Source organism: Paralichthys olivaceus, chromosome 14 (genome assembly GCF_024713975.1).
Source record: "Paralichthys olivaceus isolate ysfri-2021 chromosome 14, ASM2471397v2, whole genome shotgun sequence".
NCBI classification, from domain to species: Eukaryota; Metazoa; Chordata; class Actinopteri; order Pleuronectiformes; family Paralichthyidae; genus Paralichthys; species Paralichthys olivaceus.
The window spans coordinates 8,812,934-9,086,386 of record NC_091106.1 but is presented as its reverse complement, the minus strand read 5'-3'; the positions used below and the strand labels follow the sequence as shown (position 1 = coordinate 9,086,386).

The window sequence follows — 273,453 nt, the reverse complement described above, 5'->3', positions numbered from 1 at the left end:
AAAAAAATTGAAGAGAAAGGTTGTGCAAGACAAAGAAAGGGAGTGCTGGAGAAAGGTGGTGCACGAAACAAAGCGACAAGCCCCCCCAAGTTGATTACTATTGAGTAAGCCCCGAGTCCATTAGCCCAAATAACATCCAGGTGCTGCTGTGGCCATGGTGGCTTTTTTCACTGGGGTGTAAACGACCTGCTCCTTTTCATGCTCCAACACGGGAGGCCGGGAAACAGGCCAGACAAGCGCCATGTCACCTTGGGCTATTCCTCTCCCCTTCTCCCTGCCATCACCTGAGTCCCATCAGGAGTCCCGCTAACATGTTCTGTTCATCTGCCGCCATTGACATCACCCGAAAAAAGATTGCTGCCCCCTGATCTGTGTGTGTGTTTTCTCTCCCTGGGTGAGACCTCCCTCCATTAACCATTACAGTTCCCATCCCACAACTGAGCCAGGGGGGCCCCTGGGCTCACATTAACACGCTTTCTTCTTCGTGAGTTTAATGAGGAATAGGAGAACGAGAGGGAGAAAGAATGTTTGGCAGAAAAAAAAGGTGGAGGGATTTTTCAAAACAGCCACAGGATTTATTTGACAGAGGGAGAAAAGAGAGAGAGAGGGAGAGTTAAGAGACATTCTGGATGTGGAGACAAATATGTGCACATGGAACCGCATTACACCCATGTTACCTCTCATTACCTCCAGATAAGCAGCAGTACACCACAGCTGGCTGCTGTCTCTCAGTAATGACCACTATACTACAAATTAGTGGCTGTGGCCAAGCCAGTCTCTTCAGCTATTAGGCCTGGACTGCATCCTCAGGATCTGTGTTTCACTACTGAGAAACATGCTTGAGTGTTTGTCATTACATCCCATTTGAGGCCACTAGTCATTCAGACCATAAAGTCCCCTTTATTCATATTCACTTCACAGTTGTGAAGTTATAACTGAATCACAGTAATCTGGTTACACAATCTAGTAAGCGAAAATCATTAGATGCAAGATCTGCATCAGACACAAATCACCTTTACTTGCCAAGTACGTGTTTACAAGCAATGTGACTTGTGTTAAAGTGCACAAAAACACACATACTGTGTATGAGATACCACATGTACTTGGCACAGGACCATTAGGGCCAAAACGACCTGACCTTACACCTAAAAGGTACAATACTGTTATTTGTGTGGTTGTAAAAAACACAAAAGAATAATTTACATGTTACAGAAGAATAATGCAGCTGTAGTATTACAGTAGGGTGGCACAGTGGAGCAGTGGTAAGCACTGTTGCATCACCAGGGACTTTCTGTTGCTGCTTTTAGACCTGCACTTGATTATGGACATTCTCCCAAAATCATCTGGAGGGGCTGTATGTGAGAAAGCAAATGTCCGAGGTGCTCCGAATAAACTGCTAAGTGTATTCCAACCCCCTAGTTTAATGTCCAGAGATTCTTCAAGTAAGCCCATGTGAGAATACAGCAGGAAAATTTCTGAAGAATTCACAGCGACCAAGGGGGCATGTTGATGGCGTCTCTATCATGGGAGATGCCAACTTGGAATGACACTGAGATTTGAGAGATTATAGTGATAACAATAAATGCTGGTGTTTATATACTCAAAATAAAATATGTGATTTATATTTCATGTCCTGCCTCTTGTATGCTCTACACAGGTGCCACCCCTCACCTGAAAACTCCACCTATTTTAACCATTGTTGCACATGTGTCTGACTCATATGTGAAAGGCAAAGCTCATGTCTGATAACAGCTTGTGTGGAGTTTGCATATTCTCCCTGTGGCTGCATTGGGGTTTCTCCTGGTACTCCATCTTCCTCCCACAGTCCAAAGACAGGTTTGGTGAACTACAGAATTGCAGGTTGGTTGTTTGTCTCTGTCAGCCCTGTGATGGAATGGCAACCCTCAAAAGAAAAATGTTATAGATAAGACACAACAGAAAGTGTCTTTTTAAGGGTGAACAGCATCAGATCACCTTGTCAAGTCTCCAGAACTGTACAGGAGAGATTAACACCACTTTTAGGAGATAGCTGACAGGAAGTTAAAGGACAGAGATACAGGAAATGACAAGTAACAAATAGTCAATGATCAGTACATTAAAAGTTGGGCTTCAATGCTCATTTTGTCCCTCGCCCCTGACCCAACAATCACATCTCCATGTTCATTAGTAGCTTGAGTTGTATTCAGCAGTAGCAGACATCTACTGATAGTTTATAAGCATTGGCCAACAAACATGTTTCTGCTCTCATGTAACCTTGATGAACTTGTGCAATATTAGCAGAAAAAGGCAGACAATAGACAGTCAATAGATGGCTACTGCTTACTTTGGCTTTGAGTGTATATTCAGGTGACTCACTGTACATATCATTGTGGTGCACTTTCACTCCACCCTTTGCAATTGCCCTCATGTTTCCTTCTTGTGTTGTGCATGTCAAAACAAGAAGTTCAATCCTCACAGGTAATGATCCTGTGAGCTTCTTCTAGTTCCCATCGCAATATTTATACTGTTAGCTGCTTCTTTGTGTTCCTTATTTACCTCTGTTGCTCTCAACAGTGCTTCACCTCAGGTTGGCCTTTCCAAGTAAAACAAGTGTTGTAGTGCAAGCTCCGTGTCGTCCCGTGTCAACTCCCTGTGAGTATGTCTGTGAAACATTCACTCAGCAGGGATACAAGCGGTTACAGGAGGCTGCATTGGGGACAAACCAGGCAGAAAATCCACTCATCCCTGAGGTGACCATTAGATGTGGTATGTTGACATGATACAGGGCTGGGTGGTGTTTGAGGTGAGGAGGGCTCATCTGCATTCACAACTCACGGTCCTGAGGATTTCAGCCTTAAAACACCATGACAGGGGAACAAAGCCCAAACTTTGATCCCTGAGCTCCGTAATGACTGGCTGCATGTCACCCAAAGGAACTGATCTCGTTTATGTTTGCACTGTTTAGGGTCATGCTTTCAAATGTGCACTATAGTAGTGCTGAGTACAAAATCGAGCATTGTTGAAGGAGTGTCTGGAATCTGTCCAACACCATTATCGCAACTATAGAGATATGAGAAGGGTGTATCTAGATCTGTGAATGAGTGAAATATGCCAGTGCACTGTGGTGTGGGTGGAGATATCACAGGTGAAATAAACGTTTGTATGCATGTGTGCATATCTGTGTTTGAACATGCCACTGTTTAGTGAGTTTGTGAGAAGCATTTATCTCCGACTGGAAGCCTCCTAGAGAAAAAACAGTTTCAGTACTGAATAAAAATTATTTATGGCCACTTTGACAGATGCTCATACAGGAACTAAGCACACGGAAGCCAACTCCTAGTACTTGGAATAAACAAAACCAAGATGATAAATCCTAGTTCAAAAGGCTGCTTAACATTGCAGTGAGAGGATTTCTCATTTGCAGAGAATGAGAGACATGGTTTGGAATATTTGAAGGAATGCTGAATGAGACAGAAAGTTTGTCAATGGGCAGGTTGTTGAAAACTAAAGTAGATAGCATAGAAATATTAAATGGGACAGTCAACACCCCTTTAGCCTTTTGGGTTTCAGTGGGCTGTCCAAAATAAAAGTTTAGCTAAACTGCTGCCTGCCATTATTGGTTGGGAGCCTAAACTGCCTGTGATGCAATGAGACAGTCAACCCACCTATTCAGTGGAAAACCAAGCTAGTATTGATTACGAAAGATTATTGTGTTGTTATACTTCACATGTAACAGGACATTTTTGAGGTCTGGTCAGCTCCATAACACAGTGTTACAACATCAATGCAACTGCATGATTAGAAAGCTAGATGTGCCCTTTCAGCAAAAGTGACATAGACACAGTTGGATGATCCTCAGCTTGGGCAAAGTTCCTCTGACTTTATGCTAAAACCCAAACCCAAACCCTTGTCCCTTCTCTGCTGCTCTGATGCATTCTAATCCACTGCAGTACTGTACGCTTGTATTAACCCACTTCATTATACTTTATTATGTTTGATTTGCACAGTAAAACATACAGTTTCCATAGCGATGGAGGGGCTCTGCAGTGAAAGCCTTATTTGTTTGCCGTATGACTTCCTCACCCTCACTGGATCGCTGCCTTGGGTTGGACTCGCATATTTGGTGGATTTGATGAGCGAACAGCAAATGTTCACTTTTGGAAACGGTCCATTTCTGACCCAATTCTTTGGTCGACAGTGTAAGCTTGAATGCCATATTAAAAAACAACATAACTTAGCTGTGTTGCAGGGTCATTGGAGACATAATGGCACATTTTTGTGTTCATTGAGTGCATTCCTTTAACTTTCCGAAATGCAAAGGTCTTGAAACATATGGCCTTGGTACTGTAGTATATTGATGCATTCTCCAAGTACCACATAGCCTATAATTAAATTCATGAGTACCATGATGCGCTGTATTTTTTTGAAAAAACAATATAAGACAAAACAAGCTTTCTGATCTGATCCTAAAATTATGGTGCAATGCAACACAGGTGAGACACATATTCCCCATTGCAATTTTCTTTTCCATCCTGTTTAATTGCTGTGAAGGACTACAACATCATTAGCTGTACATTCTCAAACAAACTACAGGACGTTTTTACAGTGGGACCGCCTGAATTAATCAGCTCTCTTGGAATTCTTAAACTAAGTAGGTTTTACTTGGCTCTTTGATCTCGGTGGAGCACCTGCATCCGATGTCTCAGGGAAAATCCTTTAAAAGTCAGAGGCAGTTTATGTGGCTGCCACAGAGACCTGCTTTCTCATCACTTTATTAGCAAGTCTTTTAAGTCCGTCTGTAAGAAAACCAGACTGAAGCTCCTGAGCAGGACCAAAGCATGTGCATGAGGAAATACCTACAGACATAATAATCATTAAATGATTAAACCAGGAAAGCAAGCACTGAGTCATCTCATGTATTCAATGCAAGTGCTGCTACTCCCAGGAGGCACCTGTGTTCCATCAGGATGCCATTACAGTCTAAAAAGATCACGTCCAGGATCCTAACATCCTGTTTCTCCTTACTTCTTGTGTGTGTGTGTGTGTGTGTGTGTGTGTGTTGGGGGGTGTCACAGTCCATGTCTATTGTATATGTGTGGAGGAGGGCGGGGGTACAAGGCTAAGTTGTTTTGTTTTAATCAGTTTCGCCTGTAATCACACTACTCAGAGTTGGCAGGCGATGAGCCTGGAGATGGGCCCGGTGCGGGTAAAATGACTTCCTGTCTCTCGCTCTCGCGCTCTCACTCTCCATGGGCTGACTCATAGCTGGGGAGCGGCCGTGCATGTGAGTGTGAAGATGAGGGGAAGTGAGCTCACTGGTGGGCCGACCTGGCCCTCTTGGGGCAAAATCAGTGCCCGCTAATTAACCGCAGAGTGGCCCCTTCCCAACAGCACCCAGCAGGGAGTCCGCTCACCACAGCTACTGAGCCAAAAGACTCTGTGGTCACTAATATATATGCAACTGTGCAGTAGCTTCATGCATCCACTGTATGAGCATATATAGGATAACATGGTGCACAACTATTGATATTTTCATTAAAATAAAATGTACCTGATGTCTGCACTCGATGCTTTGAGTGACATCAGTTGTTTTCTTTGAATGTCGACCTCAGCGATCTGGCTGTGGTCCTGGGACCATGTTGCCCATGTTGCCATGACAGTGTGTACTTTGTGTTGTGTAATGTGTTCCAGATGAATAGGTAAAGCCAAACATACTACATTACACCAACGTCTGGTAGAATAATCTCCTACCACCTCCAAAATGCTTTCCTTGGATGCAGAAAGGAAGTGATGATCACGATTTACAACAATCTGCTTTGATTTCTGGAAATGTAGACCACCACCTTGTCTTGGCTGGCTGTGACTTATAAACTGGCAAGATGAGAATCTGTGGCTTGAAGCTAATAGGCTGAAGAACAGCCAAGCCCACCCACTCCTGACACTCCAGAGTAATATCCAATAGTAAAAAAATCAGGCATTAAGTGAACAGGGATTTGCTTTTTGATTTTTACAAACTCTTGAAAAGTCGGAACACCTATTGAACACCGACCGCAGAATTTGAGGGATATTATTTTTGCTCTAACTACCGTAAACAATACGTGGCAGTCTGGCTCATGAGAGAGGCAAGATGCTGATTGACAGACAGTTTCCAACAAAAGGCTCTGGGATGATTAATGTGGTTAAGTAAATAGAATAATCTTCTTGCATAGTTCTTCTGGTTTGGAACAAAATCTTGAATAAACTCTTCTCGACTGATTCTGTTTACCAGCGTTACAGCAGTGCAGTTCCTGTACACAAAGGGAACTAAAGCAAAGGATTTTTCTGCTTAGTTTTTTATCTGACAAGGACTTTGAAGTAGATACAGGCAAAGAATCTGTGCCAATACACATGAGCATAAACGCTTTCTTTTATAATTAGCCATAAAGTGGGACTATATGAAAGACAGAAGGGGGTCATTCGCCTTCTTTAAAATTGATACATTTACCACTGTATCATATATAAAATCCCTGCTCCTGATGTTGAGGCTTCGCTGTCTGGCTGAAGTGATTCATCGAGCAGTGAAATATAAATTTTTCCTAAACAACATGGATCTCTGTTTATTCAGCTAAATGTGAGATCTTTTAGGTCTGTCATTGCTGATGTTTCTTTTTCATGTTGGACCACACATGAGATAATTTGATATGCAGACACTGTCATGGGAGATTTAGAAGACTGACATATTCATTTTGATACCTAATATAGCAAAGACAAAATCATTAGATATGAAATATATAATGTCTCTGTCTCTATAATCCTTTTGGAGCTTGTTCCGTGCACTTTAAATAGAATCATTGTGCATTTGTCTGTTACAGAAACAGCTTGAGAAATAACCAGTATTGAGAGTCGTATGACAACCTTTGACGGGAAGCACATTAAGACTTTGCATCATGGGATGTGTCATCAGTTGAGTAGTTGGCATGGCACTATGTTGATGTAATATGGCTGCTATTATCTTCCGCAGTCCCTGCCAAAGGAGGAATACCCCCTCAAATGTCAAGTCAGATCAGCTCTGTGGAAAACCGCACTGATTACAAGAGCCAATTTGTCACATTTGCAGCATGTGGCACCACACCAGCTCCAGTACCATTCATTAGCGCCCTGATTGACCCTCATTACCAAAGCAATATAATGGACCTTTCCCCTGTGATCCAGCTAATCATTCAAATATTGCATTATTATTTTCACTGTCAAATTTGATCGTTGGCCAGAGGACTAATTCCATTTTTGGCCGTCACTGCAATGACTTCCACTTTCTGAATAAAAAGGCTTTGCTCAAATAAATGTGTTTTGGCACAAGAGGCAGATGGACAATATACAGAGTATTTATGCTATAGAGCAAGGACAACAGGACAGCATATAATGTGTGCAGAGATATCCACTTGCTTTGGACACTCCACTCCACAAATACTATATGTAAAGTGCTTTAAAACATGTGATATTTTGCAGAATAAATGGCCTGCTCAAAAGTTTGTTTTCAATTTGTAGGTTCCTTTGAATGCAGATGGTATGACCTCCTTCCATGTGTTCAACTTTCATAACCCCCTGCAATGCAAAACATTCTGTGCATTGTGCTTTAACAAAAAAGACAGCATCCATGTACCATATGGATGGGGTTTTTTTCACTTTGCAAACCGTAACTGCTCTGATTTCAAGTTCTCATTTCTGCATTTTAAACAATGTCATATTGAAGTGTTCTGTTTTTCTCAAGCGTGTGTGTGTGCGTATTCGGGCATGGGGTTCTCATGATGGTTTAGCAATGCTATTTATCGTATGTGAGAATATAGCCAGTGTTTTTGTATCCGGGGGGCAGGGATGGGATCACTCTTAGAAGCATCCGGAACATACCTTTCTGTTGTGATTGGGCTGAGATTAAACTACTGAGGATACAAACACAAATGTGGACCACATATGAATTAATGCAAACTACAACCATATGAAGCTGATGGCAGACAAATGAAAGAAAGAGAACAGACAATGACTGCAAGGTCTGTTGTAATTAGAAGCAGTGGACTTGCTGGAAATACCCCATTGAATTGATGAGATTGATTTTGTCTCCGTCTGCAAACACACATCCATAAGTGCACAGTCGTGCATGTGCAAATGTACATGCACACATTTGTATGTGCATGCACAGAGCTTTGGAGGATTTACTTTTCCTGGCATGACTACCATACTAATACTGTCATACACTGAAGTGAAAAAAAGAGCTTGTAGTCAGGCCCTTTTGCCAATAGCTGTTGCAATACTTGTCTCATGCAGAGTGAAAATTTGGGTCAGGGAATTTGAATCCACAGTGTTACAGATATACACTAAGGAGGCAAGCCAGAAACTTCTCTCCAAAACCCCCTCTGCATCTCTGTTCCTATTTAAGTCACTGTACAGCTTTAAGTGTTAATACATGTTCTGTGGAAAAGTATCACACAGTTAAAGGCACAATTGTAAAAGAGGCCCAACTGCTTGGGTTTATCACCCTAGTGAATACTTTAAAAGGAACCTGTGTTAGTTTGTGTAATTAATTTTGATATATACATATCAAAATCACCTCTGTTGTGGAAAGTTTTCTTAACCTAGATAAGAAAAGTGTGTGTGTGTGTGTGTGGGGGGGGGGGGGGGGTACAGTGTAGGGGTTTTAAGACAGGCGTGTGTCCGATGGAGAGCCCAGCTTTGATTTCCCTTCAGAAAATAATAATAAACTAACTCATTTCTCTGAAGGACACACTCTTACTCAGGTTTGTACATACAGCTAAGCTTTTGCTCTGCTTTCAGAATTGTTCCACAGCAGCTGGCAGGCTATAACACACACCTGGGTAAACACACTATGCTCTAGATCTGGTCCTGTTGGCTTTCGCTTGTCTCTCAGTGCTCTCAGTCACCCTTTGTTGCCTTCATTTGTCTTCGTCCTTCATTTTGCTCACTGTCAGGCTCACAGGGCTCAGCTCCAACTGCATCAATCTCACTTCACCAGCTCTGTCCATCTAGACACCGGAGCGACGCCACGACAAGAAGGCCCACCCCAGAACCCTTCCAAATCCTCCCCATGTAAGAGCAAGCAGAGCAGTGTGCATAATCTCAGGAGGCTGTCATAGCTCAGCCCCTCCGGTCTGGACTTGAGGGCTCGTTTACAAGCAGAACTTTTGATTGTATCAGCTCTGGTGATGTCAGCCTGCTCTGGTGCTAACAGCTTTCTGCCACTTTCTCCCAATTCTCCCAAGTCCTGCCAGCAGATTAATCCATGGCTCCCCACCACACACTCATCACTTTCCCTACAACAGGCACAAACCCGTGCTGCCAAGAGCAGGATATAGCCTATTAATGTCACACCTGACTGAAATTTAGATTTTGTAAGCTGCCCTCACCGACTACAATGTTACTCTTTGCTGCAGCAATTTATTTCACAGTTTTGAAAAAAGCCTGCTCCTGCGCTGACCTTCCTTCAATTGAAGCATGGGCCTCCAGATGCTGGTGACTTAACCCCTCGCCTGTAAAACAAGAGAAAGAAAAACACCCTGGTTATGATGACTATATTGGTGGCCTGGTTCTCCCAGGGAGCAGAGGCTTGGCTGAGGCTCTATGCGAATGCAGAGGGCCAGTGGGTATTAGTGGTTGCTGTAAAGTTTTTTTCAGAATCATTTAGTTTGGTATTAGACCAGCAATGCCTTTATTGACCCTTCTCTCTCTGCTGTACCCCTTGCAGAGTGGGGAACTCCACATTAGGGGTTTTAGATCTCGCCATTATTTATTTATGAGTGTTAAAGTGCCACAGCACCCTGGCACGGACTTTAATGGAGGTGAGACACTCCCATGTCGCACTACTCCCGTCAGTAAAGTTTTACAGTGTCCCACCACACTCTCCAGAGAGGCCAGGGGAAAGTGACGCCATAGCCTTGGAAAATAATCTGTACTCATGCTTGGGCCGACACTTGTGCCGTGCGGCGAGTCAGGGGCTGTGTGGTATCTCCAAACTCTGGAAGTGTGGTTTTCGATATTGCTTTTCTTTCAAACAGCTCCAAATGTGGCTGCAGTCAAATATGACACCTTAAAAGCAGCAGTAAGCTGCTAAAGTGCTGCCAAAACAAAGGACTGTACCCCATTTGATAACAATTATCACAACATAATGTAACATAATGTCCCTACATGTAATGCTGCCCTCTTGACTTGAGCTTATCAACCCACAAACCAGTTGTATCTGTCAGGCTTCACCACCACTGTGGCTAATGGATCCATACTTTATCACATTGATTCTCCCTGTAAGGCCAGCCCCCCTGTCAACCCACCCACCTTTCTCCCTTCCCTCATATGGCCATGATGAGATCCAGACCCTATGTGGAAGCATATTAAAGTGGCCCAACAGTGTCAGCAGGAGAGCTAAATGGAAGGCAGTGAAATCTTTTGAACCTCTGTTACATTATAACAGTTCTAAACACATCCAGCTGGGTCCAAAGTTCATGGAAGACATAAAAGCACCGTTGCATGTTACCTTGGAGGATGATAATAGCCGAGCACCACTAAAACTACTAAGACAGTCCACAATCAAAGGGCTCGGAGGAAGGACTCCCTGCACTTCATACTGGCTGCTAATGGCCTGTGTGTGTCATAGACAACCTATCTGACAGTCGTTACATCTCCTTCAATGCACACTCCATGCATTGTAAAGAGAGGGAACTTTTTCAGTGTTAGTGATTAAACTCCATTAACTTTGGGTTAATTAAAATACAAAAGACTTAGAGGAGCAGTAATTACACTGTGCCAGCCTGGTAGGTCAGTATTTAAGAGAGTTCCAGCACACTGATCTTGATGGGAGGCTGCTCGTATCATGACTTCATAGCTGCCAGACATCTGAGCCAGTGAGTTGAAGTGCTGACATTGACAATATCACTGATTCTGTCTATATCACAGAGGAGAGGAGCTGGACAGACATTGTAGAACAAGGCCAGACAGTATACACTGTGTGTGTGTGTGTTCCTTGAGCTATGTGTTGGCTATGGGCTCCACTGTGGCGTTTCAACCACACACGATAAATATGATCTTGTGGCGAGGCCGTGGTGCCCCAGGAATGCTCACATGTGGTGCAGCGGCTCTCACCACCATTGACAAGAGGGCTAGATGGCTTTTTACTCATCAAGATTCCTGGTGGGGAGTGCTACATAGGAGGCCATTCGACTTCAAGACTTGAGGCCGTGGTTACCGATGCCAGTTTCCTCTCTAGCTCAAGTCTCTTACTAAAGCGTGTTATTTGTTTACGCCGACCTCCGACGAACCAGCCAATTACACTATTGTTTACTGGCTGACTGATCTCAGTTGGGGCCAAAAATGCATTTAATCACCGGTTACCAGCATTTGAAGCAAACATGGAATGACATGGCCAACGGCAACGATTCCCAGATCAAGTGCAATTCTATGAATGTCTTTGCATATTTATTTATACAACTCAGAAATTCTCTCACAGCCTCCTTGAGGCCAAAGTTAACTCGGGCATGACTGTATTTTCCAAGTTAACACGTTAGGATGCTTCGGAATCAGTTAGTAATTATTAAAAAATGATTAGCCATGATTAAATCAGTCATTAATCAATCAGACGTAATCCTAAACAAGAACCAGCTTGACTAACCACACATGTCAGTTTGACATAATGCCCACCAGCTACCTGCACACAATCAACATGAGTTTGCTCTCCTTGGGTACTTAGATGTAACTGAACAGGACATGCCCTGTTCTTAATCAGACATAACAGATGAGCCACACTCATCTACTCCATCAAACTGGCCAAGTCTGACAATACTAACAAAATCTATGATGTGTTAATTGATGCACAGCAGGAACAGGTTTCTCACCACCAACAAAAACATTCATCCTGATTATTGTTGCAGTGATTAGGCTGTTGGTTAGTTTAATATTACAAGGTTTTTAAGATATGTAATAGTCTGGAGAACAAGAGCCAAAGTAATTGGTTACCTTCTGCAATTGTGCCAAAATGTTGATGTGGATTATTCATTCTGCAAGCTAATGATGCTTCTTCCTTAAATAGCTTTTTGAAACAGAGCTCATTAAATGCCAGCAAGAATAATACTCCAGCAGGAATGTGACAATCCTTACAAAAGCTGCAAGAAAACAATTACCAAAGTGATGTAATTGGGTCAGTTTGCCTGTGGTGGAGCTATTGAATCCCTTTTTCCTCCAAACATCAATAGTTTTGGGAAAAAGTCAATGTAAATCATGGAACTATGAAATGCCCTCTCCTTCCACACATCCGTCATCAGAGGCCAATCTGTTGTCTCCCATAACTTCATGGCTGACAAGGGTCATTCGCCTGAGGCCCCAGCGGAGACTATATCCCCTCTCTGGACAGATGCTGTGGCATAAGGGGGGCCCGGATGCCCCCTCTCCTCCTGCTGACCCCTCTCTCTCTTCCAGACTCTGAGAAAGGGTCCCAAGGTTGAGAAGGTCCTGGGGACTGGACACATTGCGGCATTAATTACACACTCAGTTACTATTGAGCCTAATGTTTGGCCTTCCCCCCTGGGGTTAACTCCTTCCTGACAAGCAGGGAAAGTAATGGGGCCTCTGTGGCTTGTTTGCCAACAGTCAGCCGAGACAGCTCCTCTGTGTCGTCTTCCACAGCCGTGTTCTCGCTGACTGACGGCCGCTAAATGCTTCAGTCCTGCGTCGCTGTGCACGGGGATCACACGCAGGGAGAAGGAGATGGAGATAATGGGAGGTGAGAGGCGGTGGGTGACAGGCAGGACACTTCAACCCATCAAAGGCTTTTTGCGGGTCGCCTTGTGCAAACAAAGAGGCTGTTTTGGAGCGCTATCTATCAGAGGCTTCTCCCGCTTACATCCCCCTGTGCACCCGTGGCTGTGATTGGCTGAGGAGACAGAGAAAGAAGAAAGCGAGTGTGCACCGACAGGATATCCCCTGTGGTTAACAGCAAAGTAAACACAGTAGAAAGAGAGAGAAAGGAAGTCTATACCTCTATGACACAGAATGGAGGTGAGGTGCTTGCAGATGTCCTTCGATGTATAAAAGAAAGTTCCTGAACTTCGGCGGGGCTGGTATTCTTCTCCAAAGCACTGCTGGCCACGACTATAATCACAAGTGTCTCTACCTATTGCTGAAGTAATCTGATTTTTGTTGACAGGGGCTGTAGTAGGTAATCTGATAGTAGAGTTACAATATCAAGGCTAGTGTTTCGTTTGATTAATTCATAGCCTACAGGGTCTGTGAGATAGAGGGAGAGCGCAGCATGAGATCATGACCCTGGAATTCTAAACAATAACCATCTGTGGCGAACTGTGTTGAGCTTGATCTGACTCTTGCTTTTCCTTGCTCACTTCCTTTTTTCTCTTCCTCCTTTCTCCTCCCTAGTTCGCTCTCACGAGATAACACGTTTAAACACATACACACCTGCAACAGCCGATTTGCGTGTATATGCAAGCAGCCATGTACTAAAAATATGTCACGACATGCATGTTGTTGAAAATAGCATACTTCTGGGCTCCAGGAGCATATCACCTTTACGTGTGAGCAAAAACAGAGCCTCTGCAAAACTCCTGTGACTGCAGCACCCCCCTTGAATCATTTTACAAGTCAAGGACAAAATGTTACTGATTCACTTTCCCTTACAGAATATCATGTAATTTAACTGTTACTCAAATATAATTAGCTTGGCAGTGGAGCTTTACCCTAAAAGCTGTTCGTGTTAACAGCAAAGAAGAATAATCCCAGCTCCATGTTGGATTTAATGAAGTAGTCCACTGTACTGCGCCCAGGGAAAAAAGTGCTGCTGTGTTCTACATGCTTGAATGTGACATTTTAAAAGAGGTATGGTCTGCATTAAATGTTTGAAGAATCCCTTTTCTCAGCTCCACAAAAAGGAAAACATCTCTGTAAATGTCAGAGCTCTTCCAGCATCTCCTTCGTTGTTGAGAAAAAGTGACGTGGTTTGTACTCTTTCAGCTGGCTGCCACAGCGCCAAGAATGATAGATGAAGTGTTACTTTGTGGACTATTTTTAACTTTTCCAAACCAACGTTCAGACGCCCCATCTGGACAGGGTTAGGGGCAAGGCAGCGCAAGTTCTTTGCCATTAGTTACAGTAACAGACACTGTAAGCTCTCCTCAGAGGTCAGAAAACAAACATTTTTCTTGTTTATGTGCTGCGTGAGGTGATGCGTGACTGTTAATAAGCTTGTACATAGTTGTAGTGAATGTAGAGGATGGTCTAAAAAGCTCTTTCTCCTCATAATATAGAGTGGAGCTTCCACAGAGTTAGTTTGTCAGAACATATTGTGTTTATGTTCAGTAATACTGTATATTAGGCTGTGCAACAGATCTGTCAATGAGCTTTACATTCGCAGCAATGATGTTAACAACATAGTAGAACTAGTGGTTTATACACTGTGAATCCCACATCCTACCTCAGTCACAAATTTAAAATCAGCCCCGAAAGTCACATTGTTAGAATTTAGAAGCAAAGTTTCTATTTATAAGGGAAAACTGTATTCACAAGATTCATCCTTCAGAAGCTGAACAAGTGTACTCAGGCAATTCGACTTACTTGTGTTTCTTGAAGCATTTATCCAGGTCAATGACATGCCATCACACGATAGCAGACATGTTTTTGCACTGTGACAAGCTGTGCATGCCACTTCAACAGGCCTAATAAGATCTTCAAAAAGATTTATTATGGTGCATGAAATAAGTCCCTTGATGGCATAACTCTGAGAGTATGGGAGAAATGTAATGTAGTTCCTTAAACAAAAATAGTTTTCTTTTAAGTGTGTTTATCAAAAATATACATGAAAACCAGAGGGGATGGAGCAACAACTGGCAGCTTTTGTGGTCAGAGGGTATGTCAGCTTGTAAAATGTCATTTTTGAAACAGAATCAAATAAAGATGAAATCTTTGATTCAGGACAAAATCATTGGTGTTCAGATACTGATAGAAAGTAAGATAGTTGATCAAAAGTAACTATATTGTACAAGTACAGTATAATAATATTTATCAATTAATGGTATCTAATGATTGTGAAGTGCTTTATTCGTCTCGCAGACACATCACATAGAGATTTCTAAAATTATATGACCTACACCCGGCTTACAAAGGCTTTGCTATGACCTTTAACTGAACAGGATGAATGAACTGTGAAGGACGGCCTTTCCAGAGGGGACTGTCTAGCTATCAGGCTGGAATCTCTTAATGTTTACACTTTAAGGGGTGTGTCAGGATGAGAGTGTTTAGCTGAGATTCTTTGAAAGAAAGGGATTAACACCCTGCCTCACGGCAAGAGCTGAATGTCAAGTGTACATATGCTGAACAATGCAGCAGCAACATCGCGTCTAATGAAAAATGTCCTCCTGTGTGCAGCTGGAGCACCAGTGGCCCCACAGAGCTTCTCTAAAACATTATATTTCCATTTTGGGTTCTTTCTCCAACTACCCACAAGGTCCTCAAATAACTATATACTGCGCATTATGCTGGGTTTTTTTTAATCAATGGAGGACTCTCACTTCATACAACTATTTTTGACTTTATAGTAAGAAAGGGTGTTCCCTTGATTATGGTTATACAGTGAACAATAACTGGAGTTAAGTTTCCCTCTGAGCCCTGTGAGTCTCAAATTGCGTGTCTGCCGCAGAGAGAAGCTTAGGTTTTCAATTACACTCCCCCTTCCACAGGTGGTGGGATATTTGTGGAGGGGCAAATCTGGTGTTCCATTTAAGAAATATGTGGGAAAAAAACCCACTCTGAGGAATATTTGTTTGGAATTGTTTTATAGCCACAGATGTGACTCCTGCCTGCACCAACGTCACTCCACACTAACAAAGTCTCTGCTCCTCTAACCACTAATTACAGGAGAAGTGGGACTCATTAACACATAACATAACCAAAGAATGCACTTGGCTGTAATTATTCTGCACTTCACACATTATCTTGTAAATATAGAACTCTGTACAAAGACTGATGCTAATTTTCATGATGTTATCAAGCTTTGCATCTTATCTTGAATGCTGTTAAGGATGATAAATAGCTCTTCAATCATTTCACCTGAACTGAAGTTCAAACACTTTCAGTTTCTGTCACCTTGCGGTTGGTATTAGTCTGGGTGGCCACATATTGCATTGGGGGGGTCTCTTTGGGGTGCATACAGTAATTCCCACCCACCCTTCACCATCTCCACAATCATCTGTAGTACATGTGTTAGTTAGGGGGGGGCAGTGAGCCACCAAAGTAGAACACAAACTCCCCTCTCAAGGAACTTTGTGTTCAAGAGAACAAGAGAGGAAAAAGAGCATTGTGTCTCGCCTCCTAAACCAGAGATTCGCGGTGCTGCACCAGAGGACTAAAGGGGAAGCCCACACAGCAGGAGCAACAGTACAGTTTGGTGTGATGGGAAAACATCCACGGATTGATTTTCATCAGTTATAACAGAGACCCGGGGAAAAAAAGAAAACACTGACATGCATATCATGCTTGAATCTGGACAGCTTCCTTTGCGATATGTCATGTGTAAAGCTATATCCTGTGGTTCTGCTTGGTGGTCAGGCAGAGTGTCTGCGGGCCCCCCCACCCCAGGTCCCTCATCAGCACTTGGAGGTAAACTACGAGTATTGGCCACATAAGAGATAAGGCAGTAAAAATGAATAGAACAAAAATAAAACAAATAGACTCAGTTTGGATGAATGCAAATCAAACATTCCTGAAAGCTTTCATAACAAGAGAGATTTTAAGACAAGAATTAAAAGAAGGTAGAGAGGTAGTGTGTGGGCAGAGAGTTCCAAAGGGTGGGAACTCTAATGGCAAAAGCCCTTTATCACAAATTGTGACATGGGAGTAAACAAGCATTTTCTGGTTCAACTCTTAAATATTTGTTTTATTTCATTAAGTGCACATGTTTGTTTATTAGAAATATACTCTATTCATTCAGGAAAATCTCTAAAGTTCAAACCTCCTCAGCATTTTTCCAAATGAACAACACACTGTATAAAATTAGAGGAAACGGTCTCAGAAACTGACCCTTGAAAAGGCAGCAGTGCCCTTTGACCCCCTCCATCCTTCCTCACAGGAACACAGTTCTCGACACACAAAGTAACACACACTCCTCTCTCTCATTAGCAATTAGGATTCATTATAAACTGGAAATTTAATTTGTGGTTTAAATTTTTCATCGGGTTCCATTTCCTCTGTGTGAGTGCCAACCACGCTGGTGTAGTGTGTAACGCTTGTTAGTAGAAAGGAGTTTGAAATGGAAATGCTGTTGTGGCCGACCTCCACACCCTTCTATCATTTGTCCTCACCAAATCCGCCCAGAAATAAAATTACTGAAATGCAAGGGGGTTTTCAATTATTATTTTTTTCTCTCTTAAACTCTCGCACTTCTCTTTTGGAAGTGGAAAAGCAGCACGCTTTGCGGAATCCAGTCGCCCACGCACACTGTCAGGACACTTGATTCCAATTAGATATTTTTCTTTGCTTTCTTGTTCTAGCCTGTCTGGGCCTCCTGCTTTTCTCCCTCCCTCTGCCCTCCCCACTAACTCCCTCACTGTTGAACTCTCCCCTCCTCTCTCCCGTTTCCTCGCTCGTGTCCTCATTCTCTCAATCTCTATCACAATATGTAGTTTTGTCAACCACGGTGCCCTGCTCTGCTTTCATGTATTCTCTCATACGCAGATTTCTCACAACCCGACTTCCTGTGACCGATTTTAAACTCTTCACTGACACAGTTGCATTCAACACATCAGGGCTGTAAGACACTGCGGCAAAGATATTATAGCAGACAAAGCCAAACAGTTTCCATAATGATAAAGCGGGGATTTTCAAGTGGCTTTAGAGGCTCGCAAACCGCCCTTGTTTTGCTCCTAGGCAGTGAATTTTTATTAACCTATGGATCCATTTGATTACAGTATGAGGTCAGCTCCATGCTGTGAAGGTTTCTCCCACACATTCACTAATGATAGCCTAGACATGGAGTACATACAATACATTTTACCCAGAGTACGGTAGCCACATGTAATTCCTCATCCAAATTACTGTAATTAAAACATTCCACAATCCTTTATGTGTTATTTTTTTCCTTCATGTGCTGCTGTCTCTTGTCCTGACTCTCCTATAATTCAACAAATCATATAGAGGCTATTAGTCCTACAGTACATGAAAATCACAGTCTGTGTAAATCCCTGTAGCATCTAGCGACATGAATGATTCTGCTGACTCAAACAGACTACACACAGCCTCCTGACAGAGTCTGTATACTGGAAAGAAAAATCTGTCTGTGTTATTATTAGCTTAAGAAAGAAAGTCAGCATCATTTCTACAGATGCGTGATGGGCTATCGCTGCTACGTCCATTTCTCCTTTGTCGCGGGCCAAAGACAAATGATTTAGAGAGCATCTCTTCAGCCTAAATTGTTTCCAAGCAGGGGGTTCCTCTGCAGCGTCCAGCCCATCACTTCACAACCGAGGCCTCAACTTTCTGCTCCACATTGCATGGAAGTTTCCAAGAGCTAAGCTATTGTATGTGTCAGCCACATTTATCATAGAGCTGTACAACCCTGGAAAATTCTTTTACATTTTGCAGTTTCAGGGCCATCACCGCGATAATAAGCATATCTAGTATAGAGGATCTTTTCAGGGTTGTATCTCTAGTGTTTGGAGGCAGAAAGCTCCCAATTTAATTCATTATTGAGTTGGCCAGGTTGGGTTTCTTATTATGCGATTGCTTAATGGTGGGCTAAATGAATTTCTATTGGAAAAGCTGATCTTGAGAGTCACCTCTGGTCACCCACCTCCAATTAGCTGTGATTCTAGATGGGATTATGTTACTGATTTGCCACCTGAGGTAGCGGGCTGTAATTAGGACTCATACTCAGGGGAGAGATTAGTCCTGAAATTGCATGAGGGCAGAGGTGTGCACATGTTTGTGTATCCTTCAGTTTCAGTTTAACATACAGTTTGTAGAAAAGCTGTTGTTGAGAAAAAGCTGTTATACTGGGCTCTGCAGCAAGTCCTGTGCTCTGCCTTCAGCAATGAAGAGTTTACTGCACACTTGAGGCCAGACCACTCATCACAAATAAAAGAGATGGTTGAAAACATACCCCCTGGCCAAGGAGAGAATACATTCAGTAAGTCAAAAAATCATCAGATCCCCTCAAAACCAGAAACACATCCACCTCATCCGGAAGATAATATCTAATGTCGTGCAGGGGCTGGATGTAGATAGCAGATGGAACTGCAGATGGAACTCTATTATGTACTTTCCAGATGACAAGATTTACCCACAAATTCAAAACTCTCAATTGCACTGTCAGGCAACCTATGTTCAGTAAAATTACATTTGAAAAATGACAGGGCAAGACGATATAAAACAAATCCACTTAAGCCAAAGACAGTAGGAGAATAGTCTCTGGCCACATTTATGCTGAAAACTTATCCTGCAGGACAAATATAAGCAGCGGAAACAGGAATCAAAATTACAGTAATGCAATATTCAAACCATTTTGATTTCTTTTCAGTTTGCTTAAAGAAATTCATGACAAACTAAACTTGGAATAATTAAATAACTGTTTAATATTAAATGTAAATGTCGTCCTGCAGCCCTTTATGTAAATAACTGAAGCTGAAGAAAGAAAGAAAATAGTTTCCAAGGTCCACTGAGAAATCCTTCAGGATTTCGGAAGTGCCTCAAGGTGGGAGTCTGACTATCTCTGAATATCATCTAATCTAAATAAGGAACATGTTTCTGTCTCAACCATTAGTTTGAAATAGTTTTTAAGTTTTGCCCCAAGAATCATGTTGAGATGCACTTGCAAGGAACTCGCAGATTAAGGTTCCATTGACAGACTTGTCATCGGGGAAAGTTTTGGACCACACAGAATAATCCTTCAGGGCTCTTCAAGGCCAGAGCCATGCAGGCATGAAAGATCTACAACTGCAGGAGAAGCCTAGCCTTGCACCCTGCCTTTTAAAAAGTACTCGCTCTCCTTGAGTGTCTCCAGAGTGGGACAGATGCAACAAGGCAAGGCAACCTTTTGAAAGGGTCAAGGAAAAGCACAGGGACGCTTTGGGGGCGGGGGAGTGTCGACCTTACTGGAGGTATCCATCATTCAGTGAAGATGTTGGCACCTTAACACACACATGCACACACGTATGTACAGATGCCTAAACGTGCACAAAGCAATGACCCACACATACACTTATCTGTTCGCTTTTCATGACAGGAGGTCTCTCATGAATGTGATACTCAGAAGACCCATGAGAGGAAGCAAGGCCACTCTCACTCCTAACACTGACTATGCAGGGCACAGAGACGCCCCCGCACGTCTGCGTTTCGCTAGATAACCAGACTGAAAAGCTATCCCCAGACAAGCGCGCTCTGTCAAGGGCTGAAGGACGTTTTTATGTCTCCCTGTCGCTGTCTGACGGAGACGTGGAAGGTCGGCTCTGAAGGAGCGTTTGTTCGTGGAGATTACAGTCACTACTACAGTGATGGGGCCCTTCAACTTGACAATACCCACATTATGCATCTCTCTCTGTCTCTGCCTCTATTAATGTACACCAGGCACTCCGTCTTGATATCCAACACACACTGTCGGCGTGTTATGGCCCCACTCAAGTAACTGTATAAATTCAGATTATGGAAGAATTATTCTGGTCTGTCTGGCAATTAAATACGCTCATGTGTGGCTTTCCAGGGAAGCCAGCCAAGCTCTCATCGGCACCATTCCCAGTCCAATCTAACTCTACCAAGCACCTCCCTTTGTCTGTGGTTATAGATTTCTATCAGAGGCGAATGTGTCTCATAGGTTTGAAACATCTCTTTCCAAGCATGCCTCCTCAAACTTCCAATGCAAAGATGTTGAGGATTTCTTTTGGTCTGTGTGGCTATATTGGTAAATTGAAACAACATGAGTCTTCAGTGACTCAAGTTATGTGATTAAAAACGGGTGCCAGACATTAATTGTTATACCTATAGTGGTTCATTCCCCTGAGAGATAAAACATTAAGTTCTCCATCTTGACTCCTTGCAGCACACCGTCTGGAGAGTGTAATGAGCAGTTGGAGGTGGATGAAACAGTAAAAATCTATTAAAGGGCCAAGTGGATATTCTCAGACGTGTTGCAGGTTACCCATGGACTGTGGGTGTGTGGAGGATACATGTTTATTTTGGAGTTGAGTGACAGTGAGCACGGCACAAAGGACCACATTTCACAGACAGGAGACATCACGTCAGAGCTCTCCTCACCACAGCGGGAGCCACTAACGAAGGCCCGGCCTCACCAACATGCTCGTAACGCACACGCACTCTCACACCCTCACCTTCAGACGGGACCCACCACCCCGCCGCAGTGCCTGGCACCTCGCCAGCGGAGGGGGAGGAGGGGAGGCTTTAAGTGCGGAGCCTGGCCTCATCTCATTCAAAACACAGAGACCACTTAAAACACATTCCTGCAGCTCTTTAACACAGTGGCTCAACACAGCTCAGCAGCTGAGGTCTTCCAAACTCAGAGAGCAGTTGAACTGGTTGGGGTCGGGGTGCGGGAGGCTGATATACAGTGTGGGGGGCTGTGGGATTAAGCTATTACCTTAACCGCAGGAAATGGATGCAATATGAAACCTTGTAACCCCCCCCCAACAACCTGTTGAGGTTGTCCATGCGGTATACAAGCTAAATTCTTCTCTATAACTTATATTTCTTAAGACACCATTACTCATCACCGAAATGCTTGAAAGGAACATCACACGGGAAAAGACGGTGGGGTAGAGTAGAAACTATGATTACAAGCCAAGAAGCCATCCCTCCGGCACATGATGTCCTCATCCTTAAAATTGCCGAGGTAAGCATATGGTGGAATAAAACCTTTATGTCTCTTGTCAAGTAGAAGCTTGTCACATCTGGAGCCATGTGTACTCAGCTTGCAGCTACACTATTGACACACCTATAGAAAAACATCATCATTCACTGTTTATTGTTCCATACATTAAAAAAAGGATACAGCTCTGTAACACCATACACAAACAGGCAATGGCGGAATATATCAAAGTACATGCACTTACATACGTTACTGTACTTGAGTACATTTTTTCATATATCTGTACCGTACTTAAATAGATTTATTTTGAGGTACTTTTCACTTTTACTCCACCACGTGTATCAGCAATTAACAGTTCCTTATACTCCACTACATTTAAAAGTGCATTGCGTTACATGGTCTGTAGTTTTTGTATTTTTAAAGTTTTGTTTGAATTTATCAATAACAAAGGGAAACTTGGTCGACTCATCCAATCAGAGCGAGCACGTAACATTAGACCCAGTCTCCTTTAACAAGAGCAAAGCAGCATCACTGGTAAAGTGACACCTAAAAAGGATTTGGAAGAAGATACTGCCATAATAATATATTAGACCGTTACATTAGGAATGTACAGGCTACACTTCAAATATATTTGCTTTTAATATTTTAAGTATATTTAAATGTAAGTACTTATTTACTTTTACTCTGTAGTTGAAAAGTTAATATGGCACTTTAACTTTTACTTAATATATACAATTTATTCTTTCTTTGCTCTTTTACTTAGTAAAATGTTGGAGTACTTCCTCCACCACTGCAGTGGGATTTGTAGAGGCTCATAGATTTAAAAATTTTTTATTATTAAAAAAAGTAAAGGAAGACACAAGATTGATAGTCTACTCTACAGCTATAGTAGCATGGGAAATGTGATGTTTAACACCATTTCAACAATAAGACTAAAACAGTATAACTGAGGCAGATGGTGTCATGAGTTAAGTCAGTTACAATTCATTCCTAAACGTTTTTACCAAATTTCATGACAATCCAGCAATAGTTGCTGGGTAAAAAACAAAAATGCCAACTTCCTAAAAGGAAAATTCTGAGGACCACCGAGGCAATATGGATTTGTACCTGAGGAGGATAAATGTCATAGCGATGCCTGAAATATAAATACATAGTATAAATACATCACTGCCCCCCCTTAGACCCAAGACACGATGCCTAAAAGGGTAAAATTTACTTAACCTTTCTTCAGTTGGATGACATTTCATTTTAAGATTAGTTGCTCATACTGTGATGATGATGCAAATCCGGAGACAGGACACTTTTTGCTTAAAGAGCTATTACTTTTGGCCTGATTGTTTCCTCTAAGACTGAATCCATCCTCTGAAGTGTTTTTTGTGCAGCAAAGACACCATTGCTTCATTTCTCTCAGGGACACTTTGAATCAAATCCTGCCTCATTCATGGCTTGATGGGCTGAGAAAATGTTTTTATTCCTCCGCAGATGTACATAGAATTCAGAGTAAAGTAAGCCAACAAACACATGGTTACAGCAAGTTTAGACTGCAAGCGATTGTCAATGAAAGCATACAACTCTCAGCATTATGAAGAGCATTCCAGTGAAACACCTCTATGGGTACGATCATTTTACTTTCTTATAAAACATCTGGTCTCACTTTGCGGTAGATTATTATAGTGCATTACTTGTGGTGTGACGTCAAATGATTTAAGTCACATGAGGGCACACAGAGAGGACAGTAGGGGACAGATCGAATTATCTAAAGTGTCCACAGGGTATTAATAGCCTGGACGATTGCTCATATGAACTCATAGTACATTAAGCGTGTGAAAGAGTCCTTTAGTGGAGAGCGTTAGAAACATTCAACCATGATGTTTGAAACCAGGAGTAACTGAGGTCACTAGTGGAAGAAAGGAACAGAGAAAGTCCCTCTGGTTAATCTGACAGAGGTGGTAGTTATTATGAGCAGGACAGATAACACACGAGAGCATGTGGAAAGAATCACAATCACAGAGGCAAACTCACGCAAATGCAGGCACACAAACTTCCTGTCACAAACACTTCTTCCACACACTTAAACACATGCAATATGAAATTCAATCCGTCCAAACAACCACATAAACCAACGCGTTTACTGTACATCTTGTTTTACCACACAACTCGCCTCTTACTCAAACAAACTTTTCACTCATCTCCCATGAGATGACTCGCTACATAGTGTACGGTCATTTGTGCACACATACACATAGAGGTAATGGCCATTTATATCCCCCTGCCGCACTGGAGCATGGACAGGCCAAAGCTCACTTTTCAAGAGGGGATGCTTTGAGTTCCAGAGGGGTGCACATGAAAGAGCAGCAGAATATAAAGGAGTGCCCAAGGATACACTGCAGCGCTCAATGTGAGGACAATTTAGCCCTGATGGAAAACCTGGATCAAAGGCCTGGCCTCCATAATTGCACATTCCCCAACAAACACTGTGCCATTTGAAGAGTGGGCCAGACCTCCGGACTCCTGAGACCCGTTCCTGTGCGCAGACACAGGCAGCCCCATTCCTTTCACCTTGCTATGTTCTCTATCTCAATGTCCCGCTAAAAGATTAGAGAAATGCTTTCATTCCAAAAGTGCTCACGGTTTCTCTTTGAATGTCAAGAAACTCGTCAAGGCTGAAGCAAACCGCCCTCAACGATTATGCCCCCTTTTTGTTGAAAGTCATGGTTATCATGGAAATAGTGAGTCACAGCTTGAAATGACAAGACTCACATTCTCATCAGATTCTCTTTACTTGCAGTATAATCTGTTTTGCTCTTCATAAAGCAAAGGTTAAGGTATGTGTGTGTCAGCATCACCTAAAAGGACACCTAAGTATGTTGCAAGAAGCTCACAAATAAATGACTGCTCTCTCTGCTGAGACTCCAAAATAAGTTCCTGCTCTCCTAACTAATTCTAATGATGTTAGGATGATCTCTTTAGACTCCTGCATCCATCTTAATGTGACAATCTGTTTGGTGGAGAATATAGCTCTCCATGTCCATACCTGTGGAAGATGGTGGAACAGGAAATTGTTTGAAAACCAAAGGTATCTTACTCCCTTGAGCCCTTCCTTCAGGTCTACTTTCCTTCACAGCTTGTAAATCTAGCCCTTGTATCTTCACTATGCTACAGGTGGGAGACCTTTGGATATTGTGGAATGTCTTGGCTCTGCTGTGGAGGAAACCATCAGTAAAAAAAGTTAGCGTTGTCAATAGCATATGTCAACTTGGGTAACCTTCAAGAAAAGTAGTTTTATGTTTCCATGTTTGCATGTTTGCATGCTGAAGGATTGCCAGATCTATTGCTTACGTCATTTACAGTATGAGTATCAGCACAAACTGCTGGTGGATGAAACAATGCCCCAGGTTTTGCTTGTACTCTTGTTGTCCTATTACTGTATCATCCACGTTGTGGAGCGGCTTCCTTTTGCTCTGTCACTATGCATTATCATCAATCCACTGATGTTTGCACTAAATCTCTGCTAACACTGCACAGACAGCAGCACAAAACCAGCGTGGTTGAGCAGACACTGACAGCTCTCTCCATGAGAGCCTGTGAGTGCTTACTCCAGGACTTCAGATGGTTTTATGTTGCGTCTAGACTTTAATAAGTGGTTGTGTTTTCCTGACAGCACACCCCAAATCTCCCCTGAAAGTCCTATGGCGATGCTTTAGTAATAAAATACTATATGCATGTGTTGTGGAGCTGGACTCAAATAAACATGCGCCTAATAGAGCAGAATGTGGTAAACCTACAGAAAGTGCCTTGTCATCAGAAATATCACACATTTTCTGTGTTCTTCATTCTTGTGAACGCTTTGATGAGGTTTTTATGAAATTCGGAAATACCGCAATGGAGACAATATAAAAAAAATCATGGGCTTGTATGTCACTTGAGGAGCATGGAGCAGCATAGGCAAACCTGTTCCCTTTTCTGGTATCACTTTTAGCTCAGCTCTGTTGCGCTACTAGTGTTGTTGGTTTTAACATTATCTCCTAATCGTCTCTCGTCACTTTTGTGGCTGCTCTTCTGCCAAAGTTACATTTGCGCTTCATGAAGCATTTCAAAACAATAATTGTTGTATCGACATCCTTTTGTGTTTTCAAAGGTTTTGCCAAATGGAAATAAACACCACAAAGATCAGGGCTTAAAAACCATGTCTAAAATCTTACGTAAAAGGGCTGATTCAACCACAAAACTAATTTTGGGATATAGTTCCATTAATTCCTCCAAGGAGTTTATGTTTTCACCCCTGTCCATTTTTGGTTGGTTGTTTGGTTTGTTTGTAAGCAAGGTTACACAAAAACAACTTAATTGATTTCCACAAAAATTAAAAGGATGGGACAGGGGCCAAGGAAGAACCCATTTATTTTTTCCTGATTCAGTTCAGGGCAGGGATCCAGGAATTTTTTTTCTGTAACATTAGGGGATAGGACATTTTTGTTTATTTCCCAGAGAATAATTGATAGATCTTGATGAAAAAATGATCTGGCATGTTTAGGGGAACAATATTTATGAGTGTGTTTAATTTGTTGCAGATCCAAATAAAAATCCCAATCTAGTGAATTTAAATGTGGTTTCATAAGGGGATTTTGGGCCTTGACAGAGGTATGTACTTTCTGAATGCAGTTCTAGTTCTATTTTGTACCATAATGTGTTGCATTCAGATCTGTACATGTGTTTTGCTCTTTCCTCCTGCACAATTATGTTAAGAAAATTAGCTGGAACTCTCGTACAATTTTAAATAATTTGTTGCTCATGTGAAAACAAAAGAGCAAGTTAAGTACTGTGAGCTGTCTGCTGAAATATAAGGCCCATAGCCATCGAACAGCAGTTTTGGAATTAAGATTTAGACATACTGACATTTACATACCTTTATACCATGTGTGGCTCACCTGTGATGCAGTCCAATACCTGCTACCCAGATGGACCATTCAACAGCCCCTCTGTCAGGACTCACTATCTAAGTCCTCCATTCAGAGCTGACCTATACTTAAACTGAGATGACTTTCTTCAGTCGTCAGTGAAAAGTGTTCGAGGTGATTAGATTGAATTTCTCTTATTCTGACGCTCACGTTCAAAGCAATTATGTCGAGTAGGTAGAAAGCTCCAAGAAAATAACCAAATTTAAGAGCTGGTTTGAAAGTTTCTCAAAAGAACCACAACGGGGCTGTGATGAAGCATAATGATCATTTCCTTGCCGCTGCAAGCTTTGAGGAGTAAAGAGGCGAGAAAGCACAGACGACTGAGTGCGTCCAAGTTTTATTCCTTCTTGGCTTTGGTAAAACCTGTTGAGGTGCTAATAACAAGATGCAGACTGTCCGCAGACTCAGCTTTGACAAGTCCACAGTCTGCATTTCACTCAGTGGGTTGATCACTGTAGAGATGAAAGCAGGGAAGGGAAAGGGGGAGAGGCCTTCGGTGTTAATCAGGTGCTGATTGGCAGCTTGGGAGCCTTTAAGATGTTTGAAAGCCTGGTGAGAAAAGGGTCATTATCCCTGAACACCGCTGCATTTCCTCAGCATTGTTGTTAATGACGGCACAAGGATCAGGTTCAAGATGTAGTTTTATCTTTATCTTCTTTTTTTCATGCATCTGTCATCTGTTGTTTTGGATTACTTTAAATTCAAACTGAAATAAAATTGATTATTACCAAGAAATCAATATTTATATTCTAGGTGCATGTTGAGACCAAAATGTTTCATCAGCAGAACATTATATTATATAATATTATAATATATTATAATATATTATATTATATTATAACTGGTTTCAACTGAAGATGTAATTTGATCAGTGTAATTTCCCCTTTGAGGTTTGGCAATATAGACTGATGGACGACAGATCTCCACTTCCTCCCACTATCCAGATTTCCAGCTTGGTCATTAACCATCATCTAATTTGAAATGGGGAAACAGAGAGAGCTAATACTAGACCCACTTCTATCTGTAGGAGTGTGTAGGACCTTGTCTGGTTCACCAAGTGTTGGAATATCATGAAATAAAAGGTCTCTGAGTTGATTATCTAATGGGAATCCTCGATAATGTTAATAGCGAGGCTAATTAGCTTCCACTTTCTGACAGAATGCTAGATTGATGGCCTCCTCTTTGTAAGTGATATACAAAGATAATAGATGTTTATAGATGTTTCACACCGTGAAGGGACAGACATTTTGAACTGTTAACCGTTCTTAGGCAGTGCTTATGTGTGCATGCTGGAATAATCCCTTCACTGGGTATATATAGTGTTCAGTCAGTACTATATTATGAACGTAGACAGTGTGTCTCCAGACAACAGATGCCATCTACAGCCATAGGAAGCCTATCTAGAGGCATTAAGCCTTCAAGCTGTTATAGAATATATACAAATACTCTCTTGAAAATTAGAAAAATATATGCGTGTGCTATCATCTTATTTTGTATTGCACTTCTGTAACCTTTAAACCAGGCCCCTCTTTTAACCAAAAACTAAGGATTCACAATAAGCTAAACCAAAGCATCCAGTACAACACTGTGACTAAGACAGGGACATCCAATACTTTCCTGCCTAAATAAAGCCCCTCTCCAATAAATATGTTCTCAAGAACCTTTAGGAAATGGGACACAAGTTGGTTAATTGGAGGGGTGGCAGAGGTTAAACACTTCCCTCAGCGTTTCAATCTTTCACTCCACACTGCTGCATGCTGGGACTAAAGCCTGGACCTTAATGTGGGAGTCCAGCTGAGCCTTTCCAAGGACACTGAACTGCAGACACCCCAGGGAGGCTGCCACTGCCGCTACAGGAAACACACACACACACCACCTGTGTGCCACACACACCCAATCCATCACCTCTGTCTTTGTTACAAAGAGATCTCAAATGAAAATGTGATTTCTTAATCAAAACACCTCACAAACCTGAAACCCCACATAATGTACCTAACACGTTTTCTCAATAAGGGCTGTTTCATTTCCATCTAAACTAATGTCACTCCGAGATCGACTGCCAGCCATGAACGTTCCCCTGTATCCTGACGGGGGCCTCACAGTGATTGAAGTCTTGTTCATGTAGCTTTAGTTTGCCTGTTTAACCGGAGGCCCTCACAGGATATGGCATGAATTACATGCACACACCGCACAGCTTAGATTATAATCTTTTGATAACATACAGCCAATTTCCACACAGTTGCATGCAGCTGATTGGTGCAGAGTTAGAGGAGTAGTTCATGCCTCCTGAAGGATCAACCTATGCTTCATGAAAATTATGTGACAAGTCCCAGTGGTGCAGTATAAACAATCAAATCATGGGGCCTTTATCAAGACTCACACACAAACACACTCACACACACACTACTTCTCACAGACTGATCATTGTTTCCATTTTAATTAGACAAATACATTTCTTTTTAAGTCAATTGTGCATTCTCAAAGCACAGAGTTTTCCATTGTGATGTTGCAAGATTTCAATGACGATGGGAGGGGGGTGTCACATATTTGCTGCTGTCTTTCAACACGAAATGTGAGGCGTTTTCTGTCTTTGGCAGTTTGTTTTAACCACGTGTATGATTGGATTGCTCATTAATTCTCATCCTGTCAAGTCCCAGCATTAATCATCTTTTAACTGTTCCTTTAAACTGCCACCCTCAACATCTGTCTAATGATTTAATGTGGACATGTTACACAGCGAGTTGTTTTTCTGCCACTGATATATTCTGATGCTTTGATGCAGTGAAGCGTTGTAATTCATCTTAACCAAATTAGTGCTCCATGTCATATTAGATTTGATATGGCGATTCTCAGGCACATTCTGTGTTCCTGGAAAGTTAGTCCACTAAAATATGCATGGGAATCTGCTCTAGTAACACAAACTGACTGGATGGTTTTTTAATTAAAATTACTAAACAAATTTACACAATCTTTGGTGGCAAATGTCACTTTTATTGACACAAAACAGTCAGATTGTGTTGTAAGATACAACAAAGTCATTTTTTGCTGTCAGCAAGATCCTTATCCTTATTATCATTAGTGCCTCCCCTCCTTCTTCCCACTCCGACATCCTTCTTATCTTGATAAGCTGTCAGCCTTGACTTAAGTTGAGGTTTCTTTTTTTTTTCTGCCATGCACTGCTTTCTGCATGTGTTATTGGGTTATGATTTCCCAACGTTGTGGCCACTAGCCTCAGCAGCCACAGCCCATCTGGCTGCTGGTCACCACACCTATAGGAAATGCAGTCACAGGACATGGTTTGTACCTCAAAATATTGAAAACATCATTCACATCCCAGTGTTGGATAAACAAATATTTTAGTGGCCAAAGAAATCTGTTCACTTACGCAAGGCTTTTGCAGCAAGTGCACAGATGTCTTGCAGCTCTTCAAATCTTTGTTTTTTGTCAGTTTGCCTTTTACTTATATGCAGCTCTTTTCTCTTGTGCATTGTACAAACAGTGACAAATCTGTCTTCAATCATTCTGTCAACATAACCTGGATTTATCTCACAAATATTTGTTCTCACAAATTTACTTCTCTCTAACATGTAGGGTTCTTGTCCTCACAAGCTGACAGGTATTTTTAGCCATGTTTTCTTCCACCCTATAATATATAATGCTCATAAAACAGGTGGAAAGTTGCTCATTCCAGAGCCATTTTGTGACCAGCAGGGGAATTAGAAATGTACACACTGAAACACAGGGGCACAGGCCATTAACGTCAATTCTGCTGCTTTAAGATTTCATAATTATCAATTTGTTGCTCTTGTCATGAGGAATTTAGAAATTCTTGCTGGTGCTGTATAAATAGAATAGTAAATGGTCTGTATTTATAGAGCGCTTTTTTAAACTCATCCACCACTCAAAGTCGCAGTCACACATTCACCCACATATTCATACAACCGTTCTATATGCTGCAGTTTCTTCTATCACGCACCATTCAAACCCTGTCGGCACATCCGGGGAAGCAGTTTATCGGTTTTATCTTGCCTAAGGACACTTCAGAATTCGGGATCGTACCACCGATCTTCTGGTTGGTGGACACCCATATATGATTCCCCTTATGATATATAAAATATATCTTATATGAATGTTACGGCTCCTGCATCAGAACAAACCAAACCCAGTGAACATACGTGTGATGGCAAATGCACGTCTTCTAATATATACATAGCAAGGGTTGATTGTATTGTTAAATAATGTTTATTTGTTCTTTCTTAACTACTTTTAAAAGACATGTGAGGTTCCACACTGGTGTATGAATGGTTTGACACTGTGAAAGGACGGAGGACAGCTGTGGTTCTGATCCAGCCGTTCACTTGTGTTGGTCCAGACAGATCAGTGTGAGGGAGGGTTTGCTGCTGCGAGGCTGCTCCACCTAATCCCAGGCTGCATTACTCAACCAGGCCAGTCAAACAGCACACAGACGAGGGGACTTCCCCCTCCCTCCAAAGACGTAGAGGAATACAGTATTGCCTCATGTACCACTGAGGTAATATCATTACTTCAACCACATGCAAAAACCTAACCTGAATATAGTCTCATATGTCCGAACCACATTGTGTGAGAGTACACGCAAAGTGCAATTTGTCCTAAGAAATCTTAAAGCAATAACAATACCACAATTCTTGGATTATTGTTGCATCTAAACACATCTCACGGTGCTATGTAACAAGGTTTCCTCTGGTTGTAACATTAGTCTGCTGAGAGTTGTTCAACAGAGAGCGTTACCTTGACTCCTGCCAAGTGGATCGAACAATGCTTTCACTCATTTTCCTGTTGTCCCCCACCCCCCTATAGATACCAATCAAACCTTCTTGAGGGGAAAACCATCACATGGGTGTTCAGTAGCTCCACAACGTATTGTCTTTTGCACGCAACTCTAAAATTACTGCTCTTCACTGTCGCTGGCACTCTTTCAAAGCCTCCGGGGTGTTGAGGTAGTGTCAGTTCTATAAAGTACAGAACACTATGGGCAGCAATGCTCATATCTCTTGGTATGGCTGCCAAATAAAATCCACCACCTCTCATCATGTGCAGCTCAAAGGGAGATAATAGTGTGTAATTGAGGTGCTTCTGCTCAGTGTTCAAATGAAATAGATTAAAGACAAGATGATCCTCTCCATTAGGAAATGTGACACTTTACAGCACTTTCAGATGTAGTAAAGACACATGCATGTAAAAACTTCTTCAGGAGGAGTAAAAAAGGGCAAACTGGATCTGCACTGACATATTTCCCTCGATAGATAAATATGAACTTGAAGCAAAGCATTGGGTCTATCTCTGAAAACAAACAGGGCCATATATTTCACTTGGAATAACAGAGATCAGCTGTATCAACACTGATCCTCCTACTGCAGCCAGCCACCTCAAGTGAGAAACCATCGAGTCTGTGCAACGTCCTCTGGGTGCATTCGAGCAGACGTGAGGCAAAGCTATTGTCATTCAGCAAAGTGGGAAATTTATGATCTTGTTAAATGACCAATCTCAAATCAATACAGCTGTGAAGGAAAGAAAGAATATAAAAATAACAAAGCTACACTACTGGTCAAAAGTTTCAGAACACCCACATTGTTTCAGCTGTTACTTAAATTTGCTTTATTCACTGTCTTCAAGTTTGTTGATTAAAGCAGAGAAGAAAATAAACGTTTAAGGATTTAAAGCAAAAACTAGGAATCAATTAAATTCTGCCATGGAAATCAAATTTTGTTGAGCAAGTTTGCAGGAATTCCAACTTGCAAGATTCTTTGCTTTCACCTTTTGTCCAGTTCATCTGAAACAGGCTCCATGAGGTTTTAGTTTGCAGAGTGTTTGGGGTCAATGTGTTGCTGTGGAAGGAAACTCTGTCCAACCACCCTGTCTTACTGTGTTATGTGTGTATTTCTCACTGGTCTGACACAGTAGTCATATACAGTACTACGTCCTGCAGTACAGTATTGTCCTGCTATTGCATCAGAGGGAGCAGTAACACAGTTTTCTGCCAACAAAGTCATCACTTAAAGTTGGGGCACAGAAAGATGTAAGTTTAACGATTTCTTCATCCCTGAAAAAAGTCTGTTTGGCTTTTTGGTGACCTTTTTTTTCATTTTGGAGAGTTAGCTGCATGACTTTTTTCCCATTTACGTTTATTCTCTGGACTTGAGCTGCTGACATTTCATTAAAACTGGACGAATGTTTCTAAGCTTTGACTGGTTTTCATGCAGCCACAGCTGAAGAGCACTTTATGGCCGCTATGATTTGATTGCAGTATTATGTTAGCGTGGCCTGCCTAACTTTTCACTCGCAAATAATCTGCCTGTTGTTTGCACTGGCACAGCTGTTTGCATTGCCTTTGTTCAGCTGTCTGTGCGCTCCCTCCCTTTTCCCAGTATTACACACATAATACTCTCGAGTATGTTTCTGAAGGGTAATAAAACGAGAAGGAGTCTGCTGTTTGACTGAGCAACAGCAGATTTAGACACATCCCACGAATCTGGAACATTTTTGCCATTCAGTGTTTACTCTCTCTCACACATCGTGGAGATGTGAAGCATGCAGCGGAGTCGAAAGTCCCCGAGAATTATTTTCTCTTTAAACCACCACAGAGATTTGGATTTGACGAGACTTTGATATCGAGCATGTGTCATTTAATAACAGTGCATACAGACTTCAGCCTTGTCAGAAAGCTACAATTTAAAAAAATAACATTATAATTGATGATACCTTTGAGAAAATGTTCTTTGTAGCTCATATGTTTGTTTTATCAACATAACAATGTTTATTGAACGTACCTGCCAACCGTTCATTTCCAAAAGGTTTTCCCCCAATCATTTTTAACAGTCAACCTTTGCCTTATCTTAAATAGGCAATAAGTACTATACTAATACTAATCTTCATCAAGTCAGGTTTTAACTGAAAGCTAGAGATAGATCAGGTAGGAGAGCAGATCATAAAACAGTCATGTAAATCATTTTTTAATGATCACATCTATTTTGAGACACAGGCAGACTTCACAAGGAGTGTTTGGGAAGTAATTTTGCATATATGCTTGGGAACAGCTACACTAACAGGGTGGTTGCTATGTTGTGTGTTTTGTTACCTTAAATTACCAATAATAAAAAATAAATAGTATTAAAATTCCTTCTTTTCTACGGGAGACACAATGATTTTACAAAACATTCAAATATTACACTTCTCCCTCATCTCCTCCTCCCAGCCCAACATACTTATCCTGAAAAGCTGTCAACTTTAAATCAACATCCAGCAGCATGAGATTGAGATAAAGACATTCTAATCTTTTTTTATTTTTTATTATTTGCTTTTATTTTTGTTTTATGATTTCCCAACATTGTGGCCACAAGCCTCAATAGCCACAACCGGCTGACCAGACTGCTGGTCGCCACACCTTTAGGAAACACACCCACAGGACATGGTTAATGCCTCAAAATATGGAAAACATCATCCACATTCATGTGTTACATAAACAAATATTTCACTGGCCAAAAGAATGCATCAACTATACAGTTGAATTCAGAGGGAGTTGCAGTAAAATGATGAAAAGAGCATTGAAGAGCATGATAGCTTCTTTCTGTCTGCTGCTTCTTTACTTTTCTACTTTCATGAAATTATTTATGCAGACAAATTATTTCATGCAGCAGGTAAGAGACCTTTTTCTTCCATATCTATGTACAGAAATGTTCACAGTAATTTTTCAATTTGTGTTGCGTCAATTCTCCCAAAAAACCTACAAGGAGATGATGTTTTCATCCCTGTCTGTTTGTTGGTTGTTTTGTGTGTTTATTTGTGAGCAAAATTACACAAAACTACTTTACGGTTGTCAATGAAACTTGGTGGAAAGATATAGTATGAGTAAAAAAAAAAAAAACATACAATCTGGAGTGGATCCAGATTAGAAGGTGGGTCTATTTTTCCCTCCACTATTTTTCACCCTGCAAGATATTGGCATTTTTCAACAGTTTCCCAGGGAATAACTCACATTTAGGGAACTGTGTGTGAAATTTGCTGCAGCTTGATTGGAGTTAAGGAGACTGGCCTCGGAGGAGGTGTGCACTCTTCTTGGTTCCTTTAACATGTTAATAATTAGGTTTAAGCACTTGGTTAAGGTCAGAGAAAAGATTATGTTCTTTGTTAAATAGAAAAAAAATCTCCCATAACCCTGATTTGAGGCTGATCTTTTTAACTATAGTCTAAATTTAACAGCACATGGAATACACAGTGCTAGTCACTAGTGTTATCGCTCTGTGCTTTATGCTCCCTCACTGTGGCTCCTGTTGGTGTAAGACCACCACACTTTAAATTGTATAGTTGAACAGGGATGATGGAGCTGATTAAAGAAAAATAGCATAAATGGTCAAAGAATGTTTCTCCAGCAGATTCACCCTCTGCCTCACAGAATCACTGTAATAGTCAAGACTGTCTGTCAAGACGTCTCCATCATGAAGCAACTGCAGCAACTGATGATTGATGATAGTCGACTGTATCAGCAACATTTTTTGTTTGTAGCTTTTAGGAGTGAGTTGTTGGTGCACACACATCTAGACTAAACACATACAGTAAGAAAAGGCCCGGATACACTCACAGACTTTGGGAGCTGTGACTCTCATGGAAGCATGACGGCCTGCTTAGTCACAGGCCTGCAGGCTGTGGACTGGGGGGACTCTGTGTTTTGTTTCAATCATCAAAGCTATTGGGTTTAGGGTCTCCTCTCCCTGCCTATCACTCAGCAACACTCATGGCCACTCGGACCCTGAAATTTTACTCCGGGCTGCTGAGAGGAGCGGGCGGTGGGGCTGAAGAAACGTCTCCCTGGCTTTGCTTCGCTCCGCCGGGGGTCACTTTGCCATTCTTCTGTTGCACAAAAGACTTCTTCAAGTGCCTTTGTGACAATGGCCTTTAGATCACTGAAGCGTAATGATTGCTGGTTAACGTGAATGCACTCTGTATTAATTGAGCCAGAATTAATATGAAGTTTTTAGCATTTTTTTATGAGTTGGCATGGAAACTTGCTGGTAGCGTCGTCTAACCATGTTCATGTTTTTCTTGCAAAGCAGACATTGTGAAGAGTAAGTGTTAGCACAGGACGGAGCGGTCCCGGACTGGGTATTTGTGAGCCTGTTAATGAGCACAACCTCTCACTTTCAACCCCTCAGAGCTAACATCATGTCACTCGCAAGCTCCTTGTAATACGTGCACAAACCACATATCCACAATAGCAGTGAAGCATGATTTCACAAGACAAGCCTTTAACTTAGCACAAAGGAATGTCAGATGTGCTGACACAAAAGATCTCTCTTTTTTTCTCCTCCTTGATTTACATAAAGCATAAAGCACAGAGGGAGATGAGACATTCTGGCATCTGCACACCACATTAAAACACATTCAGGGTTTCTGATTAGGTCAGAGTGAAGAGCATTATCAACTGAAAATAATTAAAGCGAGGTTTGGAGTCTATGGTTTCCAGACTGTTTTTGTTTAGCCATCGTCATAAACAGAGTTAGCAGTGTCTGTCAGTGAATTAAGAAAACACTGGGCCCCTTCTGCTGTGCCGACCTTGATTCACGGATCCTGTGAGACTTGCCAGCGGTTCGCTCTCTTTCAGCACGAGTCGACTCGGCCAGTGACAGACAGGCACCTTCATGTCAAAACACTGTCTGCCTCTGCCAGTCTATAGCCAGCCCCCAGACAGCACGCATGCAGTGAGGCAAAGCTTCATTGTCACATACTCCACCAAACAACACAGTCTGCTGTATGAAAACATATGCAATACATTAAAAGAGCAATAAGTCTCCTCGGTGTAAAGCAGCCAAGCCCATTCAAAAGTCATATATTAATTCTGTTTTAATGGTTTGTGAAGCTGCTCCATGCACCGTCCTCTGTGTGATCAACAGCCCCCATGTTAAAGCCTCTCTGTCCAAAACTACTTTCACTTTAAACTTTAATCCGTGCTATTTGAAACCTGGGGTCTTTCTATTAACATGTGCGGCCTTGTCACGTTATGCCGATCATTATCTTTGCTCATCAACGGTTTAATATGATTTTTTTTCTCTCTGTCTCTGTGCTAAAAGGAACACTTTGCTTTGGTGTTTTGGACCATTTAATGCGGAGTAACCACGAGAGGACAGAACCAGGCAGAGATGCCAGTTTGCTGCAAACCGACACCTCTTCAAAGGGCCGCGAGTCTGCCAACCATGCAGAGGTATCCTCTTTCTGACCTCAGTTCAGAAGGCAAGACTTGTTCTCACACTCAAAGCTGATTGGGTGCTTAGCCTGACAGTGCTATAGATAAATAAATAACAACATGTTTTAGACTTTTAAACATGTTAAAGTATCTAAATGTAGCTTAATTCCAGAGAGCAGGACACATCAAAATTTGCAGCTCTTTACTTTTGTATTTTTTTTTGTACCTGTGTACCATATGAGACAAATCTGTGCAGCATTTTTTTTGTGTCTGAGTGTCTATTTCTTCCCACTTCAACCACTGGAATGCCCCTGAGGTACAGGAAAGAGGAAATTATGAGCCTGGATATTCCCATTTCTCACTTTTTGTGTTTTCTTGGATGCACCGCTGTTGTGCACAGAGTTTCCCTTCCTTTATGTGCTAAAGGAAACAAAATCACGTGTTCAGTTGAAGACAACATGAAGGATTTCTTTTGGATAAAGAAGAGTTGGACAGGTAACAAGAGAGCAGAATGTGGGTATGTTTTCATGCAGATCATTTTTGCCCAGTATCTGCTGCTTATCCAGTTATATTAACCTCTAATCACTACTTTAAGGACATGCCTTTTGGCCTGAACGTGTGTATCGTTAAATTACTGAAACCTTTGACTCCTTTAAAGTTTAGCTCAGCCAATAGGAAAGCAGCGGCGAGAACACTGCAGCCATGTAATGCTCCATATTATCTAACCAGATAGTTATTTTCTCCTAAACCAACAAAACAAGCAACATTCAGAGTTCAATCCAACAAGCCAAACTGATAATTAGAAAAAGTATTACACAGTATGTTGTCTGTATGACACCCATTCACATACATTGCCTACAAGCTATTTGTCATTATGCTGTGTGGAAAATATTGCTCCCTCTGACAGTTTTATGACCACTTCACACAGCATATCGAGAGTCATGGCCAAGAAAAAAAAGAGATGGCAATAAAACGCTCCTGTTGCCTATTAAACCATAGTGAAATTTAACCATACTGAGGTTTACCATTGATCATGTGTCACTGCTGAGACAGACTGAACAGAAGCGTGACATTTTCTTTGTTTGTCTGAAAAAGATGTAATTTGTCCAGAATGCATCAGGACATGGGAACAACATATAAAGTTCAAGTCTTTCAGTTGGAGTGAAAAAACAAACAGTCACATGTTCGTGCTGCAGCTTCTAAAGCTTGGCCGAGGCTGCGTATTATTCAGCTGCAAGTGTGTTTAACAGCTCACTTCTGTCTGCAAACGCAAAGTAAAGGGAAATTTAAAAAAAGATGTGATTTACACAGTGTGTCAGATCTTTTTAAAAAAGCAACACATTCACAAGTGGGCTCATTAGTTTAACATTAACAGGTAGTTGACATGCTCCAGTGAGGTGGACCCTTCCAATATTCAGCTTGGCCATGTGTCTTGTGAGCGGTCTGTTCCCACATATTTCCATGCTCTCTGTGATTGCTCCACTTCTCCTGCAGCGCAGTCACACACACGTCCACAAACAAACTGAATCTCGTCCTTCCCTTGTTAGTTGACACTGTATAATCTAATTGTCAGTATGTTGACTCACTAAATGTTGGCATTGGGTCCAAGCCCAGCACCGAATACGACAAGAAATGAGTTTATTGTGATATAAAATTAACAGAGCACACTTGGAGTGTATTTTAATTTATTACTGTGAGGAAAAGTGTAAGGTAAACATTCTGACATGCTTAGTCTATCAAATTTAAATCTCAAAGTATTCTTTTTTTTTTACACTTCCACCTCCAAATACTAGTTTTCAACGTGGACATCCAGTTTCCTGAAATAATATTGTGGCTTTCAATCTGCAAACCTATAAAAACAACATCAATTCAAACTGCTTCATTTAAGAGTGAGACGATTGAACATGAAAACCTACATCAACCCCCGAACGCCTGGTCTATCTCAAGACTTAGTGCTGGTGTGTGATCATACATTCTGTATGTGGGAGAGCCGGTGGATTGTGTTTACTTTAGAGGAAAGTGAAATGCCAGGGTCGCCTATATTAGAACTGACAGGCCCATTTGGAAGCAATCATCAAACATGTCATGGAAAAACTGTTATGTCATGGTACGAGGGACGTCAGGACTTTGCCAGCACCAATATTTTCTTTCAAGGCTGGCAATGCATGTCGTCCTATGGACTCGTTCTAGTTCCTCTCAGCAAGTCTGCAGGTAATTTCTTTCAGAGAGTTTGCCGCAAGAAGAATAACCGTCTCTCTGTCTGTACTCTGATCCCAGGTTTAATGTGATCGTCAAACAAAACGAGAGGAAGAGTTTTATCAGCGTCACCTCCTCCAGATAGGAAGTTCAGGTAATTAGCCGCACTCACCTCAAATGAGGCCCAATATCCTGTTTGACGAGAGCACTGTTCTAACCCACTGATCCTGAGGCCAACACACAAACACACAGGCCCTCCTAACTTTGGGAGACCACCTCGGACGGTGTGAGGGGCAAAGGATCTAATCTTCCTACCTGAATAGTTTGCACCCTCCCACCTGAGACACTGTGTCATTGATCAATGATTTAAGCTGTAAACATTCCCTCTGCATTCCAGTTTATTCTCAGGTAGCCTTTCTCACAGCAGGGACAAATCTAATCAAACACAGATTTGACTCTCCACAGCTATGACATATTACGCACTCACGCACAAATCACTTAATCACATGATCACAAGGGTCAGCAGCAGAGACCTGGTGTTGTTACCCAGGTGGAAATGCTACGCTGGTGAGTAGTAGGCTACTAGCTTAAGCAGGGATAATCTGATTTGTTTCACTGACTGCAGCCCTCTGGCCTCCACCTCTCCGCAGAGGATCATACACCCCCCCCCCGGCCATTAAAGATGTGCGAGGACACACACACAGACTGATGATCCTTTCACAGCTTCTTAACATGACACATGTGCGCTTGCTCAAAGTGCTGATCCATTTTGTTTCATGTGATGCGATTGACGTGAAAAGTAACTAAATGCCTGTAGCTCATCAGTGTCACCAACATACGCAGCATCACTTAAGGCAGAAAATAAATGTAAGAAGGACAACTAGAATAAACATGACATAAATGAGTCACCCACAGCATCACCACAGCAATTAAGCACAGTTTGAACCAATGAAAATCAAAACCCATGCCTACAACCTAACCCACTATAATCCAATTTATACTCAACCTCCACACAACAGCTGGACTGCCTGTGTACTACCCGCAGGGAGGTACTTACCATATACACACTCAAAATACCATCACCTCACAGGACAGGCTCTCAAATAACTGTTGAAAATAACAAAGTGGCCACCTTTAACATTGGAAAAAAATATTTATCTGAGTGACAATTGCTGATACCATCTGTAACACTTTCTGTAAAAGCCGCTCCCATAAACACACCATGTAAACACTGTGATGCTTTTAAATGGGCCGAACACTGAAGCACAGAGGGATCCTCCCTCTTTGGCTCTGTAGTGGTTTCGCTCACACGCAGATAGTCTAACTTTGCTGTGTAAATTCATTAACTTGCCATATTTCTTTGTGCGTATGCGTCTCTGGCTTTATGGCTATTTAGCTGTTGATCGTCATGGCGCCACCACAGCACCACATAGCTGAACTGCACAAGGCCGTGCACATCCACTGTAAACCTGAAGTGATTGTGTTTACATTCTTTCATTCACTTTGTGATAGAAAGAGACAAATTGCTGTAGTGGTAGAATTACTCAGATTCTTTACTTCAGTAAAAGTAGCAAGGCTGCATTTCAAATGATATTCCAACATTGTAAAAAAAAAAGATGTATTCTGTAGAAATCTTGCTTCACCTTCATAGGTCAATATTATCTGCTAAACTGACTTATGGTTATAAAACTGTGTTTTGCAGAAAATAATCCCCTATGTTGTATAAAGGACAGAATATTTATTGATGCATCAATATAGCAGTTGACAGTCATGTTCTCTGGAGAATCTTTGCACAATTGGGTCCGGACTTTCTCTGGAAATTGAATTTCACATGTGAACAATATAGATTCAGGTCAGATCTCCTGTTGTTTTCCCACATGTGCTCACTCTGACTTTCAGAGTTTTTACCAGGGTGCTGGCAGGAAAAACTCTGGAGAATGTCTGGAGCCTCTGACTCAGACATTTGCTTTCTCACATACAGCCTGTCCAAATAGTTATTCGGAGTTCAGTGCATGCCTGAAAGCAGCTTATGTAAGCACCATTTACCTGCTGTAGTTGGTCAAGCGAGCTTTGCCTTCTGTATTCAGTTAGGTAGTTTAGTCCAATGGTTCCTGTGTGTACACCAGAGGCTTCAAGTTTTCACATCACACATGTAGTTAAAACTTGTCAATATCAAATAGTCTGCATGATCAACTAGAAAGGTTTAAGTTGAGCACAGAGAATTGATGTGTAAGGCAGATTAATGTGGAAACAGATTATTTTAATATCAAACTTTGTGGACACATCATTCTGCACAGTAATGGTCAAACATGGAGATGGAGCAGCAATAAGCAATAAACAAACCCACTTTCTGTGGAGTGGAGGCAGACGTTAAACTTGCTCCACATTGCCTTCACAATCAACAGCATCTAAGTATAAACAAGTGGAGGAATACTCATATAGCCCCAGATGACCCGTCACAGCCTTGTGGTGTCAAGTAGCCACCATAGCCCTGATGTGTAAGCACATTTCTGAAGAGGTGTGGCAGCTGATGTACACGTCACTTCCACCAAGAGTAAATCCACCTGTACTCTGTCACACGGTGCCTTCTAGTCTGTTGTATGAAGTCCTTATTAAAGCAATACATACAAGAGGGGGATTTTCTTCTGTTCTCTCTCTTTGGGAACCAGACAGTAATGACATTAAAATAATGGGATGGAATTTAAAATAGATGGCTGGTACTTCTAAATCTTTACAGGAGAGAGTGCACCACAGATTTTAGGAAAGGTAGGGGGGAAGGGAAACGCTCACTAATCCACCACATTCTTGTCAGGGGTCCGAGTCTGAATTCAGGCAGGCTTCAATGCCATGCACTGCGATAGCAGGGGTTGCAAAAGGCTGAGGTAATTGGATTGGAATACGGCATTGGGTGTCAGACAACAAAAGATATCCATCTCTCTCATGGCCGTTCAGCTCTTTTGTTGGCAGCTGGAATTTATCTGGTCATTCACTCCACTCTTCCAAGCCCGACGAGGACAGAAGAACAGGAGCAGGCCACCAGGACCGGATCAGTCTGGTGGTCTTGCATGTGGGCTGGTGGAGTCAGAGTGCCTGTGCAGTCTGTGTGTGAGAATGTGTGAACCATGGATCCCCCAAAGCCCAGGGGTCATTTGTGTGATCATTACCATAATCACATTAAGGCTGCAGGAGATTAGCACCATGGCCTCAGAGGAGAAACCCTGTCTGTACTCCATGACAACTATAGACCAGCGTGTTCACTGTTGCCTATAAGCATGTAGGCAACAGCGAACACGCTGCTTGGATACCTATTAGCTGTACGATTAGCATGGAAGGTGGCAGTCAAGTGGTAGAGATGCAGTAAGAAAGGAGACATCCTTTCTTGCCTAAATACGGTGTTTTGTGAAAAAGACACATGTTTCATTTAATATGTGTTGACATTTTGGAATGTTTCTGTGAATGTCTGACTTGAACAAAATGAATAAAACACATTTTGGTGTTAACTGGTGTTAAACTAACTCCAACATCAAACAGTTTCCCTCAAAACCAAAAGCACAATGTCAAAGTGATTGTTTTCTCAATTAGAACGGTCCAATTGGTTCACATATCTCATGGTTGCTTTTCAATGAACTTAAGTTCCACAACTGCTCTCCCCCTCCTCAGTCATCATCACAACACAAGCATCACCTCTGGGCAGGTCAAGAGGGCACAGGAGACGGGATCCCGTCTCACCCCCACCCCCTCGCCCCAAAACCATCTAAAATCTCTATTTTGGCGTTTGCCATCAAGGCAAAAAAAGAGAAATGCTCCCTAAGGTTAAAAACGTCTCCAATTAACCCTAATTACACAGAGAGAGCATTTCAGCGAGCCCTGTAACCTGAGATGTCTATCAGTTCAGCGACTGCGGCAGGCGGGGAGGAAGCTGTACCTTTCATCTTGAAGTTCAACCACAGGAAACGTGACATCTGAATATTGACAGCGGTGATCTGAGACGGTGGAAGTTGCACACAGAAACGTCCCTGTTTGACTGTGAATGCATACAAGCCAACACAACCACCTACTAATACACCTGTTAAACTCTTTCAAGCCAGATACTGGAGGAATTTTGGGACTATCTCTGTAGAAGTTACATCTTTGTGTCACTGTGGCATCCAAACTAAAGATAACCTTTGCTGCCTCAGGGGGAAAAAAGTCAACTGGACCTTAGCTACTTGTACGGTTTTAACAAAAATAGTAAAGAAAATTCCTCACTGCTTATCAGGTTGAAACACATACAGGTGAGACGTGTGACACCCTCATAAATGGCTATAAAGTGTGATGGTGAAACGTTATGCAGTAACTCATTGATAACACTCCTCTTTCTGCAATGCCGCGGTTCCCAACTGTGTTTCCTTGATTGTGACCCATTGAATGACCTGTGTAATTGGTCCTCACAAATCACTAACCACAGGGGTGGTGTGGGTTGGGGGTGGGCGGAGGTTCTCATCTTCTCATAGTAGTCACTGATCCACTTCACAGATTACCTTCTCGCAGCGATACACCTGGTCGCAGTTGCCCTCCGACACCATAGGGATGGGGGAATAACGTCTCTCAGCAGTCTGTCAGTCTGGTCCGCAGCGGCTTCACTCACACTTTTATGTGTTAACATAAACTGGAGGTTGATTGTTGGAAGCAGAATTACACTGCAAGCAATTTGGAATGTGGGACAATCCTCAAGTAGGCATAAAACTTTCAGGGCTGCCACTCTGGGGCACTGTTGTGTGCACTCCAGATACCATGATGTTGTTAACTTTCACACTCAAAGAATTCATCTGATTTTCACAAGATCAAAATGTAAAACTAACTAATAAGAAAAAAAAACCATGCTGGAAATGTGTGGCTGTTGAATATTTACGCCTCTGGAATTCAATGCTCTTTGTCCAAGGCTTTCATTACATGTTGAAAGATGTCTATCATACCGTGCATTTAACAAAATGCCCTTGACTCAGCTACTGGCCTTGATGCAAGATCAGTTTTATAATCCGAGATGATTTAATACCTTACACGTTGGCACAAATGTAGAGGAGAGTAAAAACTGAGCTGGGTCTGCCCACCTTTTTAAACTGACATAAATCTTTATGGGGTAAAATAATAGTATAAATTGTGGCGAGCTGAGTATGCTACTAATGCAGGACGCAGGAAGATAAGGTCTCCTGAAGGAGGGGGGAGGAATAAATTGATGCTTGTCTGAAAATATAATTCAGTTATGTTTTGGTTTGTGGTTTGCAATGACTTATGATTATCAATGTGACTGCAGGCCATGGTTTATTATTTTCCAACACATCTCAACACTGCCAAAGAGTCCTTGTGAGCGGAGTAGAGTATGTGATTATCCTGCTATCTGGAGAGAGGGGCGGGCTCAGTGCGCTCTGCTCATGAATATGGAGGCACATGGCTACGGGGGGACACTCCCCTCCATGTTGAACTTGTGTAGCCAGCTCCAGCTCGGACCAGCAGTCAGTCAGTCAGTCAGTCAGCAGTGGGTTCGGCTGCCGCATGGCTACTGTGTAAACTTTTTCCCCCAGCAACAAGTGGAAGCCGCGGGATAAAGAAGGAGAAGAAGCAGACGCTCGGAGAGGCTGCGGGACAACAACTAGGAAGAGGTCTCCTCTATGAATGTGGAACCTGCGCTCCGCTGATCAGTGTCGTTCCCCACTCGTGCATGTTCAAACCAGAGGAGAGCTCTGGTGCCGTGTGTCGGCCAGACGACTAGTACAATCGAGTGGCAACAGCAGTCCGGAGGCATGATTTTGAGACGGGGCTCGGTGGTCGCTGCCTTTTTGCTGTGCTTTCTAGCCAAGGTATGTGGACTGTAGTGCAGAGAAAATAGCGGGGAGGGTCCGCTGTCTGGATGTACTTTGATTTACATGCGTGTTCGCGTTATATGTATGTGCGCAAACATAACATGGAACCATGCCTCATGCGTAATTGTGCCACGCAGTTAAAACTCCACAACAGCTCAAGTTTTTTTGAATACTGTTTGAAACTTTTTTTTTATTGTTCCTTGAAAGTTTTCCTTTACGATCACCCTCTCTGTCTCCCAACAGGTGTCCCAGGGAACTGGACAATTCGAGTTGCAAATCTTATCCATGCACAATGTGAACGGAGAGTTGCTGAGCGGCATGTGTTGTGACGGCGCGCGGAACATGGGGGATAGAAAGTGCACGCGGGACGAGTGCGATACGTTTTTTAAAGTTTGCCTGAAGGAATACCAGTCGAGGGTCTCTGCTGCGGGCCCCTGCAGCTTCGGAATGGTATCTACGCCCGTCCTGGGAGGGAATACCTTTTCTTTCAAGAGCTCTGTGAGGAATGACAAATCCCGGATAGTTTTGCCCTTCAGTTTTGCCTGGCCGGTGAGTTTGTGCGCTTCCAGACCCCGCTTCTCCAAAAAAAAAAAAAAAAAAAGGGGAGGGGGGGATGAAGGAAAAGAGGGGAAAATGTCTGTTTTCAGGGCAATTCTGTGCAATTACTGTCCGTCAGTCATTTCAGAAAGCACAACAAGCAAAGAATGTGTTTCTCTCTTGGTTGTTGAATTATCCTCTTGAGGAAGGACCCCCTGGTCTCCTCATTATCTGCGCCAATTAACCAGCTGCAGGTATTTTTCTCCATCAGACCCAGAGCTGTCCATTCTGTCTAAATAATCTCAGTGTTAAAACTACTTTGCATGCTTAGTCATCAGAAAACCTCGGCTTTCAGAAATGGACCTTAAATTATGAGCTGCAGTTTGCAAACCCACCAAAATTAATAAAAGAAACATTTAAAGAGAGAGGTACTTTTTTTTGTTTATTCCCCTGTTTGAAAACGTCACTATCACATACAAATCAATTGGGTGCAACTTAGTACAATGCCTCTTGAATATGTTCCCTTGTATTTTCCCCTCAACTGACATGATTGAACAGATAAAAAGTTGGATGAGTTGCATTTTCAGATTTCTCCTCCTGTGCCTCCCCGGCAGCTGCTCATGTTGCACGGTGCACTTTCTCCACAGTGAAAAAAACCCCTTTCTGGTTTCCTCCAGTGTCAGCTCTCTGTTCACAGAGTAAATAAATGGGCCTGACAGGCCTGTGGGAGTGTTGTAGCCCTGTGAGAGATATGATTTGTCAGGCTTGGAGCAACATTTCGGTGTTGTGCAAAAAAGTAGGGCTGCAGCACAGACTGACTGGCCCCACAGCTTGGCCCACAAACTCCTCCACTGTGCCTTATGGGTGAAAGGCACAGTCTGCTGGTATGTGTGTGTCCAATTACATCAAGGCTATTTTTACCTCAATCTTGATGGAAGTTGTTGCGCTGTGATGCCTCGAACATTCAAATTGAGTGAAATAACTGGAAGATGGTGCACGGTTTCCTGTCATGTACGTTTCACTCTCTGTCTCTCTCTCTCTCTCTCTCTCTCTCTCTCTCTGTGTGTGTGTGTGTACCTGTAGGGCAGAGCAGTGAGTGTGGATGTTTGTTTTCTCTCCTGATAACCAGTTAAACTGTTTTCTCAGTATGCAATTTGATATTCTCTGTATTTTTTTTTATTTGCACTCCACTTACACACTGGCGCCTCACACTTTTTTTTTTTTTGAAGACAAAGGTTTCTGTTTATGCTCATACTATGGCAACACTAGGTTGGCATGAATGCTCTGGGCCAGATGGGTTTCATCTTACTGTTTGAAAACCATTAAACTGGAAAACAACACTTATTGACATTGAAATCAAAACTTGTACCATTACAGGTTTGAGGACAGGACTCTTCTCCCAAAATGTCCTTGAACCACTGAAGGAAACTCTTGTCATGTTAGATACCAGAACCAATCCAGTGGAACTTGTAGAAAATGAACAATGATTTTTTTTTCTGTACAGTCAATGGATCCACTAAGACACATTTTTGGATTAACACATCTTAATACAAGCGAAGGTCCCAGGATGAGATCTGTGAAAGGCCAGAGTGGCTCGTTCGATTCTCTCCTCCTTCACTTGAAGTGCTTTACTTCAGTGCACATGAACAATCGTCAGGTTAGGTATGATATCACTCTTTGTCCTGTTCATAAGTTGATTGGCTGTTGTGGACAGATGGCAGTGTGGTGCAACTGGGTTGTTGGGTACTCTGAGTTCATGAAGCCCCCCCAGCCCCCCTCCCTCCCTCCCTCCCTCCCCATCCTCTCTTGTGAGCTGCATGAAGTTGGCCTCTTGTCCTGGCCAAGGGCTTTGTTTAAGTCACGCTCGGTTGGACCCCAGGCATTTCATCGCTTTAACCTTGCCACCCACAGTAACTGCTGCACTTAATGAGGCTACACAGATGTGCTTAGTTCAGGTAGGGCGAGAGCCCTGCGTCCGGCTGAATGCCATCGGCCGGGCATCTTTTACCATGAGCGCGTCTGTGTTTTTAGAGCGGCCAATGGATCCCACCAGTGAGGCGACCCAGGTCCTCACAGTGTATCAAGCAGGGACAATGGTGTGCCCTCGGTGACTACAGTGAGGATTACGGAGCATAATAGAGGCTGTGCAGCTGTAATGCCAGTGCAGGGCAAGCAACAGGAAGCAGTTGTAGTAGGCTCAGCAGCGATGAAGTTTGCTCTCAGGCAAACTGTTGCCTTGTCTCTGGCCACCTCAGCAAGTTTTCTCATGTTCCACCTATTTAATAAAAAAAAAAAAAAAAAAAAAAGAGAGGCCCCTCTTTTTTTCTTTTTTTTAAACTGAAGCAGTTCTATTCTTTTATGTAAAATTGAGGATCTGTGAGCAGTAATCTGCTGGATTGCTAGTGTTGCCCCTCTTTGAGCTATTCCTCACCTTTCATCTGGAGCTTAAATTGATCTGACTCCTCATTGTTCTCACATCAGATTTAATTATGCCTATATTTTCATAGCAATATATTTCCTCTATCTCACACTGAACACAGTGCTGGCAGGTCCTCTGTGACCTGGGATGTGCTTGCATGATTGATTGATTTGACGACAAATCAAAGCAGTCTGACAAACTGATCAGGTGAGTCGCAGAACAATAGTCCGCCTTGTCGTTCTGCGTGTTGACGGCAGCTGCAGGAGTGATGACGTTTATATCGCATCGCATACTCTGCTGTGGCAGTTAAGTGCAAATTATTTTGATAAAAAGAAAAGAGAAATGTTTTCTTTTCCTCACCCCACTTCACCCTGTCTTACTTTAACAAGGGGTTTTCAGTGTTTCAGTGTCATGTTACACGAGGGCTTCTAATGCTTTGCTGCTTATCAGTTGAGTAAAGCTTTATGGAAATGTGACATGCATTGAAAATACTTTAAAATGGGATCCACTGACTTGTTTTTGTTTCTCTTACTGGTGTGTGACCCTTATAAAAACACAGATGACTGGTTGCTTGTTCAGTTAAATGCTATATATGAATTTCATTCCTGCTCCCATGTTTTGATCTTGTTTGACTTGCAATGGATCCAAAATCTGTTCGCACTATCTCTTGTTTTCTTTGGCAAAAGATGAGATTCTTTCATTGGGGCGAGGTTCTGTTGAATCGTGGGCTCATGCACCTTTACAAGATATTTTAATGAGCTCTTGATTGTACAACATTTGTTGTGACAAACTCAAACTCCTTGTTGTGATGAAAATCTCCTGGCAAACACCACGTTCCTTCCTCCCAGTCCATCAGTGAACTCAGTGGCTTTTGAAGGCGATTGTTTGAGTTGTCTTTTCCTGACCGGGTCTCGGGTTTATGGCAAACATGGTGTGTTACTTACACGTCTCAATCATCGTGTCGATCTCATTTTGATACTATTGAAGTGATTGACTCAGGAAAACTGATACAGAAGGTCAACATCTCTTTTGACTGGGCTGTTTACATTTCCTCTGTGCTGAGTGGAGGCCGTGACCAGTCTAATCTGTTGTGCCTTGCCTTTTTTTTTTTTTTTAGACCTTTGGCTTTAGCGTGTTTTTCCATGAGACATACTTCTCCTTTATTTTGTCAGATTTCCTCGTAATGATACATCAGATGGCTCAGTTTTCAGACTAGGGCAGGCTGATAAGCCTTTGTGTCTGTGTGTGTTGGGAAAATTCCCCTATTGAGAGAATTCAGTAGTGTTCTTTGGCCAGTCATTGTGTTTCGAACTGGAATGATCTTTATCGCTTATGTTACTTGTCTGTTGGACAGTGTCTACTTGGCCAGGAAAGATAAGAAGACATATGGCCACACTTATTGCACTTGGATGTGTGTGTTAGTGTCTGTGTGTGTGTGTGTGTGTGTGTGTGTGTGTGTGTGTGAGAGAGAGAGAGAGTGCTCTGTAGTTCAAAGAGAAGTTGTGAGTCAGCTGGGAGCCTGGGAAAAGTGAACCTGGCAGTGGCAGACGGTTCCAAGCTGATAACCACTGAGGAGTTATGGGGTGTTTGTGAATAAGGAGTCAGGCGGTATCTCAGTTTCTGGGAGCAGTTATTTGCTCTGGAACTAAACATCCCAATAATGGTGAGGCTACTAGTTAAATTGAGCCATTATGACATTTTACTTGTGCAGTTATTGATGCAGGAGTTTGTGTGCCAAGACTTTCCTTGTGGGCCACTATCATGTGAATGCATGACAAATAGATAAATCATCTTCTGATGATGATGATGATTATGATCACAGCACTGCAGTAGGTCCCGTGTTGAGGCAAGTCCAAATGGTGCAAGATATGGGTGTGTAAATCTGTCTGGAATCAGCCAATAACTTTATGCAACACTGCGGACAACAGTCCACCACAAAGTGTTTTAATGATTGTTTATTTCCACACTAGTCCTTGAAAGTGAAGATGTGTTGTGTAGCAGGTAGATCATGCTTGTTGTTTCTCCCTAATGTAACCACAGGATAATGTGCTGTCCTTGTTTTGAGAGGTCAGTGAAATGTGATCAGTAGATTACAAATGCTTAACTACTTCTCATATTAGTCATATCAACGTCAATTTACTGTTGCAATGGTGACAAATTAAAGGTTAGGAAACTGATGTAGTCCTCTGCCCACATGATCAGTAATCTTGCATTTGAGTTCCTGTTTTCAGGATGAACTCACCACTGGTAAATTGATGTGTCACAAATGTGTATGTTTTTGGTTGTTGTCCCAAACAAGAATGTTTCAAGAGTCCATGTGGAAGTGCAGTTGGAAATGATGCATTCAAATGCAGATGCACAATCTGGAAAAACACCAACATGCCACAGCTTATTGCTAAAAGAGAATTTGACTCTTGTACTCAGTGTTAATATATAGTTGTAATTGTTGTAGTAAAAGAAGATTAGGTATCACATTACCACTGACTCATGTTCCATTTCAAGTGATTGCAGCCCATTGTGAGTCAGAATACACTGTCCAGCCTGCATCTCAAATAATAGCTGCCCTGATTGCTGTGAAATACTGGCACAGGATGAGACAAGATAGCTCCGGGAAAGATTGAAAGTTGAATTGACAAAACAAGGTAAAGCTTCAGGACTGAGTCATCTCCCTTTCTTTCTTTCTATGGGAAGTGAACGGGGGGTTTCCTTTCAAGCAGCTTTGTTTACCATGAAGTCATGGCAGTAAAGCAGGAACATAGCAGCGATGCAGAATTTCTGAAATGCCTCCAAGCAGCACTGCTAGGGGCGAGCGTGTGTGAATATAACAAGTAGGTGTTTCTAGTGGATGCTCGAACACTGTAAGTGGATTAGACTTTCTCACAATCGTGGACTTTCTCTCCCTAGTTCGCCGTGCACACTCGCAGATGCATTGTTCCTTCCCTCATGACTGTGGCACAGGAGGCTGTGAGTGTGTAAGCTGATATTGGTGTGAGCGCTAAAGACCCTGAATCAGACAAAGCGTTTTTTGGGAGTGCTGAAATCAAGACAGGCCCTCCAGAGTGTAGCACTCATTCACTAATATCCTCACTCAGTCTCTCTCCTGTCCTGTAAATTTGTTTTACCTAACCATTAATCACATTCACTTCTTTTTTGGGGTCTCGCCTGAAAAAGAGGTTTCATAGCACGTTTTCAGAGGTTTATAAATTAGCATGAAATTGACAATCCCTTATACATTGCAAAACAAAACCCACTGTGTTTTCTCAGAACATGGGAAATCATCCACTGCCTAAACTTGCCACATTTTCTAAATATGTGGAAAAAACTGTATTTGGAAAAAGCAGTTTCTAAGGAGAGCAAGTTAACATGGCTGAGATGAAGACATATTTTTGGCATTGCAGGGTGAAGTATGCTTTTCTTTGTGCTATTCTTTTTTTTTTTTTTTTTAAATTATTTTTAAACTTTTTAAAGTTATTACTCGAGAGTCTGTCCTCTGCGGGCTGTTTTAGGCTCTTTTTTCTGACGCCCCCCTGCTGGGTGTCCAGGTAGAACACACCGCAAGTGTCTGTCCACACTATCTTCAGTGTCTTAATTGCTGGGAAGCAGAGACCTCTGCCCCACCACAAGCTTATCCTCACTTCAGATCAACAGGACCATTGTTGTAAGTTAGCAGCTTCTGTATTAGGTCTCTTTGTAAACTAACTCACTGAGAGGGAGATGAAACCTCTGTTTTTTTTCCTGAGGCCTAAACAAGGGAAATGTGTACTTCCCCGTGCTTATTTTACATCAAACCTGACTGTTGATAAGGTGATGTATGTTTATGTGATACTTGTTAAAAGGGAAACCCCTGCAGGAACCCCAGACAGTTAGTTTTACATGGTTGCTAACAAACAAAGTCTCTATCAACCATTCTGTTCTCATTTACAAAACATTTATCACTTAATCACTGAATGACTTTATGATCCTGTGATTGCTTGATGATTCCGTTCTTGGCTAACACTGCTTGTGTCTTTGTCTTGTCTTCCTCAGAGGTCCTACACTTTGATAGTGGAAGCCTTGGACTTCAGCAATGAAACCAGTGGTGAGTACTGAGCATGCCTTCCCCTCTCTTTTCTTTCTCCCCTTCCCTCCCTCAAGGCATCATCTGCATGGAAGGAGTCGTGTTGAGTCAGGAAAAAGTAGTTTATTCTTCCCGAACCTCCTGTCTTTTTCCACATGGTCCACTGGTGGTGTGTGTCTGTGTGCAGAAAGTGTGTTGGCAGGTGCCTGTAAGGTGGGAGATTCATGGGGAAGAAGCAAAAGTGGGGACAGGGCAGACAGTGGTGGGGGTCAGACAGGGAGAACGTGTGGTGAGGTAGAGGACTATGAAAATGTTTTCGTTGGGGGGGATGACTGATGGCAGGTGCTGCCAGCCGGGGTCAGGGTCACACTGTCTCACTGTCACTGAGGCGTGAAACACAGAGTTCATCTGGCCGCCCAGCACCGCCACTGTAACCTGCCCGCCGGCACAATGTGGGGGGGCAGAGGCCTCTGAGCTACACTGTCCCACAGCTTAAAGTTACCTCTTGCACAGGTGGGCTGAGCCCAGAGCATGTGCAGTGAAGCAAATGTCTGTCAGACTGTGGCTGGTGGGGCTTAAATGTGGTGGTGGATCTAAATCCTGGTTACCTGGTTTGGTTTCTTTGTTAACTTTGTGGGGTTTCTGCTGGTTGGTGCTCAGACTGACTACGGCTCGATTCCAGCTGAGGGAGGGCTTGTTTACCTAGGTCCGTCCGACGTCAGCAAGGTTTCGGCCTTTTCTGCTGTATTTGCCGCTCCCCAGAGACCTATTAGGGCACTGGTGTGAAAAGCCCCCTGTATGTACACAGTCAATGCTGGTTAAGCCCCTCTGAGCTCCACCAGCCTAGTTCACAGCTGCTTTAGCTCCATTTGTCCTAGTTGATGTTTAATCTTTTATTAGGAATCAAAGAAAAAAAGTTTAGCTTTCAGATTTGTATTAATTTTACTGATATTTAAAAGTTTTGCTTCAGAAAATGTAAAGTGTTGGTGTTTTCCAACACTTTAGGTAGTTTTTTTTTTTTTTTTTTTTTAAAGCTTAAAGTTTATATTTTCTCTTTATTGAACTTATTTGATGCTCCAGCATGACCTTTATAAGTTTTATCACGCTCATCTGATTTATGTGTAACTCTGAGCCAGGCAGCAGGTAGCATGAATGTGCTACTCCCGACACTGCAGGCCAGCAGTCGGTAGAGAAATGCCACACAGCTAAGCTCTGGATTCCAGACCACTGCGAAATGTTACTAGGTACTGCGATTTTAGTGCACCCCCCCACCACCACCCCTCTTATATACACCACAGCACAGTAAATAAATGACAGCAGGCCACCCCCCCATACTCCTTGCATCATACTACACAGAGGAGCGATTCACCCAGCGGTCAGCCACCTCTGCTCGTGTGAGCACAGTAAATAACAGTGGTGACACATTTTTCATTCTCTCCCAGGTGGAAGATTTAGATACGGAGTAGCGAGTGCTACGTGTGCGGGTGAATGAGCGGTGCTAATGCATGGGGTTTGTGTGTGTGTGTGTGTACAGTCAGTAGTGTCTGGAGGTTGGGCTGAGCATGTTTGCTCAGAGAGTGTTTGCTCTGTGTGTGAAGCTCATTACAGCCCTTGGCTCCCAGGTCAGTCCTTGCTCGCTTGACAGAGCCGTGACCTCTTTATGTTTGACATGAAAATAAGTCGGTTTCTGTGGCTGAGTCTGTATGTTTGTAAATCCCCCCGAGTATTGCACAATCTGTACATCAGCTGGGCCTTTGCTCCCCATCTGAAGTGTAGAAAGATACTTGTAAGCATGAAGAAAAAAGAGTTCAGTCTCTGATTTTTCTGTCTGCCGTTCGTACAAGAAGGTATGTGAGAAAGGCAGCTTGGGAGAAAGTGCTGATGGCACACTGGCAGGCTTCCCAGCAGTGACTGTGGCATTGGTGTCCTCAACGCTGTAATTTATGGTGACTGTGGTTCTGTCCTCGCCTGGGCAGATGCAAAACGCAGCGTCTAGGACCAGTAATATCCTCTAGCTGTAAACCTGAGAATCAGAAACCATCCAGGGAGAGCTGCAGAGGGAGCGTGAGAAAAAAAGCAGTTAAGCATGCTCATTACAGACAGTCTTTTCCTTTTTTCTTAATTTCCTCCTTGTACTTTTCTTCCTCTCCAGCTCACATGGTTGCTTTTAATTATATATAATGCTATCTCAGAGCTCTTCTGCAATTTGTGTAAGAATTTCTGGGGCATTTTTTTGGTTCCCACTGTATGATCATGTAGAACAGTGCAACTCCCAAATGCTCAATGTAGGATTCTGCCCTTCAACTATTCCCTTCCTGACCCGACCTCACCTCAATCTAATATTTTAACAAGACTTTTGCAGTTGAGGTTGATGTTGTCAAAACTGATGTTTCAGGCGCAGATGGAAAATTGATAGAGAAAGGCTCCCACTCCGGCATGATCAACCCCAGCCCGCATTGGCAGAAGCTGACTCACAATGGCCCCGTGGCCCAGTTCGAGTACCAGATCCGGGTCAGCTGCGATGAGCACTACTACGGCTTCGGCTGCAACAAGTTTTGTCGGCCACGGGATGACTTCTTCGGGCATTACACATGCGACTACAATGGAAACAAGACCTGTCTGGAAGGCTGGTCTGGACCTGACTGCAACACAGGTGAGGCCCTGCTGTGGTGGCAGATCAGCCTCAGACAGTCTGATTAGTATATACATGAGTCTGACTGTGAGCTGTGATTCATGATACACTGTCTGTTGTGTGTTTTGAATTCCCACTGCATTTGCCTGTTTCCTTTTCTGTTCAAATAAAGCTTTTCATAGACTGTATGACTAGGGAAAAAAAGAATTCTCAGGAACTCAGCCTGGGTAACTTCTTATTAAATATTTTACTGTGTTATATGACAGGGCCGGCTTATTTTTTTGTTGTCAGCTGTCTTTATTCTCACAGACTGAAATGTCATAGAGGGTAGTAATTATTATATCGTTTACTGCTGTAATTAAATTGGAGCTAAATTTGAATATAGCTACCAGGCAGATTCAGGCAACTCTTCTTCTCTATCTTGCAGCTATATGTCGACAAGGCTGCAGCACTGAACATGGATCATGTAAGGAGCCAGGTGGATGCAAGTAAGTGACAGAGGCTGCTCTGGCTTTTTACTGTATGTGAAATGTCAAGCACACACATACTTACTCTGGAGGCTGTGGTGTGGATCATTGGGATATGTAGGGAATGAGCACCGGTTCTCTCACGACATGGATCGCTCCCTGTACGTGCTCCATTTCCTGGCCAAGAGACTATCAGTACACAGGCTTTAGCAGAAACGCAGACTGAGCTGCTTGTAAATCTCTTGTGGAGCTTTTACCCGAAGCTGCCACTCTGTAGAAAGGAGCGTCTCCACTGCCAAGACTCCATGTTGGAAATGTAGCCTATGTGTTTCCCCCTAACGACTGGGAAGTGTTATCAGTCAAATCGCGTGTAACATTTGGATGAGCCTTAAAGTGAATTGTTTGTGTAGCTAATGGCTTCCTAATGCTGTTTATGCACACAGCCAGAGGAAAAGCCAGGCGCAGATGGATATCAGAGCTTGGGCATTGTGTGCAGTCACAGTTGTATCTCAGCCTCATCCTGGAGGAGGCCCTGCATTACCCAACTCTTTCCACAGCTCATGCGCTGGTTGCTTTCTTAGTTGTCTGATTTGGCCATGAATCAAGCACAGGGACGATCAGGTTTGTTTTTTTTGTTTTTTTTTCTTTGTGCACCAGCTTTGTTATTTTTCCCAAGCTTTTGACATCATCAGGTTTCTTGTAAGTGCTTGTGTGGCCACTGGCAGAACAACAGGTTGAATCGCTTTAGTCTCTGCACAGGTGTGGCTATATTTAAAGCTCTGGGTTGAACTGTTTATGTTCACTCTGCCAACAAACTCTCCAAGCAAGCTCTACTGCTGTTGTAGCGAGCAGTTTTCCCATCATTGAGCTGTTGAGCAGTGTTGAACAACAGTAGTACATAGCAACATTGGCTGCAGGCGAGGGGCAGCCTGTGTCACTGATTTTATGTTAGCGGAGCCTCGGCCAATGACGCTCTGTGTGATTTCCTTTTAGCAAGGGTTTTAATGATACCTGCAGATTTCATTATTACTAATACACTAACATCAAACAGTGCACCCGTGGACCAAGATTGACTCGATAGAAAACGAGTTTGAAAATCATTAACTGTGCAGCCACAACCTGCAGGTTATTAAGAGGGTTTTTTTATCTTAGAAATCATCTCTGTATCAACAGTGCTGTACAATGTAATGTCACATTCTGCAGTAATTTGGCTGCGTGATGATAAATGATTTGGGATCCTGCTGGGGAGTCCTGCTCCGCTTCTCATGGAGCGGATTAGCACACGTTTAAGAATAGCCTCTTTAATCACAGACTGAAGTTTACTTAACCACCGCGTTTATTTTTACAGTCCATCCGTTTCTTGGGGCTAATCAGTGCACCGCTCCCCCAGAGGGATACTTTGTTTCCTGTCACTTGGCTCCACAGCGACGACTGTATCACCACTTCACCACCTTTTAAAGAGCAGACTTATCAGTCAGCCTGGATTGCCGTCTCAATTATGAAGCCCAGGAACTAAAGGGCAGCATTATCAGTGTAATTATGGACCTAGACATCTCAGTGGCCAGCAGGCTGTGTTCCCCTCCTCAGCCTCTGGGCGCGGGCCGGACTCTTGACTCATGGGAACGAGGATGAGCAGCAGAGAAGAGGGCTGAACACTCATCCCTGCAAAGATGTCGTCACTGCCAAGCCACAGGCAGAGTGTTGTTAAAGGGAGCGTCTGGCCGCATGCTAATGTTAGCCGTGCTAAAGGTCCCATTGGAACTGTAATTTAGTGCTTTGTTTTTTTCTGTTTGGTGAAATGTTAAATGCTCCTCTGTTTGCCTGTCCCCAAGTATTGTTAAAAAGCTCTTGCATAAACACCCTGCTACTTAAGATTCATTTGTGGTCTTTTAAGAGGCAGCCCAGTTGTGAGAGCAAGAATACTGCCTCTTTGTTTGTTTCACCACGCTCTGTACGCTGATGTGTACTTCATTAAGTTCAGATTATCGCTGTACTTCTTGTGAAGGAATTTGGAATAAACAAAAGATTAAGATATTAGCATTTTCAGATACCGCTGGGATTATCTGATGTGGCTGTGCTCAGTATTTGTATATGCATGTATGTAGATTAATTATTTTAGATTTTTTGACTTTTCTGAAGCTGATGACTTGACTCTGTGTCTTGCAGGTGTCTGTATGGATGGCAGGGCCAGTATTGTGACAAGTGCATCCCCCACCCAGGATGTGTTCATGGCACCTGTGTGGAGCCCTGGCAGTGCCTGTGTGACACCAACTGGGGCGGCCACCTTTGCGACAAAGGTTCATTCCTCGTCTCTTCATTCAGTTGCTGTGGGAGTGGCCTGTGTTGTGTCAGAACTAATAACTAACGCTGTGTTAAATGTGACTCTCCTCAGATCTGAACTACTGTGGAACTCATCAGCCATGCTTGAACGGAGGGACGTGTATCAACACGGGACCTGACAAGTACCAGTGTACCTGCGCTGATGGTTACTCTGGTGCCAACTGTGAGAGAGGTGAGTGTCAGTGATGCACTGCAAGAAACTTATAGTTCCCTTATTTCTTGCTAGGTAATTGCAAGTGAGCTTTCAAAGAATTTGACTTGTACAGGGAAAACCATCTTCTATCCTTCATTGAGATTCTCTGATCTTTACAAGTTATGAAGTGGAGTTGCTGTTTCAAATGCTTAACCAGGTGTGTAGGGTCAGGCCCAAGATGCAATTGAGCTGCATTATGGGTAAAATGGGACATGATGACTAAAGGGATTTAAATCAGGATATCTTGGCTGCTGTGTTTAATCCATCTATCACAAGCCCCCAAAGTTGTGCAAGTGAAATCCTAAACAAAATATCTGATCTAAAAACTTTGCAGTTATAATCGGAGCTAAGATTGTGGTCTCGTTCAGTCTGCAGACCAAAGGTCAGAGGTGCCTTCGGTTTGTAATCAGAGGAGGTGGCAATAATTAGTTTCCACTCCAGCACGAGTGGCCCCCACATCAGGTAAACCACCAGTCTGGGCCTCAGTGGCCACTCGTCCCTTCACTCCTCAGCCACTCCAGACATATGGGTGTGGTGCTAAGGTTCAGCTGCTGCGAACACTTACCAAGGAGATGATGTTTTTTTTCCTCATTAAATCCGAGCCTCGAAGGGTGCTGACAGCTTAACTGCGGAGATGTCAGGAAACCGTGCCCTTCGTAACAGGAGGTCCGCAGCCTAGGGGGGATACGTCAGGCCATTGTAGCACAGAGGCCCCGCGGTGCACCACCACATCCTCTCACCTCCCTCCTCCCCCCGGCATACCAAGAGCCATCCACTGATCACCTCCAACTGCCTATTTATTCCCCTGAGTGAATTATTCATTTTGGATTCATTTGGGACCCACTCATCCTTAACTCGTCCTTAAAGGGAGGAACTGCAGTGCTGAGCTTGCCCCCACCATCCTCCCTCACCCTCCCTCCCGCCACTCTCTCATCTTGTGCCGCCTCTCAGAAGAAGAATGGCGGGGAGTCAGAGGGAAGTCACGGTGCGTTGGCCAGGTCAACTTAGCATTAAGATGATTTCCTGGTGGTGTGGTCTGCCGGGCGGGTAATGGGAGTGAGATGGGGGGGCTGAGTGGGCTTTGGGGGCAGGGAGGGAGGAAAAGGAGGGGGGAGTAGGTGATGGGTGAAGGAAGGAGTCGACCCCTGGGTGTCTGCTGCTGACAGAGTCGTCCCGGAGCAGAGGAGTGAGAGGTTTTCTAGGGCTAAGAGTCAGAGGCTGAAATGCATTTTTACATCTGATTAGTTTTATTAGGAAGATGATGGCAAATGTTCGACCTGGCAGCTGCAATAGCAGACGTACAACCATCTTAATATCTGCCAAAAAAGGTAAAGGTTATTCAACAAAAGTAAAAATTGGTGATTTAAAGTTTCACAAAGTGACAAAATGAGTACTGAAGGGTGGAATTTTCCTTCTTAAAATGACTCACAGGGGTGTGTGTGTGACCTGTTCACAAAACTGTCCTCCTTTCTCCTCCTAGCGGAACATGCCTGTCTATCCAATCCATGCTCTAATGGAGGGAGCTGCTCAGAAACCAGTCAAGGCTACGAATGTCAGTGTGCGCTCGGCTGGAGCGGCCCCTCCTGCACCATCAGTGAGATTGAACTCAGCCTGCACCCATCGAATATGAGCACTCTTATAGGAAATATCATGCGGGGTAACCAGATTTTGATTCTCTTGTACAGATGTTGACGACTGCTCTCCAAACCCCTGTAACCATGGAGGCACCTGCCAGGACCAGGTCAATGGTTTCAAATGTCACTGTCCCTCTCAGTGGACAGGGAAGACATGTTTGATTGGTGAGCCACCTGAGCCCTTTCCACCACTTCACGCCTGTCAACTGCACATGCATCTAACCCCCTTCTCTCCCTGTCCAGATGCCAACGAATGCGATAGCAAGCCCTGCGTCAATGCCAACTCGTGCCGCAACCTGATTGGCGGGTACTTCTGCGAGTGCGTCCCTGGTTGGACAGGGCAGAACTGCGACATCAGTGAGTTGAAGGCTGTCAGCAGCAGCTGTGGAATGGGACACCTGTCCAACTCCTGCCCCCTTTTTCTTTCTTTCAGTCTTTCTTTTTTTCCTTTCCTGTCCTTTCAGCCTGAATTAAAGCTGTAACATGAAAAAGCATAAAAGCCAAAAGTTGGACGAGTGCAGCCTTTCCCTGCAGTATGAAACTGCCGTATTATTATTAGCCCCGTGTGTGGCCAAGGCTGTGGTGATTAGAGGTGGCTCAAAACAATCCCAGCACTAGTTTCACTTGGCAGCAGACGGGATTGCTCAATACTCCATGTTGCACTGATTCTGCAGCCCCGTTATCCAACTCTTGCAGAGTGCTCTCTAGCTCCGACAATGTTTTTAAAGGCCCCTAGCATGGGAAACATAAAGCACAGACTTGTTTTCAAAGACAGACTATTTAGTCAAGCTGTTCAGAATTAATCCTCAGATTTGTTTTCTTGTGCAGATATAAACGACTGCAAGGACCAGTGCCAGAATGGAGGAACTTGCAAGGTACGTGTAGGGTCAAAAACATGACTATCTCTTTATCTAGTATCACTACTCTGTTTGCCAGCTTGTTTTATTGTTTTTTTTCCATTTTTTTCCGGGGTTACAGCCTGAGACATTCACAGCGGTTTTATAAATAGCTGCAATAAAGTGTTCTCTCCAAAAGGACAGAAGAATTGTTGTGGAATTCCTCTCTGAAATCAAATCTGAGGGGAGTAGGTTCAGAGGGGTTTCTGAGGGAGGGACACACAAGTTCCTTGACCACACTAGATTGAATTACCACAAACATAATTGTGTTGAGTTGGTGCCAGGAAAATGTGTTGAAATAAATGCGGAGCTGTGATAATTTTCCTCCAAAACTTGTCGCAGCCCCCACCTCCCTCTCTGCCTCGCTCTGTTCTGTTCCCTGGTTTGACAGTTATTGTTTTGGGACCCCACCCTGTCGAAGCTGTTAATGAAACTTGGAGTAGGTGCGCAAGGTTAACCCCTATTTCTGCATCCTCAGGACTTGGTGAACGGGTATCGTTGCGTGTGCCCCCCTGGCTTCGCCGGTGAGCACTGTGAGAGAGACATAGACGAGTGCGGGAGCTCGCCGTGTCTGAACGGCGGCCACTGTCAGGACGAAGTGAATGGCTTCCAGTGTCTGTGTCTGGCTGGCTTCTCAGGAAATCTCTGCCAGGTGAGACACAACTTCCACCATCCCGCACACATGCACGCATCCTCCTCGCTATCGTTTCTCATCTTAAGCCCCTACACCCCCCTACCCCCCCCCCCCCCTCTCTGCCAGCATTGCTGTATCTTTGAGTTCGTTGTAAAGTTTTCCTGCCCCACCCTTTTAAATGGCTGTTGTTCCACAGTCCTTCTTAAAAGGGAGTGCTTTGTTGAAGCTGCTCCTGGCTACAGCGGGATACATTCCTCGGCGCTGAAGCCCAGACTCAGAGGACGGCTCCTATGTCTCTGCCTTGTTTTTCCCCTTCCCTCAAAGCGCTGTGCGTGTGTTATTTCCTGGCACAGCCTGTAGGGAGGATGCTGTGGGTTTTACTCTGTTTAGTGTAGCAGAAACTATGTCAGCTATCAGGTTCACTGCTTTCTATTCAATACCTTTCTGCCCTAGCTGGATATCGATTACTGCCTGCCCAACCCGTGTCAGAATGGAGCGCCCTGCTTCAACCTGGCCACAGACTACTACTGCGCATGCCCCGAGGACTACGAGGGCAAAAACTGCTCCCACCTCAAAGACCACTGTCGCACCACCACGTGTAAAGGTACGTCTCCTGCAGGCAGCGACCACAAGCTTTTTGCTCTTTGACTCTTTCCAGAACATTTCTGAAAAGTGATCTGCATAGCGTGCTGCAGTAAAGTGCTGAATAAGGCCAGGCCGTCACTATTTGCCGGAGCACTCTGCCCACATTTTTCCCACGAGGCCAATTCTTATATTTTAGTTTTGTGCTCTGAAGTTTCTTGGCAAAGGTGAGCAGTTATTTTTCTTTGGTGTAGATTCCTTGATGATTACCCCCCCCTCCATCTCCTCGGTAAAGCTTTTCCAATGATTCTCCCCTCCTCTGAGTTCGTTGAATATCTGGCAGAAGGCTCTGTGACTGTGTGTGTTCTTGGTAATGACTTGGTGGGCTCCCTCTTTTTTTCCTCCTCAATGAATGTGCACATTTTTCTGTGTGAGCATGTGTAATTGAGTGAGTGGACCAACCACGGAGTCAGATAGCAGACGGTGGGATTCTCTGTGCTCTTGGCAAGAATTAAATGATTACAGGGAAGCGGATTCACCCCCGCTACTCCTAACCTGATCAGACAGGGTGAAAGGAAGGGATTTCAGTGCAGAGTGTCAAAGATCACTCTGAGTTGCTTATGAAAGCATAACAGCTTATCGCTCTCTCAGTGTTTTTTCCACATTCCTACAGTGATACTATTTTCCTGAGGGGCTAAGAATCAATCAATATCTACAAGACCTCTTACTTGTTCATCATTCCGCTCTGTCACCTGTTGGTTATATTTTATTAAGTATAGACTAATGGATGGTTATATAACTCTCACTCTTTTGAATATCACCTGGAAGACACAAACTGCATTTTAGGATTTGGAACAAGCTTTTGTTCAAACAGGCTTTGCCAGTTGTTTGACTGTGTAACTGCCTTGACTCTCCGCAGTGATCGACAGCTGCACAGTGGCTGTGGCATCCAACAGCACACCGGGAGGAGAGCGTTACATTTCATCGAATGTGTGTGGACCTCATGGCCGTTGCCGGAGTCAGGCTGGGGGCCAGTTCAGCTGCGAATGCCAAGAGGGCTTCAGAGGCACCTACTGTCACGAGAGTAAGATTACGATATGCAACACAAAAGCACAACTCAAAGGGATTTATCTGAGACATGCTCAATCAAACTATCCCATTTTAAAAACATTTCAGATATCAATGACTGCGAGAGTAACCCATGCCGCAACGGCGGCACCTGCATCGACAAAGTCAGCGTGTACCAGTGCATTTGCGGCGACGGCTGGGAGGGCGACCACTGCGAGATCAGTGAGTAGTACTGCTTGTTCTGTGATGTCAAAACAAAGCAGCACCTCGTGGGATTGTTAAATCCATGTCTCAACAAAAAGTCTGTTTGATGTGCTGCACATAAATCAACCTCCCGTCCGATGTCTCCACCAGACATCGATGACTGCAGCACCAACCCCTGTCATAATGGAGGGACATGTCGAGACCTGGTGACTGACTTCTTCTGCGAGTGTAAGAATGGCTGGAAGGGAAAGACGTGCCACTCCCGTAAGAGCCCTTTTTTTTTGTTATTCCACACCCATAGTCTGTCTGTGCAGGCTGATGGTATGTGTTTAATGCTGTATATAATTACTCCTATACATTGTGTATTTTTTCAGTCTCATGTGGGTGTACATCTGAAACAACCCTAAGATTTGAAATGTTCCCTCCAGGTGAAAGTCAGTGTGATGAAGCCACATGCAATAATGGTGGCACCTGCCATGACGAGGGAAACACATTCCAGTGCAAGTGTTCTCCTGGGTGGGAGGGTGCGACGTGTAACATAGGTAAGTCACACAGTCAGGCCAGCTTAGTTAAATGTTCCATATTCTCACACACACACACACACACACACACACACACACACACACACACAGAATAAAAAGAAGAGGCTTTGTGGGAGAGCTCTGTCTTGTCTGGGATATTAATCAGATTTGTCAGATTGGCAAGGATGACAAACAGTTTTTATGCCTTCGCTCTGTCAACGCCCCCTCTCCTTTCATGATCCCTCCTTGCCCATTCCTCCCCCTCCTGTGAGTGCTGACAGGTATCCATTTAAAATCCCTGATTGCTCTGACAATCCCCTTCAAAGTCATGGAATGCAGATTTGCTTAGAGAAAAAGGGAAATCCAACTGTAACCAACAGCAGCCCCCCTGTGCATGTTTTAAGATTTATGATTGCCCTGATAATCCTTTGTGATGTCTGGGGCGAAAACCCACTGACAAACGTTTCTTGCTCTCTTTTTCTGTCTCAGCTAAAAACTCGAGTTGTCTTCCAAACCCGTGTGAGAACGGAGGGACCTGTGTTGTGATGGGGGAGTCGTTCACCTGCGTCTGCAAGGAAGGCTGGGAGGGTTCCACGTGCACGCAGAGTAAGTGCTCTTTAAGGGGGAGGGGAGTGGAAGGGAAAACAGTGGACGTTTATTGCTATTAAATGATGATAAACCTCTTGCTTCTCGGTGCAGAGGTGAAGTCCTGCATCTGATTAAATTTGACTCTCTCATCCTCCCTTCATCTCGTACCTTTTTTTTAATCCCTCTGTCTCTGGTCTCCCCCCTGGCTGCTGCAGGCCATGAGAGGAGAAGGAGGAGGAGGGAGAAAGGGGCTCAGGAAAGTGGAGACAGATGTTTCTCCAGCCCCCTCTCCTGCTCCCTCCTCCTCATCCAACACACTCCCCTCTCTCCCCTCTCGTCGTCGCATTCCTGTCCAAACAGTGACATGTCGGCTTGTTCTGCAGCCCTCCTCCATTTCCCCTGGATCCCTGCCCCTGTGTATGCTTGTACTCTGAAACATAAATTCCCAGATAGCCGAGGAGGGAATCTGGGTGTGTAGGTGTTGTAGGCGGCGGCAGCAGCAGCAGGGGTGTTGTGGGAGGTGGAACTGAGTTTTTTTTCAGAGTGAGAGTCGACAGTTCTTTTGCTCTGTGTTGTTAATAAAGCAGCATAATCAGTTGAGGCCCGACCAGCCCAACATGCCTCTGCACACGCAAGCTCAGACGTGCTCTTTGCTGTCATGTGCACTCATACCTCTCTCTCTGTTTTTTTCATTCAGATACCAACGACTGCAGTCCCCACCCATGGTAAGTAGCTTTAGATAGATGTAAACAGGCTTCCCCTTCTGTGTCATCGTCTCTCACCTGCAGGCGTTCTTTCTCACCATTCTTCCTGCTGACAAGAAGGCATACACCCTTCCATTCCTGCGATGCATTCAGCTAACCCTTTCTGCTATAAACTCCCAGATGCAACTCTTACATAACCTCACGCCATGGGAGCACTCTCCCAAATCCATGCACGCTTGTCAATACACACTTAATTGCTTTAGAGAATGCTCATTATATGTGAGAATATTCCAGCCTGAAATGGTTTGATATAAAAGAAGCATGGATAGACTTCAGTGTGCAGGCCTGCGGGCATCCTGAGATACAAACTCAAGTCTCACTTGTCCCTCTTTTTTTTCTGCAGCTACAACAGTGGAACCTGTGTGGATGGGGATAACTGGTACCGCTGCGAGTGCGCCGCAGGCTTCGCTGGTCCAGACTGTCGGATCAGTGAGTATTAAGTTTGCCTCCCGCTCCTCCCTGATCCCCTGTTGGAGCCGTCAGTCAGAGCAGGCCTGGGTCCCGGTCCCAGTTGCTCCAAATGGAAGGTCTAGTCGGCCAATTATCTGTGCATTGGGCTGCGGGCCAGGCCGAGCCATTTTGGTGTCACCTCTGCGGGCCCTGCTGCTGTCCCCGGGGGAAACCGGCTTAGCAGGCCAACAGCAAATCAGCCATGCTCTCTGACACTGATTACTCAGATTGTTTTCCCTCTTAAAGGCTTTCAGATGGCCACATTCTTTCCCATTGCAAACCCTTTGTTCTGCTAAGTCCAGCCTTTAGTGCCTGCATACCTGCTAATGATGCTGCTTTTAATAAAGCTGCACAAGGCAGAAACCGTCCAGGGCTGATTTAAAGCATGTTTGCTTGTTTTTTATTAACTGGTGCGTATGTGTACGTACTGTTCAAATGACACATGACCTTAGTGAATTTAGCTGAGGAATTAGATTTGTGTGCTGACTGCTTAACCCAATATTTGCGTGCTGTCGGGCTCTGCCCTTTAGTTCATGAAGGAGCTGTCTCTTACCCCTCGTTCTCCCCCTGACAGATATTAATGAGTGCCAGTCCTCTCCGTGTGCCTTCGGCTCAAGCTGTGTGGACGAGATCAACGGATACCGCTGCTTGTGTCCACCAGACAGGACGGGGCCCCTATGTCATGAAGGTAAGAGTCCTCATAAAATGATATAACATTAATAAACACCCCATTTCTTTTTTTGTATATTCCTAACACCCTGTTATTTAACAGTGACGAGAAAACCTTGCTCTGTTAACGGACACGTCGCCCCTGATGGACTCAAATGGGAAGAAGACTGCAACACTTGCCACTGTGTCAATGGGAAAGTCGTGTGCACAAGGGTACGTCCAAACAAACAAACTAAATGCATGCGTAATGCAAAAGTAAAGAACGGCATTTATGAGAACTCCGTGCAGCTGTGATACACATGATGTCATTGTTTACTCGTGGGAGAATAGGCTGTGGAAAAGAACTGTAATAAACAGAAGAAATGCTGCATGGGTGGTTGCATCTGATATCTTCACATGTCTCAGGTCGGCCATGTCAGGGCACAACCACGCTCCGTCACAGGGAGGAGCGGAGTCAGTTCTATACATAAATTATGTTTTGAAAAGAAACAAAACGCTCTGTTAAAATAAAAAGTATCAGATGCCACGGCCGACGATTGGTTGATTTACAGCAGAGGCATGAAGTGGTGCTATTATTATTACACTGTGTGAACCCACCAGGTGAACAATGGTGCCTCTCAAATGGCTCGCCCCAGGAAGAAATGCATCATGGGCTAAAAATGATCCAGGCCCGGTTTAGGCCACCATGACATGAGAATACATGCGTATCTGTGTTTTTCTTTTTCTACCAGTAGATTGTGTGTTTCATGCAGATTATAGAAGCATTTCCTTTAAACTGTAGTGAATCTTTACAAAGTGACTAATATCCTTGACTGGGAAAAAACCGGTGTCACTGATTCCACTTCACAGTCCTGCTCAGGGCTGGGTGTTGAATCTCTGGTATTCACTGCTTCACACACATTTATTTTGGTGCCAGAATCTGGCTTCAACTGTTTGTGTGGTGGTGATTTTAATGTATCTGGCTTAAGATCTTTTTAGTTTAACTTTTTCAAACCTTTTTTTTCTGACTTTGATCAAAAACTAAATGTAGCCAGTTTTAGTCTATTTAATGTGGTCTAAATTGTTGTGTGGCTGCTTGTGTTTAGAAAATATTTCAAGACTTTGGGTTGGTTTGATTTGAAAAAGGGGGGTTTTATAGAATGAATCCCAAAGCCAACGTTTGTCATAACATTTCGCAAAAATTTGCCAGAGAAAAATCAAGTCGGTGTGATTTATCCTCTGGGAACCATGAATGTCTGAGCAAAGTTTCATGGAAATCAGTTTATCAGCTGTTTATTTTATTCTGAAACAAAAAGGAGGTCAGACTGACATTGCCTGTTTAGAGCAATGTACTTGAATGACTTCAGTTCCATCAGCCCTGTGTTTGTTTGTCTCATTCAAAGAAAAGTCTGCGACACTGATCCTCTGTCATGTTCTTCTCTCCAGATGTGGTGCGGCCCCGCGTCCTGCAAGCTGGGTGTCAAAGGTCAAGGCGGGTGTCCCTCGGGTCAGACCTGCGTCCCCATCAGGGAGGGCCACTGCTTTGTGAAGCCCTGCCCCAACTTTGGAGAGTGCTGGCGCTCCAACCCTCCCACGCCCCCCACCAAATGCCACCCCAGCTCCAGTTACCAGGACAACAGCTGCGCCAACATCACCTTCACCTTCAACAAGGAGAACATGCCTCGAGTGAGTTACCTAGAGCACCAGGGCGGGAGGCGCTGAATTAAACTGGTTTTGTGGTCATTTTTTACGCCTCTCCTCCACCACCACCCTTTCAGTGAAAAGGAGCAGTGAACTGTGAAAGATCAGGTTTTCATATGTAGTCAACCATCCCTCATGGGCTAAGAAAGATTTCCCGTCCAAGACTCTAAATAATCCGGTCATGAATTTAAATGTGCTCCTGAAAGAAAGGAAGGAAGAAAAAGCCGAGCAGAGTTTCCTCCATCCAAGGTTTGGTCTTCCTGAAAATCAGGCATTCATGAGTTTGCAGCCTGCGCCAATCCCCTCTTAACTCCGACCGCACTACCAGATTAATTTCAGGATCATATGGATTTGAGCTGAACAGGACCACTGGCGACTCTGTCACCACACAGGATCATCACTTGCCAGTTGTCTAACAAGCATGACGGCAGATAGTGACAAGCATATGAGTCTGCGGTCTTTAATCTAAATACGGTGGATCCCAACCAGATAGCATGTTGAGCCTGCTGCCAAAATACAGGCCGAGCCTTTTGTTTTTTCTTCCTGACCCACCTCTGCTTTTTCATGTGCGCTAACATTTTCTTCTTCTCATCCAGGGCTTGACCGTAGAGGAAGTGTGTAAGCAGCTGAGGCACTTGTACGTGGTGAAGAATTTCTCCTTGGAGCATTCTGTGTCCATAACTTGTGACCCCTCATTCTCAGCCAGCAACGAGATCCACGTCTGCATCGTAAGTACCCTCTCTCAATCCCAGCCTGCCATGTGTTGGTCTGCCTCTATTAACTCACACTCAGAAAAAGGAAAATGTTGATTTATAGCCTGCAGCACACGTTCTTAGCTGCACTGAGACGTGCTCTAATGGGTTATGTGGTAGATTTTTAGGTTTGGTTGTTTAATTTCATCAGTTTGACAGCAAGTAAACACAATCAATTTCAGACCAGACAGATTTCCAACCTCGCTTTTCTTCCTGGCACTTCCAGGCAACAGACGACCATCGCTTGGACCGGAGCCCCATTAAAGAGATCACAGACAGGATAATTGACCTGGTTAGCAAACGCAACGGGAACAACACCATCATCTCTGCCATCGCAGAGGTGCGGATGCCAAGCCCCAGCAAAACTGGTATGAACCGCATCCAAAACTCAGCTTGTTGCTTTATGCAGTTTTCCAGACTTGCACACACATGCATGGATTTTTTTATGGATTTGAAAAGATAAGAAGATAAAGCCAGCCCGGCCACCGGGGGCTGTGATCTCATGGCGCTTGTAAACAGTGTTTATCGAGGACGTAGTCAGGAAAAGAGGATTGGCTACGTGGCTTCGGATTGGCTCGTTCTGTGCCTGGCTCGACTTGTTGCAAGACTCCTGCATGTGTCCTCCATTTATCAACATGGTGACAGCAGACTGCCATCACAGCCAAATAGAAGCGGCCCCTTCCCCTGTTCAGAGCTCAGGTTGCACAGGAAAAAGCATGCTAATGATTTAGCAAGCTTGGTGTCGTAATGAATAAAACCTGTCGTGTTTTAGTTTAACTGGGGTTTCAATCATCTCTATTTGTCGCACCTCTTTAATCTGTGTTTGTCTTCCTCCCTCCAGACTACCTTGTGCCCCTCCTCAGCTCCATCTTCATCGTCATCTGGGTCCTCGTGCTGGTCTCAATCTTGCTGTGGTGCATGCGCCGTCGGCGGAAACAGAGCAACCACAACGGCGCGTCGGCCGCTGTCTCTGAGGACAACACGACCAACAACGTGCGGGAGCAGCTGAACCAGATCAAGAACCCTATAGAGAAGCATGTGGGCCTCCCGGTGGCAATCAAGGACTATGAAAACAAGAACTCCATCATTGCCAAAATAAGGACAAATCATCCCGAGGGGGATGAGGACGACAAGGAGAGGCACCTGCAGAAGGGCCGCTTTGCCAAACAGCCAGCATACACACTGGTGGAGAGAGACGAGAAGACGCCCATCTCCAACCCCAACTCCACGTCCAAACACCCTAATTGGACTAATAAACAGGACAACAGAGACTTGGAGACAGCAAACAGCATAAACAGGATGGACTACATTGTATAGCAGACAGCTGTGTTGCCGTGCAACCAAGCCTTACGCCTTCACACCCCGGTGGTGGGTGAAACAGGGGGAGCATCGGCATGTTAGTAAACTGTCGTGTCAGTCGTGACCCCACAGTATTTCCAGATATTCCCCGTGTTAATTTAAGTTTTGACAAGCTGGCTTACACTGGCAGTGACAGTTGCTTCGGTTGGCTGGAAACACAAGGCACTGGTAAACATTTCACTGTAGAACTAGTTGCAGAAGTGTCTTCCTATGCATTTCATTCGTTTCCCTGTCTTCTTCTTCATTTGTTTGTTTTAATTTAGTGGACACATGGAAGGGGCTCCTGGTGTAATTGTTGTACAATGACAAAAAAAAACTACGCGACGTGTTCAACACTAGAGTTAATTATTTTTAGTACGTGTTTGAATTCTTTCTAGTTCCGTTTGGAGAAAGTGCCTTTTTCAGCTTTAGACTTCAGCAACTGTCAAATGGAAAAAAAGAAAAAAAAAAAAGATCAACTTTATTATTTATTTTTATTTTTCGGGTGGGGTTGGGGAGGGACGGGCTCAATGTCAGCAGTTGCTGCCAATATGAAGAATTTATGTGTCGATTTAGAACGTGTAGATATGTACATTTTTTTTATTAATCATTGTGTATATTTGATTTATTAACTTAATAATCAAGAGCCTTAAGATATCATTCCTTTTTATTTATGTCTAGTTTGAAGGTTTGGATAGCTGTGGAAGCCTACCATTTCTTTCAGTGACTTCATTTTTATTTTTCAACAAATTTCTATTAAAGCCAAATTTCAAAGAAGACAAAAAAATAGGCACTTCAGGCCTGAAAGAAATAACTTTTTTTTTTGTTTTGTACTTCCACACATTTGACATTTCATTATTTGTTGCCAGGACCTTGATTGAAAGCAAGTGAGGTTAGGATGACAAAAGCTCCCGGCTGCTGCGAGGGACGGACATGGTGGCAGACATATTGCTTGCCGCTAATGGTTAAAATACTTAAGGGAACAAAAATCCTTCAGCAGCTTCACTTTAACCCAACGACGTATTTTTGAAGGCTGTCAAATCCACCAGCTTGCAATGTAAGTCACATCAGTAGAGACACGCCAGAATTCCCATCTGCTTTAGTCAGCGTAATATCATAAGCTAGACCTCGAGTACTTGAACAGTAGGGGGGCGATGGGAACACTGTAGAGTCAGATAAAATACACTGCCTTGCTCTGCAAGAGTCTGCTTTGTTTCTGTGCACATTTGTTTCTTTTTTAAAATGAGGCTCTTAAAGACAAACATGTTTTATCTCATTCGTTAACCCTTTTGAGATCATGGCAACATTTTGTCCTATTTTTGACTTTTGTGTTTATGAACTTGAGAATTATGTGTTGATCTGGCAATATATTTTTGAAAGTCATATTTATTAAATATTTTGTATGAAAAGAGAATTAAAGTTGTCTTTTTTCTGGACGGTGAGTGAAGAGTCTGTCTGTGACGCACCGAGTCCAACATGTCTAAGCATATGAAAGGTTTCTCTCGTGGGAACTGTCTCCAGAGACGCATCACGAACTTGAGCAAGATCTCTGTCTAAATGTGTTTACAGCTAATTACGTTGTTGCAAGCCGCTCGTATTAAGTTGAATCCTGGAGACAAAAATACCTGCGGTCCTCATGATCCCTACACAATGTTGTCCTTGTTGGTCTTTTTAAGTGGTGGGCTTAACTAAAACCTTTCAAGCCTTTTGATGCCTACAGGTCCCTACGTTGTGGAGTTGAACAGATTTTAGATTTTTAAGACGCACTCCTCTGCAGAATCTGTTTAAAAGGATTAGAGCCTAAGCAGGCGATTATCAGCACCTCTCTGCAGCGACTTAATACATTAGGGTCAGTTTCTCAATAAGAACAGAATTGGCTTCTGTAAGTGACTCATCTCAGGTTACACCCACTAATACTGAGAATGAGAGCGGCGAAGCACTGGTTTATTAGAAACATCGCTGTTAGACACACGTGTTTGCCAGTATGGAGTGTTTGATTCCAACAATGCTCAGAGAATGTTTCTTTAAATGAAGCCATATGTTCAGAGATATTATCAGGCTGATTACACAGTTCCACAAATAAAAATGTTTATTTAAGAGGAAACTTATTCGCAGTAAAATAAAAAATATAAATAATGAATCAGGATTCAGGCGACATTATGTTACATGTCATCATGAATGACAGTTGACCTCTGGTCCAACTGAATTACATCAGCAGCCCTATTGAGCATCAGGGGTGATTCTGTCATCGTCCCATTTAAGACCACCAACACTTCCAATGCTTCTCATTTCACCACACACACTGGGTTTGGGTTCAGTAAAAAAGCTGCATAAAACCCTCACATTCAAAAAGATTTCAGGTGCTTAGCAACTAAGCATGGAGCAAATTGCATATGAATGAGATCTGACTTCAGAAAAAAGACGTTTTTTGAGAAGCGGGTGATGAAATAAAAGTGGAAATAACGATCAATCACAGCAGAGCTTCAGCGAGGGAAACTGGACTCTTTTCAGACACGTAGGAGCCAGTGTTTCAGACTCAGAGCCATGACGTACTGCATGGCTCCTGCCTGTCTGAAATCCCCAATCTTTAACACAAAACCAAATCTGAACTCCAATTAAAGGTTTTTGACTTTCATTTGCAAGCCTCTGTTGACCACCACTACTTATGGGTGGAGGCAATGTCTGTTTCAAGTATTTGACAAAGCGTAGCTCAAATGCTTGTGTATCAATTGCCATAATGTGTTCAGCATTTGATCTGTGTGTGTCTGTGTGTGTGTGTGTGTCTGTCTGTGTGTGTGTGTGTGTGTGTCTGTGTGTGTGTGTGTGTGTGTGTGTGTCTGTGAAACACATGTAGATATCATAGTAAAATGTGACATGTACAAATGCGAGTCATCTGAGGAGACTGCATGGGGTAAACATGTAGCCTGACAAAATATCATCTCTATCTCCGTGGCGTCAGGCATCTTTACTGTAGCTCGCCCACCACCCCCTCCCCTCAGGACCTCTTCAGTCGTCGTAATCTCGAGGTTCTGGGCACATTTTTATTCCCCTCCTCTCCGAGTGTGGATCTGGAACTAATAGAGGAGCCCGAGGATGCAGGCTTGACAGATAGGCCCCTCAGACTTGTGGCCAGCCTGTTTTGGTTTGTCTGTGCCGTGTTATTGCTTGTGAGGGGGAGCCTCTGGGCGCGTTTCCCTGGCGTAAGCAGCTCTACTTCCAGTGTGGTTTTCTTGCACTCGGAGACTGGGAAAGCCTTGGACTCTGCCTTGGCTTCGACAGGAGGAAGGGGCGGTGGAGGAAGAAGGTCATGCTTGGATGTTTGTGTTGAGCACTCGGTGGAGTGAGTTTGCGTTGTGGCTGGAGGTCTTCCAAGGCACGTCCTCTTGGCCCTCTGTGGGTGAGGGTCTTCCCCAGCGTTGCTCGGCTTGCACCTTTTGCTCTTGCTGGTCTCATGACTGATTTCTTGTTGCCAGAAAACTACTGAGGCTCCAGTTGGGTTTTTGCTGTCTGGAGGATTATTCTCAGTCTGCTGTTCCTGAGTTGGGCCCTGCCTTCGAGTAGACTCGGTCTGAGCCGTGGCTTCAGTTGAGGCACTAGGGACAGGCACCTTGTCGTCTGCTTCTGGGACTAACTTCTGTAGAGAGCTGGGCACAATCTCTTTTTGGCTTGATTCTGACTCCCCCGGTTTAAGTTCCCCTGTTTGTTCTTTTGGGTCGGCTCTCTGGTCCATTTGCTGCTCCCCCATACTGGAAGCACAGAGCTGCTGCTGGACACCAGCTTGTTTGGCTCTGAAAAAGCCAAAAGGATAAGAGGATATGAACAGATACTCGAGTGTCCTCTCTGACTGGTGGGATTGGAAAGTTCTGCATTAGATCATACTTACATCTTTTGAAGCACCGTCTTCTTTGTTTTTGTGGGGCTGTTTAAAGGCTCTTGGGTTTCTCCCACTCTGGAAAAATATTCTGATCTGCTTTGTTCGCTCAGCTCAGTCTGGAGAGGACAAACAGAATTGGTGTAAACAGAAAATATTATTCCTGGCATCCCCTGGAAAGGTTTGGATCCACAGCAGACTGCTGTCATCATCTGGCATTGTGGGACATTAAATAACAATCACTGCTGCTGCTGCTGCTGCTGCAGTCAAAATCACAGCGCACAGAACACAAAGTTCACATACATGTATCCTCATGTGATTCTCATGAGTTGTGTTGTTGCCTCACAGGAACACTGTTTTCTATAATGGCCTCAGAGACACAGAGTAACACCCAAGCTGGCACAAAGAATTAGTCCCCCATGTCATAACTGCCAAAGCCACCACGTCAAACACTTCAGAAAACAATTGGCAGCTTGTCATAGTGTGACGTAAGTTTCATAGTCTCTGTCTGAGGCTTGAATGATGCTTGCAGCCTGAGGCAGATGTACTTAACGGTGAACCCATGTTGACAAGTTAAAACAGCGATTAAAGACGGTGCATTCAGAAGATGACAGAACTAAGCAGAAGAAAAATACAGTTGAGGCATGGGAATGTGAAAATTTGATTATAGGATATCAAGCATCTCAGAGCGTCGTGATTAGATATAAACAAATTAGTGGAAGTGATCCCATTGTTTGTGGACTGCAGCAGCACGTTGACTTCCAGGTTTACTGGTTTAAAGGTAATATATCTTGCACCTTTTCCTTTTATTTTTGATGTTCTCATATCCATAACAAGATTATACAGTTGATATTATAATACATTTGTGGTTTTGGTTTCTGCCATCTCACACTTCACTCTGCAGCTCTTGCAAGAGCGGGGCCATCAGAAAAAATGAGAAACTTCAAACTGAGGGGAACAGTGTTTACTGAGGAGGATGAACAGAGCACTGATGAGAGTCCTTAATAGAGAATGATTAAAAATAGCAGATTTCAGGTAAACAGAATGGCTGCAAAGTGAGACAGTTGGTCTGAAGGTATCATGGTAGGGCTGACAGCCCTTTCTGATAGAAAGTAATTTACACTGCGCTGGGTTCAGAGCAAAACAGGCAGTTGGATATAATCAAATGAGATGTGTGAATCTCACTTTGTAACAATTACATTTAGACAATGCCACTGACCAAGGCAGTTTGACAGAGGAACACATTACTCCTGTAAAACAATTATTCCATTTACCACAATATATCTGAGCTTCGGTAAAAAGCAAACTGGCTAAACTGCTCAACTCAGGGTTGACATTTCAACATATCCACATATTAAGAGGAATCTCTGAAGTGGAATGAGGAAAGGGAAAGAGATTGGATGTCTCCAACGTGTGCCCTCAACAGGCCACTAATGAAGGTTAATCACAGGTCTTTTCCTTGGCTGACCTGGAACAGACGCAGAGTTTATGAGAGAACAAGATACGCTGATGCTAAATTGAGCAGAACCGTAAGTTTGAGAGTCTGTCAGTTCATCAGGAATGAATTACCTTGAAATATTTGGTGGGGGAGTTTCAGAGCCCATGTACCATCCTTCCACCAAGTTTCTAGAAAAGCTGAAGCTTGGGTCTAACAAACAATTAAACGACAATAAAAACATAAAGAGTCTACAGTGACGCTAGCAGTGCTATGATAAAAAGCTAAAGCGGTACTTGTGGGTGCTTAGAGAAATTTCACTTCTAAGTGAAAACTTTGACCTGCTGGTGGCACAAGATGAAAAGTCAGGGGCTCACCCAAGTCGTAAGAATTCCTCCTCCAGACATCGTGAATGTGTTGAACAAGTTCTGTGGCATTCCATCCAATAATTAAGACATTTCATTCAGATATTTCTGAATCTAAGTGAACAGACTGACACAACCGCCCAACGAGCCAAGCCAGGACGGCTAAAAAACTCTATAGACAATTGCAGTGGGAAAATACAACCAGACAGAAGCTAAATCTTGGAAAATTTGAGGTTGTAGCCACTATGTTTATTCAATATCAGCCATTTTTCAGATCATTACTATTCCATAAACTGGTTGGTAAAATGATCAATGTGCACTCTAAGATGGGGAAAGCCAATGTGGTGAGCTCTGGCATCCACCAGTTACTGTGAACACAGAGAAAAAAATCAATAATGTCCTCTTTCCTCTCGCACATGATACCAGCGACAACATATGACCTGACACACAAGGAGGAAGGAGTAATTATCCCAAGCTGTGAGGGCGAGCTAGGGCATTGTGGCTTTGCACTGGGTGTCGAGACTTACAAACTGCACTCTGCTCTGTGGTGTGATGGATGGAACATATGAGGAAGGGGAGTGAATGCGAAGGGCCGGGCAGCAGAGAAAGGGGCGTAGACGACAAGAAACAAGGGACAAGACATTGTAGAATGAATAAGAGAAAGAGAGTTTAGGGGGGGACAACAAAAGAAGAGGTACCCCCCAGAGTCAGATTGTCTGACCTCAACAGTCTGTCCAACATGCCCACAAATACAAGAATCCTCACTCAGGAAGTTCTCCACAAGCTGCCCTTTGTGTACAGATGGAGTCGTTTCAGAGAGTGGGCCGAGCTTCAGTCTTTGCACTCTCTTATACCCAGAGCTACAACTCGCACAGGATTTGAAACTGGGACAGTGACACACATGCAAACTTGCATTTGCCTGCGTGATCACACACCCACCAGGCCCCAACAACAACAATTCTGTGAAAGATGTGGGTGCCGTCATTTGCATTGTAATGCCTTGATATGTATTCTCATCTGTTTAATATGAATAAATGCTGTTTGAAAATGAACTTGAAAGAAAAATCAACAAGAAGCCGATGGGAGGTTCTCTGGGAAAGATGAGCTTCTCTCTGTTCCTGTCGGCACGACTTCAGAGGAGGGAGAGAGAGAGTGAAAGAACAGAGGAGTGGATAGTTATACGTATGAAAAGAGGTAAAGGTTGGCCGACAGAAAGTCAGACAGAAAGAGAGAGAGATTGTGCATGACTTATTATCTCTGGAGGTCCTTCACTCTATATATAGCAGCTAAAAAAAAAGAAAGTAGAGGAATTAAAGGTAAAGAGAGACAGTGCCTGAACAACATGATAATTATCATAGTCATGTGGTTCAAACAAAGTATTGTGGGAACAGAAGTAGTCTAATCTTGTGCGGAAAGATACAAACTCGCAACAGGGAGAGATAGTGGTATTTAAGAACATCTACACGCCGACGCTACCACCTATCCCTTAGTAAAAGGATTTAACCCCCACACCTCCACCGCCAGCCAGTCTGCTCGCCCCCACACAAAGCTGCAAAACACTTGTGATGCAACCCGTAGAGCAGTGCCCTCCCCAGCTCTGCAACCTCGAAAACAACACAGCTCCGCTACAGGAGCTGCAACAAACAGCACATCTGGAAGTCAGATTATCGAGATAAGCCTGGCAAATGGGCAAAGGGAGCACAAAGAATGACTCATTCGGTTTAAAAGGATATCAGGACAAAAACTCAAAGCTTGCCCCAACTCTGAATGATTCCTGGAAATAACTTCAGAAAGATAACCAGCTACAGACTCCATAAAATACAGGGACCAAACAGTTTGTCCTCTGCCATCTCTACAATAAGGGTGGAACAGATAGGAAGATTATGTTGCTTATCTTTCAATACAGCTGCACTTGAAAGAAGTGCACTGATAGAGACAAACAGTCTGAGGGATCTAAAATACTCTGCTGCTGCACAGGATGGCTGTAACTCTGGGTATTTAAAGACATTGCTGTCTGGATTTAGTATCCCAAGCTTAAATTGGCAAACAGTGGAGTTTTGTCATATATAAATTACATAAATACCCATGGTCATTCATCTGCACAGAACAATAACAAGTCTGGTGAGTGAAGACACTCAGTCTTTTTATGGAACCTTGAAAAAAAAGTTGAATGGTCTGGTGACAATGCATTTTTCGGTTTATCCAATGGATTTTGCAAGGATTTCCAAAAGCACAAGAGGTCAGAGACCTTTCTCAACTCATCACAGAGACTCTGAGAAATGTTTAGTTGAAGTTAAGTTAAAACATGAAAATAACCAAAAAGAAAACTCGATGACATGTCAGCACTGAGCGCCGATCAACTATCAAATCATACTTGCTGTTACAGTTGAATACATTTTGTTTATTCTTGGATTACTGCTAATACTAGCAAAAGCAGTGAGATGTCATCTCAAAAAGCCAGTTATTCAATCATCTCTCAAACAGTACTTTATAAAAACTCCGTTGAACTGTCAGGACAGAAATACCTCCTGCAGAGATGTTCATGAAATGAGTCCACAAATTCCACCACTGGCCCTCCACCCACCCTGCTCCCACAGGGGAACCGTGCCCTGTTTGTCTAAGTTCACCACATCTTGCCTGCAACAAAGTCAACAAACATGCATGGGCACATACTTGTCTACAATAAGGAACAGTTCTTATCCCGGAACAATGATGAAAGTTTTTGGATCCACCCACATGTAAGGATTAAGAAAAGCTGTTAAATGTTTTGACTCAGTTCGTGCAAATGTGAAACAGCAGTGAAGACAGGTTGGAACGAGTGGACATGATCGTGTCCTGTAGAAGATCATATCCATGTATTTGGACCGAGGTGCAGAGGATATCAGCGGACACCGGACGCTTGGGAAAGCGCTGCTGCTAGCTGTTGAGAGCTGTGAAGCACAGAGGCGTGCTGAGGTCATGAGTAAACACACAGGCCTGTCCAGAGCTCAGAGGAGGGGGGGGGGGCTGGAGACACATCTGCTCTGCCTTTGATCCAAACTTCTGCGGCCCAGCATGCCCCTCACCCCTCTGCTGCCCACTCTGTGCCTGACTACAAAACAACGGCCGCAATCCTAAACACTAGCTCTTCCTTCCCATGCTGCCCTCCTCACTGTTGCTGCTGACTCACAATAGGAGCAATTTTTTTTATGAAGGACATGAATCCTCAAATGTCAAGAAAAAAAAAACATTGCCAGTCCAAGAGATGTCTTTTGTTTGCTTCCACTGTCTCATGAAAACGTAGCAGTTTAAATGCCTCTACAGAGAACAGTTGACTGCAGGTTTCTAGGTCGCAACATACAGTCTTTAGATCAAATATCAGACAGTTAGTGTCGCCCCGCAGATGTGATGGATATCAGGTTGATATTAATCGATAACTACATACATCAACACCAAAGAAAAAGTGTTAGACAAACATTTTCAGGAGCTGGGTGATGATTCTCATGGGTTATATGAGCAGGCCCACCTCAGATATTTTAATATATCATTGAAATAAAACTGCTTTCTTTCTGTAACAGTAAAAGTGGCCTGCAGTAATTGATCTGTGGCTATTAAAGGCCGACCGCTGGACTCAAGCAACAGAACCGTAAAAGATTCCGCTGCTGCTGCTACAGAGGGCTGACCACCTATTTATTCAAAGTTTATTAATATTGAATGGATCCCTTGTCCAAATCACACAAACTGTGACGCTGCATTTCCTTGGGCCCAAGTGTGAAGCTGATAACATGAACGGTTCTCAAGATATGTGAGCCACAGACAGATAAAAGTATTAGATAGGTGACCATTGCAGCCAATATGCCTGGTTTGAGTTAGCATTGAGAGTTTAATCCTGTTTTGATGATCTTGTTGTTTCGGATAAGTGGTAATTATAATATGTTTGAGGACAAAACATTTACTTCAACTACAGTCTGAACACAAATACTTAGGTTTGAGTGTTGACTTTAAGTACTGAAAATCACAAGCTGTCATCCTAGTTCCTTCACCACTAGTGGAAATGACTAAATCTTACCATCTCCTCTTCTAACTGAACCACAGCTGAAAATATGACTAATAACAGCAAACAAAATACAAGAAACATATAGTGAGCGGCTGACTTTCACAAGACGAAAGGCCAACGATGATGTCATCTTCGTTCCCCCACAACATAACCTCTTGACCCTATGAGAAGTGTCAGCTTGATGAGTCTACATTTCCACTGCGGTCAAGAATTTTTGTTTAACAAGTCACACAAACTGAATCCTAACAACTAAACCGAAACCTCCATAAATACTGGGAAACATGGCTTTTTTGGGACTAGCAGGCTCATGCTGTCAAGAGTTGAGGGATAAAAGACCTCTTCTTTAACATATGACCAAATTTGACTGAGAACTCCAAAAACTCCATTATTTTTAGACAGCAACATTAATACTTGCATCAGCTGTGACTCACTGCATGCACTTTTTTCATTTTACTTTCTTGGTAACATTAGAATGGCAAAAAAAATCCCTGGCTGACAAATCAGAACAGAGCAGGGGAAATAAACAAATAATTGTTTTTGTCATGTGAATAACTTCAGCCTTGCTGTCTGGTATCTTTCCCTTACAAACCACGCTCTCGGCTGGGCGAGTGAGAGCTCCACCACAAGACTCCCACCCTCCAATTCCCAGTGCTTGTACTGTATGAGCCCAGAGAACCACATCCTGAGGAGAGGAACGCAATCGACAGCAATGCCTCCTTGAACTGGAAAATTGGTTACACAATCTGAACTTTTCACTGACGACTGCGTTGCTCCACTAAAAATATTACAATCGCTGCTTTCATTGGACGCCAAACTGCGGAGAGTGCAGAGACATTTCAAAGGGAAACAATAGCAAAAACCCCATAGAAAAACAGTGGGTCACTGATCATGGGATGAGATGGGAGAGTCCTGTGTCTGTCCTTGATGTGAGTGCCAAGGTGAGAGGCTCCACTACTATTTCCCAGAATACTCCTGGGAGTTTGGGATTAAAACCCCAAACAATGAACATATAACTGAGTGATGGAGTGCTGTTGTAGGTTTTATTAACCATGAATGATATGCCATATAATGGAGAATATAATATATTACATTAAGGATGTTACAATTTACGGCTATGGGGTTCAAGGGTCGACAAGCTATTATTTTTATATAACATGAATATTATTTTCTGACAATGTCAACATCAAGTACAAGGCCACAATGACATTGCATAAAAGTAAGAAAACAATCAGGTTATTGTGTCGCCCTGCAATATTTTTCTATAACGGATTCAGTGTGAGAAACTTCTAGAGGGATCGAGACTTTCTCAAGAGCTAAAGTGAACAAAATTACCTTTGGCTCCAGTTTCTGTTTACCCAATAACTTGAGGTTTACAACAGTTTAAGAAAAACAAAAAACAAAAACTGTACAACTGGGGTGAATTTGCTAAAACTGAGTATGACGCTGCAGCTTTGGACCCCACCTCTCTCTGGCCAACCCCCTATCATCCTCTTACTCCTGTCACTACCCCCACCACCACCACTTATAGAAGATCAGCATGTATACAGTGAGAGCAAAATTTGGCACCAGCTCCCAATAATAACACACAAACCCATGCAGGACTTTTTGCCAGGCGACTGGAAGAGGAAATAGAGGAGTATAAACAGCACTCACTGCGGCCAGGCTCGGGTTTCCATGGTGTGCTGAGGCATCCTCGTGATAGCTCACACACACAACGTATCGTTCAGGAAACACACGCATATCTGAAGGCAAGCAGAGACACAGCACAGACAAGGCTAGTTAATAACGTCGGCTCACCTCTAATTATGAATCAAACTCATGGAATTGTGGTGAAGGTTTGACTTTACAGCTCCAAGCACAGTATTTACCGTCCCTCAGACCAAGATGGAAAATGGCAGTTTATAGTTTACTGCTGACGTTTATGAGCCGTGTAAACAGCATGAAATATTAGAAAATGTTACACTAACAATGGCTTCTTTGAGTGTTTGATCTGGTTTAAAGGCAGAATCCATCTATAACAATAAAAATGTTACATTATTATAATAAATGTTATTGTCCCTAAGCTCTCCAGATGAAGTTAGCTCAACATATCTCCTCAACTGTACAACCACAGCAGCCAATATCTAACCTGTGGTCTATGCAGCTTGCATAGACCACACACTTGCATTTGTGCAGATTATGTAATGAAGATGAAAATGTCAGTGAGTAGGTTTAGATACATTAAAGTCAAAGATACATAAATATTGAACAATGAAACGCAGTCAGCAAATACATCCAGAGGATGAACCCATTTGATTTTGGATATTCCAACCTCAGGACAAACTTGGTAATGTCTTGGGAAAAACTGGTATGCTTTTTGTAGATATTTCAACATATTGATGTTGTAAGTTTAAAAAAAACAAAATCAGTAATAGTAAAAAGTAATCAAATAAGCCTCTATTCCAATAATACTAAAACATTTGATTGAATAATTGTATGTTTTAGCCTCATAGTCTTTAACAGTTTGAATATATAAGCAGAAAATTAGAAGGAAGATCAGTTTTATTGCTGTTAAAACTTTTACATAACGTGACCACTACGTACTGCTCGATAAGTGGACCATTTTAACACAACCTTTGACCCCTAGGGACTGAGTTTAATTTGATGAGTTACAATCATGCTGAGAGAAGTCGTTATCTCAGTCTGCAGCAGTAAGCACTACTTTACCATCCAGGCCCTAAGGGAGCAGATATTAACTTTACTGACAGGAAGAGAGCCATGTTGGTCCCATGAAAAGGTGGCCAAGGGTCACAGACACTAGATGGGCCATGGAGATAGATTGTCACTGCCTTCCATAGAAAGCCCTCCAATCTCTCTCCTTCTCTCCCACTCTCAGTAGCATCTCAAGGGAACAGCTTAATGGCCGACTGTTCTCAACAACACCCCGAGCAGGTAGGGACAGGACATAAAAACAAGTGAGGGGGAGAAAAATCAACATGCCGACCACAGATGATCAGCTCCGTCTGTGGGAAATTTGGCTGAGTAGGAGCCATTGAGATGTCTATTTCCGAGCCATGTATCTGGGAATTGAAAACATGAAGGTTACGCACCCCCATGGAGCTGCTTGAAAATACATCGGAGGTTGAAGTGGCGCTTCAGGAAATTGGCAACCAGGTTGAACTTTTTCCCTGAAAGAAAAAAAGTGAAATTCAGATGACAGTAAAAACAGAGCAGAAAGACATGAAGGCAAATCCAGTGTACATGTAACAACCCAAGTGCCACCACAGACACCAGCGGTTTATTTGTCTTTCCCTGATGCACAGATACAACAAACACAAAACAACTCTGCTGGCATTCAAATTATTTTTTGGTCATGCAAATGTTCATAAAGGGCACACTATGTAAAGCTTCTGATCTAATATAAAGCCCTTCATGCTACCATGTTTTCGGTTTTAAAACACATCAACTCAGCTTCGCACATGCCTGGCGTCCCCAGTATCCCAGAATGTTAGATCCACTAAAATATAGAAGTTCGGAAATGCTGCTGGCCATGTATTAGTTTGAAAACTCTGGAGCAGCATTTTGGTCTGGACTGGCAAAAACAGAGACGATTGGAAATGATGACTCTCGCAACGTCTCGCTGATTTTGTCTTTTCTGTCACGACGTTGCCTTTGCTGATTAGTCAGTGTAATGCATGTCCAGTGTATGAGTGGTCATGTAATATTTAGTATGGATGGGGATTAAGACTGATACATAGCCGATATGCACGTGTGGGCATAGATTGTTTTCAAGTGTAAACGTAGTAGTATAGCTGTAGCCCGAGTTCCACATCTGGCGCCCCAGCACATACTGTAAAAGCAGGTTAAACACACGGACTGGTATATAATGTGAGAAACTGCTTTAATTCAGCTCACCTCCCAGTTTGGCACAAGCAGAGAAAGTAAATGTCCCAAGCCTCTGCTCTATTTGTCACGGACTGTTTGTCATGGTATGTAAGATGTGCTGGGCAGAAAAAATGGCCTGTTGCCTAATCTTGTAGGAATTTGTTGACTGAAAGCAAGGACACGCTATCCAGTTGTTCTTTGTAAACAAGACAACAGTGGTGGGAAGCTGACAGAGCCTACTCACCCTTCGGTACCTTGCTGGTAATCTTCTTTAAACAGTGACTGTAAAACTATACAGGACTTTACAACCACTTGTCTATTATGTCTAACTCTTATTTGGCACGCTCATATTGCTGTTGCCGTGTGAAAACATGATTACCTACAGTGAATTTTGTAAATTAAAACATTTTTGAAACACCACTGATAGGCGTCAACAAATCTTGGAAATACTGAAGGGTCTGTACGAGCATTTCCCCTTTCTCTGTTGGCTGATGTCCTCTCAGCACCAATCCAAAGAATCTAATTATCGTCTTCAAAAAGGAGCTTTCTTGTGATTCTTTGGATAATGACATGCAATTACAGACAGAAAACTGTCACAGGTATGCGGTTAACTCCACTGGCCAGTGATTAATGGCACCAGCGCCGCCTTCTTTCTCTCTTTGCTCGTGGCTGAATTCACCACCAGGTTAACTAATGAAACAACAATTTAACAGAAGAGCAAAACAGTGTAAATACAAAAGAAAGCATGAACTGAATTGATGAAACAATCAAGGACTTGTAAGCAGAGTATTCAGCCTACACTGCATTCAAATAAAGCTAAAGTGAAAAAATCAACTCGAAAGGTGATTAAAGCTTTTAAAATATGGATAATCGTTTGTTACTATGATACTATGCAATTACAATCAATATTTTGTGATGATAATAGAGTATATTTTTAATCCATTGACAGGCTGTAACAGGTGTTAGTTTAGTGTCTTTGGGAAGGTGTGCGATCATCTAAAGCTATTACACAGAAATTTATCCTCCAGCTAAATTCTCATGTGAGTCAGCTTAGACAAGATTTGTTGACATACATAAAAATCTTGCTGAGACAGAAAAAAACAATCTCTAATCTGAACCATTAAAAGGAGCAGAAACATTATTGAAAGGTAACTTACTTGGAATAAACTTTAATAATGAGAATTAGAATCAATTAAGAACAGAGGTTGTTTATGTACTGGCTGTTTATCTTTTTTCAGTATGTGTCAGTTGACATTGTTGAACCAGCATTTCTTAGGGTAGTGACCATTGATGGTTATTCATAAAAGTAACTCAAAACATTCAATTAGTTATGAAGGCAGAAGATTGGTCTAGTTCCATGATCTGTGATCTGGGATACAGATCCCTGTCTTTAAAAAAAGGGCTCTGCAAAAGAAGCGACATTTTTCAGGATTTGATGGATGATTAATAAGGAAACATAATAATTTAACAATTTTTATAGCCAAACATGGCCCCAGGTAACACTGTAAATCTGTAAATATATATATATATACTTACAGTCTGTGTAGATAACAATGCCATTTGTAATGTATTTGCTTTGTACCCATTCAAAATGAATGATGAGTACCAACTTTCAGCTTTAAACTTACATTCAGTCATTTTTCTAGTGTTTTTGTAGCAAATCTTTGCAATCAATGTTGCCTTAAGGTCATTAGCCATTGACATTGGCTTGGTAACATTATCACTAGTAGTGCTCTTTCAACCTTCTACTGCACCAACATTGACCGTTTTTGGTTGTTTGGTGGGTCTGATCTTATGGAAGAGACACATGTTGAAATCAGGTCAGGTAATTGACAGCGGCCCCTCACAAACATTCCACTGTTAAGCTCTAAAAGCCCCGGTGGGTGTCTGTCTGTAAGTTTAAGATGAATGTGGTGCTGATGGACAAACAACAACAGATGCAAAATCAAGAATTAACAATCAAATGAAACACAACTCAAGAAACATATGAGCAGCCAATTAGAGTTTGACCCTGTAAAACTAGGGGGCACTATGTGTTAAGCAGGTAATTACTGCAAAGACCATAAATCTAAAGGTGCATCTTAGTACTTAAACCTCATGGTCATTGTTGTCGCTGTATACAGGATCTAATGCACTGAACATGGAGCCTATTTTGCTGAACCACGAACCAAGACACATGTTAATGACTACATATCGTGTTGCTGGTGTACCTCACTCAGTGAACTGTCTTTGGAGATGGGAGCACTGGAGGTCAGATCATACTAGGTGAACATGAAGTATGTAATGATACTGGAAAAGTTGATCCCAAAGGGGAAATTTCAGAAACACGTTCTATGGGCATGGTCGATAGCAGAATTCCTTTATTGAGAAAGAAATCTTTTTTTTTCTTTCATTTTTCAAATAGCAAAGCAGTGATCATGCATTGCACACTGGATATCTACCGAGAGAGGAATGCAGATCTGTATCTGTTTTGTTTCCCCTGATCATTTTGGGTCCAGGGATCAAGCATCTTTCAATACAGACTCACGGCTTTCCATGTTTTTAGAGGCTTTGATTTAGTCCACTGGACTCTTTTTCCTCATGTCTAGCTCTGCAACTATTCTCATTGCTTTCCCTGGTGGTTTGAGTGAGCCAATTCCCAGGACAACTTTGACAGGGATGTCTGGATACAGGGTTGGGAACCAGCACAACACCACGGTCCGAGACATCAGCTGTTGCTCCAACTTTATAACGTCCTGCGCAGCGCAGCGTTGCTCTTGGCCCTCTGCCCGGGTTCTCTCATGTTAAGCTTACATTCATGTTTCTCTCGAGCAAACAGTTTGCTGGTGCCTCCTGTGGGAATGATCGGCCCCTTTCTGTGGCAACTGTGGCCCACAGTGGTGCAATACCCAAATCTGTAGAGCGGAGACTTTAAAGGGTTTCATTTGTTCTTCCTTCAAGAGAAGATGGCCTTGCTTAATTGCTTTGAAACCCAATGCATGACAATATTATGATAGGTCAAATCAAACAGTAAACAAGCTTGCACGCCATGTTTTCAGAAATGTGGTAGATAATATCGTAACCGCTTGTATGGAGAGACTTCGACCATCTTGTAATATACCACAGGACAACTACAGAAAAAAGACAGACTCCACAAGGCTGGTGCCAAGGCTCGAATACTGTAATTTTGACACACACACACACACACACACACACACACACACACACACACACACACACACACACACACACACACACACACACACACACACACACACACACACACACACACACACATGCCTGCAGCTTTCACCACTTCCTGGAAAAACAATGAGAGGAAAGAAAAGTCAACAAACCATAAGACATCCAGTGTGACTCGAAATGTAAAATGGAAGAGAGATGGGAAGAATTGAGAGCAGGGTCAAAGGTAAGTCCCCATGGAAAAGACTTCATTAACTTCAGTCATATCCTGAGATCATTACAGCAGACGTAGAAAACAGTTTCTTTCTCACAATCTACATTCTTGACAGCCCCTGCTGTTGCATACAGGGATCTATGAGCATTTCTCCTCTGATATGGAAGATTCCTCCGGTGGTTCCTATAAGGTCCTAGACATGTATTAGACTGACCACAGTTGGTTCATGGCCATTAATGAGGAATACTTCAGTGAGTGTGTCCTCTCAGTGCATTAACATATGGTTTATGCCATGGTTGGGCGACTGAACGAATATAAGATAAGATAAGATAAGACTTTATTGTCATTGTCACTGTAAAAGTTACAACGAATATATTGTCTATCTGTGATATGCTGAGTCCATCGCCAATTGTTTGGCCGATTTCTCATTTTATTTTGCTGATATTATAGTCTGCCCCCTCAAGAATAAATTCAACTGTTTATATGAACATACTTACTACAAAAACTATTTATTACATTAAATTAAATTAAATATATATATATTCATTCATTCATTCCATCCTGACTCCCTCGCTTTCTTCGTCTATCTCTCTCACTCTCATGCAGACATGCAGATGCACAAACACAATGTCATCAGAAACATGTGCAGACTCAGACTATACAAGACAAATACATAATATGGTGTTCATGAACACAAATGTACATATATTTTCTCACAGAGCAGTGAAGTGACATCCGGGAACAAGTAGTCATAATCCATAATTACATTCGCCGATACTGACAGTGGCCAATTGGATAGTTTTTGCATATCGCCCCAACTCTAGTATATGCACTTAAATTACCTTTCTGCAGTAACCTGATATCATTGAAGTCAAGAGAAATCATTTCTATAATGGGGGAAACCCTTGAACACAGGTAGTTTCTGCTAAAGGAAACCAATTTTCATGCCTAAGTTGGTTTGTAACAGGAAACCAGGCAAATTGGCAATAATACTTTGGACACATAAGGGAGTATCATAGTGCCAACAATGCCCACGGATAATAACTTGTAGTGTTTGTATGCAAAATAGTTCAGTCGTGAGCTCAACTAAAATCCAAACTAAAGTAAGTTAGCCTAAATAGGACACAGATGAACAGAATATTATTTTCTTTAATCCAGGGTTGTCCTGAATCCGATTCACAATAAGGAAAGAATTGAGTGGCCTTTCAGTTAGTCCAAATGTTTCCACCAAAAATTAAAAAAAAACCTCTTCTGCTTTGCTTTACTATATATCATTACTGCAGTGCCAGTGCCAGTGCTGGTCCAGAAACATGGCAAGAAAACAAGGAAGGAAATGTGATTACCCAGCAGCTGCATTTGAATGCAGACTCTACATTAACCTGGTTATTGCAGTGCATGTAAAGGCATTCTCCGATTTCCTGCGGTAACCTGATTTCTCTCATTAACCGTGTTTCCAGTGTGCATGTAAATGTATGATTATATGTCAGGATAACTGCAATTCCCACGCAAACCCCTTTACGAACAGGAGTTGAATCAGCAGGACAGTCGGACATCAGTGCCTGAAACTCCTGCTCTTTTGACATCTCTGCTTTGAAGTGGACCCCCTTCCTCCGTCCTAAAGTGTGGGTGGAGAGTTGGGGCTTAGAGCGAGAGAGCGAGAGAGCGGGGAGGAGTGGGGAAGGATGGGAGAGCATGAGGAAGTTACCCATATGTAAGTGGGGGCTTTCCTGGAAGGACATCACTCTCTGTGTGTAACTGTAACTACGGCCGTTGCGGAGCACTGTGCCTTATCATCCTGCACAACGTCCACCTGAAACAATATTTGCACATGAGCGTTCAATTTAACATTTGGGTGACCCCTTCATCACAGTTACAAAATACGCCGCAGCATGGTAGCTCAGGCCAACCCATAATGCAGCATGTGACTAAAGTGGTGGGGAGCATTGTGGAGCACAGAAAAATTATCGGGGGGGGGAAATCTATTTTTCAGAAACATAATCTGATGAGAGAATTTAAGTCACAATACAAAATGTCATATTCAATCATCATTATATCTTAATTATCCCAACAGGCCGCAAATCTCTAAAAGCTCGGCCTCTGTTTATATTAACTACCACTCAGAAAGAGGAGGATGCAAACTGCTTATATTGCGTTAAGCTCCGTTGGATTAATGTTGTGCAGAGCAGTTTGTGGACTTGAGTTATGCACTGTGCTGCCCCTTTAAAACTTAGATCAAGGTCTCATTGCAAGAAAGCTGTCTCTGCCTGCTGGGTCCTCTGTAAATCTGCTGGCCTGTGTTTATAAACCCAAATAGATGAACCATGGCACACAGGGTAATTCTATCTAGATTTTGCAACCATGTGTCTCATGATAAGAGGAGAGTAAAACAATGAGGAAAAGATGTAGGAAGTAGGACTATTTTGACTGAGGTTCTGAATTATATTGTTGTTTTAAGTATTTTCAGACTGTCCCTGACAACACCAGGCAAATTTGGCAGACTGTAGTATACTGTCACCTGCCCTCAAGAAAACAAAACCCACAGAGCTCACAAGAGCATGTGACAGGGGTCGTTTCTTCTGAAGTGAAGGAAAGAGCACTGGAAAACAACGACATCTTCTAAAACATTTCAGTAATTCCTGAAACAAGGCATTCTGGTCAAGCTGAACACTTAGCATGAGTTCAAGAGAGTGTGTGCCGTCTCCCAGACCAGATTGTGGTAAAGGGGGAACAGTCACATGAATGTGATCCGTGCTCAGGCTCAGGCTCAGGCCCTAATTATATGGGAACAGAGTGTGGTGTGACAGCTATGGCGGGGATTGCGGTTGTGTCCTAAGAGACTGCAGCTGACCCTGCGGAGACTGAGAAGTAGAGAAAGTGAGAAAAAGACGACACAAGGACAGCAGAGAAGGGCAGACATGGAGGGCACAGGAGAGGAGAGGGTGCATAAAAGCCTTAAAGTAAAATGAAAAAAAAAAGAAAAAAAGAAATAGAACAAAAGTTTGCGCACATGTATGTAATAATGGGGAGGGGGGTTAACAGTGGAGTCACACTGTCCTATGCATTGCTGCTGAGTAAGGCCAGGGGCTTACAGGAAGGATTTAAAGAGCCACAGCAACACCACAAAGCACCAGGGGGAAGGGGGTTGCCCAGCAGGGGCTAGGAGAGGGTGGGCTAGCGGGCAGAGGGACAGGCTGGCTGGAGCAGCGACTCTGATCAGGATCCATTTCCAGCCTGGGCCTTGGAATTCCTTTGTTCCTGTCACAGGTCTCCATTTTCCCTGAGCCTTAATCCCAGCCTGCCTCACGCCTAGTAACACAGAGCGGGGCAGGTAACTCTGCCACAGGCATGCCTCTCTATTTACAGACCAGATCCCACATAACTACCACTCACATAAATAGTAATAGTTGCAGTAGCACTCAGACGAAACAAAATGGGTTAATGCAGGTTATCACAACAAAATGACCTCTGCATTGTCAGAAATGCAACGTGAACGTTCACGGCAGGAGGCTGAAAAGTTGGCGTCAATTGATTCTCACTGAGCGTTTTTTTTCCAGATTTGATAAAATGCTTTAGCCCACAGGCTTTCAAAGAGCCAAAGAAGCCAAATACAGCTGAATCTATGACAGGCCAGAGCAAAAATCAACCATCTCCCTTTTGGTCCCTGCACGTACTCTGCTTTGTTCACAGGGAGGGAGATGGTCATTCGAAAACACATTCTCCAACGGTAAAGCTATCCAGCAACACTTGTGCTTTTCCCGCAACGGCCATGGCCAGGCTGCCTTAAGCCCCCTTCATGGGGCTGCCAAGAGGAGTCAGTGGTACACTGTGCAGCACTCGCAAAGCCCTCTCCCACGGCTATTAGTGACCATTCATCTGGGGAGCCTGGGAAAATGCCTCTCTAGCCTGCCGTGGCCATGGGGAAAGAGGCTGGCAGGTGTTCCCTCCCTCTAAGCCCTGGCACCTGTGCAGAGAGAGGAGGAAGGAACCAGCTCTGCCATGGGCTAAAATGGACTCTAGGTACCACTCTGCCGACGTTCCTCTAACTCCTCCGACTTTTAGGAAGACTCAAACACCCGGCTGAGCTGTACCCGAGCCCTGCCTCACAAGGGGAGATCAATGTGGCTGTATCAATACTAATAGTAGACATCGGACATCTGGTAATGTGCTTGGGCGGTTTGAAATGGCATGTTAACTAAATCCGTGTAAAATGAGCCTTCTCGGTTTACATTTTGCACATACACACAAATATATGAACCACAAAATTAATATCCCCCTGAGTTGAAGCAATACTAGAGCAAATGGAAATCAAGATAAAGCACAATCAGAACTGGAAGTACAAAAGATCTAATCAAATGCAGTAGTACACTGTTAATATCTGAGAATATACAATAATCTGCAACAGTTTCTTGGGCAGTTGGTGTAGCATGGTGTTGTGTCAAAGGACCATGTCTGTCATGAAGAGGTTTTTAGAAGAACTATGGCATCTTCATGAAGATCACTGTGACACTCGTTTTGTTGTAGAACATAACCACCATCCTGTTTACTCAAATATCGAATCAAATGACAAAAATGTATTTCTCAAAGCAGAGAACCTATTATCCGCTCATTTTCGATCAGTAATTACTCTGAGAAATGTGGGTGTGTTCCTCACGGTCTACCAGGGAGAATGTGAGAGGCCTCTCCCAAGATCCCCTTCCTTGGGCTTCTAAAGTCGAAAATGTCCACTCTGCTTGTCCAGAGCCAAAATGCTTGGTGGGAAAAGTTCCCTCTGTTCATCTCTCTAAAAACATAAATAAATCACATCACTATGAGCTAATCATGAAGTCTCAAATAGCCTGGGTAAAAAAAATTGAAGAAGGGGGGCTGTCAGTTGGAAATTGGCCCCTGCAGCTGAGATTTGAAGAAATGACTTGGATTTATGTTGGCAGAAGACATGGGATAAGCCCTGCTCTGACATGTTCACTGGGTGCTACACACACACGTACACACGTACACACGTACACACGTACACACACACACACACACACACGTATATATGCACCTAACATAGAAGAAGTACATGAATACAATAACCCATAGAGATAACTCAGATACAAACACTTGCACTGAAGGGCCTTGGAATGTTAAAAGCTGTTGATGGCTCATTTGAAGTGCCAACAGCTGAGGCTGTTACGCTGTTCTTACTGCTGTCGGTTGGCGGAAGCCCCTGTGATTTCACACTGGCACCAGCTCAAACGCCGCCTCATAGAAGACCCGCAGACCCCCTCCCATCCCAACCCACACATAGCACCACACTCCATCCGCCTATTCTTGGCCCAGACACCCGTACTACCCCACCCGACACCTTTCTCTATATGCAACAACATGCATTTGCATGTGTTCCTGCGCATATATGTCTCACTCCAGGATATCCAGCTTAATTCTGCTCTCAAATAACACAATGCTACACACAGATGCAAATAGGTCTTCTGCTGAAACAGATACATGCAGAAAAGCGGCTTCCACTCCCTGCTACGGACAGTTTGAAAGTCCTGTGAGGATTAGGAGGTTAGCGTTTGACCTGCTTGCAGAACAGACGACCCCAATGCTTAATACCCACCCTGAGGTTTGCTGGGCTTCCCTCCCTAAGCCTGTAGTCCGTCCACCCCCTTTTTATGGCTCCTGCCTGCCTGCTCACTTCTCACAGTCACAGTCTCCACCTTTACTGCGCTGCTGCCTCCCTCACATGGGACAATGAAAAGACCAAGAATGTCACTACACTCACTTAAGACTTTTAATGGGACTCCAGCAGATGAACTGTGTAGGCCAGTTTGAAGCACTATACAATACCTTTTCATGTTCTGAGAGGGGGGAATTCTCTGATATGGTATGGACTCATGTTCCACTGGTTACATTCTTTTTGGCAGAGCTACAAGGAGCTTAATCATTTTACACGCATATTTCACCTCTGAAATATTGATAGTCCCTTTGTTCAACACAGTGTGTGAATGTGTGCACACAAGTGTCTGCATGGGGCTTCAGTCTGTGATCTCCATCATTAGACATGTCTGTCTCTCCTCAGTCTGTCATGGGGAATATGAGTCAGGCTTTTCAGTAACCTTACACTGTTAGCCTGTTCACACCTAGCCCAGGGGGAGGCTATATCTCGCCAACACACTAACGCTCCCTCTGATTCTCACTGGTTTCGATGTGTCTGAGCACCTGGTTGCATGCACGTGTACCCCATGTACACATGCATCTGTGTAGAACAACATAAACACACATGCATACGCTGTTTAAGTGGAGGGGAGTAGCGTGAGAGGCAGAGCTGCAGCCACAGGAGAAACTTTATGAGCCAACTGCCCTGTAATCCCACTCTCACAGTCAGCCTGCCCTGCTGAGAGAACCCACTTTAACTGCCCTTAACTGCTACCTGTGACAAACCTTTCTGCCTTACAACACGCAGCTGGGGGTTCCTCTGAAGCCTGGCTTAAAGTGCTTCAAAGGCATGTGCGTGGGTGGCTGGGGGAATGTAATTGCTTTGGATTAATAGGGAAGAATTGAATCTGCTTGATTACATTGGCAAAAAAAATGATATATGTCTCTGTGTATGTTTGTATGTGGCAACCACTTTCTGTGTCATCCAGTTATGCACAAGTGTAGAAAACACAGGTGTGCCAGCATCACTGAAACCAGAAGGGTAACGAACATAACCCATTTTAATGGATTTAACATCTCACATGTGTAAATGCATCTGAGATGTGCCAAGTTAAACAGTGCAACACTGAATAAAAACTTCTATCAGCTCTTGCGTCCACACCCTGGGCGTAGATAGCCACCATGTCCCAACTAGTTCTCCACCTACACTCTCCTCAAAAAGGTAGCCTTGAAATATTTTTTAGACTGCTTTGTTATTTCATTCCCATCCTGCTCACATGGCTCAATGACCCACCTCCATGCACGCAGCCACATCTCTGCACTGACTTTCAAAAGAATAAATAATGGTTTTGAGCCAAAATAAATCATTTTACTTATTAAAGAGTTCATGACAGACACACCTAAGACAAGACAAGCGAAGACAGTAATGACTTCACTCCAGAGGAATGAGCAACAACAAATTCAAAACAGAATAAATAGAACTCATAGTCATCAAACGCAAATTTTAATTAACGATTCGAGTAAAAGTCAACACATTAAAGAAGGAAAAACATTCTACACAATGATGAATCATGGTAATTTCAAAAATTATCTCACGATAAATACCAAGAATATTTGGTGGAGTGTAATGAGGGTCACATGATGATGTGGTACCTTTCACAAAAAAGGCTGAAGCAGGTGCCAGCTCCTTCTTTTGCTTGAGTTGTCTTCTCTTGTGGAGGGACTCTGTGTACTGCTTAACCCTGTTGTCCACAGCATCTTGCACCAGGGCTGTAACCTCCTACAAACAGTCAGGACATATTTCAGTATAGTAAGTTTTTTTTGTAATTTCATTTCACAAATTATTATTGATGAGCGCAGGCAAACAACAGGACAGTAAGAGTCCCAATTTTTGGCCTGTAAGGCAACTAACTCCACAGGTGGCTACTGGCTAGGTGGAGAGATGGGAACAGTTTTGCGACAATGAAAACCCCTGAGAAGAAAAGACAGAAAGCTTAAAGTCATTTTAGATTCCACGCTACTGCTGTCCTTTGAAAAGGCCCCCAGCAGAACAGAAGCCATATATTCAGTCACACACTTATTCACACGCACGCCCTTATCCCTGTGTCTGTACCTCAATGTGGTCCGTAGTAAACCAGCTGCCGTCCTCTTGGCCGCCCAGGGGCAGAACGTGGAGATCCACCAGCACAGCAAAATTCCCACACTGTAACACAAAGAGGAAGGACAGCCACAGGTTGCCGAGTGGCATTAAGCTCACGGACAACAAAGGAAATCAGAGTGTGGGTGATTGACAGCGAGACAAACCACAACGACCCCCTATGTCCTCAAACATCACCCCAGGCCTCTCACAGCAAGTCCCCTCCCTCCTGTTTCTCTGTCTAGCCATCTCGCTACCATCTCTTTACAAAATACTATGGTCCTGTCTGTCTCCTCAAATTTCTCCTCTCCCAGCGTAAAAAGTATGTTCCCGCACTATATATACACTTTGCAATGCCTCAGGTCACAATAAGCAACATAAAAAAAAGTCTAAAGATGTTCCACATAAATGAGGATTATGCTACTTTGTACCAGGGAAGTGGTAAAACTACCCTAAAGCACTCCATGTTTCTACACTTCTGCACTACAACTTTTTGAGTGGCGTAGCAAGCTGAGTAGCTGCAGAGTGGATTCCTGAAGCGCAACGTCATTGTGTCAACGACAATAAGCTATAAGGGACGGGGAGGCCAGAAATGCCGCGGCTGGTTAAGTTGCTGTTACATCTCTCTCAGGCTAGCCTGATTATGGTTTACACATGAGTGCAAAAGCTGCCCGCTGCACAGAGCAAATGGATGTGGGTCTCGTGTGAACTTCGCCTCTGCCTGGACAAGGCAGTAATGGATGGACTGAGACCACCCACAACTTGACACAGAGGAGCAACAAGTACTGCCCTAAAGTGATAATGAAGCAAAAAACATTGAAATGAGTGGGGTAGCAAAAATATCATTTTCTAAAGACAAAAGCATATTTCAGCCTCAGACCGTAGAACTGGAAAAAAGTATGCGCAAACAGAGGAGAGGTTATTCATTTCGTAATAGGGAATACTTATGCACACTAAGAGCTTTGTACTGAGCCGAGCTCGTCCCCAGAGCTGAGACAGAATGACCAAATTCTACAACACAGACGTGAGAGATCTTCCTACGGCCCGCTCTCATGATGACATGAGTCAATGAATGAACAGGGTGTGTGGGAGAAGGCCTGTGCTACTTAAATCCTAAATCTGGACACAGGTCCACACTTTCCAACTCCAAACTCTGTCCAGTTGTCTCCTCATCTTTGGAATAACTTACCTTAACTCCTCCTTAAAGGGAAAACACTGATACCCTGCCATTTCTATTACGCACGATTTGCTTGGTACAGTGGTTTTACAGCTAAATTTAGGAACAGACTGAAGGTGATAGAAAAAAAACATCTATCAGTGTTTATATGCACTGCAGCCAGAAGCTCCTTTTTTATACTGATAGTTGTGGATCAGCCTTCTGTTACAGATTAGGATTTTTCATGGAACAGAATTTTAATGAAATCTGCAATGGCGTTGTTACTTGAGCCGTCCTTGTGTTTTGATGTGGGAGTTTATTATTTCTATTCTTAAACTGTGGTGATGTGTTTTGGATTTTAGGATAATATTGTTGAGTTTTGAATGTCTTGTGTGTCTTTGAAGATCTTGGGGCCATGTTGAAAATAAGTGTTATTCAGTTTAGCATGTTATCCTTTAGATCCCTTGCCTGATAATCCATAAATCCAATCAATAGATCAAAAAAAGATGCATGCTCAGAGCAAATCAAGCTGCATGATATTTAGTATTTTTCCAAACTAGAGGATTTTCTTTTTTCATTGTGTTTTAATAAATATTAATTGAAGTGAAGCTGCTCCTTATTTCTCCTCAAGTTGACATGCAGGTCAAATAGAGGAGAGGGCGCCACCATATGACTGAACAGCGAACATTTCAATTGCTCCTTGCTCTGCAGAATATGTCAAGCGCTAACCTCCAAATGTGTGCCAGCTTGTACTGAAGTCTCTGCATCAGTGTCATCAAGACTAATCGGAAACTAATTTGTTCTAAGTCTCTTAAAAACACAGTGCATTAATCTGTGATCCTCTGACTCATCCCTCTATATCCTGAAATATGTGGGAACAGAAGTCAGAGCATTAACATGTGGTAACAACAAAAATATCCACTTGGAAAATATTCACTGTAAAAAACACAGGAGCACTTCGTAGAAGAATTACTGTAAACAAAAGAGAAGTTGATGTAGAAAAACATACAAAGCAAAAAATGCGATGGACCAGAAATGTGTGCATGCTGCCTGTCAGAATCAGCGTGTCCCCATAGATCAGTACTCTCTCTATCCCCTGCCCTTTGTCTCATGTCAGTCCACGGATGACTGGTGGGCTGAGCTGACTGCCCCCAACAATTACCAGTGTGTGGGAGAGCCTAGCAACGGAGGGTCAAGACCCTGTCAATCCAAACAGCACCCAACCAGAGGACGAGCCCCACTGTGGTTTCTTGGGGATGGAATTGACACACGCTGGATGTGTTTTGGTATCCTGACCTGAAATGTTTTGAAGAATGGCATTACAGATAAGTATAAGATCTGAACTGTACAATGTTGAATGAGATGCCACTTAATTATGTGTAGTGGCCCTGCAATTATTCCTTAACTTTTAATGTTCAATTTTTGTTGACAGTGTGTCAGGGAAATGGTCATTCACGTCCTGATTATTAAGGTCATAGAGAATGATGGTATATTATTGGTGTTTTATAGTTATTGTTGTGTAATTGTTATTGGTGTGTTATTGGACAATGAGGGATGTTTCTAATATTCTGCTCCCTACCTGTGTAAGTACCTGAAAGGGCACTATATAGCTCAGAATTAGTCAATAACTTGGACAGAAGGGGCAGTATAAGGTTTAGAGTGGTCCTCTTGAAGGGGCGCTGCATCTCTTAAAGCGGTTTCTGAGCTTTTGATTGAATGTGTTTTTGGCTGAAAGCCAGACATCTAGCGAGCCTTAGACTAACTTCCTTTTATCACATTAGAGCGGCGGACAAGACTCGACTGGGAACTGGACATTAATGATAAACACTGGTCTGCCCCTTACACAAAAAAAGCATGTGATACGGGGGATTTTGTCAGGAATGCAAACTAATGCAATCACACTAATGAGAAAAACTATTAATTTGGCCAGGAGAACTTGTGGTTTGCTGGAGACACACATTTCCCACTAAGTGTCAATCGGTGAGTCCAGGCTGTTTATGTGCAGCTAGCAGAGCTTTTACAAAGAACATTTGTGGTGTGTGGCAGATAAGACACAAAAGCAGCAGAATCTCACACAAAGCCTACAATCACATCATGTGGTCTAAATTTGTCAACTTGCAGCACAAAGAGTGACCAGTGGATCTCTAAGCTGAACTCTGCCATGAACTATGACCTCCACATACCCCCCCTTAAAGCCCAGCAGTCCATCTTTAGTCAGATTTGTGCAAGCAGCCTACTACTTTCTAGTTGTAGTAAATCAGACCACAAGGACTTCTTTGAGTAATGTAATCTGAAAATGAAACATCCCGTATACTCACTAAAGCTGTACTTTGCATGAACACATTTGAGGCGATACTCAGAGCAACTGTCACTGTTGGTGGAAAGAGAGGTTTGATAAAGGGCCAAGTTCTAGAGGAAGTTACTCTTTTCATGCATACTAAAGTGGGCCACCACTGCTTTGTTCTCTGTTTTGCACAGGCCTTTTAGAGTTATGAACAGAGGCTGAAGCCTGAATGAGAGGCAGCAAGGAGCGCTACTTAATACCAAATCCTTTATTGTGCCATCTTTGTGTGCTGTCACACACTGAATGAATAGAACCAAGTCTTCCTGCAGGCTAAGCTCAACTTCTCTATCCTAATTCTCCCATACACTGCCAATCTGATAGCTGTGGCCTGCAGGAAACAAAGGGTTAACCAAGACTACAACATAATAAATGTTTGAGCCAAAAGTTGCACAAAGTCCACACTACACAACATGCAAAAAATCCTCTATATATACTTCATATTTCCTGTCTGTAAATAAACAACCCCTGACTCAGACTCACTGATGTCTTCTTTCCCTTTTCTGGTCTTCAGGGCTCTGGTGTATATCACTCTCAGTTCCCAAAACACTCTCTACCTTCCCTTATCTTTCCCCAAGACCCGGCTCTCCGTCCTCCCGTCTGTGCTGCTCCAAGTTGGGCACGGGGCCCAAATCTCTATGAGCGGCTTCACCCGCCTCCCCACCTCGCTGCCCTTTGCCATTGCTATCGCGCCGTATAAGAACCAGACCTTCTCGGACTGCACTTAGCTCAGAGGCTAACACTAACCAGCCACAGATGTTTACATTGGGAAAGAAGGGGCAGCTGATGCGGTCTCACTCAATAAAACTTGCCTCTCTCCCACTTTCCCTTTGTCTCTCTCTTTTTCTGACGTTCTCTCTCTTTTCTGCAAGTCTGCAAAGAACCCAAGGGAGCTCTTTAGATCTGTGGGTGGGACAACCCTGCTCTCAGGCCTTATTTGTCTGCGCTCTCTGTGCTGTGAGTCACCTGGGTTTCCCCCTTAAAAAAAAAAAAAGACATTTCTATGTTCCAATTTTTTATCCTGCCAGATACTGAGCAGTGAAGCTTGAGACGTGACTATTACTGAGGCGAATGTTATTTACAGAGTACATGGAAGCATTTTGTGTGCAAAGCTCCCATCATTCAGGTGAAGGTTAACACACCTGAGTTCTCTTTATATGATGATAAAATGGGACACAACCCAGGCGTGGGATTCCAGCAGCAAGAATAGACAGGAATATCTCCAGGTAACACAGGGCAAACAAAATTCCGGCCGTCACATCCTAGAGAAACTGGTAGGCAGACCGAAACAGCAGGCTGAGAAGTATTTGGCCTCATTAGGAAATATGAATTCTGTATGGTAATATGGAGCAGTGTTGAGATGAAAGGGGCTTTTTTTTTTTTTTTAACACTGTCACCTTCTCTTGTAAAAGATTCCCTAAGTTGGAAAATGGCAAAACTCAAACTGCAATGATTTGGTACAGAAGCATGATGTGTGGTCCGTGTGACAACAACACTGAACAGCACATAAACCTCTGACATTAAACTTCTCTGTGATACCTCAAACTTTCTATTCTTAAAAAACACTTTGGTCTCTGTCTCAGCCTACTGCATTAGATGGTTAGAAAGTCAGCAGTGCATATTGCTAATAGAAGGCAGATTGCAGGGTTCTGCCGCAGCAATGTCCTAGAAGAAAGCAAGTGCTTCAGTGGATCAGCATTTTAGCCTGGAGGCCCTTTTCAGGAGGTCTGTGAAGTGGCAGGTCACTATATAGTCTGAGCCTACTTAAGAAGAAGCATACCAGCCCCTCCTGCAGTTCCACAGACCAGGGAAGGAGCTGCCTTGAAAACATTTTAGGAGAAAGGATTGTAAAACATACTGCTGTACATCCTACTGGAGATGGCATGGATAATTCAAGAACATAACTCATAATTGCTTCAATAATCCTCATTCTCTGTGCAAGATGGCAAAGATAATTTGCAACATGCATTGTCTGTACAGATTTCTGCTCTTTAATGTTCTGAGAAGTTGATTCATTCATTAAAAACATGGGGGACAGTGGTGTTTGTTTTGCAAAAGAGAAGCCTCTGGTAGTGCCTTAAATGCTGTTCTTTAGACTGATCCCTTCTAATGTAATTGTTTGTGGTAACTTGGTTAAGCATGGTAGAGGCTGCCTGTGTGCATTTTCTCAGGCAGCGTAACACAACAGTATCATTATGTGCCCAGTGGGAAGGAACCTTCCGTGAACCTCAAGGGTTTTACTCTCCCACAACCAACTGAGGGGGGTCGTGAGGTGGCCTGTATGCAGGCATGCATATGAAACAAATAAAGGGAGTGAATGCAATATCTGGTCAACTAGGCACACATGGCATTATGGAGGATGTGAGAGCTCAGCGCGAATGTCTGCAGCCCTCATCCGAAACTCTGAATAAATGAAACATCAACAAAAGAGAGACCAGCGGCTTTCCCTGCACTTAACAAAAACATCTGATGTACATTATTCCTGACAGAGCATCAGACACAGGATGAACAGCTTGGCTTTTTAATAGAATGAGTTTCCTCTGCTCTGTGCCGGCATCCATTGACAAAAGCCTGTGAGGGAGGCAGTCAGTTTAGATTTGCAAAAGGTGACCAGAAACCTCTTCTAAAGGATGAATAACAACATCAGAATGTGAACACAAGACAAGCGACACATGCACCTGTATCTCCCCCTAGTGGCCAAAAACATTTGCTACTGAGGAGGACAAAATAATGAATGTAGGCAGACTATGTTGCAACAAAATATGAGCATTGTAAATGTTAGAATAGTAAGCACAATTTTCTGTGTTGCATATCTTTGCCAAATACACAACCGCTTTTCATTGGTTTAAGATAGACCATGATAACTTGAGCCAAGAAGTAGTGTGTGAAGCAGTTCTACTGTTTGGAAGGAGAATAAACATAGTGGTTATCAAGAATGCTGGCAAAAGAAGTTTAAAAAGCCCTGATCAAATGCAGATTCCTCTTATTCTTTATTAATCAGTATCTTGTGTGCATTCTATGTGGGAAAACATTTTGCCTAAAGTAATTATGAGGTTTTGTGGTCACTGAGAAGCTCCCATAAACTCATTTACTTCGAAACAAGATCTTTTCTAACATGTCATATGTACATGTTCACAAAACACTAAAGAATATCATGTGTTCCAACGAAAACATTTTAAAGGAGTTTTGCATGTTTCAACATGTTATATTTAAGACTTCTAAGACCATAATGAATGAAATTTAAGACATGTGTCAAATACAACAGAAATGAAGGAGTATCAGAGTCCCATAATTAAAGACAGTAGACTAGATTGCAGACTATCAATTATCAGTTCACGTTTTCATAAAAGATTCATTTTAAAATATGATGAAGCATCAAATGAACATTAACACATTTAAGACCTACCTGAACATATCTAAGACCCAGTATGTAATATATTAAACGTATTTAAGACTTTGTAAGAACCTGCAGAAACCCTGCTTTTACTTTAGGTTACACATTTTGTTTGCAGATTTATTTGTGATTAGATCATCTCACTTTATTTAATGTGTCCAAGCCAAACAGGACACACAGTCATAAAGAGAATATAAACTCAGAATGTGTACCAAGTTGTAGATGTTAACAAAGGTACTTTATAATACATTATAATACTACAATTCAAACAAATGAAAACGTTCTACTAATAATTCCAGAGATCTCTCTTTGTGTGCCCGTCTGCTTTTCTTTTGCGCTGCAAAACTTTATACTGTATACTTCGTTTTCACTTACCTTAATGACAAATTTGTGAGGAGCCATTGCATTGAACCCAGCACTCAGCCAGTTTGACCTGAAACATGTACAGTCATAGATTACAGGTGGTTGTATACTCTTATAATCTGGTTGTGCAGATGAACCGATACGTTAACGTGACCTCTTCACATGAGATTGAAGTTATGACATTTTACAATAATTAGAGTTTATCTGGTTGCTGCAACCTGAGGCTTCAATAATCTTTTACGCCATGTTTTTAAATGTTTTTTGTGGACATGAGGAAGAGTGGCTAGAGCTCAATATCAGCTGAAAGGCATCGAACTAAAATCTGGTATCGAATAGTTGGATCATCTTAACAGCTCGCAAGAAGAAAGATGACTGCTAAGAAACACACCAGGGGGATCTGTCAAATCATAACCAGCCAGCGACGTGTTAACTGCACCGTAAATACGCAACAAACAGATATAATGTGTAAATACAGTAAAACCAGCAGACGTGACAACAGACGTACCGCCAACAGTTTGAATGTTTGTCGAGCGAGAAGGGCGGCAGGATATGACGTCACATTCCGTCGGTAGTCCAACAGCAGAGTCAGTCCGAGTCTGTAGAATAAAAAACGTCTGTTAAAAAAGGAAAGATGGAGTCCGAGCTATTTTCTTTATCTACTTTAAAGCGTGGAACTCGAGTCACATGATTACGAAGCGGTTTTCTGTTTTAATAGAAACAATTTGCAAAGACAAGCGAGAGAATGCGACTCTGAACGAAACAGGACCCAACTAGGACCCGCACGCTCTAAGTGTTACCATGGAAACGTGGGGTAGCCGTTACAATGCCTTGATTAAAATTTGAAATTAAATGCTTCGAAACTGTAATAAAGTATAACTCTCACTAAAACATATTCAGTATAACTTGAAATAAAACAGTAATTTGGTTCGTTTTAATATATTAGATGAAGTACGTATGCAGAAAAAGTTGTCGTTTTGATCAGGCAACGCTTTGAGTCCGAATGAGAGTCTTGACCAGCAGATGCGCTTAAGATGGAAGAACTGGATGTAGTCTTTTTTAAGTCCAACTTAAAAACCCAGTCTTAAACCACACCGTTGTGTTTGAGTAACAAGACACTAAAGCGTCTTTAAATGTCCAAAGTGTGGACCTGAGTCTTTGCCTCGTGAAGTGATGTCCCGACTTGTCAAGAAATCTCCGTCTCTGTGTGTGGATCTGCCGCTGGACCACAGTGACGTTCGTAACAAGCTTCACTTACTGAGGCAGCTCCTGACGTCTTGTTTTGGTCCGACTGGTAAACTGAAACTCGTTCACAACAACATCGGAGGACACGTTGTCACCACCTCGACCTCATCACTTCTCCTCGCAGCCGTTTCATCCTCACAGCCTCTTGTTGACCTCATCAAAACCTCCATCCTCAACCACGTGTCCCGGTTCAGTGACTGCGGTTTGTTCGCTGCCACTATGTGTTTGGCTCTAATCGAACAAGCAAAGCAAAGTGGCCTCAGAGGAAACGTGTGTATCAGACTGAACAGGCACTTCCTGGATGTGTGTGTCAGTTACCTGCAGAGAGAGGACTGCTGCTGTAAAGTGAAGCTCGACTTCTGCAGCAGCCACAACCTGATCACTTTAGCTCGCAGTGTTATCTCCAGCAAACCAGCATGTTTGCTCACAGAGCAAGAGACGCTTCACATCAGCAAGCTGGCTGTGCAGGCTTTTCTACTGACTGTTCCCTGTGACAAACCAGGTGCAGTCTCTCTGGGTCAGACAGTGACCATCTCTGTTGAGGGCCACTCTGTGCTCAACTCTGCAGTGTTTCCAGGTTTGCTGGTGGATGTCACTGGTGCCCCATGCATCAACAAGGCAGAGAACCTGACTTCACATCCACTGTGCATGGTGTTGTTCAGCGCATCCCTTGCTGGAGACATTCCTGAACTCGGAGGTGGGATCATCGAAATGTCCTGGGGTGTAGACACAGACGCACAGATCTTGGATCAACTCCTGGATCTTGGCAAGCAGGCAGTTAAAGATGACGTCAAGCTCTTTGTCTGTCAGAAGGTCATCCACCCAGTCCTACAGCAATACCTGAGGAGTCAAGGTGTCATTGTGATCGAGAGATTGGGAATCACTCTCATGGAACCGCTCACTCTGCTTACAGGTAGACTTTAAGTACAGGCATGGGCGTGTTGGCAGATTTATCACTGCAGATCTGTATTATACAGACAATTTCCCACAGAGATATTTCAATGCTGTCAAATGTCATTACACTACAAGTAATATTATGCACAGCGCACATATGTTATATTAATATAAAACCCAAACAACAACACCACTTTTCACACACTCATAAATCTCACTTCCCTGAATGTTCCTGATTTTTTCCATCAAGTTTCATGAATTATTCTCTGGGAAAATTGAGAAAAACATCCTATCTCACAATGTTATAGAAGGTGAAAAAAATTCAACCACTGAATCAAATCATGTTCTGTGGTAATCCATTCAACAAACAAACGGACAGGGGTGCAAACCTCCATTGAGGTAATAATCCATTGTCCACTTCGAACATACTCTGTACTCATAATTACTTTGCTCTGTAACTGATATCCTGTTTAATATCTTTTCTAACAAAAAGGTGCTCAGCCTGTGGCCACATTACACACCACACTCCCAGCCAAGGCCTACGGGAAGGTGAGGGATCTCAGTATAAGGCAGTTTGGATCCAAGACTATGCTGCATTTACACGCACCCGGGGAGTCTGCAATCTGCACGATGGTCCTCTGCCAAAGGAACGAGACCATGCTAAGCGAGCTGAAGGTAAGATAAAGTGAGGAGTGTTCAGTTTAATCACCACCATATAAAGCAAACATGTAATCAATAATACAGCATATGGCCCCATAAAACAATTTGTAAAGAGTTTCTCGGGGAGAGATACACTTTTTTTTCTACTTATACTTGTGATAAAAGCATCGATCATCTGGCATCAAGTAAGTTTAAACTTATTTTAAAAGGCATTCAATTTGTTTGCAGACACAGACATCAGCTTGAAATATCCATTTATGGGGCAAATGTGACAGATGAACTGACATCTTAATGTCTGTGCATCTGTTTAAGGTAGTGTGCCAGAAGACAGAACATGTGTTGAGGCTCACCCTCAGGGAGCCGTATGCCTTACTTGGAGGTGGGTGCACTGAGACGCACTTGGCTGCTTACGTCAGACACAAGGTGAGATCCACAGACGTATTGTTTCACTTATTGTTACAGCGATTACTTAAAAATTGACTATTTTCTATTTTCGTCCCAGAGCACAAACAAAGCAACAGAGTCTGCTGCAGTATTAGGGTGCTCACAGTCAGAGTACCTTCTCAGCATGGACGGATTCTGCAGCTCTATGGAGTCTGTGGCCAAATCACTGGAGCACAATGGTGGGAATTCTTTAATTGATCTGACTCATGCTCACCACTGGACCCTGCCTGCAGATGTGATGAACGGATGCGTAGAGGATAGCTTGGGCTTCTGCGGCTGTGGACTGGTGGAAGGAAGCTCAAATAAGAAGTGGACTTATCTAAACACAAAATATGCTGAGTTCTCACCCGCAGCCCTCGCTACAGATTCTCCTGTGCAGACACGTGTGCTGGACTCCTTCACCGCTAAACTCAACGCGTTGCAAGTTGCTGTAGAAACTGCTAATCTCGCCCTAGATGTGAGATACATAATTAAGGATGTGAACTAGTAGAATAAGTATTTTTGTCTCATGCTAGATTCTAGTTTGTGAAGATGAAAGTGACATTTTTGATTGACAAGCTCACCTTCAAGGACTTAAAACCACCTTTAAATTATGTGCGATAGAGTTGTCAGATTTAATTAATCAAAATAATTCAGCGTCTATGAAACAATTTACCAACACAACTATTGCTTTTGTAAATCAGCATGTCTCAGCTGTAGCTACCTTTGGTCAGCACAAGGGGGCGCTGCAACCTTTTGCTACCAACACCACACCAAGAAACACCACCAGCATTTTCTGAAGGTATATCCCACCCCTTTCTCCCCTAAAACATTTTAAAATATTACCAGTCTCAAGCTGCTCATAGGTGAAATTGAGTCACCAACTGACATGTATATATAAATATACAAAGACGAACCCTGAGGCTAACAAACATTCCCCCAGAACATCTTACTGTACACAGCTTTTTACGTTGTAGACAGGCTTAATCCACTGAACTCTGATCTAGGTAACAATCACTGCAAGATGTGATATTTTTCGTATATTGATATTTAGTATTTGGATAAAATAAACTTTTATTTCTTTACACAAAGTCTTTGCCCATGTCCACAGAGATATTCTATCAGTTCTATTCTATCTTCCTGCAGGTTTCTTCCGTAGCAGTTTGTATAAAAAGACAACTTTTTACTTGACAACACAATAGTATTGCTCAAGATGAATGGTACAATACATGCAAATACAATGTTTTACAACCACATGGAGGGATTCTAGAATAAATTATTTCGTATTTAACACAGGCAAAAAAAAGATGTTATTTAGCCCCACTCCCTATGAGTGGCCAGTGGATTGCTCACAGTGTTTTATCCTTCAGGTTAAAACAGCAGGATATATCATTTTCTCAGTAGATCTAGTCACTATGTAGGAACACTGACAAAGTGATAACAGATAGAACACAATTTGTCATTTGCTGTTATGAAATAGTAATATAAAAAATAGTAAATGATGGACTATACTCATTAATGTAATACATAAAGAATATGGGTTTGAATTAAAAAACATGTAGTGTCATGAACTATGACACTATTTTAAACAAAATTTGGAAGTAAATCATCTTATATGAATGCTAGATCCATGATGAATAGATTAATTCATTGAGTACCTGCAGGTTCGTACATTTGAGACATTTATAACTAAATAATAATTGTGAGAAAAGTAGAGTATGATGGTAAAAGGCAATACAAAACAAGAAGTTTGTAAATATATTAAAAAATATAAACCGTATCAAACCAGTGAGACAACATATTCTCTTATATTTTGAATGAATATATTTAAAGTACAGTTTCACATTACTTTTCACAATACACATCAAACCGACCCAATCCAAGGCTTACCTCTGTTTATACCTTTGAAAGTTATGCATGCAAAGGGTCCCAAGCAGCAGGTGCTCTCCCTTCATAGAGGGTCTGTGCGAGGTAGTAGTGGGAGGTTTTACAGCTGGTATCTCCTGGAAAAACCAGGCTACTCTGGCTGAGGCCATCCTGAAGAGGAGAGTTCCATGTGGCGCCCATAGGAGGTCTGCATCTTCATGTGATGGACCGTGTGCCACAGTCCAGGATGATGCCACAGCTCAGGCAGTTATGTTGACATCGCAGTGCATGTCTCAGGTCTGTGTCTCAGGGTCAGAGATGCAGTGATCTTTTCTGCTCATAAACCTTTCTTAGGCATCTGTATAAAGTTAAATAGCTCTTAAAAAGCCTCCCTGACTCCTCCCAAATCAAAGAGGTGTGTCAGCCTGCTGAAACAGCCTTTTTCACAGCATGGGCACAAACATTCCTAAAGGTGAGGTTATCATTACCCTTCCCACCCTGGAATGCAAGCACCAAAGTCAAATTGCTTTACGTCCCAAAGCTTCAGCAACAGTGGACTAAATTTAATTGAATGTTATATCACTATAACGTCAGGTGCTACAGCTGTTTGGGTCTACAGTCAATCTGTCCTGTCCACCTTGTTTGCAGACACACACAGAGACATTTGCCCCAATGTCAAATCACAGTGCTCCGTTTATGAATGAATCTGCAAAGTGATGGGAGAACTGCTGAAGCTTGTCCAGTTGGAACAGAGCAGGTGGAAGGCACTTGAGAAGGAGGAATAACAAAAATCACCATAACTTCACAATGAAGCCATCAAAGTCCAGATACAGACACAAACGTGACTTCATTATGACCTAAACTGGTTCAATAGACTAGATGACTAGACACTCCATAGTTTAGTACAGTGTTTGAAGTTTTTTAACTCCATTGATTGTGGTCTGAAATGTGTAATTAGTGTACAATAGTCAAATAAACATGATCATTAACATTACACCAGGCCACCTCAGTATAAACAAATCAAATATCCTGTGACTATAGTTCCTCAAAGCTATAACCTGTTGTTCCTGATCTGAACATTTGACCTCCCTAATGGACTCATTAAAACGTTACACAGCAACGGAATATTCATGAACAATAGAAAATGGCATGACAGGTGTTTCTGTAATAATCTTAGGATTATCACACAATGATATTCTTTATTTAATGAGATGTAGGCTAGTACTGGGTTTGATATAAAATGAATCAACATATTAGGTCGGCTGGATATTTCTGGTGATCTTCAGCTTGCATGAAGCCTCTTACGACGGACGCTGCTAGTCTGGCAGCGGCACTTGTGTTTATTGTATGGCCTCATGCATTAATAAAGGTGTCACTTGCTGTGCACCGATTTTCACGAGAAAGCAAGTGATCCTGTTTGCTATTTGATATCAAATTGATTAAATAGTTATGGTCGTAGATATTTATTCTAACCAGGATCATTTTACCAGTTAGGACAGTGTGCAGCACTGGGTTGATAATCACACAGTTCACGACCAGACTAACTCTCTATTCTAGAACTGTTGCAGTGCTAAATTCTACTGCAACTGTCACTGACACCAGTGAATTAAGTACATGTATGAACCAAGTCAGCATTTAGTGTGATTGCAGATACGTGAAGAAGCAGACACCAGAGCAGACATGCTTTTCAGTACAGTTTACTTCTTATGTTTTGTAACATGAATCCTTGGCCTCATCTGAAGAGCCTTTAGGGATGCTTTGTCAGTGGAACCTGAGATCAGAACAGCTCCATTTAGGGAGCAGTTAAGTAGTATATTTTAGGTTTGTGACGTGTAACTTCCCATTCTCTAAGCAAGAGAAAAACAATACAAAAAACCCAAACACATCTAAAAGACAAACAAAGATACATTAACAGAAAAAACAACAGTGTTGAGGTTTAGGCTTTTGTCTCTCTCTACAGGAATGAGGTGAGGTGGAGAAAACAGAACACCGCTCCCTGCTGGAGAAAGGAGATAACACCCGGTGCCATTTTTGACCAACAAGATTAGAGGGACATGTTACACACTCCTAGAGAGCTGAGGTGGGATGGAGACTTTGTTGGGCACTGGGCAAGGGGGAGGGTACATGTAGGAAAAATACAAACTCAAAGTACACATCCTAAAATAAGACTAAAAGTGAGAATACACTTCATATGTATATGTGCAACAGTGATAAAAAGGCACAATAACAGTGTGTTATGCTTTACTAGTTTCCATTAAATTAACATCAGAGGTCAATTGAGTGTGGGGCTTCGTTTTTCAGTCTGTGCTCACTCGGTTCAGCCAGTTATTGTAGCATGACGATTATGGTGCAGAGAGAGAGAGACAAATGTTAGGGGACTGCATCATTTCAATGGGAATCAGTCAGCAGCAAAAGTCAGTCACTGATAAGTGATGCTCAGATCTCAGATGAAGAGGACAGCAGACATTGTGTGCGTCCTGACGTACTGTCCCTGAAAGCCTAAACTGCCACTATGAATCATCAGGTTCACTGCATTCAGGTTTTTTTGTATGCAGTTTGAGAGTCTTTCAAGCAGCAGGACTACACTTCAAATAGCATCTCTTTTTCATAACTGTTATCCTTTTGTTTGATGTTACATAACACAAAGAAATATATTCATGTTTTTAAGGGATTAACACCCATCAATAATAGAGCACGGAGCAGCATGTTCCTGTTGTAAATTGTTAAACCTTGAATCATGACTTTGTGCTGATCTTAAACCTCCATCTATCACTTCTTCTAACTAACCTTGTGAAACTGAAACTCTCTCACTCTTAAGGAGAAACAAGACTGGAAAACAAACCATTGAGGATAAAGTCTTAAACCTTCACAATTAACATGGCATTTGGATATAAAAACATCAACAAAAACAAATGTCTATCACTACCTATTGGACAGAATTAGTAAACTGCCAAAACAAAAGCTGTGCTGCTCTGTCAGTATTGAGCGTGCACCAATAGACATTTTTTAAGTTTTGTAAAAACTAAGATTGTCTACTATGAAGACAACTACAGAGATTCAAGGTGGCAGTGTAAACAAAGACTAGTGGTGTCAGTGTTGGGATTCATTTACACAATATCCTGCTCTGATGACATTTCTGCAGCACCCACAACTGCAATCTGGCCCAAGCAAACCATATCTATGATGCTACACATATATAATTGGAATCTGGGAGCAGTGTTGCACACACACTAATTTTAACAGGCAAACCATGTCGTTGTCTTTTAACTGACAACACTCCTACACACTACTTGAGTAAATACCATCACATCTAATAATACTACCAAAAAAGGGAGAGAAAAAAAAGGATAAAAGGATAGAATATGAATAAAATATCATATTTAATAAACTATTATGAGAGTAATAATGTTTTTGGTATTGTACAGGGGTTAGTGAACTCTGTTTGGTGCAGCCCTTTGTTAGCAACTACAGTATTATGCAATGGTAGAAATAGCCTATGACACTGTTTTTGAAATTTAAATCGCATGTAGCTTAAAGCATTCATGTCACAACACTCACTTCATTTTCATCTGGCAACGTTTCAGTATTCTATATTAAGATCTGCAGTTTTTTATTTCCATTTCTTTTTCTGAGGCAAATTACATGAGCACAGATTGCCAAGAGTCCAAATGTAAAGATTGCAATAGAACTCAAATCCATCACTTGTCAGGAAAAACAAAAATGGACAACTAAAGTCCTTACAAAAACCCAAATAAGATTCGTCCCTCCTGGCAGTTCCCCCAAGCCAAATTAATATGCATCCCTCATATCTCCTCACACTATTGCTCCAACATAATCTTATAACTGCCCTTGAAGCAAAATGTATCAACCTAAAGCTCTGAGACACACTTCAAACTGATAGGAGGGTGGAGAAGAGCGGGAGGCAGAGAAAGAAGACTGTATTGGCTTCGAGTGTCTAGGTCCTTGCTGCAATTAGTGGGCGCAACTGGGGGTGGGGTGAGAGGGAGGGTGTCTGGGTTATGGCGATAGATAGTTAGGACAGGGTGGCGGCGCTGCACTGGTCCCTGTGAAAGTTGCCCTCAATGAACGACGAGTGCCCCGGCAGCATAACTCACGGAGCTGTCATCCCAGTTCCTGCACTCGCTTGACTGGGCGTAGTTCAGGAAAGATAAGTTCATTTCTAAACCAGTCTTCCTCAGCTCAGCCACCGCCTGAAAACAGAAACATCTACTTTGTCACGGATTCACACCATGCAACACAGCACGTGTGTTCAGACAAAAGCATTTACGACAGTGTCTAGATAGACATTCCTAAACTAACGTTTTCTTTAAATGACAGAAATGACAAAAGGCTGCTTATTTGTCACTGGCTGAAATCAAGGATATTACAAAGAATTCTGGCTGCAAATGTTTTGTCCATTAACAATTCAAAACTGGGGGGGTTAATCATTCATTACCATATATCAGACTATCATGTTGAATACTGATGTAACTGGTGAATCTCTTTTTCTTACATTTAGCAGCACTCCAATTGGGTGACGCCCACAGATGGTGTTGCGGTACTTCTTCAAGTAATTGGTGAAAGACACAGGATCCATCTGTTCTATAATCCCCATTCCCTTCACAAGCAGAGAAAAAAGTGGAACCAAAGTCATTTAAATTAAAGAAACATTTTACATTTTTATGACTCTCCTAAAAGTGCACGCCATTCATTTTTTTATTTAGTTTTTTTTTTTAATCAAATTTTATTAAAAATTAATTATTTTTGATTTTTAGATAAAAGGGACACTTGCATCTCATGTTTCAAATATATTGTTATTTCTGAACAAGCTTTCTTAATGATCTTAATTCATAATCATAATTACAGTTCTTCCTTAAGTCTTATTTAAACATATTTTCTGTGCCCTTCCGTATTTTAACTTCCTGCAACATGATGTATTTATACATTGAGGTACATTAAAGTATGAGGGATTAAAAATTCCTGTGGGTAACAATAATATGTAGTTAATATGCATTTCATTAATATACCAGCTGTACATGTGGCTGAAGACAATAAAAAACTTTTGTTTGACTATTTTATTACTCAAGTGACCTCACGTTTAAATCAAATATGTGTTTACCATTTTATCAAGATGCTCAATAGACCTGTGGATCTCCCCTTGAGATTCATCATAGTATAGGTAGCGGAACCGTTGACCTTTAAAGCAGAAATGGACATCAGGACAAAGCTGGACACCAATATGTCATATTTATGACATACAGAGCTGAATGAGCCTGAGATCATGAACTATACTTTAGTTTGACAGGATAATCTCAGGGAATGGGCAATGTTTCCATTGATTTTATTTGTCAATACCTACCCCAGTGGCAGAAGTCGGATGAGATGATGAAAAGGTTGGAAGGGTCTGCCAAATACTTGCTGAGCAGCTTCCCATATTCCTGTTCCTTAGATTCACTCAGGGCCCCCACAAGCACAGGGACGATGGTAAACTCGTCCTTGTGGCTGCAAAATCAGATTATTACATTAACAACTTGGGCACTTAACTGCAACTTGCTGTCAAAGTTGTGTACAATGTTCAGCAATGGAAATTAAAACTGCAAGAATACAGTTAGATGCATCTGTAAAAAAAATAATGTGAAGAGTACAACCTGGTGCATGATGAGTAATAAGTAATAATGTTTCTCTACAGGTTTTAGGTAAACTTTATACTATCTGATCCCTGCTTTTCTGAACCAAGAAAATGTCATTTACTTCTGCAAACCTAATAGAAGGATTGCTTCTTATGTGTCCCTGCATCAATGTTATTCTAGTTTACGACATAGAGGCGAAAAATAATAAAGACAGAAATAAAATAAAAACTACTGTACTGCATTCTTGCTTGTTCAATAATAGTTCATAGCTTTAGTAAAAGTTTCATTCTGTGAGACATTCTACTCTGAAAGCGTATATTGTGTCAATTATTTAGTAGTGAATGCCACTCTTATATGCATTACCTCTCCATGGCTTTAGCAGTGTAAGGCAAGTGCATTTCAATACTGTGCTCATCTTCATCTGTCTGCAAACTGATCCGTTCAAACAACCCAGTTTTCCAGAGGTCAGAGTAAACTGTGAAAACAGAGGTGAGTTTCACTTTAATTTGTGCAAGTTCAAGGCCATGACAACTAATTAAGTCATTTTTGGAGATCCTTTAAATTACAAGTGCCGAGCGAACCTCATTGTTGATAAAGCCTTTATCCTAAGAGTTGGGGAAGTGTCTGGTCCCCGGAGGATAATTAAAAGGGTATCACCTCCAAAGACTGTTTGAGGTCTTGGACCTCTATTCGGGCTAGATTATGAAGACAGGGTCAAACATAGCTCTAATATGATAATAATAATAATAACTTTATATATATTGCACTTTTCTTAACAATGTTAAAACCACAAAATTAAGAACAAGAAAAAATAGCTGACAAAAAGGACATTGGTCAGATAAGAGATAAACCAGTATAGAAAATAGATAATAAAAATACATTAAAAAAACAGTATAAATAAATGTAAATCAAACATTCCAAAAAGCTATGAAAATAATAAAGTTTTGAAATTTGAGAGAAGCTGGAGAGGTAGTGTCTGAGTTTAGTGGGCAGAGAGTTCCAAAGTGAGGGGGCTCTAATAGCTCTGGTTGTAAATTTTTACCTGCCATGATCAAAAATGCCTAAAAATCACTTAATAAACCTCAACTGCAATTTAATACAACTGTGACATGATGATCTGTCACATTACTGTTTAAATACCTTTCAAAATAATTGTGAGACTGAGCCACAAATAACAACGTGCAAATAGGGAAAATAGTGCATACCCTTCCGGTCGATTCTGAGGTCATAAAGAGGAGTTCTATAGATGTCTGCAGGTGTCAGGGCACAGCGGGAGAGGGCCACATGGTGTGAAGGTCCCAGAATGAAGATCCTACGACTGAGGGGCAACAAAATGTAATCTCACTCTGTTCAGAAAAGGCACACTGCCCCACCATGTACTATCTGAACTAATGAGATCATAAGAAACAGCCATAACAAAGAAGAAATGTGAATAACTTACGTAACAGAGGGATCAACCTGCTTGTAGGCATGTGCCGCACAAGCACCACAGTAAGTGTATCCAGCATGCCTGCAAACAAAAACATGTGAAATTACAATGAGATGCCATCACAGACACTACTCCACATGTTCAGATTACATTTTCTTCCAGTTGTCAAAAGGTGCTTACGGCGCTATGATGGCTCTAGCAGGTCTAATGGTGGACTGTGCTTGGGACAGCCAGCCCTCGAGTTGTGCATTCAGCTGAGATCCTGATGAGGTACAATGAAAAAAATATAAAATATAACTTTTCTTCAAGTCACTGGGTTATAAGAAGTCCCCAACTCATACTATTCTCTCTCCCTCCCAACAAGACTGACAGTGACACTGTGAGCCAGGTGCAAAACAGAATTGTCTGATCAACAGACTGGACAGACACAATAAACCAAGGATCCAAATAAATGTTGGTATGAACCTCTCACTGTAACACAAAAGAGATTGGAAACTTCTTTACTGTAGTGTTTGACTGTACTGGAACACACTGTCCTGTTTTACTGTGCAGACTACTAGAGCTCATATTCACCAGTGTCCATCGGGGCTAACGTAACATGAACATCAGTGGGAGGTAGCTAAATGATTTGTGTAATTAAATCTGCAGAAAAAAAACAAGCAATCGATGTTAGAAAATGAGCAAGAACCTCGGGATCAAGTGAGATTAGCTATTAGCTCAGCTTTTAGTTAAGCTATGGACATATAGTATCGGATAAGTCATTATTAATATACACATTGCTGGCATGATTGACTGGTGTGTGTGTGTGTGTGTGTGTTCTGTAGAGCTGTTATGAAAAATGCAGTGAGTTAATCTTTAAGGGATAAACAGGGAAGCTCGCGTGTTTAACTCGCGGCTAGCAAGGAAAATGGGGGAAGGGGGTGCAACGTGAACCTTTAATTTTCTGCCCTGCCCTACCCAGGCCTCTGTTACATGGCAGGGACTAGTTCTTCATCCGGTCGGTGTCATAAGTCCAATGTTGTACCTGCAGCTTCAGTTAACACCGTTACTGGCCGTTTGTTTGCGGAAATATCTTGTCTAGCCAGACAGGAGCTAGGCCAGGAAGTTCTGCAAAATTAGCCAAGTTAGCTGCTGTTGAGCTGACTAACTTATCGAAAATAAATCTCCCTGCAGGTCCGTTTGTTTGGAAACATTTCAAACGACCACTCGAGGAGGAAGTGCCGAATTAGCTCAAAGCAGCCATGCAACAAAGGGACAACAGAAGATGAGGCAGTCGATGGCAGCTACATGTTAGCTAGCCGACTCTTTTATAATCAGCTGGATTAGCGGTACAACCCCAAACCGTCTGCCATGGCAACCCATGATTTCGACAGTTTTGTGTAATCTCAAGATACTGACAGTCACACAAAGAACAAAACACAACCCATATTCACCCCACCAGCGTGAGAAAAACAACACCCAGCTAGCACACAGCATGCTAACGGTGCTGTGTTGACAATTACCCGAGGCAGAGTACCAGGTCCCCGCATGAGATGCTTCTCTGCACACCGCTCGGTTGGACATCTTGGATCCCAAGCCGCCTATCTTGGTCTGCTTAACTCTTGTCAAGCGGAAAAAGGCAAATAAATTGCAAAAAGCCGATGTTAGCTAGTCCAGAAACAAACAAATGGCTGCTAGCTCGCTGGGTTGTAAAGACAAAGGGAGAGCGGAGAGACAGCTGGGCTAGCAGGCTTAACAAGCTCCGTCAGCTGGTCGCCGCGTTGTTGCCGGTTACTGAGTTAACAGCTAACTGTCACTGGGATCGACAAGCCTGGTGAAGTCTGCAATCATTAAAGACACAAACTACAAAGTGTTCTTGATGAGCTGACACCACACAGAGTGAAGTCAGAGAGCTGTCACAGTCTGGATCTGTGAGGTTCACTGGGTTTCCTGCAGGTGAGAGGCGTCCCTGACAAGCACACTCACATCAGAGCACTGTGATTGGCGGCTGGACTAAAACAACAGAGAGTGATTGGTGGAGAGATGCAGGGGCGTGGCCGATGCTGGGATGATAGTTATGTTATTAAAGTGCTCTGAGCGTCACATGAGCGTGACAACAACCCACCTCAGGGTCTGTACATACATGTGCAGATCTGGAAAATGGAAGGTCTATGTACACATAGACCTGAAGATACCATGACCTGGATGACTCACAGCCTTCACAGATAACTGGTGTTTACCAATCATTATAGAAGGTAAAAGATAAATGATTAGACACTACTTAAATTAATTCACAGGTTTACACGGAAGAAAATCAAACTCTAAAGAGATATAATAGCTCAGGTCCCATCATGGACTGCACTTTAATTCTTGGTTTATCTCTCTTATCTCTGTCTGTGCAATACAACGGTTCATGTGTTATCCATTCACTGTACATGTTCTAACACTCCAGCTATCTTTCTTGTTTTTACACTGTATATATAATGATTTTATTCCATTGCTATTTTTCTATATCCTTACATTAAAGTATTGCATGTTACTTATTATTACTTACTGATGCCTGTTTTTGACTTTTGCTGCAGGAATTTAGCAAATCTCCACATTGTGGGATTAATAAAGAATTATATATGTGTGTCATAGTCTTTGATGTTCAGAAATGTATCTATTTGCTGTCAAAAACTTGGACTGACAAGGGCGGGAAAAGTGATGTGCACGTGGTGCCATTCAGTTTGAATACAGACAAATCTCTATATATTCATTAAGAAATGTGAATGATTGGTGTGATTGGCTGATTAATTTATACCACTGATGAACAAAACTCACTTAACTTCAAGCCTTAAAACAAATATGGTCAGATTTTACTGTTGCCCATAGAATCATTAACTCTTTCCACCCATCCATTATTTACACTGCTAATCCTTCAAGGGTTGTAGGGGGAGCTGGAGTCAATCCTAGTTGACATGGGACGAGAGGCAGATCACACCAGTTTCATTGAGACACTGAATTGCTGCAATATATCTTGAATCTGGATTTTGGTTTTAAAGGACCATCTCAAAATCCAGATACATAAAATAAACCAACAAATTAGATTTGTGCTCATCTTCATCTTTTCATTCTTTTTAAATCCACAAATGTAAATTTGGTAACAAATATCTATTTTTGTTATTTTCTTTTGTTATATGCTGAACAAAATACATCTGATTTAAAAAAAGTCTATTAAACCTCATGACGTTTGTATCTCTTGACTCTATTATCTTTCTGGAGTGTAACAAACCTCTACATCTTCTATTGTTTGTTGTTTTCTGCTCCTGAATACTTCTCCACACTATTTCAAACACGACAGTTTTACGACACATGACGATGGTTTCCAGCTGTTGTTGTCAGCGGAAGCAGCAGAGAAGCTAACACGGGAGTCTGCAGTTAACAGCTAGAGATCGGTGTATTGATGCTGAGCTGTTGTTCCAATCACATTTGTGATGATACCAGTTTTATAGAACAGGTCTGATGCGATTATAAATGCGATTTAAAAGAATTTGACTGTATCACATTTTGAAGTGGGGAAGTCTGAAAAGAAGAAGGAGTCAGTGTCGCGAGAGTAATGTCGGCCAAAATAAACGCAAGTAAGAGCAAAGACTGCGGGGAAGTAATAAAAAACTACCACAAGCAGGCGTTTGAGAACATATCGAAGGCTCTAAGGATCGATGAGGATGATACAGGTTTGTTGTGTTCCTGTCAGCTGATGGTGTGGTGTGTGACCGCTCCACATTTACATATGTGACATGTATTAACAGGTGAAAAGGAGGAGGCTGTGCAGTGGTACAAGAAAGGTATAGCCGAGCTAGAAAAGGGGATCGCTGTGGAGATCACGCTACAAGGTAACATGCTAACCAACACCCAGATGTTTATGTGGTTTTATTTACATGACACCACCCAGAGGGAGGGGAAATACAAAATACGATCCCCTCTTTGCCTTGGTTTTTACCGCTCGACGTAATTGAGCTCAATTTGACCAATTTTCACTTATAATCTCTAATAATGCTGTTAATTTTAATTCTGGATGTAGTTGTACAGATTCTGCTTAGATAAATGTAGATATGGAAAAGAGCTTTAAAACAATATGAGAGCCATTTCTTTATGACCTACATTAAAGGAGTTGCTACCAGTCAAATTCAGAGTCCTCCCCAAAAAGTTCCAACTTTGTTCGACCGTATCTCCCTTAATTATGATCCGAGACATAAAACTTTGGTTCCATCAGTTTCTCATGTGACTCAGTTAGCATTTCATTATGATCTGTGACAGTGTGACCCAAGGGTGTGATGATTTGACACAGACTGACTCTTTAGCCTTATGTTCGTTGTTCTATTAGCAGGAGATCAGTATGACCGAGCAAAGAGACTACAAGATAAAATGGTCAACAATCTCACCATGGCAAATGACAGGCTTGCTCTGTTAGGTGAGTAGCATCTTGACTCTGTTCAACTGTTCATGTTACAAAGGCCGAGTAAGGATGCTGGAGATCAATACTGTTCTTGTTTCACAGAGGCAACACTGGCGTCTAAATGTAGATATGAACCCAAGAAGCCCTCGAATCATGTTCTTCAACAGCCAAAGCCTGTTCCTAAAAGCCAGCCTGGAGTGTCCGCTAACACCAGGCCCTCCAGTGCTGTCAGACCCCCGTCTAGATCCACTGATGCAAAGGTGACTTAATTACATTTAGACTCTTTTAAGGGTTGACATACTTTAAACGTCTCGTGTCCACTGAGGGTTGTATACTCATTCCAGTCCCACATACATTCCCACAGTTCCATTCATACTTGAATGAGGGTCTGCGTTCCACACATCCCACATTCCATTCCAGTAGGTGAATGTATTGTACTTAGAGCATGCACAGTCAACACCCTCACAAATGTGTATGTTGCACGGATGTCCACATAGGGGTCCGATCTATAAGTACTCTAGTGGGTGCAGCAGCCAGACCCTCTGCTGGTGATGCCACTGTGCTGTGAGGATATGTCTGGCTATGTGAGACTAGTTATTTGAAGTTGTCAGCCTCTGATGTGAGTATTGTTTTTTCCTGTCAAGGTGACCCCAAGGGTGGGAAGAGCTCAAAATGGAAAACCCACAGCCGTGAAACAGCCGCCAAAGAGGGATTTGAAAAACTTCAAGAATGTGGACAGCAAACTGGCCAACTTGATTCTAAATGAAATTGTAGACAGGTATTTAAAAGCAACGCCATTAGAACTGTTGTACATTTTGCTGTCATTGATGTGTGAATAAAAACAAACATGCTGCAGTTAAAGTGGTTTGCTCTGCTCATTGCAGCGGAGCGTCTGTATCATTTGAAGACATCGCGGGACAGGATCTTGCCAAGCAAGCACTCCAAGAGATTGTCATCCTCCCTGCCTTAAGACCAGAGGTGATCACTGAGTAACATATTGCCTCTGTTTAACATATTCATGTTTTTTCAGATTTTGATCTAATACTTTTTCTGATACCATTTACCATTCAGCTCTTTACTGGCCTGAGATCTCCAGCACGTGGTTTGCTTGTATTTGGTCCACCTGGAAATGGGAAAACCATGTTGGTAAGTTAAGCCTTTTGACATTTGCTTTTTCATCTGCATGTACCATTTGATAATCTAGTAACACTTTATATTAGGGAACACACAAAGTGAACATATCCAAGCACTTGATTGTAATTCATGTACAACAACTTCCTTACTTACCATGAATAAGCAGTAATTAGGAGGCTATTGAGGGAAAACTGTTAATCAATGGAGTAGTTGCAGAATAATGTCATTAAGAATAAGGCATTAATAAGTGCTTTTTAATTACTAATAAAGATCCAATATGCCTCTAATATCCGTGCTAATAAGCAACTAGTTAATGGTTGATATGTATTTCCTAATATAAAGTGTTACCAATAATCTTACTTCAGTGTTTTTGATAGAATAACAGCCTTTACTTCCTCTTTTAAGGCCAAAGCAGTCGCCGCTGAGTCAAATGCCACATTCTTCAACATCAGCGCCGCCAGTTTGACCTCTAAATATGTAAGAAAGTATTTTAGTTCTTAAACTAAAATTGGCTTTATCATTTCTTTAAACTGTTCTGTCATCATCATTGCAGGTGGGAGAAGGCGAGAAGCTTGTTCGAGCACTTTTTGCAGTTGCCAGAGAATTACAGCCCTCTGTCATCTTTATTGGTTTGTATTACTCTATTTATAAAGTAGTAATGCTCCGAATAGCAAATTGTATCACCCAGATTTCAACTTATGAATAAGCCTCTAATTGTTTTTCTGGAATTTGACACTCAGATGAAGTGGACAGTTTGCTTTGTGAACGGCGGGAGGGAGAACACGATGCCTCTCGCCGATTAAAAACTGAGTTCCTCGTTGAGTTTGATGGGGTAAGAGCAGCCTCTGAAATTTGATCATGAACCATCTTTTAAGGTGCGTGTGCCAGCGTTATCTCAGACAGCACTGGTGTTGTTTTCACAACCGTACCTTTTGGTTGTAGGTGCAGTCAGGAGGGGATGATAGGGTACTTGTAATGGGAGCAACCAACAGGCCTCAGGAGCTTGATGAAGCAGTGCTAAGGTATATTATGCAATCTTACATTTATAGTAATAATATTAATGCATTTATTATTTGGTTAGTTTGGACAAGGTCTCCACAATTTTTCTTTTGTTTATCTGCAGGCGATTTGCAAAGAGGATTTATGTGGCACTGCCAGATGAACAGGTATTTACTGTCACAGTTCATAAACTGATTTTTTATCAGCTTTCAAATGATGTTTTTATTTTTCACAACTCTCTTTCCTCCAGACAAGGTTCACGCTGCTGAAGAACCTTCTGGGAAAGCATGGGAATCCTCTGAGCAAAAATGAGCTGTCCTGTCTTGCAAAGTGAGTATAATATTTAAATGCAATGCAGGTTTTACAATATCATTTTATTTGGCTTTGCATTCATTCCTGGATATTTCACTTGATAGAAAAACTGCAGGATATTCAGGCAGTGATCTGACGTCATTAGCCAAAGATGCTGCTCTGGGGCCAATTAGAGGTATCCCCCTTTATCACATCATTGTGTTGATCACTTACTCGTACCTTGTCCTCCATTATGGGCTTGATTTGCTTGATTTTTTTAATTTGTGAAATTTCTCTCACAGAGTTGGGACCAGACCAAGTCCGATCTATGGCTGCAAATGAGGTGAGATAATTTTAATAAAGTACTTGCAATACTACGTTTTTGTTCTTGACACTCATTTACCTTGATATGAGAAAGTATTTATCTGTATAGTTAATCTCCTTTGTATTCACAGATGCGAAACATCAAGATGAGAGATTTTGAGGATTCCCTGAAGCGCATCAAACCCAGTGTTAGCCCAACCACTCTTAACATGTATACTGAATGGAACAAAGATTTTGGTGACACAACAGCTTTTTGAACTTTATAGTTCAGCGTCACCTGTAAAAAAAAATTAATAATATTTGAGTCCAATGTCCACTCTTTTCACAAAACAGATAAAAGTAGGAAACAAAAACCTGGAACAAATTGTATTGAAAAAAATCCTTCTATGTACAATGTATAAATATGACATTTGGAAGCAATATGGGTAAATTTCCTGTTTTATGGAAAAGCTTTGCTAATAAGATTCTTTTGAGTTTCTTTACTGTACTATAATACTCCTCAAACAATGTGTTGCTACTTGAAATTGAATTTATTTATTCTTAAGAATGTCCTGCAAAATTACAAATGGTCTCTCTCTGATTTCTCTTACCTCAAGGGGGCAGCAACTTTCTGTAAATCATAACACTATAAAGCTCATTTTCCATTTCCCATTAGTTACCTGATGTAATGACATGTTGATAGTATTAATCACCAAGTGCTCTGTGTACTTATACACATGGAAGAGTGACAATGATTGATGCTTTTGTATTAGAAGAGGGTTTTTTTTCCATTTGCACTTATTGAAGTTATGAAATCTTAAGTTGTATTTGAAAGTAGGAATGAATTACTGTGTTGCCCAACACATTGATTAATTCATAGAGAGTTTTAGATTAAATGTAATGACCTCCCACTTTCCTTACACTTCAATAAACACATCCATCAACGTGTCTGCATTTTTTCCTTGGTGACATATCTATTCTTTTTAATCCTATACTAACTGTAGACTCATTCCCTCTTTGGTGAGTCATGTCATGCACAGCACACAAAAAGAAAGAATAAATAATAGTAAAAGCACAAGTTAAAATCAAATTTGGCATTGTCACCTCTTTATATACATTCTATGGTTGTCACATAGTAATACGGAAGTTACGTCACTCAATGGCTGCATGCTTGTAAACCTCAGGAGTATTTCAGGTGCAATAAGCTTCTGTTCACTCCTGTAGGTAGATGGTGCTACAGTTCCGCTTTTGCATTTAGTGTGCTTTCTCTGTGGCATCTTGTTGAAGATATTTTGCCTGCAACCACAAATATGTGGAATGCAGTAAATGACTATTAATGAAAATGAAGGCCACGCCCTGCCGTATTGTATGATTTTCAGGTTGAATGATAGGTTGGATTTGGAGTTTGCAGATTGATGAATGTCCTCATAGTTGGGGTTAGGAAGAGTCATTGAGTTTTCATTTACACATAGGTGCTGTGGAGAAAAAGTTACTGAGAAATGAGAAGTTCAATGATGTCAAACTGTGGTCAAGGCAGGAGACTCAGGGGTCACCAGCTGTGGGGGCACGGGGCCTTTCAAGCTTAGTAATTGTGGTCACTTACAGATCTTTTTATTCATTGCACTAAAAAATCCCACCTCTGTCCCAAAGGCCCTTCCTATGGTCAGCTGGTGGTGCAGCCTCTGGTTTATGTGGCCCAGCAGCTGCATCATCTGCTCCTGCAGATGTTTGCAGACTCTCCACATGCAAATATATTCTGCAATTAAAGTTTTTCAAGCCTCAAGTTTTATTTGAAGTTATCATGAGAAGAAGATTGAAAAAAGTCTTCAACATGCAAAACAGTCTTACTCCCAGAGCTGCAACCACACCTAGAACTACTCTCTTCGCCCCAGGGGAGAGATGTTGGCTGGAGTGTGTTTTTTAGCTTGTCATGACTGAAGAGCTTCTTTCATGACGCCTGGCAGGAATGGAGAGTGTTACAGGGTGAGGGTTTAGTCATTACCTTTTTTTCTGTTTACTCTTCCCTGAGAGCATCCTGCATAGTAAACAAATGGTCTTTATGACACAGTTAAGTCATGTTATTTTCCCACCAGTCAACTTTCATATTGGCACTCAAAGAGCACACAGTGCCCAACAGTCCCCATACGAAACCACATTCAAATTCACTATATCTGGATTTTTATTCAGCTTTACACCAAATTGCACACTCTCAAATATGAGTCACCTAAACCTGTCTGATCTTTTTCATCAAAATCCATGAATTATTCTACAAAAATGTTGCAAAGTTGCAGACATTGCTGGATCCATCCCCTGTCTAGTATCTGCACTAAAATGTAAAGGGATCTTCTTCAAGTCATGCCCCACCTTCCAAAAAATCTCATTGGAATCAGTTGAGTAGTTTTTGCATAGTTCTGCAAACAGATGAAAAACTTATTCTCCCTGGTGGAGGTAATAATATCTACAGGTGGTAAAACCAGATATCTTACAAGTCATTTCTTTTAATGCAACCTTTACCTACAGCAGAAACTCATGACTGTATGTGCATGAGGTGCTTTAAATTTAGTACCTGACAGACCACAGAGTATTCCTCGTAGATGATTGACAGCTGCCCTCTGTGGTTGCGTGTCAGACTCCTTCACCTCCACAGTGGCTCATTGATGCTTCGACCATCTACTCAAGGGAAAACAGAATAGGTGATCATTTGATACCTCCAGTGAAATAGCCCACCCTGTCAGGACTAGAATAATAGTCAACACAGTGAGGACCTCTCAGCGACTGAGCAAACAGTCTGAGAGTGTTTCTTCTAGTGGTCCATTATGAAAACAACATGTGGATGAGAGGGTTTTGTTAAACTGAGTGCGTGCAATTCACTTAAAGGCTGACAGAACTGCAGGGATTACTCTCTGAGTCTGTGGAGGTGTTACATATAAGCCGGACATAATTTACCACTTGTCGTGCCTTACATCAGTGCATTAGATGCTAAAAGATGGAAAGAGTGCACTGACTGTGTGCAGCGCCGCGTTGCAGAGTGGCTCCATGCTGAAGTATTTCTAAGAAAAGCCTGATTGTAAATTGTTGAGCTGCTGGAGAGGGATTTCTTTCAAAATTTGGGATATGGCCTTTTTATCACCCTTGGTTTAAAGATGTGGGCTGCGGACTTACACAGTGGAAAGCCTTCAGGGCCAAGGAGTTTCCACTTTCCAGCACTGGCTGCTACTGTTCCACCGGCCTGCACACCCAATACATAAGTGCATTTACCATGAGTGTTATCTTTCTCTCTCATGGGAGGCAAGAAGCCAAGGCTAATCTTGTATCCTATTGCAACATCTGTCTTTTATGAGCAAATTTATTTTTCTTGCTCACTGTTTATTTATGGTGTGTGTATCGGTTGGTGAGTGACAGTGAAAAAAAATGGGGCGTTGATATTTAGATGGGCATGTCAACCTTAGCTATATGAGGAGCAGAGAAAGGCTGTTGAGATCATGTCAAGTTTATTCTCTAAAGAGATTAAAAGGAATAGATAAATGTTTTTGAATATATGTTTATGCACTTTTAGAGGACGGATGTCAATGAGTGTGTAAAGGTGACCTTTGGGCCATGGCAGAGGTATCCCAGAGTTCGATAGTTATGATGCCCTTCTAGAGTAGCATTAAGCCTATAAACACAGCTAAACATCTTGCAACTCTAATTCTAATTGCTCAGTAATGAATAGGTTATATCTTTAAACATTTTTAAATATTGCAGTTTGTGTTCTGATGGCATTCCAGTGTTTATACTGAGCTAAGCTAACAAACTGTACAAGTGCTGCACTGGGTTGTGCAGATATGAAAGTGTTATCAATCTTTTCATTAATTCTGTTTTCTGAAATATTGAACAAGTCCTTGAACTAACTGTCTTAATCTAAATAGACCTTAATATTTCTGAGGAAGTTTGCATATTCCCTTATGATTATTAAAATTGTTGCTCTTTAAATACAGACAATTCCTCTCTACAACATTGCAGAATTTTAAATCTTAATGATGGTCAGATATGAAATGTGTGAGTAATAAGAATTGTTTCACAAACTGTTAGAGCTGTTTGTTTTTGCTGCCTATTTATATTCGTGGAAAGAGTTTACTGTAACCGCCTGTCTGACTGCATGTCTGTAAAGATTTTCACTCAGAGAGATGCGTCTGTGGAAAGGTCAGTAATAGCCGGTCTCACAACCTCACCATCTAATTTGGGAAGCCAACACCTTTTTCACAAGGTGTAGACGGGAAACGACTCGAGGAAAAGCAACATGTTTAAGAAAACTTTGCAGCATGTGTGTAGATGATTGATCCGCAGAGGGAGAGGATTGTTTGAGCCCTTAGGGGTTTTTGGATAAGCCTCTTTTTTGTATGGAAAAATTACTAAAAAAGCAGCTTTATCTCATGTCTGCATGCCAAGTTCACTCCCACTGCAGCCTGCAAAGCTGTAAACAGGGGTGGACAGAGGGGAGCGAAAACCTGTTGTGCCCACACATGACCTGCAAAGCCATTAATCTCAGTCTTCTGAGATAATCAGGAGGCCAAACCCTTGCCTTTGACCTGATAGAAACTTTGCAGATGTACTAGACTTGACATCAGTCAATGCAACATGTCAACACATCTTTAGAAAGGTCTGTTTCCTGTCTCACATCTGGATGGCTCTCTGGATGGCTCTCTAAACAGATAGCATTACCATAAAAGCTATTAATAATAATCTATTAAAAGGAGGAGGACAGGGATGTTTTTCCTTTGAGTCTGATAAATATCTACCTCAGATGATGCTTAGGATACATATTGAATTTGGACGTGTCGGGACGTGGGTCTGACACAGGGAGGGGTAGGGGAGATGATACTGAGGGGAATGATGCTCTGTCAGGGTGACCCCGCAGGCTGCCCCACGGTGCATTCCTTCAAATCATGTGCTTCCTAAACTCTTGATGAAAAGTGAAAGTGCAGCGAGGACTGAGCTTTTTCACAAGAATAATGCTCCATCTGTCATTCTGCTTTCCTACTCCACATATCCTCCCCTTTTTATCTCTTTGTTGGCCTTCCCTCAGGTCATTCATGTGAGGACAGGTGGTTGAGCCCCGCCTTTGACCCAGGTCAGGTTCATTGTGCCGACAACCCATTCTCATCTCACGCTCTCTGGTGAGGGTGAACTCTGCCCTTAAAATCCAGGATTAAATCTAATACTAAAAATGTTGCTAAACACTTTTAGCAAACAAAGTGAAAGAAATTCCTTGATCTGACCCCTGATCAGGATCTGCACCACAATTGAATGGGTTTTTCCCTTAACCCATTCCTCATCCAAACACAGAAACATAACCTCCTTGTTGGAGGTAAACATAGAGCTGAGGCTAACAGAAATATTATTATTGCAGGTCATGACAGTGCTAGACGAAAAGACAGACATAAAGGTCATTAGAATCAATCCTGTAAGAAACCTGCAACTATCTATCCTTTAGATGTAAAGATATTTCACTGAAAACAATAAATATCAACTTTATGATGCTGCGAGAATTAAAATCAACACCATGGTCAATAAGACTCATCATTCAGTGACCATGAATGGCTGTATAAAATTAAATATAAATCAATAGTCAATAATTGTCAATCAGTAGTGAACCAACCAATGACGTTTCTGTCCCTATAGCTAGCATGGCTGTAAACGGAACCTATTCACAGCAATGGAGAAAGAATATCAGTCAGCAAATCAGAAAATAATAGTATCTTAAAATCACGGTGACAAAATACACACAGCTGCTCTTATCCAATCCCTCTTTTGTATGTGGTGGAGTAGGTTTGTGCAAAGTTGAAAGCAATTAAATGTAGGTCTTTTGAATATGATTTTCTTTGGCAGTTATTGTGAGAGCTAAGCACACACTTAAAACACACATTCCTGCCTTGCTATTAGCAATAGACCTGAAAGGACTGAAGCAGTTTGCAGAGTCATAGGTTTTGCAGATCTGAACATGTCTCCTTCAGCGATTTGAATAAAACATACTGTACACAGGGACCTTAATGTGAGAGGTGGCCCATAATATTGTTCTTAAAGCATTAGATCACACATTGCAGCCCATTTTTGTAGAACATCAAAATCTGTATCAAAGACGTCCTGGTGAAATCAGCCTACGGAGAGTTTTAGTTTCATCAGCATGTTTCAAAGCTGACGGTCTCGGTCAAAGGGCCAGGAACAGGCCGGGAGATCTTTCATCTTTCTGTCCTACAGCTTCACTTTGCTTTTCTTTCTGTTGTGTCCCCATGTTTCGCTTTGTGTCCCTGCATACACTTGAAATGATTCAGAAGTTTCCCTTTAGGTCAAAATCCACAGCATTTACATGTAAACATCTATCAATTAATTCCAGAAATCTGCCTATGGCTTGTATATTTCAAGAACCGTTCATCTTATTACTTATTACTACTACTACTACTACTACTACTACTACTACTAGTATCAACCACAACTACCTCCTCTTGCACCTGTCCTTGCACTATTTTGTTTTTTACGTCCTGTAAACATGTTTATTGTTATATATATTTTTTTTACTAAATGCACCTTTCAGTGGTAGCTGCTGTAATTTTGCCATGCTTCATTGTTTGATGACATTAAAAGCATTCTATTCTATTAATTTCTTCACACTTGGCATGTGTTGTTACGGGTCACGATACATTCAATATGAATAAACTTTGAATAAACAGGTGACTAGCGCTCTATAGCAGCAGTGGCTGGGACTCATCAATGAAAGTGACATTGCTGAACACGACAACAGCACATTCCCCAACAATGCCAAATACAACATATTCTCCAGTTTCGAGGTTCAACAGCTTCAGCTTCAGGTTTCTGTAGACTGAGTCCAGCAGCCAGTCCTCATTTGCTGCAGCTCAATTACTGCAAGTCACTTCTACAGTTTCAGAGAAAAAACTGCAACCAGCATCACCACAAGTCAACAGCTCATTCAATACAGGCAGGTTTAGAACAGGTGCTGCACTAATCTTTAAAATGTTGGCAACCTCTGATTTGACTCAACTTGTATTATGTTGTACTTACGTGAGAAAATCTTAGAGCCGGATCAAACTGTGAGGTGGTCTGTGGGCCTGTTGCTTAGGAGTGGACCTTGACCTCTGTCACATGACCTGTAAACCAGAGAATCCTCCTTCACAGCACAGGTCATGAAGTTTCTGCTTGGGGAATATAGGGACGAGAAGGTGGAGTCACTCTGAGAATGGTTACACAGCTATTTTCTGAGAAACCTGATGAAATGCATCGAATTTGTCAAGAAGCAAACTCGAGCTCACACACACTACAGATGTGACTGATGAGAAATCTTCACAGGAGTCACAGGAGAAAGCTGCCATGTGAGAAACAACCTCATATGGAACAGGAAGAAAACTTGAGCCACGGTAAACAGCTGCAGTGATTATTAGATGTGTCAGATGGTGATTTTGTTTAATGTGCACCATTTCAGCATCCTGTGAAAATCACTGTATAATTAGAGAAGAGTGAGAATTAACCTCTGCAACATGCCAAGTGCTACTGTGCTGATAAATGGCATCGTATTGCATAGTCATCGAAACCTGGAGGCCACAGAGTTTGTCAAAACAACATTAAAAAGAATAAAAGTGGGAACACTTGTCACAAATGAGGCTGATTTCTGTGATTATGCAGATTTTCAGAATCTTTACTTTCCAGGGAGAGTTTACATGTATTGGTGAACTTAGTGATTAAAGGAGATATTTTCCTCTGGAGTTGGTCGAGACCACAGAAGGGCTAAAAGAGAGACATGACTATTACAGGTTTAAGAAGCTCATGCAGCTTAATCTCTATTTGCAACCAAGCTCAGGCTGTTAGCATGCTGTGATCCAATGGCAGATACAGGATTTTTCTAAATCAATTTACACAGAGGGGCCAACTATATGTCCAACATTCATACACAATTCCTTAATCAGTGTGGAGAACATTCAAGTCATTCATTGTTTACTGTTAGCTTATACAGCTTCGAGCAAAGCCATCAAATGTTCAGAAAATCACAATTCTTAACCTTCAAATGTATTGTTAGTATTGTTAGTAAGTGACTAGTTAATAGTCTATAGTTTACTATAGTTAATAGTAGTGTAGAAAAAAGATTAGTAATAATTATTAAAATAAAAATGAGACTACTTACAGGACATGGGCAGTTCAGGGGCCAATCAGATTCCAGCTGGGGCCAGTGCCCCCTGGCCATTTCCCTTGGATCCGCCCCTGTTGCTAGCACTCTAACACGTGCAGCGCTGGCAGAAAGGACAAGATAAAGTTACTAACTGTGATCAAATTAATAACGGGTGTGAATAATATTAGGAGTCGTTATTTATGGGACACATGCCAATGACCTCAAAGGATGAGCAAATTTATTGTACCCTTATGTTCCATTCATCATTCAAATTTATGACAGCTGAGATTTTGATGTGGTGTTTTTGTCCTGATAAATGAGAGGCACCTTCAAACTGAAAACAGACTGTAATGAGAAATAATTGGATAAGCTTTTATCGATAGCGAGGAGACAATATCTGTTTGCTCTATTGCCTCAGCTGTTCGATCAAACACACACACTGTTAACATACAATACTGTGCGGCTGGTATTTTAAGTGGAAGTCCAGATCTGGCCAGGTGTTGTACAGCTGGGGGTTGAACGCTTGAATGAGTCACTATAAGGACTGTCTGGTATGTTGTCCAGGTGGTCAGGAAAGTGCCTCTAAGTGAGACCAAGCCTCAGAAGGATGAACCTTCACACAGAGAAGGGATCTGGAGAGAAGAGCTGAAAAGACTTTAAAGGACTTGTTTACCTCTGGGCATCTGTCCATCACTGTCCATCATGTGATTTTATTACCCGTCTATCCACCTGACGTGTATATTTTTGTACTTTATCAACATCATGAACATGCTCACTCTTTGTGTGAAAACTCAAATCAACTTGTTCTACACTGAGTTGAATTCTTCTAGTATCTATCCCTGTCACTGTATTGCTCTGTTTTCTCCTCAGGGATCAGAGGAGCTTTGTGAAATCAAGGGCAAAATATACATTGGATTTTCCATGATGCAACACAAGGGCCACATTAATTGTCATGCTCTGATTTGAATTTGCTAAAGCATGTATTGTAGGCCAAACACTGTATAAGTTTGACAATTTGATTAATATAATTATTTGTTGGATGAGAAGATAAATTACTCTCTTGTCTGTATGGTAGAGTTGAATCTAGTGAAGCAATTTGTATAATTTTAGATAACAGTGATAAATAACTAGCCTGGTTTTCTCAGAAGATTAAAAAAAAAAAACCAGCACATTAAATTAAATTCACAAACTACCACAATATAACTAATTTCCCATAAAAATGAAATTTTGGCTGAGAGCAATAACTTTGTAACTGTAAATTCGATGGTTTAGTTGGTCCGGTCCAGTGCGATCACATTTTTATAGTGTTTTATATAAACGTTTAGAAGTACATCTGAAACTCACTCGCTGATATCTAAAGGCTTTAAAAGGGTCTTGAAGGGGCCACATTCACCCAGCGGGCAGCAGGTCAATGTGAAGTTGTCTCCTTGCTTCTTAATTAGGCCCAAACAGGCATCTGCCATGGGTCATCAAGAAAAGCTAGATTATCATCCTTGGGGAAAACAAGTTCTTACTGAGGGAGAGGATAACCTCCTGTCACACACGGGTCACCTCACCGGCCCTGATGGAGCATTGAGACCTCTATGTGGTTTAAGGGGTCACACTTTTTTAAGCAGATTCCAAATGCTTGTTTGATGTGTGTGACAGTTTCAAGCTTGTTTACTCCTTTCCACCATCGACAGAGACACCCACTAAAGATGTCCAGAGAGATACGTGTCAGTTTGTCAGACCACGCAGCTGCAGCTCTTCAGAGGAGCTACATGGAGGTCACTTATCAATGCAGCTATCCTTACTCTCTCCATTGTTACAAACAGTGATTCAGCACAAAATAAATTCAGTGGAAACTAAAATGACCTCAGCCATTTGACAAGGTACAAAGGGCATCAATTTAACCAACCTCTGAGGATATGATTGTATGCTTTAGTTACCTGTGGATAAATCCTGCATCCAATAGTGTCCATATTTGTCAGGATGTAGAGTTTTATTTGTGGATTTTATGCCATCAAATGGGGTTGTGTTTACCGTGTCCATGAGTAGAGTCCATTTGAACGCTCTCTTTTTGTGGTGTTTATGACCTTGGATCTTGGAATTTCCTGAGAGCTCTGAGTTCACGGGTTGTGACGTGTTTGCTGATGTTTTCGTGGCCACAGAAGTTGGGTTTTTAGACAGATGATAAGTTAATATATTGTAATTTTAATCAAACAGGGTTTGTAATTTGATAAAACATCAGAGGAAAATGTTGATACAGCAGCCTCATCTTATCCCTCTTTCATTATGTCTTTGTATTGCGTTACCCGCCTGTTAGCTTGCTAAATTGTTGGGCTCTGTGGCACCCATGTGGCCGTTGCCTAGCAGCGCTTGTTCTCACAGCGTAACCCCCTGAACAGCTAATGTATACTGTGCACATCACTTTTGATGTCGTAACGAATTCCATATGAAGGCAGCATTACATTACCACATCCATATTTTGGCAAAGTATCTCCTCATGTCAGGACTGATGTGCAGGCCCCTTCGGGAAAGGCATGTGTTCAGCTCTAAATGAGACCAACTTACATAAGTTACCTGCTTACACAAACAGACTCTGGAAGAGAAACTGCAAATTGGATCCAGCGCCCAAATAAATGTTTGCATGTGGTTCAGAGCCAAGGATCTTGAGCCACAAAACCAGTCAGCATAACTCAACACGGAGCCTGTGTCCACTTGATTTTAAATGCATACTGAACTATTCATCTTCTTTTCCTATGGGTATTATTTTAAGATGTTATTCAGAACGTATTTCACACAACAGTACAGCTGCTTTTTCTTGAATATAATAGCTGCAGATAAGACCAATGATGTAAATTGCTCCTGCGCAATTTCAGAAAAACTCAATTGGACAGAAAATCTAAAGCTCTTAAACAACATGCAGTTGCTTTTAAATCGTTATATATTATGCAACAATCTCTGTGGCTGCTGTTTCAAGGTATGGAAGTGCATTGGTGCAAGAGAGTTGTGGAGAAACAGTCCGGTCTTTGTGCCTGTGGTAAAGTGACTGCATGAACTGTGGGCTTCACAAACTAAAACATTAGAGCTGCTCCATAAAACTGTGCAGCAGAGTTACCACACTGTCCAGGTCTTACCTAAAACATCATGTTTAATATCCATCTCATATCTCATCCATCACTTTCCTGTTCAGTTCTTCTGTTTATTGACATATCATCTGCTGGAGTTGTGATGAATGACAGTGAATTCCTCGCTTCTGTGAGCTGATATTATCCCTGAGAGCTTCAAACCCTTGGAGACGGAGGTGTGAACATGTTGTAGGCAGGCAGAGGTGGTTTATAGGGTTTTCTTACTGGACCTTTGCCATATTCACCTGTACACCAGCTGCATGTGAAATTAGCGCTCCTGTTTCTGCAAATAAACAAGAAGTTAATGGGCTTATTGCTGCATCATCCACCGGCCATTTAAGGAACAACCTATAAAAAGTCACATTCTGACATACCTACTTGGTCATATTTCCTCAAGAAGACTGTAAATATTTAAGATTCAGCATCTATAAATAGCTGTGAACTACAAGGGCGTATAAATACATGCACTTAAACTAAAAATCATGTAGAGATCACAAAAAAAAAGACAGGCGAGCCATTTACCTCCATACTGCATGGAGCCTTCATACAAGTGGTCCCTGTGACTCTCGCTCAGGGACAGGGAGAGAGAAAGTGTGTAGGCCTTTATTTTAAGCTGATCCTGTGTTGGTCTCTTGACCTGGAGTATGTCTTCTGTGAAGAGAGGCTTTGTTGCCCTCAGACAGCTCGCAGCCTTTAACACACACCTCCATAATAGTATCTGTGTCTGTGAGTTTCCATTTGGAAAACTGTGAGCTTTTACCTTCACATCCTCGGTTGCACTCAACAGAGAGAGAGAGACAGTGAGGGGGTGAGAGAGCGAGTAATCATCATAACCCTAATGATACAGTGGCCTACTGTGACCAAGCTCCACACACACATGCCAAAGCACACAGGCGAGAGTTAGACTAATCTCGATGTCCTAATGAGCTGACACCTGAGCATTGTACAGTGTTGCAGGACACGTCACTGTGTCGTGCAACATTTTGCAAACCTCATATGGTGCAAACATGTGTGAGGCCGCTTTCTTACCAAATCAGAGTGTAAATGTGTGGATGAATCATAAGATCCTGCCTTCACACACGTCTCCTGCCTGCTGTCAACAGTCCCAGATTTCCTTTTGCTGTCTTAAGCACCTGGTGAATGCATGTTTTTCCTTGGCCTGCGACCAGTTAGTTTAGCCGCAGTGTAATCTCAGCAGCAGCTGTCCACGACGATGCACAACAAGCGCCACTCACTTCCTTCACTAATCTTTCCCTTTGAGAAGATGGCATGCCAAGATCATTCATGAAAATGACAGCACATGTAATGAGTGCATTAGAAAAAGTCAAACCCCACAAGCTACGACATTGTGAACCATAGAACCAGAGACGGTCACTTTCATTCTTGTTGTACGTTGAGGTTTCTGCATGATGCCTCCCACAACCATTATCACATTATCCGCTTTAACCATAAGACTCATACCACAGAGGAATCAGAAAACCTCTGTCACTGTGGACTGCCCTGTGGGGCCCACTGCAGAGCTGAAGCTGTGTTGTGTGGCGTCTCTGGGTGAAGGTGGGGACGAGTGATGACTGGGTTCAGTGTTCGCTGCTGGATGGGGGACAGTTGAGGTCAGAGGTTCACTTTCCCCTCAGCTTCATCTCTCCATCTCTCTCCGAACTGGCTTTCAGAGGCTGAATGAGGAGGACTCAGAAGCTGAAGCTGGCAGCAGAAGCGCCCCTTCCCTCCACATCCTGAGGGCCAGCGGAGCTCCTCTGTGGCAGCTAGAAGAGGGAAACAAGGTGCACACTGTGATCTAAACACAGAGTGGTGGGGGGGGGGGGCGGTTCAGGTTACCCCTTAGGTAGGTGTGTCGCCACAGAGAAGCTCAGTGTGAGGAGGAGAAGGGTAAATGAAGGGGAGATGTGCAAGTGTACGTCTACACAGGACAAAAGGATTTTAATTTGTATAATTACATCAATATGTGTTCCCATAATTCCCATGACTCAGTTTGCCTTTTTTTGTTTTTGACTTTTATACATCAAATCATATGGGACAATCTCAGAGAGCCGTATGTTCTCACACTGACATCAGAGCTCAGTGAATCTGACACTGCACACATTAGCTCACACTCACGTAATTATACCCTGTGATACTCCTGGCCTCTGAGAACATTTAGACGAATGAGCTACATTTTAGCGCCGTCACGCTGGCAGAACTGAAGTCATCACCTGTACGACCTTTTCTAAATGGAAGTGATTAGAGAAAACCAGAACGTGTCTCAGGAGAGAAGGTGCCGGTTCGTAGTCACTGGTGCAGGAGTTACGTTCAGAGAACAAAGGGATTTTTTCATGTTTAGGATGATGTAAATTGTTGCCAGACCATATAGAGCAGAACAGCTTGTTCAACTTGTTCACACAAAGCTTCAGACAATATGAAGTGACAAGATGTTTCCCGATGTATGTATATATATATATATATATATATATAACTATGATATTTAATAGAAGTGTGTGACAATGAGATGCAAAGATCAATACCTCTGTCTATATATATATACACAAATACACGATAGCCAATATGAATCTACAGCCAACAGGCTTAAATCTTATTTTAGCATAGCAGGAAGACACAAGGAAACAGAAAGTATAGCCCTTTCAACGGGAAACAAATCCAACCTTCCTTTAATTAACATGTCATGTCTTTTTAAAATAAACCAAAATTGTAAAACTGAAAAAATGTGATGTTTCATGGGTAGTTATGTGCCTCGTACAATGAGAAATTTTGGCTTCTCATTCAACACAAAAGGTTAAGTATTTAGAAAATAAATGATTGAGTTGCTAAGTAGTTCAGTCAATTTTTGTCCAACTGAAAATCCTCAAATTGATCAAAAGAATTTGTCTCAAAGGTAGGCATACTGTTTAGCTTCAGTTCTTATGCTGTGTTTAATTTCTTGATGCAATAGTTCAACATTCAACCACTGAGTTGGCTGGTAAGCAGGATTACATGTATAATATTCTTGGAAAACAGCAACAAGAAAGTGATTAAACAGTCAGTATCAGTAACTGCAAAAGAAATTCTATAATTTGATGAAATGTTCATGATCTGTGTAAATTTCGACTCAGCTGAGAGCCGTGATGTGTGCCTCAATGAGAGATGGGACTTCAATTAACTAATGCTAAATAAACCCCTCCAAAAATGATCTCCTTGTTGGCTAGACATTTCCGTGTTGGACGGGATTTCCACAAAAATCTCTGTCTGCTTAGTTGTTAAGAAATAGATAGGATTACAGCTGCAGTCATTGGACAGTGACTGCACGTGTTTAAGATGGATTTAAAATGGACTGAGCGCTCGTCCCTGCTGGTGGAACACAACGGTGTGTACGGAGAGCAGAGGAGGGCAGAGCCACTGTAGAGGACAACAAGGATTCATGCATTGGCATCAAAAGTCAGGCCATGGAAATAACGTTGAAGGGTTTTCCTCTGAAGGTGGTGAATATTCCATGGAGGAATAATAACCTCAGTACTCTGCACACGGAGCCTCCTCTGTCCGAACAAGGAGAGACCATCATTGGAGTCTACCTGTTAGTGTTAGGTGAGTCAATCATCATATACTGGATTACAATAAAATGTGCAGTTTCATTTCACATGTTTCGCAGTAGAAATAATATGGGAATGGATACATTCTCAATTCAATCAATTTGAAACTTCTGTGACCTTTAAATCACTCAGTGTAGGTCAAATACTTGTTGGAGGCTAATTCTCTGTCACTGCACATCAACAAATTTAGTTGAGGGAATTAGTGTAAAATAGATGAGTTAAAAAAAGAAAAGAGATTTCCTTGGCTTTGCTCCACTGTTAATCTAACTGCAGACAAAAATGACATTTGAACTTCCTGTGTTCTGTTCACTATTCCAGACTCAGCTCTATTATTAAGTTTTCCTTTGTAGTCTTGTTGCTAAGACAATGATATAGATCAAGAACCAGGAATGGTACAATCCAACACCTTAAAACACTCTATTCCACTCTATTCTATCCAACTCTATCCCACTCTACTCTACTCTATCCTACTCTACTTTACTGTACCCTCTACTCTGCGCTCCCATAACCTACTCTACTCTACTTTACTCTACCCTAATCTACTCTACTCTACTCTATTTTACTCTACCCTACTCCACTCTATATGATACAATACGACACTATATTATACAATACTATAATATACTATAATTTCCTCTACTCTACTCTGTTCTAATTTACTACACTGTACTGTGCTGCACTCTATAATAATATGATGCAAAGATATGATACGATAATATATGATTATATATCATATGATATGTGATATGATTGGATGCAAAATAATAAGATACAATACAATCGGTATGATACAATACTATTCTATACAATACGATGGGATGTGGAATAATAACATATGATATGATGAAATATGATTTGATTCACACTCACACTGTTACACTCTACTATATATATTTCTCTACTAAACTACACTATACAAACTTTCTGCTATAGTTAATAACAGTAAGTATAGTTAACTGTACCATATCACTGTAGCATTGCTGAATAAGAATATGTGGTTCACTAAATTTTGACAGAATGTTCTGTGTGTTTGTCTCCCTGCAGGATGGCTGTCCTGGTTTGGAAACAGTTTAGTGATGTTTGTCCTGTACAGACAGCGGGCCTCACTCCAGCCTACAGACTTCCTCACTTTAAATCTTGCCATCTCTGATGCCAGTATCTCAGTGTTTGGCTACTCCAGAGGGATCCTAGAAATATTCAATATCTTCAAGGATGATGGATATTTGATAACCTGGATCTGGACCTGCCAGGTAAAAGCCATGTTGAGACACTAAAAATAATAATAATAAGATTGAAGAGACTGTTATTTATGTTAAACAATATCTATAGCCCAACATCACCGGACCACGTTGCATATGTGAACGGGTCTGGAAGATTTCGTATTTCTTCGCTGATCCCAATTACTTAAAGTACATTAAAAGAATCTGTGGTCTTGCAATAACATGAGTATGTGTATGAGTGCATGTGTGCGTGTGTGTGTGTGTGTGTGTGTGTGTGTGAGCAAGGGATTATGTTTTTAGCCATGTGGGCTGGAGGTTAAATCTGTAATGAGATTACAACTGTGGAGGCTTTTAAATTGGAGAAACTAGCTGTGTGGCACCTGTCACCAACCAAAAACAGGAAACAAATAGGAACTGCAAGTTGGATGTTTGTTGCAGAATTTAATCATGGGCTATTATGTTTCTGAATTATCACAAGTAATTTGAATTTGTGTAAAATTGAAAGATGAGCTGTTGCATGTAATTTCTACGTTATAGTGTATAGTGGTGTTTTTACTCCTCCCACAGCCTCATTTTGAAATGAAATAGTTGTCATACTTTAGCTTGGTATTCATCCAGGGTATTTCTCTCGCTCGAGGCAAGTCGTCATGGAAACCACGATATCCGTGCTGCTGTGACTGATCCCTCTGAGGATTTATATGAAAACAAGCTGGTGTTACTAAAACATTTTCACTCTCAAACCCCAAAATATGAGTTTGTGGAGCTGCTCTTACGCTTCAGCACAGCCACTGACATGATCTCATCTCTCAGACATCCCGTCTCAGGTTCTCAGATGACAGAGAAATATTGGGACAGCAAATTTAATTTCACCTTCTCCCGAGAGAGGTGCGCTGATGGAGTGAGCTTCAGAAGTAAACAAGGGAAAAGTGACAGAAATAGAGGAGGAAAGGAGCACGGAGGTGAAGGAGACAGGCATGTGAGAAGCATTAGCAGATTACTGCGTGGAGCATGATGGGACATGATCTGTTGTAAGCTGAGCAAGATCCCGGTGTTTTGCATCTTATGGGAGATGATATTGAATCTAATAAAGCCTTACATGACCCTTTTTTGTTACCAAGATTAATAGGGAAAAAGAAGAATCAAACCAGTGATCAAGGTGATTAAAATATTTTAATCCACTATTCTGTTCTGTGATCCTTTTCTTGTCCTCCAAGCCAGAGAAAGATGTGATACCATTCTTCGAGATGAGCAGAGAGGATCAATCACATCATTTCAAGAAGTCATCATCTTTATGCACCAGGTCCTAAAACCTTACTACAACAGAAAATGTCCAATAAATTCATGTTGATATAAAGTCATACGGGTCTAGACGTCCAGTAATCATCAAATGTGAGGGTGAAAAACATGATGACTGACAGTAATAGGATTAAGACTAAGGAAGATCAAGAAAGTAACCAGTAAAGAATCTTAACTGATCCATGTCACCTGGATTTGGCACAACAGGGAGCTGCAGTGTTGCACAGTTGGAGCCAGTCTGAAATGCAGAAGCATAATCCCCTTTAAGAGGAATGGTGATTAAAAGAGTGTCTCCCTGCACAATGGACTGAACGCTGCAGAGCTTCATTGTTTTAATGCCATTCAACTTTTTCTCCCTCAGATCCAAGAAATCTATTAACAGCTCCAGATGAATTTCTGTTTTAGTTTCCAACTGCAGGTCCTACAAGTTTCAAACCCTGTACATCAAAAAAGGAAAAGAAAAGGAAGCCATAAGGCATGAGGAGCTCTCCAGACATGAGGATTCCATCTGATAGAATCCAAAGCAAACAGACAAAGTTATTCAACACTTAGTTGAATGCACACCCTGAGGCTCAAAGAGATTTGGATGTTGTGATGTTGTGTTGTGATCCACCAACACATCTGTCTGCTTCCAGGTCGATGGCTTCTTCACGCTGCTGTTCGGCCTCGCAAGCATCAACACCTTAACCGTCATCAGCATCACCAGATACATAAAGGGATGTCACCCAAACAAAGGTCAGCTCCCACCTCTGTGCATTCGAGTGTTAGAGCATTTAGAAAACATCAGACCATTGTATCTACCTTCCTCATGTTCCAGCTGCTCTTATCTGACAGAAAAGTGTGTTTTTCCGTTGCCACTGAAACCTCATTACCGACCTCAGCTGTGAGAATAACTACCACTTGTCTCCAGCAATTTCATTTTGCCAACATGTCATTAAGTTAATTTGAGGTGACATTTTCTATTTTCAGGTGCAACTGATGCCGAAGAATGTCTTAATTATATGGAAATTAGGTCAAGCAACTGCTTCTTTTGTCAGCGTGGATACAGGTTTTTTGTCGTGTTTGTGGTTTTTCGTGAAACATGAGTTATATAAACTTGTGTGTGTGTTTTTTTATGTTTTTACATTAGTGGTTAAACAATGAACATCTAGGGGATATCATCACCTGTATGATGTTCTAGAGCTGAAAATACTCCAGATGTCCACAGATTTATAGATCTACAGTAGATATTAAAGATGCAGTGCGGTTTCAGATACAAATTAAGCAAATTAATGCTAATAAAACAAACCTGTGCAGGTAGAAACAATGATATTGCATATTGAACGGTAATAATAGATTAAGAAAGAAAGAATTTAAAAACCATGGAAGGGGACAATGTTAAAGTCTCCAGACATAATTTCTAGCTTATACCACAATTTATCTCCCTTGTTTTGCCCCGTTCAAACCCATCACAATCCTTTTTCAAACCTTCAAACAGAAGATCTGTGGATTTCTCCAGAACAACAAAAAAAGAGGTTATGATAATTAAATAATTTATGAAATTTGGAGTCTCTATGGTTCTTTTTGACTTTTTCTGTTGCCCCAAAATTAAGTGAGAACTGGTATTCAAGTGGTATATAAGAGTTCTCTTAAAAAAATTTGACCAATTCTTTGGGCTTATATACACTTTGAATAATTTGACTGGAAATGTTTCCATGTTTTTAAAGGAAGCGTGCTTGAGGGTATGACCTGTTCACTGAAACTTATCTGTTCTCTTTATTCACACAATCAATTGACTGCCGCTATAGAAAGAGATTGGAAGCAGAAGATTAATAGTGGGATGACTAAATTGTTAGTATACCAGCCTGTTATGAGAAATACAAGATGACAAAAATGTCTCTAAATTCTATTGAACCTCTTTTGTCAATCCAAAACGAGCCAAACATGGAACTAGAGCAGACAGATTTTTTATTAATTTCCCTGAATACAAAGCACATTGAGAGCTGAGGTTTTTTTTCAGTCACCAATGTTTGTGAAGGCTGTCAGAATAACAAAAGACCTCATTGTTTAATAAATGTCACAATCCTGACATTTATAAAAAGTCAGGAATGCTGCGTCTTTACGTGCCTCTCACTTTTTCTGTCCCGTGTTTGCCAAAGTCCTGACATTCAACCTTTTTAAACTGCGCACAATCAAACAGCTGTGGCACAAATATGGAAATAATGATAAAATGTTGTATTCATGTTGCTTGTCATGTGTTTTTGCAGCTTACTGTATCAGCATGAACACCATCGCTGTTTCGCTCATCTGCATTTGGACTGGAGCAACGTTTTGGTCTGTGGCTCCGCTGCTGGGCTGGGGCAGCTACACAGGTCTGTTCTCACGCACTGACCTGACAAAAATAAAAGAATATGTAAGAATTTATTTAAAGCCTTTATCTGACATCTGCGCCTGCTTATGTTCCTTAGATCGAGGTTACGGCACCTGTGAGGTGGACTGGTCCAAAGCAAATTACTCCACCATCCACAAATCTTACATCATCTCCATCCTCATGTTTTGCTTTTTCATCCCTGTGATGATCATGCTCTTTGCCTACGTCTCCATTATCAACACAGTGAAAAGCTCCAATGCAATGTCTGCTGATGGTTTGATTACCACCCGCCAGAGGAAGGTGGAGAGAGATGTAACACGGGTAGGTGACCAGGAAAAAAAGTTTATTCCGGAGTTTTTTATTGGAAAGACTTGATTGCAAAGGTCAAATTAGACTCATTAAAACGCTACTTAAAAGTGCCCTTGCGTACTGCCGCTCCTGACAATCGTTCCCTCATGTTCCTCTCTAGATTTCCATCGTAATCTGCACTGCTTTCATCATGGCCTGGTCGCCATATGCAGTGGTGTCCATGTGGTCCGCCTGGGGCTTCCATGTGCCAAGCACAACCAGCATCCTCACCCGTCTCTTTGCCAAGTCTGCCAGCTTCTACAACCCGCTCATCTACTTCGGCATGAGCTCCAAATTCCGCAAGGACATCTCTGTGCTGCTGCCATGCATGCACGAACGCAGGGAGGTGGTGCACCTGCAGAACTTTCAGAACATCAAACCCAAGGCCGAGGCCATGCCCCCAGCTGCGGCACTTCCTGTCCAGCAGCTGGAGGGGAAGTACAAAGCGTTGGATAACCCATACAATCCTGAAAGCGACTCGGGGGTCAACAGCCCTCCTCAGACTCCTCCGTCAGAACCTGAGGTCTTCCACATCGATGTGCCCTCACACATCGAAACATCAGAGTACTGGTGCGACAGGCTCTGAGGACACTTGACTTGAACCACTACTTGAATTACAAGTGGAGATTGACAGTAATTTTGTATTTTTTGGTCTTGTTAATAAACTGTATGTGTAACTGGTATTAATAAATTTTATGTTTCACACCTGCTGAAAAGCATTGTCAGTTCTAACTGTTCTTTTCTTGATATCAGTCAATCCAAATTATTATCGGTAACATATTGCATGAACCAAGGTGATACCTGAATCCTCGGACAGAATCGAGCTGATAAAATGTAGCAACACAAGAGATGCACAAAAAACATCTGGAAACACTGAAATGTCCTGAGCTCAGCTGAGGCCTGTAATGAACCAGTATTCTGTCATTTCCCCTGCTGGCCCTCAGGACACTCATGCCATAGATCGCACGTATATCCCACATCGCCCAGGAGATGCTATAGACTAGACTCTGTTCAGCACTGTCATCCTATAGATACGTATCATTTTAAATCTCCATCCACTGGAGCAGCATCATGTCTGTCAGATAAAAACAGACTTTTTTCAAACTAAAACAATCGGTTTATTTTATGTGAGCATTTCTTACCGGACCAGCAGCGGTTCCAAATGAGGAGAACTGTGGAGGCCAGCATTGAAACGAAAATGTAGACATGTGGATGTAGACTGAATGGGTTTATTTTTACTCAACACTGTGAAAACTCTCCCAACAGGCCATGTGTGAGATAACAACTTTCAGACTAATGGCACCGCTCAAAACACAATGAACAACCCCAGCACTGGATTTTTTTTTGCTTTTCTTGCAACATCACTGGGCAATTATCTACTTGAGCCACGAAGGTTTAATCTTTAAAAAAAAGTTCCCAAGGTGATTTTTCCTGGTTTCTGCAAAGACCATAATCATACACACACAATGAGCTCTTTTACGGGAGCCCTTAAGACCTTTAAATCAAAATGGCAGCTTCAGCCTAACCATCCCTACAACAGAGATAAGCAGTAGCTTGGGTGCCAATCTGCATAAACCAACAGGCTCTTCCTCTCTCTTCTTGTGTGTGTGTCTGTGTTCTCATGTACTGTGTACTACAGCGAACACACAAACTCCAGAGTGACACTGGCTGTGACTTGCAGTGTCTGTGTTTCCCAGACAGGTGTTGATTGGTTTGTTTGTTGGAATAGGAGTGTTTGCTGTGGTGAGACTTCACACACTCTTTCCTCCTGGTTGTTTTATTTCTCAGTCAGATGATGGGATGAGTGAGATGCAGAAAAGGAAAAAAAAACTGAATTGTTGCTCAGGTATCCCTCTTTTGCACAAAAATATGAAGCTCCAAAAGCCAACATGAGGCAGATCTTCACCCTGCTGGGCATGCTCGAACCAAGAAAATATGTGTTGGTCTTTTCTGTCTTGGTGAAAAAATAACTGACAATCACACACACACAAAAAGATGCGTGCACTCCTCTGCTGCAGGGTGCCAGCTCCCTGCATCCTCTCCTGATGGCCCCGGGTTACTGATCCTGCCTGTTGGGTGAAGAGCTGAGAGGACTGAAGTGGGACGGGCAAAGAGAGGGGAAACTCTGGCCCCGTCCCGTTCTGCGCTTTTATTGAGCGCTCCGATCATGCAGGAGTAAGAGTCCAGGTGGAGCAGCTCAGCGTTTCCATACACGCCCGCTGCAGGGAAAGAAGTGAGGTCTCGGGCGAGAGTTACGCACGGAATTACCAGGGTTTTTTGTGACGCCTGGAGGATTACTTTGCTTTGGCAGGTAAGTGCACCTTCGTTGTCTCACGGACACGATGGGTTGGAGCAGAGACACAGCTCCGCACGTGAACTGGGGATTTTGAGTTGACTGCTGTGTGGCGCGAATGAATCATTCACTTTTTAAATCGTGCGTAATTGCGCGTAATATGAGCCCCCCCTTTTTTTTTTTTAATCCAAGCGCGTTTTTAGTTTTAATAGTCAGATCTGTGGTGAATTTTAATGAAAATTACAGGATGTTTTTTCGTTTTTAATTTTCATTAACGTTTGTTTCATTTGCACTTCATGGCTCTGGTTCGTGTCTGCTGAGGATGTGAGGTTTTGACATTCTGCCCAAATAAGCGCTCTGCTGCTCAAATTCAGCGCTTGTTTCACTTTCTGTTTATTTTCCTATTTCTTTTAGTAAACACCTCCTTCCTCCCTCCCTCAGTGAGGTTTTCAGCTTCATGAATTTGGCCTCATTCATACTGTAGGCTGCTTCTAATGGTTCATTTAAAAAGACAAACCTGCGGAAAATGAAGCTGTCAGGTTGCTTGTGACTTTATTTGAAAGGATCCATTTTGCCAGTATGATCATTTGCACGCCTCAGAGCTGAGTTCCTTCACTTTTGTTTTAATTTCTTGAATATGGTGTTTGACATTTCTCTGTGCTCACTCTGACATTTCTGTATGGTCTGACAGAGCCTGGTTAAACTCAGTTGGTCTCTATACGATATGTCCATCTGCAGGCTACATGCTCCAGCTTGCACTGAAGCCAGTGCCAAGTATTAAAGTAATTCAGCCTGTACTGTGCTCCATAAACAAAAAGCGTCCCAGCAGCAGCAGCTTCCCAAAAGGCGATAGAAGTGACCTTGTAGAGACATGTTGGCTTCCCTATGTGTGATCTCTCGAGTGGTTCTTGATAAAGTTGGCTCCTAACAACACTTGGCACATCTCTCAAGCTTACCTTTCGATTCTGACACCTGTGAATGCTCGGATTTAACACTCCCTGGCACAGGGTGTGTGTGTGCTGTCTCTTTTCAGACAGGCCATCACTTAGAACCATGGTGGAATTAAGTCCTCAGCTGGTTATTGTACTCATATAATATCCGTCCCTTTTCACCACTCCAGACTAGGAATGTGAATGCGTGCTGCTGAACTGGAGACAGCTTGAAAAACTGTCCTTTTGTTTTGCCTGAAGCTGCTTGTGCCATAAGTTCACCACATGTCACCGGGAGAACGTTTTAAGGGTAAAATGTGAAATAATGCTTATGCCCCAATGCTTTCAAGCACCTTCAAGACTATAGTGCACCAGTCACAAGTGTGTGTGGTCTGCCCTATGTTTTGAGAACCCACTGTGGGCTGGCCTTTGAAATACAGATAGCTAGTGTACATCCTGTTTGCATTAGAGCCACTGTATAACTGTGATGCTCCTGCCAGGTGTGATTTCCATCCTGCATTATCAGATTTCTGCTGCTCTCTGCAATCTGCCTGCAGGAGCTGAAAATGTTAATTTCATTGCAACAACAGGTATTTTTTTGTGCAGCTCGGCCTTATGTAATCTTGGTTGAGGTTGTTTTGTGCGTGTAATCTACATTTTAGAGAGAGGGTTGTCCAGAATTGAATTGCATTTTTAAATCCTGAAACTATGTGACCTGTCTGAGCTGCTGGGTTCTCTACAAAAGCCTCTGCACAGAAACTTGCATCTTTGGAAGTGGCTGTGAAATTACTTAGATCTTTTTTGTTTTGTTACAATGATGGTTTGTTTGATTGGTGTCCCCACCCTGCTGAAATTAGATGTTTGAGAATCTCAGTATGGTGAAAAATGTATAAATATAAAAACAGGCCAGCTGAGAATGCACTGAAGGGACAAGCTTTGCATGCCTTATCACAAGTCTAACACAGGTGTATGCAAAATATACAACACTCGCACAAAAGGTGACCCACCCACCCTGTCTGTGATTTATGGTGGCGGTGAGTCTGAAAGGCTTTCTCCAAAGCTATCTGAGCATGTGATGTGTGATCTCAGATCTATGCTTTGTTTGTTTTTGGTTCATTTAGCTGTGTGTGTGTGTGTGTGTGTGTGTGTGCCCTCAGGATCTATTATCTACTGTACAGGAAACTCCCCACAGTGTTTGTCAAAGGATATCATTTACCCTGTAATGCGTTTCATTTCTCGGAGAAGGAGGCGTTTAGAGAACAGGCTGGAGAACGCAGATTCAGAGGTTTTAAATTCTCGTAATTCATTTACACATTTCATTTTCACCCACAGTGATGCCACTCTTCTCTTAAAGGACTCTTCGGAGGAACAGCATCACTATAAACACACTTCTTTCTTTTCTTCTCAGCATTGGTGGAGCCTGATGCTCACAGTTAAGATTTCCTCAAAGGTCAAAGACAGATCAGATTTGTTGTTTGCTTTATTCAGTGGAGTGCACTGACTCACCTATTCAAACGCTGCAGGTCTGTCTCCCGCAGAGTAGATGTACATATCTGTCCCGGCTTGTTCCCAACCTCAGATTTCTTTCCCCCGCAAGGACAAATTGTAGTCCTGAATGTGCAGCAGGGATCTACCTGCTTGTCAAAGCACAACACTGTGGAAAAATCATGTCAGTGCTCATGAATGTCAGATAAAAATGTGGAGCCGCATCAGGGAAAGTCCTTTCACTGCCAGTTGCAGCTATATTACTTTTCACCTTCACATGATATGTTACGTTTGAAGTGTTTATTCCTAAGGTTTCCATAATTACCACACAACATGAACCACATGCAGTTTGAAACTACATTAGAGCCACACATGGAGAGAGAGATAACACCCAGAGATCTTGTTCATTCACATCACTACACTTGTGTTTACCAGCCTGACAGGACTGTATACCAGCACAGTACAGGATGTTATTGTATAAGAGACCACTGCTTATTCTCTCTTCATATTTTGAAAAATCTTTTTGACAATTTGGGAGAGAGATTTTGCTTTCCTGCTGAGAGTCTGATGAAAAGATCAGGGAAACAGCTACCTTCACTTTGTCCAAACATGACCACGGGAAAAACTAAAGCAGGGAAGAAACTTTTTTTTTTGTTGTTGTTCCAGAAAATAAGTCAAACAAACGTTTCTACACTGTGGTTTCAGTACAGCTTTAACCAACAAGATGTAACATGTTAATTACTCAACATTAGAGGTGCCGTCAGGTGGATTTCATCTCCTTTGGACAGATTCTGAATTAATGTTTCCTTGTTTTCCATTTGCTAATGTGCTGCTGGCTGTATTTACTGTACAGACATCAGAGTTGTGTTGAAATTCTTTCATGTGGAGAGTGAATAAGTGAACTCGATGTTTGTGTCAGTCAGCAGAGTTAATTTATATCTGAAATACAGTTATAATTACTGACAATAGAATTACAATAAAGTCCCCATGGCTTGTTCCCTTTCTGTGTTCTGCATCCACACCGGTGACAGCCATGGCCTGAGGCTTTCAAACTTCAGGTTGTAAATCTGTCTGTCCCACTTACGTGAATGTAATACCTCAGGAACGCCTCAAGGGAATGTCTTCAACTAACATGCATATGACATGTTTTTGGTCACACAAGAAGATTTCATACTCTAATTATGACGCAATTGAACACGAAATGTCTAATGGGATTTCACATCCAAAAGGTAAAAGTCAACTTCACTGTGACATCATAATGTAAGCGGCTGCAAAGACGCCATCACGTGATCATATCTCCTTCAACTTGGAGCAGGAATAAGACCACGAGGTGGTAATTTTTGTTAAACCATCATTTATCCTGGAAAATGTAGCTGAAAGCTAATTTCCCTCTTCACACATTAGCACCTGAACGCAGCACTGGTTTTGGGCCTTGCTCAGTTGTCACATTGCAGTAGGGCCATGATTTACTCAGTGTAATTACAACCAGAGATCTTCTAGTCACAAATACGACAGGTGTATAATTACGCTGTGTATTCAGTCGTCCCTCTTCATATTGCTAACGGGCTGTAAACGTCAGTCAGAGCTGCATCCCATGTGACCCTGCATCAGAGGTCGCTGTATGATCACATGTTCCCACTTGATCAGATTGAACCTGCTGGTGTGTGGCGGCAGTGACAGACGTGACGCCGCCCTCGTGGGAGGTACAGCATTCCTCTGTTAACAGGGAGGCCTCAGTCATCACCCTCTCTGGGAGGGAGCTCCGTCCCAGCACCTTGGCTCACAACGGGGCCTGGGGTGGCTCTCAGGAGTAGTTCACCCACCAGCCGGTGTAATAAGACTCTGTGTGGCCGTGTGAATTAATTCAGATAGTTATCACCAGGGCTACCATCACTTCAGGTCTGGAGCGACATGTCAGTGACCCACTTGTGTTGTTGTTAACGCAGGCTTTGGCTTTGCTTGATTGTCTTCACGTGGGTGTAACTTTTAAATTGGAATGACAGGCGCAGAAATAAATGCTGAGTCTACTGGAAACAGTCACTACTTCAAACTGGGACCCTGCTTGATGTGGTTGTTGGTGTCAAACAAAAGAAGCCGTCTGACACAGTTCTCCATTCCTGACTCATTAAGTGATGTCTGTGTGTTCTCTCTAATTGAGTCTGACTCCTCAGATAGAGGAGGGAGGACTCACACACGTTTTGTCTCAGAGCCCAGATGTTCATTGTTAAGCTACTGGAAAAAAGGTTTAGACATTTTATAGCCAACAGCTACTGATCTAAACCGAGAAGTAGATGGGGCAACACAAGTTATGAAAGATATTTTCAAAATAATAAAATAATTATAATTATGATAATAAATTATATTAACCCCCTTACAGGATATGCATATCTTGGAACATGACAGCATAGATTGTAAAAGCACTTTAATTATTTATCTATCTATCTATCTATCCATCTATCTATCTATCTATCTATCTATCTATCTATCTATTTAATCTAACATCACTATTATTGCCCATAATTGATGTCCAAGTATGATATTATTATGCATAAAATAAAATGAAATTCTTTTCAAAATGATACAAGTGATTATATACTGTTTTCATAGCTTGTATAAATACAGATTTAGAAAACAAGCACCATAAGATTTTTAAAATTTTACAAAAATATAAAGAATTCACATGCACTTCATGAGTCATTCAGCTCTTTGTGCAGGTCTATAGACCATCTGCTGTTCATCCAGAAATCTCTGGAAAGTTTATCTCAGTGGCACAAGTTTATACTCGAGCTGAAATGCTGACTAAGACGTCAGACTATACTTGAGGAGTTTGGTTTCAGAGAATAACAATGAAATTCTGCTGCTCCTCCTCTCTCTCTCTAAGGTTGGGAGATTGTACACAGACACTCGGCTGACCTCCTCAACCAGCACACCATCCATCACGATGAGAGCATCACCCACTGCCATCTGCCTCGGTGAGCGACCACTCTGTCTCTCTGCAGGAGGACGCTGCTTTCAAATAAAATAATAATCATATTTCCACAAAAATACTCTGCCAGTGCATCTCCCTCTGACTCTCTTTTCTGTCTGTTGCACACGATGATGATCACGTCTCTGTCTGTTATTTATGTAAAACTCCCTCTGCCTCCCCAGCAGTGCTCCTCCTGTCCTGTGCTTGCTGGGCCAAGCCGAACGGAGCAAAGAACAAGAAACCAAAGCAAGGTGACATCAGCAACTATCAGGGCTGTAATCTCCATCACTCCCGGTGCTTCTATAATAATAATAATGATACATCATATTTATATAGCGCTTTTCAAAGCTCTCAAAGTCGCTGTACATGGTGAAGGATAAAAATAAGGAAACAATAAAATAAACATAATTTAAAAACAATTCTGTGTCCTCTGCCTCTCTGCACTGCAGTCAACTCACTTCAAAAAGGCCTTATAATTAAAAAACTCACAGCATTTATTTATTCATTATTAATTGGGCTGAAGTTGGTTGTTATTATTATTAGAATTTGTTTCAGCAGCATGTCACTGATCCTGTTTTATTGTGAAGGAGTTAAAACCAGGCTGTGTTTGTTATAATAATTCTGCTGATTATTTGGTAAATTAATTAATAAAATAATAGTAAATAAAAAAAAATACCAGTCAGAATTTCCCAAAGCCCCAAAGGAGTATAACTCAATAGTTTTTTAAAGCTATAGCTATCAGTAGCTATCATATAAGACAAAGACAAAGTACGAATTATTCAAATCTATAGCCTGAACTTTACAGTTTCAGCATTTGTTAGTTATACTTTCTGTTAGTTAGCAGCATTACATAAAAACTACTCACTGATTACCACCAATGGTGGGAGGATGTGGGATAGGTCATGGAAAAACCCATCAAACCTATGTGAGGATCTGGATCAGGGGATGGATCCAGGATTTTATTTCTTTTCGTTAACATTGTGAGATAGGATTTTTTTTAAATAACATAATAATATATAACAATATTTTATGACAAATAAATAATGTAGGTTATCAGACCACTTTCCTTTTTGCTTTTGTATTTCTATGATAAGAATGAAATCTTGACCTGTATAAAATGTCTTTAACCATATTGCTCTACCTCCTCCTCTCTCCAGTTGTTCCAGAGATAGAGTGTGATGTCAGAGCAGGAAAGATCAACCTCCCAGAGTTCATAGCCAAGTGTCCAGCACACTGTAAAGAGACAAAGCAGCAAGTCTACGGGACGGGGGTGTTCGCCTCCATCTCCAGCATCTGCAACGCAGCCATCCACAGGTGAACAGTGGGGCGATGAACATGAAACAAAGTTCCTGTGAGGGACAGTAATCATTATTGATGATAAAAATGTTTGCGTCCACAGCGGCGTCATCACCAACACAGGAGGAAAGGTGATCGTAAGGAAGATGGCCGGCCAGAACATTTACAAAGGCAGCAACTCCAACGGGGTGCGATCTCTGTCTCTACCAAAGTGGAGGGAGTCTTTTGTTGTCTCAGGTAATAAACAAACAAACAACATTGAACATAGCTCTGCAGAATAAAGCCTCCAGCCAACAGATGGCTCTGTTGTGTTTCAGTGGGGAAACCGAAGAAAGGAGTCATCTACCCGTCAACTCTGGACTATGTTCCTTCAAGACCAACCTACGTGAAGACAAGTGAGAGGAGGGTTATTTCTACACTCTGATTTTAATCTTTAATGTGACTATGAGTTCAGGTGCAGGGCCTTTATGTTGTCAATGAGAGGTTTAAAAAATGATGAATGTTTCACAATCTGATTAGGACTGATTTGCAAATCAAGAGATTCTTGTTTCAAATTGGGCAAATTTACCAAGATATTATGAATTATATTTTCAAATATATTAAGTCTTGTTTCACACTGAAATAGTAGCCATATGTAGACATACAGATGTCACCAGATCTATGATTTCTGGGACAAACAGCTACTTGATAGACGACCCTGCGCTTGACTCCGGCATGTTGAACTTCACTCAGGTTGAGCGAGGAGTCGAAGCTCTGCAGTCCTGGTTAAGAATGTCAAGAATGCATTGCAACACAGCAGTTAGTGTAGACGCTCTTCCTCCACATACATCCATCTGCTATATGACTGCCTCTATCTGCTGTCTCCTCGTAGGTCAAAAGGAGGCCACCACGCCGCTGTCGACCACACCTGAACCCACCACGACAACAACACCTGAACCCACCACCACCACACAGGCTGCAACCACCACCACCAGCACCACAACACCTCCGCCGCCATCCACGACTACCAGAGCTCGAGCTGCTGTGCACAAAGTCAGGGATGCAGGTACAAAAGCCCACCTCACCCACATGTTGTTGTTGCATACATACAACAAGCCAACTCTTTCTTCTCAATCAATGGATCCATGTATGACATGTGGAGGATTGTGCGTTTACTTGGATGCAGTTAATGATCCAGTAAAACCAATCCATGCAGAAGATCCACTGCAGCCTGTGTGCCGCCTGTAGCTGAGGTAGAACTAACAACTTTAGCTGCTTTTAACTGGAATCAGAGCGATGAAAGCAAATGTCTGGGGCTGGTAATTACAAGTCACGGCTGCAATTACAACAAATTACTGCTGGTCTTTGATTTGGCACCCTGCTGTTCAGTTGATCACCAGACCGTTCATTGTTTTTATGAGACAAAAACTTTATCAGGCGGTAATCGCTGCAAGTCATTTGCCCTGTTTTGGATAGAAACGCAGCGACACAGGGTAGACAATGCCGCAGTATCTCCAAGGTATGTGTGCAAATGAAATGGGCTGTGTGCCAGACAACCTCCCAACCATTTCTGTCTCCTTCATTTTCTGTAACATTATCTCTCTCGTCTCCATATTGGTGCCCCATCTGTCTTTCTTCTATCTAGGCAGCAGTCACCCGTACCTTGCCTCTGTGGCAGCGGCAAGTTCAAGTAAGTGGAGCAGAGCAAACGGGGGTCAACATTGTACGTTTTTTTTGGTGGCATGAAGTGGTGCTTTGGTGTTGCTTAACATCAGGGTGTGCAGGAATTTCCATGAAGCATGGGGTGTTTACTTCACATCAGACTTTTGGGAATAGCGTGCATCAGGATTTATAATATTCTGTGTTTAAAGTTATGGTTGGTCCTGATTCAAAGCAAGTTTGTCAATATCAAAGGCACAACTTGTGTATTTAAAGTGAAATTAGTTCAGTTCACTTGTTTTAAGCTAAACACTTAAAACAGTAGGACCATGACTTGGGATAGAAGTAGATGCTAAAACCAAAACTGTTGACGTTAGTATTTTTTCTACCTAATTTACATGTAAACAACAAGTATCTTGTCTAAATTTGCCCCACATTGTGTTATTGGTATAGGGAAGACACAAATCAGTCAAGGAAAGAGTCCCGGCCAAGGTATGTCGATCCTCTCACTGATTCTGCAGCTCATGGAAAAATTCCTTTACCCAAAATACAGCGATTCAAGTTGAATTTAACATTGGCATTTCTTCAAAGTATTCAGAGGAGGTGCCTATCCGAATAGATTTCCACAGCGTGCCAGTACAGGTAAACCAAGCTTTAATCTCTGTGTTTCTTTTTTCATTCTACCTTTTCATAGACTGAAATTGATTCCACATGTACTCTATCTGTTTTCTTTGTTTCTGTACTGATACACTTTGCATGGCGTCTCTGTTCTGTCTCAGCACAGCTGCTTTAAACACTGCTAACATAGGGCTGCAAGAAGCACTTTCTGTGTTGTTACTGTCAAATACACTGAAATACAGGATTCAACTACTACTCACTCCGTATTAGCAAAGCATGTACTACCTCTGGCAAGGAGGTTATGTTTTCTGTTTTGTTTGCTGGTTTGCAGGATTATGCAAAAATTACTCAACAGATTAGAATGAAAGTTGATGGAGTAATTATATACTCTCTGAAAAATTAAGGACTTTTTTTTTTTTATACTTGCAACATTAAAGAAAGTGAAAACAAATCCCTGGACCTGCCCCCTGATTATTCAGATGAGTTTTTGTGTAATCCTGCTAACAAACAAACATAACAGAAAACATAACCTCCTTGGCAGAGGCAATAAAAATGGGAATATTCCATTCCTCTGAACTAGTAGTCCTCATGTTATATTATTTTGCCTGTATAGTCATTATCACAATTAATGTAAAGGAGAAACCTGTTAATCTTAATTCAGGCACTGATCACATTTGCGCCACAGATCTGATTTACAGTTTAGTTCTAAATATAATATGGTCTTCAATCTTTTGGCTGCCATTACAAAGAGGGGACATCACATTGTTACTGTGAAAAGTTTTAAAGTCATCATAAAGTCTTTGTCATCATATATCTATATATGATATATTCATAGATTTATTGTATATTAGTATTTAATGTGCAGTTGAAGATGAACTGGTGAATGTTTTTTAATGTTATCTCATCGCTCCCCAAACTCTGGTCCCAGGTCTGCGCAGACAAGAGGCAGGGTCGGCTATGAGGAGACAGCTATCTTCTCCAGTCGGCCCAGGTCAGCCTCATCAACAACACGCACATGCACATGCACATGCACACACACACACACACACACACACACACAGGTACGAACAGACAGACAAGGTGGGACTGACAGGGATTGTGGGTCAAGGGCAGAAGGGAGGGGGAGATGTCTTTGTTGGAACAAGAATCCAGGAGACGTAGGCCGCTGTAAGTCTGACCATCATGTCCACACCCATAAGCCCCTGCGATCCTAAACCCCGGGGTCACCACTAATCCACTCCATCAAGCATCTCAGCTAACATTCCTTTGACGATGGCCGCTGCTGTCTGTCATCAGGCACATCCTCTCAGTCATGTTTTCATTTTCCAAGATGAAACAAGGCAAATGAAGCTGACTCAAGGCCTGTAAATATTCCCGGCATATATCCCTTTTGTTTTTGATATCATGCTGCGGTGAAATTGCCTTCAGCTTTGCTCAAAGTGAAACAGCTGGGCATGTGGATGGAGCCCTCCCGAGACCTGAAGCTCTCTTTTGTCCCCCTTCTCCTTCCTTTTCCTCTCTGTTCCTATGTGCCTGTTTCTCATTGCTACAAACAGCTTTTAACAGGGTTCAGCCAGCCCAACCAGAGCGTACTCCAACCATGAGCCAGTCCAACCCTAGTAAGTATCTCCAGAACCTGACATGAGAAACCTTAAAGGTCGCGAGCAGGCACGCACACACACACACACACACAAACACACACACACACACTGACGTGGAAATGTTGATGTGTCTGATCAAACAGACGAAGAGCCAGGGCTGTAAAACTGTGTTTGAAATGTTATATCAAGCTGCACTAATGTTTACCCTCTGTGGGGATGCTGTGTTACAATGCATAGCCAGTCTTCTATAAAAACGACGGGCGGGAACACAAGCTGATACTCGACTTTCACTGTATCCAGCATGAAATCGGGCAGTAAGTACTTCGATATGGCTCAAAGATGAGTGATGAGGTGGTTGTCCTGCATTCATCTTGTACCATATCTCTACGATGTGTGAGGCGATAACGAGCCCTGGACTATCTCCTTCAGATGAGACCACGATGAGAAACCTGCTCTGTCAGTACTGTAATAGCATCTTATGACAGATCCCATCTGGTCTGGCCTCTTCGCCTCCCTTGTAAATGCTCGCAGAGATGGAAAGTGAGATGAAGCACCAAGTGGCCCTTTGTTGATCCCAGAGAGAGACGCCTGGTCCAGTCCACAGCTCTGCAGGATCTGGGTCCACTCTGCAGCCTGTCAGGAATAGAAAGCTCTCTCACCATTCAAACCAGGCGAGGTTTGGCTCACTGAGGAATGCGCTCCTGTTTTTGCTTCTGTGGAATGCAAAACCATGGATCCCTAAAATAAGACAGGACTATATCTATTTAAATGGTGGTCGGAAATGCAGCGTGAGCCGTTTCCAGTCAGTGCATCATTTATCTGACCAGCTTGTTACTGTAGCAACACGTTACAGAGGAGAAGGGAGAACAGCTATTAGATAATAATGTGAAGGTTTATTGATCCCCTTAGAGAAATTCTTTATGCTTGAAGTCAGAGGTCAGAGGCCAGGATCAGCTACACAGCAGCGCCCCTGGAGCCGGCAGCAGTTCAATGTCTGTCTCAAGGATACTGCAGACAGGCGGGTGGATGCTCGGAGATGTTAGAGTTCTGAACTCTGATTTACAGGTTTAGAGTCACTTTGCCACCCAGCTGCCCCCAACAGATGTTCCATTTTATTGCTCAGCCTTCTGGAAATGTTACGATCCAGTTTAGCCTTGCTTTTATTGTGAGGTGTGACTACTCGACAACCACAAAAGATTCCCGATAAGCCCCTGTGATTCTGATTGATGGGCCCCATGTTTGTGTATAACACTCCTGCAGGCATATTGTAGCTTTAGTTACAACTCGAGTCGAGGATCACATCCCTGATCCTAGTCTGACCTCGTGGCCGCAGTGATCAATGCGTGGCTATGACCTGAGAGTTAATTGAATCCTTTTTAAAGCACCTGTTTCATCAGAAAAAGCAACACTGCTGTCTGCTCTACAGCGCTGGGTCTTTGACCAGCATCAGATAAGACTAATCTCTGTGTCCCGCTATCTACACTGTCCTTAGTTTGACACCAGATTTAGAATAATACTCTCACGCTCCATTGGGCGGCTGGCTGGGCTCTCCTGGCCCGACCCAGTCAACAGCACTGGCTGCCACTGGATGGGAACCTTAGAACCCTGGATGGGTGTTTTTGTAAGCTACACTGCAGGGAGGGGTCAGCCGAGGTGTGTTGTCATGGCTCAGTCAGTTTAGGATGGATGGGATGCTCTGTTATGGTTTTGCTCAGCTCACCTGTATCCACGCAAGAGTCTAATAGATTAAACTGCCTGCCAAGTATAAGAAAAACTCTGAGGTTATGTGAACAAGTTGTGATGCCAGGAGCAGCACATGGAGAACACAAAACGAATGAGAAACAGATTTACATATGTTTCCCTCTGTCTCTCTAGTCTGCAGGTAGGAAGAGAAAGACTCCACTGAAATAACCTTTAGCCGTTTAGTGACTGTCTGTGAGTGACGGATTGTACGTGTGGTGTCTGAACGCCTCGTGCATACCCCACTAATAATGTGGCGGGTTTAGTGGAGGTCACAAGCATGATTCTCCTGAGCACCAGCTTTTCTAATCTTCCCACTCTGCACAGCTTTTCCCAGAAGGGATTGGGCGGCCCCCTCCCTCCCTCGTCCCGATTGGTTCCCTGGAGGTCGACGTCCATCAGGTATCAAAGAAATGGTCATCGTTCTTTAGCAAATATTAAACGCAGGGGTTATGATAAATGTATTAACCAAGTGCCAACAGCAACGTTTTAGAATTGTCACCTACAGTAAAAATGAACAGGGCTACATTAAAACCTTGAATGTAACCCTGATGCCTGCACCTTCTCTGCTGTGCGTTCAGATGTTAGCTATGCAGCTCCAGACTCAGGATACACATGGAGCGACACTGACACACCTGACACCGGCGGTAAGTCGACCTCCCTCTGGGAGTGCACGTGACAGTTTGGTGTGTGCTGCCCCCACTCTCTGTGGCAGGGTACTACACTCAGCGTCCATTTAAGTTGCATGTGCATGTCTGTGTGACTGATACAGTTTGGTATCTGCCAAACGTGTGCTGTGTGTGATGAATTGGCTCCACGTGTAAGTACATGCAGTGTCTCTCAGGCGTTTACATGCCATCTGCCTGCCATGTGAGAAACTCCTGTAGAAGGCATGTGAAAGATGAGAGAGAGACTCGGTGAGGTGATGTTTGTGCACAAAGCCGTTGTTTTCACTGGTGTGGGATTGGTTGGGGAGAACATTTGACCAATCACAACCATGGAAATGTGTGCTTTTTCTCTCTGAAGTTCATTGTAGGAACACTAACAGGTTTCATAACATCCTCCTCTAGCTCGGGATCACAGGCCTGATATCTCAGAGTATGAGCGCTGGTATTATAACTTTGGACCGCACCGTAAGTGTTCTTCTATTCTCTTTTCTGGGAACTAACAAGTCCTGGGGTTCATATGTGTGGATTATGTATTGTAAAAAAAACTGCTTTCAGTCATGACCACTGTTTATGCTGTTCCTCTTTCATTTGGTGTTTAAATTAATTAGGTTGTGTCATTGTCTTTTTGACTCTTAGTGTTTCTTAAATTATTGTTGTAACACCTGTAACCTGTGAAAGAAGTAATCTATGCCTGAGCGGCTGAGCCATTTCACAGAGAAAGACAGAAATACTGCCACGTGTGTAATAAATACAACGTGGACTCAATCGGAATTGGCTGTAATTCCATGATGTCTTTACATTTGCTTCACGTGTCTGTCGTCACTGACTGATCATGTCATAACTTTTAGCACCACGATCCACTGACTCAGATGTCAACCATAAGACGGCAGTGGATCCGACCCATACTCGAGGTGAGCAGTGGTTACCATGGCTACAAACATCTGTTTCTATGAAGTGTTAGGTGGCATCTTGGACAAAATTCTTCTCTTCAGTTAATAGTGTGATTTTCCTAAAGGCCACTGCATTCATTTTCTAATTCTGAGAATAGAGTTCACAAAAAAAGTGCACAATTTTGAATTTATCACGAAAACAAATCTACACTTTTATCAGAGCTACCATGGTGAGTGTTGTTGTTAGATAAGGTACCTGCGAAATCTGCTAACGTCGAGCTTGTATGATATTATCTATGCAGTGGAGCCAGTGGATGCCTGGAAACCAGAAGTAAACATTTATGAATCAGGTAAGATAATCTGTGCCATAACACGTTCGTCCTCTTCTTCTTCCTTTTCTCTGGCTCCCGTAAGACTCACTTAGCCAGTAACTCCTCCGTTCTGACTGTAAGTACAAACCAAACCGAGGCCGACCAAGCAAAAGAATCTGGGTTTGCTCAGCCTGTAATTGAAGGGATTTACAGTCAAAGTCAAATGGCATGGTTGCCTGTGGATAAAATCAGTTCCTGTTTGGCACAGTTTTGCCACAACAAAAAAAAAATGGTTATGTTTGGGATCTTTGTAAAGTGGGCAGCTGCAAATCTAACGTGAAAATTTTGACAGTCAAACTTCAGGTTGTTTCTGCCAAAGTTGACCTTTTCCCCTGGTTTGTGGATAGAGAGTTGAAAATTGGAGAGTGGCCTTAGATGGTATAAAAGCTGTTGGTGAGATGATACACAAGTCAATGATCATTAAAGGGATAGTTCACCAAAAAATGAAAATGTCAATTGAGGGGTGGGTGTTTGAGTCCACAAAACACTTTAGGAGTTTGAGTGGTAAACAGTCTTGCAGCCAAATCCTATAAAATTGAAGTAAATGGTGGATACAACAAGGTGTAAATGATGCCCTTTTGAGTCACATTTGAATGTCGGCAATTACATCAATTCTATTGGATTTGGCTGCAACGCTGTTTACCCCTGAAACTCCACATGTGCTTTGTGGATTCAAACACTTCACCCACCCCTCCATTGGCATAGTGGTGAGTAGACAATAAGTGAATTTTCATTTTTTGGTGAACCATCCCTTTAAAGTGACAGTCAAGTGAAATTTATAAAAATGTATTCTCCAGATTATGAAAGAGTAAATCTGTGTTTCTTATTTTTCAGGATTTGGCACAAGGGAACAAGAACCTGGACCAAGAGCCCCTGAGCCTGCATCACATGGAGACCCAAGTATGTCCCACATGCATCACACGCAAGCTGCCATGAAATGAATATTTTACCTCCGCCAAGGAGGATATGTTTTCATCAGCCTTTCGGGGGGGACCCACACTTTATTTTGAACTTCTTTTTTACATTTTCCCAAGAGAATAATTCATAGATCAAATAAAAATCCAGATCTAGTGAATCTAAATGGCCCCATGTCAGAGGTACTGATGTTCTAGTTAAATGTCATTGCCTTATGGTTTGATAATCCCTGTGAGGTCATTTAAGTATCCCCATGCTAGATCTCTGACAAAGATACCCTGTAAACAAATGTGTTCATGTTCAGTGTTACCCATCAAATACAATGTATGTTTGCTTTAGGCCTAACAAGTGGTACTGACGTATTTGATGCCTTGTTTACATAAGTTTCCAAAAATCAGTGGGAGAGCCTGAAGCTGTTGGCAGACATGTGACACAAACCTGGCTCATGCATTGCTAACTGAAACTGCTGTGACCTGGTGTGTCCTGTTCCTGCAGACTGTAAGGTGGACCTGGTCTTCCTGATGGACGGCAGCTGGAGCATCGGGAAGCGACGTTTTAAGATCCAGAAGGACTTCCTGGCTGAGGTGGCTCAGACCATCAACGTGGGCGTAAATGGACCCATGATGGGCCTCATCCAATACGGGTAACCTCCCTTCTCTTGTTGTGTTATTACTTACCATTGATAGATGAGGAAAATATTATTTGATTTCCTTCTGTCTTTGTCTGAAGAGACGACCCCGTGACGGAGATCAGTCTGAAGTCTCACTCCAACTCCAGAGAGCTGAGGTCGGCCGTAGATAAGATTGTGCAGAAAGGAGGCCTCTCAAATGTGGGTGAGTGACCCTCTGTTAGGCTGCCAGCGACAGTAAATGCCTACAGACACAAGTGTGAAAGTGAAACGGCTGCGGTTATCACGTTGGTTGCTACCCAGGCACATTTTCGCATGCAAGGATAGAATTAAGTCTAAATCTGCTGCGAGACGCTCCTGACTAAATTACAGTCCTGCTCCTGTAAGTCATGTTGTTCCTTCTGCTCTGACCAAAAAGCTTTTGGCTTCAGCCGCCTGGGGGGTGAAGCCTGCTCTGGTTGGTGCGTCAGAGTGCACCCACTTTCTTTATAACTATAATTGCTAAATGTTGCATGTTGATACAAATACGTGTTATTTGGGTAAGAAGCGCTCTGTAAAAGCATCTTCGGAGCCTCCCCTGGTACCGGCCTTGTTTAAACCACTGACAAGACTAAATGATAGGATATCACAGTTTTTGTAATAGTATAAAGCGATGCACTCAGCATAGAGATGTGTGTATTTTTGTTTACTAAATACACAGGCTGCTATGTCAAGTTTTTTTTGGCAAACAGGATTTTTTTATAGAAGGGTGCTTTTTTACATATTGGTCAGAACAGCTCCCCAAAAAATATATGTTTTACATAAGAAACACTTTTTGTTTGACTCCATCAATTCATGCCTGCGTTTCAACTACTTGCCTTTTCATGCAGTTTAACCGTCTCCCTGCTGCCCTCTGGTGTCTTAACAGGAAAGGCCCTCTCCTACATCAACAAGCAGTACTTCAGCGATGTCAATGGAAACCGTGGAGGGGCCCCCAACGTGGCCGTGGTGCTGGTGGACGGCTGGCCCACAGACAAGGTGGAGGAGGCCTCTCGTCACGCCCGGGAGTCTGGCATCAACATATTCTTTGTCACCATCGAGGGCGCCGACGACAATGAGAAGCAAAATCTGGTCGAGGCCAACTTCGTTGACAAGGTGGAGCATGGTCGGAGTGCTGGCTGTTTCTCTCCTGAATCTCCTGCTGATCCAGTTGCTGCCTTTCTCGGACTCATGATTCTGAATCGCACACACACGCACACACACACGCACACGCACACACACACGCACACACACACACGGTCATGTTCATTTGAAACTATGAAACCACCACCACCATTAAAATTCACTAGATCCAGATGTGTATGTGTCTGAGAGGTGTGTCAGTCAAACATACAGGTTTGAAACTCACTTTGTCCTGCACCCCACAGGCCGTGTGTCGGACCAACGGCTTCTACTCCCTGCCTGTGACCAGCTGGTTCGCCCTGAGGAAGGCCGTGCAGCCCCTGGTGAAGAGGGTGTGTGACACGGACCGCCTGATGTGCAGCAAAACCTGCCTCAACGCCAACGACATCGCCTTTGTCATTGACGGCTCCAGCAGCGTGGGAACAGGCAACTTCCGCACCGTGCTGCAGTTCGTGGCCAACGTCACACGAGAGTTTGAGATCTCCGACACAGACACGCGGGTCGGAGCTGTGCAGTACACCTACGAGCAGAGGCTGGAGTTCGCCTTCGGCCAGTACAACAACAAGGCCGAGTTGCTGAACGCCATTAAACGCATCAACTACTGGAGCGGTGGGACCAGCACTGGTGCCGCCATCACCTATGCCGCAGAGCAGCTCTTCAGCAAATCCAAACCCAACAAACGCAAGATCATGATCGTCATTACAGATGGACGCTCCTATGATGACGTCAGGGTGCCTGCACTTAATGTCCAAAGCCAAGGTCAGAGGTTAACCACAACAGAATCTGGAAAAAGGAGATATGGTCAATACATCACTCAGCCAAGAAAAGAATAGTCAATGATCATATTCTGCAAAGTGTTTTTTTTAGCTCAACTCTTTAAAACTTTAGGATTAAGAGGATTAACACTTTGACCAAGAATCAACAATACAGTTACACAAAAAGGTTTTTAAGTGTGTTTGTGTGTGTCAGTCAACAGTGAGGTGTCATGCAGCTGTGACAAACACATGTGAGGCCTGTGTGTGTGTGTGTGTGTGTGTGTGTGTGTGTGTGTGTGTGTGTGTGTGTAATCCTCTATCCCTGTGTTGCAGGTGTGATCGCCTACTCCATCGGCATCGCCTGGGCAGCCCAGGACGAGCTGGAGTACATCGCCACGGACCCCGACAAGGAGCACTCCTTCTTTGTGGACGAGTTCGACAACCTCTACAAGTTTGTGTCCAAGATCATAAACAACATCTGCCAGGAGTTCAACTCACAGCCCAGGAACTGAGGACGGACGCACGGGAGGGTGTAAAGAGGGACGTCCCGATCATGGGCTGTCCTGACGGGACACTGATTGTAAATTTACTCACTCTGTTGCCCAGATGGTGGAGCTGGATTGGCTGCAGCTCCCCCACGTTTGAACGGGGAGGGGAAAGGTTCTTAATTTAGGTGAGGATTGTGTGTTTTGGTCGAAAAAACTAATCTTAAAGTGAATCAGCATTTGGTCCCAAACGGTGCTAAAAGTAAAGACACAGTGACATAGTGACATCTCATATGGTCCCAGTTGTTCTCTGTCGGTGCCTTTAAAGAACAGGATTCCTGAACATTTAAAATGATGGTACCACTCTTGAACGAGACACCTTTATAATAGGTCTGTGAGTTGTTCTTATTTACCGTAGTAAATTGATTTCTAATTTTCTGAAGGTCAATTATAAATCATTTATATGGTGTTATTCCCCATTTAGCATGAAACTCCCCACTTTATATTGCAAACCCTCAAAGTATTGATTGACCTTTGACCCTCTGGAGGGAAGCTGCAGAACATCTGGAACAAAATTCATCTGTCAACAACTTGTCAAAGTTTACACAATAGTCAATTAACGATGTATATTCAATAATAACGTCCTTATGAACAACTAATAGACCCCTCATAACAAGTGCCGCACAAAGAAGTGGTACCAGACTAACAGAAGCTGCCTAACTGGGACATGGTGCTTGCAGAGAAATGTAGACTTTAAAGCATGCCTAGCACTTCCTCTTCTGGCTTAACATACTTCATAAACTTAATAATACGGTGCTTTTCATACAATTCTCGGTGAAGAGGATATTCTTTTTTTAGAAACGGTGCATTTTGATCTTCCTAAGAGGAGAGACTTGTTAGTAGGGACATTGTTAAAGTTCCTCTGTACGACATTGGTGCTGATATACGAGTGGCAGGTGAGAACGCGGCTCTTGTGAGTGTGACCTGGTGAGTCGGCAACACGGAGCGATTGAGCTGTGAGGAAAGAGGAGCTTGTATATCTCTGTGCAGAGCGACGGAAGATTGAACGCCATCCATCCCGTCGCTCTTTGTTTTCTAATCATGTGGTTGCACCGCAGGCGTTTCTCTTTTGTTTGAAGAGTATTTATGATTTTCTGTTATGTCCTGTTTGTACATATGCATATTAAAAGCCTTTCGCTATTATTGTTCAGATAATTGATCAATGTTTGTTGTTTTTTTTTTGTTGCAATTTTTAATAAAAATAAAGAAAATGAAGAGAAATTAAAGTGGCTATTTTCCAGATTCCGTGTGATGTTCACATGATAACATTATATAATGACCACTGCAAATAATTGTCCATCCATCTGAAATTAAAGGACAAGAGGTGCGTCATAACACATCAGACCTTGCCTGAGAATCAATACATCACAATCTTATCAGTGTCAAAGTGATGCAAGGGCAGTCCTCTTACATTCTGCACTAAATCTGTCACTTTCTTTTGGACATTGTTATAAAACTATTGAAAGATGCATACACACTGTTGTTTCCCCACAGTACCCACATTATCCCAGCAACATATTGGTGGTAGTTAAAGGTTTCTGGCACTTTTTGTTACCGTAAAGCAGCATAAAAAGCCTATACCCCTGTTTTTATTTGGTTCGGTACAAAATTACACACACTAATATATCATAGATTTTTATCATCTAGATGAATGCATTTTTCCCTCGGATATTGGTGGAAATGTCAAGAAACGCCCTCTGATAAGAAAGATCCTGGATCCATCTTTTTGTTCTGATCCTCACCAAAACGTTGTGGGTTCTTCCTTGGACCGTGCATCATCCTTCCATCAAATTTCGTGGACATCTGTCGGGTAATTCATGCGTAATCCTGCTGATAAACAAAGAAGACAGGGATGATAACAGAACAAATACAGGCAAAGAAAAAGCAGGGTTCAAGTTTTAGGCAATGAGTGAATCCATGAGAAACGTCTTGAATTTGTGGATCAGACCCTGAAAACCTCCTGATCTGCACCGACGATCACGTTTGTTTTCTGCAAGGTAACAAACAGTTTTGTCAAATGAGCGACATCAGAGTCCGGGTAACATTTTACAGCAGGTTTTATTTTGAACATACTTTCATATACAAACCAGTGACTGAGAAAATGGCTCATTTGAAGCTGTACTCTACACGTACAACACCTTGATTGATTTTTTTTTTGTTTTGTTTTTTTTCAAACCCAGGATGGTTTTCTCCTCTCTTTCTTCCCTCAGTGTTGAATGGTTAACGCATTGTGTCAAATAGTCCTACAGTACTGTACTAATTTCTTGCTAAACACTGGACTACTGTAAATATCTGAACATGGAACATCACACTGTAGTCAAGCATGTCCACACAATTGGGGAAAACTACATACAGTACAAGCCATTCAGTTCAAACAAGAGCAAACTGGCCAAAATTAATTAGTTCTTTCTAAAATGGACATTTAGAACTAAGTCTGAATTGTAATTATATAACCAAGGTGGTTTACTTTGGACACATATGTTTGTAGTCTTACTTCTGAAGTGTACAGTTACTTGTATCTAACAAACAGGCATTATAGTTAATGGTCTGTATCTACCAGCTTTGCCTTGAAATGCACAAAATTTTATCCCCAACCACACTTATCAAAAAGGAGCACTCAAACTCACGCTGCACAGTAAATTTTAAGACTGAATATATATTTTGTTTATTATAAGCATTTGTAATTTTACATCCAATGTTAAAATCGACAACATTGTGACAACCAGCTCCGTTTCCTGCGCTGTGCCCCTCCCCTCCCCCTGTTCCCCAAAAAACAAGCTTTTGTTAAAATAAAAATTTCAAGACCTTTTTTAAAGCAAAGGCACATTTGTCAATACGTGTTTTAAAAAGGAAAATAAAGGCAGGCCAGCAAGCAGAGTCAATCTGGGAAGCGAGAGAAGAAGAAGGAGTGAGAGGCAGGACAGCTGCAGGAAGCCTTCAGTACCCCACGCTTCTGGAACAACACAACACAAAACCTGACTTGGAGGATAAGGGCCTGGACCTGTGTGTGAGAGCAAAGGTCGAGGGCCCGGGGGATTGTAGGGTGAACGTGAAGTCACAGGGGCAGAAGACCGGCTTGAAACCTCATTTCTCCACTCCACACTCTTTGAACACTTGTCCTGAGCCTCCTAGCTGTGGAGGTTGAGTTGTAGTCTGTCTGTGGGGGCGCTATAACCGTTCACACCCAGGCCTGCCTGGATGGTAGACGAGGGACTAGAGAGCAGTTCACCTCCTGCCTGGCCTCCCTGCCGACCCCTCCTGTGGAGAGTCATGGCCCATTTGAGGCTAGCGGCTACATAGTCTGCCAGTCCAACAGGAAACCAGTGGGCTGTGTGAGGTGGGACTGGACCTGTGCCTGAAGTTCCTTCCCCTGCTGTGTCTCTATTGGTCCCTGATCATGGGAGGCTGAGTCAGAGAGCGGGGCTGCAGGGAGAGAAGCCGCTCCGCGTCATACAAACACCTTCGCGAGAGCATCTGCGCCGGCGCTGGCAATGTAGCATTTAGATGGATGGAACGCCACGTCGTGGATCGATTCCTCAAACTTCTTTCTGTGAGCCGTGAACTCCTGGATGCAGGTTTTACTCTCCAGGTTCCACAGACGGATAGAGCAGTCATGACCTGTGGAGGAGGGGAGTTGGTAAATTAATAAGCAATAAGTAACAAGTGCGTCCTAAATCTTGACATTTGAGGAACATATGGAGGTAATATAGTGTCTGGGGAACATTACTGTCACTTGAGGCTTAAAAGTGTGTAGTGTGTGGTATTCAGAATTGCCAGATGGATCTTTAAATAGGGGTGTATGATTAAACTGTGAATATCTACCAATGACCAAATGTAAGAAGCTGCTGATTAAGAGACACTTACTGCCTGACATGAGATAAAGGCCGTTAGGATCTACAGCTAAACTGGTGACTGCATCCAGGTGAGCCACCATGGAGTGAATCAACTTCCCGCTGTTGTTGTCAAAGAACTTGATGTGTCTGTCCTCCTGCGCCGTGATGGTGATGGGAAGAGTCGGGTGGCTGAGGACCTTATTGATCTGACAGGGAGTGCCTGGTTAAAAACAGACAAATACATTAGTCCTCACACAGCAGGATGGTGAGAATGAATTCAAAGCGAAATGTACATTTTACCTAAATTACATAATATATACTAACCAAACCAACAAAACATATACCCTGAACCATATAATCAAAAAAGACAGAACAAATGTTTTGTTTTATAACAGTTTGCTAATATCAAGAAGAACAATCGTACATAACAAACTATGTCTGGTACCTCTGGTTTGTAAACAATGGTCAAGAAAAACTGCAGTGTCATGACACATTCATATGCAGATAGCTGTTAATAGAGATTAGCCAAAATGCTGTATGGACCTAAAGTGGCTACAAAAAGTATCACTGTGTTTTGTGTGGTGAATTGTTGTTTACAGCGAACAGAACACTGAGTCTTGGCCTGGATATCTGCCGTTGCCCCCAGAAGCCAATTCATCATCAGGCTGGCTCTGAGATTGGGTTTGTGTGTTAAGGTTTAGGATTCATGTTTTAGAGTTCATAGCCAGACAAACATCAAAAGCTTTTTTTGTCCTCCCCAACTTTAAAACCATTGTGTTCATCCACTGTTTGTGATCCACTGCTCTAAACCTACCTGGCTCCAAGTTTGACTCCAGATTGAGGACCAGCTGACGGGTCTCCATGTTGAAGAGACCAATTTCCCCGTTCGTGAAGGATGTGACCAGGTGAGCTGGTTCACTGCACACCAGGTCTACAGAGGAGGGGACTCCCAGTTCTACACAGAAGGAGAGTCAAATGTAAGTTTCACAAATCATTTAAAAAAACTAACATTTAGAAAAGATTTAAATCACAACTTAGGAATCAGGTCCGTACGTTTGTTTTCGTTGAACACAGCGAGGGCAGGGGAGGTGGTGTTGGCATCCCACAGCCTCACAGTCCCGTCTGCAGAGCAGGAGAGGAGGCGCTGGTGTGCACTGCTGTATACCAAACCCCAAACGGAGTCAGTGTGTCCACTCAGCGCTCCACGAAGCACTAACGGGTCTGTCACAGAAAATACAAGACAACTCAAGTCAGTCTTTGTGGTTTAATTTGACAATCCTCACGTCTCGGCAAAGACAAAACGGACTAAAATGTTACCGTAGGAGTCGTAGGGGTCGATGTTGGGATTGGGAGTGTTCCAGCACTGGATAGTTCCGTCAACCCCTCCACTGAAACACTGCTCCCCTGTACTGCTCATCACCACGCTCAGTACTGCCCCCCTGTGGTTTAAATATTGATTAAATGTTCAGCAAGCAGGAAAGCAAAAAGAGAAAACAAACGTTTTTATTGATGTGCATTGTGCAGTGTTTTTACCTGTGGGCCCTGAAAGTGTAGATTGGTTCCACATCTAAAGACGTACTCCTGTGGGCAAACAGTGCTTTCATTAATCTCCCATACAAAACACAAAAGCAGCAGTTAATTCTTATGTGCCTAAGATAAAATTCAGGAAAAAAGGTGTTTTTATTTATTTATTCATTATATAAAGCTATAAATGGATGGACAATATACTGCTGTGCCAATAGTTACTTTTGTATTATATATTCATATATATATATATATATATTACCCTAGACTGTCAAATGACTCCAGCCTCTAAAAATAAACCCACCACTAGAGGCTGTGTATGGGCTGCGGAGCTGTGTTATGACAAAATTAGTCTCGTCGAGCAGAGTCTTGTCAGTTCTTTGTCACGTAGGAACAGCTTCCTGTAGCTGAGCCGTGTCACAGTGCAGCAATAAAATAAGCTATGATACTTATGGGACTGAAATCTAACAACCAAACTTTTCATTTTGATGATGCTGCTGCGAGGAGACAAGGGAGCGACTACACTCTACACAGACTACACTGCTGTCTGAGTGCTTAGTGTCTCAGACAGGGCAGATGAGGGAGGATTGGACAGTTAATCGATACTGTAGTAAATCTAAAACTGTTACTTTTTCTCCTTTGAAAAACAAAAATCAATGAGAAATCCCTCTGTCGGACAGGAATAGCATCTTTTGAAAACATAATTGTGAGTGAGGGGATTCTTACTTTTTGGCAGGGGCTGTCTTTTGCAGGTTCCACATTTTGAGCGTGTGGTCCTCTGAGGCGGTGACCAGGACGGGCTCCACAGGGTGAAAGACCAGAGCGCGAATCCCATCGAAATGGCTCCGCAGGGTGAATTTGGGGTTCCATGTTTTTCTCATGGCATCCTTATTGTTGCCGATCTGGAGAGAGAACACCTCATCAGAGCTCAACATCCAATTAAGCAGCTTCTTTACATATAATCAGTACTCTGAGCTTCAGTTAATTCCTGAGGAATATACCACCTTTAACACATGAGTTTATTTTCAACCATTGAGACCTGATACAACATATGTATGTATGGCTTGCTTCTCTCTTTAGAGACGACATATTATATGATGTCATCATTTTCAAGCCATGTGACTGATGAAATACACCTAGATTCATTGAAATACTTAGCAAATGCAAATGTAGTTTGTTTTGCAGGTTACAGCAGTTATTAAAATAACAAGTTCAGACCCAGTCGATGTGCCTGCTGACCTACTGACCGCCTTAATTGTTTAAAAAAAATATTTCATCACCTTGAAGGAAAAGGCAATGATTCACAATGAAAGCCAAATGTTTAAACTATCAATTTTTCCAATGTCTCTATCTGCTTCAAAGGCTAAGTTTAAATGAATATTGGCAATTATTTCAACTTTTCAGAAAACCCTCTGCTTAAAGGTGGTAGTTTTCAAACAGTGTTTAGGTTTTAGAGGGCGTTTCTGTGCCTTCTGTCTTAATATGTTAAAAACATTTTTCTGTAAAAACCTGCCATCACACTAAAGTGAACATAGATTTAAATCATGGAACAATCTGCTCAGGTATAATTTCACAGCCATGTAACTTTGACATTACTGTTATTACTGTTACTGTTGATATCAAAAAATAACATTTCACAACTTCACTTTCAAAGCAGCTTTCTGAGACAGTCTATAAAAATAGCTTTTTGAGGCACAAATGGCAAGTTCTCAGTAGATGATGTGACTTTGGTCAATTTGATGCAGATTAGAGGAGGAAGGTGGGAGGATTGTTTCTCATATGACTCCAATGAGAAAAAGGAAAAAAACATGTTTTCCCTGAAAATGATTCCGTGGTTTTAAAAAGTCCATTCTGCCTTTGCCTACTTACATCGTATGCCAGGCTGTCAGCCTCATTGGCCACGGTGAGTCCGGCAAGTTCCCCCAGGCCCAGCTCGCTCTCCATGGCCTCTTCTGTGCCCATAATGAACGACTTCCCTGAGGTGGGTGGGAAGGTCAGAGCCTCAACTGGGGAAAGAACACATAAAAAAATAATTACACAAGCACTGTCGACAAAGTTAACAAGGGGGTGAAGGGAATTTAAATGAAAATCTGCTGGTATTTTCACTTGAGCACCTTCATCTGTTCGGTTCCCCTCGTGCTCGTTGAAGCGGACCACGTTGGGTCGGGATTGTGGGGCAGATGGCGGCTGCATGTGAGACAAGTCCTCTGCGTCTCTCAGGTTAGCGAGCATATCCTGCAGTTTGGATCGGTTTGGCCCTATATAACAAGTCAGGTAAACAGTGTTAACAAACAGACATACAGAAACGAGAGCAGTGGAACGTGAAAAAAGAAAAAGAAAAAGGGAATGAAAATAAAATACAAATATTAAATACTTTATTTGTGAGAACAAGCTGAAAAAGAGAAGGCAGAGTGAATATGGAAGGAAAGCAGCACTGAAAAGGAAGAAAGTAAATTAATAAATTATAGTATGGAAAAGAAATAGAAAAGAAGGGCTGTCAGCAGCAGAGTTCCTGTTTGATTAGTTGGAGTGGTACAAAAAGTGTTGGGGTACATTTATCTCTTATTGCTGGCAGTGTGGAGGACAAAAAATTCAGATCTGGGGCTGGATTTTGTGAGATTCCAGACAGAATAATTCACTTGGCCAATTATTGATGTTTACACGTGTTTAATTTCATTGCAAGCTAGGGTTGTGTGATATTGACAAAAGATAATATCTCGATATTTTGGGGGATTTTGCCTGGCTGGGCCAGGCTCTCTGTCTGGAACGAGTGGGTGAATGAGAGTTGGAGGGAGGGAAGGAAGGCTGAGAGACCCACTCACACACTGTGTGAATGAGAAGGCAGGCTGTGATCTCTAGAAAGCTGGAAAATGTATTTATCGTCATCAAATACTTGGCTGGTGGAGAGGAGTGCTCGCTCTGTTTGCCTGTATCCGTGCTCTGTGTAACGCGGCTCTGTGGTGCCTGGCTCTCCCACTCACTCACGGGGCTGGTGGAGAGGGGCGCACGCGCCGCGTGCCTGTATCCGGGCTGGAGGCACTCTGACTCGGCCAGTGGAGCTTGTGTGAAGCGCCTGGCTCTCCCTCACTCATTCATGGGGCTGGTGGAGAGGGGTGCACACTCCGTGTGGCTCTACCCAATACTTGATAACTTGAGCTTGCACATCGTTAAAACAACAATTAAGATATTATCGTAGACGATAAATATCGCACACCCCTATTGCAAGCACATAGGTCCTTAAATCTGGTGCAAAGAAATAAAGTACACAAAAGGCACAACAGCCTGAAAAAATCATTAACTGATCTCCTGATGATCTTCTCCACACACCCACAAAAGTGATGAAGCACCTATCAGGCATGAAGTACAAAAATAGATTTAAAAAAAAAAACAGAAGGAGCAAGGTTTTAAAAAGAAAAAAGTGAAATTAACTGCGTCGTTAATATCACAACTCAACCGGAGTAAAAAAACAACAACAGAGCTTCGGCCTCATTAATGAAAATCTAAGAGCTCTCAGCCGCTGAATGAGTCTGAAGTGTGCTGTTACTCTGAGAGCTGCAGTGTTCAGTCACTTCACTGTCACAGAAAAAGATTTTCACTGATATTAATTTACAACAGTAGCATTATACTTATTACTGTAGTATCAACATGGCTGATAGATGAGGATGAAGATTGTGATAATTATGTTGTTATGACTGGAGAATATTTCAATGCTAGTAACAGATGACTGGACTCCAGATTGGACACAGATGGCCACGTCATCACGATCACATTAATCTGATGATATCTGACCGTGTGGACGAGATGAAGTGAATATAAATCAAAACATTTAAACAGGACAGAAAAAACATGCATAAAGCATCACAGGACAAAGATGGCAACAGATTTTGTCTGCGAAGGAAACACTGAAGATGAAATGACAGGCAAAGAGGACAGAAGGCATAACAAGGGGCAGCAAGAGAAGAGAAAAAAACAGCAAAGATGTTTTTGTTTCTGATTTGAGGCCGTTTGGCTGAAAGTCAGGCTCTATAGAGAGAGGAGTAGGAGGGAGGGAGGGAGGCGGCGGCAACGCCTGGCAGGACTTACTCTTCACCCCCTTTTTCCCCTTGCGCTCCTTTCTGTACTGCTCCTTGAGTTTGGTTATCAGGCCCGGGTCCACGTCCCAGGCCTCAGAAATGGGACCTTGCTCGTCCTTCTCTACACAGGGGGGAACAAAACCAGACCGAGAGGCTGTTGAGCAACTGCCCTGGTCGAGGCCTGAGTGGCCTGGCAGAGTGTAGACCTCTCTCAGATTCCTGCTCTCATGGAGGCTTGTCAAACCTCCATGAGAGCTGTAGGCTTTAGGAGATGAGTATCTCATGATTATTAGCACCTCAGTGACTCGTAAGTGGAAGCAGCTTCCCAACCTTCTTGTTTTTATCTTTTTAAAAATGTATTTTCTATTGGAAGAGGTGAGAGTGGTGGAAAGGAAGTTTATACCATGTGGGGAATTCTTTCATTTGAACATTTGGATTCTGAGTCCTGAAAAGCATATATACTTCAAATCCTCTCCATGAAATCTTTGTGATTGTTTTATAAACAGGACTCAAATCCTCAAATCCTCGTTCAAATACAAAGACACCCCTCAGCATGACATTAAACCCTTTTTTTGGCTTTAATCTAAGAGACTAAAAGGGAACAGGGTTGAATTTGACGACACACAGGCGTAGTGGACGAGACATTGTGGTCACAGGCTGGCTATGGGAACACAGTGGAAGAGATCACAAACTATGAGTTAAACAGAGAAACTCCAAACACCATGACTTATGACCGCAGCGTGATATATGAATGACGAGTACTCCATGAACAGTCACCAAACTTTGAGAATTTAGAGAAACAGGAAATCTATAGAATTACAGCATTAAATAATTAGCAATCTATTCACTGCCTCTGAAACTTGTGTATTGTACCTGTAGATAAACAAACTCATTATTGTGTAAAATGTAAAATTTTCAGAGGCCATAACTATATCTGTTCACTCTAAATCATCCAACTCCAACCCTGCACTTTATCCTGTTCTGGACTGATCTGTGACTCACCCCAGTCTGTGCCATCTCCAGTGCCTCTGGACTCCGGCGAGGTGTCCATCTCATCAGGGCTGGACAGGAAGTCAAAGCCCTTCAGTGCCTCCTCTGTGTCAGGGTCCTCGGTGGTGTCCATACTGGCTGGTGACGATGATGACGGGGGTGGCTTCTTTCTCAAGATCTGGGGGGCAAACATTGAGGGCGGTTATTAATAGTATTGCATAACTTTGTGTGTGTGAGCAGAAGATGAAGGCAGACTGTTTCACTTACCGTCCTGGACTCAACATGAGTCCTGTCCTTCCCCTCGCTGTCCTCATCATCATCTTCATCACTGAACTCAGCAGCTGCATTCTCGATGAACTTGAAGGCCTCCAGCACAGCGCTCGTGTCAGAGAGCTCAGCTTTCCTATTGAGGAACGACGATGCATGTGTTGACATGGAGCTGCACTAACAATGACTACCTCATACTGCAATGCTTATATTTAAAAAAATGAATTAACAGCATAAAAAAACATTTTCCAGGTAGTGTAATACTACTAGTAAAAACATGTTCTCCTCAAAGTTTGAATACTGAACATACAGTGGAATCAGTGGGACCTGTTCATGTGAAGTGGATGAGCTGATGAGATGTCTGATGTTTCACCAGGCACTTACTACATAATCTGTTATGTCTCAGAACCGATATGTTACAGATAATCACAGATTGAAACCATAATATTTTGCACTGTGTTGAAGAAGAGAGTACTCACCCTCTGGTGCCCATGCCTTTTGTGTCCGTCCCATTTACCAAAGGCTCAGTGCTGGTTCGTTCACCTGCCCTCCCACCTCCATCTCCAGCTAGTCCTAGCAGCGCTCGAACCCGTTGGGACTTTACGTCTAAGATGGTGTCTGTGTAGCCCACTTCCTGCAGGTACCTGAAACAAGATGAACTGACTCAGACATGTTTGTATTTTGTGTGTGTGTAGTGAAAAGGTGAGGAAAGATACCAAGGAATTGTACAGACATGTATTAATGCTGTCAAGGATTCAATTATTATTTGACACTTATTGTTGAGACTTCAGCAGAATCAAAGATGGGGAAGTGTCAGTTACTTGTTTCTGTGAATAGTGTCATTTCCTCAGGCAGTGGTCTACTTAACAGTGTCAGCTCTGCTGAGGCAAGATGAGCTACTCATCAAATATTACACCAAGCCTGTAGGGATGCAGAAGATGCTCTAGCAATTTGTGAGGGCGACTGACTGAGAGGGAGGGGTGTCTTAGCACATTATTGATCTGTCCCTTGCCATGGAGTCAAGAATAAATTGGCTGACTCCTCGGCCGGCATGTTGGGGCAGATGACGTGTGAGGCTGCCTTATGGTGTCTGGGATAAAGGCTGGAAGCCGATTTATTTACACAGACTGACTGGAGAGCAGGGCAATGATTGCCACACTTTCCTGAGCTCACTGAGTAAAGTGGAGGAAAAAAACAAACACAGAGCAGGTAATGACTGCTGCTGCCCATGTGAGGGAGCCGTCTCCCACAGATTTGACGTCGTATCACTGCTGATTGAGTTCACCAAACATGTTAGTTTGACACTATAACACCTATTATACACAGACCTCACTACATTGCCATAAAGAAGACATTATATATGATATCCTGGCTTTGCTTGTTTACACTGCAGTGAACAACCGACATGTTGCTGCCACAGTTTTTTTTTTAGATAGCAGGAATCAGGGGCGTGACGTGAAACACAACATCGTCTTTGTCTGTCCCGATACTCGGCTCTCCCTTAAACACAGACATCTACTTGGCTTTGTGACAACCTCCATTTCCGGCTAAAAGATGGAAAAACAATGTCACCGATTCCATTTTTGTACCTTTTATATAGAAAAGTTAGGTTTAATAAAGATGGCTGCAGATAAATGGAAAAAAATAGGAACCTGTCAACATCCTTGTACTTCAATTCAATTGATTTTAGTGCAGTGGTGTTTGGTTGTTTTCTGGGTTGACGACCGTCACAGAAGGACGAAAACATGTCCACTTACTGTCTGAGGAGCTGACGGCCTTGTTTCCAGGACAGCTGATTGTTGAGTGACCCAGAAGACTCGTTCTCGTTGGCCTCATCTGGAGGAGAAGAGAAGGACACAAATCAGGGCTCCACAAACAGCAGCACAGGCTCTAACATTATTTCCACTCTGTAAACACAACCAGAACATTCCAGCATCACAGCATCCTGGCAACTCCACACATCCAGCGCTCGGTCGCTATCGGTAAGTCAACAGTGGATTAAATAAAGGAGGATACTGGCTCGCTTTAAATTGTGCCAGAGAAATAAAACAAATTTTAACAGCTGTGTCCACAAGTAGTATCAGTAGATCCACTCCAACCTCGTCACCTTATACTGTGGTTCATGTTTGGATTTGGAACCAAGTTATTACTTTAATGACCAGCCTCAAAGCAAATATTTACTGTCTACACAACATTATCAGAAGTAGTACAGAGAGAGAATGTGAAACCTGCTAGAAGTGGCTTGTTGTTGATGCAAAAACAAGACATTTGATTTTTAATGATGCATTCCGACACCTTCGAAATGGCTGGATTCTGCTCCGCCCGTGTCCCATGACAGAGTAGAAAGAGCGACGAAGTGTATCTGTGCCTGCAGCATCCAGAACAACACGCACTCTTTATGACGGCTTTGTCAGAGCCGCAGAAAAACAATGATGGGATTCAGAGCTCACTTTGATATTCAACAACCTCAGCAGCCTGCTCGCGAGTCAGCTGGGAAATGTGCATGGGGCAGAGAGATGTGTTAATAAGATTTAGATGGGGTGAGAGAATGTGTGAGTGTGTGTGTAGGGGTTGATTTGGCAGGGCACAGAGAGACGAGGGTGAACCAAAAAGTGGGTCATGTCTAATTCAGAGGGCTGAGGAGCGGGCAGGTGTGCCACCATACGAGCAACACCTCCTACTCCCAGTCTTCCCCTCTTCCTTCCCCTCCACCTAACACCTCCTCCCTCACCTCCTCTCATTCATCAACACTTCAAGGGCTCGGGTGCTTTGAACAGCTCTCATGAATAGAGATGAGGAGAGAGGAGAGGAAATATCGCAATCTGACTTAATGATCGCGGAGGATGTGAACATGAGAGGCGAATTTAACTACAATATAACAAAAAACTGCTAGTGCGCTCATACAGGGGTGATACTGGGGTAGAATAAGGTGCTATATTGAAGAAAGTTAAACTAAAAATTGAGAACAACAGTTTGAGTTTGAGGTATGATTTAGTTGTGTCTTGCCTGTAGTGGTTTATTATTCATCCATGCAGAGTTTAGGTTCTATTCTTTTAGTTTTATAATGAAAGAATCTCACCACAACGTCCATTTACACACCTTTACACCTAAATTAGCAAGAATACACCGTTTTTTTAAAACACGTAAATCCATTAAAACAAGGCGATTGACCGGCAGGAGAATTCCTTTCTTTTTTTTCCCCCCAGTGCGAAATGTTCATCGTCATGAACGCACAGACAAGGGAGAGGCTCCCTCACCTCGCTGTCTTGCCAAATTAGTGCATTCACCCGGGTGTTGTTTCCATCATTGCTGATCGGACAAGGAGCAGATAAAAACCTGTCTTCTGCAGAATCATTTGACATGGGAGTGAATGTAGCTTGCATCCATTCCCATTGCAGAACAAAAGCCAGATGTTAGTGGGTTTATTGACCAGTAGAAAAGGGGCTTTAATTGCTGTTATGGAGTTTTTCAATCACATCACACGATCTTGATCAGCAGGTGTCATCTGTCATTGCAGTTCAATTTCACATATTTCTAAGCTCTGAAGGAGCTCTTGTCTGTGTTGGCTTGAAAGGACTTTGATAATAATTTTTCGTTACCAGGGGCTTTAAGTGGGATTTAATTTGCTCACAGCAACAAAATTACAGACCCAATTGTAGACAGACCCGACCCGCAGCATCAAGCCCTAAACTAGGTGAAGCCATGGATTGAAATTGGACCAAATTTTTCTAAATTCCCTGGGATCAATAAATAAAACAGATACATTAAGAAAGAAAGAAAGAAAGAAAGTGAGAATGTATCTATCTTTGAAAGTGTGATTTTGCCAAACCTTTCTTTCTCACATTTACTATCATGAATATCTGCAAACCAAACAGCGGGAAAACATATTGTTGTTCATAAACTCTTCAAGTAGCTCAATGTTTGTACAGTACAGCTGTAACAACAATCTCTCTCTTTCAGCATTTATGAAAAGACGGGGGGAAGAAATCTATTGAAGCAAACAAGATTCAACAAGAACACACCCTTCGAATGTGTAACAGTCCTGTCACTTGAGGTATGTGAACTCAACAGTGATTTAGTATGAAGAGGTGGAGTTTGCCATTTGAGCCTCCGTAGACTTACCAGAGTCGTAGCTTGGCGGCTTCATGTCGCCTTGATTTAACTCTGTCCCGTACTTTAACTTGTGGTATTTTGCTCTGGAAGTGAAGAAAAACAAAAGATGGAGGCAGAAAAATAAGCAAACAAGGCTGAAAGGTTCAAAAAGAGTTGCATTGCTGAAATCAATATCATAACATTAAAAATAATATTTTTAGACAGCAGTGCCTATTATTATTATTATACAAAACAGCTATTATTTTCATAATTTATAAACTGTTCAGAATACAGGTGGACACATTCATTTCTCATTTAGTATCTTATTGAGATAAGCTATTAAATTAACTGTTATTGAAGACTAAAAAAAAAGTCAATTCTTCAGAAATAAGTGGAAAGAACCTGTGAACCTGTGGCTTTTTCTACAAAAGAATTACTAAAATGGTTAATTCTCAGTTAATTGACTGACCAATCATTGTAGCTGTATTAAAATCATACCTATGATCTTATTATTAATGTTCAAGCAATAAACCTTACCATCTGATCATTATTTTAACCTTTTCATTGACTGTACATAAAGATTGAAGACATGACCGCTTCTTAAAAGTGAAGCCAAAGCTTCTTGATCATGACCTAGTGGCTGCCTGTAGTAAAGGTCACATACTGTGTCTCCTTCATGCTAGCGGATGAAAGAGTGAGTACACTTCAAATAAACTTTTTCCAAACGATGACTTCTGTCATTTTAGATTGTTTTTAAGTAATTTCAGATTGATTAATGTTCAAGTAAATTTTTTCCAGTAAGTAAATGACTTCTGATCTGACGCTTTAAAAATGGAGGACAGCTGAGACTGCCTCGCAGTTGGTCGAGTGTTTGTATCAGCGGGTTCCACTTGCTGAGGAAGTGGAGATGCAGTGGAGATGCATTGTCCATCTTTATAAGCCATGCTTCAAACATATTTACTTAGTTTTCATTTTAGGATTACAGTTTTCAAATATGACAAATATTGTGTAAAGCAATAATATAACATACACATATATTCACAAAATCCCCCAAAAAGGAAAACTGTCCTGTATTAAAACATATGTCAACTCAATGCAACATCCAGGAAATATAAATGTGTGGCTTTAGTCTGTTTCAACCTTTGCAATACTGAGTTGCTGTTTCTTCTGATGGATACACACAGATCCATATCGGTGATAGAGACAATACAGCAGAAGGAGACCCCTCCATGATTAAGAGGAAGCAACCCCCATCAAAATCAAATTCATTTTAAATTGGGTACATCCTACATTCAGACAGCCATTTCTGATATTGCTTTTAGACACCCTTGGAGATGTGACCTGTTGCTTAGCAACTGGGGAAAGTGGTAATCCTAGGTTAGGTGTTGCTTCTAAGGCAGCGTCTGTGGGGATGTCAGCTGAGAAAGGAAGATAAATATACACTACAAACATGCACAAGATGATTCCATATTTACCAAACCTAATGATGATGTTCCTCTCAGAGAACAGGGAGGAACGTATGAATATCTGAGTGGAAGAACAACAAAGCACTGAACTACTCTGACAACTGTGGAAATCGGTTTAGACTCTCGTGGAATCTCCCAGCTCAAATTAAAACATCATCATTTTCATCACAAATCCCTGTTTCATTTTTTATTCTTAACCTTTTTCAGGGACAACTTTACTGATTGCCAGAAGGAATTTCAGCAATGCTTCTCTTTACATTCATTGAATTCCACACATTGTCAGCTTGTAGTTGTCTTATACAACTAGAGTTTTCCACTGTTGGCCTTGGAGCAGTAAAGTACATCCTCTGGTTGTTATTGAGACAGGAGACAGTGACTGGACTGCCTGGCTACACGGAAACGGCATAATAATTCCACCTGTGCTCAGAATGTGCGGTACATCTGATAATCTGGCCAATGTCGGACTTTAGAAAATTGGTTTATGACTGGGTCAGAAACACAAGCTGCCAGATGATAATATAGGTTATAAACAATTAAACCTTTTTCATTTATAAATAAAATTGACAGGGAGGGCACCTCAAGTGTCAGGACTAATCCCTTATTACACAGGACAGAACTGTGTACACATTTAACAACCCAAGATTATGATTTAATAATCTATCCATTGCTTTGCCGCTAGAAACACTTGTCAGAAAGACTTCACTTGAATCTAAAATAAATTATGTTTCTGATCTAGGTTTCAGCTATGCAACAAGGAGGAAGGCAAATGCTAAGTATATCACCGCCACAACCACAGGGACCTTTTGTGTGAAGGTGACGGTTCGCGGAACGTAAGAATGAGAACAATGTAATTCTTCAGGTTTGCTGCCGGAGAAGCGAGTTGTGACTGTGTCCTCGTCTTGGGTGGAAAGAGGATTCATCCCTCCTCCTTTCACATCCTGTCCTTCCGCTGAGGACAGCGTACAGTCATCACCATCCAACAGCAAACAAAGCCTTCCTGCCAACACATGCTCTAGTCCAGAGACATCACACCAGCTGGACTCGAGGGAATCTCTCTGGCACTCTCACTCCATTACTGCCTCTGCTGACACCAGCTGAGGCTTTGGGCCACTATGCATAGAATATGAAAAAAGGATGCTGATGGATTTTTTTTTTTTTTAAAACACTAGCAGCAACCCTTTAACATGTTATCAAAAAATCTATCTTAAAGTAGAGATATGCAGAGAGCTGCACTCTGAAGTGTGCTAGCTCTGTGCAGGTGCAGAAGATGTCGATTTGTTGACCAGTCAGAATCTCACTCTGCTATGTTCTCCCTTTTCTGTATTTTTAGAGGCGGGAATTTATTTTAGGGGCATGCAAAACACGGAGACGCTGCAGTTGTTGCCGACCAGCTGAGGTATTTCTGTGTGCTGTGGGTGGGCTGGAGCAGCAGTGGGCAGTAAAGGCACTCACCTCTCTTGCTTCAGCGCGTATTCCAGCATTTTTATCCTCCTCACAAGGTCTTTCTTCAAGTTCTCCTGGCCTTTCCTCTCCCCCTGCAGGAAAGCAATCTGGGCCTGAAAGTACAAAAATAGGATTGTCAGGTCATATTAGAAAGTAGAGAGAGACTTACAGTAGTCATTTTTTAAAAATAGAGTCAATGTTTCAGATGTTTTGGCATCTTCGATTTGAACGAGCAAGCAATAAAGACATGACTTTAAAGACAACTTCCACGAGACAACATCTGAGAACAACGACTTCTGTTTCAACTGAAATAGTCAAATCAACCTGCGTGGCATGGTGGGAATTAAAAAGGAGTACTATTCTATTTTAATCTAACCTACTCCCTCTCCCACACATCCCCCACTCTCTCTCTTCTAAAATCCCTTTACTCTGCACACCGCTGTCTCTCTTCAGTAACAGGCAGCAGCTGTTGACGCACTGAGTCTGAGTCAGCATTACATTACATTACACATACTCTAATAATGAAGGCAGAAGAGGTTAGGTCACAGTCTAATGTACAGTATGAAAGAAACACACATGGAGCCCGAAATGATCATGTATTAAAAGAAACATCCTCTTATGTTATATTGTTTAGCTACAGCCTTGTATGTGTGATATAACAAACTAAATTACTAAGATACTGGAGCATCAACATTGATTTTCTAATAACAGGAAGCAGGTAGGAAGAAGAATGTCTATTAGCAGCTGTAATGGCACTAAAGCTAACATTAGCCTTAAGCGCAGTGGTGTGATTATAACTGATGTCTTACAATTCCTGCAAATGTTGCATGTGTGGTTTTTCTGGTCTTCTGGTCATTTGTGCTAAGGGCTCTCGTTAGATAATCTGCTAGTTCCCAGCTCAAATTAAGATGTTTGTATTTTCATTTCTTACTAATCTCAGTAAAATTTTTTTACTCTTAACCTTTACTCATACAGGGACAACTTTGCGGATTGCCTGAATGAATTCCAGCAAGGCTTCTTCTTACATTCATTGAATTCCATACATTCCTAGCTTGTAGTCACATCTTGTAATACATCTATAGTCTTCCACTGTTGGCCACAGAGCAGTAAAGTACATCCTCTGTGGTTTTTAGTGGAGGAGGAGACAGTGACTACATTAACACACATAACAATTTTCTATTAACCCTATTAAGAGACTAGTCTCTGCCATGTAAACAACATTTTCTGATTACCTTAACGCAAATGAGTTCATAATCTGAATAAGTCGTAATTGAATTGAGGCATGTGGATTATTTTGACCTTAGTCGCATTATGTAGACATGTATAAGTCTTATTCGCATTATAACATCCTACTAGAGTTTTCACAGCATTTTGCGACATCGACAAAGTGGGAAAATAAAAAAAAGAGTTGATTATGGCTAAACATGTCTAAAGAATTATCATGTAATAATTCATTAGTAATTACTTTCTAATTACTAAATACACATTTTTTATGTGGCACAATCATTATGAAATAACTTTTCTTTCTGTTAAAGTCGATGTCAGTTGTTTTAAAAGAAGATGAATATCAAAGTAGGATCTGTGAGCCACTTTGTAGTTAAGAGGAAATAACAGACTAGCAGGATATTTTTGGATCAACACAAATTGTAAAGAAAATCTGAAGAGCAGAGGAGCAGTGACAAGATGGTGGCTCAGTTTTAAACAGGGGCAAAGAAAAGCACCACCAGCACCAAACTGCTCCTGTCTAACTTCAAAAAAAAATTTCTCTTGGGAATGACTCAAATTCTAAAACGGCAAGCGAACGTCTTAAATGGGAATGAATATTGACTCCATTCCCTGCCTATCACTCTACATGCAGAGGATGGTGCGAGTTTGAGTGGGCTGGATCACAGGTTCACACGGATAGCAAGCAGCGCTGCTGCTGACTGCAACAATGAGTCACGGCAGTACTTCAATCTGCCCTGTATTAATAACAGCATCTCTTACATCCACAGTTCTCCGCGAGAGAACTCATAACAACCTGCCTGCTATAGCTTGGGGGCCCTTCAGATTTAGGATACTGGTCCAGGACCAAGTTTAGTTGGCACCAGCCACATGCCAGCAGCCTGTGTAGACGCCAACAACTGATGCTCTAGAAAGATGGGTCAGCACAGCACATATATCACTCTACATCTACACAAGCTCCTTATTCATCTTGCTCCATATGCATCTAGCCTCAGCTGGATCAATACGAATGCATTCAGGATGGACAATAATGTTAGCGTTTATTATGCAACTGACTTTCCACAACCTTGAGCTAGTATCAGTGAGCGTTAACACAGGAAGTCCTTAACAGTGTAAATTTCCCGAAAGGGCGTCTAGTGCATTTGTAAGCTCTGTTACATGAACAGACGGTGAAGAGAGAAATCCCCTGCAAAGCCCCAGTAGTCAAGATTGACTAGTCGAGATTGAGCCTTTTGTTTTCAAAAAGAAAATAATGATGTGTTCGGGTAGGTGGATTTTAAAAGTTTTTGGATGGTGGGAAGGAAAAAAGTAATATCCGACTAATATCATTCGGCCAATCATATCGGTTCAGTATTTCACATAATCAGTGTCGGGATCTATGTTTGCTGATATGCACAGATATGAAAACTTGGAGGATTCCATAAAAAAACTTAATCTTGATTTTCTTCTTCTTGTTTGTTTTTGATTTGTGATTAAGTTATATTTAAACCGTAATATATCAAGCTTAAAATTACACAGCCATATTTTGTACATGTATAATCGGCCGATATATCCACATCAGACTTTTATACTCTAACACTGACATCCAGCCCCAAAAATTTGTATTGGTCAAAGTCTTGAATAAAATTGTATAGATTGACCTTACATTAAAAAAAATGCAGGGATGTCTTTGGATATGGAAAATGATCAGAGTTTGGATGGAGCCAGACAGCGTGGCCCCCCAAAAAAACTTACTCTGGCTAATACGACTCCAATCCAAATATCAGTTAGAACCAGTGACTCAAGGCACTGCACCGGCATCACACGTGACTGGGACACATACCTCATTAGGCTAATTGCAGAGTTATTTTCAAATTAAAATTCATGTTCAGCTTTAAACAGCTAATCTTTCTAGCTCACATGTTAAAACAACTGCTAAGTACAACAACAATAACTTACAAATAATAAGAGTTGTGATTTCTTCAAAATTTTTACAATGAGAGCTGGAGCATGGTATCACAAGTTCTAACTCGTGTCCAAAACAATGACAGAGTGTTAAGAACAGCTTGAGAGGTTGCTATTTTACATACATACTCAGAAATACTGCTCATCATCTCATTTTTCACTGTAGATGAAAACTATACATCTGTGTTGACTGAGATAGTGAGCAACCATTCACTTCCTGTCCACATGAAGCACTGGCCCCTGGTGTCCTGCGGTGCCAGAGAGAAGAGTGCCGCTCTGTGAATCTCTGGCTCACCATCTCTCCTCCATCAAACATTAACCTTGGGAGGAATGCAATGAGTCAACTTGGGCCATAAAGAGACACAGGAAGCATTTAATTCCCGGCCTCACACTGACTGCATTATTGGGCGGCTGGATAAGGGCTCCTCAGTCTATCTGAGTAAGACATGTAGAATGGGGCATCCATTTCAGAGCCCGGGACCTTTCAGCGACAGGAAAAGGAGGCAGCAGAGACAGGGCAGGGAGGAAAATAAACTCCAGCCGCAGTGTAAACTCTAGTAAGATAAGAACGTCTATGCCCGTACCTTCTGCTTTGATACACTCAAATACTAGTTTGAAATTCGATTTTCCTCACTTAATTAAATTAATAAAATGAAAAAGCCTTCACTTCCAGTTATAATTAATCATAATTTGAACAAATTTAAAGACATGTAACTGAAAAAACAAACATATAGTTTAGCTTTTTTCAATGGTTAAAAATATATACCAATTTAACCCCCATTTTCTGCTTCCAGTTGAAATTTAAAATTACAATACGTATTTATATTAAAACAGAAAAACTGTTTTATTTCTTCATCCTTAGAGATGACATTAGCAACATTAACATGCAGACTATTTAACACAGTGGATTACTACACAGCAGGAACAAGAGCAGGTTTTCAGTCTAGTGTCATCTCAAATTTTCACTCAGTGACTGTTGATGCTGATGACAACAAACAATATTGTTGCTATTTATAAGTAGAGCTTAAAGTCAGAGATTTGTGAATTCCACACGTTGTCGTCTGCGACATCTACAACACAATGAGGCTGTTTAATCTTGACAGAGTGAACACTGTGAAACATCCGCGGCAAGACTGAGCTCACTCCATTTGAAAAAGAACTTACTCGATGACTTCAGGGGCTGACACACAAACAAAATGGTCACACACACGCTTGGCTTTATTTTGACCCTGGTCAGAGCTGAAGGAGGGAAACCAACTGGTGTAAATCCCACATTTACAATGCAAACAACCTTTCATCCACCGACACCAGGTTTACACTCACAGTTACCACAAACCAATGAGCAACACGATGGCCGACCTGATAACTAGCCAAGTACATTCCATGCATTCCATTACACTAGAAGCAACAGAAAAAAAGCTAGCAAAACAACAGAGCCAAGACTTCAGTGCTGGGGACTGTAATGTGGCTACAGTATTTTCTATTTGTGCATAGAAAACATCACGACAGATCTACATACGATTTGTAAAGGCCTAACTTCAGTTTAGGTTTAATTGAGAATATAACACCAATATCTGACAGCTATTACCACAGATACATGCATGTACTCATTATTTCAAAAGGTATATATTTAAACCAAAAATTAAAAAGTGAATGAAATAACCAAGTTCAATTTAAGACCATGACTCACAGAGATGAATACCACATTGAATGAAATATGATACTAATTCACAGTCATACCAGCCAAAAGTACGAAGGAAAGTATGATGGAAAACCAGCAAGGATGATATGACCTAAAATGATTTGTTCAAGTTTCACATCCATTATGAGACATATTAGCAGTAATGAAGATACTTGTAGTTCTGATGGTGCTGACTGAAGCTTTATAAACAATCCTGCAACACAATCTACTGTCACAACATTCTCAGTTTAATATGCATTTATGTATATATATTTGTATTTACAATAATGTATATGAGACTTTTGTTAATTTTAAAATCCTTCTAAGGTCTTTATTGAGGATCCTGAATTCATATAGATATGTTTTCTGGCAAGTCCAGAAAATATATGAAACATAATACTAATAAAATGTTATCATTGTACTGATGGAGAAAGGAAGGTTCAATACTGCTATCAATACTGCTATCAATACCACTAACTGAAGTTTTACACCCAGCTGTCTCTTCACCTCCTCTGCTCAACATGCTGAGGCCAATTTAAGTGTCAACACTATGACAGGTTGTCTTTCCACAAACACATGCTCTCTGGGAATGTATCCGTAAAAAAGGCTCTACACTGATTTTATGTATACAATCTTATGCCTGACTGTTGGGTGTGTGTGTGTGTGTGTGTGTGTGTGTATGTTAAACAAACAACATTTATGCTTTGTTCCCTTTTGCTCCACCTAAGACACACAAGAAGCAAGACGCATGGCTGCAGCTCACTTCTTCAAATGCAGACTGTGCACATCAATCCACATAGCTCACATACACAGGCACACATTCATTATTGCTCTGAGGGTCAGGGTGAGACAGTGAGCTGCTCAAACTCTGATTTAGTAAAGATTTCTGCTCACTAATCTGGAATGAGCCAAGCTCTGCCTCTCCCCTCTTTTACAACACCCAGAAAACGAAATAAAAAACCCTTACAATGCGAGAGATTCCTCACAGTCAACATCTGCTCTCTTTCCCCAAACTTTTACAGAGACACGGGTTTGTTATTTTCATCACATCACGAGTTTCCACTTGAGCTTCATTTCACACTCTGCCGTGACACAGCTCATAGCAAGCTGACACCACTGTGCTACCTTACAGGGAGTGCAAACAATTCAACTGTGTTTTATTTGCACAGCGCCAAATCACAACATATGTTATCTCAAAGGCACTTTACATAGTGAGGTTGAAACCTTACAGTATTAACGAGAAACCCTGACAGTTGCCACGGTGAGGGGTTAAAAAAAAAAAAACATATATCTCAACAGGAAGAATCCTCCAAAAGAACCAGACTCAGGGCAGAAGGCCATCTGCCTCGAATGGTTGGGTTGAATCAAGAGAGAAAGGGGAGAAGGTTTAGGTGGTGGGAGCGAAAAAATGGGGTGGGGCAGAGATAGTTGTGTATCTCTACTGTTGAAGCACTGCCAGACTGGTTGTTATGACAGTAATAATAGTGATAGTAAAATATGTAGTTATGTTATTAACAATAAAAGCTGAAATGATTGCAGATGCTGAAAAATGCACCATGTCAGGCTTCTTGAGGACACGGGTGGTGCATCCCATGTTGCTGCATGAATATTACATAAGGCTCATAGCGCACATGCACACACTCACGCATGCAAGCAAGGAGCTACATTTTCTTGCATCAGCAGTTTCTCTGACAAATGGGTTGTGTGACTGTAAGGTGTGGTCCTGGAAGAACCACGTTCAAACAACAGCTTTACAGTCTGGATAGTTAAGTTACCTGGTAGAGAGGAGAAAATGATATATAAGGATGAAAAGTCTGACGTTGTGTCAAGTTTGTCTGCATTTGGTTTAAACTGCGATCATCTCATCAGTTAACAGCCACTAGCAGCAACAATGTGCACTTGCATTGCTTATTAAGAGGCTGAATTTGTACTGATGAGGGTAAGAATCTCTCACAGAGCTGTTCTCTTTATCAAACTATAAATTCAGAGAAATGGAACAGGTGCAGACAGAGACACATTTTTCTCATATATAACACTGGGCTCAACAAAAGTGCTGCTCAGTCACTTTGAATGGGGTTGATGTCATGCATTGCTGAACTGCATAATGGTTCCGTTGCATCAGATTGCGTTGTGTTGCTCACTCTGCGTATAGCAGAAGTTGAAAAGAGCTCAACTTTTCATGTGGCAACGAAGGCATCAGACAATGAAATCATGTTTAAACAAACACTTAAGCCCATACGCCAATCAAATCATATTGCTGCAAAAGAAAGGGGGGAGAAGCAGCTGGCTAACCCTGTGTGTTCATGTGGTGTGTGGCTTCTATTTCCTGTGTACTTCTCTTTAGCATTGTATCGTTAGCTAGCATGGCAAGTTGGTACAAAAGCTGGCTATCTTGTGTGTCCCAAGCATGGAACTGTGAATGTTGTTGATATGATATGACATTGGCACCGGTCAGAGTAGCACACTGTTATTTTTGGTCAATTGTGGAATAAAGTACAGTACAGATGCCAGACAAACTTTTTCTGATTTTCGTTTCCAAGCAAGAAGGGAACTTTTTTTTTTACCAGTAATTATTTTGATTATATTTAGATTACTATTTAGATTATTAGGTTTCATGTCCCTGGTACTTCTGAATGCCCTGAGGGAAAGGGAATCCCAAACTGTATGTTTCAGTTTCATCAAAGATGTCTGTCTTTAAACAGCTAAAATTTTGCTAAAATTCCTTTTTTTGATAGAAAGAGCAAAAGTTTGTTGTTTCACCTGAGCTGAACACATTGGTGCACATGTGTGTTTGCTGAATTCATTTATGGGGATGTGAAAATCTGAAGTAGCAATGGACAATTATGTACTGTGTAATACTGTGTTTTCTATCAAGATTAATGATCCACTGTCTGCTCTAGATCCTCACCAAAATTAAATGCATTCTTCCCTGACCCATATGAAATCCTTCCCCCAAGTTTTGTGGTAATCTGTCCAGTTTTTACATAACCCTGCTAACTAAGAGAAAAACAAACAACAAAAAGAAAACATAACCTCCTTGATGGAGGTAAATAAGAACAAACTAGATGACATCACATCACATTTAGAGCACAGCAGTTTGATCTGGTGAGTACAGCAATTTAAAACTCTGACTGACTAATCACCCAAGATTTACTGTAAAACTGAGGAGCGCAGGTGACTGTGGTACAACCAGGCAGCTGTCCTGCACACCCACGTACACAGACGAACGCTGATAAGTGTGAATGGAGAAAGCAGAGTGGAATTAACAGGCCAACAGAGCACAGGGAGAGGCTCTGGTCTGAGTCCAACAGGGACAGGCGAGCACAGCTCAGAGGACTGGGCTCGTTCATAAATATGGCTCCCTCCAGGTTCCCTCACAGGTAAAACGAAAGCTCTTTTCAACCACTTACTGTTGTCTAAACACAGTGAATCTTTGATATGAGCTGCAGAAACTGTCTTTGTCGTGCTTCTGTGGAATATCACAACAGTCTGACCTAAACCCGAGGATTGGACCAAAATCTTTGTGGGGAACTGTACACCCTGGGTACATGAGATAGGATGTGAACTGTTGTGTAACATTAGTTGAATGTAAACTGGTATATTTTTAACCTGGGTAGAGTCTTAATTGTCGGCTGATATCTGAGAGTCATGATAATGAGTAACCAGTACTTAAGTTTTTGGTGAGGAAGCGTTTGCCCTGATTGTTTGTACTTTCCCACTCGTAGGCTTACACTAGGAGGGCAAAAATAACTGCAGCATCGGAGTTGATGTGGTATCGACTGAGGAATGACGGTGACTCCCATTTCTGAATTTCTGAATGCCATGGTATGTGTATGTTTGTGCATGGGTGAGCTCCACTTATTGCTGGCCCATTGAGCTAAATATGCCCCAGGCTTTGCCATTGAGTGAAAGCAAACATGAGATCACAGGAGTAAACCAACTAACCGAGGCAGGCTGATTCTATACTTAGACATAGAGAAAAATAATTGAACAACATGAGCCATGTAATCTTGTTCCAGATAAAAGCTTTTCCTTCAGATATACAGGAGATGACTCTGTCCAGTGAAGATAAGTGGGCGCATGTTTCAGTCTGCACCCACATGAAGCCATCTTACACCCTGAGTCACCTTCAACCTTCTCGCGGTGTCAAATTATGGCTGCTGACAGATACTTCTGGCAAGGAGATAGCCTATGGAGCAGGGATTTCCCCATAACTGGAGGGCTGTTGAAGCACACTGGAGCAGAGCCTGGTCTGTACAGGGCGTAACTCATCCCAGAAAAGATACATGCTAAGTATAGCAGGGTGATATCAAAAGATCAATATCGCATTATCAATATGCAACTGAACTTCAGTCCAGTCACAGCTTCTCAATAATGTCACTGCAGCAAATGGTAATCAAAATATAAAAATATGCAAAAATCACAGACCAGTTATTTAATGACAATTAACTTGAAAAGATGACAACAAAAATATCACATGATACAGTTACAATTAAAGCTTTACGATTATACTGGAATTCCACCATGTCCAATTAATTGTACTTTTAAGTCAATGGCAACAGGCTGTGTATACACTGCTAATAACAAATAAATACACTTGCCTGGTGTGTGCCGCTAATCTAACTTGAAACCCAAACGAATTGGGCTAACACATCATCTGGTCTCAGTGCCAAAATAAAGTTATTCTGAGGGCTCAAATGATTAATCAAATAACTACTCATTTTCAGGTTAATTAAATTTGAAATATTTGTTAATTAAGGAAACAGTATATCAACAGAAATGTAACCACTTTGATACAAAAAAGGTCAAAAATATATTCTCTATATTTACTGGCTTTCTAAAATGGCAGAAATATATTTTTGTTCAAGCTTCAGTTTTCCTGTTACCCAAAATCTTTGGGTTTTGTTGATCTGACGAAACTCAGAGCGACAATCCAGTGTGAATATGTTTTAAAGCTATTTTCACGATGTACGTTTGACAGCATACAAGAACAAAGAGTGAAGTGATTAGCGGATAATCAAATAATCATTCGTTTCAGCTCTAGTTATTTTCATTACCAAGATGACATCCGACAGACTGACTGGAGGAGTAACCTATCACTCGCTGAGCAGATCAGCTTGACTGAGTCAATCAATTGACTGTCAATGACCCATCAGCTGGAGTCTAATCATGAGTGACAGCGGCCTATGCATTTATATGTACGCAGCACATGAGAGGGACCAGTTGGTGTACTGTACAGCTCCAGTGGAGAGGAGTGGCTCCGAGCATGATTTAACAGCCTGACTCGACGACATTCCTACAAGCCCTGGAGTTCGCCTTCCTCCCAAACAGGGACATAAGACACAGCTTCGACTGTTTCCCATCCAACGTCCGTACAACCAACAAGGAAAAAAACACCCTGAGAGGAAACAGAGTGTTCACAGGGTTGTGAGATCACCCTGTGTAATTCTGTAAGGTCTTTTATTTGAAACTATATATTTTGCCTTCATTAAAAGTGGAAGACTAACATGTCAGGTTTGACACTGTGATTAAAACGTGTGTGAACATGATAATAAACACTGCTAACGCTCTCGGCCCATTACAGCTTTTCATTATTCATACATCTCTTTTTAATTTTATTTCTGGGACTGTCTTTCTTCCTTGCAGTGGTCCCTACACTCAATATTAGTCCGCAAAAACCCTCTGTAGGTAAGCAGAGCACTATATTTCAGTAAGCAATATGTATAAAATATAATAATAATATCCCAGAAGTAAACCAAATCCTGTGTGCACTTTAAAAACATTTCAATATTCAATAGTGCTCTGCTACGGGGCAGCACTGGCACAGAAAAAATGTGCTCTTTTCAGGAGAGTCCTGCTGCAGAGATTTACAGAACAATCATGAGTAAGCCAGGAGTAAGCCAACAGTCTCCTGGAGGTCAAATTACTTTCAAAACATCAACCAGCATTCAGTTAGGAGTAGAGGTAATAAAAAACAAAGATTCAAATTGAGCACACCATTTTGGCGCCACAAACAAATCACCCAATGAGCCATGTAGCAACCTCACAGTGCTCTGCCGCAGTTGCTGATGCTACTCTGATGAGCTTGCTTCATGACAGCAGACAGGAAGCTTAATACACAGGCCAGACCGAGAGCGCCGCATGAGGCTGGTGAGTCAAACCCCTACCACAGTGAACGAGTTACACGCCGCCGTTCTGAAAACAATGCAGTGTCTCCCTCCCTGTCCCTTTGTTAGCTCGGATGAGAATTTCAGTAAAGCTGTCTGCTGTCAAGCCCCAAAAGTCAGTGTTGCTCTTCTCTGCCATCCAGTATACACACATATAGTACACATACAGTGGCACAGCAACTGGGTCAAAATGATGGATTTGATCAAAAACATACAATTCCAAACACTGGGCATGGACACTAAAGTTAAATGGTAATAAGCTGTAATGATGCCTGCTCAAATCCTGGTTAAAATAACAGTCTGGAACATGGTGTCCAAGGTCACTTTCCTTACTATAGATACTTTATAGATATTAGTTTGAAGATATCATGTTGACTGATGATGACAGTTTCCTTCTCAACTTCGGATCTGTCAAATATACCAGTTTTAGGGCTTCAAATATGATAAACTGAGCCATAAAAAGCCAATGGGGTTAAAATAATCACTTAAGCACGAATTACACATTCACAAATAAATCAAAGATGATGAGTACAGGACTGTATAGACTCATACAGAGATATCAAAGCTGTAAAATATCTACAGAACTAACAAAAATTAAAGTCAATGCAGACAGGGTTTCATTTAGAAACCATATCAAAACAGGGATTTCAGAGTGACCTTGGCATGTGGCAGGACACTGACTTACAGTTTTAGCAAACTAAACATTAATAAGCAGCAGGTTTCCCTTTAGAAAATTGTGGTGTACAGCAGGAAAAGCTGCCATTTACTTATATCCATTAAGTATCTGAGTATTTGTGTGTTTAGTGTCCAGGTCAGGGTGACGTATATTATCCGGAGAGGACCAATTAATAGGATTAATTGGCTCTTTGACCTTTACCAGAGATGGATGCAACAGTATTTCTGATATTCTCCTCAGCAGTGGTGGTGACATGGCAGCGATCTCATGATCGGATTCATAAACAAGAAATGATGAGTCCACAGTCTGTTCAGTGGTGTGTGTCTTCTGTCAGCTCCCACAACATCAAAACACGAGCTACCTTTCCTCCACGTCTGTATCTAGGTTTAAACATGAAGTGCTGTACATTCAGCTGTAAGTAACGTTAGCGGCTAGGTTTCTCCACAGGCGCTTTAGCACTACACTTACACCACTGCGCTAGTGATTGTAGCTTAAGGTTGCTGGTTTGATTCCACATGTTTGTGTGGGTACATACTGGAAAAGTTCAACTCCTCAGAGCAGAGAGCAAGTTCAGCGATGACAGTCTCAGAGGAGAGGTCTCAAACAGCCGTCGTGCAGTCGGGTTAAGGGGGCGCTGCAGCTCCTTTAGCTCCTGAGCTAATGCTAACGAGCTAGCCTGGTGAGCAGAACAATCAAAAACAGAAACTAAACGCGAGTTCCCAAAGGGGCCCCTGTGGTTCCATTAGCGCGTGGCCTTGTGCACGTTAAATATGGTGGGTTTTTACCTGTAATTCGGCCCGTTCCACCTCCCATTGTGCCCTCTCCACTTCGAAACGGGCCCATTCGTGCTGCAGGAAGTGCAAGATCCCCGGGATACTGTACTGCGCCCTAGCCGCCTCCCCAGCGTCGCCATCGGGCAGCGGTCCTTTCCCACCGCCGGGTAGAACAGAGTTGTTGTTGTTGAAGAATACACCGGGCCCTGCCTGTTCGTCCATGGCCGGGCTCGGTGGAAAGATCCGTCCGCTGTCTCGCTGATTCGGGGAGCTGGGTACAGACGGAAGAGCAGAAACCCGTCGACGGCGTCTCCGTCTCCTCGGCTCAGGGGAATGAACTCACTTTCTGACAGCTAGCTGTCATTGAATGACGTCAGCAACGGTGGCCACGCCCACACCGTGTTCGCTAGGGGCGCTCGATTCCCTCACCCAGACTTCCCGGAGGAACAGCCTCTGCTTGTTTATTTCAAGCAGACAGGCCCCGTCAGTCGTGCATTCTGTTACAGATGATAATTATTCATCAAACTGGGTCAGGCTCAAAATGCGCAAAGATTAAAGTCAACAGCAGAGTGAGGTCAAAGCAACTTTATTCACATAGTACAAAGGGCCATTTCAACAAGTCCGCCAATGTGTTCATGTGGCTGTTACACAGACATGAGACTGCTTTTGAAAGTGTGGACTGAAATCTAAAAGCACAAAAAAACAATATGATATGTAGCACTATCATTAAACGCAACATTCCTCCAATAAACAGCAGATCCATTATCTGTCTCTGAGAGAATATTAATTTCTGACTACAAACAATTTGAAGCCTAATATGTTTTATATTTTACCATTTTAGAACATGTGGAAGGAATGTTAAGGTGGTTTAAGAGTAAAGCACCAGTTCAGACCAAAAGAAAAAAAAGAAAATTCAAAACTTCTCGGTAACAATAAGCAGATCCAGAGATCACAAACTAAACCAGTGCCGTTAAAGAAATATTTAATGAGAATAAAATACCTTCCATGCTCATGGTGATGAAAAGTCACAGAGAGAAATGGCAAAGTAAACATCAACATCTGGATAGTGAGAGATGGTTTCCAGCTAAAAATAAGATCAGGAAAAAAAAATCTAGAATAAAAAAAGTGTGTCCCTTTATAAATGGGCATCAAGTCCAGAGATGTTACATTCATACAATCAAAATTTCCTACAGATTTTAAAGTGATTTTTTAAATGAACATTCAAAGGCTTTTAATGATATTTATACATTTGCCTTCTTGACTTCAAGAAGACTTCCCACTCATCAAAAACAAAGATGAGATAAATAAATACATTAAAGCAAATGTAGTTACAGACATGTGGTACTCTGTTGACACAAAACACAGTAAATTAATCAAAGATGACTAAATTAAATTAGGCTTCGGGAGTGCACAGTGCATTCTCAGGGTGTTCAGAAGAAGCTCGTCTTGAGTTTGATGGTCGGTGCAGCCTGCACAGTTGGCTGAGCTTGTCTGGCTGCAGCTTTGGCTTTGTTGCTGGCCTGGTTGGCGCGTATAGCAGATTCCAGACGTGTTTTAAGCTCAGGTGCTGCACCAATAACTATCTTGAAAGCAGCAGGATAGAGGGGTCCAATCCGCATTAAGTTCTGAAGGGCAAACTCATGCAGGCCTCTGGAGGTTTGGGGCGCAGAGGAGATTGCTTTATCATCCAGAAGGTAGGAGATGAGAGTTGGCACAAGAAGAGCCAGCAACTGCACTCCTAAAAACAATAGACATTAAAAAGAAAATTAATTGATTGAGCGTTCAACGAAACATCAACTAATTCTGCAATCAAATAATCATTAAACCTCAAGGAAACATTATTACAAAACATTATTAGATGTTTCTCTGATGTGATGGAAATATGTTATTATTCACTGATAGTTTATAACAAAATCAAGACAATAATAAGAATTTGTCATTTAAATAATAATTAGTTGTAGTCTTGTTGTTGTAAGATTTTTTGAAGAACACACTTTAATGGAACACGTATGGTACTTCAGTGGTTCATTAGACAAAGGCATACTTACGGTTCTGCTCTTCACCCATGCTAACCAGATTCTCCAGGACCCTGATGCCCTCCTGCACGGCCTGCAGCTCGGCAGCAGTCCCCGGCCGACTGCGCTCCACTGCCTTCAGCTTCTCCACCATGAGTGGAGCCAGAGCATGAATGTACGGTGTAGACAGGGCGCGGCTGGAGTGCTGAAACACGGACAACAGCAGCTGGTAACACCGGGCTTGAACCTGTTGCAAAGAGAATTAAATCACTTATTGACATTTGCCGCACGCATCTGGAAAGTCCAAAACACTTTTTTTGTTTGATCGACATTAGTCCAAATTAAGATTCTCAGTCTAGTTCACTCTTCTTTCTATACACCGTGCTCACCCCTGGATCACTTGAGTTCAGTCCATTTCGGAAGCGCTCCATGCAGCCCTTCTGCAGGACCGTCACTCCCACAAGTTCACTGCTGGCTGACAGCAGGAAGAGGGTAATTGCTGTCAACATACTGATCTCATCCATGTCAGGCCTGGACTCATCTACAGAAGTAAACAAACACACAAGCATTTCCATCAGTGAATAATGATGCAATTCTTATTTCTACTTCTTGTCTCCTCCACAGAAAGGCCAGAGGTCACAGTCAAACATCCACATCTTATACTACCTTCTAGGGGTGTAACGCTACATGTATCCGAATGTTACATTTCCGGTACGGGCCTTTCGGTTTGGTTCACATGGGTACCGAAAGAATGCAGTGAATCCATTTCAAATTCCAAGGAACAACTTAATCGAAGAACTGGATGTGCTGTAAACTTGCGGTCATAGTGACTGCAGACAAACATGAGTGTGAAGACCCTCCCTCATCATTAAGGTCTGCTGTGTGGGAACACTTGTGTTTCACAGTCTATAATGACGGATGGACTTAGACGATCATACAATCACAACTGCTGTCAGATATGTAGCTGGTAGCACATGGAACATGTCAACTCCAGAGTGAAAAAACAAGTTCAGTGCAAACCAAGCTCCCAGCGGCATAAAAGCTGCCACTTGCAAATAATTCAGACCCTGTCAAAGCAATAACGAGCGACATAGGTGGTTTTATAACAGCGGACATGTGGCCATTCTCTGTTGCTGAGAATGCAGGGTTCAAACGCACACTGAAAGTAATCAAGCCCCTATTTTACTTTTTACTTTTAGGAAAGACGGACACAGCCATATTCTGCTCAGTTAACCAGGGTTGAATTAAAAAGAAATAAAAAATAAGTTTAATGTTTTCTGTTCCTTTTTTCAATAAAGTACCAGACCGTGACCTCAAAACCGATGGACCTACCGAACTAAGATTTTTGTGTAACGTTACACCTCTACTTCTTTCACAACAAAATTAGCTGGTATACATGTTTTCCAAAATGCAGATAAACCCACTAAATAGGACTCCTTTCCCTGTACCAGTAGAGCAGCTTGCTTCTATTATTTCCCCTGTTGCGAACAATGTCAAAAACGCACCAAAAACTGGGCGCTCTCTCGCCAAGCTGTCTTGCCAAATTAGAATGTTACCTGGGTGTCACATTTACATCACTGCCATTTGGAGCTTGGAGCAGATTAAAAGCCATGTTTACTGCAAAGTCATTTCACCCTAGAGTGAATGCCGATTGTATCCATTCACTTTGCAAGCAAAGGCCAGATGTTAGTGGGTGTTTGTGGGTTTTTTGGCCAGTGGAATAGAAGCTTTATTTGTTTACCTGGCTGTGAGTACTCAAGCACAGATGCAAGGCTGCTCCTCACAAGGCAGGGCCACTGTGTCTGAATACTCTCTGCCCGTGCCAGTGGCGAGGTAATGATGGTCTTGATGCCCTGCAGGGCAGCTGACACAGTTACAGGCACCGAATTGTCAGAAGTCTTAACAGCAGTTTCCCTCAGCACCCCAGTGATTAGAAAGAGCACTGTTGGTAGGATAGTCATGCTTCCTGTAAAGGCAAAAAAATTGAGAAAATCATTTCACCAAGAGAAGCACATTGCTACGTTAATAATATTCATACTTTGTCTCGTACACACAAATACATATAACGGTTTATAAAGTTTATAATAACATCTGACAGTAAAGCACAAATAATCAACAGCAGAATTAGACCTTTTAGTGAGTATAATTTATCATTATCACTTGGTTTTAACATGTCATTACTGTGCAGAAAAGATCTTTGTTGCATATTTTGCGTGGGATGAGTGTGTTGCTGAACTTCGCCTCGGGCCTCACCAGCAGGAGAGCAGAGTGAGGGCAGTTCTGCCAAGATGGAGACCGTGTTGGCCACAAGGCGTGCACTTTCTTCGGGTAGCCGCTGAGGTCTGAGTGGCACATGGCTGGGCGACTCCTTCACACGTGTATTAAGCTGTGGTAAGTGGCGGACCAGGATGAACACGAGCAGCTCCATTGCCGCAAACACTAAAGACTTGCCGGGGACGAGCTCCCCTGTGTCTCCTCCTTCTCCAAGGCCTGGCTGAGAGTCTTTCTCGCCTTCTTCCTCTTTGCCTGAGTAAAATAACACACTGACCTCACTTAATCAAAAAGCTACAATGAGTGTTTTCAGAATACAGCGATATTTAAGAGTAATGCTGTGTAATATCATGTAGAATATGTAAGTTGCTGACCCTTGCTGTTCTTCTGTCTCTGCAGGTGGTCCTGTGCAGCCCTGATGGTCTCCTGTACAACAGCAGTGACCTGCAGCTGAACGGCTAGAGGGTCCCTGGTCAATAGCAACCTGTGGAGCACGTTAAGGAGCTCCACTGCCAGTAGCTGCAAAAATCACATTTACATTAAAGCCGCTGAGTCACACTGGGAATGAGAACAATGAAATTCAGAGAGGGAATGTGTTGAACTCCCGCAGCGAAACGTCTGACACAACATCTGTTAAGGCTCATTTCACAAGCTGTTGTTAGCAAGTGGCCAAGTTTTATACAGAGACATGAAAGACACCCCCCCCTAAACACATTCACAAGCTGTGTCCCACTTCAGGAGCTGTATCCTCACTTTCACACTTCAAGCCCACACTGGCCAAATACGTCATAGGGCCTTGTTTTTTTTTTCCAGAATTTACAGGTCACAACCATGTGTGTCCTTTGAAGCCGTCAGTGTCCTATTATTCCTTGTGTGGTGGTCAGTTTACATGTCAACCTTTAAGGTCAGTAAACATCACATGACCATATCATATTTACCAGATATTTGCATTGTGGAGGTGATCAGTTACTAGTAAATATAACACTTGATCTAAACCAATGAGATAACTACTGCTAGGTGTAAATAACAAATGCCATCATTAAATCTACTGTTTCTTGTGTGATGCTTTCAGAACATATACCAACAGTGCCATCAGACTGGGAATCATGTCATCCCGATTTTAATTGTGAACAATTTTAAGAGAGAGCTTCCAAAATCCAAATAAGCAAATATAAATGTAGCATCTGACTGAAAACTGTAAACTCCATGTTTAATGTTGTATTCATTTTTAACAAAATAAAAATTCTACAATAGCAGTGCACATCTTTCTCCATCCCATTCCTCCTTACATCTGTCATTTCTCCACTCTGGCTTTTGTATTTACCTGATCCACTGCGATGTGGGTCTTAGCACAAGGAGATTCTAGCAGAGTGTACAGTGCCCAAAGACAAGACATCACATGCTCAATGGGCTCCTCGGGCCGGGGGAAGCAAAGAAACTCTATACTGACACCTGAGAGACAGAACACAAAAAGCACTTAGGATGTTTTCAGGTCATTTTCTTTTTCTTCCTCTCATCCACTTCAATGATGCAAGGTGGATCCACAGCTGTAATACAAAGCACTTCCTCTTTGCTTGTTTTAAATCTGAGTATATCAGGAACAAATTACTCTAAAAGCTCTACACCACAGACGATGCTTGTATGTCTCTTTACCCAACATTAGATGCATCTTGTCATTGACTGACTCCTCAAAGGTCTTTGTAGTGGAAAGGGCTCCTTGAGGGAGGTTAGGAGTCTTGGAGGGAGCTGAAGGGGCTTCTTCTTTCTCTTCACCAAACCCAGTGCTGCTCAGCCAAAGGGCCACAGCATGCAGGACAGGGGCCCAAGAGCTGCGGTAGTGGATCCTTGCTGTGTCTATAGTCTCCGGAGTATAAAATTCTCCACCTGAAATCAGACACAGTTGAAGTCAAAATAATTTTACATTTTAATACTTGACAATGCATGTTCACTGGAGAATATACTATATAGTACAAGTGTTATTAGAACAAAAGTAAAGCAAAGAACTCAAAAATCAGATACCATCTCCATGTTCTAGTAGAAACACTACAAGTCTACATTATCTAATGTACTTATGTTTATAGATCAAATGAAACAGGGAAAGGTCTCATTATTTGTTTAGAATCTGGCAGTTAAAAATCTGTCCTCTACCGTCAGGTGGCAGCTGACTAGAGAACTCGGCAGGCAGGGTGAGCAGAGCATAGTCTCGCAGCATGGCCAGCCACAGGCGGCTCAGTGATGGCAGCTCTGGCTGAACCAAGATGATGAGACTGTCGGGCGGAAGAACGTTGGCACCCACATCCTCCTCATCCTCCTCATCATCTACACTTCGCACCGGCTTGGCAGGCTTAGACTCTGCTTCTTTTTTGATCTTCATCGCCACCACATACACCTGAGAGACCGAGAGTATGTACAATCAGATTTATTCTGCAAATCATGTACAATTAAACAAATATGGGACAGACAATCAGGGTCTTCAGTCTCACCTCAGCCCAAGCCTTCAGCACAGCCAGTTTCTCCATTGTGGTGGCACTTTCACTGTACAGCTGACTGGATGAGCCCTTCCCAGCCTGCACCTTGTCCAGCGATGACACCAGCAGGTTGTGGACTCGCCGCAGGTCATTGAGGTCACTTACCACACCACTTCCAATCCATGCACTACACACCTGCAGTCACATAGTGGGGTCAAGGTAATATATGGCATAATCAATTGACCTTTTAGCTGTTATTTCTCTTCCACCTCATCAGAAAAATTAAAAACCTATGTTGCATAACAGAGCACTCAAGGCTGATTAGCCATCATAGGTACCATTAAGGGAGGTGGGGGTGTCAAGGAACAGTTATTAATAAATAGGACTGACATGTAAGGGTAGAGCAAGTAGAACAGATTCATAAGATTGCAGATCAAGGAGAGTTGTAATTAGTGTCATGTGACCAAGGGCAGGAGTCTGAGAAGGCTTTTCTTTCAAAAGAGTTACCAATGTATTATGATGTAAATGTAGTACTGTAATACGATATTACATCATCGTACTACATGGTGTATATGTAGTACTGTAATACTTAGAAACCTTGCCGCATATTTGCTCATCCAAACTGTAGTATTTCTCTGTAAGTCATGTGAAGTGACCCAGCAGCTCCATAATATATCTACAGGATACTCTTTTAATAGTGTATTAGTTTTAACACATTTGGGATAAAATGTATAATTGATATTTATTTTCCTTTTTATGTTTCTTGAGCCAATCATTCAAAAAAAGAAAAGAAAAATCCTGAATTCAAACATGAAAAAATTGTTTGAACCGACATAAAGTCTCAGACAGAGAAAAGGGGAATGTCACAAAGGGGTTTTTAATTATACTGCTGACAGGCATGTTTGTTGTTATTTCCCCCTGTCACTCATTCTTCACATCAGTCAAATAAGTCAAAGCGTATTGAGGCAGAAAACCTGACACTCATGGGTTCTACAGGGACGATGACTCACTGTGCAGTGACAATATACAGTTGTTTTGCTACCAAAACTTCAAAATGTGTGTATATGTAAGAGCAGCTGCTCTGCAGGAAAGTTTCTGGATGTGATTGGCATGTCTACATTTCTACAGTGAACACGTCAGAAAGGTTGTGAATTCTTTTGAAAGAATATTAGTGAGAAATGTAAACTATATTCGTTTTAATTTTCTTCATATTGTTTGTGTCTTACCTGGCATGCCTTAGCTGTTATATCAGACGGTGTGTCAGGGGAAAATGCAGGTCTAAGGGCAGCTCCGACCTAAATGCACAACATGATTGGCAAAACTTAACATTTTCTGTGTCACCATCAATTCATCACTTTTGTGCCGTAATGCAATTTGATTTGGACTCACATTGGCCTGGTATTGTTCCAGGATAACGTGCCCTGGGAACTCTGGCTCTGGTACTGATGCAAACTTTTTAATGATGTCCTCCAAGGCCTGCAGGCCAGCCATCCTAAGCTGGTTACTGTGGTCAGTTGCTGCCATGAAGGCCATGCGGATGAGGTCAGACAAATGGAGCACCAACAGATCTCCTGGACGGGAGGAAAAAGCACAAGGACTGTGTGAGGAATAGAAATTAATATCTAATCATCATACCGATTTTGACCTCATTGAGGAGGAGCATTAATCATTCAGAAAACATAATTTATTACAATTTATTCTGTGTATTTCAATATTTCCAGGTCATTGTTAAAGGGTTGACATTTTCCCTCCGCTGAGGTCTGTTGTATGCTTTAATCATCTTCCACTTCATATAAAATTCTCTGAAGATTACATACAGATTGGAACAACAAATCAGTTTTCAGTGTGTGCTTGCAGTGATTCAAAAGAAACCAGATATCGACCTTGAGGCTGAGGTTTAATTGAGTTTTAGCTGAAGTGCACCTTTCAAGGGATTAGTTGGACACGCCAACCTGCACACCAACCATCCACTCAATCCCAGTTACTAAATTTGGCTTAGCTGCTTCCAGAGCTGCAAATTAACTTCACTATGTACTTACTGTCTGGCCAGTAAAATTCTTCCTTTCTTTCAAGGAGTTTATATAAATCCTGTCTCCTTTATCTGTCAGGTAAAAAGATACCTCCTTTTTTTCTTACTCATCTCAAACAGTTTCTATCTTTACATAAAAGCATATGAATGAGCTTCTTCAGCAGCTGACACTAGAACTGCCTTGTAGTTGCAAAAAAATTTACTGTATAAACTCAGTCCAAAAAATTAATTAATTTAATTGGACTCAGGAAAGATCACAGGAGGCATAAATCAATCACAAATCCTTAAGCGAACTCTGAGCTTCTCTGCTCTGGCAGCATGGTGGATTGTACCTTTGGGATTCTTGGCTTTTGCAGAGCGGGCAGTTGCCAGGTCGAAATGCGCTTTGTCTGCATTCTCACACAGCAGGATGATGCGGCACAAGCAGTCTGCAGCAAAGACCCGCGTCACCCAGCGTGGAGCCACAGAGGGCTTGGACTTGTCATCTTCACCCAGGCCTGTGAACATGGTGTCATCGTCCATCTCGTCTTTTTTCTCTGAGTCCTCCTCATCTTTTTCCACCTCGAATGTAACCGCTCCACCTACTTCTGAAAGGGGACATGAACAACAGTTGGATGGGCTACAACAATTAATTTGACTTATCGTTTGACTCTGCTTTGTGATATTTGCTTTTTTTCCTTTTCATTTTAAATTTCCTCAGAGAAAGAAAATGATAACGTGTCATATTTGGTTGTTTTCGGGGGTGCCCAGTAGGGTAGTGGGTTGTGCCAGCACCCCATGTATAGAGGCTACAGTCCTCGCTTCAATGGGCCCCAGTTTGGACCCTGCATCGTCCGGCCCTTTACTGCATGTCATTCCCCCTCTCTCTGCCCCCTGCTTCCTGTCTCTCTCCAACTGTCCTATCATTAAAGGCATAAAAGCCCCAAAAATATATATTTGGTTGTTTTCTGGTTTTACCTGTAGTTGCTGCCAGGACATCCTTACAGAGTTTCAGCCAATGAGAAAGCTTTTCCACAGCAAGAGACGACAGCATGTGGCCCAGTGTATCATGGATATCAGAACACAGCTTCCTGTCTGTCTCACGGTCCAGCATGCCAAACAGAACACCCTCCAGACCGGTCTCTGTGATGTTCAGATCTGAACCAAGGGAAAATTCAACAATGAAAGAGTCACAGAGTCTCGCTGAGGTATAATGACGAAACAGACTGCTCTCGTCAGGTTCACAATTTGTACTCACTGATTGCAGTGTTGTCTTTGCTGTCTCCTGCTCTCCTTGCTAGGCTCATGGCATACTCGCAGACCTCTGCTGCCTCTCGCTGGGCCAGCTGTCTCAGGCAGGCCACAGCAGCACGACGCAGCAACAGGTGAGAGCTGCATAGGTGCACCTGCAGGGAACCCATAGCAAATAATTAAATTATGATTATGATCAGGACAAACTATGAATCTAACTTGTAATCTGAAACATATCTCTTACACAGAGACAGGGCACCAGGCTGGACAGGTTGACATGGCGTGGAGCGAACATGTGCAGTTGCTGCAGACATGAGATTGCAGCTGCCTGCACAAGGGAGTCAGAGTGGTCCTGCATTATGGCACAACCAACCAGGCAGGATGAGCGGATGGTGGAAATAGTGGCTCCATTTCCTAGGAATTAGGATCAGGTTAGGGAGAGATTAGGAGAAAAAGACAAAAACTATTTCGTCAACTATTAATCAGTTCGAGGATACACAGTGTATCTGTCCTTCTGCTTCTGTAGCCACTAGTGGATTAAAAGTGATGACACTGCTATCTGCTGGCCAGAAGAGGGCCTATTACATTTAAGTGGCCTTTGAAGAAATGATTGAATCAAATGCCAAAGCCACAGTGTTACAAAGGATAGTTCCAGTCTTGTTTCTGCCATAAATACCCTGTAATTCGGGTCCCACAGTGGTGATGAGAGCTCCCAGACAGCGACCCAAACACTGATGCACCTCTGTGTGAGATGGTGGCACGGTGAGGAGCAGGGTGAGCACCAGGGACAGAGTGGGCTCCACGTAGCCTCTGTACATGGGACCACTGGAGTCGACGATTAGAGCCAGAGAGTGAAGAGCCCATGTCTGACAAGAAAATAAATCATTGACGGAATCTGAATTAATAATGTCTAAAGCAAAGACGATGAAACAAAGCCTGATGGTTTTTTTTAAATCTAATTATGATTAGACATGAAATACAATATGATAAAACAACATCCAAATAAACCAAACTATAGTCCAGTTTAAAGAGAAGAAGCTAGGGGACAAAAAAATCAATTAAACTACTTCAGCTCTCCTATTCTCAATCAACAATGAGTGAATGATAATACACAGTAAATACACTCTACCTGGACCTCATGAGACGACCCATCCTGGGCCAGAGCCAATAGGATACTGACACTGGTCTTTAAGTGCTGGCCTGAGCCAATTCCTCCAACATATCGATGCAGACAGCCAAGAGCCAGTGAATGGCCTGTCCTTGAGACTACGTCACGGGCCGACTTCAATCTGGGAAGGGAGGAGGAGGGATATGGATTGTATGATAAAAGCCAAGGACAGACAGGTAGTTCAAGAGAGATTAATAAGAATCGATGACTGAAATTATTACTGAAAAGATGTTTGACCTCCAAAAACACTTATTGTCTATGTATAATGAGTATGAGTTCACCAAGTATCCCTTAATCTGAACAGGAGAAATAACACAGATTATACCAATATGAAATTCCTACTTGTCGAAGCTGGTCTGTGCCATTCTGGCGATGAAGGTAGCCTCTCCCACAACTTGAGCCATCCTGCCCAGGGCCTCTCCAGCAGCACAGCGCAGAATGGGGTTAGGATTGTCCAAAGCTCCCATCACCAGGGCCAGCGCTGATTTACGCACCTCATCGGGACCCAGAGTACTCTTGTTCTCGGCCAAACCCTTCAGTTGAGCAGAGAGAACACATTATCTCTCATTGTCTATATAAACTGAATAATGAAATATGATACTCCTCTCTTAAGAGAGTATACAGCAAATTCTCCCACCTTGAGGGCACTAAGGACTGCAGTAAAGATGTTCAGTTGGACTGCCTGCTGTCGAACACCTTTAGCCTGTTTTATACACTCTGCAAAGTGGTCTAGCATCTGCAGCCTGAATCATACACAAAGTTGGAGGGGATTCATTAAAACAAGCATGCTACAGAGACTCTCTGCAGTTCAGTGGTTAATATGAATAAAGAATAAACCAACATAGGAACAAACAAATTTACAAAAATATTATGCTAAATGTTGCAAATACAAATATAAGACTACTTCACCTGTGTTTGAATGACACGTGGGGGAAAACCACACCAAACAGAGCCACAGAGGCATCGATGACAGACACACCCAGAGGAAGAGGTCCTGGGATGGCCTCGCCTACAGGGACACGCAGGTAGATGGAGGAGGGATCATGTTCCAGAGCTCCGCTTCCAGACGCACTGTTGGGCTGTAGCTGTTTGTAAACAATAATACAGTAAAATGAACAAAACAAACATTGTACAGGAAATAACATAATAATAGTGGCTATCATTGCTCTTTGCCAATTACGACAAGCCAAACAGGATATTTATCGATTGTGGAAACACACACAAACAGTATCAACATTTATTTAGAGATTTTGACTGACCTGATCCTCGATGGACTTGTGGTCAGTCTCTTGTAGCCAGGAGCCCATGAGCACACTGTCGTCATAGTGACAGAGAGAGCGCAGCAAAGAGGTGGTGGTGTTGGCCGAGTTGTCAGTCAAAGTGAACTCCGCCACCAGCTCCCTCAGGAGGGCATTGAAACTTCCTACACAAGAAGGGCAAAGGGTTTAAAACACCTTTTTTCAAATATTTATAGCTTCCCTGGAAAATGTATGTAGACAGAAGTAACTATTTTACCTTCATATGTCTTTGGAGGCAATAGAGCCAGGATGTCATATAACCTGAGCCTCACCATCGCTGCGCTTGCTTTCAGATGAGCACCATGAACCTTAATGATGGCAGGGACACTGAAAAAGGCAAAAACATAAAAATAATTAGACACATTAACAGAAAACAATCGACTATAATAAAACTAATGAAGAGTGTTTACAAAAATGCTGAAATCCCAAGGCAAAGAAATAACAATGATAAAAAGCATCACACTCACTGAGACATCATGGTCATTGCACATTCAATGGGTGTCATCAATCTCCGGATCACATCTTCTGTAAGCAGCTCGGGACAGTGGGCCACAAAGCTACGCATGGCTACAGACGAAAGGAACAGGAGAGTTTGTCAGAGCAGTGTCTGCTGATATTAAAGAGTGTTTGAAGGTGGACAGGAAGATGTTTCTTTACCACAAAGAGCTCCAGCTCGGCCCTCCAGGGTGACCTGCCAGGTGAAGGAGTCTCCCCTGGCCTTTTCTGCCTCCAGCTCCTTCTGGGAGCGAGGAAACACATTCCTCCACAGCAGCAGCATCTTAGGGAGGTGATAGCGAACAAGGGAGGGACCTGGGCACAAACACAACATAGTGATCATGCTGGCAGTGACAGGGAGACAATATTTCTGACAAATCAAAGCCAGGAGATACACAATGTATGCAAGACTCACCAAGAGTCATGAGGGCCCCTAACAGAAGCCATCCAGCCTGTGTGCGCTGCAGGGACAGTCGACTGTTCTGAGCAGCTGTTCGCAGAAGATCTTCAGCTATGCTCACAACCAACTACAAGAAAGAAAAGCAGATAAGTTAATCTTAAAATCTATACAGGGCATTCAGTAAGGTGCACACAGGAAGTCAACTAGGGTAAGACCTGACAAAGAAGGAACCCATAAGAGTGAATCAAAAATGTATCTAAGAGCCATTACAAGCTGCACACCTTGCCCTTGGAGTGGGGGATACCCAGTGGACACTGGTGTACGCCTCCCAGCAGGGCAGCCATCGCAAAGCTGTAGCCGCTCACAGCTTCAGGTGAATTCTTCAAGTTGTTGATTCTCTCTGCGCAGCGGTCCAGCAGCGGGGTCAACTGATATGGTAGAGCCACGGCAACACAGCGCAGGCACCAGGCAGCCGCCAAACGAGCTGCCATGCTTGGGTGCAGCAGCACTGAGGTCACAGTCTCAAGAAGTCCTAAGGAAATGAATGTGAAATATGATTTCGAGATTTGTACTCATGTGATTCACCTTCAGATACAAAAGAAAACTTTTGAGCCCCTAGCGGTTGCAAGCATCTAGACATCAGCAAGAACGCAGGTACTGGAGCCGGGTCCTGAGGAAGTGGTCAACACTACTTTGTACATAATGAAGAGGAGCAAAGTATGAACTGTATCCAGGAGTATGCATGTTGAGCTGTTTTTGTCAATTTGGCTGTTCCATTATCTGTCATTTACATAACTGGGAATGGATACCGGGAGAAGCCTACTCTCTTCCTTGTTTATGTTAGGCAATGGTTGACAAAATTCCTTTGTGACAGAAATAAAGTTGTAATTTTTATGTGATAACCACAATGTCTATCGCAATGACACTTTTGATTACTATCATAAAAGATAGTTTAAGCCAGAAAGTTGTGAGTAGCAAAGGTGGATGCTCAAAACACATAAAAATGTACAGAAGATGTAGGCTAATGTCATGATGGCTAAGTAAGTGATTTTTCATTCATTTCATTTTCATTGTGATCTGTGTAAATCCAGCTTGTGTTTATAAAATTAAATCAACTTAAGAGTTTAGGAGCACTAAAAAGCATGTCCAACTGAATATTTTATCTCACCTATAGAAGGCTCCTGGATGAACGGTGAAGCTGTGGCACTCAAACTCTGGACTAGACTGCCCAGTTCTTTCAGGGCACACACCATAACATGCTGGCTGGCAGAGACGTCAGCTGCCCCAGCCTTGTTCTCTCCACTAATGTCATTCACAACTGCCTCTGAAAGAAAATTCAAGAATGAGAGATAATAAACAACAATGTACTTGTAAGTTATTATTGTGTTTAATATTATTAGTTAACTTATTGATTTGCAATTTAGATTGTGTGCATCATTGATGGATAAAGTGGTCCTCAATCCAAAGCAACTTAGATTGACGTTTTCTCAGAAATACAGGACTTTGAAGAAGATAATTATCATCCTCTACCACTAAATATGGTTTAGCTTTTAAATACGGACTGAATGACCACATTAGGCCATGCATTGTTGTCACACATAATCACTCTGCCAAGTTCAGCAAATACAGAACTACTAATTTAAAATACAGAAGAGGACACTGTTGTATGTCCCAAAAACTTGGAACTCTGAGGATTTTCTTTAAATGCAAAATGTTCATTAAATAGCTGATAAGGCCGTTTGATGACAATTTATCAATAATTGAAATCCTCAGAGCTGGCAGAAGTCAAGACACATAACATATAAGGAAAAAGTAGATTAATAAATTACTTCAGGAAGAGATTTAAAGTGGCTTCTTGAACTGCAACAACTAAACTGAACTGTTTTTTTTTTTTACCCACACAACTTGGGATACGGGGAAGTGAGTGTAGTATACAGAAGGGAACATACACTAAGAAGTCCCTCTTCCACATTTGGCTTGTAACATTTTCCGAAGCCACTTTAGGCAAAGACATTTCTCATTCCTCTAGTCTAACAAACCCTGTTCATAACTGGTATTAAAATCTGTCCTGACAGATCTGAAGTGGAGAGCGTTAATCTTGTCTGTTCACACCCAATCATACTTATGATTTAATTTAATTTATTTACAAACAAATCCATGTGTGGACACTGCGAGCATAAAAATATGTTGAAACTGTAGTTGGTCAGAGATTTCAGCTGTCCTTTTTATATATTTATATCACACAGCAAAAAAGAATGTGTCCCAGACTACTTCCAAATATGGTTTGAGTGACTGAATCTCAGAAAACATTCTGAACGCATTTGGGCACGTTCACACATGTACTTAGCGCAGACCAGTTGTGATTGGGTCACTCAGGATGGACGTTAATACCAGACCTGAACGGGGTCACAGATCCGGCTGGTTGGAAAAGCTACAAGCGGCAAGTCTAGAGTGAACAATGAAGTACCCTGGACCACGTCTTGAGAAACACCAACATTCAACATCTGTTTCAAATTCTGTCTCAACATCAATGAATAAATAATCAATTAATAAGAAAATATATAGTGGATCGGCATACTTTACAAAAGTTTAAAGGTTGCAAAGCAAATCAGAGTAAGAGTCATCCCTTTTAAGTGACATAAAGGTGATTATAAAACTGATGTGTTGTTCTAGAGCAAAAATTGTAACAAAAATAAACAAAACTATATGATGGACAAACATATGAAGTAAATATGAATTATTGTTGCTGTGGTGGGGAGAAATGGCTCATTCCTATTATGTGTCTGTGAATGTAATGGCACATGCAGTTATTTCTGCTAGTATCAGCTGGTAATGCGTCAACAGTCGAGAGAGTTTTGTCATTAGATCCTTAGGGATTGGAACGCAGTACCAGAATGAAAATTCACAGGCAAACAGCCATGAAAGCTATGCAATAATGCATGCATGCGTAACTCTAAAGCTGAGCTGGCTGTGGATTATTTTATTGACATTATGATGCTGTCTGTGGTTAAAAATAGATGTAGAGAAAGAAGAGAGTGATCCAAAGGAAGCGAGAGCAGGAAGCAAGAAACAAAGCAGAATAGGGGAAGCCAATAGGGAAAGCCATCTCCGCACACAACACACGACAGAAAAGAAAACCCATCTCTGTATGCAGCACAAGCAAAAACCATGCAACAATTTATGAAACTGAGTGAAGGGTGGAGTAAAAATGATAATAATGGATGAGTACTTACTCTGCAATGCTCTGAACCGAGATATTTCCCCCCCATCCTCCTTACCCACAGCCCTCATTTGCTTGCTGATGGCTTGGCAGATTTCTTTGCCAGCTGCAATTTGTGCCTTCTCTCCAAGTAAACCTCCAAGGGTGGCACGAAGCATGAAGGAGACACAGCGGCGGGAGTACACCGCCTCGACGTGTGTCTGAGTGGCCCGCGGGTGGGACACTAGGTCCAAAACATGGGACAGGAATGTGGCAAAGTTACGCTCCAGCCACTGGCCACCAAGTGTGGTCACAAACACAACGTAGGCCTGAGGAGAATAAAGAAAGATTACATGTGGTGGTTCAATCAGACAATGCAGCCTCTAATTATTCTTGAGGATTCAACTCACCTGTGTGATGCCCACCCGCACCTCCCTGCTGACAGAGCCTCCCCCCTTCAACATCTCCCCGCCACTCTTTAGGAAGCCAGATCCACCACGCAGAAATCCAGTGGCCATGAGCTCCAGCACCTCCTCAAGAGTAGCTCGCTTCACATTCTGTCGCATCACTGAGGAAAAGAGGATTAAGACCGTGAAGAATAAAAGTGGTGAGCAAGTCTACTTAACTTGAACCTCTCAGAAACTCTTTTAACCTACCAGCTGCTTGTTTGGGCATCAATGCAGTAGCCATGACTGTCCCCAGCAGTTTGGCCACTGCGACCCGGACGCCATAGTTGGATCCTTCCAGGGCCTTGAAACACAAGGTGGCCAAGTTCTCCAGTTCTGTGGTCCACATGAAGACTGCCTCATTCTGCAGCTCCAAAAGGCACTGATCAGAGGAGCAGAATAAAGATGGGAGACATTTTAGTGACATTTGTATTATGTACTTTATGTGAAGAAAACATCTGCTGTGTTTGTCAATTTAAGAGCAAATGATTCATTTTACATCATGTGCGTATAAAAACTATAAAGATTATCAGTTCACAAAGTATGTATAAATACATGCAATTGGTGTCATATTTACTAAAGAGGAAATTGTCTTTGCGCAACACATCTGGCTTTGGTCGACATAAATGACGAAGCAAAAACAGAAGTGAATAGTACTTTTGTACTCCTAATGGCATTTGCTTTACAAATCTACTACGGGGAAAAACCTTAAAAGATTGCCCAAACATTGAACACTGGTCTCTACTTGTTTGTGCTGAACCGCCAAGTACAGCTTTAAAAGTTATAAAGAAGCTACAGGTGTTTTTAAACCACGTTGTTTTTAGGGGGATGAGCTCTGAACATTACACTGTATGATGTTTCCGGGCTTTGTAAGAATCCTCCACCATTGCAAGGGAACTTTACAATCATTCAGCAGGATGACACACAACAAAAACCCTACCTACGAAATCTAATATACATTTCTTAAATTATTTACAAATCCCCTGAAACATTTTTCTTAGACCAACCTTTGCTACAGCACAGCGTACGGCCATGGACCTGTCTGTGAGTAGAGAGCGGGCATTCTTGTAGATGTCTCTGTGACATGAAGCTGCAGCCCCACCCAGCCCACCTAGCACCTTCTGCAGGCTCAAGAGGATCTCTCCTCTGCCTTGGGACTAGAACAACAAAATAAAGGAAACGTAAAGGAGAATAATCAAAGAGATGTCACATCACTTTTAGAATTTGTTACCCATTACTTTTCCAATAGTCCAATATACCATTTGACCAAATACATATCTGCAATAAAAGATAATGGAGAACTGCATTCCACTTCAATTTCCCTATTTTAACTGCTTGAAGTCTCACCTCTGCACTCTTTAATGCCTTCAAAAGATTATTAATTGTGTCTGGAAAGGAGCTTCCCAGCATCCTCCCCATCTTCTCATAAAAAGCTCCAACACATGCCACTGCAGCACTACAAGAAAAGATTCAGTATATATTAAAATCCTCACAGATCACTTCTAACTATTGGTTAAACAATGTAATGAAATAATCAGATGAGATTTCAGAATCCCATGCACCTATACTAAAACACTGCAGAGGTACCACAGTAGCTTAGGGGTTAGTAAGGAAGCCTTGACCCTACATCTACAGCTGTAACCAGCAGGTACAGATGAATAATGAATGAAACATGTAGGACAACACTGATGCATCATTAACCACTGAAACACAGCATACTGCTCATATGCATTGAATCCCCTCTTTAAACATGTCATTCTGCAGATTAACATTTGGCTTAACCCTAATACCCTTGGAGATTATCTGATAGTATTGTATGCCTGAAGCTCTAAAAGCAGCACTGAACAGATTATATCTAAATGCAAACATCTCAAATATACACACTGGCTGTATTTTAAAAAATGACCAATGGAAAAAACAAACACACAGCTAAAATTAAATAGAATCTTACAGTTTTGTTGGCAAGTATGCAGGTGTGTCATCTTTGCTTTTAATGATTTCATTGCATTTATCCAGAGTCTGGAAAACAGTGAACGTGTCACCGATGCTGTAGAGGGTGGCGAGATTTTTGGCCAGTAGTTTTCTTGTTGGTGGTCCTGGAGCACTGCTGATCAGCCCCGTCAGCTGTTCCACCAGCTTCTTCTGCTTCTCCTTCACATCCACCTACCAGCGAAACACACACAATGAAGTCACACAGTGCTTCTGATTAGACTTGCTCAGGAAAAAATAGGCAAAAAATTAAAATCTGTGTGGTCACCTTATTTGCAGCCACCAGCACTTTATCCAAGAAGCGAAGCCATTCAAAGATGAAGACAGGCCTCTTTGCTTCAGTGATCTGGGCCAGGGCATCTTCATTGAGCAGCAGACTGTGAGCTAGCTCCATGGTGAGGACCTGACGACACAGCGCTGTACTCTCCCGCCTCTGCAATGTTATATTAGAGGATGTGCCTTGTCAGTGCATGTCTCTAACATTCTCCATTATTACAGACAGTACATGTCTCTATTATTCTCCATTATTGGAGATAGTACATGTCTGATATCTCCATTATTAGAGACAGTTCATGTTTCAATTATTCTTGATTACTGGAGATAATACATGTTTCTATTATTTTCCATTATTAGAGACAGTACATGTCTCTTATATCTCCATTATTAGAGACAGTTCATGTTTCAATTATTCTTCATTACTGGAGATAATACATGTTTCTATTATTCTCCATTATTAGAGACAGTACATGTCTCTTACATCTCCATTATTATTCTCCATTATTAGAGACAGTACATGTCTCTTATATCTCCATATTAGAGTCAGTACATGTTTCTATTAATTCCCATTATGTTCCATTATTAGATGTCTCTTATATCCTCCATTAAATACATGCACAACCTTTGTTATAATACTATCGATAAAAACTATGCTGCAATATTAATCGACACTGTTTTATTGCCCTACTCCCTCACTCACATTAGCTACAACCTATAAAGCATCACAACAGCTCTAGCTTTACTAAAGATCTGTGGACATTTGACGTCCTTGCAATGATTTCATCAGGTTTGAAGCAGACACACAAGTCAATACGAAGGGACAGCAGCTGTCCGTGGTGTAGATGGTTATTCCTCGTATAAAATGTAGCTTTGACAGTTATAAAGCTGAGAAGCTGCGTTGACAGCTGCCTCCCTCCAGCTGTTGACAGGCGAGCTAGTTAGCATGCTAAGCTAGCTTCCTCCTAAGAAGAAGAAGAAGAAGAAGCGAAACTCCGGAGACACATTCTCAGACAAACAGAGGGTCCGCTGGCTAACGCCACATCTCAACACGTTCAAATGTTCAGAAACAACACAGCAACAACACCTTCCTAAAAGACGGGACACACAAAAGCAAACTGTTCATCCTACCTGTGCTTCGACAACCCAGGATGAATGACGACGAGTGTCGGTGGTGTCGCATTTGAGTGACTCCGATGAGAAACGAGTTAAATGACACGCACAGAATGCAGATCTAAAACGACATAAATGCTGTTAAATGACGTCCCATCGTTTCCAGTTGTCTGTGCGCATTTAAAATGGATTTAATCTCGTGGAATATTTCCCGGAACCCTAGACCCTTGGTTTACCTTGTAGCTAGTCGGAGCGTAACTGTGAACGAACCAAACATCAGTGGAGGAAACAAGTGCGCGACTGGAGAGTTCAATTTGTTGCTGTAGTTTTCTACATTTGTTCTCTTTCGTTGTGGGGATAATGTCAGACGAGGAAGAAGATTATATGTCCGATGCCTTTCTCAGTAAAATGTAAGTCTGTTTTCTGTTCAGAGTCAAAACCAAAACTATAGCGACAGAGAAAAGGGCTAAGGAAATGAGTTAAAACCGAGAGAATGGATGGACTGAAAGAGGTGTAGCACCCAGCTGTCTTCTTTATTTTGTTCTGTATGACTGTATAGCTATTAATAAAGACTCAAGTATAAAAACCTAGGTAGTAAATAATGTATAAAAGATGTCGTTATCAACCCTTATGTCAGTGAAGTGTAATTGAGACTTGATATTTTACAGATTAAGCATTAGCTCTATTATAAATGACAATAAATAGGATTAAAGCAAATACAACCAATTATGTATAACCTGAATAATAAAACATACATATTTTTTACTTCAAATGTAAAAACAAAGCACATCTTCTCATCTCCATTCTGCAAAATAAAAGTATTCATACCGGCGCATAGTGGCATAGATGCTGATGCCAATTTGTTTGTAAAAGACTAATAAATCAGTCTTTCATTTGAAAATATCTATCAACTATGTTCCTGTGTCTGTCAGACAAGATGTGAAACCAGGAGTCAGCATGGTGAAGCGTGTAAAAGAAGCCATAAAGAGGGAGACGCAGCAAAAGGAGAAGAACATCAAGAACCGTCAGAAGACTTACAAGGAGCAGGAAAAGGAAAGCCGGGAAGCAGCGTTAGAGAGCTCCATAAGCAACGAGAACAAGGGATTTGCACTTCTGCAGAAAATGGGTTACAAAGCTGGTCAAGGCCTCGGGAAGAAGGGCAAGTTTCTGCCTTACTGATTTTCCTTATTGATCATATTTTGCATTTATTGTGGGTAATAATGTTAACAATCTGTGTTACCTCTTCAGGAGCAGGGAGGGTTGATCCTATTCCTCTTAACATCAAAACTGGTAAGAAATATCTATCTATTTTTTTAATTTTAAGTGCATTTGGCAATTACATCCAATCCAAACACTGACTCCCCATGCCCTTTCCTGTGTATCTGAATCAGACAGAGGTGGTATCGGAATGGAAGAGGCGAAGAAAAGAAAGGCAGAGGAGGAACTTGAACACTATCGACAGAAAGTACGAGTCAAGCAACAGAATGAGACTAAATCTCTGGAAGATTTTAGGTGAAGTCCGCAGCTGTGTGTGAAATGCACTGTGCCAAATGTATCATAGCCTCTGTGTGTAATCTTAAGCTTTTTCCATTCCAGGTCAAGAGTAAGGACGGAGAGAGAAGAGCGTAAGATTGAGGGAGATCTCAGAAAGAGTCAGAGAGCCTGTGAGCAGCTCGACAGTCAGAAGGTTGGAATAATTGTTTCAACAGCAGAAGCTCATCACAGAGCTCTGCAATCAGAATTAACAAAAACATGCCAGGAAAATGACTGGATTTAAACAGAATTGATATCACAAAAGAGAGAGCTAGATCTTAGCGTTTCTGCAAATTTCCTTTTCATTACAGGGCATCACTGTCCCCAGAGAAGACTGGTACTGGCCAAAACCAGATGCTGATGACGAGGAAGATGCTGATGAGGAGGAGGAAGAGGAGGAGAAGGAGGAGGAGGAGGAGATTGTGGAATTAACTGTTAGTATTCACTTTAGTTTGTTTTTAAGTTCATACTATATTTCTGCCAGACTATTATATAGTATTACCCTTGCAAGTATGACATAGAAATATTCATATTTAATTTACATCGTTTAGATATGAATTTGTAATTATCTTAGGGACAGCAATTATTGATTGTGTGTGATATTGAAATATATTTGATGTGTTTATCTCTATTACAGTCATTTGACAAACTGCAAATTTTGACTTCCTATTTGAGAGGAGTCCATTTTTACTGCATATGGTGTGGGACAACCTATAATGGTGAGAATTCTGGCAACATGGCTGTAGTTGTATTTCTTTTTCATATATACCTCTTAACATAATTATATTTTTGTCCTTTTTTGCAGATGAAGATGACTTATGCTCTAATTGTCCTGGGGATACAGCAGCAGACCACGAATAAACCAGATACAAATATGCAGTGATTCTGAAAATGCAAATACAAACATTTGTGTAAGGGATTGCAGGCAGCAGCTTACATTATGAAAACATCATTAGGGTATTATTAGCTTCTGAGGCAGTAGAACTGGTTAAAGATTTACTCATCATCCCATTTTGATTTGTTGACCATCAATGGAATAACATCACTGTTTGTGCTGTTTGTGAGTGGACATTGTTATTCAGTTTTTTTGTCTTTACCTTTAGAAATTCTCTGGGAAATTCATGATAGCTTTTTTCCAATATTTATTTTTTGATAATATGTACTGTATTTTCATTAAATGTTTTTAGACTTCTACCCTGTCATTTTATTTACTTGTACCTCCTAACTCTCGGTGATGTGTGATGTGATGTGTCTTATAACGAGTCTTACAAATTAAGTTATTATATCTACATGGTCCTCAGTTAACCTTAGATTTCAATATCACTTTTCTTCTCATCAAAAAATGTTGCACTTAACTAATGTGTACCTATGATATGGGGTTTAGTATCATTTTTTAAATTTAAATGGCATTAACTGCAGCTCTCATAAATCTTACCTGTAGGTGTAGTAATTCAGCTTTTTGGGTAATGTAGTTGTTTAATACCAAGATCATTATTTGAAGAATAACACACATTTAATTAAAACTACACACATTTCAAGTAGCCCACAAAACATATAAGCAGATACATGTTATAAAATATTAATATATATAATATATATCAATTAAAATTAATTATTGAATATAAAGAAACACCACATACACTTAACAGCCACTAAGTGTCATTAAAGTTTATTTTATCCACTGCAGAGTTTGACTAGTTGGGGTCAGATTTAAAATGTGACTCAAATATAATTAATTTAAAAACAATTCTTAAAAAATAATGAAACAGTATGAACTTGTTGAGTAACATTTATGTTGATTGTGGTTGTGGCTCATGTATAAATTATGCATTATGTTATTTGAGGAAAGAAAAGAAATCTGATTTAATGTTATGTTATTTATATTAAAGGTTCAGTGTGTAGAATGCAGTGATATCTAGTGGTGATTTTGCATGATGCAGCTGAATACCTGTGGCAGCCTTTAGTTGTCATAAAAACTAAAAAGACGTTTAGTTTGTCCAGTCTAGGCTTCTGGGAAAAAAAACATGGCGGCCTCCATAAAGAGGACCTGCTCCAGATGTAAATATAAAGTATTTGAATATAAAGGGCCCATTCTAGAGTAAAACAAACAACAATTGGCACAATTTAGATGAAACACACAAGTGAAAACATTGCTAGAATTATTATATTCCATTTCTGTCAATAGATCTCTTCACCTAAATCTTACACGACCTTTAAAGGGGCAGGTTGATGTAAGCTTGTTCATCTCGTTGTATTGTTTTGCAAAATTATTTTTGGGGATTTCACTGAAATGAACAAAATAAACAAAAACAATATTTTAAATTTATATCTACTTAAATTCAAATTTTCCGTATCTTTAAGTTTTTGTGTTAATAAAGTGTAATTGTATATACTGTATAAGTAATCAATGAATAATAACACAAAAATGACTAATCTCCGTGTTTGTTTAACGAGTTGTTATATTTCAGAGTTCCCTTGAAGGCACCATTTTACTTGACGTTGAACCTGGAAAACGAAACTAAGTGAAGTGACGCTGGTTTCAGTTCCGACACAGACATGGCGGAGGCAGAGTGAGAGGAGCCCATGCTGAGATCTTACTCTTTGCTTTAGTTGATTACTACTATTATTGTGAATGTAACATGAGCGGATATCGGTAGATTAAAATGGCAGCCATAAACTACGTGACTAAACTAAACGAACATGCCCAGAGAAGTCGCTCTGTGCTGAGATATGAGGACGTTGGAGCTGATGGGCCAGACCACATTAAAACGTGAGTTTTGAAAGAATCTGCACGGTCATGCACGGTCATGCACAGATGTGTTATTTCCATAGGTCAGGGAATAAAAGACAGATATATTACCTCCACCTTCTGTTGGAGACTATGTGTGTATACCTATGGTGTATTCATTTATTTTATTGAGTTTATGTCAGTGCATACTCATAACAACACCCCACGAGTTACCTAATAGTTAAGAGTAAAGTCATCCCAGGTGTAAAGTTGGCAGCCAAAATCAAATAAGAACTAACATCTGTGAAATAAGTTTTTTGTTTGTAGGCATATTAGAAAGTGTATTTTTTTAGTTGCTTACAGGTCAGGTATATTTATTCAGTGTGCTTTTTCCTGGAATCCACACCTTTTGTCAACTACTACTGCATTTAAACCGCATGTGCAACTTGTGTCACAGTCAATATATTCCTTCAAAAGTCACTTAAAGATGATATCTATTGTTATTGTGTACATTGAGAAAAACTACGCAATATGGTCATATTTTTGCTACCCCCTCCCTTTGTGTGCACAATGCATAAACATTACATTGATACACATTGGAAATTAATTATTTTGCTATTGATTAAAATTATAATATATTTGTTAATCACCCAGCCCTATTGAAAACTGCTGTTGGAAATCTACTAGTACATTATTCAACAATAAAAGGCTTTAATAGTTTCATGAGCATCAATGTTGACTAAACAGTGACTTTAGCATCGATGTTGTAATAAAAAGATGACCAGCCCTAGTGTTGGAGTGAAAATTAATTGAAGAGTAATAAACATATTGTTAATATTGAATAAAATAAATGACGAATTTACAGTTAGCACCAGAGTCTCAAGCTCTCTAGTTTACTGATGAGAGCCTTAGGAGGTCCAACACTGTGTCAAGCTAATAACTCCACCTTTACGGATATTAATCAAGTTTGCAGATTCATGTCTTTGTAATGCAACCTCCATCACTACAACATCATTGTCTTATAATTTCTCCTCAGGTTTACCATAAGAGCAATCGTGAACAACAAGGTGTTTCCTGATGGCACGGGGAACAATAAGAAGGAGGCCAGACAGAACGCAGCTCAAAATGCCCTGAGAGGCCTGTTGGAGGAATCATCCGTTTGTGTAAGATTTTAAATGCTGCGTTATTTATCTATGTGTGAGGATTTGTATTCCAGTGTACATAAGACAAACCCATGGACTCTGTGTAAAGATGGATGGCATGATATGCTTCTCAAAAGCAAAGTACAGGTCATGGACATGGACCAAAATAAAAAGTCCTTAGTATTTTTTATTTTTGTATGATAATAATTATATGCTTATATAATGTTTATAATTGGTGGCCACCTTTCAAGACTTTCAAGGATATAAGCTTCTTATTACACTGATGTAGGCTCTAGCGTTAATTTTTCTAGTAAGTTTGGCTTTAACTAGTTTTTCGATGCTATAGAAATGGGGTGATGATCATGATTGACAGCTGAGACTGATTTGTGACTGGTGGAAAAAGATGTTTCGGCGGGACCTCAATTCCTGTTCCCTTCTGCACAGACTGCTTTCAAATTAGGTCATTGATACAAGATGACAGTGTTTATGTAAAGGACATTTTGGCTTCATTTCTGGATAGTGGGAGGAAGTGGAGACACATTACTCCTGTTTATATACAGTATATGCATTGCACATGTCCATGAATATGCTTTGTAGCTTTCTCAGCAGACAGAAAATACAGCAGAAGCTTCCACTGCACCGATTCATCAGACGATCATCAGTAACAACAGTTATGTCTGTTGGCTCAATGAATACGGTAACAAGAACAAGGTGTTCATACGGCCTGTGGAGTCAACCAGACTGGGACCAATCAATGCTTCTAAGTAAGGTTCCACCAATATTCATTCTTTGATCAGTCAATATTTCTGAATGTATTAAATAAAATGTTTGTGATATGCTAGTTGCTGTAGCTTTGAGGTTGGTGATAAGAAGTTTCCAGCTGGCTATGGTAAAACAAGGAAGGAAGCCAAGGAGGAAGCAGCAAAGCTTGTATATCATGAGATATGTGGAAGTAAAGTTATTGAGGTAAGAACTGATTATACAAGGCCCAATGACAATGCTTCGTAAAGTGCAGAGTGGATTGAAATGCCTGGTCATAAATGTAAATCTTTACTCCAAAATTGCAATAGTTTAAAAATAAATGTTTACGCAGATTCCTCCTTCATTAAAGACAGTTGTTTGAGAACTTATTTCAGAGATTTCCCTGTCTCTGGTTTGTACTCTGTTGCTATGATAAAGGCCTAGTGTGTGTCCTTGCCGCTGGCCGGGTTCAATTGGATCATGGATTATGCTTTTTCCCTTTTAATATATACAGCCTCCGTTTCTATAGTCGTCAAACTGGACCACTGACATCCAGAAGTAGACTTGGAAGTGATTGTGATAATTTCACAGCTTCTTGATCAGAAGATGAAATTCAGCTTCTCAGGATTGGACACAATGTTTTCATTTTCTGTTTTAAAGAAGTGAGAAGGTCATCATCCTCAGTGCTGGATTCCATTTTATCTCCTACTTCAGACTTTCAAAGCCAATACAATTGAGAGTGAAGATTTTTATTGGATGACTGATTTTATTGTAAACACATAGGAAATACGCAGACATGATGTGTAAAGACCTTAATGAAAAGTTGTAAGTGTTCAAGGTTTTTTAAATGTTGGCCAGGCTCCATTCATTGAATCATAATTGAAATCACACTTTTTATTTTCAAGACCGCAGATGAGAAATATGGTGGCACTTCAAGCCAGCAAAAAGAGGAAGCCAAACAAGATGTGATAGAAATCTGGTGAGAGCAAATTGTTTTGTTTCATTCTGCTTCTGTTCTGAGACGTTTTCTAATTAGTGTTCCGATTTGTCTTGGTATTGCAGTGATAGGACAAACAGCCTCAGTCTAAAGACAGAAGGTGGAAATTACATTGGCATACTCAACCAGTACTGTCAGAAAACAAAGCGCTCGCACGATTACGTCTTAGAGAAAAGATGCGGTCAAGCACACAACCCCCAGTGAGTACGACTGAACCTCTGTAACATGAATACACACACTGAATGAAAACTTAACACAACATTCTAAACATTTCCTCCCTGCCTGCACAGATTCTTCTACAAGTTGGTGATCAACAATAAGGACTACCCTGTGGGTGAGGGGAAGACTGTGAAAGAAGCCAAACAAAATGCAGCTCAGCTGGCCTGGGCTGATCTTCAAGAGCAGACCGACTATGACAACAAGGTTTTCATTCATTCATTCGTGTGGAATATGATAGATTATGGTTTTTATTTGCATGTGCTCATTTTATGCTTGACCCTGTTAACTTACTTATTAATGTGATGTGCTTAAACAATGAGTATTAGGGTAATATGAAGAAAAAATATTTTGACAATAAAGTAATATAAGAATAAAGATTGAGAATAAGGTTGCTGATAGTAAAGTTAACCTGGGGATACCAGTTAAGGATTAGATTTTGGTCAAACAAAATGAATACACTCACTATAATTAAATTCATACAGATTCTTCACTACGCACAGTATGAGTCTGGAATGACATGGATGTTAAGTAATTCTTGTTCATAATGTTTCACCACAGAATTTTTTTTTCAACATTTACATTCACAACATTTTAATCTTAGGTTTTTAAACATTTCAGACGAAATAAACAATCAATATCAAAGTCACTGACGAAAAACTCATGGCAAAGCGACAATGGTGTATGACACAAACAGAGCAAGTATATAAAGTTAGGAAACACTCACAGAACCTGAACTGATCCTGAAAAATAATTATCATGAATGGACACTGTGGTTTTAAAAAGTTTTGGAACCACCTCCTACTATAATAGATTTTCATGTTTCAAAATGTAACGCATCATTTGTCATTCAAATTGATGTTCATACTTCCTCATACTTCAGATATATGTTCGGAACGTCATCAACCTGCCCACTCGCTGACATTTTGCTTCTATATTGGACGCTTTATTAGAGGTCTGGCAGGAAAAATTCAAAAAAATGTCTGGAACATCTGACTTAGATGTTTGCGTTCTCACATACAGCCCCTCTGGAAAATTTCAGGAAAATGTGCAGACTTCAGTGCACGACTGAAAGCAGCAATACATTAATTTTCACACTAATGTGTACTGTGTAACAGCTGAACACTTCTTCCTTTGTCCTCTCAGGTAACTGTGTCCGGTGAAAGTTCGTCAGCCAGTCTGCCCACACTATCAAACTCACCGTAAGGCTCTGAACTAGAGTACAACAGATGGCGATGTTTAAAGTTGAGATTATCGTAATGATGTGTTTTAATGTTCTCCCCAAGCAGTGATGTACAGTCAAAAAGCAAGCAGATAGCTACAAGTGACTCAGGTGTTTTCACCATTTCACCAAAACCTCCCAAAAATCAGGTCTGTTATTTCCTGTGTAATCCTCTCATCCTCAAGTTTGTAACACACACGCTTTTGCAGAAGTTACAGTATCCTAAGGTGGTTTAATTCACTGTTCAAGTCGAAATCAGTTTTACTTAAAGGGATTGTTCACAGTAGAATTAAGATTCATTCATTATCTATTCACCACTGTGCCGATGGTGAAGTGTTTGAGTCCACAAAACACTTCTGGATTCTCAGGGGTAGACTTTGTTGCAGCAGATTTCAATACAATTGAAGTTAATGGTGACCTACACTTCAGATGTAATAAAACAACATAAAAAACTTAACAGGCCTCCATATTGCTCATGTGTTGTCATTCAAGTGTCCGCAAGCCCCAACATTCATATTCGACTGAAAACGGTGGTCACGGACCTTTGGACACACCATCATGGGGCTACATCTACTAGCTTAGACACTTCCAGTGGACTTTTAGGCTTAAATGACCTTGTTTCGAGTCGAATAGGAAGTTTTAATGATAGTGGTGAGTAGATAACGAGTGAATTTTATTTTTCTCGGTGAACGATCCCTTTAACCAGCCTCGACTATTCCAATGTCAGAAAGTGATTAATAGATTACCATCAGAAATCCATAAGAGTTAAACAGGTACCTGTATAACTGATAATAGTTTTTTATTTCCCATTACAAAGGCTCAAAGTCCTGATGTCAAGCCCAAAATAAGGTAAGCTGTCCACTGCAAAGCTGCAATACAAACTTTAATTGAACGCTAATTAGGGGTGGATCCTGGGGAGGGTCAGAGAGGTTCTTGCCCCAGATGTGGCCTTGTCCTTTCAGTACTCCTTTTTTAAATGTGGAAGTCACTTACCAACAACTAACAATAAATATGACAATTTGTTAAGAACACTTATTTCTAAGCCAAGTACAGGATGTGTTTGAACAAGGAAATATTTTCTAATTCAGGGGCCATAAGTCCTCAATCCGCCACTGACCTCACTGCCCTGTCATTATATTTTGATATCGTAGACTTGCAGCAAATTTCCAAAATGTGCAGAGAAAGAGCATGGAGGTAAGTAACAAGATGCTGATAATGTCAGTTTATTTTGAGGTTTTTTGCTTAAATTTTTAATCTCTATATTTTGACTTTATCTCATGCGTCAAGGCTATAACTAATTTCCATGGCAAGACTCCAGGGAACAGTCAATGTAAGAAAACAGCAGCGCAGTCAGTAATGTCAAGGTATGCAAATGTTTTCAGTATTTTTGTAGCTTTATAGTTTGTGTGTTGCTCATTTGTTATAGTTTTAACTTTTTTGCTTCAACATAAATTGTGTTTATCTTAGATTTACATCAGACTTTGATGCCATAGAGCATCTCGGCAAAGGAGCCTTTGGTTATGTTTTCAAGGCAAAGGAAAAACTGCTGGACAAGTACTGTGCTGTAAAGATCGTCCGCTGCAAAGAGTGAGTCTTTTTTTTTTATAAGCGTTGTGTTGGCTTTTTATTTGGGAAGAATTTTTGCCAGATGCCAGATGCAGTACAAAATAAGTTTTCAGTTTTATGAACTGAGCCATGTTCTTGTTCTTCATTGGATCAGAAAAGCTCTGCGAGAGGTGGCAACACTATCAGACCTCCAGCACTGCAATATTGTGCGATACTACACATGTTGGATGGAGGATTCCAGGTACCAAATGGACAGTTCAGCTGACAGTAGCAGTTCCTCTCAGTAAGTCTTTCACACTTGATAAAATCCTTTTTGAGGAGATTTCGAGAATATTGTAGTAATATTACGAGAATAATTTCACAATTGAGAAGTAAGTCATAATATTACAAGACTTAGATTGTAATTTAATGAAAAAATAAAATAAAATAATATTAGAGAATTAAGACAATAAACTTTTTAGGGAATAAGCATCAAGGAAATTGCATCCACTCCTGGATCCAAAATCTTGAACCGGTCTCATTGTTTCATGAGAAACTACAAAACCTCTTTGAATATCACACAGATGAAACCCACGACAGTCCTGCAGTTAACTACCAAACATTTCTTCCACCAAAAGAGCCTAAAATCTTATAAGGCCTAAAAAAGATTTCATTCTCCTGATGTAGTGACTTTTTTCTCATGCAATTATTGTTTTTTTCTTGAAAAACTATATCTTGTAAATAAAAAACGACTTTTTTCCTCAAAATATTTCAACTCATAATTATGACTTTAATGCTATAAAATGATGACTTAAAGTTTGGAAAATTAGTACTTTTTTTCATATTACAACTTTATTCTGGAAATCTCAGTCCCCCACCCTTTAAGTGGCCCTAATACTCTGTCGTAACCTACAAACAATGTATGTTATAGAAAAAAGTGACATAAAAGTAATTCTTAACTTTCCAGGTCAAGTGGTAGTTCATCTGTTAAGTACCTCTACATTCAGATGGAGTTGTGTGACACCAAAACACTCAGAGTGTGGATCGATGAGAAAAACATGCAGAATGTGAAGAAATCCTTGCGAGACTCAAAGAGAAGAGAAGAGAGTCAATCCATTGCAGGGCAAATAGTCAGTGGAGTCGAGTACATTCACTCCAAGATGTTCATCCACAGAGATCTGAAGGTTAGACGACGTGGGTAAAATCATAACTTTATCCATCACGTCACTCCAGAAGCTACATCTTTGTGCGTTTGTCTTTCCTCTGCTTAGCCTGCCAACATCCTGTTTGGGCGGGAGGGACAAGTAAAGATTGGAGACTTTGGTCTGGTCACTGCTGAGAATGACGACGATGCTGAAAACCTGATCGAGAGAACGGAGTACAAAGGAACCCCATCCTACATGGCTCCTGAGCAGGTGAGATGGTACGAATGGATATTAAGTTAGGTTTCCTCAGTATTATTGAATTATGGTGGTCAAAGGGAGCTTTAACAAGCAGTGCTGCTCTTTTTTTTTTAATACTGTGTTTTCATGACAGAAGAGCAGGAGCACTTACGACAGAAAAGTGGACATATTTGCTCTGGGGTTAATTTATTTTGAACTTCTTTGGAACCTGTCAGGAGAGAAGAAAATGGTGAGTTGTTCTCAGACACATTATGCTATACACTGCACAGCATGTCAGTGTTACACCACTTTGAAGGTTCTAAGATCACTGTACAGTTCACACTACACTGTAAAAAAGATTATTTTTAGCATCTTTAACTGCAATTTTATGACCAAATTAATTTTGTTTACAGTTTTTAGTTTGTCAAATTACAATAAAACATTTATAAAATTACAAGACATTTTTTTTATTTACTTGCCAATTATTAAAAACTGGTCAAAACTGTAAAGATGTTGACAAGTTTAAAGAATTTTTACAAGTGGTAATGTTTCAAACCTCCGTAAAATTTAAAATAAAGTTGGTTTACATAAAAAGAAAAAGGCAGCATTATATTATTAACAGAAAGTTAAAAAAAACAATATAGAGCAAGATTGAGACAGTTATCATCTGCTCTGCAGTGTTCACCAATGGCCAATCGAGCAGAAATTTGGCCCACTCAAATAGGAATAACCCATTTAAGGTTAAAAAGTGTCTTCATGTCTACATTGGGACATTGAGCAATAATGCACATATAAGGACCCGAAACTGAAGCAGCTAAATTGAATTCATCCATCAGTCACATTATTTTGTACGTGTTTCTTCATTTTTATTACAGAAAACACATGTTCTTCCTCGCTTTTATGATTTTGCTGTATTTCAGATTTGGGACGATGCCCGAAACCAGAAACTTCCTCAAGGATTTTCTCAAAGTTTTCTCCCAGAGGTAGAGAAGCTTTCTTTCATTTTACTTGACACATGAAACAGTTTTTCCACAGGTGGCAGCAGTTTGTGATGACCAACCACAGGTCAGTAGTTGAGGCTGAGGTAAAGGTGTTTGGATGGATGATGAGCAAAAAAACATAAGTGTGCTTTGATTGGTTGCCCTAATCAATTTAACTTGGAGAACAAGTACAGCTTTATTTATTTATTTATTTTTGTCGTTGCAGAGTCAAATAATAAAGTCAATGCTGTGTTTGAAGCCAGAGGACCGACCTGAGGCTGGTAAACTGAAGAAGGACATAGAAGAGTGCACCTATAAATTCACCACACTCAAAAACAAGCCTCATGAAAGTTACTCTGTCTAAATAAATGAAGCAAACACTCAAACAGAAGACAAAAGCATGAGTCATCACAATCAGGAGTCATAGTTGATAATACTTCATATGCTAAGGGGAGTGTCTTTTTAAATTCATGAACTACGCTGAACTAGATTAAAACTGCATCATTATTCATGTTTAACAAATAATCATGACATGGCTGTACAATCATTTTGACAGCTGCTGTTGAAATAAGTGGCTCTTTGTTGGTTAAATATGTTAAAGGGAGGTCACATGGCTGCATTTACAGTTCATGACAGAATCATTTCTTCTGGGTGTGTACTCTGTGTCTGAGCATCCTGCCTGTGTTGACACAGCACTGGTCTTAAGACAATAAATCATAAATATACCAACTATGATCTGACTCTGTTCTTTTATTCTTGAATGGCACTCAGTAGAACTCATACCTCCGCTAAGGTCGAACAATCAAACAAGTTTGTCTAGTTTGTTTAGTAGAAATAGAAAAGAAAAAAAAGGCAGCGATACTGACGCGGGGCAGGGAGGAGTCAACAAGCAAGGGAATTGTGAGACTGCCAGTTTGGGAGAGTGTGTATGACAGAGGATTGCAGAGAGAGAGGCACGTCACAGGGACCTTTCACACGTGAGTTGACAAACTAGCTTGCATGTGTCCTTCCTTTTGTGGAAAGGAGCAAATTGTATCAGCCTAGTAAATATGGCAGATTTTTAAAAATCAAGAGTCCTTGAGCTGAAAGATGCTACATGTTGCATTGTGAAAGTGTTAAAAATAATCTTGAATCCTTGAACTGAATCTGCACCAAAGTCTTATGGATTTTTCCCAGGCCCAGACCCCGTCCCTGCATCATGTTTGTTTGAAATTGGTTCTGTAGTTTTTGTGTAATTCTGCTTACAATTTTGGAGAAGTAATTATTGTAGTTAAGGTATTTTATTTTGAAGTGTTGAAGGTTTGAAGGTTCATGAAAGAATGATACAACGATGTGTAGTTTATCTCAGTGTGTCGTCTGAAAGGACATTAATAAAAAAGAAAGAAAGCTCTGAAGATCATCGTTTGGAAAATATTAAATAATAAAGAATGAGCAGGAGCTAAGAAAAAGTGTAACAACATAGGACTTCTGAGCTTTGTGAAATGTGTACATATCTGTATTTATTAATTTTTTTATCTGTATTCTGTACATTCTCCTTGATGACTTTACTGCCTCTTTTTCGTACATATCACTTACTCTCTTGTCTAACTCTGTTGGACAACATTTCAATTGTGAAATGTTGCTGTAACAAGTGAGTCAATGGCATCAATAAAGTTTGATCTTTTCTTGTCTTATCTGAGGGTGTTGGTTGGTTCAAATAAGAGGATTATATTTCAACCAATAACACGTAATATACCTGCAGCTACGGGCACTGACTGTGGTACTTTTTGGTGATGCCTAATTTGTATTTGTATTATTATGTATTAGTCGTATTAATCATATTTCATTTTTCACCGTTTACTATACATCTTCATCATTTAAATGATTATGTATTGGTTTTATTATTCATGTTTTATTTTGACTGTTAATCATTATACTCATATCATCATCATCATATTGCCTTTGTCCTAGTGTTTGTAAACTATTCAATGTTGAATAAAGTACAAACATAAAAAAAACTGATGAACGTGAACAGCGTCTATCCGAGGAAATCGAAACCTACTGAGCTGAAACAAAAGAGGAAGTGCATGTGCAGGAAGAGCAGTGAGAGCTGGACACAGGTGAGGAGAAGACAGAGAAACACATAGACCTTAGGGCTTTGATTGCTGTTATCTCTTTACGTCATTTAAGATCGATCTTCGACCGCTGCGTCCATCATGGAATCTGTAAACTACGTAGCTGCGCTAAACGAGTACGGACAGAAAACAGGCTACGAGGTGATTTTTGAAGACGTGGGCTCCGCGGGACCCGACCATGATAAGATGTAAGTTCATACACACGTGTTAGATTCAATCATGAAGCTATTAGAATACCATGACTCTAAATATACAGCTGCAGGATTGTCTCAGGTTTTTACTTACAGTCCAAATCATTCGGAGTGATTCAGGTCATCTGGGACACCGAAGCTTCCGCCTGTTTATCTCCTGTCCCATCCAAATCAAGTCAACAGGACTTTTACCTTAGGGTAGCATGGACATCACATGACATGACATGACAGTCACATGACTTTATTGGGGCGATGTCACAGAAAGGGTCATTTAGACCCCCACCTGGATTTGCATGAAAAGGTCAGTGACATAATTCAGACCAAGGTAAAGGATTTAAACATTGTTTGGTTGTCACACTTTATCAAACATGCTTGATAATGTGGGACATCATGCTTTGGCTAAACAGTCATTTAAATTCTCTCCCTCCTGAAGTAAAAAAGAAGAAACTAAAGAGATGCAGCATGTGATCTGTAGTTGTCAGACAGGAGTTAATGGTAGATACAGTCTGTCCATGTCTGTCAACTTATAATAGCACATGATCAGTAGCTCTCCAGGACAGAGATGATCCAAAAGTACCTTTTTTGGCATAAAGAACACTAAAAGCTGTGTCATGTCTCCTCTGAGTATGTCACCATTCTTTCTTTGGGTGTGGTTAGAAAACTTCTCCAGGATTACAGAAAGGTATAATGTGTTGATCTAATGTCTAAAACATATTGCATATCGGAGTCATAGAAGGAGTCAAAATTGCTAATTCACCCATATATAGGTTTACACACATTAATTTGTCCTTTAATTCCTTTCTGCCTCTGGATCAATAAAAAATTTGTAAAGTGAACAGTGAAGAGTGATCAGGTACATGTGATAGAGGAGTTAAACAAAAAGAAGAGTTCAATTACCTAAAACTTTAGCTGTTTGAATTAAGGATGCAGGACTGTGCATTACTAAACGCAATGTGAAAGTTTCAGCTTTTAGACGCAAGCAAAACTGAACAAGTCTTTAGTATGTGAGTAAGACACAGTCGTCACAACAAAGACGATGAGTTCAAATAGCAATTCCAAGAAGTATTAGTGTAATTTATGTTATTAAAACCACTTTCCCACCCCACTAATGCCTTCTCAGGTCAACTTTACTGATTAAGATTTGGTAAATGCCTCCACAGATTCACCCAGAGGGTAGTCTGCAATGGTCAGGTGTATCCCGAAGGTGTGGGGAGGAACAAGAAGCAAGCCAAGCGTAACGCTGCTCAAAATGCCCTGACATGCTTGTTGGGCAACCAATATGCCAGGTGAGTATATCACAGTGGCATTTCATGGTTTCATTTTGATATGTCATTAATGTGAAGTGTTACTCGTTTATTGCAGCAATGAGGTAACAATGCAGAGTGTGGATGACAACAGCTTTAAAGAGACAAATTTCATAGGAATTCTCAACCACTACTGTCAGAAAACAATGCTCACCCATAATTACATCCAAGCGAAAAGACGTGGTCAACCACATAGCTCGCAGTGAGTACAACTGAAATTACCTCTGTAAGCTGAATATACACAACTGATCTGTATATAAAGATGGACAACTTCTCCACTTCCTCCTAGAAAAATGAAGCCAAAATGTCCCAGGTAGGGGCACTGCTGCCATCTTGGGATTTTGACGTTTTTTAGACGCAGTCTATACATTAGTGATCATGGTGTGGAGCTGCTGTTTCAAGGTCCCACTGATACACATGTACGGTCAATCACAAATCAGTTTCAGTCAATCATGTTTCACCCTGTTTTTATAGCATCAAATAATACTTTGAACCAAACTTACCAAGAAAATGATCCCTTGATAGTCCCCCCCAATGTTTAAATATGGTCGAATTGTCCCCAATGAACTGAATTGTAGACTGGCCGAATAGTAATAATAAAACTGTTATACTATGATGACAAGCTAAAAAGAGCAGAGAGGAGAGGGGAGGAGAAGAGAGGAGAGATGACTGCAGAAAAGAGGAGAGAGGAGAAGAGTAGAGAGGAGGAGAGGAGGAGAAAAGATGACTGAAGAGAAGTTTAGTGTAGGATCAATCAAAACCAATTTGCTAAACCTTTTTCTAAAATAACTGAAAATAATAATAATAAAAAAATAATACCATAAAATAAAAAACATTGTGTTTGCTGTCTTAAGTCTAATGTACACATGCTAACTTAAGGATATTTATGTATATTTTATATAATTTGATAGACAATTATATATATATATATATATATATATATATATATATTTGTATTTTTAAAAATATAAAAAATAGTATATATGAAGTTATATTAAATTAACACATAAACATGTTTATATTACCAAACACACATTAGACTCACAATACAGTATAAAACATGTTTTAAATCACAAAATACATAAAATTTATCTTGCGTGTTGATGATGAGTCGTGAGATTTTGTTCCCCCCCAATGATCACTTCATGACTACGGCCTTGGTAAGAACTACCTAAAATGTTAAAACCATCTTTGACAAAAATCTATTCGACTTTTTAGGCGGCAGGATTTATAACCTATACTGCAGCCAGTCACCAGGGGGAGATGAAGATTATTTGGCTTCAGTTTGGGGGGGCAGTCATGTTGTCCGTCTTTATATACAGTCTATGCTGTCTGCAGATACTGACTGAAAAGTCATGATAGATTCAAGACAAAAACATTTAACACAACATGATTAATCTAAATCTAAATATTTCATCCCTGTCAACACAGATTCTCCTACAAAGTAGTAATTGACAACAAGGAATACCCTGCGGGTGAGGGTAAGACTATCAAGAAAGCCAAACAAAATGCTGCTGAGCAGGCCTGGTCTGCTCTTCAAGAACAGTCGGACTGGGACAGCAAGGTATTGAATAGTTTCTTCTCTCTGTATTATCAAATGTAATAACTAGGAGGGAGGATTTTAAAGAAAAGTGAAGGAAAAATCCTGGATATCCCAGTCTGGATCGGCTCCAAAAAGTAATGTGTTCTTTCCTGGGTCGTGCCCCACCCCTCCACAGAATTTCATGGAAATAGGTTTAGTAGTTTTTGAGTAATCCTGCTAACAGACAGACGAACAGCAATGCAGAACGTTTTGGCAGAGATAATTGTAACAGAAGAATGAGGTTCATCACAGTTTTTTTACAGCAAACTGTAGCTGTGATAAAGGCTCATATTAACAGTGGCTGCAGAAGATCTTAAATCAGCTTTTTTAATAAATTGGCAAAAACCAATCAAATATTTATTAATGTTATGTCAAACACTTTAGGTTTCCTTTAGGTCCACTGTGTCCGAAGATGATGCTGATATGATGCCATCAACTTCACCCTCGACTTCTTCATCGAACTTGACATCAACTTCATCGTAAGCACTTATGGACATTACTAAATGTTCAGATTAAGTATTTATATATACCAAGCACTAAAGTATTATTGAAAATGTAATATATACTAAGAATTTATATATACTGAGCATTAAATATATTGAAATATGAATAAATACTGTGAATTTATATATACTGAGCATTAAATATATTGAAATATGAATATATACTGTGAATTTATATATACTGAGCACTAGAGTATTATTGAAATATCACTATATACTGAGAAATCTGTGCTTATGTCTGTCATTGTTTTCTACTAGGGACCCCATGAAGTCATCGTCACAAAACGAACCAATGAGTACAAGTGACTCCATAGTATTCATGGACTTATCAAACCCTCTCAATGATCAGGTCTGTTCTCTCGTTTAAAAAAAATTGTATCGGTTTAAGCAATAGTTCACACTCATCAGGATTACTATATAAAAAGAAAAAATAGTATTGTAAGAGGAAGAAAGGTTCAATTCTGTCTGTGTTGTAGAGACCAGCTTTGTGCCACATGTGGCCAGCTGGGTGTCTGCTTTTATTTTGAAAGCCTTGATCATAAGGCATTTAAGCCTAGGTACTAATACTAAAGTCTGTATCAGTAACTATAGCCTGACTTATAAGTCTGTATTAGTAACTATATCCTGACTTATAACTATAGCCTGACTTATAATGAATGAATGAATTGTAACACCTTATAATCTTTTTTATGCATTGCAGTCACCTGTGTCTGAACCATCATCATCGTAAGTTTCTTCAGTGACACTGGTATTAAATAGATTGTAGAGCTTCCAGTAAAAGTGAAGCTAAAGGCTGGTAATGTTGGTTTCTTGCAGAGAGTCTGCTGAGCCACAGTTACAAAGCACTGCAACAGGTTCAAATGACTGGGTAATATTCAAAGATTCTTCGAACCCAACCAAGTATCAGTTCTGTCTGTCATCGCTTTAAAACTGTATATGTAATATACATGAAATCCTGCATAATAACAGTAGTAGTTAGTTAGTTTGTCTTTGACAATATAAAGAAAACGACCAATTGTGATGTCACCTTATCAATAGACCATTGTCACACGCCATGTAAAAACAGGATTCATATGTTTTATACTGATTATAACGACATTATTGATTGTACATCATACAGAGGGCTAAATTATTGGTCAAATATAATTATCATCCATCTGGCAAAGCTGGAGATGCTCTGACAGACTGTCGCTGTAGCTACTCAACATTGTGGACATACATACTTCCAAAACCATCGATTTTAAATGCATATCTTTTATCCACTTTATTCTCTAAGGTTGCTGTGGAAAACAAGAGGATGAGAGATATGAGAGAGTCAAGGTAAGACAAAAATAAACAGAAATTAAGAAGGATTGTAATTTACACATTTTATTTTCTGGTAATTGGAGTCATGTACAAGACATTTACGTGTTTTTTTTTTACTATTATGGTTAAAAAATTGTAAACCTCTACAGATTTACATCAGATTTCGATTCCATAAAGTGTCTTGGGAAAGGAGCCTACGGTCATGTGTACAAAGCAAGAGAAATATTGCTGGACAAGAATTATGCCGTCAAGGTTGTCCGTAGTAAAGGGTAAGTTGAGTATGCAACTCTTTAGTGTACATATTTGTTTAAGTAATTTTTCAGTAACTGATTCACACCAGGATTGTCTCCATTTCCATTTTTGATCAGAAAATGTCTGCGAGAGGTGAAGGCATTATCAGAACTTTCTCACAACAACATTGTGCGATACTACACTTGTTGGATGGAGGATACAGGATACAAGAAGGACAGGTAAGCAGACAATAGCCGCTCTTCTCGGTAGGTCTCAACCACCAATACATACTCTTTTTATTTACTAAAAATGAATGGGTGACATTGCACCAAATGTTTTTTGTTTCCTATCAGGGAATCATCGCCACAATCCCTCTACATTCAGATGGAGCTATGTGACTCCAAAACACTTAGACACTGGATACAAGAGAGGAATACAGAAACTCATCGCAACTCCAAGAGAAGACAAGAGAGTCTAACCATCGCTCAACAAATAGTCAGTGGAGTCGAGTACATTCACTCCAAAAAACTCATCCACAGGGACCTGAAGGTCAGACAAAGTTCTTCCAATGTCTTTAATTGACCAGTACAGGCACTGGAGATTTGTGATTCATGTACCATCAAAGTGTTTTTGTGAACTTGCACTTACTTCCCACACATTCAGGATACATGTTGAAGGAAAACCCCTGAAGCAAGTCATGTTATTTACTGTTTGAAGCTGCCTTAGAATTAAAATTCTCAGGTTGAGTTTGTCTTTTTCATTTGAATGTTCTGCTTGGATTTTTTTGAAATTAATTTTATAATACTGAGTTTCTCAGACCATATTTTAGAACACAGTTCCATCCAGCTGTTAAGACATTTCACTCTGTCAGTCTCATAAATGCCATGATCTTATATCTGATATGGTCATATCTTTTGTGTCATCTCGATATCTGTATGGTACATCCATTAGATGTTGAGATAATTTACTTTGGAAGCAAAAGACGATTGCATTTCTTTGTTGTTTCTGGCCATATTGTTATGTCACTATAACTAGAACACCACCAAATATCTCCTTGGTGGAGATCATTACACATCATTAAAGGAGCTCGATGTTAATTGTTGTATTAATTTCTGCTTTGTCTCTCCAATGGTTAGCCTGCCAACATCATGTTTGGAAAGGATGGAACAGTGAAGATTGGAGACTTTGGTCTGGTCACTGCTGATGCTGACGATGATGAAAACCCAATGGAGCGAACTACCGAAAAAGGAACCATTTCTTACATGGCTCCCGAACAAGTGAGATGGCTTGGATTGTCCTGTATTATTGGTTTAAAATGCATCCAATGCTCCCATCCTGTACCCATTCTGTTATACAACACATTCACCCTCACATAAAACACGAACCTACATTAAATTCAGTAATTGTTTTTCCACCCTTTAAAACAGTGCAGTTCCTCTGGACACACACAGTCAGTGATGTTGAGATCAGGGGTCTCATTTCTAACAGTTGCCTACACACAAAACAGGGCGTACGCCACTTCTCATTCAGACGTTGGGATTTATATAAACAAACTTTCCACACAAACTCTGACCCATGTGTACGAACACCAACAGCTTTAGTTGTGTTTGCATGAGTTCCATAAGAACCTTCAATTGCAAAAGAAATTGAACAACTTACAGCAAATTACGTTCAGATACCATTGAACAGCGGAGTTGCAGAGCCAAGCCATTAATAGTTTTAATAATATCTTCTAACACAGTGCGTGTATCATTATGGACCAGCATGCTGATGCTGAGATGATTTACAACGAATGCAATAGGTCTGTCAAAACTTCACAATTTTCAGTGATATGTCCTGATCCAGATAGGACAGCGTCTGGATCACGGCCCACCTACTAGTGACCTCTATAATACAGGATCATTATATAAGGAGACTAAGACGAGTCGAGAGTGCAAACCAGTTAGAGCTTTACACGTTAAAACTTAAGAAATGAAGACAAACAGTAGGGGAACTATTGAAAGCTGTTTTTAAGATTGCACGAAATTAAATTTACATTATATTGGCCAAAAAATATTAAAATAAATTGTTACCAATGAGAAAAGAAAAACATTTAATAAAATGTAAAAATAGTCAGTAGAGGGTTGGTTACTTTTGAAATAACTTGTTAATATAAATGCATCACCTTAATACTGCATTATTATTTTTCTACACAAGTTTGGGAACATCTATGACCGGAAGGTGGACATATTCACCTTCGGGCTGATATACTTTGAACTCCTCTGGAAAATCTCTACTGGCCATGAAAGAGGGGAGGTGAGTTGTCCATTTACAGATTATTATTATTAAAGATCGTGACCCAGGCCAATGTCTGTTACATACAAACAGGAAAGCAGTTTAAACTTACACCAGTAGCTGAGCTCTTTTTAGTAGATGTGAAGGAGCTTTATTGTTGATCTTATTTAATCTTTCTTGCTTTTATTTGCAATGTTCAACACAGCATTATTACGATATGCCAAGTTTACTAACTTGCCCCTTTCATTCTTTTTATCACTGCATAAACCAGGTTTTCAGAGATGCCAGAAATCAGAAGTTGCCCGAAAAGTTTCCAATTGCTTTTTCTCAAGAGGTAAAGATCCATATTCTTTTTATCCTGACTTCTTCTTTCATCACATGCAGCAGAGTTTACCCCTAAGGGTGTCAGTTCGCCATGATGGTCAGCAACAGAGGAGCAGGGAGGCTGAAATATAATATAATGACAGCAATGTAAAATATCAAGCAGCACACACAACAGTGTTACGAGAAGATTTTATTCTTTTTTTTTTTTACTTTGGTCTAGTAAAGTCTGAGTTTCAGAAATGTTGCAGAAATAATCTCGTTGCTTGAACAACGTTTTTTTTTTTTTCCCAGAACCAAATAATGAAGTTGATGCTGTGTAAGGAGCCAAGACAACGAGCTGAAGCAAGTACACTTAAAGCAGAGCTGGAAAAGTTGGCTCACATACTCAACCCTCAAAAAACCGAGCATCAGCAAAATGTTACAGTCTGACAGTCACACACGCAGGAGGCTATAAGCATCTGTCTTCTCTGATTATGTATTTTGATGTAGTAACTGTTTTATACTTTTGTTGGAAAACATTTGGTAGCTTTTATTGCGCTTTAACCTGAGATCTGTAGCCCACAAACTACTCATACTCTACTACACTCACACACACAAACAGACATTCTCACATGGCTATGACAATGGGTGGCAGTTTTGGGCTCTATGATTTGCTCAGCACACTTTGTTGTGCAAACAGGAGCATGAATGAAACATAAAATAGAGTTTATCATGATTTTAAAACTTTTACATGAAATCACATCTTTGCTCCAGAACAGTCGTTCTCAACCTTTTCAAGTCTCTACCACAGCTGTAGCAGCCATCAGAGTCAATTATAAAGTTTTGTGTTCATTTTTTTTGGACAAAGCTGCGACCAGTCGGCCAACTCGAGTTGTGCTTCTCCAATCATGTGACACACACCATGTGACATACATCACTCTCCACATTCCTCTATAATACACACCAACCTTATTAGGCGGTCTATTTAAGCAGAGAAAATTTCCCATCAATCCCTTTGCTTGCACTGCTGCTACGTCAGTTTCGCTGCAAGTTGCTTCAGCCCCTCCACCGCCCCAGCATCCACCTGCAAGCTTCGACGGGGGGTTTAAAAGCATTTGCTCATCACTCCCATCATATCGATGTAATCATATCTGGGGGGAGTGATTAAGTCGGATCCTTGACGTCAAACACTAACCTGTTGTACTGTTGCAATAAACGCTTGAATGTGAGTTGTCTGACTGAACTGCTTTAAAAGGGATCCTGTAACTCACTCAGTGTTTTGGTGTGATGTGCATAGGTCAAAGTTCAAATCATGGTTGATTCATCTTAAGATATTTTTATGAGTGTGATAGACATTTAAAGGGACTACCTCACTACAGGCATTAGTGGTGTAATTTTGTAAGTGTTAAAGAGAGGGGTTCTGTAATTCTGTAACTATAGTTAAGGTTAAGTGTCCAGGAAATCAATGTAAGACAATGTAATTTCCTCAGGGCCAGTGTTGAGTACTTTGTGAGACGTTTTCTTCTGTGCCATGAATAATCTAACTGGTCAAATAAGGCTGGGTGATGCTACAGGACATAGACCCTGACAACCAAAGTTATTTGACCACAGAAGTGGTGACTCAACTTTTTGAGTCAGAGCCTGGACCTTAACTGTGCAGAGAAAGTAAAGACAGAGAAATTACATCCAGACTATTCTGTAGGAAGAATGATCCAAAAGTCGCTGACTGTGCAGGTCTGATCCACAGCTACAGAAAATACTTTTTTGTTTGTTATCACCAGTCACCAAGGTTGTCACTTGTATTTTATAGAATATTTAAAGGATGTATTTAAATACTAACTAGCTATATGTCTGACTTAGTTAAACATCAGATGATATGAGCAAACCTAAGGTCATATTCTTTTCTTGCCACTGTAGTTCACAGTAGGACTCACCACATGAGGGCAGTCTAATGTTTGCTAATGACTAGTGTTTCGATGAAGGGAATGATTTGTATATAATATATCAGAAATACTTGCAGAAAACATACACTGTTGTGTTTTGGGACAATGGAAACAAAAATCCAACTACCACTGCAAAACAAATGACTTAACACCAAATAGAATATATACAGTGTAAATATAGATAATAATAATACAGCAAAACAAACTAAATGCTGGACAACAAGAAAACAAATGGTTAAAATTAAGAAGAAAGTGCAAAATCATAATCAATAAATAAAAGAACAGTAATAGCCTGGCACACCAAGTCAATTCTCTATTAGTAAGACCTGTAGGGGGAGCTGTGACTCTGCGTCGCCCAGGCTGAGCATGTGGCTGCAGACTCCGGGCCTCCTCAGCATGTAGGTGAGAAAGGTTTGTTCACAGTGAGAGGGCCAAAACCGAGGGAGCCGTGTGACATTTAATCATGCCTCCGGCGCATGCTGGATGATTAGCATCTCTGTGGAAAACAACAGTAACAAGCTCAAAATGCAGGATCCCACACAATCACCTGGCCGTGGTGCACGCAGTAACAAAGGCCCCGCTAATCAGCACAAAATCAGCTCCTGTGGCTCAGTGTGGTAACTCAACAATCACCATATTGCAAAGAGCCCTAACATTTGCTGAGAGCCAATGAATAAAAGCCACGGGTGGACGGAATACCCTCATGTAAACCTGTTTGATTCCTCGCTTATCTGTCACGGCTCTGTTTAAATATTATGGAAACAGAAGCTGTAACAAGAGGAAAAGATGCTGGAATAAACGTGTGAAAACCTTATCCTCCTCATAGAAAACACTGTGATATTTTCCTGACATCTTTGGAAGTTTTATTATTGATTATTATGTCTTTTTTCACAGATTTTTTCACTTCAATAGCTTTAATAATGGCAGGCAAGCAGTAGAGGGCGTTACTCCACCCAGGCCAATATTTCCTTTAATTTATGTCAAGCTGCACACTCATAGATGTCAGTTCCTTAAAAGTACAGTATTTTGGTCTTCAAGATCTATTAAGAATGAAATTAGTGAAATGTCCCAAAATGCCCTATATTACAATGTTATCGAAAATGAAAAAGTTATTCCAGGACCCTGCCTATCCCTGCAACCATCTGAACCAAAATGGAAATTCATAGTTTTTGCATAATCCTGCTGACGGGCAAAAAACAATCTCCTTTTCGAAAGTAATACGATTATTCAAAATATTACTCGAATTTTCTTTGCCACTTGGGGGCAGCACCAGCCGGCGATGAACATGTTCGCTCTTGGCTGCACACTCACACATCCAACACTATCTATTTAAGTATAGAGGGTTAGCGTAGGTCCTGTTTCTGCAGCAGCTAAATGTTTCTGCAATGCTCACTGGCTTGTTCCATGTTATTTTTGCAGGTTGTTTCAGTTTGTTAAGTGAACAGTCAGATGATCTGCTGCAGCAACACGTCCCTGATGTCAGTCAAAACTGTAAAGATGTGGGTCTCAAAACCACATATTTGTTTTGCTTATTGGCACGTTTGACAGTTTTCCATCCTTTCCTCCATTATCTATCATGCTTATCTGTTTGTGTGTATCACAGAGCAAACAAACATTCATACTCACATTCAATGGTCAAGTCTCCATGTAACCTAACCCCAATCTACATATCTTTGGACCGTCGGAGGAAACCTGCGTACCGAGAGAAAACCCATGCAAACATGAGGAAATAGTAATTTGTCTATTTTTGATATAAAATATTGATAAATGGAGCTTTACGGAGATGAGGCATTGCTATATTTAAAAGAAATTCAGTTCATAATTAATCATTATTGTGCCCCCTCAGTAGTTACCAACCATTGTCTGCTGATTTTTTTTTTCTTTTTTCATGTGAAGACGTCATTTAGATATCAACTCTGAATCATTCTCCCCATGACATTTACACCACCAAAACAATGTCCTCTCAATGCAGCAGTATCTCAGATATGAAACCTGGTTTGCTTCCAATCTTCCACTGCTATCGCGCTTGTGCGAGCAGGGTTATTCGATGTATTGAGGTCACTTCCTCTGAGAGCTGTGTGGGCACTGAAGCAGTGCTCTAGTCAGTGGCCTGCACCGTGTAGCCGGGGGTAAAATGGACTCACCAGTCAGGAGCACAGCAGCGGAGTGTCTCCCCGAAGTCCCTGGGGTCGGAGCAAACGATTACTGTGTGTGCGCGGTCTCGTTGCAGAAGCAGAGTTTGTTCTGCTCTGTGTGTTTTAGGAAGCAGCCTTGCTGCAAAGACAAAACTATCACCCACCAGCAGACATCAGAATCAAAATGACAGCTGAGGATACACGTGAGTTGTCAGATAGTATTGACATCTTCCCAGTCTGTACATATATTACAGAAGTTTCTGTTGTGCAGTTATAGCCCACTTAACCTCTAGTGAACTCCAGTTAACTGGAGCATGAGCACATGCCTCACTGAAGACCTCACTTGGCTCATTCCCTGGACTTTCCACCTCTCTAGAACCACATCCTGCCACTGTCCACTGCACTTAGGGAACACTGTCAGCAGTTAAAGGGCCACTCCAGCAGTGGATTGTATATTTAACCTATTTACTACAACTTATTGAAACTTCACATGACTGCATACCACTTTCAGACTTTCAATTCTTTTTCTTATTTCCACCCTGTCTTATAAAATATGACAATTTCAAATTGGTAAAAACAAATAATTTTTTTTTATATCTGGTATCTTCTTGACTCATTATCTTATCTTATCTTATATACCAGAAGTAAAGCCATTTTGATCACCACCCTAACCCATAAAATCCATCTCCTCCATGTTAGCAGATAGGACATATGCCAAACTACACAGTCAAAGTTCACGTCAAATAAATGTTTGTCGTTTGTCATCTGTCACCTGTGAACTTTAGAGTGTTTACTTTTTATTGTCAAGAAATATATCAAATAAAAATAATTATGTTAATAAAGTAATGTTTGTGTTAAATACTAAAAATGAATGTTTAATGTTAAATGCTTTATTAAACTCCTAAATCTAAATGTTAATTCTTAATCCAACAGATAAATCTAAATCTTAATATTAGGTATAAATGTTAAATGCTTAATCTAACTGTTAGAATGCTAAATATTAAATATGAAACGTTTTATAGAGCTGTTAAATCAAATTCTAAATGTTAAATGCATAATCTAACTAATGTAAATGCTGAAAATTTAATCTAACTGTTGAATCTAAATTGCTCTAAATTACTCAGGCTGCCTTGTGCCACTACATCTGTGCTGGTAATTTACTATATAGAAATGATATTCGACTCTCTCTGTTGACTGTTCACCAGCGCTGTCGCCTGGCAAAGTCAGTAAAGTTGTTTGTCAACTTCCTGTCCCCCTGAAATCCCCACACTGCCTCAGTCGCAGCCCCACCTTGCAGCTCTGAAGGTCAAGGGCACGACGGCAGACCCCCACCCTCCCCTGGTAAATCTTTAATAAGTCAAAGAGTCAACCCCATCTGGAACAGTTGAGAGCAGAGCTGCAGGGGAGCCGGCAGTGTTGCAGGAGGATGCTCTGAAAGCTGCTGCAGTTATTGCCCTGTTTTCTTCTGCAAATGTGACACCTTCTGACAGCCCAGCTGTTGTGCCGATTTCGTGCCCACAGGAAAGACATGTGAGGTGATGCAATCATGATGTGAGCGTGGAGAGAGACAAAAAGCATGCACTTAAACAGGTCCCACGGTGCTCAGGTGAAAAATAAACTGCACATACTCTGTGTCTGAGTTATCCTCGGTTACAAGAGTTAAAGCCGAAGGTTATGAAATTGTTGTTTAGTGCCAGACAGATCCCAAGGTCACAGACGTCTGAGAATCCTCGTTGCTTTTATAAATATGTAATTGTGGTAAATATTGGGCAACAGGTTTTTGTTGCTTTTAAAGGATTCTACTTCCTCGGCTGCCCCTGCAGACTGAAGCTGTGAGATAGGATTCATGCTCCGTGTGCTATTAAAGGCTCCATTGTGAAGTGTTTGTATTCCAGAAATTAGAATATTCAGCAGGATCAAGAAAGGTGACTTCACTGAATAATTTAAATGGGGATAGATAGTAAATTGAGCCAGTGTGATGACAGTGGTGATGAACTGAGCCCAAACAGGCTGCAGAGATGAGGAGAAGGCAAGCTCATCAAACTGCTAAATGAATGGAAGCATGGGATGAATCAACAGGAATTAATTACTTTTGTAATGTTTGCAGATTCATGTTTGCCTCTTCTTCTTTGTGTCAGTAATTCCGCGGGTGCCGAGGGCAGAGGAGAGGGTGGTGGTAGATGAAAGCGCTGTGAAATCAGGACATAAACAAAGCCAGGAGCAGAAAGAGGGGGCCAACGCTTGAACACCGTGCCATAACAGACAGCCTTTGGGGCTGTTTTTCTCATCTGCCAGGAGCTTTTCAGGATCTGTTTTATCTGCTCTGCCTTTCCACCCACCCTCCCGCCCGCCCCTCTGGATACGGCTCCATATGATATGTGTCCAGTTTGGTTTCACTCCAGCCAGCAGACACGCACTCTGCCTTCTTCACTGTAACCAGCCAGTCTCTCGTGTGTTTGAGAGCAGCTTAACCTCTTTTCTGCCTGAGCGAGTTTGGTCACATTAAAGTGAAAGTCACAAAAATTAAAAATGTATTTTGATGCTATGATCTATCTATCTATCTATCTATCTATCTATCTATCTATCTATCTATCTATCTATCTATCTATCTATCTATCTATCTATCTATCTATCTATCTATCTATCTATCTATCTATCTATCTATCGCTTTTATGTAAATCCTAATACAGTATATAAATCCAAATGTCAGTATGATGATGAAGTTTCCCACGGTTAGCATGACTGAAAATATAATGAATTCTTTACCAGGCAGGAGGTCAGAGAGTTTGAGTTGATCACAGCTCCATTAATAGAAAATGCTGTTCTTGACACCTGTATTGATTCTTATTGGAAAGACGCCTGTTCTGTCTGCCTCCACAAAATCAATAGCAGCCAAAGTCAGTGAATCCTTTGTGCGGCAAAATTCAGAATGTCTGCAGATAACAGTTAGGCCAGTTTACCTTAACCTAAGTTTATATGAACCTGTAGTAATAAATCATATATATTGATAAATAGAGGTGAGCGGGTCTTTGTTGTGGCTGCTCCTAATTTATGGAACAGTTTACCTCCTCATATCAGAACCACTCAGACCATAGACAAAGCCATTGCTAAAGACCCACTTCTTTCAGTTTGAGACCTTGATTTTCATCTGCTTTTGTGTTTTATTTTATTTTATCCTTAAATATTTACAATGTTCAAAATTATTTTCCTATCATATTTATATGGTGTTATTATATAAGTAAATCAATTTAGTTTCTTCTTCTTCTTCATATATTGAGCCAGTTCAGCCCTTTGTTTTAAACATGCTATTTAAATAAAATTTCACTGTTTACTGTAAACTTGAAATTAATTATTAGCTTTAGTTATCAAATACATGCAGTGAAGATATTCACCTGTGGGTTGTAACAGAAGAACTACAAAAAAAGCTCAAGTAGCTTAAATTAGGAACTACATTACTTAGTTTACTACCACTATTTCTCAGTATGTGATCAAAATCAGTCATCATGAACTGAGCATTTTGAGAAAGTTTGCTGTCATGCACATTTACAAACTTGGAACTTGCTGCTCCCCAACACTTCTGTTGTATACAAAACTCTGTATACTGTAAATTTACTGATAAGACGTGCTTTTAAAAGCCCCTGCAGGGATAAACCGGTGAATCAAATTTGATGCACAACACATCTGGGCTCTCAAAAATCCTTTTAGGGATGGTTTGAGAGTCTCCATCGCTGGCACTCAGCTCCTGTGTTCTTCATCAGACCCAAATTAGTGGCATTACGCTCAGAGAGCCATCTCATAAATGGATTTCTTGTTGTATGTGATGCTCCATAGGGGAATCGCTGCATCATGTGGCCATCTGTCTTCATACTTCCAGCCTCCTGAGCTGCTTTCCCAGAAATCAACACCCTGTGGTCTGAATCACACTCACCATCCTGTCATCTACGTTTTTTTTTTTTTTTTATCATCAAGGTCTGTAAGCACCGTCAACCTGTTTTTCCTCAAGAGCACATGCTGAGCTCAGTCGTTACAGGCCACAGGCATGACACTCTGCAGGGAACATTACAAATAATACCACCATCTTTAGGCTGTGAGTGATCTCATGGCTGAGAGATTTCGTAATCAATGGTTGCATTGATCACTGACATCACATCTGTTTCTCTATCATATAGAACTACAAGTGCATCTAAACATCTATTGACATATTAGCTTCTCATCCTCATCTCTTTGCAGGATCACTGTTTTATTTAATTTCAAATGTTGTCAGGAATGGAAATTCATCAACCCAGACAAATACATGTGCCAATTTTAATATCAGTCCATATCTCAATAATTAGCACAAGAAATGTCACATCACACTCTTGACAATAAGCGAAACATTTTTACAATGTGGAGGCAAATCAAATATGTGTTATACCTCCTCAGTGTGTTTGCACAAGGTATGAGCATCATATATTGAACCATTGTTATGTTACTATTGATAAAAATGACGTATTATGACTTTTATATTAAGTATTGATATTGTTGTATCGCCCAGATCCATAATACAACAAATATACATAAAAGTTAGAGCATAACAGGTCTTGTTTATTGTTGCTCTAGATGAAAAAAGTAACACCACTCTCTATCTGTACGGTATATACAGTTATAATGCCAGTTAGCTTAGCTCTGCATAAAAGCATGGCTCAGTACAAAGGTATCAGTATAAATGTCCCTATCTTTTCAAAACAATATTCTAATTCCTAAGAAATGACAAATCTTTCATTTAAAGCTAATTAATTAATTTTATAATTGAGAGAGCTACAGTGGCAAAGACAAAGAGTGGGAGAATTTACAGTGTATCCTAGTGGTTTTATGTGAATAGTACACAATGTGCCCTGTTCGATTCCTGATGGAGACCTTCGCTGCATTCGGTATGCGTCCACATCACACCACTAGTTTTGGAGCTTGATTTCATCTTGTGTTATCATTTTTTATCGTGACTAAATATGAACACTGCTATTATGTTATTATTACTCCATTAGTTACTGTCCCTCTTAGCACCTGGAAGCATTGCTCTCCCATCTGCGGGCTGCCTGTGAGGACGCCAGTGGAGTCACCAGCCAAATTGGCCACCTCCATCTTGGAGCTAGAGACAAAGTTGGCGTCCCTGTAAAGTGGCACTCGGATATGTGCTGTGCCCACTTTTTCTGCTGCTAATTGTATGGCAGCGAAGGCCACTCTCTCAAATGAGTCCCTCCATCACAATGGACTCATCTGGCGCAGTCACTGTTTTTGCCATTGACAGCAACAGCCTTGTGGGACAGGGCCAGGGCACAGCACGGCTTTTACTACCCTTTTGTGTTGGTTTTTGGCTCGGTTATATTTCTATGTGGCACATTTTGACATAAGCAGAGCATTTGTTTATTTGACAAATGTTAATGTTAAGTGCAGTATGATAAATTACATTCCATAAACATTGTATATTCTTTTAAAACACCTGGATTTGCTTTAAGATCACAGACACATTGACTATCTACAGTGTGTCCTCTGGGGGGCACTGTTGTATCGAGCTACGCGGCAGGATCCGGCTGTAGGAGCTGAAGAAGGAGGAAAGTGGCAGGGCTGTCTACCACCCTATCAGTGTTTGTGTCCTCACTTTGTAAGACAATGGCACTTTATTCTTATCAAATCTAACCTCCACCAGGAGAAGGAGATGGATCGCGCACCAGTCTACTCGCTGCAGTGAATTAAATCAGAATTCCATTATAGAAAAACATATAAACTCCCACAATTCAATACCACCGCTGTATGACCAAAACAGGAAATATGGTACATGTTGACTGCAGGATATAGGCACTATCATTTCAAAGAGGAATAACTGAAGGGCTCTCAGTGAGCAGACTCCATTAATCGATACTATGCGTGATTCTGAATGATGGTCGTTCTGCTAATAGAACTGACATGCTCATTCGAGTTACGACCAAATTACTGTAGGAATGTTGATCCCTGCGAGAACAATAGGTCTGATCCTGGGCCAGCGTACAAAGCAGTTTTATTAGCATATGTAATGAGTTAGAGATTAAATATGTTGTCTATGTGTTAGAAGCGAGGCTAGAAGCATTCAGATAATACATAATGTGCTGTATAATTTAAGATTTGAGACCTGACCTTGCCCCTATTGAATCACATTACTCAAAATCTTTGATTGGCCTGCCCCTCACATCTCACCTCCGCTCTTTTTCACCACCAGTTAAACCCACTCACACCTCAGGTATTTGAATACGGATGCCATCTTTCACAGTGTTATTGGCCTCCTTCTCCCCTCCGTCCTTCATTACAAATGATCTCTCAGCACTAATGAGTACATGTCTAAAAATACCCTCTATGTCCAGAGAGCTGGGTGTGTTGTAGTGCACGTTGAGCTTAAACAGATGTTAATGGTTATGGAATATCAGAGATGTGTAATGAATTGAGGCACAGCGAGTCCGACTTCATTTAGAGGGAATATTTTAATATTCAACATGCATCTGCACCCAGCCGCTGAGATTCTGCAGCCATGGATTCATTTCAGAAACCTCCCAACACCCCTCATGACTATCTTTTTAACATAAAGGTGGTGTTCCCTGTTGCCATAGTAACACCGCATGACCTTTCCTGAGAGGTCGAGCTCATGTCAGTGTGTTGCATGAACGATTTCGTTCCAGGCCTCCGCACAGTGGTGGTCTTTGCAGTAGGAAATGGTCTCTGGTTTGACAGATGAGGGAAGGGCTCCAACTGGACTTGGTCTCGGGTTGAAAGAAAGCACGAGGCAATGGATAGAGCTGTCACCACCTACGTCTAATTAACTGACAGGATCCCCTCGTTGCCTCCCAAACCCATTGTTGGCATTGCGTGCAAGCTACATCTGAAATAAAACAAAAAGACATAAAAAACAAAAAGATAAACTCATAAACTGCTTGCAAATGCTACAACCCTGCTGACTAAAGATGTGTGGAGCAGATACTGATGGATTAGACCAAAATAAACCAAGCAATGTCATGCTGGATGGGTTAAGAGAAATGAAATGGTATTTCAGTCTGATTATCAGACTATTTCCAGCAACATACTTAAAGTACAGACACATTTAATGCTATCTTGTTTTTCTACAGAGGCCAGGAATATTGTCTGGGCAATGAGTTTCCTCTCATGATAACTGGGATAAAATATATTTTTATTTTAGGAAAAAAATTAATGAATTGGAAGACAAACTACAGCAAACAGCAAACTAGCTTTGTCTTTGTCTTTATTATAGTCAGATTATGTTGCTCAACAAACCTGGAAGTGACACAGTGTTGCACGATGGCGGCCACGTGGGTTAGAGACACACCAGACGACTTCATCAGGCCCATGAGTTCATCATGACTGGATGATAAGTGCCAACCCAGCAAAACGTTTGCAGGATGGAGTCAGCCATAAACAGGACCCCACACCCTTCTCTCCCTCCGTGAGAAACTGAGGGGAGACATTGAGAGCAGGCCTCCCCCTGTTCCTGCCCAAGGGTTTGAGTCTAATTCAGACAAGATGTTGGATGTTCAACAGCCTCCTTTTCTCATTTGTGGCGCAGATCTAGATGAAAAGGTGGCGAGCGGCAGGAGCAGACCCCTCTGGAGGGGTTTCATTAGATATTACAATGTAAGCTTCCTCCAAGGCCAGGGTCAAAGATGGCTCCTATTTGCACCTTATTTCATGGCCAGGAAGATATTCGACCCACGCAGACTCCATCTGGTTCACATGGAGGTCTTGTTTAAGAATTGCTTTTGTGGCACGCAATGCAGCACAGCTTGTATTGCCCCTAAATAAGAGGTAAATAAGGATTGTGTAAAAGGAGACGAGGGCAGGGTTTTATTTTATACAAAGAAACTTCATTTCCAGGATTGCAACCAGATGAAACCAGCTCAGTGGTTTCAGATTTGAGGAGTGCAACATGTGACAATCTTGTGAGTGAGTTTCCGGGCCCTGGCTATCAGTGAGCCTGTTGTCTTTGTACAGTCCTACTGAGCATGATAATGCCCGAGTAACCTCCCCTTCTGTCCTCATGGTCTGCTTTGTGTCCTTCACAGACGGTAATCAGATACAGTGGGCTGATTGTGGAACAAACGACCTGGGGCAGTCCAGCTGCACAGGAGTGAGGGTTTCAACCCTGAAATGATGATGTCACCGCTCCCATGTGACAGGGCTCAGTTTCACTGTCAGATCAATTATTCACAGCGTTTAATTGGATCAGCTGAATCCAGATCGCTCCAGGGATCCATTTCCAGTAACAGCAGCTGCAAATAAACCCTGAGCCAGCACACAAGACATAAGACTGCAGATCAATATCCACAGACAATACAGCACACCTCACTGATTTAAAAAAAAAAACACCCAAATAATATGCTGGAAGGAAAGAATCTGTACGTTAAGGAATAAATTTGCTTATTTAGAGTCATCCAGGCTGCTTCATACTGTAACATACATGGAGGTGATGATCTCAGAGCGTTGGGTGGAGGCCAATCTGTGATGATGCTTCATTCATTAATCACACGGTCATGTACAGCGGCATTCGCAGCCTCTTAGTCATCAGATATTCCCCTGGCCTCTGCTCCACTCCCGCCTCCGACTCCTTACAAGCCTTCCAGTCAAAGCTGGCCTTTGTGCAAGGGGGGGGTCAGCGTGGACCATGACAGTTCTACTCCCTCCATTAGTGCTAGGTTTCAGGATACAGAGTATAGTGCAGAGAGCCCTCCATTCACAAGGTAGGAGGAGGGGAGGGGGTCAAGACACAAGGCCTATATCTCTGTGGAAAAGGAGAAAGAGCAGCCCATTCATCTTCAGTCGTAGGACGGCACTCACACATGTGAAGGTTCTTGGGAAAGTTACTTTCCCAATTATACACAGTCGTCTCTGTTTTCACATGAAACCCACAGTGTTTATCTTGTCTGCTTTCAAATGTTAACTAATTTACAAACTATTTATTTAGGATTTATTCTATACAATCTTATCAATAAGTACACTTGACCTTAAGCTAATAAGCGGTTAAGTAATCCAACCTACACACCAGCTAGTGATCATCTTAGTCACCGAAAGCCCATAAGTTGCTGACGGAAAAAGATTTATAAGACCCCTGGTTCCCATCATCATGCATTTACCCGGGAGCCATGAATACATCTCTTTCATTCCCTCCATGTATGCAGTCCTATGCCACCTATAGAGGCAGGTCTCACAAAGTCCTGAGTGTCTTTTGGCAGGTTTACAGACATGTTCGCTAGCAAAAATGAGCCTAGCTGTGACTCCATTCACGACATATCTTTTGACTGGAGAACATTACTTTCTTTGACAGTCATAGACTCGCCATCCATTCGCACCTCACTGCTCAGCCTCAGGCGTCTACAGAAATAGTTACAAATGAAGGTTTATTACACTCCATGACCTTTATAGCACTGACAGGAGACTTTAGAAACAAAACAATATGTAGACTTCTTTTTTACTTCTTTAACTGCTGCAATTTGACCCGAGGTTTAACCGCTGCCGACCACTGCAGTGGTTTATTTGAGGACGTAGAAGAGGACATATTCAACTCGGTCCACAGACTGAGTTTCAAGTGGTTCCTTTAAAAAGCATTGCATTGGCAGCAGTACACGCATTGTTCCAAAAGGGAACTAAACATGATTAAAAATCAATGGGAGTTTAGAATGAATCAGAGCGAGCACAGAGAGAGTGCTGATCAATGTTTCCAGAGTCTAATTCTATTAATCATACGTGCTCAGAGAGTGAGGGTGACCCCAGTATGTATGACCAGCAGCTTCACAGGACACAACGACCTTGTGACTGGTGACCTTTTCTGTGTCTCCCTCTTAGACCTGAGGGGACGAGCTGTGGAGACTCGGCTAATCTGCTTTGTTCACCACTCAACTGCAGCTCTAATAAGCCTATTGATCCAGTGTTCAGGCTGGAGCCAGGCTGGGTTAGCAGGCTGTGTGGGTAAATGGTGAGGGGAGACGGTTCAGGGTTTACCATTTAACAAAGCAGTCAGCAGCAGACTGCTCCACCAGGATTAGTTTAGCTTTAGCCTCAGCTAGGTTGGAACAAGTGAACATGGGACCTAGATACAACGTGGCCTGTATCTAAATGCTCAACATCACAGACAGGGCTCCTGTATGTCAGGACTTACCTGTGTCTGCTTGCACAAGAGAACATCCCAGTGGTTTGCTCACTAGGTTGAAGATGCTGAGGATTGTAGACGTGGGACAGTTTACATATTCAATATGAAGGGAGCGTTGTGTTAGGTCGGCCGAGACAACCCTGTGGAATTTACTGGCTGGCTCTGCAATAATAATGTGGTGCCTGAAATGCTGCGTTTGTCAAAAGCCACTGTTTATTCACGTTATAAGATATGTGATTCAATTTTGCACTTGAGTTGATACAGAAAGCACAATAATGTTTAGTAAGTCATATGGGAAATCATGCACCATTGCTATTTTACTTAGATTTCAAGCTATGCTATTTTGGCTACATATGGCTCTAATGATCTTAGTATGTTGTGTTAGTGTGTGTGTGTGTGTGTGTGTTAGATGAACCTTACTGACTTTATTAAGTCACTGAGTTTTCATCTAGTATGACCTTGAGGTTGAATTTTGTGGGGAGGTCAAATGTCTCTGCAACATTCGGATGATAAGACATACACAATATTATAGTTATTTGTGGTCCTCAGAGGATGATTCCTGATGTGTTCGCCTGATGTGTTCGTGATATGCCAGCTGCATGCCGCCGGACGTAGAGACCTGCACCATGTGGTGATGGTGGCCCAGCATGTTATTGGAATGGAGCTCCCGACCCTGGACATAATCTACGCTGGCCAACTGAAGAAGGCCAGCAGTATTTTCAGAGACCACACACACCCCGAACACTACCTGTTTGATCCACTGCCACCGGGCAAACATTAAGATCCTCCACCAACAGACTGAGGAACAGGTTTTATACCAGAGATATGACATCCAAACACAACAAAGACTGTCACACACACTTTCAGTGACTGCAGACTGAACATACCATACACACCAAGGACTGTGACTAACATTCACACACGCCAAGGACTGTGATTAACACACACACTTCAAGGACTGTAATTAACACACACAACCCACACACACTCCACCCTCAGAGAGGGAAAAAATCTTCATTTGTAAATACAGTTAATCAATTTCATTCTACCTGAGGATGATGACAATAAAGACCTTGGGTCTTGAATGAATTGCCAATCTTTGCTTTGTTCAGAAATATCAGCAAAACTGATGATATTTGCTCAGCGGCAGTTTGTGTTTAGAGTGAATTATCAAATGTTAACACGCTAATATGATCAAGCAAGACAGTGATCAAAATATATGCATGTAAGCATTGTGAATGAGTTAGCAATCTGATAGTAGTGTTTAGCTTAATGCCCCACAATACTTAAGCACAGCCCCATGGCACTGTTGTCATAGCATGTCTTATCCTGAAAAATAAAAAGTATCCCACAGCAAAAAGTCTCTCGCTGCTCTGTGATAGAGTTGAAGTCATGATGTTGAGTCACGTTAAACACGACAACATTTTTTTGACCACTTACATAAACATTCTCTGTTGTGCCCTGAGCCCTGACAAGTCTATTTCAAAATATCCTGCCAGAAAAGGCTGTGAGACTGGGCTGCTGTCAGTGCTGCACACAGGTCCTGGGAGAATCCTCAAGAGCAGACTGAGTCACAGTTATTGGTCAAGGAAATGAATTTCCTCTGAAAAAATAATCTCAACAGAGCCACACCTTGTTTACTCATGGCCATGCTCTCCTCTACTGACTGGCCCTCAGAGGCAAGATGATTGCTGCCTCACGTACTGTAACTCAGTCATCACCGCAGCTCTGAGGTTAACAGCACTTCCCGGGCAAAAAAAACTCTCAACTCTTTTGTAACAAACATGACCTGACAAGAGAAAAGGCTGAAATAAGAGAGCGAGGGTAGTCAGAGCTGACATTGGGTTAAATACATTCGAGATGCAGAAATGAATTAGGGCAAAAAGGGAGCTCGAATTGAACAGACAAGCCGCGGTTCCTCCGGGGGCGATTATGAAACTAGACGTTACAGTGAAATGATTCTCCATTCTGATGTTTTCATGAAACATTTCTATTTCTGGACTATCCTCCCCTCACCAAGCGAGCGCACAAACATCAGAACATACTCAGCACACTGAACTTTACTCTGAGGGTTATTGTGGATGGCAGATGTAGTCATTCAAACATGCAAAGAGTGCATAAGAGTGTGTTCCTCTTAAGGGGACATGCACTCTCACACATGAACATGCATGCATGCACAAAGTGAAAGTGCAACACAGTACAGGCACACTTTACATCAATCAGATCGAGAGAAGGAGAGGCTTTGTGCTGAAGCGACTGTCCTTTATATTTTGTGTATTCACTGTGCGTGAACACAGCTCAGTCCTCTCACTGGTGCTCACATGAAAGACTTAATTTAGGGTTGAGTAACACCATTGCGTAATTCTTCTTTGTTTTCTCTGGGACCGATGTGGAAAATGTACTGAACAAAAAGTCATACGACAGCTATGTCTAATTCCACAAAGCACAACATATCCCACCCCCCTACACTCTTTCTCTCTCTCTCTCTTGGGCCTGTGGCAACAAATACTTCATGTTCGCTTTCCCTTACAGAGTGAGATCACCAGTCTGTGTATGTATGTGTTGCAAATATTCTCAGCTGCCCCAGCCAAGTCTGCCCTGCCCTGTCAGACAGCAAAACGCTTGCATGTGTAATTTCTGGCCCGGAGGGGTGACGAACAAAAAGTAACAGTTGGTGTGCATGTGTGCGTTGTCGACTTGTGCCAACATGTTTTCTGTTTTCTTATTTGTTGGAGTGGCATGAGCCTGGAATGCATTACGTTTTCTGGATAGTGAATCTCCGAGTGCTCTCTAGCCGCCGTCTCTGAGCTGGGTCAGAGGTTGCGGCACATATTGTCCCAATATGGAAACTGCTCTTCCAGCTCTGCAGCACCAAGGCTGGCCACACTGAGCTCTTTGTTACGACTGCCAAACACCCCGGTCAGGTCAACAACACGGCTTCCAAACCAATTAACAAAGGATTTTTTTCATTTGTGTCCCGAATACACACACACACAGATTTTCTACGCTGCTGCAGTGAAAACAAGTGAAAACACCAGAACCCTTTTCCCTCCTTTGTCTGTCTGTTATGTTTAAAATAGCACCAGAACCATCTGGCTCAGCTCCAGCTGTTATGAGAGGAGAGGAAGAGATGGAGTTGCTAGGAAGAGGGCGGGTGGTTGAGGGGGGTGTGCAAAAAAAAAAAAGGATGGAAATAGAGTGAGAGCCACAGAGGAGGAGGGGTATCTACTGAAAAATCCTGTTATGCAACCCGTTTTCTGGGGCTGGCGTATTGCATCTGTTAAAAATGGAGGAGAAAAACAGCTTTGCAATTAGCGTTCCGTGTCCTGAGGGTCCTGGTCTCTCCCAATCACATCGCTCTGTCCTGCTCTCCCCAGCGTGCGTGTTGCTAAGCAGATGATGTGACTCAGGATGGAACACACACACACACTGATAGCAAAGCTCTGGCCGCCTCCATTTGCTCCGGTGTGTACTGGAACAGACCAGTCTCACAAATTAAACCAAGCTGAGTTGTTGTTTGCTCTGCCTCGGCTGCTCCCATGAGCGCTGTGAGAGATTTTGGACGAAGCTTCAAGCGTTGTTGTTTTTTTTATTCTTTGATTTTTCACATTCAAAGGTTTACAGAAACTTTGGGTGTGGTCTCCATACACAGGTGCTTCCTCTGTGGTGAGTCGGGTGTTTATGGGTCTAGTCCTGCTTCCTGACTTCCAGATAAGGACCACCCACCGAGGCCTCATCACTCCAAATCCGTCAGCGGTTAATGATCCCTGGGGAAGCTCCAACATTCTTATAGCGAAGCTGTGAAGTAGTTACTCAGCATTTATCAAAGTCTGCAGAAACATGATCTCTTGGAAAATTACAAACACTAATATATAACAGCAGACAAGTGTTTCCCTTTGCTTGGCAGCATGTTAACATACCATTTCATACACTGTGATAACCATTTTCATAAATACAACAGGGAGGCATGTGTCCCCTCAGGGCGAGCTGTTAACAAGGGTAAAATATGTCAGGTTTAGACAACCTAGTTCAGGCAAGACCTTTTATCTCCATTGTTCCTCTAATTGTTATGGAGTTCTTTTCAGAGGTTAATCCGAGCTAAACTAGGCGGGTGTGTAATCTGAGCCTAAAAAGATTGGATGTTGAGGTTGTTCAATTAGGTCAGGCAGCAGTGAAATTATGCCTCGCAGAAGCACTCAATGCTCTATGTACTGCTTGTGTAAAAAAGGAAAGAGGAGGCAGAGGCTGTCTTTCATTGTTCCACATGGCCGCGGCTAATGGTCTCCATCCCTGGTGTGAATGGAAGGTATTTGTGTGAGAGTGTGATGCATTATTTAAGAGTAAACATGGTGGAGACAGAGAGGCCCAGCGGTGGTGAGGTAGTATTGATTGTGACAGGCCAGAGGAGACATGCACACCTCTCTTAAGTGTCTGGGGCTTCTCGCAATGCCCCCACAAATCAACTTTTATTGCTCCAGCTTTGGAGTCTCCGCAGTCAGCAGCCTATCAGGCAAAGCAGCTTAGCAGAGATAGCCTGCGGCAGTCCCACTGTGGGCCTTAGCGCTATCAATCGATCATTCATCACTAGTCCCTAAGAAACAAAAACAAGCAGCCAAAAGACAACCATGGGAGGGAGGCGGCTGAACTGCACTGTGTCACACAGCTCTTGGCTGGGTGGAAAAACCCTGTCAGGTTTTATTTGGGAACAGTCCACAGCCTGTTCTGTGCGGCAGAAATTGAAACATTCGAGGAGGAGAGGGAGAAGAAAAGTAATGAGAAAAACTTTTCTGAAAGAGGTCGGATGAAATGTGGCCCCCCGGTGCCCCCCGCTCCTCCGCGCTCCCTCCCTCCTCCAGCCCTCCTGCACATTCCTCTCCCCTCAGCAGATCTGGCATGCCCCACAGGAGGCGGCGGCAGCAGCAGCACAGTAATCTTTTCAAAAGGGCGGATTTGAGCGGCCGCCAGGGCAGCTGGCCAACTATTTCTCATTTGGAGCTGGCCTGGAGATGACCCTCCTGTTGGAGCCCCACTCTCAGGAAAAACAAAAACGCCAGCGCCAAGTAAGGGAGCGCCTTGGCAACACTGGAGAGCCGGGAACAGACCAGCAAAAGGAAAACAGGGAAACCGCAGGCCTGCTCTTGGGAACATCTGCACCGCCTTCCTGTGTTAAATGAAAAAAATTTAACTTAATACTGTCTGCATGAGCCTGAGGGACTTAACAAAAACATGGGAGGGCTGTGTTTCATTCTCTTTTTTCTTGGAACTCTGTCTGCATGTCTTTTTTTCCCCTTTGTCCATTTCCCTCTCTGTCTAACAATTTCCCGAGCCCAACACCCCCTCCCAACCCCCCCTTATTCTCTCTTCCCTCTCTGCAGCCCTCCACTGAGCCCTGGCCCCTTGCACTTTCAGTGGAAGCCCACCCTTGGCTTGGGAGGAGCTGGTCTGAGTCTGTTATGCTTGCTCAATGATGGATGGACAGGAAAACTAAGAATCTAAGTCTGGCATTCCTGCTTTTACAGTGGGGTGAGCGGGTGGAGGGAAATTCCTGAGCTTCTTTGTAATCACTATATGTTTGACAGCAACTGCAGTGACCTTCATCCAAACTTGCGGTCAACCCCCCTCAGACAAAAGTGCCCAGTAATTATCTGGGTGTTACTTGCAGAAGTAACAGAAAAAGAAAAAGTGAAACAGAGAAAAAGAACGGGACATGTGGAAATGTTTGCCGGCCTAAAGGCTTGGTGAGTCAGACCTAAGACATCAAATTCCACACGCTGGGTTCAGATATCGTGTCTGTATGCAATGTTTACTGCCACACTCAGTCCTCACTTGGCCACTGGGCCAATAAGACGCCCCTGTGGCCAGCATTAGGGAGGGAGCAGGGAACAGCAACAAAGAAAGCCCTTATGTTTTCCCTCTAAAACCCGTCTCTCAACCCCCCCACGCACACATACACACCACTCAAAAAAAGAAGAAAAAAACCCCTCTCCAGTAAAAACTCATCACACATCTGCCAGATCCACTGAGGCCTGCCTCCAATTATCCGCCCACCACGCTGGAATCCCAGGAAGGCTCTGTCCGGCAGAGCGTTTGATGTTGCCACGCAACATTTGACGGAGAACAGGGCGGCTTTGAAATTCAGAATGTAAACTTTCCTGCCAAGTTTGACGTGAAGAAAGAGGGGATGGTGGCGGCGGCAGTGGGGGGGTGTTTGGGGGGCTGGTGGTGGTGGGGGGTTTAGACAAGGAAAATGCCACTAGATGGAAAGCAGCTGCTGAGAGGTGGGAAGCGCTGCTTTAAATGGGCCCAAATGTGGCAGAGTCCAACCAAAACTCACCGAGAGGTCAGCATTTATCCTCCTGCTGATGTGCAACGAGATCCTAAGCATTTCTGTTACTGACAGAGGAGCTGGACCCGCTCCATCTGAATCATCTTTCACACTAATTATCGTTTCAATGCACAATGATAAATGTAAAGTGAAACCGCAGCTGTACACTGTGAACCACCCGAGGCAAATGAGGTCACTCCTGCTCCGGTTTGTCTCGAGTCTTTCCCCATTTCCCGATTATCAACACGACGATCTGGAAAGGTGACACCCGGCAGGCATGACTTGTCACAAGAAGCAGCAGGAGCGCTTCACATAATGACCTGGGCCACACCTCTGATACAAAGGAAAACAAGTACAGTAGAGGAGCCGCATTCTTTCCCACGATTACTGGTAGAGCGAGGTAAGGCGAGTCGGATTAGTTGCAGAGCAAACACAATCGTGTACACACAAACCCACACCCACCTCCACCTTTCACTGCTGCGAGGTTAGAATGTCATACCTTTGAAACGTCTTTCCTTATATACGGTTTGGGCTGTTGTTTGATGTGAAAACATTTGTCTAAAACTTCCTAGATCCATGAAAGTTGCATCAAATCCACCATAACTTTCATTGAAATAGATGCAAGTCTCACCTCTAATGACCTGAATTGTACCAGTTATAAACAAATGAGGATTACCTGAGTAAACCTGAGTAAACGAAGTTCAAACATGCTCAGCAACATTTTCGTACTTATGACCTGCGGTCATGACGTGAATGTTGGAAGGTGTTGTGGCTGAGATGACTAATCCTGAAATAAAAAGCTAGTGAGCTGCAAGGCTACATAACATCCCTCCTATCTTGTAGCATGACATCCACTGATAATACAGCGAGGTCAGATGACACGATGCAAGAATATTATTCATGACTTGCACAAAACAGCAACTAAAAACCGAGCTGTGACACACACCCACTGTTGTCTCCTGCAGGAGAGGGGCAGTGGTGATACATGACGATCCCCTGACTCTTTGTCTCGCTCCATTTAAGCTGCAGATAGTGTTACACACTCTCTTCCGGACCAGAAAAGATCACATTGTCCCCTTTGACGTGTTCAGGCCACATTATCTGTTCAAACACGTCCAACTCACCAGCGCTCGCACAGACATCGGCCTGTTGGACGGAGACAGCACGTAAAAACACATGCAACATGGTGACATGTTGAATACATTAACTCTGAGTGTAACACAAGGAAGTGGGCTTGGAAACAGAAGGTCTCTTTTTTCCAGAGACTGGAAGAGCGGTGATGCAGGGCTGCAACTAATTATTGTCATTATTGAATCATTGCTTTGTCCATAGAGAGCCTAAGGTGACAGATTCAGATTTGAAGTTTTATCCGACCAACAGTTAAAAATGGAAATGTATCCTGTGTATAATGACAAAAGCATAAAATACTCTTATTTAAAAAGCTGGAACCAGAAAACGTTTTTCTCGAGAACTGTTTCAGATATTGAATTTCTTATATAAATAAATAACTGTCGAGTGACTAATAGATTATTCAGCTAATTGTTGCGTAATGATGTATCATGCCTTTTTGCATCCGATTTCTACATTTTGATGTGATGCTTGTTAGTTTAAACCAGATTGTGTGTCATATTGCAGCTCTTCGCCCACATCCTCTCGCTGGATACAAAGTGGCGGAGTCAATTTGCGAGCTGCGAGGGGCTTTCTCTTAGCCGAGAGGGAAATAAATAAATAAAGAAGTAAGCAAATCATGTTTGAAAGGATTTACCCAAAGGGCATCAGCTGACTGTCTACAGCTGCTTTTGGCCCTTCGAGCGGTCTCCATGGCAACAGTCCTTCCAAATCTGGCCACTGCCAGCCCCGCTCCATCATAACAACAAATCCCATTGATGCGTCTCTGGAATGCGTTGGCCTGTTTCTAGGGGAAACCTGAGGCCATTTGCGCAGCTGCTCAGTGCCGAGTGAATGTACAGTTGCAGTGTTGACTCCAGCTCACTGTGCTGGAAGTAAACCACACAGAAAACACAAAGGTGAGCCTCTTCCACTCCGACTGGTGTATGTGACATTTTGACTCTATGTTTACTGTGCTTCAGTCTTCAGGTTTTAAATATGGCTCTTGAGTCAATATCAAAATGCACAGCTCACTGAACACATAATTTATTACCCCCCCCCACCCCCCCACCCCCCCCCACCCCCACACACACATAAGCCACACCCTACAAGATAATGTTTGAAGATGAAAATGTGTATTAAGGCCCGTATGTGTTGTCACCACTGGCTTTTCTAAGGGCTTAAAAGCTATTTAGCACCAATCCAGCTGCATCTCAGACGTTTGACACAAAGCTTTTCACTCATTAAGACATAATTGCTGTTGTCAAGCAACATCATTAGTCAAAAATTAATTACTTCTCTGTGTAAAGCAGCCTCTGAATAACAAGTCGGTGTGTAAATAAAGACCGAAGGAGGCCTTGAAGTCAGACTAGTCAGGGCAAGGTACATAGTGCAGATCTGCAAAAGAGTGAGTGACAAATTAGTGAGCCTAATGAGAGGAAACACCAAAACAATTTAAGATTGTATCTTAAACAGCACGTAGTCATGGCTATGTGTACAATTAATGAAACCTCCTTCAGATCTCTGGGGAGAGCATATTAAACTCTGCTGCTCCCTTCAAGTGTAAGCTATGAGACGGCAGCGTGTCGCTAAGGTAAATATGTGTCACTGTAGGATTCCCGTCGGGAGCGATGAAGTCAATCCTACATTTAGCAGTTTATTCATGGTGTGCGGAGCTTGATATGGCCGCTCCCAGCTCCCTCTAAAAGCATCTCTGGAAACCTAAGTCGTAATATTGAGTTACTCTAATCAACTGCTTCGTGCTATTGATCTTGTTTCCCTCACTGGCTGCTCGAGCAGTGAATGGATGTGCGGAGAACAGTATGGCCTTTGTGAGGAGTCCGCCCATCCCACCCTTCCCCCCGACACTACATCCCTCCATCCAACGTGGCTAGTAACCCAAGCTCCCGAGTCACAAGCTCAACCTCCCTCCCTTCATAAGCAGGTATCAGGACCAGCGGTCACCATGGTAACAAGCCACAACCACTCTCGAGATGGGGGCAGGGGGGCACCAGGGGAAGGATGGAAGGGGTGTGTGTGTGGGGGTGTTCCAATCATGAGAACAACTCAATCACATCCACCATTGGCCCAGCTGCGCACAGGCAATCTATCGCTCTGTGCAACAATTCTGCAACACAAGATTTTAATCATCTCGCTGCCATTCAGCTAAACGTCGTATATCAGTGGGAAGAGAGAAAACACCTGACCGCGGCTCAGAATAGCATGATTAACAGCCTGTAGCAGAGAGCAAAGCCTCCACCACCAGTAACTCTGAGTCAGCTGTAGACGTGCACAGGCCATCTGGTTGCTAACTCACTAGCAATGCTATCAGCCACAAAGAAATATATGTATAGGGCATCATCAATGTGTAGTGTTTCATTGTCTCATTGTTACTTATGTTTATGTGACTATCCATGTTTAGTTCTCCACTTCCAAATGTGTTCATATACAGTATACCACATCCATATCATACAATTACAGCACCAGAATAGTACAGTAAAATCAGAACATGACACATTCTAATGTAGTTGCGTTTAGTGATGTCCCCATAACTGCTGCATAAACAGTTGATTCATGTTTATGTTATCTCTTATTATATGTCTTCCTGGGGGATTTGTGCATGACACAAGTGAAGCCAAAGCATCTTGATCGCTCCCTGGAGGCTGGCTGCAGTATAAGTGATAAACCTGCATCCTCTTCCGTCTTCTTTGGGACATGGACTTCTTATCAATGATCATCTTTCCAATAAGTTTGGTTTTAATTTGTTAGTTGATGCAAGTAAACAGGGTCGAACGTCATGGTTTACAACGGAGGCTAACTCTTCATTGGTGGAACGCATGTATCGCCAGGACCTCATTATCGCAGGTCCTTCTTGCTACTGCAGAGACCCTGGCTCCAAATGTAAAAGTGGGGCTTTAATACCTACTTCATCTCTGGATAGTAGGACAAAGAGGAGATGTGTCGTCCATCTTTATATACAGTCTATGATAATGCACAGTATATGGAGCTACTTTTTAATTCCTTTGCTTCTAATGGTGAAACTAAAAATCTGTGAGGATTGTCAGTTCCTCCATAATAATAGGATCAGACACAGTTTGCCCATTTTGTTGTTGGTTTAATTGTGTAATCGAGCATTTAATAACTGTTTCAATATTACACGAAAACTAAAAATGTGCTTACAGTGATTAACCATTTTGTATTCTGCAAATTAATATTAAATGGATTAAATGAATAAAAAATAAAGTGTCAGCAACATCTGCAGTATGAATACATGTTTCCTGACAATAGCCTGATCGTCCATCCACCCTGTCTTTTGACCCTCACGCTGTTAGACTGTTGCCATAGCAACTAGATAGGGAATGAGCCAGCTTTGAAATGGGACTCCTCCAAAAAATTACAATGACTCCTATTCATATGGATTCCTCTTCACCAGCACAGCCACATCATGTTATGAGAACACTGATCTGCCTGTGCAGGTGACCTAAAGTGAAAATGTAATTTAAGAGGTGGGATGTATGAATTCCTATTAGCTACTTCTCCAGGTGTCCCCCCCCCCCGCAGACACACACCTCCTCAACATAGACAACATAAATAAAATAGAATATCACAGGAATGAAAAAGATGAGTCAGTATTAAAAATGAATCAGCTCTAACAAGCCGCCCTTTGGTTTATAATTTATTCAAACACACAATTAGCAAGAGTTAATTAGCATGGGTAACATACCACCATCAGTCCTAATAACAACAATGCTGCAGGTTCTCTTTGAAATGTAAAACCATTGGAAATGCTTTGTCCTGAACATGAAAGACATTTAGACAGCAAAATAATAAATTCCTCACAATGCTTGTCTCATCAGTATTATCATTATTCTTGTGAATAAGGAGTTGGAGCAGCCTGTTGCCGACGTGCATGAGGGATGAATCACTTCCATTTCTAGCCCACTCTTCCTAATGCATAAATTCTCATTTGTTCCTGCATTAGGGTCATTCTGCAGTAATTGTTTGTTTTACTTCTGATGATTGAATAACAACCTTGCGGCGGTGCCATGCTGTGTTTACCACATGTTGCTATGGTTCATGGGTTCCTTTAATTGGATTTTGTTGTTTCCTGGGAAACAAGGTAACCCGCTGTATTGCTCAGCAACCTAACTAATTTACCCTGTGTGTGTTAAGATGCACTCTGATGGGTTTGTATTTCAGATTCGTCTAGCCGATCCTAAATATATCTACACGAGGCAGAAAAAAGAAAATCAAATTTCAGACAGGAAATGGAGCCCAACATTTGTGACTCTGAGCTGCACATTCAAGGCCACATGCATGTATTTAAAAATATCTGTGCTGTTGGTGAGTTCGTGTAAGAGCATGGGATGAATGTTTGTGTGCAGGGAGTCAGGAAAGTGCTGTGTCCATGTGAACTGATGGGTGAATCATTACGAAGATAACACACAAGCTGTTAGCTTTTTGCTGGCGATGGTCAGGGCAGCGAGGGAAAGCACTGTGACGAGTGGCATGTAATTACCATGGCTCGCTGCCTCGACTCAGCCCCCAGGAGCTGGACACTCTCACACAGCCCTCCACATAAACAACTGCAACAAACAGCAGCAACAACACTAAAACGTCCTTGAGTTTGTCACTTGGGCTGCGAGCGGTTCTCTATCAGAAGCTTCCAGACTCTTGGTCCACTCGATGCCTGAGTGACTAATCGCTTTAGAGGAACAGGGACCAGCGAAGCCCAGGGGTATGGGGTAAAACTACTGCTTCACTGCAGTTCTTAAGTTTAAGGGGGGAAAACACAAGGATAGCATGGAGCGTGAGTGACAGAGAGGCTCTGAGAAATGAAGGGATGGCAGGAGGATGGGGGAGATGAGTGGGATATGAAAGAGGGGACTGTTGGGGGTGCCAGCAGCATATCAACACCCATCTGACTGCAAAAGATGATATCTGCCCATGTAGGCACTCACTTCCTCCCCACTCCTTCTCCTTTCTAAATACTGTGCAGGTGCCTCGAGTGGAAATTTGTGAATTCATGTATGGAAAGAACAAGAGGCTGTGCACGTTGTGAATCATGCAGGATGAGCGCCATGCAAAATTGATGCGGCTGCCTGCAAACTCCTCAATTATATAAGTTTGCCCGCATGTATAAATCTATTAATGTGTCTGCAGTGCTCTGTTTACAGCTCTATGTGCATGTGTGGATGTCTCACGGCTCTGCACAGCTGGTGTTTTGAGAGATGAAGAGGAGTCTGTCTCTCCCCTTTATCTGATATAGAGGATGATTGGAATATTAATGGACTATGCAGAGCAGAGCAGAGCACATGCAATGCCCAGGCAGATTTATTCAGCAATCAAGAGGATGTGATGAAGCAAAGAGTGAATGTGAATAAAGTCAAACTGTGTTGTCAGTACTGTTCAGACTAGTAAAACGAGGCTCTGCATTTTTTTTCATCTTAGACTCTTCATGGTTTTCATTGAAAGTTTGGAAAATGTCAGAAGGGTGAAATGAGAAATACCACTTGTGACTCTGGGCTCTGTAGCAGTTGAAGGTTACTGTTGGCCTCAGTGGAAACACAAAAACAAAAAGTAAATAATGAGCGGTTGTCGTTGGAACAGAAATAGTTTTCCTTCAAAGGCCTCGTTTCATCACCTGTTCGTTTATCATATGCTACCTCTATCATCTCTCGGCGCCGCACGCTCACTGCTCCACGTTGTACCAGAGCCGCCGGCCCGCCGGCATCAATCATCCCCCCTCCAACACTCCACTCGTCCCTGTGAAACCACCCTGCTTGGAAACACATTGACAGGAGTGCGGCTGTAATGACAGGCAAGATTAAATGAAGGGGGATGAAAGAGCAAAACCTTCAAAAGAACAGATGCAGACAAGTCGGACAAATGACACTATAGTGACTACTGAAAGCAGGCAAAAGCCGTGCTGACAAGACTTCATTCGTTACCTCCAGTCAAACAACAAGAAGTGATGCAGGTGATGACTGAACACACAACATGTTGTTAAAATGTCATCTGCTTCCACTTGTTTCATTTCATTTTTTGCCTCACAATCTGTTCAGTATGTGCACATCCAAGCCACTCACACACGAGGTGGATACAGAGCCTCGCTACATGTAAGTCAATAAGCTCAGGCTCACACACTGTACTCTGGGTATATGAAGCTGTTTTCCGACATTAACATTTGCCTTTAGCACATGAAGAACGCAGCAGGCGTGTTCACAACAACAACACAGAAATCTCTGCAGCATTCAAGGGCAGCAGACAGGGGCTGTACATAATGTAATAATCCTACTGTGGAGATTAAATGCTGGTGATGAATATTGTCATCAAAATCTCTCTTGTAAGTGTCTTCTGCGTGTATGACACTGATTTTCCATCCTGAGATATTTGTTTTCTTTTTTTTGCATCTGTCACATGTAGGAAACGTTATCAACACACCCACTTGCTTGCGATGAGTCCTGCAGAGGATTTCCTGCTGTGTTGTCACATTGGCTCTGTATATTTGCACATTTTACAAAAAAATGATTGAAGTCGACTGGGGATTTTCTGGAAAATATTTTTTCTTTCACACAATTGAGCCCAATTGAGCTGGTTTTAAATTCACATTACAGAATTTTATCAGGTTAAGTTTTGATGTGTACTTCAAATACAGCACTGATCTATCAAGCAATCAACTCATATTACTTGACAAGTCTAGCTTCACATGTGACATCAATTAGCGAGCTCTTGGCAAGGCCTATTTTTAGCAATGACAGACAGTGACCGCTCGGAACATTAACAGCTGTGAAATGATACTGAATAGGGGCGTTTAACCATAACACCGTTTTAAGCTGCAGACAGACAGTCAAGAGTCACTGTGTGTGTGTGTGTGTGTGTGTGTGTGTGTGTGTGTGTGTGTGTGTGTGTGTGTGTGCAGCATAGAGTAAGCCAGCCTCAGTGATGCTAGCCACTGCATTGGTCTTTGCTGGAGCCAGGCCAATGTCATTTCACAGTGCTAAGCCTTGTAAAATAAGATGGGGGACATCAGACCCTGACCAGCTCAAATGAATGGGATGTCACTTCTGCTTAGAACCACAAACCTTGTCCTCTACACCGGTGTGTGTGTGTGTGTGTGTGTAGACTCTAAACAGAAAGGACATATCCAATCCTTAGAAAAGGGTTCCACTGTCCGTATTCCGGTTGGTGAGATGTAATAAGATTTCCCCCCCGTGCTGGGAGAAAGAGCCAGGACATCTGCTCAATGATAGCTGATGTTTAATCTGGTCTGAGTAATTGCCCTGAAACAATGGTGCTGCCTGGGTCCTGCAGGATTTCTGTGTTGCCTCGGGCAGGCGCAGGAACAGGTGGGTTCGCTCCTTTGCCTTCAGAAACTGAGCACTTCTAATTTTAATTTACCACAAAGATATTTACACATAAATAAAAAAGGTACAATGTGAACCTGGCAGAGTTATAATTAGTCATGTCAGTGGTGCCAGCGCAACCTCAGCCTGCCCACAGATCAGCTAAAGGTTACCCTCCTCAGATGAGGTTGAAAGGTTGTTTATTCCAGACTGTGGGCCGGGGGTGTTGCCTAGGCAACTTTTGATGAGTCTGGCACTGGTTGGTACAAGGGCGGAGCTTGGCGTCAGCCCGGGAGGCAGCAGGCACACAGGTGCCCCGGCCCGAGCAGCTGCCTCCCCTGTCAGATAAAGAGTGACTTGTTTTTTTTTCTCCCCGTTTTTTCCCCCAACACGTCAATCTCCTTCGCCCTTTTCACTCCTCTGTCTCCTGTCTCCCTTCTTCCCCTTTTTTCTCCTTGGCCTTTGATCAGGGATTGGATTTGCTGGTAGAATGACAGAGGCAGGAAGTGCCTCCGAGGCACAGGAGGGGCTCGGGGGCCCCAGGGCCAGAGCCAGGGCTGTCCACAGTGCTCTCTGTTTGCATCATCCCTGGCCCAGCCTGGTCTTGCAGTCACAGAGCATGGCTTTCAGCCATGACTCTCATCATGGTCTATCTTTCAGAGTGGCCCAGTCACAACTAAGGCCCACTGATCACAGAGGGAGATTGAAGTCCTGTCTGGATACAACCCAGGGCACAATGGCATCACAAATTCATCCCCAAATCACAAAGATGACCTTATCCATGTCCTCAGGCAGGGTCATGACCTCTGACCCCTTCCTTGCTGTCCACTGGGATCAAAGGATTTCACCTTTCTTCTCTCTACTTTTTTCAATACTCTCAACTAACTTCAAAATGAGTAGCTGGCAACTCAAAAACAACAATAAGAGCTTCAAATCTACACAGACTAGACTTAACTAAAACAACAAGAGGTTGTGCTCAAAGAACTAACATGAACTCATATATTCTGTTCTCATATACTGTAATATACTGTAATTAGCATAAGTGGGGTTACACATCCTCAATAGTCCCTCTGAGAGATGTTTACTGGGGTAGCCTGTAGACAGGATTCTGCAAGTGAAGCTAAATATATGCTAACTAGAGCCAAACTAGTGTGTACCGTCGCACTGTATAAACAACAGGACAATAAATAGTTTGACATTTTGACAAATTCACATTCTTGTTGAGACAATGTACCAAATGTGAAGACCTACAACATGACTACCACCTCAAAGTGAAGCTAAAGCTTCTTGATCGCCACCTAGTGCATCAATAACGAAACTAAAATGTTAAAGAACAGGTTAATAAATCTTCCTCAAAGATGGTTTCTTTCATTTACAGTATCAAACAGATAAGTGTGATTTTTCTGGTAAGTTTGATTTTAATTAGTTATTTGATGCTATAAAAACTTGGTAAAACCTCTTGATTGACAGTTGAGATTGACTGGTCGAGTGTGTGTATCGATAGGATCTCATTACCAGAACTGCATCCACCAATTGCTGCTGCGCAGACTCTAAATACGCAAGATGGCGCTGTTACTGGGTGGCTGACCTGCACAAATGCTCTGCTTCGACAGCGAGGGTGGAACAGCACCTGAGAGGCCTGAGATCTCCTGCGACGCCCTGCTCTCCTTCCACTGTTTACTGTCCAGCTTATCCTGTTTATTTGATTCAATCACAGAACACACTCTGTGACTGATCTGTTTAACGTGGCTCTCTGCCAGGGAAAATAGTCATGTTCCCAGCGATTCCAAGAAACCCAGTGTGGTCATGGAGGCCATGATGATGACATGTCAGCACAAGGCTATAACACAGCGTGGCCCTTATAGTCACAACTCAGCACAAACTGCAACCTTGATGATTTGCACAAGCTGTACTCCAGCCAATAAGAGATAACTGGCTGAACGTAAACTAGGTGGATTATGAGGAAACACATGAACAAATGAGCGACCCACAGTACGGGTAATGTTTGACCGCATAGCCTTAATTTGCCTAATTCTAAATTAATTTCAGCCTCACGGATTCCATTTCTCTTCCCTTCCGCTGAGAGAGGGTAAAGTTCATCTGATCTCGCCTCGAATCACTCCAAATATCTTTGGAACCACTTCAAAATAAGCTCGAAGCATTCCTTCCCCGACACTGTTAAAATCCAAGGCAGCTGTTTTGTGCATCTACGGCTTATCTTTCCCATGTAAAAGACATCTCCAGGCTCCAAGTGAACACAATAGCCAGCTGTGGCCAAGTTGAGATAACAAGCAGAAATTCAAGCGCACGCAATTACTTCTCTGTCCTCTGAAAAACGCTCTCCATCGGAGTGTGCAGAGAACACTTTAGCTTATATGAATGTAGCGCTATAACTATGCAGTAATTTCTTTGGCAACAGCCTGAGCTGGCTTGTTTCTGAGAGCCATCTCGCTGCTGAGGGATTACAAGCTGTTCAAAGCCTCTGAAGGTATGTGGGTTTGGATGGCTGATGTTTTTCCACAGCAGTAAATGGTATTGCAGTTAATTCTGTATTTTGGCACCGACATGCAGCTGGAAAACAACTTCTCTGTGCCAGAAGCTGTTTATTATTGCAGAGAGCTTTTACCCAAAATGGCCATTCAGCTACTGTGGTGTCCATGTTGTTCTGACCTGGTTGCATAGTAACCAAGCAAGAACGTGGCAGACTGGAGGATAAACATGCGGCTCACATATGCACCCCCCTCCCACACACATACACACACACACACACACACACACAAACACATGCATTATTACAGAGAACAAACATTGCAGCTCATATGCATTTGAGGAAGTGTAAACCTTAACTAACAGAGAAAAGGAGGGATATGACTTAATCTTCCTCTAGACACTGACACAGCACTTTTCCAGTGAAGTCATATACACATGAATATCCCAAGCTGCACATTAAAGTAGACCACAGTTATTATCTTAAAATGTGGTGCAGCTTTTCCACCCTATCGTATTTGGAGCAGCTGAGATTTCGCTTGTATTTTTAGCTGTGTCCCCTCTGCAGGTTATCCCCCCCCTCCATACCATAATAGAAAAGAGCAAACACACATTACTGCCTCCAGATATAGATGCAAATCAGCATCAAAGCACAGAAACAACGGGGTGAAAAATAACAAGAATGCACACAATGGTGGAGCAAAGTCCCAGGAATGGGTTAACAGTGGACTCTGTGCTTTCATTTCCTCTTCTGTTCCATCTGAACAAACAAGGCGGGTGACCTGACAGAGCACAGAAGGGGCGGGGAGGGGCAGGGTGGAGGGGGAGAGAGAGATGGCGGAGGTGGTGGGGGTGGCTTGCCGTGACTGGAATATAACCAAAGAGAGCAGGGGGTGGGGTGGGACGAGCAGACCACGTGATGGTGAAAAGCCTGCAGGCTGCTGTTCTGGGAAAGGCAGACAGAGACATCCCCCCATATTGACGCTGCCGTTTCACCACAACAACAGTTCTGGGAAATGGCCGCCGTCTGTACTGTACAGCTACTATTTACATGCTTGTCGCTTTCGTCATCAGCTGCAGTGGCTGCTCTGACCCCCTCGCTTCACTCCTCCCAGTCTCTTGTTCACATTTATTTTCACATTCTCTGTCCACGCTCACAAGGCTTTATCTCATAATGAATGCCAGGAAACCAATAATGAACAAGTAATGGCAATAAGAAAGATGAGACGAACACGAAGCGAGGTAAATGGAGGAAAAGGCAGCGGTGCACAGAGATGATGATGATGATGGGGGAGAGAGGGAGAGTGCAGTCTGGACCAGAAGCACTGGAGACATGAGTCATGGCGAGCAATCTCCCAGGGGGCTTGTTGGTGCAGTCTATAAATGGAAATAGCAGAAAAACAGCGGCTTCCCTCGCCCACCCAGGACTAGGTTATGGCTTATTAGAATCTGATGGCTTATGACAGTGGCTTCTTTGTTTAGCCCCAGCCTGAACTCCACATTAATTCTTTTTTCTCTACCTGGCAAATGGCACGGAAAATTAATGTAAATCATTATTAATAAAGTAACCTGCTCAGTGTCCGAAAAAAACACACTCAGGGATGTGAGAATGTTTCCCTGAAAACAGGTCACAAAGTGTAACTGGGAACTCTTCGTGGAAGTAGCTGGCTTATTTAATTATTTTCCACACTAACTGCAGCCTATATCTGTTAAAAGAAGTTGATGAGTGACATGAACTAGTTAACTGGGCTCCTTGGTTTCCCCTTGGCTACCCTGCTGTGGAGCTGGCCTAGATCAAACATCGCCAGATATCTGGGACAACCTCCGGAAAAAAAGAATTTGTCTTGTGAAGTGACCAAAAGGGAGGCATTGCCTTGAAAAATATTCACTAGATACATTCTTAAATCTGCGAGAATTCATGTGAAGAGGTGAAAAATAAACTAGTTTTAAATTTTAAATGTGACACAAAAGTCTAAACCAGTTGTATAGATAGAAAGATAGAGAGAGAGAGAGAAAGAGATACATGGACAGACAGACAGTAAAGATGTTGAAGGGCAATTACTTTTTCTTTAAACTGCAACAAAGAATTGAAAGATGTTGTCTGTTTTCGTTCCTTCAACTCAATTAAAAAATGGCGGTGAGTCTGACAGAGATGGAACGCTACCAAGCGGACCAATAGCAGCTCTTGTCATGAATTACACACCCTAGCTGTAATTAAAGTTTTAATGCAGGCTGTTTATTTGTAGTTTATTTAAGTATTTTTTTAACTTATGGGGCAGCTGAGGCTCAGGAGGTGTGGCAATTGGTGGTTGGATCCCTTGTGACTCCAGTCCAAATGCCGAAGTGTCCTAGGGCAAAAAACTGAACCCCAAATTGCCCCTGATGGCTGTGCCAGCAGTGTTTAACTGGTGTGTGACAAAAGAAGTGCTGTGTGAATGTGGCTTGTACTGTTTAAGTTGAACTGTAAAAGTGCTGTAGAAATACAGTCCATTTACCACATTCTTACAGTGTGATGTTGGATCTGAATATTACTCTCATGTAACATAATGTGTTTCTGCAAAAAGTATTCGCTGTAATGTATTTGGACTGTGTCAACACGCCACATTCAGCCTACATGCCTTTGTCTTTCCTGTTGAAGAGGTGACTGGCTACACTAATGGCCTGCTTGATTTCGTCAGCGGCGGTGTCACGTCAGCCCGGTGCTTCGTGGCTGCTGGGAGCAAGCCAGTGGCACCACACCACCTGCTCCACCTCCCTCCCTCCTCCCCTGCACCTCTGAGTGCAATCTACCCACCTGCCTCCATGGTAAGCAGACACACCCTGCCCACCGTTCCTCCCTCCTAGCCTGCAGCTACAGTGTAGCTAGTCTGCACAGGAGCACAGACGCAGACAGAGCTCCAGCATGCCTGCTCACCATACCAGAGGAGGGAGGGATCTGCGTTGCTGCGGGCCTTTTGTTTAGCTTCCACCACTAAAAACTCCCCGCCAGGTCGTGTTTGCTCTTATCCAGTTTTTTTGTTTTTTTTGCCGCCTGTCGTCACACTGCTCTCTTTCATCTGTAGGGTGTATCCTTAAGATCCTCCCTGAAGGCAGAGAAAACATTATCTCAGTGGAGTAAAAGCGAGAGGTAAAGTTGACAGAGGCAGTTTAAAGTGCCTCGCTGAAAACAACACAGGAACGCTTAAGGCTTTTTTGTGTGTAAGTTTTCAGGTTGAAGATGAATAGGAGGGGGATGCAGGTGAGGGGCCGTGGCTCCCCGCTGAAGGCGACCCCTGTGTTTATTGCCGCTGTGGTTGTTTTAGTCATAATAATGTGCGTTTATCTGGAGCTGATGCTGACGTTTCCATGGTGACTGATTGGACAATCTTTGATGTTTGATCAGTGAATGGTGTAAAATGAATAAATGTCTGGAGCTCTTTGCCAAGTTATTCTGTGTTTGTGTCTATTTATTTCATGCATTTACATGTTTAACGTTGTACTGATATTGGGCTTAAATATTAATCAGGTTGTTTAGATGCAAAAACTGTCTTCCATACTTCAACTTGCTTTTTTAGATCATATTTCCTTCACACTGATATTAATAGCTATCTGCAATGGACCACAAGTATCCAGATCGCGCATTCATGATGATAAAAACCTCTGATCCTGAGTGGTCACCATTTTGGCTCCATAGCAGAAGAAGAGGGACTTCAAACTTGTGAAAATAGAAGTTGAGCAAAGCGACATGCTACTGTTGATGGAAGCATGATTTTACACAGATAAATCACAGAAGAAAGTCAACCATTCATTTTAAAGTCAAGTGAGCAAATGAGATGGCAGGCGACTACTGTGACAATCATCATTTACGCTGTAAAGTGCACAACCACTGTGTTTGATATAATCACCACCCTTTCAAAATTCAAAAACTAAGCCATTGAGTATACCTCGGTACTGAGGGGACGAATGCATTGTTTCAATGGATCTCGGTGAAATTGTGACAGAATGTTACATTTGAACATCTTCATTTCCTATAATTTCCACAATACCTATAAATGTGCACACTTACCTCCATTTTGCAGCATACTTTGCCTGACAGACTGCAGAAACACTCACAAAATAAAAAGTAATATGTAGTTTGTCTGGTGTATGATGCAACTGACAGCAACTATAGTTATAACGCAGTAAAACAGCCATAAAAATGTGTTATTTTAGTTTAAGTTTATAAGCTTTATTTGCTCCAGCTAGATGAGAGGGATGCTGGTTCAGCACAGCGTAAACAGCCCACAGGGGCTAATTCTTAAACATAGTGCCTCCATAAACTGATCTCACCACAGGGCTTTGGCGCTCCATCCCAGTGGCCCTCTGGCTAACATGACAACAGCGGGCCTGTTTTTCCCTGCAACATAGCAACACCGCCCTGAGCTAACTCTGACCCTTGGCAGTCAAAACATATTATTGGCCCAGGTGACAGCAGCTTTACACTAAGCAAGACAAATACTCCAGGGTTAGGATGCTACAATATTTACAGCGGCTGTTGAAATAGCATGATGTCACTGCAGGATATTTGAATATACAAGATGAGCAGATACCACATTTGTTTTGTTAAATAATTTTCTAAAGAAGATTTGTAAACACAAGAGCTCAGCGTGTCAGCTCATGGCCACGGGAAGACCTGCTCAACCAGACAATTAGGTTGCAGGTTTCAAAGCCTTGGAGACGGTTCAGGCCTCAGCAGGAATGCATCTACTGTAAGTTTGATTCATCCTGTCATCTTAGCAAGGTTAAAGACTCACGAAAACAATATCTACGGCCCTGTTACACCCCGGGATTATCCAGCCAATCTATGGGTGCGGGAAGATGGAGTTGTTCTTTTTCATTATCACTGCGGGGGTTTGAGTCATTGTGGAAGACTTGGCCCACTTTGGCGCCGCTGCACCAGCATTAACTCACACAGAGACAGACAGAAAAGAGGGCAGGATAGGTAATTCACCACTGTGTTCTTACACCTCCTTCAGCAGAGTCTGATGTTTGTCCTCAAAGACAATGCGCTTGTGTTTATATGCCTCATACATATCAATTACTTTACCACTTGGGCAGTGTCATCCTCAAGGTGTTTGAAAATTAGGTTTCAATGTCAGATGAGAGGCACATTCCAGACAAAAATAACAGAGCGTTCACCTCCAGGCTGTTGAGCCTTCCCCGTCAGCAGGCAGTGACTGAAACCGAAACCCTCCCATCTGAATAACAGTGAAATCCAGGCTTACACAAGCAACGTGTTCCTCTTGCATCAGCAAATGAACTTCTTTCCACATAACAGTTCATCCGTCAGCAACTATGTGTTTGTGAAGGGGGGAAAATTTAGGGGAAGTGAAACCTCTCTGTGCCTCTTTGTTGCTATAGAGCACATGGTGGATTGGATTCCTGAAAACTCGGACAGCAAAAAATGGCGTCACCCCTCACTCTGAGTCAGAGACACAGAGCATGCCCTGGATGAACTTCCTGTTTCAGTCTGCCACAGATATAGGGTTTCTCCGCCCCAGCCACACACAGGAAGTGAGTCACACTTACTCACCAGTCGTCTGCAGGCTGCAGACTCTTTTTGAGCCCCTGAGTGACGGGCCGTGGAGGGGGCCAAATTAGCTTCTGAAACTTTAATCTCCTGCAACTCAATTATTTAATATCTGAGCCACCCACTTCAAAGGAATACCTCAGCTCCCTCCTCTCTGGCTGCCTTGATGGAGGCTTTCAATCCTGTCTCCTGAAGGACTCACCATTTTATATCTCTACCCTGCGGTTGGAATGACGCTCTCCTGAAATCTTACAGTGCTCCCTGAAAACTGAAATATACTGCGCTAATAAACTGCTGTGCATTAAGAGCCGCGGTGGCTGGAGGTGAAACTGTAGTATGAAACTTAAGTTTTTCTCACTGTGTATTCGCCGATCCTAATTTTGGATTCCCCGTCCAATTGTGAAACAAAATCATTTGCAGCTGCAGAGCATAATCTCTTCAGACTCAAAAAGGCAAGAGGAGGAAGCAATTACTGTGATTTGGAATGGAGCATGAACAGAAAACCAAAATGGAAATATGCAAAACACGCTTATGTCATAAATATGAGATGAATTTTAATGCTAGCAACAGTGAGAAACTCAAAATATATAATGGCTGAATGTATTTATGAAGCAAGGTCACGTTTTTCCGTATAATAATAAACGTCCTCTGAATTTAAATTATGTCCTTGTTTACGACGGGATTCATAATTGAGATGAGGTCATTGAAATAAATGGGCAGCAAAGGTAAAGAAGAGAAATAACCTTGAAAGAGGAAACATAAATTAATTTTGGAATTGGCCTTGATTTTTGTCTCAGCCAGTCACAGAGCACATTTCCAGACCTGCATAGCTATTGGCTCTGTGGAAAAGTGGATCAGAGAAGTGGAAAGTTAATCCCCAAGACCCTCCCAGCCAGAGATGAGAAGAAGAGGGGGTGCTGGCAACTGCAAAGAGGCATGGGAGCTTTCTGTCTCCTTGGATTCACATGCACGCACACGTTTGCTGCTGCAGTGACACACACACACACACACACACACACACACACACACACACACACACACACACACACACACACACACACACACTATACAGCCACAATAATATGACAGCAATACAGACAAGACTTGCAGATGTTTGAAAATCCCTCAATGATGCACTGACCAAATTCAGTATGATGTTTGTATTTTTGTGAAATTATAGATGCTAAAGTAAACAATGCACCTCAAAACTCATGCATAATGGGCTAAAATTAGCTTACTAACATGTTTGTTTGTTTCCTCTGCAATTATGAAATCGTAATTATAATCTTCTGTACCTTTTTAACTGCATAAATACATCTCAGTTTAATTACTCTGAATAAAAGGTTGTTCATCTAATGATAGTAAAATAGCCCACATAGCTCCCATCTTTGCTGGCTATTAAAAGCTTGCATCGGCATTAGCCAAGCTACTTTCTTGAAATATTTGACAGTATGCAGCTATTTCAACAGCACTATACATATGTTTGGTGATCTGCCCTGGTTTTTTAATTAGAGGAACTGGTTAAATAGATAACAGTAAGCTTTAAATGTGCTATATGTATCCTCTCTGACATTGATTCTAATAACACAAAGAAGCTGTATAATTTGTCTTACTGCTAATTGGCAAATCAAAGAACCATTGCAACAAATAGTCCAAAAGTAGAGAATCATATCTGTGTGGAAAAAGCTTATCTTATCTTAGCTTAGCGTAGCTTAAAGACTGGAAACAGTGAATTGCTATACAATTGACTATTTCCTGGCCTCCCAAAGAAGTATCCAGTATATATTATTTACCAAATTATTCCTTATTTAAGTGATTTTAAATCTTCTTCTTCTCTAGTTCTTTGATTAGGAAAATTAACTCTTGGCTTCCATATTGACTTTTCAGGCAATAGTCTAGCCTTATACTGCATAAGAACCACATTTCAAATATGTAAACATGAACAGCTGGATCAGGATCACATCATATCCGGCACCATCCATCTGGAACAGATGGCTTTTCATGTAGACTATATTAAATGTACCTAATGAGCCAAAGCATGCATGATCTCATGCTAGCCTACTTCCATTCTTAAGCTCCCTATATCATGCATGTGTATGCGGGTGTACACGAGTGGTCCAGCCAATATGTGTGCACCAGGGCACCGGGTGCATGCATAGATATGCAGATGTGTCTGTGCGGGTGCAGGATGCAGGATATTCTTTGCTCTCTTAAAAGCTTGTTCTAAGTGGAATGACTCTATCAAGGGAACAATGGGTATTCTGAG

General features: G+C 41.9%; 12 protein-coding genes and 1 long non-coding RNA gene across 35 annotated transcripts; 8 read left to right on the top strand and 5 right to left on the bottom strand.

The window, feature by feature from the left end:
• The first annotated feature begins 42,276 nt into the window (after positions 1–42,276).
• Positions 42,277–69,901, top strand: jag1b (jagged canonical Notch ligand 1b). The gene is made up of 26 exons (XM_069539118.1): positions 42,277–45,030; positions 45,277–45,582; positions 52,016–52,067; positions 54,442–54,699; positions 55,106–55,166; positions 57,312–57,442; positions 57,538–57,657; positions 59,159–59,272; positions 59,364–59,477; positions 59,556–59,669; positions 60,141–60,187; positions 60,687–60,860; positions 61,296–61,446; positions 62,344–62,508; positions 62,601–62,714; positions 62,847–62,960; positions 63,125–63,238; positions 63,707–63,823; positions 64,503–64,530; positions 64,913–64,998; positions 65,594–65,707; positions 65,792–65,901; positions 67,114–67,353; positions 67,965–68,096; positions 68,347–68,488; positions 68,962–69,901. The coding sequence occupies exons 1-26, from the start codon at positions 44,974–44,976 to the stop codon at positions 69,435–69,437; spliced, it is 3,651 nt and encodes a 1,216-aa protein (XP_069395219.1). The 5' UTR covers positions 42,277–44,973; the 3' UTR covers positions 69,438–69,901.
• A 1,628-nt stretch (positions 69,902–71,529) lies between these two features.
• On the bottom strand, positions 71,530–102,848 carry slx4ip (SLX4 interacting protein). 2 transcript variants are annotated; one of them, XM_020098350.2, is made up of 9 exons: positions 102,707–102,848; positions 101,957–102,047; positions 101,464–101,521; positions 94,174–94,263; positions 93,714–93,840; positions 82,255–82,332; positions 80,819–80,907; positions 73,342–73,448; positions 71,530–73,246 (listed from the first exon to the last, which is right to left on the bottom strand). In XM_020098350.2, the coding sequence occupies exons 3-9, from the start codon at positions 101,488–101,490 to the stop codon at positions 72,454–72,456; spliced, it is 1,311 nt and encodes a 436-aa protein (XP_019953909.2). In that variant the 5' UTR covers positions 101,491–101,521; positions 101,957–102,047; positions 102,707–102,848; the 3' UTR covers positions 71,530–72,453. The 2 variants fall into 2 exon arrangements, with proteins under 2 accessions (XP_019953909.2, XP_019953918.2); XM_020098359.2 differs by lacking the exons at positions 101,957–102,047; positions 102,707–102,848 and adding an exon at positions 101,840–101,934.
• On the top strand, positions 102,470–105,761 carry mkks (MKKS centrosomal shuttling protein). Its single transcript, XM_020098339.2, has 4 exons — positions 102,470–103,606; positions 104,081–104,262; positions 104,560–104,670; positions 104,750–105,761. The coding sequence occupies exons 1-4, from the start codon at positions 102,622–102,624 to the stop codon at positions 105,176–105,178; spliced, it is 1,707 nt and encodes a 568-aa protein (XP_019953898.2). The 5' UTR covers positions 102,470–102,621; the 3' UTR covers positions 105,179–105,761.
• A 2,456-nt stretch (positions 105,762–108,217) lies between these two features.
• Positions 108,218–115,554, bottom strand: memo1 (mediator of cell motility 1). The gene is made up of 9 exons (XM_020095708.2): positions 115,098–115,554; positions 113,776–113,857; positions 113,608–113,676; positions 113,372–113,484; positions 112,530–112,641; positions 111,896–112,038; positions 111,656–111,732; positions 111,050–111,154; positions 108,218–110,747 (listed from the first exon to the last, which is right to left on the bottom strand). The coding sequence occupies exons 1-9, from the start codon at positions 115,156–115,158 to the stop codon at positions 110,616–110,618; spliced, it is 894 nt and encodes a 297-aa protein (XP_019951267.1). The 5' UTR covers positions 115,159–115,554; the 3' UTR covers positions 108,218–110,615.
• A 1,381-nt stretch (positions 115,555–116,935) lies between these two features.
• On the top strand, positions 116,936–121,687 carry spast (spastin). Of its 2 annotated transcripts, none has more exons than XM_020088908.2 (16): positions 116,936–117,290; positions 117,366–117,449; positions 117,941–118,027; positions 118,115–118,272; positions 118,657–118,790; positions 118,897–118,990; positions 119,084–119,158; positions 119,552–119,623; positions 119,700–119,775; positions 119,887–119,978; positions 120,089–120,168; positions 120,270–120,312; positions 120,396–120,475; positions 120,562–120,632; positions 120,739–120,779; positions 120,892–121,687. In XM_020088908.2, exons 1-16 carry the CDS (start codon positions 117,173–117,175, stop codon positions 121,015–121,017), a joined length of 1,431 nt encoding a protein of 476 aa, XP_019944467.2. In that variant the 5' UTR covers positions 116,936–117,172; the 3' UTR covers positions 121,018–121,687. The 2 variants fall into 2 exon arrangements, with proteins under 2 accessions (XP_019944467.2, XP_069395220.1); XM_069539119.1 differs by having other exon boundaries at positions 116,937–117,290; positions 117,944–118,027.
• Positions 121,688–135,340: 13,653 nt separating this feature from the next.
• On the top strand, positions 135,341–141,512 carry LOC109632189 (opsin-5-like). Its single transcript, XM_020091355.2, has 6 exons — positions 135,341–135,577; positions 136,627–136,832; positions 138,734–138,833; positions 140,345–140,449; positions 140,546–140,769; positions 140,918–141,512. The coding sequence occupies exons 1-6, from the start codon at positions 135,439–135,441 to the stop codon at positions 141,380–141,382; spliced, it is 1,239 nt and encodes a 412-aa protein (XP_019946914.1). The 5' UTR covers positions 135,341–135,438; the 3' UTR covers positions 141,383–141,512.
• Positions 141,513–142,815: 1,303 nt separating this feature from the next.
• Positions 142,816–162,523, top strand: vit (vitrin). 11 transcript variants are annotated; one of them, XM_069538407.1, is made up of 23 exons: positions 142,818–143,107; positions 148,385–148,475; positions 148,654–148,722; positions 149,629–149,785; positions 149,871–150,004; positions 150,085–150,162; positions 150,639–150,812; positions 151,392–151,436; positions 151,859–151,897; positions 151,997–152,047; positions 152,952–153,014; positions 153,580–153,642; positions 155,692–155,766; positions 155,946–156,011; positions 156,435–156,497; positions 156,881–156,943; positions 157,225–157,272; positions 158,128–158,193; positions 158,704–158,851; positions 158,938–159,041; positions 159,744–159,970; positions 160,243–160,756; positions 161,086–162,523. In XM_069538407.1, the coding sequence occupies exons 2-23, from the start codon at positions 148,445–148,447 to the stop codon at positions 161,262–161,264; spliced, it is 2,457 nt and encodes an 818-aa protein (XP_069394508.1). In that variant the 5' UTR covers positions 142,818–143,107; positions 148,385–148,444; the 3' UTR covers positions 161,265–162,523. The 11 variants fall into 11 exon arrangements, with proteins under 11 accessions (XP_069394511.1, XP_069394510.1, XP_069394514.1 ...); XM_069538408.1 differs by having other exon boundaries at positions 142,819–143,107; positions 148,657–148,722; XM_069538410.1 differs by lacking the exon at positions 153,580–153,642 and having other exon boundaries at positions 142,816–143,107.
• Positions 162,524–163,336: 813 nt separating this feature from the next.
• Positions 163,337–191,820, bottom strand: LOC109642218 (striatin, calmodulin binding protein). 2 transcript variants are annotated; one of them, XM_020106907.2, is made up of 17 exons: positions 191,463–191,820; positions 178,995–179,098; positions 176,107–176,180; positions 173,742–173,820; positions 172,464–172,628; positions 171,985–172,120; positions 171,730–171,895; positions 170,738–170,848; positions 168,769–168,912; positions 168,524–168,660; positions 167,381–167,556; positions 166,664–166,711; positions 166,448–166,569; positions 166,184–166,351; positions 165,945–166,085; positions 165,162–165,350; positions 163,337–164,915 (listed from the first exon to the last, which is right to left on the bottom strand). In XM_020106907.2, the coding sequence occupies exons 1-17, from the start codon at positions 191,670–191,672 to the stop codon at positions 164,746–164,748; spliced, it is 2,340 nt and encodes a 779-aa protein (XP_019962466.2). In that variant the 5' UTR covers positions 191,673–191,820; the 3' UTR covers positions 163,337–164,745. The 2 variants fall into 2 exon arrangements, with proteins under 2 accessions (XP_019962466.2, XP_019962467.2); XM_020106908.2 differs by lacking the exon at positions 170,738–170,848.
• A 200-nt stretch (positions 191,821–192,020) lies between these two features.
• Positions 192,021–212,003, bottom strand: heatr5b (HEAT repeat containing 5B). Of its 3 annotated transcripts, none has more exons than XM_020106902.2 (36): positions 211,863–212,003; positions 210,727–210,891; positions 210,421–210,632; positions 209,817–209,925; positions 209,477–209,626; positions 208,680–208,851; positions 208,434–208,591; positions 208,058–208,352; positions 205,993–206,148; positions 205,106–205,356; positions 204,840–204,951; positions 204,587–204,739; positions 204,397–204,496; positions 204,147–204,256; positions 203,891–204,054; positions 203,541–203,716; positions 203,269–203,374; positions 202,974–203,164; positions 202,593–202,752; positions 202,140–202,329; positions 201,708–201,877; positions 201,471–201,618; positions 201,191–201,370; positions 200,566–200,820; positions 199,594–199,775; positions 199,431–199,499; positions 198,220–198,399; positions 197,885–198,125; positions 197,390–197,620; positions 197,061–197,188; positions 196,111–196,255; positions 195,719–195,991; positions 195,207–195,431; positions 193,855–194,006; positions 193,499–193,712; positions 192,021–193,188 (listed from the first exon to the last, which is right to left on the bottom strand). In XM_020106902.2, exons 2-36 carry the CDS (start codon positions 210,850–210,852, stop codon positions 192,881–192,883), a joined length of 6,192 nt encoding a protein of 2,063 aa, XP_019962461.2. In that variant the 5' UTR covers positions 210,853–210,891; positions 211,863–212,003; the 3' UTR covers positions 192,021–192,880. The 3 variants fall into 3 exon arrangements, with proteins under 3 accessions (XP_019962461.2, XP_019962462.2, XP_019962463.2); XM_020106903.2 differs by having other exon boundaries at positions 200,566–200,817; XM_020106904.2 differs by having other exon boundaries at positions 208,103–208,352.
• Positions 212,004–212,032: 29 nt separating this feature from the next.
• Positions 212,033–214,569, top strand: gpatch11 (G patch domain containing 11). The gene is made up of 8 exons (XM_020106906.2): positions 212,033–212,254; positions 212,777–213,003; positions 213,093–213,134; positions 213,236–213,356; positions 213,441–213,531; positions 213,689–213,811; positions 214,015–214,096; positions 214,183–214,569. Exons 1-8 carry the CDS (start codon positions 212,205–212,207, stop codon positions 214,236–214,238), a joined length of 792 nt encoding a protein of 263 aa, XP_019962465.1. The 5' UTR covers positions 212,033–212,204; the 3' UTR covers positions 214,239–214,569.
• A 1,333-nt stretch (positions 214,570–215,902) lies between these two features.
• Positions 215,903–225,062, top strand: LOC109636756 (interferon-induced, double-stranded RNA-activated protein kinase). Of its 8 annotated transcripts, none has more exons than XR_011246140.1 (19): positions 215,903–216,147; positions 217,142–217,268; positions 217,845–218,011; positions 218,090–218,213; positions 218,894–218,967; positions 219,051–219,185; positions 219,276–219,408; positions 220,348–220,403; positions 220,491–220,572; positions 221,241–221,272; positions 221,575–221,617; positions 221,711–221,787; positions 221,891–222,010; positions 222,144–222,272; positions 222,936–223,152; positions 223,240–223,391; positions 223,505–223,600; positions 224,271–224,333; positions 224,557–225,062. XR_011246140.1 is itself a non-coding variant. In XM_069539262.1 (19 exons), exons 1-19 carry the CDS (start codon positions 216,041–216,043, stop codon positions 224,692–224,694), a joined length of 2,061 nt encoding a protein of 686 aa, XP_069395363.1. In that variant the 5' UTR covers positions 215,903–216,040; the 3' UTR covers positions 224,695–225,062. The 8 variants fall into 8 exon arrangements, 5 of the variants coding, with proteins under 5 accessions (XP_069395363.1, XP_069395361.1, XP_069395362.1 ...); XM_069539262.1 differs by having other exon boundaries at positions 223,240–223,383; positions 223,508–223,600; XM_069539260.1 differs by having other exon boundaries at positions 223,240–223,383.
• Positions 225,063–225,241: 179 nt separating this feature from the next.
• LOC109636767 (interferon-induced, double-stranded RNA-activated protein kinase-like) lies at positions 225,242–235,366 on the top strand. The gene is made up of 16 exons (XM_069539264.1): positions 225,242–226,632; positions 227,796–227,921; positions 227,998–228,141; positions 229,371–229,503; positions 229,906–230,000; positions 230,283–230,373; positions 230,725–230,750; positions 230,841–230,892; positions 231,301–231,344; positions 231,479–231,598; positions 231,698–231,799; positions 231,914–232,109; positions 232,697–232,837; positions 233,757–233,855; positions 234,106–234,168; positions 234,450–235,366. Exons 1-16 carry the CDS (start codon positions 226,526–226,528, stop codon positions 234,585–234,587), a joined length of 1,677 nt encoding a protein of 558 aa, XP_069395365.1. The 5' UTR covers positions 225,242–226,525; the 3' UTR covers positions 234,588–235,366.
• Positions 235,367–244,684: 9,318 nt separating this feature from the next.
• LOC138413623 (uncharacterized) lies at positions 244,685–250,439 on the bottom strand. The gene is made up of 3 exons (XR_011246024.1): positions 246,689–250,439; positions 245,509–246,513; positions 244,685–245,098 (listed from the first exon to the last, which is right to left on the bottom strand). It is a non-coding gene; the product is annotated as an uncharacterized lncRNA (long non-coding RNA).
• Positions 250,440–273,453: the final 23,014 nt, after the last annotated feature.

Coding starts and splice junctions, on each gene's coding strand:
- jag1b (XM_069539118.1), top strand. CDS start 44,974: ATGATTTTGAGACGGGGCTCGGTGGTCGCTGCCTTTTTGCTGTGCTTT. Junction 45,031..45,276: donor TGCTGTGCTTTCTAGCCAAG/GTATGTGGACTG, acceptor GTCTCCCAACAG/GTGTCCCAGGGAACTGGACA. Junction 57,443..57,537: donor CGGCCACCTTTGCGACAAAG/GTTCATTCCTCG, acceptor GACTCTCCTCAG/ATCTGAACTACTGTGGAACT.
- slx4ip (XM_020098350.2), bottom strand. CDS start 101,490: ATGGCTCCTCACAAATTTGTCATTAAG. Junction 82,333..93,713: donor TTCAGCCTTTTTTGTGAAAG/GTACCACATCAT, acceptor TTTTTCTTTCAG/GGAAAAAGTTCAACCTGGTT. Junction 73,247..73,341: donor AAGACGGTGCTTCAAAAGAT/GTAAGTATGATC, acceptor TGGCTTTTTCAG/AGCCAAACAAGCTGGTGTCC.
- mkks (XM_020098339.2), top strand. CDS start 102,622: ATGTCCCGACTTGTCAAGAAATCTCCGTCTCTGTGTGTGGATCTGCCG. Junction 103,607..104,080: donor ACCGCTCACTCTGCTTACAG/GTAGACTTTAAG, acceptor TCTAACAAAAAG/GTGCTCAGCCTGTGGCCACA. Junction 104,263..104,559: donor CCATGCTAAGCGAGCTGAAG/GTAAGATAAAGT, acceptor CATCTGTTTAAG/GTAGTGTGCCAGAAGACAGA.
- memo1 (XM_020095708.2), bottom strand. CDS start 115,158: ATGTCCAACCGAGCGGTGTGCAGAGAAGCATCTCATGCGGGGACCTGG. Junction 113,485..113,607: donor CAGGTTGATCCCTCTGTTAC/GTAAGTTATTCA, acceptor GTTGCCCCTCAG/TCGTAGGATCTTCATTCTGG. Junction 112,039..112,529: donor ACTGCTAAAGCCATGGAGAG/GTAATGCATATA, acceptor CTGATTTTGCAG/CCACAAGGACGAGTTTACCA.
- spast (XM_020088908.2), top strand. CDS start 117,173: ATGTCGGCCAAAATAAACGCAAGTAAGAGCAAAGACTGCGGGGAAGTA. Junction 119,159..119,551: donor GAAATGGGAAAACCATGTTG/GTAAGTTAAGCC, acceptor TCCTCTTTTAAG/GCCAAAGCAGTCGCCGCTGA. Junction 120,633..120,738: donor TGCTCTGGGGCCAATTAGAG/GTATCCCCCTTT, acceptor TTTCTCTCACAG/AGTTGGGACCAGACCAAGTC.
- LOC109632189 (XM_020091355.2), top strand. CDS start 135,439: ATGGAAATAACGTTGAAGGGTTTTCCTCTGAAGGTGGTGAATATTCCA. Junction 136,833..138,733: donor CCTGGATCTGGACCTGCCAG/GTAAAAGCCATG, acceptor GTCTGCTTCCAG/GTCGATGGCTTCTTCACGCT. Junction 138,834..140,344: donor GGGATGTCACCCAAACAAAG/GTCAGCTCCCAC, acceptor GTGTTTTTGCAG/CTTACTGTATCAGCATGAAC.
- vit (XM_069538407.1), top strand. CDS start 148,445: ATGAGAGCATCACCCACTGCCATCTGCCTCG. Junction 150,813..151,391: donor GCACAAAGTCAGGGATGCAG/GTACAAAAGCCC, acceptor TCTTCTATCTAG/GCAGCAGTCACCCGTACCTT. Junction 158,194..158,703: donor TGCATCACATGGAGACCCAA/GTATGTCCCACA, acceptor CTGTTCCTGCAG/ACTGTAAGGTGGACCTGGTC.
- LOC109642218 (XM_020106907.2), bottom strand. CDS start 191,672: ATGGACGAACAGGCAGGGCCCGGTGTATTCTTCAACAACAACAACTCT. Junction 166,712..167,380: donor AAGACAGCCCCTGCCAAAAA/GTAAGAATCCCC, acceptor GTTTGCCCACAG/GAGTACGTCTTTAGATGTGG. Junction 166,352..166,447: donor CGACCCCTACGACTCCTACG/GTAACATTTTAG, acceptor TTTCTGTGACAG/ACCCGTTAGTGCTTCGTGGA.
- heatr5b (XM_020106902.2), bottom strand. CDS start 210,852: ATGGAGCTAGCTCACAGTCTGCTGCTCAATGAAGATGCCCTGGCCCAG. Junction 208,852..209,476: donor TACGCTGTGCTGTAGCAAAG/GTTGGTCTAAGA, acceptor TCCTCTGATCAG/TGCCTTTTGGAGCTGCAGAA. Junction 201,371..201,470: donor CAAAGACAACACTGCAATCA/GTGAGTACAAAT, acceptor CCCTTGGTTCAG/ATCTGAACATCACAGAGACC.
- gpatch11 (XM_020106906.2), top strand. CDS start 212,205: ATGTCAGACGAGGAAGAAGATTATATGTCCGATGCCTTTCTCAGTAAA. Junction 213,812..214,014: donor AGGAGATTGTGGAATTAACT/GTTAGTATTCAC, acceptor TCTCTATTACAG/TCATTTGACAAACTGCAAAT. Junction 214,097..214,182: donor GTGTGGGACAACCTATAATG/GTGAGAATTCTG, acceptor CCTTTTTTGCAG/ATGAAGATGACTTATGCTCT.
- LOC109636756 (XM_069539259.1), top strand. CDS start 216,041: ATGGCAGCCATAAACTACGTGACTAAACTAAACGAACATGCCCAGAGA. Junction 220,573..221,240: donor CAAAACCTCCCAAAAATCAG/GTCTGTTATTTC, acceptor CCCATTACAAAG/GCTCAAAGTCCTGATGTCAA. Junction 223,601..224,270: donor TGTCAGGAGAGAAGAAAATG/GTGAGTTGTTCT, acceptor GCTGTATTTCAG/ATTTGGGACGATGCCCGAAA.
- LOC109636767 (XM_069539264.1), top strand. CDS start 226,526: ATGGAATCTGTAAACTACGTAGCTGCGCTAAACGAGTACGGACAGAAA. Junction 227,922..227,997: donor TTGGGCAACCAATATGCCAG/GTGAGTATATCA, acceptor CGTTTATTGCAG/CAATGAGGTAACAATGCAGA. Junction 231,599..231,697: donor AAGGTTGTCCGTAGTAAAGG/GTAAGTTGAGTA, acceptor ATTTTTGATCAG/AAAATGTCTGCGAGAGGTGA.